Source organism: Falco rusticolus, chromosome 2, assembly GCF_015220075.1.
Source record: "Falco rusticolus isolate bFalRus1 chromosome 2, bFalRus1.pri, whole genome shotgun sequence".
Lineage (NCBI taxonomy): Eukaryota > Metazoa > Chordata > Aves > Falconiformes > Falconidae > Falco > Falco rusticolus.
Window position 1 is genome coordinate 18,135,423 of NC_051188.1, and position 288,358 is coordinate 18,423,780.

Consider the following 288,358-nt stretch of genomic DNA (forward strand, 5'->3'; position numbering starts at 1 on the left):
GATGACTGCTTTGGGTATGAGAGGCAAGCAACAGATAGTGGTTATTTTGACTTTGGCAAGACTATCAAGACCATCTTTGCTTGTATCCTTGTGACCACACTTGAGAGAGGTGGACAGGATGGGTGGACTCTAAAGTTGATGAAAAAATGACTGGTCCATCAGGCTCAAAGGGTTCTGGTTAGCAGCTGAAAGTGTAACTGGCAGCCAGTTAGGAGTGGTATTCCTCTGAGTTAGATACTGTGTTCTGGTACTATTTAACTTCTTCACCAAAGATGTGAATGAGGAGGAGGAATGCATCCTCACTACATTAGCAGGTGACATTAAATTGTGGGGAGAAGATGGTGTGCTGGAGGGTGGGCCAGCTATTCAGAGGCATCCCAACTGGCTAGAGCCCAACAGAAACTTCTTGAGGATCAAAAAGGCGAGTAATCCCAAAAAAGCAAGTAAAAAAAGGCAAGTAAAGCTCATCTAAAGCTCTATCTGGACATGTAAAGTACTATGCCGCTGTACAATTCGGGAACTGGCAGGCTGGAAGGCAGCCTTTCAGGAAAGGACCCTGGGGGTCATGGTGAACCACACGAACATGAGCCAGCAATGTGCTCTTGCAGCAACAAAAGCTAACTGCATATTGGGCTGCATTAATAAGAGTATAGCCAGTAGGCAGGGGAAAGTGGTTATTCCCTGTGAACTCAAGAGGCTGCATCTGGAATATTGTGTCCAGTTTCAGACTTCCAAATATAAAAAAAATCAGCATACTGGAACAAGTCCAGTGGAGGAGCACAAAGCTAACTGGGAGGCTGCAGCCTGTGACACAAGTAGAGGCTGACAGAAATGGGTTTGTTCAGTCTGAGGAAAAGGTTAAAGGGATATAATTGTTGCATGCAACTTTCTAGTGGGTGGTTACAGAAAGACCTTCTTGGAGGTCCCCCACAAAAGGGCAAGGAACAATAGATATAAATTGCATCAAAAAATTCTTATTCACTGTTATGAAAAAAATAATAATCATAGAATCATGGAATGGTTTGGGTTGGAAGAGACCTTTATGGATCATCTGATCCAAACCCCTTGCCATGGACAGGGACATCTTCAACTAGACCAGGTCGCTCAAAGCCCCATCCAGCCTGACCTTGAACACTGCCAGGGATGAAATTGTGGTTGATCCAACATTGTAACAGGTTGTCTAGGGAGGCTGCAGGTACACAAAAGTGACTGGAGAAGGCACTGAGCATTTAACCCTGAAGTTAGCCCTGCTTTGAGCAGGGGATTCAACCTGATGACCTCCCAAAGTCAGTCTAGATTATTTTATGCTTCTGTGATTCCAAGAGTTTTATAGCATATATGTCACACTTAAATCTTCAAAAGAGAGATTGGCAGAGATGCATAATTCTTCTGTGTACTGACTGCAAGATGTACATGTAAGCCATCATGATGAAGTTTGTTTCATTGTATCCATCAGCTCATCTTTTACCAGAGAGTAATAACCAGTTTATCAGAGATAGTAACTATCAGCAACAGTGACTGGTGTCCTTGGAATCTCATCATTTCCAGTGCTGGGTGAGGAGGGAAGGTAGAAAATCTTACAAAAAATATTACTTCAATTTTAATTTAACTAAGAAAGATAATTAAACACAACGAAAATTTCACAATCTAAAATAAAGTTGCATAACAGAAAAACTTAATAATACTTTGGTTGTTTGAGCTAAAAGCATATCATGCTTTGTTTAAACCCTGAAGCAAGTACAGTTATTAATGTCCCAGAGAAAACTCTGGTTTTATGAATGCAAACTGTTATGGAGGACAAAGTAGAGCTACTGTGATACAGTAAAATCAGAATACCTCTGTGAATACACCAGGGGAAATGAATATAAATTGTGGTGTGAAAATGCCTTCCATTCCAGCTAAGAAGCAGATGGTCTATAACTTAATTATATCACAGATAACTCTGTGATCTTTCTTAGCACTTAACTCCAAGGATGCTTTTATTGCAGGAGGATCACTAGAATCAGGCAAAATCCTTACTCTATTTGATTTGCATGAATACCCCTAACAGTGGAAGTTGGAGGAGTAGCCCATTCACATCCTTTTAAATATCAGTGGCTATTGATTTTGGTCAGCTATGAATATAGTACATCGGAAGAACAAACATAAAAGAGAATTATTGACTAGAAAAATATTTTACCATTGCTTTGTTTATGGCAAGCAAGTTTCACATGGAAGATCAGGTAAAAGACACATTTGTGCTTCAGTTCAACTCACTAGCTAATCCTCTTCTACATACATTGATGAGTCTAAATGCCTTCAGCTGCCAGTGAAAGTATTAATTTTACTAAATGTAAACACTTGTAGTGCAGACAGCTCTCCTTAAATGAGTTTGCCTAATTATCTTTATTCTCAATGAAGAAAAGCAGATGCTTATAGTACACAATTTATCTCATTCTAAAGTAGACATCTAAAATAGGTCAGATGAATCATGCCTTAAAAGAAGCACTTTCCATTGAATATAAAGGGAGTCTGGCATGACTAGCTCTGAATTGTACACTGTATATGTCTAAAGTTAGGTGAGAGGAATCCCATCCCACCTGTTTGTACACTTAATAAAAGAAGTATACCAATACAGTATAAAAATGAACAAACTGTCCCCAGGCTTTAAAACAAGTTGTTTTAATCTTGAGCAATTCAGCTGTTAATTTAGGGTTTGAGTCAACTCCCATTGAAGTCAATAGCTGTATGTTTTAAGAGGAATTTAATGAGGCTTGTCAATTATTTTTGTTTACTCTCTCATCAAGGATACTTAACTAAATTCAGTGAGAAATGGATAGTCAATGCCTAATGAGAAATTATATTCTATAAATACAGGTTATACTTTGAACAGGATTTTTTTGTAAATTAGTTTTTTTTTCCTTCCATCTTTTAAATTAAATATGTGAGCAGTATAGATAAATCCTTAGTGATAACTGTCTTTAATATTTCTAATTCAAGCAAGACCAGCAAGTACAGCTGTTATTTCCTTCCACAGGATGATTAGCTCTTTAATTAATATGTGTAATATATTAAACAAAGTCCAGCAGGATGTTATTGCTTTGTTTAAGTGATGACTCTGAAACTTGATTTGCACTGTCAGTTTTGCAGAGCTCAGCAGACCCCAGATAACGATAGGCATATAGTACTGGCTTCACCGCCAGGCCGGATGGGGCTTTGAGCAACCTGGTCTAGTGGGAGGTGTCCCTGCCCACGGCAGGGGGGTTGGGACTAGGTGATCTTGAAGGTCCCTTCCAACCCAAACCATTCTGTGACTACTTAAAACACGGAGTAAATGGAGTTGTAATTTAAAAGTCTGATAGAAACTTTAGGGGCCTAATATAGGTGATGAAAATGAATGGCTATGTAAATGAAACCACTGAAGATTTACTCTGTAGCCTGAGTGTGATCCGGTCCCGATCTCAATGTGGGGAATTGAGGAGACAGTGGGCACGTGCTCACATGACTATGACCATGACATATAACACAGGAGCCTCTGCTGGCACTAATGGGAGAGATGAAGCCAAATGATTTGTGTTCTCTTTTCTCTGTGCTGAATTCATGCTAAACATCTAACTGGCTTCACAATGCATTAATTTGAATATGCAACTGGTACGGAGATCTCCAAGGAGAGGAGAGAGGGAATTCTGCCACAGAAAGGATTTAGCATCTGAGTGAGATTTACAAATTGTAGAGTTAAACTTGAAACTTCTGTTCTCTAATTCAGTTTCTATTTCTACCTGTAAATCTGCTTCAGCGTAACACAGGTTTGAGATCCTGAAGCCAGAGCATTCCCAGGAGCTGTGTGAGCAGTGTGAGAGAGAAGGCTGGCTCTCCTTGGCTCTGCGCTGAGAGCTGTGCATTACAGGTTCCCCAGCCAAGCCCTGTCTGACAGCCCTGGTGCAAGGGTAAAAGTGGTCAGCTGGAAGGGTTTTTTTAAAATGTATTAAAAACCAAAGTAGAAACTCTGCGTATTAATAACAGGATTAAATTAAAAGCACTGGATCAGTATGGGAGTGGCTGAAGGCAATGGACTCCCTCCAGTGCACCTGGTAGTAAAAGAAGAGGATTTAACTAGATAGGGAAATATAAGCAGCACCTGATGCTAGAAATGAAATCAAATGCTTTTATTTTTGTTCTCCCTACCCCATTCTTGTGGCATGAGATTTTTGCTAAACAAGCAGTTCTCCTGTAGAATAGCTCTGCTGTGCCATTCCAAGCTTTCATCCACTCAGTGTCCTGGCTGCCTTTGATTGCAGCACAAATCCAGCCTCTTATGAATACTCGATCTGTATAAGCGTGTAAGGGAGACCTGTGTGTTCTGCAGAGCTCTTTAATGGGGAGTCCTGAAGATGATAGCATGTAATGCTAGTAGGGTAACTTCAGCACCTTTGGTGCTGTCATCCCAGGTATATCTGTGCTTGAATTGTTCCAATTGTGTCAAGCTGTAGTTAAGAAAATTTAGTGCAGTTTAACTGAAACTCTGGGTCCTGAAGGGATACAGAATTAAGAAGTCTTTCCTGTTCCAATTGAATTAACTACGTTAGTAGTTTTCCTGCAGATTATCACTCTGTTAATGAACCTTGCAGACTTTGTATTTCATGCTGAAGTTTGAGCGTTAAAAGTGACAGTGCTATGTAATCCATTACTTACTTTTTTTAAAAGCAATAATGAAAAACAGTTAAATTGTACTAATAGTCCACAGGAAGGTGTTAGAGGATGCATATGTATTTATTGATAGAACTGCAGCATTTTCTGGTACTTTTGGTACAGTGACATGCTGAAGAATTTGTATGTGATTTCATTTTCCTGTAATACCATCCATAGATTTTTTCTTATACAGCTTTTATTTCATCAGATGAAAGAATTTCACACAAGTTTTCTAACACTTTAAAGGTAGGAAGAATTTCACTTTCTTAATTACTAGCACAAAAATGCTAGTAAAAGCATTTTGATGTCACAAGAGCTGTCAAAATAACTTAGTGTTAGTTTCTTCTTTTATTTACCAGCTCACATGCACCATCAGAAAGTTCCTTTCTTACATGAAAAATACAGAATTAAGATTGCAAAGCCTTAGTAACGGCTGGGCTTTAAAGGCAAGAGTATTTATCTGAGATGTGTATGTTCAGTAAACAATCATGTTCATCTGCTGTGCTAAATTTGAAGGTGGAAATGTTGCCACATGATCAGCATGGCAACAGCCATTACCAAATCAGTAAAATTGCACAATAATGATTTTATGCCATATACAGCATAGATATTTTATGTAATATCACAGGCTAATTTGCCAGGACTTGCCTACCCTGCAGGTCCTTTGAACACCCGTCCTATTGCATTATAGAGATCCTTATATAGTGGTACTGGTATACCTGACAGCCTGTTTTTGAGATTGGTTGCTGCCCCGGGAAATGGAAAATGGCACTGGTAGGATTGACTACCTTAATCTGGCAGGATTGACTACCTAAGTGTTTTAGCACGTTAAAAAGCAACATGTTGCATTACCTGGATGACACACTATTACTCAGCAACAGCAGCAGCTTACAGCAGCAGTGTAAGTAGTTGTATGGATCCTAGCTGGACAAATAATTAATCTGAAGGAAGTTAGGAGCTGCCTATCACCCTTAACTTCTCTCACCTGTATGGGCAGCCTCTGGTGGTGGTAGCTACTTTTTGGATGGTCTTAGAAATCACGGTGGTGTTAGCAGTTGGACGTGCTGTCCTGGGGATGGGGGTGGGAAGCATAGTAATGAAAAAACAGTCTGTTTCTAAGGAGGAACTGCTACCCAGAACAGCAATTTTTTCCCCTTGCTTTTTAATTTCCTTGGCACTGTGATGCTCAGAAGATGCTCAAAATGGAGGCAGAAATAATTCTGTGCCTTTGCAATTAACCTTTTTCATGGATGAGTAGGTCACAGTAGCAAAAATAATTTTTCAATCAAGTACCTCCTCATTCAAGATGAGAAGCAAAACCAGTTCTTCCTCCATGCCCTGATGGTGACACTTGTACCTGTTTGCCACCAGCCCTGCTGACAAAGAACAGATGTGTATTCAGGACAACGAGAAGACTTTCATCAGCCAAGGCCAAGGTAGTTTGAATGCTGTGGTGGGCTGACTCTGGCCAGCAGCTGAGCCCCCCCACCCAGTCTCTTGCTCACTCCCCCCAAGAGGGATGGGGCAGAGACGTGGAACCGCAAAAGCTGAAAACTCACGGGTCAAGATAAAGACAGTTTAATAGCTAAAGAAAAGCTGCATTTGCAAGCAAAGCAAATAAGGGATTAATTCACCGCTTCCCATCAGCAGGCAAATGTCCAGCCACTTCCTGGGAATTAGGACCTCAGTGTGCATAGCAGTTCCTCGGAAAGGCAAATGCTTTAACCACAAACAACACCCTTTCCTCCTCCCTTCCCTAAGATTTTATTGCTGAGCACAATGTCGTATGGGATGGAATATCCCTTCAGACAGTCTGGGTCAGCTGTCCTGGTTCTGCCCCCTCCCAGCTTCTTGCACAGCCCCAGCCTACTTGCTGGTGGGATAGAGTAAGGAAAAAAACAACCAAAAAACCCCACCCAATCCTGGGAGCTGTGCAAACACTGCTGAGCAACATCCAAAACACTGCTGTGTTTTCAACACTGTTGTCATCACAAATGCAAACCACAGCAGGCTATTGGCTGCTATGGAGAAAGTTAACTTCATCCCAGCCAGACCCAATACAAGTGCTGATCATGTCCTCCTGCTGCTGCAGCAAAAGTCATCACAAGAGAAGAGGAATGCCTGTGCTGGAAGATGCACCTATAGAGGAGCCTGATGTGTCTGGGGATGGTGTATCACTATGTCAACCCGCAAATCAATTAAAAATCCATGTGTTAGATGTCTTATTGATGCTTCCCTGGGAGAAAAGCGTGCTGTTACAGTCCACGTTCTCTCCTTTTCTCAAGCAGAATAGATTATCATTGCACCTACGTTTATGTTTTGTCTGCATTCAAAATTCCAATCATCAAGCACTACAGTTTGATGGACCCAGGCTGGGCTCCACTGCTGGGTAAACACGTGGAGGAAGCCAGGAGGGAAGCACAAGGCCAAGGGTGTGTGGAGGAGCCCAGCCCCGGGCATGGCTTCGCAGGTGGGGCCAATGGAGAGGTGTTGGGGCCAGGACCAGGAGCGGCTCCACTGCAGGGGTGTAGTGAGGGGTGCGGCCCCAGGCACCGCTCCAGAGGTGAGGTAGGCACGAAGAGATGAGGTTCAGGGTGGGGTGTGAGAGCAGCATGTGCGCTGGCAAAATGCCCAGATCCTGGCTCTGTGCCCAGAAAATTATAAAAGAGGAAACTAGGAAAGGACCTACCAAATGACCTTGTTACCTGGGAAATGTAACTTCAGTTCCAGCGTGGACTGTGGTGATACCTTACTGGTGCGTGAGATGGTAGAAGCAATAGGAAGGGCCGAGGGTGGAATAAAATAGGCTCTGAGGAAGGCAACAGTGTGAAGAGATTGAGTAAAAGATTAGGAAAATTCCAACTAAGCTTAGAGTCTGAAGATAAAGCAAAATACTAAATTGGAACCTGCAGTATCCAGACCCAACAATCACCAGCATCGATGACTAGTAGGGAGGGTAGGAGAAACTGGTGAAAAGGACGGTGAGAGCTGCGGAGAGTCTCACCAGTCATTTGCAGAGAGAGGCAATGCCTAATCTGACAAAGCCTGCTAGTGTGTAGTTGACCTAGCAACATCTTTGGAATAATTTTGAACTGGGGGAATATTTCTGACTAGGTCATTAATTTGTGTCACGAAAGTGAAGTATTATTGACCTAGTTGTAGGAGGTTTCACCTCCGCTCTGGTAGATGATCAAACCACAATGACTCCTAGAGTCGGGAGGGGGAAGGATGCTGATTTGACTGCATTTGACCAGGAGGTTAGGAAGAGCATTGAAGACTGCTAGTACTGTGGCCTGAAGGGAAGCCCAAAGGAAGGAGTAACTCTTAGTCACTGGCTTACAGCCTTCTCCTATTCGATTTTTAATTCACATTACTTAATAACATATAATTCTCTATTATCACTGTCATAGAATTATATAATGCTCATTTAACAGAAAAATGGTAAACATCAAATTCATGTTCATGCCTGTATGCCACTACAGGAATAAAACAAACAGTAAAATACAGTACTTGTAGTTTTACATGGATCAGAAATTCTGAACTCAGACCTATCTAGAAATAGAGCTAGGCTTCTGAATGTGGAAGTTACCATCCTGCTGTTTTGTGTTCTTACTGTAGTTAGGAAACAGGACTTTGGATAGATTATTTGCACAACCAGGATATGCAGAAAGAGAGCAGATATTTTTCTTCCAGTGAAAACAGTCCAACAAAATAGACCTGAATACTGTCTAACTGCTGGGGTTAAGGGTAGATGCATTTAATATATATACTGAGGTATTTGCAAACTGGCTGAGTAACTTTGTTAAATGGGTATCCACTTAACCGTACACTTAATATCAATAATGTGTTAGTAACTTTATGAAATAAGATCTTATTCCAGTGCAAAGTGACTACAAACTGGAGGCATTGTTAATAACAATACTAGTATATTATGTTCATGTAGTGATAACATAAACTGTTGTTCAAAGCACAAGGCAATGGAGTCATTGAGGATTTTTCTTATCTTTTGTCTGTTCTTCAGTCCCCTGAATATTATGGTTATTTTCCACCCAAGTTATTTTCCAACCTAAGTTGTCTTTCTGATAACAAGATAAAGCCTGTATTTCCAGTGCAACTGCATATGATTTTACTGTAATGCTAGATTTCTGGATGATTTGAATCTCTTTATTCAGTGTCCTTTGAGTCAAATTGATGGTGAGGTTTGTTTTTTTTTTTTTGTAATGTTTATGTGCATCTGTAGGACGAGTTTGTTTCTCTGTCACCATCACGTGTAGAAGCCTGCCTTTGAAGAAGCCTTTGAAGGAGACTAATGACGTCAATTCATCTCATTAAATGCGATGTCAATGCAGGCATACATTTAAACATTTGTGAATCATGTCACTTCAACAGCTGTAGGGCTTCTATATAACAATCTACATGTCCTTGTATGTAGCTATGCTATCAATATTCTAAACAGCAATGAGGCAAAAACTACAGTGGTGTCTTAGACATTACAGTGCAACTTCATTGCTCCAATTGGATGCTCTTGGAAGACCAAAATGACAAATTACTAAACATGTGCATAAATACTTGTAAACTAATTTTAAACCAAACCAGCATATGTCACTGGTTTTGAAGGACCTGTTTTCTAAGAAAGCAAAAGTTGGTTTTGTTTCTTTTGAAACTCAGAAGAGAGGAACTCATATGTCACCAGTTCTCATCTCCTTATACATCCCAAAATCAGACCCTGAGTCAGAAGAAAGTCTCTAAAGTCATACGGACATATATGATACAAACAAATGCAGCTTCTACTCTGCACTGAAAAACTGTTAATGTTGAATTCTATATGAAAAAAAACTTTGATACTGATATCTTGATAACTGTTGATATGAGCCTTCTATTTCTTGGAGACTATCCACCTCGTACTTTCCTGACTTACTTTTAAAGGCTGCATTATGGTAGTAAAATGAAAGTCTCAGATGCTTTTGGGTTTTGTTCCTCTCTTGTCATAATCTGTTCTCCCCCCCCCCCCCTTTTTTTTTTTCTTAATATTATTTTATTGTTTCTGTATTTACATGCTGCAGAGGCAAAATGATGTGGTTAAGTGATCAGGGTAATAAACTGTGAGCTTATGTTCAGATAATGGTCTCCTACTGCTGAAGAAAATCATGAAGTAAATCCAAGCCATTTATTTTTAAGTAAATTTAAATCATTATTGGAGCAAAGTTTGCACCCTGTTAATGTTGATCCTAGACGAGAGAATGTGCAGTAAAATTAAGCTTCAAAGTTTCCAGGGAAGCTTCTCTCTTAGAAAGAGTAAAAAGTTAATCCAACACAGGAATGTCAACTGAGACCATTTGAGATATTTCAAAAGTAATACACTGTGAACGCTACTTGCACATTTAAGCTGCTGAAGACAACAGAAATGCTGATAAATTTACAATGGAGACTCTTAAAAATCTGCAGCTCATAGTAAACTTATCTGTTCACAAGAGTTTTAGTACTCTGAGCACAGCCTCTTCCTGGCAGCTGTAAGACCTGCAGAAAAGCCACTGTGAATCCCTGCTCCCCACACTCCCCTACAGTGCCGCGCCAACCTGCTGAAGTCAGGGAAATGCACTGAATTTAAGCATCCCATCACTACAGTGGCAAGCAGGGTTGAGGCCAGGTACTGCAAGGAAACATTTGCCTGAACATTTTAGATAAAGGCTTTGTAAGTAGAGAGATGATTTGATCTTTCATAACATGGTTACCCTGTAATTCCTTTTAACAATCAACTGTGTCTATCACAACATTTACAAAGCCTTTTCTGTCTTTCTGGAAAGAGCATGTTTTTCAACAGCTTATTTTTCACTACATTTTTTTTGAAATTTGAATTGATGCTCATGTCTTTCATGAATTACAGTGTATCTCCAAAGCGTCTATTTGGCAAAGCATATTTTCCCAGTCCATGCTGGCCAAGAACTGACACAGAATCTGTTCACCTTGTACAAGGATTTTGGAGGGGCCTAAGAAAATGCAATTACCCATTCCAACCTGCAGCAGCTGAGAACTGTGAACAGCTTTCAAAAAACCTATCTATGACACCAGTCCCTCCTGTTGCATTTGTTGCCCATCAAACCCCTCCCTGGAGCCGCAGTAATTGGATTCATTGCAGAAAGTCATCCACGAACAGGAAGTTTCTCGTTAATGTTACTGCAAGGAATGGGGTGGAGTGATTAGAAAGAAGATGCAAAATAGCTGCTATCAAGAGTGAGGATCAAAGAGAAGGAGATGAATGAGTGGTTTGGGTTGTTATTGCTTTTGAAAGGTGACTGAAGGGAAAACAAAGCCAAACACACACAAAAAATGTTGTAGTAAGTTAAAGCTATTGGTCTGGATTTCCAGTCCACCACGTTCACTCATGCTGCACTGTTAAAAACAATTCCACATTAAGATAAAGAAATCTTTTTATTCTCTTCTGTGAGAACATAAATACCAACTCAAATGCCTCTTCCTTATTCCTAAATTTAAACTGAAAGCTCTCACTGTGTACCCTGGCTTTTTTCCCTTTATTCTTTAGATTCTTTTCAAGAATGTGGTTTTTTAAGCAAGACTTGTCTTTTTTGTTATCCCTGTGTCTCATTCAATAGCGTAATATGGCATTATCCTGATATGTAATACGCCAATTTTTATGGCAAAACAAACAGTAAGCACAGATTTACAATGAAACACAGTAACAATAATGAATGGTAGGAAGAACAGAAGCTTTTTGTCACTCCAAATTTAAATTCTTTTTTTTTTTTTTTCTCTGAACCTGCCGATACTATCCCAAGCACAGAGGCAACCCTAGATGAAAGGACACATTCATGCCATGGTGTGTGTCTGTGAACACTCTGTGTGATGTGCCTCTTACAGTTTTATTCATCCCTAAAAGGAGCTACCTTCTTTACACGTCTGAAGTATTGCAATCAGAGTGAAGCCTAAGCCTCATGGACATCGACAGCAAAACTCCAGTGAGGACTGGATTTCAAGTTTTAACAGTATTCGAGCTGCTGTGTTTAAAAGGAAGCAAGTGTTCTGGGTCTTCTTCTAAGAGAAGCTAAGTTACTTGGATGTTCTCTGCTTTATTTACCCTTTCTGTGGTGAAGGTGCTATTTTTCCTGATGTCACAAGACTGTGGAGGGACAGGATAGTATGGAAAACCCAAACTGACCGATAGGTATTGATGTGAATGAATGAATGCATGCAGTTTTCTTCTGTGCTAGACGAGGAAAGCCAGAGCACAGCATATTCTCTTTGGACTTCATGGAATGACACAGCAGCATAAATTCTTCACAGACTGTTTACAGTCTGGGTGTAGAAAGCTGAGTACTGTTGCTATTAAAGCTCTACAGATAGCTGTCCAGCTGGACAACACACACATATACAACATAATGATATACAGCAATAGTACTGGGGCTTTTGTCACTTCTGCTTTCAGTTGCTCCTATTTGTGCCTCACAGATAATTTTTAGCAGACAGTGAATGCCTAAATAAGAATCTTATAACAGAAACAGTTTCTTCATAACACCCAGATTTTACAGGTTGTACAAATCAACTCAGAACCATCATTGGTACATATCAAGTTGGAATGCTTTTTCCCCAGGTACATTATTTCACCTTTATTTATGTTGAATTTCAACTGCCATTATACTACCTAGCCAGTTACCCTACAGTCTTAACAGAAAGTCTTTTGTCACACTAGATAACATACCGTCAGGAAGAGCAAGGCTGCTCTGCAAGGAAAGGTGAGCCAGGAGAGCAGGGTGACAGTGAGAGGCAGGCAGGGACAGTGTCCTCCTATTGACAAGGCACGATCCCACAGCGCCTGAGCAGGGTGAGCGGAGCAGGTCCTGTGGTGGTCATCTAGTTCAGCCACATGCCATTGATTGCCAGACACACAAGTCTGTGGTGATCCAAGGTCCAAGGTCAAGCTAGGGAGTCAACTCAGTGCATCAGAGTCCATGCCCAGATCAGCGAGGTGCATAGCCAGGCACAGGCAGACTCACAATATAGCTCCAAGACCAGTACTAAGGTGTTGCGACGGAGGGAAGACACAGTCACTCAATATGAGTGATCAGCAGACTTCGTTTATTGTACCTTACAGTCACCTTTTATGCCTTGTTATAATTAGCTCATACATATTACAAAAGTTAAGCTCATTATTGGTTAGTTGCCTAAATACCAAGCCCGCCCCTAGTTTCTCTTCTGTAGTTATCTGTTCCCACCTGCAACATTCTTTTCCCACCAAAATCTTCCTATTATTGTGTAACAAGAACAGCCAAAGACAGTGTATTTTGCTTTACTTCAGATAAGCTGAGAGCGATGTGCATTTTTGTCCAGCCAGCTGGACTATGTCTATGTGACCCTTTTCAGCTAGCCAGTTATCCCCACTAAGGCTTTGCCTCCTCATCCTAATTCCATTTTCAGATAATTTCTGAATATGTTGGAAGTCATGGGCCAGGGATTACTAGCAGTGCTTTCCCTTTACTCTTCAAAATATTTATTTGTGCAAGTATGCAAGAGGCATACATGTGAGCAAGATAGGAGACTGCCAAGCAACATCTGCATAGATGAGTGCTGACAGTTCCACAGTTATCCATGTCCCCCCCGGAAGCCATGAACCTGAGCTCTGTGGTAGGAAGTTTATGCTGCCAAACTCGACTGAGCGGCAGAGTCTGTTAGCTTAGACTGAGCGGCTGCAGCTGTCAGGCTCCTGAATTTGGCAGAAACCAATCTTCTGTAGAGCTGTCTAGAGCTCTTATGGGTTTTTTGTTTATTTGTTTGTTTTTATGAGCTGTTAAACCTGTATAATTTAAATCTGAAATAGAGATGCTAATTTCATTAAAGAACACTGAACATTTTGTGAACCAGATCCAAAAAATAGCCAGTGAAAGACTTGTTTAGGCTTTAACTTTGCCCGTGAATCAACCACATCTGCTGAAGTAACCTGTTTCCTGGTTGTGTTACTGTTGACACTAAAATGATTTAAAGGATTGCTAAATGAAGTGAAACTGGAACACTAATCTGCTGAGAGGCTCAGCAAAGCTTTTTAGGTCCATGTTTTCACATGCCTTTTATTGAGTCTTTACATTAGATGAACATTAAACTCTTTGGGGAGGAATGTGGGACAGTCATTCCAGCTTGTAGGAGCTTAAATGTCATGTCTACATGTCATACTGCCATTATAGTGAGTGGAGATCTAGTCAATACAGCTAATGGAGTCTAGAGGGGAATTCAGATGACTAAATGAGATGTCTCTTTCAAAATGAGCCAAATAGCTCTACAGTTTCCAGTGGGATTAAATATAAGCATCTAGTGCCCTAGGGTATAGAAGCATCTGCACAAGGCTGGCAGATATGACATGGGGCATATGGGACATCTGTGCCCTTCTGGAGAAGCAGCTGAAGCTTAGGCAGGATGCCTTACAGCATCTCAGATGGCAACAGAGCAACTGAACCAAGCCCCTTCGTTTAGATGCCGCTATGTATGTATCTACAATCTGGAGCTGAATTCCACCCCCGGGAATCTGATTGTCAAGAAATGTTAAATGGTTATGTTGGCTTGTCTAACAAAAGTATACAGAATCTCCCATAAAAACCCACTGTTTTCCTTAACAATGTTTCTGGTTTTGCTTTCTCCTGAGTTCTTACGATCAGCAGTAGTACAGAAATGTTACTGTTAGATTCAGAAATCCAGCTGTTCAGGCTCATGGCTGTACACCATCCATTGTGAACTGACCTTCAGTAGGAAACTGTAGACAAACCTGCACAACCTGAAAGAAAATCTCTTGCCGTTGCCTTGTATTTGCAAGTGGGCAGATCTGGGCATTTAGCGCAGCAGCTTTCCTGTCTCAATTTTTTAGAATGCTGCAATCACTCTGGTTTTCGGAGGTCACCTGTGGCTACTCATGCTGTCACGACAGCACTCTTTTCACCTGAGTCTTGACAACACCTTCTACTTGAAAAATGTAGTGCAACTGAAATAATAAAGCATGAAGATAAATATATTTTTGATGTGACTTTGCAGTTATATATGGGATTAATTTGGTTTGACAGCTTTACAGTTCATGCAGCTGTTACCCATATGGGCACACACTGCATTCCTATAGGGAATTGGCAGCAGGAATGGTTGAGTGGTATGGACATGGTCATGGTCATGGGTCTGGCCTCATCTGTCAGCATAAACTACCAAGGTTGTTTACCTTCAATTCCCTTTTGCCTTCCCACATTGCCTTTCTGTGACTGACCCCCAGCCCATGTCTCTTCTCTAAAATTGGTGTCATGACCCATTACTATCAAATATAGATCTAATGAGTATCAACATTTAAACCAAATGTGATTTCTACAACCAGAAGTATGCACATAGATAGGTCAGGCTGGGTGGATTACACTTCACAGCCATACAAAGAGGTGTTATTAAGTCATTGTAAACAGGAGAGAAATGTGCACCTCAGAATTGAGCAATACACCTAGTGAATAAACTACAGAATCAAAAATAACATACTATGACTCTTTCTCCAAATGCAAGAATAATCAAGCATATAAAACCAAGGATAATAAAGTATAAATGCCTGCCACATAAAAGTGCAGTGCCATTTTTTACATATCTGACAAACTAAATATATTGTACTATGCTAATAGGCTGTGAAAAACAATACATTAACTGCCTCCTGAAATGAATCTGAAGTACAAAGAGCCCAAGAACTGTGCTAAATACAAGTATTTTTTTCCATAAAGTTATTTTCTAATTAAAGGACAGCATTTCAGTACGTCATTTTTATACTAAGCCTCAGTAGCACTGCGGTGTATACCATTCTGTTTCAGAAATGGCATTCTTTCAAACGGTGTGATCATCTGAAAAGTTAACTAATCTTTCGTAATTGGATTTATCAACTCCATCTGAGTTAGGAAATCAGCTCAGTTTGCGAAGGAACTGTAAAATTTGTTCAAAATCAAACACATATTTATGGAGTTCCCTGAGCTGGAATAACAGCCTGTGCCTTGGGACTGTACACAGATCCTGACCATCACAAAAAGAGCAGGCTTGATTATTTAATGGTTCTTTCCGTTGTGTATCTATTACGATCACAGTTGATTACTCATTTTTATTTCTACAGGTCTGTTACGGCCCCTAGTGGCTTATATACACCTAAACATCCTCATGGTCCCGTCACCGAAAGCTCAGAAATGCAGAAAGTGCTACAGGGCAAACCGTAGGAAGCAGTGAAGTGATAGGGCCTGCAGAGCCTGGGTGTGTTTGACAGTTCTGTGAGGGAAAACAAGTTTCAGCAAACCCCATCACATATTCTTGCAAGATTTGTCATGCTTATAATTTTCAATCCAAACACTTCTGTTGACTTAAAGGAAAAACGTTTTGATTTTGTATTTGCTTTAACCTTCCTCCCGCATCTTCATAACAAAAAAATCTACATATCATAACATTTTGAAGAGACGGATGGTATTATTTAAAGACTGAAAGAATGACACAGTACGTCATTCATTTTTTTAAATTACTTTCCATTTTATAGGCGGTCACCTTGTCTGACAACCTGAGTGAAAGCTTCTTCCTTGACTGTGGAAGTGTTTTCTTTGGTTAGGGCTTTCAGTACAACTTTCCCAATGGTCAGGTGGGCCTTCCCTAGCAAAAAGTTAATTTTGAGGGTCCTGCAGACCAAATCATGAATATTATAATCACCACCAGCAGTCCATAGAACACAAAAAGTCCTTTGTTATTCCAGAAGAAATGTGTTTATGCCATCTTATTAAAAAGTTCTTCAGCTCTTTTCCTAAAGCATTCTGTTGTATCACACAATATCATCCAACACTTCCTGACCAACAGTATCAAGATTTTTTGGCATTTCTAGAGACTTGACAAGCTGGTTTTGCTTCTGTATTTGAAGAAACTTGTTTAATTTTCCCCCTTTGCTGTTTTTCACACACATAAAGTGTTTTTGAGGCATCATGGCACAAAGTTTAATTTTATCGTGTAAACTTAAATCTGTACTGAGTGTGGTTTTCACTTAAACATTTAGTAAGTTGGTTGCTGTCATTCTGATCAATATAATTAGCATGGCATTTAGCCAAAATTCTGGTAATCAAGAGAACAGCAAAGCATAAGTCCTCTTTCCCCGCCACCCCCCCCCCCCCGACCTTTTCCTGGTCTGTTTCACCCCAGATTTTAAGAGGATAACGGACTTATAACCTGCATCTTCTGAAAGAATTCCAATTTGCAAACTTCTTGAAGGACAATTTTAACAACTGAGGCCTATTTCCATAGTGGTGGCTGTTAAATTGTCCATGGCCAAAGAAAATGAGTGAAGGACTGGAGGGCCATATTTCTCTCCATGAAGTCATTGTTTGTCATCTGGCAGGCTCAGGCTTGAAAAAGCAGCAGCTACTTTCTAAAATTATTTTATACATGACAGTTGGCTTTTTCAAACTATAAAACTATTTACCAATGTGGAAGGAAAAGACTTAATTCTAAAATTAACATTCAAATCCAGATACCTGTAAGATATCGTTCAGAATTAACTCTAGGTTGCTTATATATGTCTGTATTACTGAGGTTGCAACCACTAGTTTACTCCAAGAGTTTTTAAGCTGCACCATGCATTCATGTTTAGAGTAATAGTACGACTACTTTTTTTCCCAGAGCAGAATACATTTTGGAGTGTCTACTGAAAACCACATTCCTGCAATTTATATATTTGGTAAAAGTGTTTTCATTTTATTACTTCCACAAGAAGAGCACATAATGTCATCTACAAAATCATATTTATTTCATTTTGGGGAAACAGCAGCTCATTACTAAGAGGAAAGTACAAGGTCTCAATTATACCCCACAATATTCTTGGTCATAACTCACAATATTTATTCATCACAACTTACCCATTTGCTCAGGCCAGGAATTACTGAAACAGTGTTTCTACTGAGTTTTTGAAAATCTAGTTGAAGTTTTGCCTTTTAAAATTTAATTTCTTGGGTGATAGCCTTTTTACTATAGGGCTACCCAACATAGGAAAACCCATGGGCTTTCTTAATTTTTTTTTTCTGTACTCCTTTAGACAGATAAAAATTCATAATTACTTATGGGAACATTCTTTCTATTAAAAATAACATTCATAAATCTGACTGCCATTTGCATATTGTTTTTAAAAAAGCCTGAAGTTACATCATAGTACTGCAAATATTACACTGAAGATCCATCCTTTCACTGTGGGTTTTTTCAAGCTTGCATGTCTCATTCACAGACACTCAAGCACAATCCTCAGATGCAAAATCTTACATATCTCCTGAAGCATAGCAAGTTAAGCCTTGGAAGATAAGGAGAGGAGTGTTGAGAGACTCTTGGCCTCAGACAGCCTCTCAAGTAAATTCTCCTAGCACATGGCTGTTTCATTGAGAAGGGGTTTAGTGGTATTTCATTGATATCTTGTACTTCTGGGGTCCCTTCCTCTGGTTTGCTGATTACTTTCTTAGGTGATGAAGATTATGTGGAAAAAAGGAAAGAAAACAGGTCAGTACAAAACAATCAAAGATTTAATGGAAACACCAAAGTTTAACTTAAGTACACACAGTGTTATTATTTTTTTCTTAAATAAAATCAGCTTCTAGTTATCTTAAATTCCTGTAGAGATTTGTAAAGGGAATATTTAAGTGGGGTATGTGGTATGTGAATGAGAGTCTGAGCAGCAGCATGAGGTACCAGAAGAAATGGCACAGCAGGAGCGCAGGGAACGATGCACATGTAGCAAATGAAGAGATTAAGACCAACCATGAAATGCAAGAAAGAATATAAGTAAGAATGGGGAATTGGCAGGATGGGGGTGTAGGGCCAGCTGTACTACGGCCATGCCATGAAGAAAGCTCCACAACACAGATACAGAGCAACAGCTGTGCGATACAACTCAAATGAGGCTTTTGTCAAGAAAGAATATAAAGGATTTCAAAGATTGTGCACCATTGTCACCATTCAGGACGAACCCAGAAAAAGTGATTAGAGCTTGACTGTCAGGGCACAGCAAGGGCTTACTGCTTCCTAAGAGTCAGGGGCTAAGGCTGCTAGCACAGTGCAAGGGAGCAGGGTGTGCTCGTGGGTGGCAACCAGGGTCAGTCAAGAGTCCCGCTCATCAGACGAGTCTGTGGTGATGAGGCAGGTCCAAGGTCAAGCTGGGAAATCAACTCCCTGATCAGGGTCAGGATGAGGATCGGGTCTGGTGGCCACAGCCATTGACAACTGATAACCAGGCAGGTCCACACTGACAAAGCAGGTCCTAGGTCAAGCCAGGAAGTCAGTCTGCAGCTCAGAGGCCCAACGGGTGGGGTCTGCGGCCAAGAACAGGCATGGCTGTGGCTGAGCTGGGGACCAACATGACATAAGACAACTCCGGCAGGGCCTGAAGCTGCAGGGTGGAGCTGGGCCAGGGTGTAGGGGGAGGACTCAAGTGCGGCTGGTCAGGGCCATTAAGGTCTACAAGTGCCCTCAGGGCCCTGACCTTGATACTTGGTGCCCCTTGTCCTCCTTGTCACCATAAATAACCCTGCCCAAACACATGCATGTTTGTGCATTTGAGTAGGAAAGACTGAATCTGCATGAGAGTGAAATTATGAAGAATGACTGTTACTGAAACAGGTTTTTTTAGAAATCAAATATTACCTTCTTCTTCTCTGTGGTCTTGTATAGAGAGCCTTGTTACATTTATTGTTATAGCATACTCCCTTCCTTCGCTTCTCCAAACTGCAAGTAAACAACCATGCTTGAATCATTTATTTGTTAACTTGTAAAAAATAATTTTTTCTTCCCTTTCTCTTTATTAAAGTGAAAACCAGAAGGATCTCTGGTTTTGCCACAGTTTTAGGGTAGTACTATTACAAGACAGCTGAAGTAGTCTTCCACATCATAAATAAACGGATTTTAATACAGTAGAATTTGTTCCTGTATAAAAGGGAAACTTTTACAAACCATTGACTGTTTCTCAGACAAGCCCCTCAGGGTGAGAGGACAGCAGAGAAAATAGAAAGGTGGCTCCTTTTTTTTTGCAGGCTCCCAGACTTCCAATACAGGGCCGCGAGGCTCTTCAGCATTTTACCTTCTACTGCGGGAAACAGGACAGGCTGCTTTTGACTTTCTGGTTTTCCGTTCCTGGTATATGGATCCCTTGGCTAATGAGCAAACAAATCATTAAAAAGCATCGGAAACATATAAGCATAATTAACAGTGTTTTTCATGACAGCAGCAGAAAAAGTTGTTTTAGAAATAGGACAGCAAGATATTGTTTTTAATGTAACTTTTTTCATTGTGGATTTATGTCTGTGGTTACTCATGGACCACTGCTGCTGTTCTGCTATGAGTGAGATGAACCTGTAGGCAAAACATAGGCCAGGTGAGCAAAGACAGCATGTTCAAACTCAAACCTTTCACCTGTACATTTACTTACAAAAAGGTTAAACTTACTCCATCAGGGCAACAGCAGGAATTCTACACAGGAGGGTTTCTGGTTTTTCTTTTTCTATTACAGGCAGACAGAACCACTTAAAGTGGCAGCTGAGCCCTGCACCAGTCTGATCATGTCAGGTTGGGACCTTCTTTTGTATGTCAAGTTAATGTGCTGTAATCATGGGAAAGATGTTCCATCCCCCCTCCCCAAGCACATCCTTCGGGGTGGAACTGCACCTCCTGCAAACAGTTTTTAATCAGGTACTTCTGGAAAAAAACATTTCTGTTTCAAGAATAAAACCTTCAGTATCCTTCCTTATTCATCTTAACAGCAAATAAACACCTAGAGAAAACCACTGAATTCAAAGCTGTACCTAGGAGGAGAGAACCCACTGGGACATATTTAATGGAGATATTTCCAGCCTGTCCTGAAATTAGGAACTTAATGTATTTTAAAGAGGAAACAAACATTTCTATGATCACGGGTTTGCCTGATCTTTGGGAGGAGGGAAAACATCTTCAGTGACACACTCAACGTATGTACGGCAAAAGTGGAGCTAATTAAGACACTCCCTTTTCCCTCAGCTTTCTGGAATTCCAAACCCTCATCAGAGACAGTAATTATTTTGGGAGTCTTTCACTGTTCCCCTCATCAGCGTGTTTACTTCCTTCTTCTGACATTGCATAAATATGTTTGTCATTTTCTCTTCCTGATGTGGCACAATAACTCTGCAGCCTGGTTTTGGGTTTTAATTCTGCATGCCCATGTGGTACTAAAACTGACTCAGCGGATCGTTTCTGACCGAGCGACTGCAGAGCGATGCAGACCTTCCCCCCAGAGAGAGGTTAAGAATTGGCCCATGCAAAGATAGTGTAATACACATTTGCAGGTGTATTAAATCTGATTACTTGTAGAGATACGTACCTCTTATAGAGACCACCCCAGGTAAACATGTTGGCCCCCCTGTGAGGCCCAGCCAAGCCATGGCGCAGCGCAGGGCTCTCAGCCAAGGCCACCGGCTGCAGCTGTATTACCAAGGCTCAAACACACATCCAACTGCGCTTAAATCCAGCACCTTACACGCAAGGCCCACCGTATGTCTGACAAGTCCCTTCTGATTTTTTAAAAATGTGGCAGTTTTCCCCTGTAATAAATTAGCAAATAAAGCATTAACAGAGCTTTCATAGAACTCTGCCTCCTCATCCCTTGCCCCACTGCGCTGCAGAGGACTGAATTTATGTCAGTACTAAGCACATATTCCTTTTCTATTATGGCATCATTTCTTTACGGTTTTTCATTTCAATTTTGTCATCTCTGTCACAGAACATATTTTACAAGCTGCGCCAAGAGCCCATTTTTTGGGTTATACTAGACGAAGTGTGATTTCTCTTCAACTCTCGCGCAACCTCTCCACCTTTCCACAGGTGAGGGAAGGCCCAGAGCGCGGGCTCTCTCGGAGCGGAGCCGCGCCGAGCCCGTCCGAGCCCAGCCGAACCCGTCCCAGCCCGTCCGAAACGAGCCGAGCCGAGCCGAGCCCGTCCGAAACGAGCCGAGCCGTCCGAGCCCAGCCGAGCCCTCCCCGGCGGCGCGCCCGGCTGACGCACTCCGCGCGCGCCCAGCCCCGCCCCCGGCGGCCGTGTGGGTCCCATGCGGGGCGGCGGGGGCAGCATGGGCCGGGCCGGCAGCGATGGCGGCGGCGGCGGGGCGGCGGCGATGGACCCCGTGCGCAGCTTCGAGCGCTGGAAGAAGAAGTACACTCGGCGGACGAGGAGGCTGCGGCTGCAGCGCAAGGAGAGGAAGCGGCCCGAGTGGCAGGTGGAGCGGGAGGTCATCGGCCGCCTGGTGCAGCGCTACCCCGAGGTACGCGTGGTGCTGCCGGGCCGGGGGGGAGCGGGGCGGGGGGACGCCAGGCGGGCGGGCATGGCGGGCGGGCAAGCGGCTCCTCTCCTCGTGCGGGGTGTGTGTGGGTAGGGCTGCGAGGGGGAAGCTGTGAGGGGGAGAGGTGTCCTGGTGCGCACCCCGCGTTGGCAGGGCTGTGCCTCTGGCTGTTGGCGGTGCCTGTAGGTAGCTGGTTTGTTGGGCGACGCTGGACGGTGGCAGGCAGAGGGGCTTTCACCCCCTTGAGGCAGGGATGCGCCTCCATTCCTTGCCTTTCGCCCCCCGGGCAGAGGAGGAGCGGGCGGTACCCGCAGTGCCCGCGGCTCTGGTGGCGTGGCCGGGCAGGCAGCGGCCCCCGAGGGGCGCGGGTGGGCGGGGGCGCGGTGAGGAGGCGGCTGTGGCCGATCGTCACCAGTGGCGCTTGGCCCTTCTGACCAGGCGGCCAGCGCGTCTCGGCTGCTGGAGGTGGGACACCAGGAGATGGGACACCTTTCTCTCCGTAGAAGCTGCCCTACAGGCAGACATCACCCTAGAAGAGCACGTTGTTTAACCTCAAGTCAGGACATAGGTATCTGAGTGTAGAGCCAGGGTTGGTGGCCTTGGTTTTGTCACCCAGATTGTCTTGCATCCCTCTGGGGGATGCTGGCTTTTGAGCCATGCTGCTTAGTAGGTGGTACCGAGATTGTGAATAATTCTGAATAACGGCTTAGGTGTGCTCTGCCTGTGCAGTTGCTCTGCATCCTGCCAACTTTTGCTGAAGTTGCAGCTACTCCTGGAGAGAAGCGTGGCAGTTGTACGTGGCTATGCTGCACTCAGCGTAGCTGGTAGTAGAGGCTTCTTGGTGGTTGTAATTTGATTGAGCAGAAAGTAATGACAGGTCTGGAAGAAACATGTCTGTCGCCATGAAGAGGTCATATTAGCTGCTTTGGTTAAGATTTAGCAAGGTAATATTCTGATGCTTCACACAATCGTGGACGACTTTACTGGTTTGCAAGCAAACGATGTGCTTCTGAAGATGGTCAAATTATTGTTTTGAATCACATGTTATTTCTCAGGGGGAAAAATGGACTTACTCATAAATGATAAAAATTAAAGATGGTAGCTACATAATTAATATATTTTGTTGTGGATAAATCTTGAGTTAGCTTGATTTGGCAATGTCTTTCTACTCATGGTAGAAATAGAGGATTTACATGCTGACTGAAAGCAGACTACTGGAATTGTTAGAAGCTTGCATTTTTCTGAGTGGGATAACACTGGTGGTATGTACCTTTCGTTGTGGAATGAAAAACTTACATTGCTACAGTACAGTTGGACTGCTTGTTATAACCTAGAATGAGATTGCTGCCTCTGCAGGCTCTCTGGAGGGGGCACATCTGAACAAGAGAGAGAAAATGAATTAAAGCAGCTTGGCAAAGGCAGCGTACAGAGTTTGTGAACTGTCTGCACAGAACCCAGGGTGGTGGGCTTATTGTTTGTATACCAAACTGCAGTGCATACACAATAGATTGCTTTGTATTTCCATGTATTTGAACACAGGGAGGTGTATAGTGAAACTAATTTTGCATGTTGTCAGGCCCTAATCGTTTCTACATTTCATTATAGCTTGCATTTACTGGATAATGCCATATGCAGATTAGGCTGCAGTGTTACCTTAGGGTACTATGGCAATATCTGGTTATTCTTTCTTCTCTATCTCTTGTTTTGGAGTCCCATCACTGGTCGCTTAGTAATCTGTGCAGTAGTGTCATAGATAAAGTGATTGAGTTCAGGGGGTAGCTTTTCTTCTAATGTAGTAGACACATGTGCAGAAGCTGAAGCAGTATGTTGCTCCTGTGTACTGAAATTATATGTGTGTGGCATGGATGTATTGAGAGGCAGGAGCAGGATTATGAGAATCATCAACTGGAGGAGATACTGACTTTTTGGAGTACATACAGCCTCTGTGAGACTGAATGGCCAAACATGACCCCTATTCACGTGTCCTTTGCCCTTAGTTGGATTCATTTGAGGAAGATGATGACAATGAAAAAAAATCTAATTGGTTAAAAGGAGGCAGCAAGAATGCTTGAAGAAAAGGTGTATCTTGGGCATTTGGTCTCAGAGATGAAATGGCAGAAATATTTTGAAAAATGATCTGTGGGAAGCCAACATTCCCCCCATTTGATGCTGCATTTGCCTCTTTGTTCTCCCCCCACACAGTGTATATGTTCTCCATATACAGTTCTGCTGTATTTATGCTGTATGCATGTAATAAATGCCAACATACATACATTCCTTTATATTATTACATTAGTTCTTAGAGGGAAAAATTGCTATCTGTCATACCATTCCACTTTACAGGAATGCATCCGTGATAGGTAGTGGGGTATGACTCTGTTGCTCACAGATGTTTATAAGCAGGAGAGGGGTCTAAAAGGAACACACAAACAGTGAGTTAATGAAACTACATTCTTTAAGGGAATAATGTAACTCTTGCTTTTCTGTAGTGTGGTCAGTATTCCTTTCTTACTTTAATAGGGTGGTATATCTGGGTTGTGGTGGGTAGATGTACAGATCTCAGACATTTTAGTTTGAATAGTCCCCATTCTGATTTTCTGCAGCAGTCTGTTCCTCTACTCCTAGCCTGAAATGTTTTGTGTAGTATTTAAATGCAGTCACTTTTCCCTGAAACACATCCTATACATTTGATGCTTGCATTTAATTTCCACTCATTCTACATAGATTTCTGCTTTTACCGGCCTTATAGTCACCTCTGTCAATTACTTCCATAGATACTTGTGTTTATTTGTTGTGTATATGGCTATGTGAATATGTATATATGCTTCTGTGCCACCTATGTGCATTTCTGGGATACAGGTGATAATTCTGTGTCTCTGTGGAGCTTGGGGCAGCATAGGTAAGTGTTGGGTGTTGGGAGGTTGTGTCTGTGTGTATTTATAGAGGTTGAAGAGAGGCTGGTAGTGGTCATGCATGTATCCATCAGAATGAAGACAGGGTAAACATATGTTTGTCTTTGGATAGTTTTGAGGGCTCCTGGTCTCAACTCTTCTGGGGTTTTGCTGTCCTCTAGCTCCAGGAGTCTCCTGTCTGTGAACATACAGGTGGATGCCCACCTAGCTTTCTGTCTTCAGTCCTTCGTATCTCCTTCTCTGGTCCCTGACAAGGTTTTCCACTTGGTCTCCTGCATTTCTTCCCTATTACTCTGGACCTGGTTATAGTGGGGGTGAGGACTATGAGGAAGTGCCATGTACTTGGATCTTCAGGAGTCTCCAGTGGGTTCTGCACGAGGCAGATACCTTCTTAAAGATGAGGGAATCTGAAAGCTCTTCAGTAAGCACCTCTCTCTGAGGAGCACTGGCTGGGGTCTCTGACGTGAAGGCTGTGGGTGGGTTGGGTCTTCATGTGCTTTTGTCATCTTACATGTGGCATGGAATAGGGGTAGCACGGCTTCTGGATGCAAGAGGATCCACCTTGCACCCCCTCTTAAGAGTACATTGTTTATAATTTCCAGTGTGAGAATGACTGCAATGGATAAAGAGGACAAAATTAAACAAGAATGAAGAGATAACCAAGATACTTTGTTACTGGATTTTTTTTGTCCTTTGTTGACATGATTGTGAATGTGTGGCATCATAAACGGAAAATGTGAAATTTAGTTTCCATTTTCCAAATTTAGTGTGTCCAAATCTTGGGATTATTTTCTGTGTTATGTGTTCATAGCTGATCTGTTGTCTGTTGATCCAGTGACTTTGTTGCCTACCTGTGAGGCTGTTGATGGACATAGTCTTCTTCACAGAGTTGTGCTCATGAAAAGCATTAACAGCTTACCTGATGTGCTGGGAAGCTGTATGTGTAAACTCTTTCGTCAAGTTAGATCAGAATAGCATTTGAAGTATTGGAAACAAGGTGGCTGCTCTCTCCTAGAGCAGATTAGAGAGAGCTCACAAGTACAGATTTCCACTGGTTGGTGGTGTTTTGCACTGGTGTGTGTAGGTATGGAATAGATCTACAAGACCACCTACCTCTAACACCAGTTCTTCTCACTCCTGCCATTTAGACTTCATTTAAAAATAACCCAGTATCTTTGGACTTTTAAGGGTGCTGCAACAGAGAATTCTTGTGCTCCTCTAAGTTTGTAGGGCAGAGAGATAATACAGGAAGCTTTGTGACATGGCCTTTCCTAACATTCCTGTGCCTCACTCTTTTAATACTGTTTTCACTTTTTCCTTCTTGGACATCTCTAAAACCGCTAGGCTTATGCACGTAATGATTTTTTAAATTGATTTAGAGGAGTTAAAGGTAGAAGAGTGGAACAATATTTGTCTCCTTTGAGATTGATACATCTGTTCCTGCTGGGTCATCTAGATTTTTAAAAAAGCTGACCAGTGAAATACTTCAAGCAGCCTTAATTATTTAGAAAGATTTCATATTGCTGCAATAGCCTGTTCCATGTGTCACAAACCTGTTAAAATCCATCCCTTTAGTTTCACATAATGAATTGTTTGAATTTTTGTTTTCCCTCTCATAGGCATACTGTTTTCCTGTGCAGACAGTCTCTTGGTTGAAATTAAAATGAACCTGTACATATCACTGACTTATCCTTTAACATGCAAAATAAGAACACTGGGAATTAGCCTAATATGCAGTATTGTTTGTGATAGATAATATCTTCGAAATTATCAATGGAATTCAGAAGTATTTGTCAGAAATTGCAATTTCTGAAAGTCAACCCCCCCCACTTGTTTATAGTGATTTCTGATAGGAATTTCCCCCCCCCTCCCAGAAATGTAGGAGCTTAAAGTACATGCTTCTCAGCACAAGTAGGTTTTATAAAAATAACTCGCCTTTAAGATTTTTAAGTAACACTTGGCAGAAGTTTAATTGCTCTGCTAGGACACAGTGAAAGTTTGAAATTACTTTGCAAGAGCTTTGTCTTGAACTATGTCAAAACCTGGTTTTAATAAGGATGTTATTTTTTTTATATACCTTTTATTTAGAGATGAAATTCATGCACTAAATTACTTTTCTTGCTTTTACCAGAGAGAACTAGACTGAAAAGAGTAGTGCTGTGACCTAGGTGCTTTAAACAGGTATAAATCCTCAGTTTTTTCTAATAGGCAGAGCCTGTATGAGGCGTGGTACTTGAAGTAGATAGAAGTCTGATCTGACAGGTCAGTAGCTCTTCATTTGAGGCTGTCTCTGGAATTGTTACTGTGGCTTGTCAGGAACATCTCAGGACCATTTTGCTTGGTCCCTGTGTTGGGAGATTTCTGTTCAGCAATCCGTTAGAAATAAACGATACCTATTAGAAATGTACAAATCGTGTAAGCTCAGAGTTTGACAGTTGGAAATTTCAGTTTATGGATGCTAGTCAGTATACATGCAAAGCTGTTGTAGTCTCTCTTCCTCTTCATTTGCTCAGGCTTTATAGATACGGTAGTCGCCCTCCCCGCCTCGGGAGCAAATGGACAGTGTGGGTGGCAGGTGCTGTTCTTCTCTTGTCTGATCAGATTCATGTCCATTAGTGAAATACGGACCCACACGTGGAAAATGGATCTCTCCATTTGCTGGCATTAGCTACTCCGTCTGTCCCAGAGCCGCCCCAGGCCCCGGTTTCCCCAGCCTCTGAGGGTCGTGGTCCCACTCCAGTTGCTGACACTCAGCGCTCGTGCTGCTGCCCACCAGCCTGGCTGGAGGGTTGGGTGGTGGGCGCTCACCCGGGCTCCGAATAGGGACTGTGCCCGCACAGAAAGTCAATAGTAAGAATGTAAGAGTAATTACTATTAGTAGTAATAATAATTATTCTTCTTGTTATGTAAGAACATTTAGTAAGACTGTAGGGCAGGCTGTGGTGATGAGGTGCAGGGCTCGGTCAGACGAGCGTACGGACCAGCCAGCTGTTACCCCGACCAGCCCCTTTTATCCCCTTTTCCCGCTATTTTCTCACACCGGTTCGTCCCCAGTCCACCATGATCCCTCCCTTTCCCTGCCATTGATCGTCCCCTAAATGTCCCATAACAAGTCTTGCACATTCCCACAGACCCCTTACAACACCTCATATATTGTACAACATCCCCAAATGTTTTTCCTCCACAGCTCCCTGTGAGTCCCCACGCCCCTGCAGGCGCTACCCCCTGCCAGCCTTGGGGGATGGGGGGTGGCCCCGCTAACGCCTCGGTGGGGTTCACCCAGGGACCATGAGTGGAGTGCTCCCCTCTGGTGCTCTCGAGGAGCAGCTGAGTCAGGGTGGTTTAACTTGGTGTGCAGTGATGATGTTATTGGGGCTCCTTCCCTGGCGTTGTTCTGCTGGTTCTTGTGGGGGTCTTTGAGTTCAGTCATGAGTCTTCAATCACATAACCTAATGCTAAGTTTATGCAAAAAAAATCTTGAAGCTCGCACTGTAGAGTCAAAATGGAAAAGTGGTGCAGGGGAGAAATGTGTTTGTTATCTGGAGATATTTCCTGAAGCGTTTGTTTACCAGGCCTTTACCATGCGGAACTGTTTACCTACTTTTGTGATACCTGACCTTATACAGCAGCTGGAATGCACTTCATACTCATTGATTCCAGGGATATGAAAATATAGATGGGAGAAGGACAGCTAAGATCTAATAAGGTTGTAGGCTGTAAGGAGGCTGCCAGCAATGTTTGCATGTGGGAGCCGTAAGGGTTAAGTTGTTGTGGGTGCAGGTGAGCTGCTCTCTTTTTCAGGAAGGTAAGGGCTGTGTACTTTGCAGCATAGTAATGTTTTTTTCATAGGCTGGAATGGTTAAAAAAGAAACGAGGTAAGAGCTCCGAGTTGCGTCTTATGGGGTATGACAATCATTACTCCATTTGCAGTACCCTCTAAAAACAAACTGCTCCCCTGTGGATATTACCAGGAAAATGAATGTATGCTTAGTGTGTGTGGATCATAAACTTGGTGCTCATTGCAGCCACACAGAAATATGAAATAATTGGCTAGTTATGTGTTTTGCTGTAGATACTTTATTATAATCTCTACTGGCAGTTAGTCTGACTGGGACACTTTTGGAGAAAAAGGCTACAGAATTTCTGTATTGCTTAGCATGAGGCTTAATTGCAAGTTACGTGTGAGGCTTGTGGCATGCTGCGTTGTAGAAAATTTAGACCTTGCTTGCATACTGCAGTATCTTTTTAAAATATGATTTGAGAAAAAAACCCCCACTTTTTTTTCCCTGAATAATACTACATCTAGTTTTGGACCCCTCGATAAGAAAAAGATGCCAATAAAATGGATCCAGTTCAGTGGAGGGCTGTTGAAATGGTGGGGGCTGGAGCACTTGTGCTGTGAGGAGAGACTGGGGGAGCTGGGCTTGTCAGTCTGTAGCAGAGATGGCTTTGCGGTTGAGATGGAGACTTCACAGGAGCCCTAAGAGTCCCTGGGGAAATTGTTAAGGAGATGGCACAGGGCATAAGAATGAGAGATGAGGTATAAGCTGGCAGGAGAGAGGCTTGGTCTGAATTGCTTTTTCCCTTTGACGAGGACAGTCAGGCGGAGTGAGGGACAGGTTGCCTGGAGAAGCTGTCCAGTCTTTATCCTTGAGCGTTTTCAAGGCTGGAGTGGCTGGAGCCCTGAGCAGCCTGACGTGACCTCAGAGCTCACTTGCTATGAGCAGGAGGTTAGACCAGGGGCCTCCTGAGCTCCCTTTCAGCCTGTTTGTTCTGTGATTTCATGATGATCTGAGCTTTAATGTGTATCTTACTACTTACTAAACAGTTTATGGTAGAAGGGTGGTTTGGCTTAGCTCAAACTAGTATAGGTTGCCTGACCAGCTAACTTGGCTCAGGTCATACTGAACTACTACATCTTTATGTTAACAGCAACTTAAAGAACACTGTTTAATTTCTGTTATGCTTGGATTGTAAGCACTGATTAAACTTACCTTGTTTCAGATAAATGCAAGTGAAATTCAGAGATTTTCAGATTTTCCGTTGTCAAAGAAAACCCTAAAAGGTGAGTATGAAAGTTTCCTTTGGAAAGTAACTTAAGTAAAAACTAATATATTATTTATCCACATCTGAACATTTCTTTGCTTTAAATTAAATTTTAGATAACTGTTGCCATGTACAGCATTTTCTAAATGGAGGAATATAGCTCTGGGAGAGACAAAAATAAAGATATTTTTTTCTCCCCCTACTTGTTCCTGTCCTACACTCTGTCTTCTCTTCCTATACTGCAAATACTAGGATTGCAGGAAGCTCAGTATCGTGTGGTAACAGAGATACAGAGGCAAACCATAGGTTTGGCTTTACAAGGTAAAGATGTACTTGGAGCTGCAAAGACTGGATCAGGCAAAACCTTGGCTTTTATTGTCCCGGTAAGTAATTTATATCCTTCCATTTGTACTCAAACTAAGTTATCTGTGAAGTATTGTATGTCGAAGAGCTTAGATTAATAGATCCTAGGAGAAAAGTTGTAATTCAGCTGATCTAAATGTTTCACGAAAGCCAAGATACTAATTTAATAAAGCTGCTTGAGGTTCTGAAAGAAGTATATTTTGGCCATAGGAATATTCTGACAGAAGTTCCATTTTGATGCTTACATTGGTAGACATGTGTGATTTAGGAAGCGCTTTGTTTTCCTCTCAGGAATCTGGTGCAACTCTAGCAGTCCAATTCTTTGAAAACTAAGTGTATGAAATATAATGGTGAAATTTCTTCAGTTCCTTGGATGTTTTTAGATGAGTGGTTTTCACCCCTCTGAAATTTTAGGATTTGGACCTTACATAGCAAACTTAAGCTTAGTGATTGTGGACTTCCATTTCCTTATTGTCTTTTGTCAACACCTTAGAAATCACTTCAGGTGCAAGTGGGAAAAAGGGCTGAAAAACCCCTGTTGTGGGCAATACAGGTTGGACTTTTACTTAGAACATCATACTCTCCATTTAATTTCTTCAAGTTGAAGCTGTAATTGAGACATTTGCTTAAAGCGCACATATAAGTGGATACAAACCTCGTGTTTGTATTAATGTTTTGATTATGGAGGTTTTTTTGATTTAAACATTCCTTGCATTTTTGTGAGTGTGCAGTTCTTTGAAGCCTGTTCTGTCAGTAACTGTGGGAACAGTAGTAGATTGTTTTGAATACCCTCTCTAGTTGAGAGAGGATTTATGCTTTATGCTGGTTTTTTTAGTAAAGAATAAAAAAAAGGTGGCTTCAAAAAGTAGTCTTGTGAACTTGAGAAACAAAAATGAGATGACCCAGTTAATCTAGGAGTAGAAGTACCTTGTTTTACAAACTTTGTTTTAAAACAGTTTTAGGGGAGAAAAGTGATGAGAGGAGCTGGAGAGATGGAGTGAAATAAAAATTAATTGTATAAGGATACTTGACAGCCTTCAGTATTTCAGAATACCTCAGGTATTCATACATAGGAAATTTTTGTGTTAGGATTAGCTGACTAAAACAGTGTTTTTGCAGTGTGAATTTATAAGAGGAGGAGTAATCCTGGTCTGACGTGTATGGCAGCTTTAGTTGAAATGCTCTGTGTGTGGTGTGTGTGGATAGTAGTGCTTCAACTCTGTAACCAGAATTAAACCTGCAATAATGGACTTTCTTCTAGTTGCTCATTCTGTTTCTGGTTCCCACAAAACCTTATGAACATGGAAGTTTCTCATGATTTTCTACACTGATTCTCATGCAAACTATTAAGGCTCAATTTCCAAAATTAAGCACAGTAGGATTAATTATGCAGAAAAATGTTTACAATTCACCACCCATTACTGTCTGTCATAGATTGTTACTAGGGAACTTTGCTACATCAAGTATCATTACCATCAATTAGAACTGATATATAATCAAACTATGTGAAATGTATACTGATGTTTCTTCAAGTCATTATTTTAATTAGTATGGCTTTATCTTTTTTATGATGCTTTTTGTTACAAATTTGTTGTTGTTACATATTTTCCTTCTGAGATTTTTATAATGAGAATATGGTAATTTTTTTCAGGCTTTGGAACTCCTGTATCGCCATCAGTGGACTTCAGCTGATGGACTGGGAGTTTTAATAATATCGCCTACCCGGGAACTGGCATACCAAACCTTCAAGGTTCTGCGTAAAGTGGGAAAAAATCATGAGTTCTCAGCTGGCCTTATAATTGGAGGAAAGGTGTGTTCTCTTTTGAAGTTTGCTGTATAGAAGCATAAATGAGTGCTATATTAAGTGCAAGTTTAGGAAGGAAACCCTGGAAATAACAAGTTGGGGAACAGAGTAGTTAATGGCAACCTATTAGTGACAGTAGGTTCCCATTACACTCGTTTTCCTGCCTGTGTGTTCTGTGTCTTTTGAAGCTTTTGCATATTTATGGTCTTCCCAGGTTACATGACTGGATGGACCTTTCTGCCAAGCCTTCCAGGACTATTCTCTTAATTTAGATTATTCTTAAATGCTTTTTGCTCAAGCCGCAAGTGTGAGCATGCTGAAGAAATTGTGATATCTCTGTAGAAGGAGGAAAGGCTGATCCTTGACTAAAAACTATCAATAGGTTAAGCTGACCTGACTGTCTCTGGTACTGGGCTTCTGGTGTGAACAGCTAGAGCTAAGCTGGTTTAACTCCTTTTCAGGATCTGAAAGAAGAGTCTGAAAGAATCCACCACATAAATATGCTAATTTGCACTCCAGGACGGCTTCTACAGCACATGGATGAAACTTCATATTTCTATGCATCTGATCTGCAAATGTTGAGTAAGTTTTTTTTGAAGTACTTGACAGTACTCAGAAATATTTTGTAACAGTTCATAACTGTGTGGAGTACTTTCCTGGGTAAAAAGTTTATCCTAATTACGGTAGGCAGGTGGAATGGCATTTAAGTTCACAGGTGTACAAATTAAAATAGAAAACAGCAAAACGCCTTTCTTGTGTGTACTGTCTTTGAAACAGTTGCTGAGCATGCCTTCCTTAGGATGCTAAGAACAAGTAGGTGAGTTAGTAAGGAACCCAAACCTGATTGTAGTATTCTGTATAATCCTTTAGATCTTGGCTATGGCTCTCCAATTTTCCCTGACATGATAATTAACCATAGAGAATATCCATTACAGTGTGTGTATTTTGGGCCAGGTCTAGAAAACACTTTGAATGTTAAGACAGATTGCTGCTCCTTTCATTGTTTTGTTAGCATTCTTAACATTGTTTCTTTTCATCCTTCCAACCTGAATAAAAATTTCAGTGTAATGAAAAGGTTTGCCTGCCACTAAGTAGTGCATAATCTTTAGCATAGCTTGAGGAACTCAGAAGCAATTAAGACGCTAATGAAGCTGATAAAATGTCAAATTATGCTTGCTACACTTAGTACAATTCATGGCAGTTAGACAGGGATTGTGTTAAACATAGGCCCTTTTCTTAAAGCTCTGTCTCTGTGCTATTCTGTTTATACCATGAGTTTTAATGGTAGATTCAGCTTAGGTACAGGAGAGTCTGTTTTGCTGTCATGAGTAGTACAGCACTGTTTTATATTCCTTGCTTTTGTTTCATTAGTAGGACAGGGAGTTTGTAATTTGCAGTCTGTGTGCAAATTGCCAAACTGTTCACTTGAAATGCTGATTTTTTATGCTTCATCATGTGAAACTGAGAGCTGTATTGCATAGATTATGGGAAATGCTAGGATTTCTGTTGCAGTTCTTTAAAAATACGTATTGTATGGAGTACATGAATATCTAAGGAGAATCCTGTCATAGACAGTAATTAAGTTAATCTCTGCAGTTTAAATAGGAATGACATTTTGTACTATATGGATTTAATGTATGATTTTTTTCCTTATAAATAAAGCTAAACCTGCTTTTTCTCAAATCTGTCTCTCAATTCAGTTCTTGATGAAGCCGATAGAATTCTAGACATGGGGTTTGCTGATACAATGAATGCAATCATAGAAAATCTACCTAAGAAACGCCAGACCTTGCTTTTTTCTGCCACACAAACAAAGTCAGTGAAGGATCTTGCACGGCTGAGTCTCAAAGATCCAGAATATGTTTGGGTTCATGAGAAAGCCAAATTCAGGTATGTTGGGATAATTTTTTTTTCCTGGGGTAGTTAAACAGACAGTGATCCCACTTAACTGCTTCTCTGACTGTCAGTTCCTTGAATCAGAAGTTATGTTGTGTATCCTCCTCCTTCCTGCAGTGTCTGATCCTGTTGTGTGCCTTCCTGAAAGCAAGGAATTTCCAGATAAGAGGGTACTAGTTTTGACTGAATCATTACAGGGAGGCTGAACTTGCACTTCTCTTGTGGCTCCTCAGGCAGCTTCTCAGACTGGAAGTTTTTCTCCTCAGGAGCAAGCCCCCAGAGTGGCTTATAGCCTGAATGGAGTAGTGTCCTGGCTCCAGCAGCACTCATTTCTGAATTGCTCCTTTTTTTGTTGTTTGGCTTCCTTGCCTCCTGCATATGCATGCTTAACTGTGCAGAACCACCAGATGTGTTGCACAAATACAGTTATTTTGTGTGCCCTTGATAAATCTGGCTTTCCAAGGAAATGCTACCCTATTGGGAAGGTGCAGAATGACAGTCTTGTTTGTGTGTTCACTGTTAGATGCCCAGAGGAAAGCATGTGGCATTAGGCCACATGCAGTTAAGTCTTGTGGCTTTCTGATGTGCTGAGTTTACTGTGTGCATTCAGGACTCCAGCCCTCTGCACATGAAATAAATTTGTCATGCCATAGGTTTGGATCAGAATAGGAGACCCTTGCTAGGAGTGAAGTATGTGGTCTGCCAAGCTCAAACAATTTAATGTGTCACTCATTGAAAAAATGTACATGTTGCTTTTAGGCACATTTTGTGGTTTTTTTTTGAAATTTAAATGAAGAATGTTATTTAATATTTTGCATTTCTGTGGGCTCAGTCATCTAAGTGTCAAATCGCTTATGAACATGTATGATTCTTCTTCTGCTCTTCTATGAAATATGCATATATTTCCATATGTAAGATGCAGCAGAAAGGTGAAGCATAGTGCTAAAAATAGCTTTCCCAAGAGCAAATGAGAAATCATCAGCAAAATGAAGAGCAGAACCAGGTTGAGTCTTGAGGTGGTTTTCACTATTTGATTTGATTATCTCTGCATTGTACTGCAAATATCTTTTTTAAAAATCAGTAATACTGTCAAATGCATCTTAATTAAGCATGGTGGCTAGAAAAAATTGTGTCGTTAATATCCTCTTAGCAGAAAAGGATGTACAAGCATAGTATGTAGCTTTCATTTTAAGGACTGACTGTACCTCGGTTTCACAGATCTTGCATTTTTTTGTGAAGTCTATTTTAAAGTACACTTAATTTTTTAAAATATTTGGGAGAGTGCAATTTGATAATAAACTGGATTAAAAAAAAGGGAAATATTAATTTGTTTTAGAATTTAACTACCTTAGTATGTAATAGGTTATTGCCTTATGAGAAGTTTCCTCTGAAAGACTCAGAAAGGAAAAGGTGTTGTGGCATAATTCAAATTGAATAGCAGAATAAAAATTGGAACAGTGTCTTGTGATTTCATCCTCCCAAGTGGCCACCTTTAACAAAGTAATTTTGAAAACCCTTGGTGTGTTTAGGGTGAAGCAGAGAGACTGTAAGAGGTGGGTATTTAGATGTATTTCAAGGGTAAATATGCCAAAGAATTCTTAAAAATTTTATTTTATTTCTTAAAGAAAAGAAAGGTGAGTTAAGATGACAGTTCAGAGCTTTACAAAGTCACCCTGCCTGTCAGTATAATCAACAGAAGTACATCAGTGCTCTTTTTTTGGTGTATGATTAGACTGTGCTTTGATGTTGCTTTAAGCACAAATGATGCTTTAATAGGACTAATAGACAAAATTGCACTTGAAGTTAAGGCAATTTGAATGTCTTGGATTCTATGGATTCTTCATTGGCTGCTTAAACATAGAAACGGTTTGGCTTGCCAGTAGTAAATAAATTTAGAAGTAACGTTGAAAGTCATCCATCCCTCTCCATTGGCTTTTAGTAGGGAAATTGATTTGTCTTTCAAGAGAGCTTTCTAGTGGGGTTGCTAAGACTTGTTCCTCAAAGTAGGAGAACTTTCCATCCTGACTCTTTTCTTTTTCTGGGCATTTGTCAGACTCTCTTTACTTTGAAAGGTCAGGCAGCTCTGTAGATATTGCGTGCTTGTATATTCTCTCTCTTCTCTTTTCTTTCTCATTTTAATGTTATGGGAACTGATGGTATCTAAATGTACTTTTTAGATCATTTATTTAATTTTTTTTCTTAGTACCCCGGCAACTTTGGATCAGAACTATGTTGTTTGTGAGCTTCAGCAAAAAGTAAACATGTTATACTCTTTCCTGAGAAGTCACTTGAAGAAGAAGAGTATTGTGTTTTTTGCAAGCTGTAAAGAGGTATGGCTGTTCCCCTCCTTCCCCTGTAGCATTTTAAAACTATTAAAATGAAGATATTGATGTAGATGTCAAGGCACCAGAGCACCAGAGGGGTGAGATTCTGGATTAATTTGCAATAGGAAATTGGCAGAGAAACCAAACATCACCTATTCCTGTAGGCATGTCATGCAGGGCCTCGCTGACAGAAAGCTCAGTGACCCAGGCTCGATGCAGGAAGGTCCTGGAAACCTCGGTGTACTCAGCCATTTTTGTGCTGTGCTGTTAAAGAAAGAAGGCTAAAAGTTTTGTCACTAAGGGCCAGTTATTTCAGTTTTGTCTCATGGCACGTTCCATAGTTGGGTTACAGAGTATTTTAATAGTTGTACCTACTTTCTTTACGAGCTTTTCAATCTGCCTATATAAGAAATTATAATTATGAAATAGTACAGGGAAAAAATTTTCTTATGGTTATATAGGCAGTAATCCTTCAAATATCTACTTGTATATATGTCCTGGGACTGTTCTGTTGAAGTTATTTGTATGTGTTTGTATGGCATCAGTATTCCTATAACATACAGTGTGTATCAAATATTTTACCATATACAATAGTTTAGTAAATATTCGTTGCAGTTCTTCCACTTGTGCAAGAGGTTACACTATTTTTTGTTGTTCTGCAGGTTGGCTGGTGAGTACAGCGAGGTGGTAGACTTAGTTGTACAGAAATTCTCTGAGCTGCAGCTTGTTCCTGCAGTATACGCAGTTTCTTTAGCTATTTCCTTAAACATTAGATAGCTGCCTGCTATAAAATAATGCTACATCATGGTATTGTATGTATGGGTAAACAGATAGCTTTTGTAAGAGAAGCTGTTGAAGCTTGAAATAGTAAACTAAGACCATGTAGACTGCTTTGAGTTGCAAGTTTATGCTTGCAAAATACACTGTATACTTCTAGTGTTGTCTAAAAGCAGTGCTTCTGATGGACTTCGGATATTTTGGTCCCTTGCATACACCTTACTAGTCATGTCCCAAGTCATTCTTGTTGTTACCTACTCCGGTTCCTTTTAGGAAACGTCATCAAAAGGCAGGTCAATATTTTTCCACAGTTTGTTTCTTCTTTAAGTACCTGGGTGTGTGACAAAGTCTCAAAATAGTGTCTCTTGTCTCTGATACGGAGAAAAGTGTACTTTATTTGATGTGCTAAGGCAGTAGCTGGATATGAACTTGACAAGTTAACTTTGCATGGTATTTTTTTTTCCCCTCTGATTTGTTGGGTAGGTCCAGTATCTATTCAGAGTGTTCTGTAAGCTTCAGCCTGGTCTTCCTGTACTGGCACTCCATGGCAAGCAGCAACAGATGAAGAGAATGGAAGTTTACACTTGTTTTGTTCGGAAAAAGGCAGCAGTACTTTTTGCTACAGATATTGCAGCTCGTGGCCTGGGTATGTTCCCACAGAAGCAATAGTTATTCACAAAGTGATGATCTAACCCTGTTGAAACTTTTATCAGCCTTTATGCTCTGAAGACTGACCTGATTTGTAAGAAATGAGGTTGTAGTTAGCTTAAGAGCTCATTAGCGTATCTCAGATGGGATATGCTGCTTAGACTTCTGCTGAAGGCCCACTTCATTTGTGCTTATTTTTTCTTTTTGTCCCAGAAAGACCTGTGTTGCCACTAGTTTTGTAATGGTATTTGTTATCAGCAGAAGCTGCCATTTATTATTTATTTATTAAAGTCTGTGGACAATGTATTTTTCCAGCCATGTACTGTGACATATCTGGTACGAGAGAAAATGGAAATAGTGATGTATTTGCTTACCACATGCCGTAAGGCAAGATTTCAGCAGTTTTGAGTATTTCTGATGAACCTGTATCCTGTGGGTTATTCCAAAGCAAATGAAAAATCACTAACCTAGCAGTATGTGGAAATGAAAACCTGAAAAAATTGTAATGTCTGAACTATAATTAGTAATATGCACTTATACGTATAATACATTATATGACTGTATTCTTAAGGAGGCAGAAAAATAGATGAGGCAAAAGGCAAGAGTATTTATAGAACCTGTTGTCATTACCTGCTGAATTATGATTTATTTCTTTATATTTTCAGTGGATACTTTGGATTATTTTATTTTTTAAGTACTTGGAGGCATTTAGGTATGACACAAGACTTTTCAGGAGTCTACTTGTTCTTTCAGATAGCAAACTCTGTTGTCCAAAATGTAAGGTTTTGTCAGTATGCTACAAAAGGAAGGAAGGTGCTCTAAAAACTGAAGGTAGAAATGAAAACTGTTTACCATACCTTCTACACTGTCAAAATCTCACCAGTGAGGTTCTAATGTGGGTGTGATTGTTTGGGTTTAGAGTGTGAGTATGTTTGTGGAATACAGCATAGCTACAGACTTGGTCAGGAAGGAACAGGAACTTAGTCCAATGCAAAGCATGCTGCTGCTGGCTGACATGCAGCAGTTAGAAAATGGTTATTAATAATATCATTCACATTCAGTGTCGACTTCTTTGTCAGGCATGGTTATCCCTCCCATCTTTGAGAAGGACTATGATATTTTTGTATGTGGACAGCTGACGTAGTGCTGTCTCACCACAGCTAGCTTCGAACCCTGATGGTGCAGGATATTGATGCTGTATGTGAAAAGTGGGTCATATGTTGTTATTTAATTATTAAATGTAGTGGTGTTTTATCATCTGTGTGACACAAAGCATGTCTGTTCTTGTCAAGTGTGAAATTATGTTCCATTCAGCGCACTGCCATAATTTAGGAAATGAAGGCACCATTAATTTTAGCTTTCTTTGATGAAGAGAATGATTGTTTATAATATGATAATAAGTGCAATAAACTTTATTTTTATTTCAGAGGTTGCGCTCAATGTATGCAAATTGGTCTAAGTGATGGTTCTTACAGGAATTAATGCTCCAAAATAATATGTTGCTCTTGGATAGGAGGATTTTGAATACATTGAGCTTAAATTTTGACATATTTTTTTCTTTACACAGATTTTCCAGCAGTGAACTGGGTCATTCAGTTTGATTGTCCAGAAGATGCAAACACATACATCCACAGAGTGGGAAGAACAGCCAGGTTTGTTTTAAATTTTCATTAATATTTTAATGTTGTAAACTAGGTCATTATAGGAATAAATTGGCTAAAGACTCACTTGAAAAAGCTCAAGATAGAAATTGAAAAAAATCAAGATATTAATTGGAAAGAAAGAAGGGCTGTTACCACACAAAGACCCTTTTGATTACTGAAGAGTAATGGTTTGACTTAATCATTTCTTAGTGAGCTTCAGAGATTCCTTACAGCAGATGGGGAAAAAATATCCCCAGTTGTTTAATCTGATCAGGGAAGATTAATAGTGAGGAAGCAAAAATCTTCTTCTGCACTTGGCAGGATTACCTTAAAGGCTGAGTTGTTCGTGGGTGGAAAAGCTTGTTTTGCTACTGCCATTTGTAGATGAATAAGGCTTTAGGTTGTGGATCCAATTTCTTTGTGTCATTGAAGACTCTTCAAAAGAATGGAAACATTTCTTCCTTATTTTATTTTGGGGAGGAAGGAATCAACTAATGTTAATTACAGGTTAAATTTTTAATTTTCAAAGTCTTTGTAAAATGACATTCTTAGGAATAGCTTTAGTTAAGGTATTTGTGGCTAAGCCTTTATGATGGGAGTTACCCAGATACACTGTTGAAAACCCAGTCCTTGATCTCTGAAGTAGATTTTTGAGAAAACAAGAGCTGTCATTGCATATAATTCTGTAGATCAAAACCTTTATGCAATTATGTGAAGGATGAAATGCAAGACCTGGCATTATATCTTGTACATAATTTAATTTGTTTGTAGTGGGATTTGTAATATAGGTGGTTGTCAAATGTAATGACAGAGCAGTTACTTAGAATAGGACTTCAGCACTCTACACTATAGGAATTTGAAATCTGCCTTCCTGGATCAGATGGCATTACATTTTGGTGACCGGAGTAGAAGTGTGTGCTCCCAGCCCTCTTTCGGAATGTGGAAGTTCTAGCCATGCTTTCATTGTAATTGGGAACATTTCTGCCCAGTTATGTTCTGTGTTCTGTGCTCTCCATTTTCCTATCTACCTGTTAGAACGGAATGGACTAATAAATTTTTAAGTGCTTTTTGGAAAAAAACCTGTCAATGAACAAAATCAGTGAATGTTATATATAATTAGGTAAAACATGTAGCTATTTGACTAAATTCAGATCTAGGTGTAATCTCATGCATACCAATTTAGAGAAAAACATGTAGTCAGAATTCTGGGGTTTCGTTTTTGGTGTGTTTCCCCCCTCCGTTTCCCCCCCCCTTTTTTTTTAATCCTTGTGTGTCTTCCACAGAAGGCTTGTAATTTTGTCTTTATGGCATAATGTCATAGTGAAAGGGAAAATAATATATTTGTTACTGTTTGATTGGCAGTTTCTAGGAGGCTTCTTGAGCTCTTCCTGAGCTGTGTCACCAACCTAAAGCACCTCCTAGGAGTTATAATTCTCAGGCCTTTGCCCGATTCTCATTCAGTGCTGAGAAGAGTGATTGTAAGTAGGCTTAGAGAGGGGAAGCAGCTACATGAGGACAAGTAGCGCCCCTTTTCCTTAATGCTTTTAATAAGACGTCACTCCGATGAGGACGTTAGCTTTGCAACCTTAAGGGTATATCTTCAGTGGCCTCTTAAATACAACCTTCTGTGATTGCTTGAGGGACAGATGTAGAAAATTGGGGTAGAGAGTCTGTTCCGTAGGCCATGGGCTGTGCTGGGTGCCTGCCCTTTGCCTCACTGGGCTGTTGTTTACATGTGTCATTACGTGAATTTTTCAGTAGCCAGACCTTACAGAAACTGGGACTACATTTGAGCAGGTTGTTTGAGCTGGCATGGTAGTGACTGATACTGAAAGCAAATTCCTTCTGTAGGAAATGTTTTATGGGTATGTTCTGTTTCTTAATCTGTTACAAAGATCAAGGAAGGCTTAGCTAGGCTGAGCTTTCATTTTGGAGAAACATATATGTGCTGTCTTCTCAGAATAAGGCAGTCCTGGAAATAAATTTGTTTAGTGACCTTAATGGCATGGAATAAATTTTTGAAAATAAAACAAGGGAGATGTCTAATAGTTTGAAGTGAATACTGTGCACTAAGTAAATATGCTAATGCAGTTTTAGATGTGGATAATTGAGAATGTACTTCTCAGTGAACTCTTAAGTGTTGAGTAGGAAACCACTTGTTTTCAATAGCTACAGTTATTGTGTTCTAGAAACTTGATAAAAATGAACTGTAGTTTAGTAGTCCTCATTAATGAGGTTAGAGATAATTACAAATTTTCATGGTTTATGAGTATATAATTGCATAGAATGGAAGCTAAATTAAATAGCTCAACTAATTAAGGGACTATGTTAAACTGTAATTAAAACTGGGATGCCAAATACTGTTTACTTCTGAAATCAAATTATTTTGTGATGCAAAAGTAAAGATGAAAGTTGAGAATTTATTTTGGGGATAAGGCTGAAAAACCTTTTACTAACAATCATGGATGTGTTCCCACATCTGTTTTACAGTTTTGCAAAGCCTTATCTAAGTTGGAAGATAACGATTGATTTTTAGGTAGATAAGACCACCGTGTTCCCTAAATAGCGTTTCACTTGCATTTTATCCTGCTGAAGAACATAAATTGCAACTCCTGCACTTCTGATTTATGGTAAAGTAAGATCAAGAAAATCTGGATGTTGCCCAGTAATGCTTTTACTTTATAGTAGAATTGGCATATCTTGAGTGTGTGAGGTAGTTTTTTGGTTTTTGTTTTTTTTTTTTGTCTTTTAAACTTGAAAGTTGTGCTGCGACTGGAGTAATTGGAAGCTATTTCTTCCAACTGCTTTTAAAGTATTTATTTAAAGTCTTAACTAGTTCAGTAACAGAATTTCTAAAATACTGACAGTAATGTGGCCAGGCCCATAAATATTTTTCGCTATATTTTTGTCACACAATCTCTGGGAAAAGTCTGTAATTTAAACTACTTAATCACAGTCTTTTCCTGGGGGCTTTAGTTTCAAAAATTCTAATTAAATAAGAGCTGCTTGTAGCAATTGTATGCAAAGCTAATTTCTTCAGGCTTTTAATTTATATTGATGCCTTCTATTCTGTAGCCTATGAAGCCTACAGTTGAAAATGTTCTTTGATTGATTTTGTGAAACAAGTTACAGTGCCACTAGGGGGCAGCAGAAGGTAATAGTTTCTGAAGCACGCTGGTACTGTTTCTTCCCTGTTTTTCCAAACATAATTTGTAAGTTGTATGGCATGAAAAAAACATATCTAGGAATGCTTTTATTTCAGTCTTGATTTCATTAATGAGTTGAAGACACTGAAAAGTCTATTAATCTTTCTATTCACATGTAAATATCTTGTATTTTGGATGTACCTGCATCCTGGCACATTTTTACAGTTAATTTCTTTCTTTCCTAACATTACATTTCTCCTTCTACTCTGTTTTTTTTTTTTTCTTTTTATTTTTTTTTCCTTTAGAGGAAACTTAGAAAAACTGTTAACTTGAGTGATTTTTCTGTTGGGACTCTCTTTTTTAAAGACACTGACAGTGGAATGTTAAGCAGAATAAATCTTCTTTTGCTCTGGAGTTTTTATCTGTGGTATGTCCAGAACCTTAAGTAGGATTTAGGTCTGACTCCAGGCTCAGACTTCTGACGGCATTCAATCCAGGGTAGTTGGTTACGTTTCTTAGGTGCTTAAACTGATATAGGAAAATCAGCATAATTTTGTTGTCATTAAATATAGTGTGCATACAGGCATTGCATGCTCTGTCTAGCTCTACATTGAGAGGCTGTGGAGTCTCATTTCTGGAGACGTTCAAAACTCGGATGGGTGCGACTGTGCAGCCAGCTCTAGGTGACCCTGCTTTAGCAGGGGGCTGGACTAGATGATCTCCAGAGGTCCCTTCCAACCCTGACCATTCTGTGATTCTGTGATAGGCTTTTTGCCTTCTAGTGAATTAAATTCTGAAAACAAATGGAACAATAAAAGTCCATCTTTGCAAACCAGTACACTTTGTTGCCTACTATCTTTGTACTGGCTGGTATGATGATTAGAGCCAAGTATGAATAAGGACTTCAAAGATCTATAGGTTTTTTGATACCTTGTGAATACTGAAGAATATACACACATCAAATTGTGGAAGGGTGAAAGGACCAGATCATATAATGATCTTATTCTGTCATGAAGTAAAATGCTTTGAAGTATGCTCATTGGGCTCTCCTTAAGTAATTGCACATTATATGTGTGAAAGTGAGACTAATAATCCTTTAGAGTAATCCTTACAAATGGCAGTAAAACATGTGAAAATGTGAATGATTTAATGGAACTTTTTAAGGTTTGTTTTTTTTTTTTTTTTTCCTTGGGAAATATATCCCAGGCATTCATATCCTGAATAAACAGTACAGTCAAGGTGGCAGCTCTTTGAGTATTGTTTTTATATTTAAGAACCATTGAAGCACTTTTGCTGATGTTTCTTTAAAAAAAATAATGCATTATTTAGACCATTTCATCGTATATTGCAGTCAAGTCATGATCCTAACTCAAGGTAAGTAAAATAGCTGCTAGTGGAGGTTACAAGAAATTGTTGACATGACATACTTGCAATCATATTATTAAATTCTCTAAAATTAACCACTGTATCCTATGTTCCTGACAGTGGCCTGCGGTGCTGCAGTCATACTGACTGGCACTGTGTTATCCATTAGAATTCTTTTCATAATGGCGTGGTATGAATGTTCCAATACACTGAAATATTAAGTGGCTAAGGTTATTACCTGCTGACATGAAGCTATACTCTAAGCTGTAATAAAAATAAATAAGCACATGTATTTTAATGCAGTAGAGGGGACACAGATGCTGTGGAAAATTATTTGCTTACAGCCTAGGCTGGAGGACCCAATGACCTCCCAAGACCTTTTGAGTTCAGTTTATTCTGAGATAGCGTGGTAAGGCTGGTGAGGCACTGCCTATTCTTGTCCATTATTTTTTATGACTAAGTCTGTCTGGCAAACAAGGACCACCTATCCAGTATGACTGACTGAAGGGGATTAATGTTTTGTGGTATGAGTGAAACCTGGTTGGATGACCTTGGCAATAGATATAAATGGGCTACTGTCCAGACAGGAAAAGGACATGAAGTGATCGGAGGAAAACCAAACCAAAGAAACACTAAAATAAACCCCAAAGCAATCTCTGACTCTATAGCAATGTTTAGTGATAATTTTCTTGAGGTACTGAACTAAGGTCTATGCAATGGAGAAATAGGAGTGAACAAAGCACCAGAAGTGAGCTAAAGCAAAACCAAAAAATTAAGCTAGTTCACTTTTTGTTGTTTAAATGCTCTGTGGGACGTTGGACCGTTCACAACCGTTGTTCTCCCTGGCTGAATTGAGGACCCAGCAGTCAACACACGATGTCTGAAGGGTTTGCCCAGCTGTGAATTAGCATGCATGCTTTCTGGTTTCTTGTAATTTTTGTTGGGCTGATTTCGTAGGACTTGCTGTAGATGGTACAGCGTGGTTTCAGTTAGCAGTGCACACAGATCTCTTGTTAAAGATGTGTTGTTTTAAAGAAAAGTATCTATTACAGAAAGAGACCATTGAACATGTAGATGGGATAGAAATTTAAAATTCATGCATTTGTTTTCTGTGCTTGTTTATCACTTAAAAAACCAGAATAACAAATTACTGCATTACAGAAGAAACTCAGCAGTGTACAAGATGTGATAAACAGTAGATAAAACTCTTCATGCTCCTGGGCTTGGAGAAATAATGTTTTCTTGATCTGAGGCTTAGATTTCACCAGTCCTCATCATGTCAGAAGACCCATAAGGTAGTATAATTGGAAACAAAGTTTGGCTGATTTGAGCCCAATCTGAAAGACCTAAAGCAGTTAGTTTGTTTAAGAATTATGTTTAAAATTGGAGCTTATATAATCAGATTTAATAGTTGATTTTTAAAACAAAACTATTAATTATTGAATTTCTGTGGAAGGCCTTAGGGGTAGATATGGATATTAGTTTCTCTTTGTTGAAGGATAGTGTGTGGGTGAACAGATTTATTTGTATGTGTATCAGATTGAAATGGGTCTTCTCAGAATAAACCTGTCCATTTTGATATGTTTGGAATATATTTTTATAGATTTCTTATGTTGTTACTTTACATAAAAAGAGTTGAACAGACAAACATCTGCATCGATGAAGTGCTTTTTCTTTCACTGCCATAGTTATTTTATGAAGGAATTGAAAAGAATTTTAAAATAAAATATGAACTGCATGATAGAAATAATAGAACTTGACTCGATCTAACTTTTTTCTAGTCTGTATTACATTAAGCATGATTGTTCGTTTTTTGCTAACCTGTAGAGTGGGAAACTGCTGTTTGTAACCTACCTTCCCAAAACTAGATGTGTATTTGCATACTCAGGTGGTGATTCTTTCTTTTTAGGTACTTAAAACTGATGAAGAACTGTACTGTGCTAGGTGTTTTTTTGGTTTTTTTTTTTTTTTTCCCTCTTCATCCTTAAATCTCAATTGCAATAGTGTTTACATTAACATATACCTCTATACTTTCACTGGCATATTCTTTCAGTCTTTACAAGGCTAAATCTTTGCTCTAGAAGCAGGGGTCTATGCTGCTTTTTGAGTTCTGATTATCAGTGTTTCCATGGGATGAAATTGTCTTGTTCTGGATTCTTGATGGAAACTAAAATTGTATGCAAAGGTTTAAAGAATATTATTGTCGCAAACTCAAGTGCTCCAGAATATTTATGTTCTGCAAAGGGTGAATGTTGTTCACTGTGAATGGTGCACAGTGAATAAATAACCGCTTTAACATGGTGAATAATTTGGCTTCACAGGGGAAGTAACTAGAAAACAGTTTGTATTAAGTTTGGCAATCATGTGTGATGAGCAAAGCGGAAGAACAGTACAAATCCTTAATTAGAAGGTGTATTATAATGCACAAACATAAAAGACCAGATGAATTTATGGACTTGGTTTTGATGCTGTTCCAAATGCTTAACTTACTGACCTTAATGTTTTAAGAAAAGCAGTCCTTTGCCTTACTTCTGATAAGTCTCAGATTTGATCTGGGTGAGAAAGGGACAGTTGAGAAGCTGGTTTGGCTTCCTTGATGCCTGATTTCCTTTCTCTGAAGGGATCTGCTGTGGAGAGTTTCTGCAGTTCAAATGTATCTGAAGATGGCTTGTTGGCTTGGAATGCAAACCTTTTTAGGAATGGGCTTTGATTTAAGCTCACAAGTTTTGCAGTGATACCTTACTTCCATCTGTGTCTTTTGACAGATGAGATGACAGCATATGTTGATACTATCCATCCTGGCCCATTTCGACTGAAATTAGATCCTTAGTCAAGTCAACTTGGTAATGTCTGATTTAAGTTACAGATTAAAAAAACCCCAAAACCCAAAACACATGGGTGTTTTTTGAGTATGATGGTAGATGTGTGACTTCTAAAGCGTAAAAATCATATACTTATGGTTCCTTACATGTTCGTGTGTGGTAAATATCTTCAAAAACATTATCACCTCCTTTATATTGAGTTTTCTGTAATGAGAAATATTCCAGTTCAGGGAACTGTGGTGCAAGTATTTTTATATCTGCAATCCTCCTCCCCCAAATCTTATGATTATGTCATCAGTTCCATTTTGTCCTGTGCCAGTTTTGAAAATAGATTATTTTTTTCTTGCCAAACAAAGCAGAAATACTGCCTTTAACTGTCTTGAAATTTGGCATCAACTTATATCTTCTGAAATACAAATGTTAGGGAAACATGTTGCAATACATCTGTTCAACCTGTATAATATTTCTTTTAAGGTCTGCATATCCATGCAGAGTATCCTTACAGATCTCTTTCCATTGCTTTCCCATAATTTTTTTTTCCTGTTGGATGTTTGCCCTACAGCAGAACACTGGTGCCCGATGACCATCAATCAGATGGTTCCCATTCCTATTTTATTCTGGTATCACTGTGACTCATATGTCTTTGACAGTTAAAATACGGTGCATTTGACTGAACTATATGTTACGATGGTCGTGGCAAGGATGTAAAATTACTCTAAATGTAGTTAGAACAAACTCAACTCTAGCTGCGTGGAAAGGTGGAATTTATTAATAACCATGATATGTTTTCACCTGTTGCCTTTGTGATAATTGTACTATTCTTTCCTTTAACAGTGTTGGCTAGGGATATACGCAGCCTTTGACTGGGTCTGATCAAGGATACATTAAGATACGTTAAGATTAGCAAAAACTGAGTGTCTGTTTGGCCTGCGTGAAAAGCATTTTTTCTCATCCTGTCCTCGCTGAATCGTCGCCATGTTATTAGTTTCTTCATGCTTGATACCAGCTGTGAGCTCAGGATGATACTCGGCCAAAGTTTAATATAGATTCTGTCATGATGAATAAACCATCCTCTTGATTTTAGTGTTTTAGTTTGTTTATTTTTGGTACAAAATGGAACTATTTGGCAACTCTTTGTTTTTCATTGCTAAGGAAATGGTGTTCCTGACATTTTAAACCATTTTTCTACTTCTAATTAGTCAGTATCACATTGTCCTAAATAATTTATCCCAGTTCCTTCTTGTCCAGCCCTTGATGCTTGCCCTTGATTGCAGACATCCTTTTTCTCATCTGCAGTCAGTGTGAATATATCATGCCTACCCTTTGCTTTATAATGCTAATGATGATTTGTCACAGCTTGCTTGTAAGTCAAGATTGAGTTGCAGAGAATTTACTTGCCTTTTGATAAGAATTGAAGCCAATAGATGCTAGAAAAAAAGGCAGATATGAACTAGAAGTACATGAATTTTATTTTTTTTCCTCCAAAGGCTTTCTGTAGGTAAGATGCAATTTTCCATAGAATTGGAATGAATTGTCTGGTATCCTAAGAGACTTTTAAAACCACAGCGTAAAGATGAGTCCGTGCTCTGGTTTCTTGATAGCTTGAGGAGATGACAGGATAAGTAATATCACCAATTACTACACAGTCCAAGAAAGTTTGATTATGTTGAGGTTGTTAATTTACTTGTCTTCAGCATAGCAGAGGTGCATACCTAGTGAATAATAAAGCATCAGAGTGAATTAGCCTTTTAGGCCAGCTGTTTGGTTTTGGTGATGATGGAAAACTTGAAGGCTGCAGTCAGCAAGAATGGGGAGAACTTCTAATGTCTTCTCACCTGCAGAAGAAGTCATCCTTCTGCTAAAGAGTTTCAGCAGCTGAGGTTGACTCTGCTGCCTTAGTGTATATAAAGGTTTAAAGGTTTTATCTGTCTACTGAAAATAATTAGGGAAGTGTTCTTTTGTTGGCTGTAGTGGAGAACTTTACTCCCCTAGGATACTAAGAGATGTTCTTTTCTCCTGTTTTAGGCATTGTAATGGAAACACATTTTGAGGAGAACATCTAAGTGTTCTTTTCTTTTTTGTTCATGCTAGTTTTTACTAGCTTGTGCTTTCATAAGTATGCAATATAGAAGCTTTTAGTATAAAAGAAAATTTTTGAGAACTTAATTTTCCACTTCAGCCTATCTTTTTGAGGTTATCTTTCGGACCATAATTTTATTATTAGAATATTACCAAGTTGTTCTTTTTTGAGAAATAAGATAATATTTTACCCAAGTAAAACTCCTTTCTTTATAGGCTTGCATTTTGCTTTCTTTAGCTAAACACCCACTCTGAACAGATACAAACCTTCCCAGATGGTACTTAAGATTGTTTGATTTTTGACTTTCTCGATTCTGTAATGATTTCATTTTTGTGTTTAGCTCTGAAGAACAGCATTAATATTAAACAGTCTGTTTTAATTAATTATATCACACAATATAAAAATGGGCAAAACCTATTCCTCCTTAACTTCAAGTACATTTAAAATACTGGCATTTAAGAGTGAATGTTTCCACAATAGCTAAAGAAAAAAAATTGCATCAGTAGTTACCAGATGTCTTTCTGTCCTTTTGAATTTCTGAAGACATCAGCTCTGAGAAATATTTGCAATGTTGCCTTTTTTTTTTTTTTCTTAGTTGTTGCCAAAAGGTGAGAAAGTGTAGGTGTTTGGAAACATCCGTCTTTGTCTATTTTCATGTGATTGTTTCATTACTTAGCTATTTTCTCTATATAAAGGCTTTGCAAGACTTAGTGTAAACCTTGTGTCCATAGATGCCGGATTTAATGCTTGTTTTCTTCTCGAGGATCTATGGAATGTGCCTTTAGAATTAAAATCTCCTGAATTTGTACTTTCTGAAAAGATAACTGACCTAACATATAACATGTTTAGCACTAGGAGCACCTTTCAGGGGTCAGATTGAAGGTTTATCTGGTCCTGCATCCTGGTTTGAGAGTGATCTTCTGGATGCTGAGCAAAATCTATAAAAGCAGAACTAATGTAGAATGATACTTCCTGTACTGTATCATTCCAGTTTGGGTTTGTGGCTTGCAGGGTGGCTATCGGCACTCTCTGACCCTTGATGGGTATTTCTTCCATGATTTGTATGGCACTGTCCTTACATAGCGTGTTGCACGCTGAATAAAATAAATAAAGCAACAATTCAAGAATGCCAAGTCAGGCACTCCAGCATAAATGCCAGAAACAACAGAACTACACAAATTGCTTCATGCCTTTGACTAAATTTAAGGAATCTACAGAAATCCTAGAATCATAGAATGATTTAGGTTGGAAGGGAACTTCAATATCATCTAGTCCCAACCCCCTGCCATGGGCAGGGACACCTCCCACCAGACCAGGCTGCTCACAGCCCCATCCAGCCTGGCCTTGAGCACTGCCAGGGATGGGGCAGCCACAGCTGCTCTGGGCAACCTGTGCCAGGGCCTCACTGCCCTCACAGGAAATAATTTATTCCTTGTATTTAATCTAAATCTACCCTGTCTCAGTTTAAAGCCATTCCCCCTTGTCCTATCACTGCATGTCCTTGTAAAAAGTCCCCCTCCAGCTTTCCTGTAGGCCCCTTTAGGCACTGGCAGGCTGCTCTAAGGTCACCCTGGAGCCTTCTTTGTTCCAGGCTGAACCACCCCAACTCTCTCAGCCTGTCTTCACAGGAGAGGTGCTCCAGCCCTCTGATCATCTTTGTGGCCTTCCTCTGGAGCCACTCCAAGAGGTCCATGTCCTTCTTGTGCTGGGGTCCCCAGAGCTGAACATGGTATTCCAGGTGGGGTCTCAGGAGAGCAGAGTAGAGGGGGAGAATCACATTCTGTTCATGCTTCTTTTGATGCAGCCCAGGATACAGTTGGCTTCCTGGACTGCAGGAGTACATTGCTGGGTCACATTGAGATTCTTGTCCACCAGTGCTCCCAAATCTTTTTCCTTAGGGCTGCGCTCAATGCATTCTCTGCCCAGACTGTATTTGTGCTTGGGATTGCCCTGACCCACATGCAGGACCTTTAACCTGGTCTTTTTGAACTTAATGAGGTTCACACAGGCCCATCTCTCAAGCCTGTCAGGGTCCCTCTGGATGGCATCCCTTCGCCCCAGTGTGTTGACCCCACCACAGAGCTTGGTGTCATCAGCAAACTTGCTGAGGGTGTACTCTATCCCAAGTGTCTGTGTCACCGACAAAGATGTTCAACAGTGCTGGTCCTGGTATGGACCCCCGAGGAATGCTACTCGTCACTGGTCTGCACCTGGACATTGAGCCATTGACCACTGCTCTTTGAGTGTGGCCATACAGCCAATTCCTTACCCACCAAGTGGTCCATCCATCAAATCATGATTCGTAGGTGTTTATATAGTGTGATCAAGACTTTTTTGCCTTACTGACAAATGAGGGAGTTCTTGCTAAGAGACTAAACAGACATTCTTCCCAGATATTGAATCATTCACATAGCTCTTCTCAGAATCCTTTCCTTTCATAGCATCTGTTTTGAGGAGAAGAGCAGAACAGTGTGTAATTCTGTACTCTAAATCGGTGAGAGACTGGTATTGGCAGTGATATGATGTCTGTTTTCCTGTCTGATACAAGCCTTGGGTAGAAAAGAGAATATTTTCATCCTTCTTTCCAACAGTGCTCTGAGAGCTTAGGTTCTTTTGATGAATAATTAGCTGCCTTGGAACTGTGATCATCAGTTTTTGCCATAAAATGCAAAGTCCTCTAAGGTTTAGTGGCTTTCCAGGATTTCATTGCTTGTTCAAGCAGTGGCGGTGTCTGACATGCACCCACTTTCTGGAGATATTATCTGGAATTTGGCTGGGTTAAAATACATAGAGCTTTCTTAGAAGGTGCACTTGGTCTATGTACGAAGTAATTCCCAACCCTAATTATTATATAAAGGGTGCGAATATTCATGAGGTGTTTGGTTAGCAGTGGGTTAGGTCCTCCCATGCTGCTGGTAAAGATGATAAATTGCCTTAAACCAAGCATATGGGTTGCTTTAGAACTTTGTTTTAGAAAGGTTATACAAGCTCATGTTTCTGCATTAAGAATGTTTTAGGTCTACTGATTAAATGGATTAAAATCAAGTTAGTATAGTTTTTGTACAGTATGTCTTCCTCACCCACAAGCTTAAAGCAGTATTTTTTAGGACAAAGTCCAAATGTCTTACCATTTCTTTTGGTACTTTTACCAAACTATATATAATCAGTAAATTTACAGTGCTGGTATGTGGCAAAGACTGTCCTCTTACATCAATTTGACTTCCATGTAAAATTTCAAAACCTAGAATGTAAGAGTTAAAATCTCATGATAAAAAACATTTATTGAACGTTTTAAAATTACCTGTAAAAGTCAGTCCCCAAACCCATCATGTATAGCATTGGGGAAAAAAAAAACAACCCCAAACCAAAAAACCTACATCTGAGAGTGTTTTGTTGTGCTCTTTCAGATTCACCAAATGAAAGCAGAGAGCTGTAATAAAAGCTGTCAGAATGTTTTAACTGCAGATTTTGTTGCTACTTGCATTGCTTACTATGCTGTGACAGATAGTGTTTGTAGTTTTCAAACAGTTCTGCAGTACTGTTTTTGGCAAGTGATGACTGTTTATACTTGGAGAAATGTGGGCTCCCTGTAGTCTATCTGAAATGATTTTTATCCGTTAATGGTATGATTCTTATTTGGTGTGCCTGAGAACATCAGTCTGCGCTCTCTGGCCTCCAACTTAAAAGCTCTTTTCTTAAGGCAAGGAGCGTTGACTGAATACTTCCTTAAACAGCACTTGTCTCCCCTTTTCTGTGCAGGAGGACTGAACTGGCATTTTCTTCTGTCATTGATGAGCTTTTATTGGAAAGATGTGTGACTTACTCTGGCATTGTTTGTAGTCTCTGACCCAAGGACAAACTAATAACATCTCTCAGCCTTCTGCTGACAGTTTATACCTTTTGTAGAATATCCTTTCGTTGATGGTTCTCTTGATGGAGATGAGTGAATGCAGTTAAAGACCCAACTGGAGAACGTGTGCTGGAGTAACAGAAGCTGAAGATTTGTGGAATTGCAGCAGACTGACTGAAATAAAGACAGAGGAAACAGTTAACGTTCCTTATAGAAAACAGAAAGGACAAACCAGATATGCTTAAGATAGAGAAACATTTTACTAGTGTAAGACAGATGAGAGTGGAGTAGAAACAAAGCCAAAGGCCTGTTAATGTAGTAAATAATTTGATATAAAACGGCACTTTAAAGATAACACAGTGAGTATTTTCTGTTTCAGATAAATGGAATACTGGTAGTCATAGCAGTTTATGTATAGGCTTATAATCTGCTGCTGACTAGGGGCCTTCCTGTGAGTAGCTCTTGTCAGTTTAGAGCTGCTCTACATAGTAACTTACTACTCTCTTATTTTGCTTTGTCCCATGCATTGCTCTGATCAGTTAGTTGTCATTTGGATTCTGTCCAATTTTGGCATATTTCTGAAATCTAGTTGGATTGCTGTTTTTTATATAATGGAAGACTCATTGCAATATTTTCCTATCAGTCTGTACTCTTAAGAACTATTTGTGAATGTAAATGAAGAAACAAGATATGTGTTAGGATAGATAAGAACTTAGATAATGTGCTAACTCCTTACTACTTCTTCAGTAGGACTTAAACCCATTGTTTTGTTTGTTTACTAGTGCTCTTGGGTGTTTCTTTCTCCATGAACATCGTCAAGTTACTACATTCACCAAAAGTAGGAACTTTTTCTTACACAACATAGAAAGTCAACAGAAGGTGCTTTAAGAATAAAATAGAAGAATTTTTATGTCTGTGCCAACCACCTATCTTGAGAAATTACTAACTCAGCTATATTTGATACAGCTGTTAAGTGTGCTGAAGAGTGAACACTAGGTATGTTCTTAGGGGATCAGTCTGAGGTAGTTTTTCTTCTGCACCTAAAAACTGCTTCTATAAATGGAAGAACTCCCTGATTTTATGCTTTTCTTTCAGATGTCTCTGTCACCTGTTAGAAGAATAGCCTTTATTGGATGTGCCAGTAGCTGTTGTTGTTGTTAGGGATCAAAGCACTTACCCTTTTCTAGCCTTTGCCTTCTTTCACTTGCAGGATATGCAAAGGAGAATCAGTTGTTACCAAGTGTTAAGACTTGCCTATTGGTAAAGGATGAATTCAAGCACCTAGACCTTCTAATATTGTAAGGTTTGATCAAGTGCCACTTGATTATCACTAATGTTTCTAATCCAGGGAAGAAAAGATCCGCTGATCTCAATCCATGTCTTAGCTCTTGACGTTTAGGGCTCTAGATACAGTTTTGAAATCAGCTCAGGTGGAAATATTAGCAAGTCACTTAACTGGTTTGCCTCTTCTTTTCCCTTTGTAAAGTGAGGATTTTTGTCTGCTCTTTGGGCTGCTTACAAGGAAGCAAATGTAAATTCTTGTCAATTATTGAAAACATCAACAAAATCTGTGTTTTTTGCGTGTTTGCTTGAGGTCTCTCTTTTGGTTTGTTTTGTTTTTTCCCCAAACAGATACAAAGAAGGTGGTGAAGCTTTGTTAGTATTGCTTCCCTCAGAAGAAAAAGGCATGGTGGAACAGCTGGCACAAAGGAAAGTACCAGTCAGTGAAATCAAGTAAGTGACTAATGGCCTGTCCGTTTTTCAGCCTTCTTTCGACAGAAATAATGTGTGATGAGCTATGACAGTCCTGATAAAGTGCTTGAATTGCCTAGAGCTGACAAACAAGGGAGATCATTTTGTTTCGATAGTGTTGTAGAAGGTAAAGACCTTGAGAGGTTACCTATTGCATCCCCTTTTCCAAAGGTAGGATCAGCTGAACAAATCATTCCTATCAGATACTTGTCCAACTTGCCAATTAATATCTTTACAATTTCCAAAACGATCTTGTCTATACTCAGCAGTTCCTATCATTAACGTTTTTTCTTCAAATACCTGATAAGCCTTCTAAGTAGTTTTAAGTGAGAGATTTCTGTTGTTCTGTGCCAAGAATGTATGGAAAATTATGTATGCTCTTACTCTTTGCAACTACTTTTTATGTAATTGAACATTATCATGCTATCTCTTTTATCTTCTTTTCTTCTGCAGATTAAACAACTACAGTTTCTTTAATCTGTCCTTGTAATTTTTTTTTATACCTGTCATTCTTGTTTCTCTTACCTGTCTTTTCTTTAGTTCTAGACTGTATTTCTCTAATTTTGTTGAATCAACTGAAGAACAGGAAATAAAAGATGTGACTAAATGGTCATTTTACATACTAGGAAGAGTGTAATGGTGAAAATCCATACAGATCTATGCTATCTGCACAAAAGAGAACTGACTTTCTGAGAAAGTTGCAGAAGCAGATAATGATACCATGTAAAAATAAAAAAAACCACTTATCTTTCCAATTTCTATTAAATGCAGAGTAATGGACATGTAGGAAAGACAAAAACACTAACTGAAAAAATAATAAAAAACCCCTGCCACTAAAAAGATTCGGTGGTAACTCCTTAATTAGCAGCTATAGGTAGGAAGGAGCTAATTGTGCTTTAAGCCTGTCAGCCAAATACTAGATCAGAAGAGGAAGTAGAATGTGAAGGAAATATGGAAGAAGAATTGAAAGCAAGCCAGAAAATGTGCTATGAGCCTGACTCCATTTTGAATACTTACTTAGTTCAGGTTACACCATGCCAAAAATCATAGAGTGGACCTAGAAGAAATCAGAGAAGGATAACAAGGTACAAAATTAAGTTTCTGTACCAGTGGGTATGAGCAAGGCTAGAACTGTTTTACTTTGAAAAGCTGTAGTTTCAAAGGGAGGACATGAATATGTGAGCAAAGAAGATAATTAACTGTATGCAGAAAGTGTTTGTGGAGCAACTGTTTTTGAGAAGAAATCAAAATAGGGTGAAACATTAAGTGGCTATTATTACCTCGTCGCTTAAACCTTCAGGTCTGCTCAAAATTAACTGGTTGTCATTTCTGTAGAGAATAGGAATACGCATGTAGCACTTTCCAGTCTTAAGGTTTAATTTTATTTTTTTAAAGTATTTTTGATGTATAGGACGTGCCATTTTGAAGGCACTTGTAAGCTGCACTTGTGAATGCTGTTTCTATATAAAAAACTGAGTACACAGCAGCCAGTGAAGTAAATACACTTTTTCTGGTCAAACATGTGTATTGATTCTGTGTAGCATGTGCATTAACTTCAAACATAAGACGACCTTTGCTAAACCAGTGAAAATAAGGACTAGAATGGAGTCAAACGCTACTAAAAGTCTAATTGTGCTTGAAGCTTTCTTTTGACATGGCTGTTAAAAAATAAAAAAAGAAAAAAAAAACAAAGAAAAAAACCCCTAACACACAGCAACAACAGAAGAACGAAATAAAACCACTCAACTGAGTATGGATAATGTCAGTAAAGAAACTGAGTTAGTCTAATACTTTCTTTTTAAGAATCGTAGTGCTTTAAAAGGATCTGTTGTATAACTACCACAGCCTAAGCAAATTGTCTCATTTTCGAAACTATCTTTTTCATAGCTATTCAGCTAATTTATCTTATTTTGATATTCACTAAATGTCTGATCTCATGCACATTATAAATATTTCACCTTTCTTTGACAGCTAAGCTTTTAACTTTTTGAGCAATGCATTTAATTATTTGAACAGCTTATGATAGAAAATAGTAAAAAGGCTCTTTAGCCTATATTTAGCCTTGTAAATACAAATTGGTATTTTTGTACCAGAATAACAATTAAATTTTAATAAGGCAAATATATAATATCCCCCCACCCCCCCAATGCATTTTCTATATATAAATCCAAGTTAGATATGTCTCTGGAGAGACATCCATGCCTGCATATTTTTGACATTCATGCTAATCTGATGTTGCATCAATTGAAAACTCTGCTTTTGCTTATTAATTTTTTTTTTAAAACTTCATCCTAAAAAATCATTCTTTTTCCAAGACACTAGGGCATATGTATAATTAATGCATTTAAGTAACATTCTTAACTGGAATCATTATAAGCACAGTCAGGGCTTTTGATTGATAATGCATTTTAACAGCCTGCCCCAAAATCCAGTTTTGCAATCTACAAAACCTGCCTTATTAGTATTTGTAACATAATGAAGGGGAATAGTTTTACTTAGAATTGTCTGTCTAGTGTGGTTAAGGCTTAAATGGTTTAGCCTTGTGCTTGTAAGAGGCTACAAGAAATTTTTTTTTAAGGACTTTAGTTAATTGCTTGTAGGTTGCAAACTAGTTTCATCCCACACGTTTTTAAGTACAAATTTTCCTACGTTGTTTACTTCTAGCCAGTTTCCCAATTAATGTAACCCTGGTGTGTTTTGTCAGTTGATAAATTGTTGAAGAAGTTGCATCAACCCATGGATCATGGCCCAGGTCTTCTGCTGAAGAATTCTGGTGGTGTTTGTGCATACTCACTCAATTACAGATTTTCAAGAACTGAGAGTTAGGAAGTAATGACCATTGCTCACTGCCAATAGAGTTTAGCTCTTTGAACTTCTGAAATTAATTCTGAAAGTTTTTTGTTTCTAAAACATCACTGTCAAAGTGTTTGTTTTGCTGATCTTGTTAACCTGTTGTTTTGCGTAGGGACCACAAGAACCCGTTTTCTGTTACAAAACAAAAAATTCCTTGTTTTGTATTTTCTGACTTGCAAACAGCTCTCAACATTTCTTTATTTCATTTAGCCAGAGCTTTTAAAATAATTCCACAACTTGAAAGGAGAGGGGGGAAGCACTTTTTTTGTTTCTTGAATACCTATTCAAAATGCTAGGGTTGGGCTGTTTTCTTAATTTCTAATTTTAAATCTAAACTCCTGGTAGATGCTGTTGGTATAGCATTCCTTTCTAATAAGCACAAGCTGCCAATTTACAGGTAGTGCTTTTAAAAATACTCTATTTTTTGTCGTTTAAACAGAGCAAGAGAAAATGCTAATTATGTAATAATAAAGACCATATTTTTGAGCATTCAAATATGGCAAAAAGATATTCTGAAGTATTAAGTATTATGTACACATTTATAAGGACTTTATGATTTCAAGTTTAAGATGCGCATTATAAACTGAAATTATTTTTGATAATACATTGAGACTACTTCATCGCATCCAATTTTGTTGGGTAACAAGATAAGAGCTGCTTCCTAAGGGGGTATCATAACAAATTTTGTGTCTAAAAATTTTTAACAAAGGAAGTGCAAAGATGTAGATACCCATAATGTAATACTATGACAAAAATGTGGTTCTTGAAGAAAACAACAATAACGACAAAACACCTTCTTTTTTTCTGACAGTGGAGAATACTTGGATATGTATTCCACATGACAGTAATAGTAATATTGAGGAATTGTTTGACTGTTAAAAATTTGCTGCCTCCCAGTTACCATGATTACTGTAGGACAATCCATTGATGTCACTAACCAGTGTGATTATGCACCTGTATGTGACCTGCTGGTGTGAGGCTGGCAACTCTGAGCAGCCCTCCACAGATCCCAGCTCTTTGTCCTCTCTCCAGTGATCCAGGTTGCCCAGTGTCATCATAGGGAGCCACGTTCCAGGCCAAAAGCACAGAGCAAAGCTTGCTGCTGGGTGGAATATGGAAACTGTTTTGGTACAGCATGGCGATACGGCCTTTTTGGTGTTTGTTGAGCTTTTTTTGTTTAAGTTTTGCTTTGGAGGGCGTGGGGAAGAGAGAGTATCTAGTTAAAGCAGTGCTTGTATGCTGGTGTTAAAAATGGGGGAAGTGAGAGGGAAGCAAGAGTGCATATTGACTAGGAGATAGAGTGCTGTCTGATCGGTTCGTAAGACCAAGCAAGCTGAGTTCATATTTACATCATGACACAATCAAGTGTGGCCGTTAATGCAACTGCTAGGCAAAACAACAGTTCCAAAAGTTTATACTACTCTTTAAAGGGAAGGCTTGTGCCCACAGAGTAAGAAAAGAAAAACAGCATAGTTAAAATGACAATGTCATAAAATCCCCTTCTAGTCTTTGCATAGTTGGTTCTTGCTCACTGGTTCTTAGCTGTTTAGTCAAACTTATAAATTATGATAATTCATTTAAGTGTTTAGATTTTAGGTTTGTCTCTCCGAATAGTCACGTGTATATAATTATTATTAAAAATGTATTTGTTCAGAAGGAAATAACATGGAAACTCATTAACAATAACCAGCTTTCTTATTTTTGGAATCCCGGCATGAGGCGGCATCTCGCCAGTGAGTGGCTGTCATGGTACAGTATTGGAGGGGAGAGAATCCAGTATAATGAACCTTTTTTTTTTTTTTTTTTCCCTTTAATATTCAGTGTTGCAAACTTAATCGTTAACAATTGCATAACCTCAAAGTGTGCTTAGGGCACCATATTCTTGGTTGACATTGCTTAAATTTGTACCACATTATCTTGCCATGCTTTTAACTGTAAAGTATCTTGTATTTTCTGTCTTTCAAACACTTTTCTTGCAAATTTCTAAATTACTAAAATTTATGTGCAATCAACAAAACCGTCTAAGATTATTTTCCATTATGCTTGGAGCCCCAATGACATATTGTCTCCTGTAAATAATGAATCTTATTCCTACAATAATCAAGTCATAGAAAATAAAGACTAAGAGTGGGCCCAGGTGAGAATTGGAACTCAGTATGCATTTTGAGTTTGACAGTGACAACAGTGAGTAGTTGACAGTCCCAGCTACCCTTTGAGTACAGCTCCAAGGACAATTTTGCTTTTATTTAAAGATTTCATGGAGACCATGTTTTCCTAGCCTGTGAGAATGTGCAATGGCCAGATGCTTTGCTGACACCGAATATGACACCTGCTATTTCTTTCCTGTTCTTAAAGCCTGCTATGCTGCTATGGAGGATAACCAAGCTGATTAGTCATGTTTTGCTTCTGACTAAACTATGTTGGCCATTGTGTGTTTTCTTATTTTCTTTACACACTTACAAGTTGTTTTTTGGTGTCAAGAAAAAAAGTTACATTATTAACTTCTTTTTTTGTCTCTTTTGAAGATGAGCACTATGTTTACCTGCCCTGTCTCATAGATTTTTATCTTTCTCTGATGAGTTATCAAGAATAGATACAACTATGTCTCATTGTGCTTTGACTTTTTCTGTAGTTGCTATGCAGCAAATTTCTTTTGACCTAGCTGATTTATCAAGGTACCTGTTGTCCTGCAATTCTGATGTGAGCTTGGACTGTGATGTGGCTGCTATTAGCTGTTTGATTGCAGCTACCACATTGAGTGAAGACAAGGGGGAAAAAGACACTGGCTAATTTAAGTGTCTTGAGGTCATCTCTTAGTAGCTTTCCCATAACTTAACAGCAATCTAACACTTCTGTGGGCTGTCTCACTACTGGTGTTCATGCTTTTTTATTATTTGTTTGCTTTTATTTTGTTATTCATGCTATCCCTTCTTTACTCTTTTTATCTCATTGTGTGCTTGCAATTCTTATTTTATCTCAGTGTGTTTGTATTGTTTTTATACTTGTCCTCAGTTCTACTTCAAGCTTTTTTTTTCAGGTCATTGTAAACATGTTGACTTCATCTATCCAGTTTTTTTACTCTTCCTCCTGTCTTTCCTCTGTAGTGAGGTAGCATGCTTTGTGTTTGTACTTTCTACAATTTTGTATTAAGCTAGCCATTGCTTTTATTTTGCTATTCTACCATTTTTCCTTTATTAGGATCATAAATATTATTATTGTTACCTTCTCAATCTTGCTTTATAGAATAAAATCTAGAAGAGCCTTCTGTTTATTTACTTTTTCTGTCTTTGGTGTCTTGTGTGCATTCCATCCTGCATTGCATTTCAAAGACTTGTTGGTCAGTTTGGCCCCCACATGAATTTTTCATTCCTCTTCTTTTATTTCTTATGTCTTTACACTTTCAGAGCAAATTGTGTGCTGGCTTGAAACTGGAACTCAGCTTTTTGATCTTTCACTAAAACTGTAGCTAAATAGCTCTTGTGTGCAAACTGGAGTTTTCTACTGGCTGTATCTGACAGCAATAAGAAATTGAAATGATGAGGGAATAAAGCTTGATGTCTGTAAATGAAAGTATTCTTTGGTAATACTCTCCAAACCCTTGCTTAATTGCTGCTTTCATATTTAGTAAGAATAATAGAAGATCATAATGGCTTATGTTACAAAAAATGACTGTAAAATGTTTCTTGCCTAGTATTTTAATCAGAGCTGTTTTTTACACAAACTTACTGCAATGTTAAAGAAGCATGACTGTGGTTCGTTTTTTTTTTTTTTTTTCTTGACTCTAGCAAAGGCTGTGTTTTGTTGTACAGTGTGGGATGACATGGCACACAGCAGCAAGAAACAGACTAAGAAATCTGCTAGTTGTGCATCTCTTTTGACCTCTGCTTGTGGTGTAACCTCTTACCATGTTTGGTAGGTTGTATGATACACTTAAGTGGTATTAGCAGATCAAACCCAGAAGTAGGTAAGAAAAGATCTGGGCAAATAAACCTGGAATAGTATGGGGCTCACTGGAATAAGTGTAAAAATCCAGAGTCTGGGATAGAACTTACTAGGATTCTTACTAGGTTTAATGGTATTTTCTCTAATACAGTCATGGTTCTTTATTCACCTGATCAATATCTTGAGGAGCTCTTAAATCTTTTTGATCTCAGTGTCCTGTGTTTTTGCTCATCTGGCTGTAAGAAAGAAGTACTTAAACGTCAGTATTCCCAGGGCAATGGATCTTATTTAAACTTTCAAAAATGCTGAGAATTTCCTTATGAAGACTGCTATCTCAGTGAGTACTAGGATACATTATGCTTCCGGGTTTTTTTTCAGCATTTTTATAAATTCAGGAAGTTTTTCACTGCCAATTTTTGGCTTTTCATTGGAAGAAGTTTCACCACCTTCACTGAAAACTCTTCTCTAGATAAAAAGTCGGAGCTCCCATTTGTCTTTTCTGTATTGTTTGAGGAGTGTAGAATTCATCCTTAATATGGTTCCATTCTAAGTTGTTTCACAGTGGTAATAACTTTATGCATATTAAAGCAAGGCAAAAGACATTAAGATACTCTTGAGAACTTTTTAGGTGCTTATTTTTGTATGTTCTAATAATTAAAACTAACTTCTTTTTTTTTTTAATTAGAATTAATCCTGAAAAACTTACAGACATCCAAAAGAGGATGCAAGCTTTCTTAGCTCAAGATCAGGAGTTAAAAGACAAAGCGCAAAGGGTAAGTCATCTGCTGCAGTATAGTCCTTTGAGGCATGCTAGTTGAATAGAACTGCTACTGGAATAACTGACCTGCTCGTGTATGCCCTAGCAGCAGTGTTTGGAACTGCTAAATTATTCTGAGTTTTAAGCTTTAAAACACAGCATCAGTAGAAACAATAGTTATGTATTAGCAGTTGGTGGTAAGTATGCCTGTTATAACCTGTGTGAGTTCATATAGGCTCAGCACTGGCTCTGATGAGCACATGACGCTGATAGCTGAAGAGCCACCTGTCTGGCTGTGGCTGTGCTGCCAAAGTTAAGACATAGGTGAGCGTGTATTTTCTTCAGAGTCTTGGGTATGAAAGTAATTTTTGCTTTAGTAGTTACTGCTTCTCAGCTGTTTGAGGGTTTTTACTGTTTTGTTTGAGTCTTTCCCAGCTGTTTGAGATCTGAACCTGGGGAGGAGGAGCTCCATACACCAGTACAGGCTGGGATCAAATGGCTGGAAAGCAACTTTGATTGCCCCAAGTCCTTTTCTGCAATTGGCATAGTGAACGTGACTGAACATGAGCCAATGACATGTCTTTGCAGCAAAGAAGGCCAATGTGTTCTGAGTGTCATCAGGTAGAGTGTTGCTGGCAGGTCAAGGGAGGTGGTCCTTCCCTTCCCCTCTGCTCAGCCCTGGTGAGACACTTCTGGAGCACAAAGCTTGATTCTGGGCTTCCAGTACAAGAAAGACATGGACATACAGGAGGCAAGACCAATGAAGAACCACAGAGATGATTGAGCACTTATAATATCTTGTCTATTAGGAGAGAAGTATGTGTTAGACTTGAGTTAGAGTCTTCTGAGTGGTGCCCTGTGACAGGAGAGGAGGCGATGGGCAAAAACTTATATACAAAAAACCTCCATTTAAACCCAAGAAAAAAATAATAAATTGTGAGCATGATTGAATACTGGAACAGGCTGCACAATCTCCATCGTTGGTTATTAAAAACTGGGTGTGTTCCTGAGCAGCATGCTCTAGCTGACCTTGCTTTGAGCAGGGGTTTAGACTGCACGATCTCTGGAGGTTCCTTTCAACTTCAACTATTCTGTGATTCTGTAAAGCATAAAGCTGTTAAATTAGTACAAATACATCTTTGTTTTTGTCATGTATCCTTGGTTCATGATGAAGAATAGGACTACGTACCCTTTTCAGTTCAGTAACCCTTTTGGCTGGAGGGGATAGGTAAGTTGGTAGTTCTTCCTGAGGGGACTTTTCCTGGGGAGCTGGTACAGAACATTTTGAAATAATGATAATGATGATAATAATAAGTTACTGAAAAGTAGCAGATCTCATTCCATGGCTTAAGAAGTTAAAAACAGGAAACCGTGAAGGCCTCGCGTATCCACTTTCTTTATCAATTTTTATTGTTGTATCTCCTGAATATATACAACAGTTTGTACTTTCTCAGTGGTAAAATCCAATGCATGGAATAAAGTGTTTTAACTTTCACGTGGATTTAAATGAGAGGCAAAATAGCTTAGAATAGCTCTTCCAGGTAAGATGGAAATGTGTGTATGGGACTATGAATGGGATTTCTTTGCTGTGCTGATCAGTGTTGGGAGACTCCATGAACTATATGTGAATTTCACCAAGATTTTTAGCAGGTTTGGGGAAGGTAGGAAAACTTAAAATAGCTGAGAAGGTTCCTGGACTAGAATGAGCTGGTTGTAAAAGACAGTTTGTATGCAAGATGGCCTGTGAAACATTTCTGGGCATTGCATTGCCTCTTAACACCACTAGATACGTTTTCTGACCTTTCCCTGGTTTTACAATATTTTTAGGCCATGAACTCTTTGAGATAGAGCTGACTACTTGTGTTATTGAAGTGCTGCGATGTGTTGGTTTTCTGAGGTTGGTTGGTTGGTTTGTTTTTGAACCGTGTGAATAATCATGAGCCTGTGAATTCTGTAGTTGTACCAAGTGTCTTTCAAACTATGCAAGATCAGGAGTTCAAATTGAGGTGAAAGTAAACAAGATGATTGGAAGAATAATAAGATGTTTAGATTATTTTTTGTTATACGTATAGGTCAGGTCTAAAGAGCACTTCCAAAGGCCAAATAGTCAGAAATCCAGAAATACCAAAGCCTGAGAAATACAAGATTGCAGAAGCTCTGGATTAGTGTAAATACCTTTCTATTTGTCTGAGCTGTTTTGGGGATTGGTGGTGCCTGGAGATATTCTGGTAAACTTGCATGGTAGGTTAAAATGAAAAGGAGATCATGAATGCTTAAAGAGACTAAGAGTTGTAGCCTTTCTGTTGAACTGGGATCTAAAATGAGGCAAGTTGCAATATTTAAAACTCTTTGAGATTCATCTCACCTAACTTCAGATGTCCTATGTGCACTAGTCTTCCCGAGCTTTTATTTATAGCTGAGAGAGAGGAACGAGCACTTGTAGGAGGCATCCTGATATAGACACCTTAAACTGCCGTTCATCCATCCCAAAGGGTTTTTATTTGCACTGCAAAGGTAGCCTGTGAGGTGATCTAGCTTGGATACCTGCAGCAGAGACACTTTACTGCGTCAGAGGAATGTCATTCTTAATTTCCTAACAGGGAGTCTTAAATCAAAGTGCCTGAGGAAGTCAGTGGGAGCTTTGTGAATAAAATGTCTTAAGGCAATGTTCGAGGAACTACTTTTTGAAACTATTCCTTGCGTTTAGGTATCCCAGGTTTTTGTAGAGCACAAAGTATTACTTGTAGTGCATGGAATGGCAGCGTAAGCTTCATCCTGACACTGCACAGGCCAGATGTACTGGTGCCATATTCATACTGGTGACATGATCATCTGCAACTGCCACAGGAAGTTGCAGTTACACCAGTTTGTACCAGAAGTGACAGAGCAGCTGGTTGCGGGAAGATGAGAGTAGGAGGAAGCTGGCATCATCTTACTTAAAATGAAAATACTAATAAACCTCTGTGTTTCTGGCTTTGATTTTTTTAAGATCTCTTAAAAGTCAGAGAAAGATCATTCTGAATTGGGCAAAAGAAAATAATGATAAAGTTTCAAAATAGCACAAGAATAAAATCAAACATAGTCTGGCTGTCGGTGTTACAGATGAAAAATGAAATTAATTTGGAAGATTTAATTGCCATTTAATTACCCTTACAGGCCATTTTTTTTGCAATTTTTCCTTTATGGGTAGCAGTGCAGTGTTGTCTTGCAGACAGTCTGTGTGTGTGTGTGTGTATATATATATGTATGTTGTGCTTTAAAATCTTGAGGTATGGGCAAGTGGTTTATCATAGAAGTTCTCCGTCTTAATAAGATTTAAGTATGGGTGTTCAGATATGCTATGCAAATGTGCCCCAGTAGTCTTACATATCGATGTGAATAAAATGACAAAAGCAATGCAGATGAAATCCTGACCTTGGATATTATCTGAAATGCTGGGTTTCTCAAAGGCACGAGTGTTGTGCTGTCTAGTCTGTCTGTTGCGAGCTGCCAAATTCTTGACATTTGTAAGAAATAAATTCCCTACCTGAATGGTTCAGATAGCAGTGAAACAGCACAGCTATGCACAGTTCAGCTGGGATGCAGTTTACTGTGTTGAAGGCATAAGGTTTAAGTGATTGTGTCCTCTAGGCTTGTTGATTTACTTCAAGATGCTTTTACTTTTTTTAACAAAAAGAAAATTCTTGATTATTAATTGCTTCAAGAAACGCCATGGTTCATTTGATAGGACATGGTTCCTCTGCTGTTGCTTGGCAAGAGAGGGTGAATCAGATTGGGGCTCCTTTGAAACCTCTGCAGTTCTTCTCAGGGACTGATGCTGCCTTTTGGCATTTCTTGTAATTTTAATATTTAATACGTGTTCATCCAGTTCTGAAAAACAGTTTAAGAAAGAATGTGGTTTTCTCGCTAATTTGAATGTTACTGTGTAGGGGGTGCTGGGACACTGAAGTGGTGCCTGTCCATTAAATTCTTTGTTGCACCCAGAGGGACGTGCAGTGTGTTACAGCCTGGGATTCTAGTCATGCCCTGCTACTCTGAATTCTGTCAAAACAGCATGTAAATTGAATTTGGTGTGTTTTAACTTTTAAAACCATTATCCAAGAAATACATCAGTAAATCAAAATTTAAATGTAGCAAATTAGTAGAGCATAGTACTTCTTGCCTTGCATATTTCTAGTACTTGTACAGTAATCTCAGGTGGTTTTGGGGGCCTTTAGCTACTATTGTAATTGAGCTGTAATATATTTCTGATGCCCAACCATAACATTTTTCCATTATAAGTTAATTCATATAGTATTTTTGTAATGTTCAGTTATTAAAAAAACCCCAACATTGCAAGTGATATCAAAACAGCAAAAGTAGCAGTAGACAACAGCAATTAATAAAAAAGTAGGAAAAAAGTTCAGACTGAATTTGCTCTCCCTCAGCTGTCCAGTGTGTGTGCACAGAATGAACAAGTCTTAGGAGAATTAAGTAAAATCCAAGAGAGATGACAGTATTTTAGCATGAGGTTGTAGTGGAGGTACTGAAACCAAATCAAAATCAAAGTAGTACTTTGCTGTTTCTGTACTTCATTTCTCTTCTTGTAAAGTATCTATGCTGTAAGCCAGTTTACCTCGTGTAAGCTCTTGGAGCAGGGAATATCTTTTGCTGGAAGTGTTCACAATGCCTGAAATAACAGAGAGTGAGATCAGCTGAAGAGTTTAATCATCAAAATATTACTATTGAAAGATCTTTGGAGCCTCTTACCTTAATTAGATGTCCATTTCTTTGAACACAGAGCAATACCATTCTGCATACAGTCCATGACAAACTTGAAAATTTTTTTTGAGTCTCAGTGGCCTGAACCCTGTTGACAGCTGATAGGTGTGAGTTAGAACATCTGGCATTTGTCTGGTGGTTCATTCTTAGTTATTGTAGAGCTTGATGCATGTGCAAAAGGTGTGTTCTGTCTGCCCCTTATCTATCACTTACTAATTTCTAGACCATATGTACAAAAGATATACTAGTAAAGTAAATGGATGACTGTAGATTATCCAGCAGGTTGTTGGCATGCAGTGACTCATACAGATCTTCATATCTGCAGCTCTCATTCACAGAAAAAAAAAGATATTTCTTGTGCTAACTTGCTTTTTTTGATCTGTCACAACAGACAAGAGGTTCTGTTATTTATTTTCATCACTGCTTGCTAGACAGCAATAGATTAATGAGATCTGTCAAATTTGAAGTCTTTTCCTAAAGGGGACTAGTTATCTTCGTTAAAGTATTAATAATTTAATGTGAGCAAGCAAGGGTTTTATTCCACATGTCATTCTTTGTAGCAGCTGAATAGATTGTGCTAGCACCTTCCCCTGCTGAAATTAATTGAAGACATAATCTGGACAGGAAACTTTACTGAAAAATTTAACATTTGGAAAAATGAGGAAGTGAAAATTTACCTCTGTAACGCAGCGTTGGGCAGCTTGGGAAATGTAACTCCCAGCTCAACATATCTTACAATTAATAGTTTTTATTTCAGTTTGCCAAGGGGCAAAGTCTGACTATGACATTGAAAAGAAATATGAGACAGTATATTAAGCACCTTTGGAAATTTTTTTTTCTTATAAGCATTTACAGAATCCCCATGAGATTGATGCTTCTAACTGTTGGGTCTTTTCCTCCCCTGTCTCAGGTTAACAAGAAGTAGATTTATTATTATTTTTTTTAATTCCAGATGAATTATTAATAAAATAATTTTCTCTGACAGGTGCCTGTATATAGTGGAACAAGGGTGTGATTATAGTATGCTTAAATATAACCCTGTGAGCCTGATTTGCTGTTGTTTCTTGTGTTTGCTGATTTAAGCCTTGTAGATAGGAGTTTTGGCATATGTTAGAAATTAGGTTACAAGCAACAGAAATCCGAGCATCTTTTCTGATACTTAGACTATTCCAGTACTTATGCTGCTGCTGATAGGCAAAAGTAAACTATGTAAGAGAAACATGAGGAAAATAAGACTATTTCCATTTGGGAAGAATGGATTGAAAATGCAACACAAGATAAAGCTATTCTGTTACTCAGTGCTTCCAGTTTTCTTGATGAAAGTCTAGGATTAATTGAAACTTCGACCTTGAACTGGTCTTAATAAATGCTGTATAGTGAATTTATGTTGGTCACCTGAGTTGCATTCATTGACTCATAGTTGTGTACGTGATAAGCTGGTGGCAGGTGCAAGGTAATATGAATTATTTTGGGCCACGGTGAAAGGCAACTACATTGAGTTGAATCACTTTCTGTTAGTAGCTAAGGTTAAGTCAAGACATCTCAGACTGATAGCAACAGTCTGTCCACCCGATTCAGGTATCAGAATAGCATAACAACACTGAGAAGAGCTGGGAGAAATAAAACATTAAATCTGTGATGTTTCCTTCTCACAAATTTGAACATGGCACTGTTGAGAAATTCAGCCAATTAATGTGCATTTAATGAAATATTTCAATACTTAAAGTTGCATCACTTCTGTAGTACTGATAAATTTTGGCTGGTGGGTATTGTGTAAAAGAATTTCAGTCTGAAATCGGTGTTAGACCACTTAATAGTGAAATTTTGTTTTGTATTTAGAGCAAAAGTATAATGTTAGTTTCATATGTTGGTAATTGCATGGTTTCTTTTTTAGTTAAACACTTTTATTTTTCTTTCAGTGTTTTGTATCCTACTTGCGCTCAGTTTACTTAATGAAGAATAAGGAAGTATTTGATGTTTTCAAATTGCCTCTAGCAGAATATGCCCTGTAAGTATGATCAACTTGGAAAGTGAAAATTATGATAGCTTTAAATAGCCATTTTGATGACGTTAACACACAAAATTGGACTATATTGTAATGTATTTAGACTTTCATATTTATGCTGTGCTTTTTGCATACTTTCCAGGACTTTCTAACTAGAATTTAAGTGTAAAACCAATACATGTCTACAGAGAGAAATAACTTTTACAGCAGAAGGTACATTTGCTATATATGGTGGAAGACAAAACTTGTGAAATAAAAGGATAGAGAACAATAGGTATGGTTTCTTTCCGTGTCGTCCCTGCCCGCCCCCCCCCCCCCCCCCCCCCCCCCCGATTCACCCTTCAGACTCATAGCTAAATGTCAGCCTCTTAAACTGTAATATTTAAAAATAAATTGGGGTATCTAAAGACGATATATTGCAGTCTCATTTTGAGTGTGATTGGGACATTGCTCCTTGGAGGTAAATTACTTTTCAGAAGGTTCAGTGTGGTTGGTACAGATCTGCACTGAACTGAATAGCATCTATTTTACTATGTCTTTTTTGTACATATGTGAACCATTCCACATTTTGTATGGGAGGGAAATTAATTTTGACAGGTTGACTTTATAGATGACAACCACCTGAGATTGTTTTAAGATGTGAAGTTTTCAAATAGTCTCATGGGACAATAGGGTAGTCAGAAGGGAGCAGAAAGGTGCTCAGAGGTGCATGGTAAATTAATTTTATGTCTCTGGGATTTCATACAGAGAATACTTAATTCTTCAAACTTGTCAGCACATGGCATAATGAACTGAAATGTGACAAATTGCTAGACTGTGGAACACCTGGTCTTCCTGTGCTGTGCTGCAATTAACACAATTGTTTTTTAAGGTACATCAGCCTATTATAAAAGATGCCTTCTTACTTTATGGACTGAGAAATTTTTAAAAAGGAGAACTAGCAGAAACTTGAAAAAAATTCACTACATGCATTGCCTGACCCTTCACCTGTGTGATTTGTCAACATCATTAAATCCTTATTATAGGCCTTACTATGATAATTTTAAGTGGCAGAAGATTAGGGCTAAGAGGGATGACCACACAAATGTAACCAGTGTTTAAGAAAGCAACTGAAAGATGGTGGTAATGCTGAATTTTCAGAATCCCAGTGCCTCTTTTTGGATTTCAGCATGGTGTATCATCTAGTATCTGATACTGATGTGGACAGAGTAGTCTACAGTTCTGTTCTTCTCAGGCCTCTGTGCCAGGATTTGGTCCTTCATCAAAATAAATTCTAATCACAGCATTGCAAAGTTACCAATAAGTCATTGCTGTATTAAAATGGAAGAAACCAGACAGTTGTTTGGAGAGAGTAGGAGGGTTTAGTCAAGACTCTGAAATATATGGAAGCGTAATCAAAGAGTCAGAAGATAATAAATCTGGGAGGTAATTTGGAGATTCTGCTCTAAATGAACAGTTTGTTGGCACTCTTCTTCCCTGCTCTCCAGACTGATAGTCTACATAAATACACCTCACAGTCCTCTGGCTTTCAATTCAGTGCACATCCACTGATACAGTGGATCAGTCAGCTAAATTTATCTGAAAGGACCTCAGAGTCTGTTATGTTTGAATTCTGCATTCAGAAGCAACCTTGGTTTAGGTTCTGTGCACAAAGCTCATAGCAAAACCTAGAATGAGAATCCTTTCTTCCCTTCAGTGTCTGCATGTATGCTCTGAAAAGTATTTCAGCCTTTCTGTGGAGATTTACTGCTAGCTTGATAGATGTTACTCCGCTAAAAATCCTGCAGAGAAAATAGGCTGCTTGATGCCCCTGTCAGGTTTGCATTTCAGTCTGTCAGGCTGTTTGCCCACTTTCTCTGTTGCTCTCTCTTCTGGTACATCTGTGCACTGAGATTCTCTTAAGCTCTGTTTGATTGCGTCTGCAGAAAAACAGTAGTCTTTCAGATTTTTCTATATTATATAAAATTATTCTTACATTATATAAAAGTCTTAGATCTAGAAAACTATATATAAAACAAAGTATGTGTGCGTTTATACACACATGTATTCTAGAGATTGGTCACCTTTCAGCTATGGTACATTACTATTCTCTCCAGTATCCTGTCATTACAAATTGCTATCAAGAATAATTTGCTGGGGGAGGACTTGCACAGGCCTTGTGTTAACATAGGCAGCATTTAAGTTTGGTGAGGGAGAACCTTGATGTTTGCATAAAAGAGAAATTTGTCTTTTCATTGCAAAGGACAGCTTTGAAAGCATAAGAGAATGTAAACAAACAACAGGGTGGAAAGGAATAACTAATTAGTCTGGCCTTCTGAATAGGAGACAAGGTGAAGAGGAGGCAGGGATTTAAAGTGCCTGGGAAGTAAGATATTTCATTTTGTTAGATCTGAAAAAAAATTATATATATATATATATATATATATATCAGTCTCCAGGAGCAGATCTTAACAGGTGAGTGTGCTGAATGGACAGGTTAGTCACAGCTTGAAGGGACTGCCAAGGAAGGCAATTTCCTTTGTGAAATTTGTCATGTCTTCCAGGAGGAATGCAGCATAGTTTTCTCTGTCTATTCATGTATTGGTACGTAGAAGAATAAATAAAGCAGGCTGAAGCCAAGTTCTGAGAAGTACCTGATAGATACAATATAGTATCTAGCTAATTTTGCAAGTATGGCTTACAGATCAGTGTTACAAAGCAACAGTCTGAAATGGGTGATACCAGGATACATGATTGATCTGTCTTCTCACTGACCAGAGAAAGCACTCAATGCACTCACCCGGGTCCCCCTGGCTATGGTTGTTGGCGTGACCCTTACTGCGTGGTCAGGGCAGAGGTTATCTTGTTCTTGCTGCCATGAGTAAGTACAGGGCTGCCCATCATGTCCCCCAGGCAGCGCCCATCACAGGGTTTGCACATCTCATCATTCATTTGCAAGTTCTTGGCTCTCCTTCTTGCTGCCCTTGCACTTCTACACCCTAGTTTCCTTCCAACTAAAAAACCTGCCCCAGTTGCTTTTTCTCAGTTGTTTCCTGTCGCAGACTCTCCAAACTATCAAGCTGCAACAAGGTCTTTTACCATCTCATACCAGCATACTCTTCATGCCAGTCCCTCTGCTGCCTTCTCCTCCTCTCTCAGCTTCTTCCTGGGCTGCTCTCCCTTCATTGGCTCTCAACCCCTTAACAGAACCAGCCACAGCTGCACCTTATCTACATCAGCCAACCCGCCGCCCCTGAAGCCAGCCCACAGCTGTATATTATCAATGATAATTAACCCAGCTTCATTCTTCTACGGTTTCCAGTCTTCTAACAGAAAGTATTTCTCATGCTGTTACCTGGTTAATCTCAGTCTCACACAGACCTCAATATACCCCCCAGCGACGTGTAGGGTTCAGGCATTTCTCATGCAACTCCCTCTCATCCACTTGGAGATCCAGCCATCCCTTTCCAAGTTTTCTGTAACTATTTCTGTGAGCTCCTGAGCTTTCTTATCCTGCTATACAGATCTCTGAATAAGCTGCAGTCTCCTCTCTCAAGGTCCAGGGTCATTATGCTTTTAGTCATCATCCTAGTTTCTTCTAGGATCTTGAACTACCTTTTCTCATTTTGCAGCCAAGCCTGCTATTGACCTTCACTCACCTTAGAAGTAAATGTACTTGCATATGCATGAGTAGCAGTTCCAATAGAGTGCCTCTTGGAGTTGATGTTCCAGCTAACTTGGAGAAACGGTCTTTAATGCACTCTGGAAATCTCTGTTGTTTGTGCTCTGCTGTGTTGCCCTTTGAGCAGGTGTCGGGGTGGCTCAGGTACCAAGAGCACCACCAGGGTCTGTAACTGCAACGTGGGGGCTTCTGTTATTTTTGTAAAGGTGGCTACACCTTGGTCTTCTAAGTGATTGGATTCCAAAACCATGACATTCTCTTTGTTGGGCTTCTCTTTGATCTAGACCCATAAACCCTTGATTAGCTTGTCCCTCCTTATTATTAGTAGAGTACCGTGCATTTGAGCTCTTTACCGTGGAAGGGATAAAACTGGCTAGTAAAGTAAACAACACAGCAAAAGCAAATTCTCTGTTCATTTTGGTTATTAATCAGACCATTTGGAAAGCCTGTTGATTCAGATTTGTGTCACTTCAGTTGATTTGCTCTCTGCTGTTTTCAAATGGTTGCTCATCCTGTCTTCTGCAAACATTTTAAATGTTAAATGTAGATGTAGCATATATTGCAAGGCAAGTAATACCACATTTCTTCTCTTGATATAGCTTCTGGGATTATTTAACCTTTTTCAGGCTATTTTAAATCTTTGTCTGTACCTGTTCTATAGTAAAAGAAATCACTGTGCTTTTTATATGTTCAAATCATTCTGGAGAAGTTCACTAATGGAATATGTCTAATCTATTTAGTAAATGTAGTAGCTTTAGTATTAGAGTGAAGCACTAACTTGTACAAAATTGTTGTACAGCAGTTCTGCAGAAGTGACCTTCACATTCTTTAGAATGGGCTTATATTTCAAAAAGGACTGGAAATCTTGTAGGTGCATATTAGGAACTTCTGTGACACTTAAAAATTAAAAGATTATACTGGTCTTAAATTTTCTGTTACTTGTTTTGTGCAAGGACAGATTTTGCACTGAGTGTCTAAGATTCTGTCTTTTTAAAGAGTTGAGAGATGCCCAGCTTTTTACCCAAACCAAATAGAGGCATAGTGAGGTTACTGTATTAATGTAAACATACTCAAGATATTTGTATAAGCATAATTAACAAACCTCAGAAAAGGCAGTGTTTTAAGTCTGTTACACCATTCATTTGAATGAATTTTAAAAAACATTTGCTAAGTTTGATTTTCCTTATTAAATAGCAAACAAAAGTGGTATTGTTTTTGAAGCCATACAATGTTCTTTCTTTGGAGTTTTACTCTTTTACCTTATTTCCTGAAAATCTTTGTCAACTTGCTTTGAATTGAAGGGGAGGTATCTGAGCATTGTAGGGGTTTTGTTCAGTTACTTCTATGAATTCCCTGACCGTTGTTAGGGAATGATGATATATGGCCATCTTAGTTTCTGTTGATGAATAGAACAGTCGGCTGTACTTCCATTTATAGCAGCAAAAGAATCCTTTGGTTTTAGTATTGCTTTTAGAAGCTGATTTAAAATGTCTTTCTGTAAGAGCTTTCTTCCAAGAAATCATTGTATTTCACACCAAAATATGAAACAGGATTGTTTCTTGGTTTGTCAGCTGAGGACTGCAGTGTGCTGTTAGCATGTTTTTACTGTTCTGCCTTAGAATTTATGAAATCTCACTAAATAGCTTACCTGCTTTTTTTGTCTGTCTTTATGAGAAAACCTTGCATACTTTTATTCCAGAAGAGTGTATGAAATGCCAGGACTAAAATCAAAGAATAGCTGTAACTCAGTTGGAATAGGATTGTGATCTGAGTAGCATCTAATGGAATCAATGAAAACAAGTCTTGTCCTTTCTAGTTGATGGAAAGAAAAGCTGGTTCGTGTATTCTGTTTTGTTTTGTGGTTGTTTTTTTTTTAGTATGACTGAACTTTAGATCTGGCAAATGGTTAAGAAATGAATTCTAAAGAAACTGTCAAATCTTACAATATGAAGAAATTTTAGCAGTAGTGGAATGTGTTTGTCCCAGATTTTTCGCTGGTTGGAATATACTCTGGAAAAGAGGCAGAATGCTGACATTTCTTTGAGAAGATAGGTAATCAAGAGTATTTGGGGTTGGTTTGTACGCAGCTTCCTTTAAGCTTATCTACTATTACTTTCTCGGCAAATTTGATCTTAACATCTTCCCTCCCCAAGTCTGCAGGTGGTATTCTTCTGGTTCATATGTCATTTGAATTCTGATAGCACTGGTCTTGGTAGGTTTGCTAAGCAGTGTTAGAAAAATTGGCCAACACTTAAATGGTAATTAATTTTACGCTGTTATTAAAATAAGATGACAGTGCAGAACAGCAGTCTGGCAGGTGGGATTTTGTATTTGCAACCCTGTGTACATTGTGTCTGTCTGCATGAGAAAGAGAAGTGAGCACAGATTGTGTAGTTGCCATACAGTACTACTGCTGCTTGCAGTACTTTGTCAACAGCTGTCAGCAATACTTTGTGTAGAATAATGTTGTGAAATCTCGAAAAGCAATAAAGTGTTTCTCTTGCAAAGGATTTTTTCTGCTACTTCGATCGCCTTGCTGAAGAGATTGCACATTCATTGACATCACAGCAATCTCTTTATATGTGTTTTACTGTGTCTGGTGCTAAGGCCCAATTCCAGGTTTGAATCTCCTCCAGCTGCTGCAGTGAAGCATGACATCTGCTTTGTTTGACTGTTTTTGTTCCAGTTAGTCAATAGGCCAAACTTTAACGCTTAGTTTCATTGCAAAGGTAATTACTGTTAGTTGTTGAACACTGAAACAAGTTTAAGATTGCTGGTTGCTCTAATTCCAGTTCCCAAATGCATTGTGTTATCCTCTCAATAGTGCACTGTCAGTAACTGTGCAAAATACACTGGACAAAACCTTCCTTTGATATAAAAATCTATTTGCTTTATTATTGCTGTTAATTGCTTGTCAGAAATACTTGAACAAATTAACTTTACGTTAAAATTAAGACTTTAGTAATTGAAAAACTTGTTCCTCATCCTAACAGTGTGGGCTGCTTTTTGGTGCATGTCCACTTTTCAGTGTTTTAACCTGTGGCCAGTACCAAAACTGCCCTGTTTAATCACAGGTGTGGTTGCCTTTGAGTTGTTTGTTTGTTATTTAAGCAGGGTGCCTTTCCTGCTGATTGCTCAGTTCCACTGGCTACCATTAACAGTTCAAGGCTTTCTGGGGCCTAGAGTCCACTTTTGCTGCTCTGCCATACTGTTTGGATGCTTGATGGATTGTTTCTAATGACATTTCCACCAGGAAGCATAGATTTTATTTTTCCTCTGTGACATAACTCACGTTTCTTTATTCAGAGCAGTGTTGTAAAGGTAAGACATAATGCTGTCTATATGAGCAGCATTGAGAGGAGAGGTGGTGTATAACTGTGCATAATCTGCATCGAAAGAGACTAGTCTTTTCTACGTGTGTGAGCATGTGTGTATATGTAGCCATTTTAGTTTGTTAAATACTCCTTTGTTAAGTATATGTACAGCCTCTGAGTATTACAAACACCATCAGTTCTGTATTGTGTATTTTTAAATATAGCTGTGGTCTCTGTGTGTTCCTTGCACAGTACCTGTGTCCCCCCACATTTTTTATTCACCTAATGAGAAGGCTCATGAACTCTGAAAGAGACTTAAGTGTTGCTTTTTTAAATTTGGATTTGGTCAGGTGTAATAATAGTGGGCAATTACAACGTTTACTGAAATCAAATGATCTGTTGGAGACAGAGTATCTGCATCCAGTATTGTTGCTATACATTTTTGCTTTTTGGCTAATTTTTGGCCCTTCATGTATAAAGTATTAATATAACTGAATTGTCATGAATAAATGGGTGAAATAATAGTGTTGTTCGCGCTGCTAGTTCCATATGCCATGAAGGTAAAGCCTTGCTGTAGAGGGATGTAGACAGGTGAGATTTCCTTTAAGGGAGAAACATCTTTTCCTTAGCTTTTTCTGCATTTAGTCACTCCATCACTGTGAGATGGTGAGGGTCATGTTCTGGGTGCACTTCTAGCAGTGAAGGGCTCTCTGAAAGAGGTGAGTGCTCTCTCGGTCCTTGACATGACACCTGTGTATCTGCAATACCAAATTACATTGGTGTTTCTTCCACCATATATTACTGTGTATCATAGATAATTTGCTCTTCTCGAGAGCTTTTTCAGGTTCTTTGTTTGCTTTCTTTCCTGGGAGAATTTGTAACTCTTCTTGAGAGTTCTCAGTTATTTCATCTTCCTTCCTCTCCCAGTGTTTGCTTGTATTTTTCAAGCTAGATTGTCCTGTTTTAGCCCAAATACTGTTTTGTAAATATGTTGGTCAAAATGTATCAATATGAATTACCATAATTAAAATTGAATCACTTGAGCCATCAATGAGGGCTTCTAATGTAGTCAAATTTTGTGTATCTACCTTTCAGATTAATTAATTTGTTTAATTCCATGCTTTAGATCACTGGGTCTTGCAATGGCACCTCGTGTGAGATTTCTTCAAAAAGTTCAGAAACAGCTATGTGCAAGTGAGGCAGCTGATGGGACAGATCACTTGAAGGAGACAGAGCAAAATAAAAATGCCCTCTCGATAAATGAGGAAGGAGTGGAGAAATGCAGAACTAATTTCAGTGGAAGGTTGTCTGTTAACAGAACAAAGGAAAAGGAGAGAAGGAAAGAAACTGAAGAATGTTCTGCTGCCAGTGAAGGTGCTGAAGAGAGTGAGTCTGAGGATGAATCAAAAGAAGTATCTAAGGAGGAAGAAAAAGAAGTTCCTGTACCAAGTAGGGTACTAAACCCAGCCTCTGTGCAGTCCTTTGAAGATGATGACGATGACGCTGAAGATATTGATTTGCTGACAGTGAAACAACGGAATGTTTTTGGTGTGGAAGCTAAAGATAATCCAGAACAGGTAAGTGCACTTTACAGTAAGGCTTGTGAATCTTAATGATTTTGTATTGGACATGCTCCAAGTAAGGAGGAGGAGAAAAGACAACATTCTGCTCCTAGCAGAATACTCGCTTGAAGTCAGATGTGTTGTCCATATGTATCAGAGGTCAGAATTGCTCCCAAAAGATAAGTGGTGTGACTTAGGCTTTTATCATTTTGTATTTGCATAAAAAATATCCTTGTAGTCACTTTAGTTTTTCAATAACATGATTTGGATACCTGGGAAATGTTGATGGTTTTAATTCTTATCACTTACTAATTTGCTTGTATCTCTTTAAATAGCTGCCACGTTCAGTCATAATTTTGATGCTGTGCCACAGTTCATAGCACAGTTCATGGGAACCAAACTGCAATATATGATGGGCCACTTCCCGATACAAATCATTAAATGATCTTTACAATAATGTAACCTTCAAACCGTGATTTTTACTGTCAACAGGATCTTTACTATTAGGAATTGAGCCAGTATCAAAGAGAGCCAGCATGCACTTCTTGTAAGCATGGTTCTAAAGGCTTATTAAAAGTATTTATGTAGATCTTTCATTTCCTTGGCGAGTAGCTTTATAATTCAAGTTTTCTATGTCCTTGGTGTTCTGAGAAATATTGCTTTCATTTAATCTTTAAATACAGTGTTACAGTAAGGATGGTTTTGGGTTTGTTTTCTTTTTCTTTTTTTTTTTGCGTTGTTATTTCTATAAAACAGATTTGGTAATGTGCATATTGTGAATTTTTTGTGTATCCTTTACTATCTAGCATTACATATCATGTATTTCTGTAGTAAAGGGATCCAAGTGAAATAGCCATCTGGTTCAGCAAGATGTTTTTCTGATCTTATATGCATGCAAGGGGAGCCTCCTGTTAAGCAAAATATTTATTTTTCCAACTGGTATTTTAAATCTTTTTTTTTCTGTGCTGTTATTTAACAGCACAGGGCACTTGTCATGAACTTGGGCTATTCAGCCCACTAACTGCATTTATAAGCAGCATCTTTCCTTGAGTATTTAGTGAAGCATATAAACTAGCTTTATCAGGTAACTTTGTCGAAGATGTGCAGTTGAAGAGTAACTGTCTGCACTCTTTCCTTTACTATGAGGAGGCTGCCACAAGTGCCATCTTGTCTGAGAACAGGGAGGAGGATGCTCCTGGAATTACCTTTCTGTTCCTGTTATTCTAAGCCTGAGCTGCCCTGCCCTGGCACAGCCACTGCCTGGCTGCGGCTTATACTTGTTAATAAATTTCAATTTCATGTAGAAAAGAAATTGCTCCTTTGAAAGCAAAGTGGAGCGAAAGATTTCTGCCTTAGTTAAAAGAATGGTGTTCTCACAGCTGTCATATTGCTCCCACAATTTTTCATTCTGAAATAGACAGGCAATTTCATGTTGCTTTTGTTTGTTGGAAAGTGAACTGGGAAGTTTTGTTCAGGAAATGGTAAAAGGAGAAACTTGATGTAAAAGAATGAACAAAAGAAATTTTATTGAAAGTACTAGTGATTTAGAAAATAATTTGGAACCTTGCTGGGTAACCTTTTAACATTTTTCCAGCATTAAACGTTTATAAGTTAGTGTATGCTCAGGCAAGTCAGACATTATTTTTTGTGTTTCAGTGTTAATAAAACTGCAGTGAGGGTTAGTGGTTTGTACTAGTGGTTTGTACTTGGCGTGCAAGTGTGGAAGGCCTTGCATCACCTGAAACCTCTTGTACGTGGGGGCATAATAATGGAATAGCTATTTTTCTAAGTAGCTGTGAACAAAAAATCAAAAGTTTCAAGATACGTATTATGATGTACTTAAAATATAATCTAAATAATCTCCTTCAGAAATGCCTATGAGCATACTCTGCCTAACTGCGGGAACTATTCTTGGTTGATGCATATGATAGTGTGGTGTTTATTATTCTATGCCGCTTCTATATGAAAATTCAACAATTTTCACAGTAAAATAAGGCAATAGTGGAATGTTTCAAATGTAATGATTTTTTTTTTTGTTTTAGTAGGAATAAGAGAATAAAGGTTCCTGTCACTAATCATATATTGTCTTTTAATGTTTCGGTATGCAAATTCACATAATAGAAATTACATAGAAAGGTGCAGGCATTGTGCATCCTTTTTTATGTGTATGCCTCAGCACCACATTTTGTGGGTGTTAAAACCAAATTGGTAACTTCCAACAGTTCCTATGTGTTTTCACGTGTGTTTATTTTCTGGATAAAGGTTTTGAAGTGGTTATTCAGTTTCTATCTGTTCTGCATCAGTTCATATCTAAAGAATTATAAAGAACTGATTCCTCTGGTATGTGAGAAGCACTGTGCAGTGTGAGTGCAGTTTTCCTGTTGCTGTGTGTTGCAGTGTCCTTCTAGGGAGGTCTTGGGAACCAGTTTAACTATAGCGTACTGAATTGTTGCTGCATTTCTAGGATGACACAGGCATTGATAGTATCAAATGCTGCAGAGTCTGGAAGTATGAACATAGAGTGTATACTTGACTAGATCAGTTAGGAGGTTTTTTAATATCTATTCTGTGTGTTAAATAAGATGTGTTTCCACAGGACTCCTTAGTATGTGATCATCTAATTGGGAAATTATGAGCGTACCCACAAAGGTTGAACTGAGTTTGCATTTATGCTTTTAATGTGTGTGATTGATTTTGCAATTTCACTGTTCTTAGATTATGCTTCTTGTTGACAGCAAAACAGTCCCACTGCAATTGTTGAGCTTCAGGATGTTTTTGTAAATGGAAACATTACATCCAGTTTCAATGTTTTAATAGCTGGTTTTGGAGACAGCATAGCTTCCTCATCCTTGTGTCTTCCCTAGCTCCAGTGGAAGAAAGCAGCAAGAGGAGGTGTTAGGCTGGCTCCGAGTATCCTGTGTGGTGGTGTAGTGCCCAGACTTTTGATTCCAGGTGGTGTGGGCTCATCCATCTTTGTAACAAGGGGAAGGAACTAGGCAAAAGGAGCAGGCGTTATTTAAACTGATGATGGAGTAGAAGGGGATTTGTGTGACTGACTTAGAATATTTTGGTTTTGTTGACTGTCCACGGTACCCAACCCAACGGTGAAAGGTAGGTCATGGTGTAAAGTGAGACATCCAATGTTAGTTCTTCTAATAGCATGACTTGTGGCTCGATTCCTCTCTTTTCTCTTTCCCTTTCTTAGTGAGGCCCTTGGCTGCGTGCATACTTTGTCTCCATCATTTTGTGACAACAGAGAGAAAGAAAAATCTATTCTCTGCCGTGCTGTGTAAAAGAAGCCTTGGATAAGATGAAAGCTATTGGCAGATATTACAATTTTGTTATGAGCTTCTGAGCTCATTTTTTAAGTTACTCACTAGTCGCCCTATTTATGGATTTTACTTAAATATGTTGGGATTTTTTGCTGGTGATATAACTCATGGGACTTATGCATAAGAACATTGTACTTCTAAATAAAAAGGTCAGCTATATGCATAGAGGCATTAGCACATATGCAATATTTAGCTGTTGTGTTAACATTATGGAAATCATTAGTTTAAAGTGCATTTAATGGTATTAGCAGTATTTATGTAAAGACTGTAAGTACTCCCTGGTTACAAACTTCGTTTTTAATGCTATTTTTATGAAACTTGTTTTTGCATTTTGAAATGCAAATGCTATACTTCTTAAGCTTCGAGCATTATTTTGAGAACTAAGATTAAGCCTATAGTAGTTTCTTCTTGGATTTGTTCATACTTTGACAGCATGTGATGTCTCACAAGATGACTTAGACTTATCTTCTGCTATTGAATTTTCTGGTGTTGGGTGCAGAATATTGAACTCCTGAGTTCTTAAGATTGCTGTGACTCCCTCCCTGCTTCCCCATCTCTTGTTTTATGGACCCCTAAGACTTCTCAAGTGGGGTATTTACTGGCTGCTTGGAACACTCTAGTAAGCAGAAGAATACAGAGGGCTGCCTTAAATCTAATTGCAGATTCCTTGGAGTTAGTCTGGACTCTTGAAGAGCCCACTGTTTGAATGCTGTAACTATGAATTTTATATGCTACAATTCTGTCTCAGCTAGCTGGCTTGCCTTGTAATCCAGTAACATTACGTATTGTGGAATTTTCTTACACTTCTCAGACACATAAACACTGTAAACTGACATATTATGACCTGGGTATGTATGTGTTTATAAAACCAGGAAAGAACAGACAAGGGTAAATCTCCCTAACTAGAGGTCATGGGTGAGTCTAAACCAAGAAACAGAGTGATAGCTAGTTGTACTGTGGACTTTGCACAGAAAAGGATCAAGAAAACGTCATTTAACATGCACCAAAGTGAGGACATAGTCCTCTAGAATTTTCTTCTGTGATGTTGAGAAGAAAGCCTGTTACACTCCACAGAAATCAAAATTAATTTTCAGAGATGTGACTCATCTTGATTGCTTCTTTTACATTGGCTTTTCCTTATCAATGGGATTTATCCTGTTCCATGTTATGAGATTTTCACCAATCTTGTGTTTATATACTGCTTTTTCTGTGTGAAGCATCATCTCATTCCTTTTACCAGCTCTTACTAGCTCTTATTCTTACGCTTTTGTATTAATTAATTTTAAATTTGTGACTTTGTCTCCTTGATGCTTTTCAGGGGTTGGCAAGATAGAAACTATCCAAAGGAGAGAAGAAGCAAGGGAGCAAGCTGGCTGACTCTTGTAGTGGCATTTTTTCCCTTAGGGATAGCCTTCTTTGCTCCTGCAGTAGCAGTGTGTTGTGTCCGAGAGAAGAAAGCTGCTTCGGGCATCCTGCTAGCTATAAAAAAGAACAATTCCTTGGAGACAGGTTGCAAAGCTAGCATTCTGGCAGAGAAAAATATAGAAGTTATTTATTTGTAAGTTAAATAAAAGTCAATACTGTGATACATTATGTACCATAAATTCTCCTTCCTAGAGAATGCAAGTGCCTTAGGTTCTCAGCCTAGTAACAGTGTGCTTGTGTCTTTCTAGTTGAATTACAGCAAGTAATGATTTATACGAAGTACAGAATATTTGCATACAAGTGAAGCAGGCTTATCTTTGGATATTAGCCCAAGTGATTAAAGGATCCAGTGTTATGAAAAAATACCTTTTATCAGCCTTGAGTGGGAATGAAACCTGCTGACGGTACCTCAAGCATCTTTATGCACAGCAGCCAACACAGAATGCATTCCACAAAGTAGATGGAAAATTTTAAAGAAATCACATTTTCTTTCCATGCAATTTCAGTAACTTAAATACAACCAAAACTTGTTTTTTTAAGAGTGTCTATGATGTGCAGTTATATATTCTATCTAATTTTTAAAAGCCTAGTAATTTAGGAGTGCTTCTGTAAGCTACACAAAGGACAGAGCAAGAACATTTTGTGTTCTTGGACTTCTCCTCCTCAGATTTGCAGGGATATTCATTCCCCTGGCTTTATTATTTTAAATTAGAACATTCATGACTTGCTAGATTAAACTGCGTAACAGAGGCTTTTCAGACAGTCCTTTGTAAAAAACCACAATCCACGTTAAACTCCAGATCCATAGATCACTTATTGTTTTAATCTTTTTTTCATTGCTCTTTCAGGTTACCTGCTTTAGCACCCTTCTGTCTGCTCCACGTCCATCTTCCAATTTCTCTAGTGATTTCTATTTCAGATAATTTTCTAGCAACTTACTAAGAACTTCCATAGTTTATGAAAAATTCACTTCAAATATTTAGATTTCTTGCATCTTTAAGGCAGCATTCCAGACATTTGTGCCAATCCCTGTGATGTGTAGGAAAATTTTAAAATATATAAGATTTGAAGTGTCTGAGTTACTGGTAAGCTATATATTTCACATAAATATCTGCTATATATCTCTTAAAGTATGCGTGCCGCACAAAATTGTCATTTTAAGTATTTTTAATCATGTTTAAAATCTGGGTAGAAAGTATAATTTATGAATTGTATTTGAATGTCTGTCCTTATTACAGATGTTAGCTTTCTATACCATAATCTATGGAGTACATAATTCTGATGTGCTGGGCTTTGCTTCTGTGGTAAATTTTACATTTCAAGGTACTTTTGAACCATTGTGAACTGTGGTATTTTTGAAGCCCACAGTCCATGTTGTGGACCTTTGTTGTTTTTGTAAATAAGCATCTGATGCAAAAAGATGCTAGATGTGTAAGGGACTTGCTTTGAATATTTTTGTTAAAGCTTTTTGAAAAGTACCTTATCCTTTGAGCCAGGAAAGGCTTCCCCAGATCTGATAGGAGTTGTTCACAGGTCAGTGGCTTTTGCAGCTGGCTGCAACATGCAGCTTGTCTTCTAGAACAAGGGATGTTCACAAGTTAGTAGCAACTCTAGCACACTTCTGAACTAAGCAATGCCACCTTTTTATTTTAGTTAGTGAAGCTGTGGGTTAAAAAAAAATCCTTAATTCCATATGCCATCTGAATCAGCCTCACAAGTTGTCTTCACTGTGCTGAAGTATCAGATCGTTTGCTGTCCTAATGAATGGAAGCTATTTTGCAAAGTGTTTCTGTGACTAACTTCACTGAAGGACTTTGAGCTCATGTTGAACAGTGTAAGTTTTGTACCTGTTCTTTAGTGAAGATCTTTCTGCAGGATTGATGGTTTGTCCAGTGCAGAGTGATGTGAGCAGGCTAGACTATTACGTGCTCAGGTTTCAGCATCTGGTGCAAATTCAGCTTGCAATGAGGTATGCTTTGTCTTGTGATTGAATAGACCCAAAATGACTGTGAGATGCATGATCTTGTATCTCAAGAAGTATTAGGGTACTGTATGATTTAAAATGATTCACTAAAATTTCATTTGTTAAATACTTCTAGTAGGTTACTCAGGCCTGCAGTAATAACCTCAGTTTTAATTATGCTTAATCACTGATGTATAGCCATGTTTAATATATCGCAGCAGTTTCATAGATGGGGGTGAGCCAGATACTCTGCATTAAAACTGCCTAGTTTTAATCAATATTCTCCAGAACCATAGGATTTTTAAAATCTAAATTGCCACGGTTTCCTTTAAAATCATTAGTGCCTGAATGGTTGCTGAGTGATGGCATTGGAAGTATTTGTAAGTGACACAGTTTTTGGATAAGTGATTTTCTGTAAGTTGAATGCTAAAATTGGGAAATGCTACTAGAAATCATATACAGCACTAATTTTTAAAGGCAATGCTGCTTCCTGAAATAGTAATAAAGCAGACTGGCTAACAAATAGATCTGGCTACTGTCAGCAAGATGTGTAGTTAAAATTATGAGAATTATTCTTTCCTGTATATGTGAGTATCTTCTCCAATACAGACATCTGCTACTGCAAGCACTGCTTATTAAACTGCCCATACTAATTTTAAACTATTTTGGGGCAGATTTCTGAATTTGTGTCTGAGCTGTGTAATTTTTGGCTGGAATAATTTGATAATTATCGAAAAAAATGATCGTGGTTTTGGTGGTGATTCATCAGCTGTTAGCCAAAATGAGTCCCTGGGTAATTCATGACAGTATCACTAACATGCACATTGTAATTTTATGACTATTTTAAAAAGGAGAAAGTCTGTGCAGTACACTTTTTCCAAACAGTGACCTCCTGACTGGCCAGGAGCTAGGCCAGTGATCACAGAAAATCCGTTTGGTCATGTGGAGCTGATGCTCCTTGTTTCCATAAGACTTTTGATTTGTCCCACCTCTGAAAAATTGTAGTGTTGGCAGGAGCAGCTGGGAGAGAGTGTCTTACCTTCTGAAGGATGGGCTCTCTGCTCTCTGTTTTGGGTGTAAGGAAACAGCTACTGCCTCTGGGGATAAAAAAATCTCTTAAGGGAGCTTTACTTTGAATGAGTGAAAGGAAATTAAAACAATTAAGGCCACAGCCACTGGCTTTATTTCAGTCAAAAATAAATGAAATGTAAATGAAATGTAAATCTCTTTGGGCCAGCCTGGTGGTGAAGTCTTAGCGATCTTTCCATCCTTCATTACCTATACCATGCTGTTCCTGTGGTAGCTTTCAGCTTATTTCAGTGCAGGGTTTTTCCTCTCCTTTGCCCAAGCTGCGCCTGTGTGTGTTCCTCCTGTGGGAAATCTTGATCTAGCTGATGCTCACTGGATCAAGATAGACTGCTTTGTCTGCTCCTTATGGCCCTGTATGCTCTGTATGGACCCCTGTGAAGTAATAGGGTTGTGCCTGAGAAGTGAGATGTCTGGCAAACATGCCCGAGGAAGATGTGGCTGTGTTAGTAAATCCCTCAGAAAAAGCACACAGACAGGAGGTAGTGTTGATGTCCTCGAGCAAGGGAAACCCACTGGAAAACAAAATGGCAAATGTAACTTTTTGATAAGCTAAATGGCAGTATAATTTCTCTCAGATCCGTCACCTGCATGGCCAAGATCACAAAGCATTATTTAAAACTGTGTTTAATAATATTTTCCTGTGTTAATGTTGACTATGCTTCTTGCAAAGAGACTGTGCAGGTAGGCACCTGGAAAAGAAAAGCCAGCATTGCTAGTATTGAGATTTTAAGATCAGCTTTTCCTGTTCATTTTAAACTGGATCTGCTGACAGTGCTATCCTTGTTTCCATAATCTCTGCATTGAGCAAAACTAGTGTTAGTTGATGTTTTATTTCCATTGATGCTTTCTGAATCAGAGTGCTAGATAGAGGCCTCAAAACACCAGCTCTGCAGTGGCAGTTTTCTATCAGGTTCTGAACAGAAGGACTGGGTCTTGCAGAGCATAAAATGACAGCATGTATTTCTGTGTCTGTAGGTCTCTTGCTGCCTTGGTGGAGAAATAATGCGTATACCTCATAATTTTTGGGAAACAGTATTTTTGGAGTCATCACTTCCCCCTGTAAATACAGTACTAGTCTTGAGTCTGACTGGTCTGTACTTTTGGGTGGTGGTCTTGCATTTGGCTTCCTTATATCTCATTAGTGCAGGGCAGGGGCTTCTGGTGAGGTGGCAGATCCCAGTGTCACTCCCAAACTTTTTTTTTAAAAAAAAAAAAACCAAAAAAACAAGCCACAAAGGGCAATAAAGAACAAGCTGATAATACCAAAATGCATATTAACAGCTGCATTAAGCCTTTCTGTCTGAGGCTTGTTTACATTAAGATACACTGAAAGCCAAAATGTACTTCAGCCATAGCTGTTCACAGACTTGGGCTGCAGCAGGCACATGTTCTGCAGGATGCTGTTATATTCCAGCCAAAGGAAGTCATGGGTTTGGGCTTGCAGAAATGGGTAATTCCTCAGTTTGCTCATGTATTTTGGGAATTGCATGCTGATCTAGTATTACATTCTCTCTGCTAAAGAATAAATCTCTGTGAACTGTTGTTACTTCCTGTGATGTCTAGCTGTTGTGAGATTGAGCATGGGAAGAGAGCAACTTTTAAGGACTTCTGTGAAAGTTTACACGTCCCAGCCCATGGATGAGTTCTGTATTTGCAAGACAGGTCTTCACTGTGTTTTCTAATGGCCTGTTTCTTGATGTTTTCACTTCAGGTTGAAATTTGACTCACTTGAATTGGAAATGGAAGTATATTTGCAGAATGAAGTTAAAATTTTGAATTGTTGTTTTCATGGTGTTTTCATTGCTATTTGTGGAGCAATTTTAGGGTCTCAGATAAAATGCTAGTTGTTTTATTTATCTTTTTTTGTTTAACAGCTGTGGGTTATTGTAATTTGTTGCTTTCTCTAGCTTTTGTGCTAATAGCTTCCCAACAGTGTTGTCTGAAAAGTATAAATAAGTTCTTATCTATTAATTTTTATGGTGGTCACAAAAAGCTGGAGCTTTATAAGAATAAGTATGCCATCTGAAATATATGTATGTGTGTGTGTGTGTGTATATGTTTATGTTTGTATGTTACATGTCAGAATGATGTGGTAATAAGAAAATAATGACCAGTAGTGGAAATCAGGAGGTGCTGTCAGTGAGAGACTGGTAGGTCTGTGGGTGTTGATGCAAAGTGTATTTTGAGCAGTAGATTGAATAGAAATATTCTTCTGATTTCCAGCTTTAGGACACAGATTTTGAATAGGAGTTTCTAGTGTGTGGCTCTTAGACCAATTTAGAAGCAGTGTTGGGAGAAGTAGGTGCATTGTAAAAGAAAGCTTTTTAAGTAGCTGTGACAGAAGCAATTAGGACTGATGCCAAGAGGGGATTGAAGGGAGAAGGGAAGGTAAGGTGAGAGACCAGAGCTGAAAGGCAATAGTTTTGTGTGGGAATGACAAATATATAACCCATCTTTCCAACCTGATCCTTGGGGATCCTCAGGGGTACTGTCTGCAGATTCCCGTCCTCTTAACATTGTGTTTCATGAAAAGTTGTACCACCTTTTTTGTGTTGATTTTTGAATATGTGTGTGTTGTTCAGTTACCACAGTTTTGAACACTGAGTGCTCAATTAGTGTGTGATGTCTTTTCCTACAGCTCTTTATTGCTACAGTAGTTGCATTTTATAGATGCAAAGGGAAGTGGTCATCTGGTCTGACTTCCCTGGATATTATAACCATGTTATTTTACACTGTCATTCCTGTATTGAATGCAGAAATGGAAATTTGCATAAGTGCATCTTTCAAAAGGCATCCTGTCTGGATCTAGAGACATGAAGATTAAAAATCTGCCACTACTAGTAACTTTTTCCAGTGATTTAACTCATTTGTTCAGGTTGTGTTGAAGAGGTAGATACAGGATTGAAGAACAAAGACAGCAGAGGACATGATAAGAGGACAGCAGCCAAGAGTAAAGATATTCCAATAAATATTCCTTTGGCCTGCAAGAGAGGCTTTATTTTAGCACATAGAAGAATGTGAGAAGAAAATGTGATACCGTTATGGAGGAGGTGAATGATAGGATATAAATTGAAAATGCCATGTGCAAATGCAAATTAAGGCAGCATTTAGCTTAGGGACACTTTGTTACTGAATGTTATCAAATGTTGCAAGTAATTTGGAAGTCATACCGTAGTTCCTTAGGTATGAAAAAGATGATGTGGGAGTTGAAGGTTGAATATTTTGACTGACCGAGCTTGAGTGAAATTTCTGCTCCTTGCTGGTTCAAGTATTATAATTAGCTTAACAAGGCAAGCCTTAAAAGAAAGAGAACTGTTTTATGTACCGTGTCTGCAGGTAGTTTTTTCTCTTTGGTTTCAAGATCAGCATTTACTCTAAGCCAAGGAGATGTTACATTTTCATCAGTCAGTTTTGTTCTTGTGGCTCTACTTTCACAATCCTTTTTTAATGTGGGAAACTTAAAGCATAAATTACTTTGACTTCTCTCCATTTTCAAGAAGTATTTTATTTGGTTTTAGTGCAGCTGAATTTTTCAGTGAGTCATTGAAGCTAATCAATCTTGATATTTCTCTGTTACTGCTAATCTTTTATGCTTGGAAAAATAACATCTTTATATTTTATTTTATCTTTGGTCACTTTTTAAGCACTTATGAGCAATAATAGTCTTCTGAAACATTTCATGATGTAATGTAGAGCAGCTGCTAATGATTAAAACTAAGACAGCTATAATGGAATATTTACTGCGTAAAATGAGAAGATACTAATAAGTAAATAGTGGTATGAGAAATGTTAAATTCTTCTAGTGGAAAAACACTGGAAAATCGAAATGTAAGTTTAGGTTAAGTCTTTCTATCAAGTGTGAGCATCTCATTGAAACACAAGTGTTGGCATGCTGTTTTCAGTTTTTGCCTTTAGTTACTGGAATAATAGTTAAAAGGAATTTCAAATGATGCTGCTGTTAATGTACTCACATTAATGTAATGTAAGTGCTGTGGTCTCTGAAATGGGTGGAGCTGTCTTGGCATCCACCCTGTGCTAGTGTTGGGGTAGGTGGTAGCTGATGTGGTTGAAAACTGATTTCGCTTATTGTCCTTTTTCTGTGGGTCTTCAGCCTGAAGAATTTATTGCCTGTGTGGCTGTACAGGCATCTCTGATTTCCTTCGCATGGTAACATATTCTCGTGTTGGAACTTCTTGACCCTATCTACAGAGCCAGGCAATTCCTCAGATATTTTCTTGAAAAAAAGATGTAAAGTAAATCATAGCAGATCATTATTTTACATTAAGATTTTGTGCCTGTCTGAATCTTAGGAGGGAATCTAGAAAAGGGCATGCTCTCTGCTGTTGCAAGATGTTGGCTACCAAGCTGATACAGCAACTATGATATATCGGTTAGGTAAGAAAAATCTTACTATCCCCATAGGGTGAATGAGAAGGGAGTTCAGGAGGAGGCTTTCCTGAGTGCTGGCATTTTGCTGGAGTGAGGCAGGTGACAGACTGGAAATATTTTTTTTTTTTCCAGTTGCTCATCTTTGCCTGGATGGGGTGGTGGCTGTGTCCCCATGGGAGGCTGGGAGCAGGACAGGCTGTGGGGAGCTGTGCTATTACAGCTGCAGGTTGCTGCTGCTGTGAGAGGCACCCACGGGCAGGGCTGAGGGTTTGTCAAGCAAGTCACAGCTGCTTCCTGAGGGCCCAAGGTGGAAGTGCTGAAACTGGCACTTGGCTTCTGCTGCGAAACAACTTGAGCTGCCCTGGCAGTAGATGTCTGTGCTTCCTTGTGTCTCACCTGTTTACTGCTTTAGTTTCTTTCAGGAACAGTGTGCTGCACCGTTCCCCCTCTCCTGGAGGAGTGACTTTGCTGCATGGTTCCTGGTGGGTTGTATGATAACTCTGAAGATACTCACTGAGTTAGATAAAGGGGGAATTAATGGCAAGGAGTTTAGCATTTAAACTGGAGGAACAGGTAGCTGTACTGTTGCTTCTAGCTCTCCAGTCTGAATGTGAGGAGGAAGCTAGGTCAAATCCACAAAAATGAGCAAAAGCAATTTTTATGCATGTGTAACTGTGTATAAGTAAAGCTTTTACAGCTAAAGAATTATTAGCTCTTCTCAGTTAGTCATCTGAGAAATGCAGTGTGTCTAAAAGACATATTCCCAACTAAATTAGTTCTCATTTTCGGAGCAGGAAGGCTCAAATCTACATTAAAGTATTTTTATAAAAAACAGATTAAATATAAATTCAGACAGAAGTTCTGTAGAGTTACATATTCAGCAAGTTAATGTTTATATTAAATATTCAAACTTTTAAGTCTGGATTATTGATCAAAGCGTTCTTTTCCTTCTACGTATTTCAGATAGTCTTCAGTGATCCTTGTGTAGGGTTTCAGAGGACTTGGGTTGTGTTGGGATGTAGCTTAGAGCTCAGTACCTGGATAGAAAGACCATAGGTAGCTGTGTGTGAAAAAGTGTCTCAGGTTGGCTTTCAAGCGATGGAGTGTGTGCGTGTGCAGAGAAAGGGGAGGAGAGTAACGTTTCAGTTTGGAATGGTAAGGGGGGAAAAAAAGATTTTAAGTTAGGCTAATAACGTTGCCACAGAATCAGTGAGTATTTAATTTCCAAATGCCTCATCTACTAAATTTGTTTCAAGTGTTAATCTGAAGTTTCATACTCTTAATTCTCTTTGGCGCTTTTGATGAATTCCTTTAGAATTTCATCCTCCTTGAAATGTGGTGGGCGTTTTGTGATTCACAGAAAAAATGCCATGTGTTGCTGGAAGCCGTGAATATATTTGCAAAAGAGGTGCAAAGCTCTCAAGGCTCAAAAGTATCTTTACAAATGTCAGTGACTATGGTTTACCTTGGCAATGTTTGATGAGGTGGCTCAGCATAACATCAAACCAGTTCTTTAGATATGGGTAACGTGAGGTTTTCCACAAGTATAGCTGTGTATTTAAGCATAATGACGTTAATGTAGTGACAGATGTTCTTCAGTCATCAGAGATTATATAGCAGTTAAGGAAATCTGAGGTGCTGGGAGAAACCCAGGTTATTTTCAATGGTGAATTCATAAGTGGTTTGTTTTCCTGTATTTGGTTTGTTTACTCTGAGCAAATGCTATGAGCTCATTTTCTATGCTATGTAAAAACAATCGTCTTTTGTTACACATAGGTTGCTTAAAATTCACTGGGCAGCAGTTCTGTGTACATTAATGCCTGGTGTTTGTGGACTGGGTGTCTGTAGTCTGTTGCTTGCATTTGCAAAATGATGGAAAACTATTGAAGGTCAAAAGTTTGTCTCATGATAACCTGTAATGTGAGTATGAATAGTGCATTTGGGCTTTTAAAACTTACCCATTCCTTTTTTATTTATTCTTTATTTATATCTTAACATGGAAGAGGTCTAGCTTTTATCTTTGGAGCGCTCTGAACATGGGATTTCCTATCCTGCCTAGATCAATGAATTATAACTTCCAGTTACTACTGACAGTTTCACTGTCTTGAGACAGACTTTTGCCATTCCCCTACCTTCAGTGGAGGGGCTGAAATTTACCAGTGAGAGCAGTTTAGGGCTATCTGTCACCTGCCTTTTCAAACTGTCCTTCCTGAGATCCTGCTGGAGTGTATAGCTACTGCGCTGCCGTGTTCGCAGCCTAAAAGGACTTGTACAAAATAGAAATTCAGTGCTTGTGCTGTGAGACCTGGAGCATCTGAATGTCAAACTCTATCTGATGAAATTGCATTCTTCTCCTACTTTAATAGGATTGCAAGGATAATGTAGTTTAAATTTATAGTTGTCATAAGGATAAGGTCAGCAAGTAGATCAAAGATGAATTGGAATTGACCCTGTTTTCTTTTCACTTGAGTTAATTTACTGACTTACTAGGCTACCAGCTGCTTAGGATTCAGTGCATGACTAAGTTGTGTGGTAGGTTTTGGTTGTCTTAAACTTTTTTTAAGGAATGTATAGCTTACATACATAAAATATTTAATCCTTATATTTCATATATACAAAATGTGTAGGTACATAATGTATAAAGGTAAAATGTATTATATAATTCTTCATTTATATGTATTTTCATATATGTGAACCTCGTGTGTGTATCTATTTATCTGAAAAAGATGCTGACCAAATATTTCAGCCTCCAGTGTCTTTCCTAACAAACCTTATTGCTGAGTCCCTGAACTCAGCATATTTTATATGGGGTTACTTTTGCTAATGTAGTGGCAAAAGTGTGTGATAATTAACACTGTAATTTTTGTGGTATATCTTACAGTCTCAGCTAGGAGTACTAGCTCTTAACAGGAATTTTCACATGTTTTCTTTTGTGATTGTCTGGAAGATGCCCCGTTTTGGAAGTCAAAGGCTGCACAGAAGCAGAGTATATCCCCCTCTCAGGCAATTTTGGTTTTTCATATGGTGGTTATTGAATAAACTTACTTTTGTAACAGAAGCTGTGCCTCACTTCATGTTTTTTCCTCTCTTACTTTCTCTCTGTTGTTTTTCTTTCGTTAGTGGTGATTCTGTCACAAATGCAGGAGTTAGCTGACTCGAGAGAGAGAATTTATTGCCAATCAGTTTTCTTTGTGCAGAAAGATAAATCTGCCAACTTTCTCAGGCTTGTATGTAGTCCAAAATACTGGTCATCAGATTTTCAGGAAAGAGAATGAGTTGATATTGTCTTGAGCTCATTTTTGTATGTAATCAAGGCTGGATTCAAAGTTTTCCTGTTCATCCCAGGAAATGGTGCTAGGAGTTCCTGAAACGCTTCAGGACTAGTTGTAACATACTCAGTCCTGTTTACCTTCAGGTGTAGGTTGAGTTGCTGGAGGATAGGGTTTATGTTATGGCTGTGTATGGTAATGAGTAGCTAGACTTGAGGAAAATCAAGTAATTCCTCCTGGGTTATTCAACCTACAAGATTTCCGTCAGTGTATGTGGTTATGGTTAGTGGCTTGAACTTTGGATGGTCCCTGTGCACCAGAAGCGACAGAAGTCACCTAACTGTTGCTTAGCATTAGCTCCAATTACTTGTAAGGGAGGGAAAAGATTTGGGGTCTTTGGGTTTGTTTTGTTCTAGGCAAATTTCAGAGAAGGTCTTGCTCAACCAAAAGGCATATACACTAATAATGTAAGTAAAAATATATGAGGAATCGTAGACTCTTAGGAAAGAAAGCAGAAACACACTGATACGTGAACAGAAATGGGAGTTTACTAGTGGCAATTACAATTTTTTAGTTCTTCTGGGGCAGGAGTTAATTTAAAATGTATGAATTGTTAATATTTCACTTTTTTATTGTATTATTTTTGCATTGGATATGCTAATGGCAGTTAAGACAGTGAAAACTATTTCTGTTTTATCAGAAGGCTGCTGCAGTTTGTCAAACATTATTTTGTGAACATCTGTCGCTTTTAACATTGGGTTGGCAACCCCCCAGTTTTTTGATGGGGGTTTTTTGATGATCCTAACATCTGAACAGGCTGTGCTTGTATTGGAAAGCTTTGGTGGCTCGCTGCATATACAACAGGCAACGCTTCTAAATACTGGGTCTAGACTAATTAGGTTATTCTAATATATGAGTTGTTGATGGAAGCACTTCAAACTTGAGTTGAAAGACTCTTAAAACAACGACCAAAAACCTACCCAAGAACTCTCTCTTGGGATTCAAATTGAGAAGTATCACTAATCCCAGCTGTGTAGCCAGAGTAACGTGCCAGCTGTCCCAGACCTGGGTTTGACAGCTTACTGCTGTGGGCAGAGTGATGAGTGGTAGACAGAAGGGAGATGTTTTTTCATGCTGTTGGGGGTGGGGGAGGGAAGCACTTTTTTTTTTTTTTCTTTTTAATGGTGGGTTTCCACAGAATGAGGAAAAAACTGAGGCATCATCATCATCGTTACTTATGCAGGCATTGCCAAACTGAGTGCAATGGCATTGAATAAATGTGTTTTTTTGGTAGATGAACTATTCAGTTCTTGAAGCTGTCAAATAGGATGTTTTTCAGTGTTTTAAAGGTATTGAGATACATGGGTTAAGGTGGATGCAATTTTCTGGGTAGATTCAGAACCTGAGAAAATGTAACTACCAACTTCAGAAGGAGAGGAAGTTTCCGTTAGGAAGTGTTACAGACCTTTCTGCATGGCCTGGGACAGGTCACTGAATCTTTGGCTGTTTTGTAAAACATTTAACTGTGTGTGCTTAAGCTTAAGTTGTTATTCCTGTAAGTGCATTTACAGATTTATGGGTGCACATGTCTAAATTGTCTTGACTCACCTGTGAGAGGATAAATCATAGCTATTTTTGGAGTGCTCAGATGATTACGTTGATGGAAACCATGTAAGTTCTGGCATAAATCCCCCATGTTTTACCAGGTAGGATATCTGCTGGCTGCATCCTATTCTGTGACCAGTGGTGGCAACCACCACGCCTTTCAGAGCTGAGTGACTTCAATGGACATGGTAAAAACTAATATTTCTAGTTGTTGCGAAAATTTCAGCATACTTGTATACCTTATTGTGTTAAAAAAAGAACCCACCAAAATACAGCATCTGATGATATTCTTAAATTGGAGACTTCTTCCCTCTACTCCTCTGTGATACGAAGTAAGTATCTCAAAATTTGACTTCAAGAAAAAGGGTTTGATAAAAAAAATCCCTCTTTCATTCTACAAGAGTTCCAGAGCATTCATTTCTATCTATATTAGTTAGAAATAAGCCTGAAAAGAAAGAGATTGAAAAAAAGACTTTTCAGGTTTTTGTTTTTTTTTCCCATTGGGAGATATTGTTATATCCCAATACCCTGTTGTTCTATAAAGTGTAATGCATTTTTGATCAAACAAAATTCTTGATATCCATTACTACCTGTGCATGAGCTTCAAAATCTAATTACATATTATATGAAAAAATTTCCTGCCTTCCAGTTCAATTGTGACTTTTAAATTTCATGTCTTTTTCTTGCGTTATGAAACAGAAGTGCATCTCTGCACTTATTACATACATTCTTAAATTTTTAATATATTTTTTCTTTTTACAGGCAAAGATTCTTAATGTGTTTATTTTCTTTACATATAAAAATTATTTTAAATGTTCTTCACCCTTTCTCTTCTGTGATTTTTCTTTAATTATTTCTCAATAGAGGAAAAAAAAAGTCATCAAGAAATCAAAATAACGTTGTTACAAAGTAGTAGCTTTAAAGGATGGCTTCCTGGGAAGTCTGTAGCATGGTGAGAGGATTATGTTACTTTCAACAGTGTAGTAATTTATTCTGGTAGTATTACGCAGCTTTCATTTTGATAAGGTCACTGAGGGTTGTACAGCATAATCCATAAAGCTGTTTGCCTTAGCAGTGTCCTAGTGCTGAAACTGAATGGTTAGAGGTGTACAAGCAAAGAAGAATGGGGAAAAAACCTCATGCTTGAATTTCAGAATCAGAGTATTGTTAGAAATTAAGTACTAGAAGTCTGGAAGGAAATACATAAAATGGGTAATAGTACAGAAGGCTGGTAGCATCCTGGCCTGTGTCAGAAACAGTGTGGCCAGCAGGGCCAGGGCAGTGACCGCCCCCTGTACCGGGCACTGGTGAGGCCGCACCTCGAACCCTGGGTTCAGTGTCGGGCCCCTCGCTGCAGGAGGGACGTCGAGGGGCTGGAGCGTGTCCAAGGAAGGGCAACGGGGCTGGGGAAGGGGCTGGGGCACAAGTCTGATGAGGAGCAGCTGAGGGAGCTGGGGGTGTTCAGCCTGGAGAGATGTCGCTCTCTACAACTACCTGAAAGGGGGGTGTAGGCAGGTGGGTTCGGTCTCTACTCCCACATAACAAGGGACAGGACAGGAGGAAATGGTCTTAAGTTGCACCAGGGGAGGTTTAGATTGGATATTAGGAAAAATTTCTCCACTGAAAGGGTGGTCAAGCATTGGAACAGGCTGCCCAGGGAGGTGGCTGAGTCACCATCCCTGGAGGCATTTAAAAGTCATGTAGATGTGGTGCTTAGGGAGGTGGTTTAGTGGTGGATTTGGCAGTGCTTGGTTAGTGGCTGGACTCAATGATCTTAAAATTCTTTTCCAATCTAAATGATTCTATAATTTTACACTCTGAAATCTCAAGTAATGCTATTTCTGTGCGAGAGGACTATCCTCTAGCATCACAAATCAGTGGATATTCTTACAAGGTATAGAGAGGTATAGAAGATCTGTGAACATTCTGTGTGTGACCTTAGCTTGGTTGCATGACTGTAGTTAGTACAGCCTGGCAAGATCACTTGATTTTTATACTGCTTCCTCTTTAAAAAGAAAATATTGCATATACCCAGACAGTATAATAGGAATGTTTTTGTTGAGTGTTCTACCCCCTCTATCTTGTCTGCTAAGGTAACTACTTAACACCCTACAGGAATACAGATGATATGTGAGCCAGTACCCCTAATAATGCAGAAAACCTCAAGCTAACAAAGGATGCTGATTCCAAATTCAGATGTTTTCCAGAAAAAAAATGCTTCCTTTTTAAAAGGAGAAAGGTGCTCAAAATGAAGTAGGGAATAAATGCTGAACATTTGGGGTTGGAGAACAGCTATAGCTCTAGCTAGCTAACTACAGAGCTGCATAGGAAAGATGCTTCTGTTCTCCATCAAAGAGAAAAAATAAACAAAACTTCCCCATTCTCCCTTGCTTGTGGCTGACTGGCATCAAAAAAATTCACAATTATTTCTAGGGCATTTACTGCAAATTAACTTTGTTGGGTGACCAGTCACTGATGCAGTGGAACTTTTAATATTTATACTTTTGTTCTAATAAAACCTGGTCTTGCTTCACGGCTTTTAAATTCAAATAAACCACTTTCAAATTCTATTATTTATTCCCCTAAATTAAGACATGAAGGTGAAAATTGTATCTTAAGGTTGTTTTAGGAAATCTAAACAACCAGTCAACAATGAATTGTTAACTAAAATAAACTTAGAGCAGTTTCTTAAAAGAAGGCTCATGTGTGCCTTTTTTCCCCAAGGACAAATTCAGACTATAGTCCTTCCAGTATCAGATGGAAATACATGTAGGTTTATTCACTAAAACAGTCCAGATTTTAAGGTCATCTCTACTTGGAGCCAAATTTTTCAAGGTGTTTAACACCTAAAACTCACAAGAGAAGTTCTTGAGTGTAATTTGTTTGATTCCAGTATACGAATTTCACAGAATCATAGAATAGTTGGGGTTGGAAGGGCAGCTCTGGAAATCTAGTCCAACCCCTGCTAAAGCAGGGTCACCTAGAGCTGGTTGCAGAGAGTCATGTCCAGATGAGTTTTGAGTGTCTGCAAGGAGGAGACTGCACAGCCTCTCTGGGCAGTCTGTGCCAGGGTTCTGTCACCCTCCAGGTAAAGCAGCTCTTCCTCATATTCAGGTGGAACTGCCTGTGTTGCAGTTTGTGCCTGTTGCCCCTTGTCCTGTGTCCTGGTAGCACTGAGAAGAGCCTGGCCCCGTCCTCTTGACACCCACTTAGAAGTTATTTGTAGACATGGGTAAGATCCCCTCTCGGTTTTTTCTTCCCCAGGCTAACCAGGCCCAGTTCTCTCAGACTTTCCCCATAAGGGAGATGCTCCAGTCCCCTCATCAGCTTTGCGGCCCTCCGCTGGGCCCTCTCCAGTAGTTCCCTGTCTCTCTTGAACTGGGGAGCCCAGCACTGGGCACAGCACTCCAGATGTGGCCTCACCAGGGCAGAGCAGAGGGGAGGATCACCTCCCTCCACCTGCTGGCCACGCTTCTCCTGATGCACCCCAGGATCCCACTGGCCACCTTGGCCACAAGGGCACACTGCTGGCTCATGGGCATCTTGCTGTCCAGTTCTGCTGAAGATGGTTAATATAGCCCCTTGAAATGCTGCTTTAAAACAAACATTTTGAGTTTTCCTCACTGCTTCTGAAAGCAAACTTTGTAATTCAGTAGATAATAGATGCAGACTCACAGTTGTCCTTAAGAGCTGTAGTGTATGGTAGAGGTGACTTGGTACGCTACTGCTTGTAACTTTTCCTGGCAAAGTTATTACTGAAATAATCTCTGACATTAAACCCTGAATAACTTCCCAGCTGTGAGAAAAGTTACCTGATACACACAGAGTGAGGAGCTGGAGTTTAAAATATAAATGGATTATTTACTTTGACAGTAGCTATATGTACGCAAATCTTTGGAATCTTTTCCTTCCCTACATAAAAGCAAAACCTGGTCACTTCATAGGAATAGCTTATTTATGGGGAGTTTTGTAAAGATGGTGCACTCTGTTAAGCATTAATCAGCTCTGTGACACAGGTGGCAGTACTGCAACTTATTTGGCAAATGAAAATAATATCTTGACCTTGGCAACTGGAATATTAATAAAATGGGAAACTAATCTGATAGTTTATATATATATACACACACACAAATGCTGAGGCTGACACACTGCTGCATGCGTGTTTACTTTTGCTAGCATTTCCAGTACTCAAGCAAGGTATGCTCAGGTGTAGGTACTTTGAAATTTGAAAGCTCCTCTCTAAACAGTGTCAAAACCCCCAAAAAGACAGCTCAGGTCTCTAGACATTCTCAGAAAGTGTTTATTCTTGTTGCATGCACTTGCATCTTAACCTTTTTTAGCTCTTCAGACCTGTGCCCCATGCTTTTAAAGTAGTGGTGGTACTTAAAACAGGGAAGTTTAAAAATAATGTACAAAATACACTTGTGTAACCTAGTATGTGATGACTCTTACCTCAGAAATGCTTCTCAATAGCTGTGGCAGCAGCCAGCTTGCAGAAGCTATTGTGTTGCCTTCACTTGAGTGTGAAGATGCACTTCAAATAACCCAAAAGTTTGAAAGCACTTTGCTTGCGCAGGTTTTATTAAATAATTGAATTTGTAATTTTGTAGTTTGCTAAGACTTCATGAGTATACTTGTCTTGGCGATTTGTCCCAAGGGAGTCTTTTATTATTTCTTGAATGACAGTCTTAAGTGCTGCACTCAACCACCCTGATGAGTGGGGCTGAGCATGTGATTGGGGAAAGGAGCTGTTACTGACAACATGTTCCCTTTTAGATTTGGTTAGGGCAGTAAATAAAAGGTACATAATTTGCATAAGCCTATTAAGTGGTATTCTCAAGGGGAACTGTAATAATTTCCAATGCTGTTTTCAGTGCTGACAGCTGATCCATTTGCAAATTAGATATTGAAAAGGGTTCCAGTGAAAGGATAAGGTGGGGTGACTTGTGGCTGTTTACACAACAGTGACAGAAAAAATGCAGAAAGTGTAGGTCCTCCCGTGAAAAGTGAGTGCCTGGTCTCATAAATTGTCCAGAGTGAATGGAAAAGCAAGCTATGTCGGTATTTGAAGAGTAAGGTGATTTCAGAGACTTAAATACAGGTGTAAAGAGATTAGCGAGCACAGTGTAAATTACATGTGGATATCTATTTTAACCTGAGAGTATAGAGACGTTTGTTTTTCTGTGTAAAAGAAGCCAAAATAAATCACAATGAAGTTGGGCATACCTTATTTGCACTGGTTTGTTTAAATCTGTTTCACAACAAACATTTATTTGAACCACTCAGATTTGTGTGGAGAAAAAAAGGGTTTTGTCCTTTATGGTGTTTCTTGGAGTGGCAGATTGAGAAAGTTCAATACATCATCCTTCTTAAATAAGAAAGCTTCTATTTAAATTTAAAAAGGGACTTGTAGAGTAACTTGACTTGATGAAAGACTATGAAAAGGCAAAAGTAAACTTTCCTTTACATCTTTTTACCATTTCCAGTTTCTCATTTAGATGTCTTCTATAGGAGACCTACCATTGTGTTACTTTACCATTCGAGAGGGTGACACAATGGTAAGGTTGGCTAAAGTTTGCATGTGACTTGTGTCTCCCCAGAATAAAATGATTTGTTGATAAGCACAGTTAGGAATTAATTGTATCAGAAATGTCCCTCTTTATTCAGAGATGGAAAGTTAGTCCAGCCTGAATTGTTGGGATGCCATTCTGTGCTCAAAATAGAGCTTTAACATTTGTCTAGGACATACGAGAAGCAAATGTTTCCTTTTTGTTACCTTTTAACACAAATGTACCGAAGTGTTTGGTACAAGTAGTTTTTAATAATGTTGACTGGTGTAGAAAAATGAACTGTAGAGGCAAAAAGGGAAAAGATTTGCACTGTTTTAAACACCTTCATTATTTTAAAGCAATATTTGTTGTAGCTTAAAAATCAGATTTTAATTTGCAGAGTAGCCAAAATGTTTTTCAAAGTCAACATTGGATTGTGTTCCTAGAGTTTGAAATTACGATTTTATTAATACTGTGTAATTAAAATGACAAGTGGAAAATTAGGACTTGGCATTTGGGAATAGTTTTATTGATGTATTCCATGATATATTTTGTGTGCTTATCCAGCCTGCAAGTGTACTTAACTACTTAGACTTTTGGCCATTTATTGAAACTTAAATTAATGAAAGCCTTTTCAAAAGGTGTTATGGAATAGTTGGTAGCAGACACTGACTGTGATAATGAGTGAAACTATAATTATCTCTGGTCTCTTCACACACTGTGGAATATTTGCATAGGTGTCACAGAAATGTTTTAACAAATATAATTTATATTTGTTGAATGTTTTCTGATTTGAAAATATGGTGCCTTCATGCTCAGGATTAACATGTCAAATTATTGTTGCAGCAGTTTTCAGTACTGTGCCACTAAAATAGGCAGCTTTGATTAACTGTTGCAGCGCAGTCAACAGGATTATAGTTTGTCAAGCTGAGACTGCCTTGGTTTCAGCACGGAAATGCTTGCAGCAGGAGGAGCTTCAGCCTCTGCCCATTTGCCTGTGTAGCTAAGATTTGCCTGCTGTTCTGTGTCATAAATGGCAGGATCTCTAGGATAAAGGCTGTAACTCTTTCAAGCACTTGCTTGATCTCTACTGGAATTCTCAGAGCTGCACAGTATCAAGAAAAAATATTTTAAGAATAAGTATTTTGAGAACAATCGATTTGGAGAACAATCAGTCACTGGAACAACCTTCCTAGGGACATGATGGAGCCCCCACTGCTGGAATTTTTCAAATGTGGCTAGACAGAGTGCTACATAATCTCATCTAGGCTCCCTTTCCCATGAAAGGTTTGGACCAGATGATCTTTTGAGGTCCTTCTGTGGTTCTGTTTTAATGTGGTTAAGTCACAGGCTGGTAATATACCTGGTGAAAGCTATGTAAACTGAGGAGTATCAGGAGCATCCCAAAGTATAGTCAGAGCCCAAGGCATCAGCTGTTCAGTGCAATGACCTTAACCTGCAGCAGAGCCAGCACTGCTGGATGCCTGACACCATCAGCAATTGGCTCCTAAACATGCCTTTTTTGCTACAGCTCTACAGGGTGAAGTAATACACTTTGATAAGCCAAAAGCCTCATGGTTATACTCTGAAAAAATTCCAGAGCTGATGGTTGAAGAACTTTATCCGTTAACATAGTGACACAGACATGCCAGGCAGCACAAGCCAACATTAAATTGTCCTAAGCTGAGCCACCACTGTCCCCAGTCATTAAGGATCTGATAAGACATGAGCAAGCCTGACACCCCAGCTTGCTCTAGAGTTGCTCAGTCCTTCATTTCCTTTGTTGCAGTGAGGTAGGCAGAAAGCAAATATTACTGCTGATTTCCGAAGAGTTCTTGGATGGGTTCTAGGGTTACTGTGTTGCTCCTCTTCTTGACTTGGTGTCCAGTTTCAAGTGGAAGTTGAAACTGGTGCGGAGAACTGTGCGTAGTGGTTTAGGTGCAAGTGCAAATGCTGGAACTGAGCTTGTAGATTTAAAAGTTGGACCAGAGTTTTGCTTCTTCAGGCTGGCATTCCTCCTAATATGGCTTGATACTGTGCTACCTTTGGGAGATTTGGTGGGGGCAGGAGGCAAGTTTGTTTACAAAAAAACCAACAAAACAACCTCTGGCAGAACACTTCAGAATTACTGGTCTACTCCTAAAACAGTAGAAGATGTATTATTTTAGTGCTTTTCATTAGGAAAGCACTAACAGAACTGATTTCTGCTCTTTCAAAGGTGTTAAGGAACGATAGGAATAGTTAAATTTTAAAATTGTTCTGAAGCTGGTTAAGTAAAAGGATCTTTAAGGTAACATCATCTTTAAAAGAGAGTCTTCATCCCTGTATGTACTTTATTTTTCTTGAATATGTTGCTTTGAATTATATGGGTGCAAATAAGTTTAAAAAAAGAAGGGATCTTATTCCAATTTCCTGAGATTTTATGTAATTCAGTACCAAGCCAGGATAATGTGCTTATTATGAGCAGCATGTGCACTTGCTAGTATCACACATGGCTCTGTGGCAGGGTGATTGGGAAAACCTGAAGTATTCATGATCAAGTCTGTGAAGTTAATTTTGGTGACTCACATACATAGAGGAATGGTTTATCATTAAAATATGTGACTGAAGGCATTTTTCATTCTACCTGTGGTGAATCTTCCCTTTGTTGGTCTTAAAGAGCATAACATACTCTGCCTCACTTTCCTTTATTCCATATAACAAAGAACAAAGTACCTGGCTAGCCAGGTGTTGATTCCCAGGTCAATGATGTGCTGATTCAGCAGAACTGGCAGGCTTCAGCTTGCCTTTGACTTACCAGGCTCTGTGTTGAGTCAGCAAACCAAGTCGAGAGCCTTATACTGTGCTTAACTTGGTAGGCAAATTTTCCTTTATAAGTGCTGCTCAACTTGTTCTGAGGGTTTTTTCAAGTGGTACTTTAGTGTTTTAGAGGGATACTTAGAGCTACTACATAGGATTGCACAGGTTTCATCGTATTTTCAAAGCACCTAGTGCAATCTGTTTCTTTCTAATAGTGCCTTTATTTTCATAGAATTTAAATGATGGAACTAGAGGGGGTCCTTAGAGAAATCCCCTGACCCCCAAGTTCATTGCAGGACAAGAACTGCCATGATAAAATGCTAATCTGTTTTTTAAACCTTTTCCTCTCCTCAGTAATTAACCTTGAGAAATGGGATGACACGGTTTATTTAAATTGCCTTTGGTTGTTTGTTTATTTAAGAAGTAGCTGAATAACCTGTTGTATAAATTAAAGTAAATACTTGTTTGCATTCCCTGTGCCAGTGCCATTGTAAGAAAGTTGCTGCCTGAGTAGTATAATAGGTTTTTATCTGGGGCCTTTTCCACTCATAAATATTGATAATTTAGGTGATACTAAATGAAATTGTTGGAAGTTTAACTATACAAAACTAAACTGGAAACGAGTTATGTTTTCTTAATTTGATGAAAATGTGATGACTTAATAAAAATTGTTTTGACTAGGAGTTACTGATATTTCAGAGGATTTTAAGTTTGAAGTAAAGCTGTTTAGTTTTCCTTCTTTGGCCTGGAGCTTTTAATGTGTTTAAAACAGGTTCTTAATCTTTTTCTTGCTGTTCGTTTTTGTCAAGAGGAAAGGATTTGTACTGGTACAGACACGTGCATTATAAAAATGAAGGAATCTTTCTGTCGGTCAAGACCTGATGCATTAGCGCAAGTGTTTTACTCAATTTGCAGATTGGCTACATACTTTGTGTTTTGCATTTTTAGAAACAACAGCAGAAAACCTGCCATTCTTATTCTGAATCCTTACACCGATCACTTGGTGATCATCCCCTCAGCTTAAAAAGGGGAGTGAACGTTGGCTTCAGTATTGAAATGTCAAGGTTGATCAAAGTCTTGCATGTGGAATGAGGCTTACCTGGCTGATTTCCACCTCATATTGCTCTGCACCTAAATTTGCATGCCTTCTGCAGGGGTGCACTGTGCACTTTGTAAGTCACCCCATCACTGTGTGCAAGCCAAGTGCCTTGGGATGGTGGGGGGCGGTGGAGAGACTGTGGTGTCACCCCACAGCTCTGTGAGAGCTGGTGGCAAGGCAGCTCTGGCCTCTTGTGTGACCCTTGTGCAAGAGCCATCAGCTGCTGTGTATTTTTTTGGGCTCATTCACTAGGAAAGAAGACGGCTGAAAGGTCTGAGCTCATGCCTTCTGTTTCAAATGGTGCCAGTCATTTCACTGATAGGGACACATATTTCAGTCTCTGCAAGGTTATAAAGTTCTGTCATGCATTTCCTAAATTTTAACAGAAGTATGTTTAATGTATACGATAGTGAGTCATTGATTGTACAGGGAGATTCTAGAGGCCAGTACTTACCTGGCTCTTTCCCATTACAGGATGCTTATGTGTAATCAGATTAATCTTCAAAATATTTAATATGAATTATTTTTTCTGACTATGTGATATGTTTTATATAGACAAGATATATATGGAAGAGTAGGACCCTGACAAAGGTCCACTGCACCCATAGAAAACACACCAGGAGTTTTAATAACGTGAAATGCTCATCACTCTTTGCATGAGGAAAAATGACACCTTTTAAGCATCCAGTCCCTAGAAAATTCTGGAGCATTCATGCTCATTCTTTGCCTATTCCAGGAGTGCTTTATTTTCTTGGGAATTATGTACCATGTCAGGAACCTGCTTGATTGAGAACTAATAAGAGCATGTCCTAATGTAGTTCATTTAATTCTAGATATATCATTATAAACCTTTCCGGCAGGGTACCCCAGTAACACATATGTGTCTTGTTAATGTGTGGATAAATTCCATCTCTAGAATATTGCCTTTGTGTTTCCAAAATCCTCTGATCCTATTTTATTTAGCATCCACTGTTAGTGAGTTCAGCAGGCCTAACACTTGTACATAGGGTGAGTTTTGTGATGAGCCAAGTGATTATGGACTAGTTTCATGGGAACTAATGTTGGAGTTGGAATAAGAATTTTTGTCAGCATGTTGTAAGGCTTTTTTTGGTGTGCACACGAATTTAGATAGCAAATACCGCGTGATGCTCTCACTGGTCTCTAGCCCTTAAATGTTGTTTCTACTAAAATATAGATCAGTATGTTAACACTTTCTCCTGTATGTGACAGCACTTAGGCAGACTGTGTTCTGTAAAAGACTGTATACCAAGCTGGCACTGTGAGGAGAGAAATGGGGATGCATGAACTGGCAAGACACTTCAAATCTGTGAGATCTCTTGGCTTCTGTTCTTTCTTTTTGATAGATTGGAGGTATGGAATTATCTGTGGCTGTGGCTGCTTAGTCAAGTAGCATAATGCAGTAAGAGTGAATTTGCAGAGCAAACCCCGTGTCTACACTACAAACATGGAGTTATAAGTTGATCTTGTCTATTCTTGCAGACCAACTGTCCATAAGCTGTCAGAACATGTGAGGTGCATTTCTGGGGTGCATCTGCAAATCTTTTTTTCACCATGAAGGAACCCATTTCATGTGCTCTAAGACTGCTGTAGTGTCCCCACCAGAACATGGCAGGTATGAGTAATGAGAAGAATAACTTCAAAAGCATCCTTTCATGCAAACGGAAACATCACTGAAGACACACCTGGTAATGCTGATGCTATATTTTGTAGCTTAGTTTAAATGATGCTTTTTAGTACATACTTTTTTGTTGAGTAGCTTTCCTCTCTACCTATTACTGATTATCGCTGATGTTTATTCAGCACAAAATGCATGTGATCTACCATATCAATTTACTTTCATTTCTAGCAGAGTATAAATTAGATGAATGTGTGTATGTATACTCACGAATGGGCGTGCACATACTTCTGTCAGTAAGTGTTAGTGTCTGCTTACTCTGACCCAACATAGTTCTGGTAGTGATTAAGGAAGGCATTCAGGATGGAGAGGTGTCCCAGTATTGTTTTAATGAGGAACAGCATAGACTTGGTCATGTCTTACTTTCACTGAAACTAGCTGTAAGCGTTACCCTCTCCAGCTCGGTGTTATAACTCCATTCCCTAGGACTGGGTTGTCTTCTTTCCCTGCAAATGGAGAGCGCGCTGTGCTTGGACACACTTTTAGAGGACCTTTTCATGACTCACTACACTCATTAGTCCGTGCCTTATGAAATTAGTTCAAACAGTGGGACATACTGACTTCTAAACATACTGTTCTGTCTTACAAGGTCAGTGTTTTTTTCATTGCATGTTTATGCAGTTCATAATGCAGTTCTCATTTTTGATATTGAGATGTTACTGTAATGTGAGTTCTAATTTAAAGGAGACAAGAAGTTATAACTGTTTGCTCTAATTTGCTTATGAAAGCTGCAAATGTAAAATTTGAATACCCAAAGCTCCTATTAGATATTCAGTTGAAATTTTCTGCTTCCACTGGGGACGTACAAAATGGTGAGCTCTTAAAAAAAATACTAAGACAGGGATCATGAACGCAAAATGATTTCACAGCATACCCAGCCTCAGTCAGTGCATCCAGAAGTGAGACTTACAGTGTACACTTACACTGCTGCAGATTGTTAGCGGTTATCTCATGGAATTTAAACCTCCACACCAATATGAAACACTGTGACTTCTCCAGATGTGTGTGTAGCTTTCCAAGTGCGGAGCTGACACTGCCTGGTGGTATCAGCCAAATGGGGATTATCTGCAAGGTTGGCCAGTAATGGGATTATGGGAGCTAAGCAGCTGGTTTTCAGTATTTTACTTGAGGGTTTGCTGGGATCAAGTAAAGCTATCAAGTTGGGTCAAGTGTTTGACTTTTACTCAGGGCTGTTTGTCATCCCTGGTGTTAGGGACAAAACAGGGAAAATTTCTGCAGTTACTGCCTCCAGACTTCACAGCAATTGCAGTATTAAGAATTTTGAGAGCTCTTTGGTCTTCTCTAACACTAAAATCTGCCACAGCTTTTACAGGGAGGGTAATGCAGATGATGTCACTTCTCTATTCCTTCTTGAAGTACAGATATGTCACTGAAGGGAAGGGGGAAATTAAATCTGGTTCTGGACAGTGACACAAAATTTTTGATGCCATTAGCTATCCGATGCAGTTTATAAAATAGCACAGTTTGAATTTAATAGTTCTACAGATGAAATCTACTGTACAAAAAAAGTGTATTTCTAGAATACAGCTAGAAGGCAAGAAGATTCTAGTATCAGATCTATGTCAAAACAATATTGGGTTTGTCAAGTCTTTGTATTCTTATCTCTGTTCCTGAACGCAACTATTATTTCTGCTTTGCAAGGTCACATTAAATCTTGTATGCCACCAGGATATTCCTCACTATTCAGTCCTAATTTTTTTCTTTCATCTCAATTTTTCTTTTAACTCCTTCCTTGTATTTTATTTGGTTAAAATTCATGGATTCACAGCATTTTCTTTATGAACTGTTGAAATGAGTTTATAATTTTGGATATTTTATTTTTTTTTTAAGGAACACAAAGTCTGGGAATGGACTCTTGGGTTTAGGATTCAGGTTCCTACGATTGCATGTAGAAACACCACCATCTCTTCCTGCCCCCCCCCCCCCCCCCCCCCCCCCTTTTTTTTTTCTCCGATTTATCTTTTTCTCTCAGATCCATCTTAGGACAGGCTTAGGTTTCTTTCCTGAATTATTGTTTGGGAAGCTGTAATTTTACTTCTCTGATGATTAAAAAATGTCTTCTGGTTTACACGTTAATTTTTTGTTAAGATTTAATTTTACCTTCCTTGTTCTGTGCAGGCTTTATTTTTAAAACTAAATAATTTCAATATTGTATTCATTCTCAATATTTTAGGGGCATATCATTTGATTCTATGTTGTTTGAAGGGGAGTTTTTTTATATACTATATAAGTATATAAAATATATGTAAGGAGGGTTTATTATATTGCACAACCTCATCCCTGTGACCTGTTTTAACATGTAGGATTTGCATGTGGTTGCTCTGAACAGAGGCTACTCCATACCTCTGATTATCTGCGTTGCTTTGTTCTGTATCTCTTGCAAGGGATTTAGATCTATGAGGCAAGACGATCAGAGCAGATGTAGCTATCAGAATGCAGAGTGTATCATGAATATATAATGTTTAGTTTTCTGTTTTGCTCTTGATTTATTTGCCTTTTTGATTGCACTTAAGTGATTAGCTCATGTTTGAAAGCTATGTATGCACAGTGATTTTGAGACCTTTAAGGGGGTGGTACAGCTAATGTAGAACTCTGAAGCGTGTGGATAGTGCTGTGCAGTCATTTTTCTGCGTTATTTTGTGTTTTCTGTAATTCAGTACAACATTTTATTACCAGGTTGCTCGGTATCACTGTGATCCTTCTCAGTAATTTGTTGTCTCTGGATTTTTCTAACCTAGTTATTCACTCTTCCTTCAGAATTTCTTGGGAGTGTGTGGAGCAGTGAAAATCCTAGCTGAAACCCTTGGAAGATCCTGTTAACAGCCTTCCGACATTGTGAAAAATGTCCTTCACTCTTTTCTATAAATCTACTCTTTATCAAAAATAAGGGTGTTTGCCCTTTCATCCTGCAGTATTTAATCCTTTATGCTCTTTCCTGGCCTTTCCAAGCTGTGGCTGCCTCCCTGTTCTTTTTCCTCAGAAAATATCATTAATGTAGTCTTTGTGCATAAGTAATTAATTAAAGTCTGAAAATAGCAATGCCCAGACTGTTATTTCTGTTGCTAGAGTGATAAATGTGGGCAGTGGGCAGCTGAGCAGCGAGCAAGCGGGATGCAGGCGCTGACGCCTCTTGGTGAAGCAGCTGCAGGAGAGGTGCTCGGCTGTGCCCTGTGGAGCCTGTTGGCAGGAGCTCACTGAGCTGGGCTGGAGGCAGGTAATCCAGAGCTGGAGGCAGATAATCCCAAGAGCTGCTGGTGGCCTGGAGATGGCTGGTGACAAGTCAGGCAGATTCAGCTCCTTTAGGTACATTTACAGTTCCTTTGCTCTTGTCACCTTTTACACTTTTCCACTTTTCTGTTCTTTCTTACCTACTACAAACAAGCTGATAGGCCTTCGTATTATGTCAGCAGTTCCTTCCTCCCTCCAGCTATTCATATGTCCTTACCTTTCCATGCACCGTTTGTGGCTTTTTCTTTTCTCTCTTCCATGATGCTTGGGAAGTTCCAGATCACATAGTGGCAGCTGCTGTTGTTGTTCTGGGAGGTTCATTCATGGGCTGTCAGTTGGTTGTGCAGCCTACAGGCCTTTTTGGCTGTGCTTAAGGGACGGGTAACCTCCTCTGCAGTCCTGCTCTTAAATTTATGGTAACACCTTCATGCGAACTTCAGTATAGCTAGATGGCTCACAGCTGAGTTACACCAGTGTCTTGTTTTTGACTTAAGTAGCAATTTTCCATGTGGCACTGTATCAAAAGCTTTATTGAAAAACAGATTTTTCTGCATTTCTGGTCTTAAAAGCATGTCTTTGATAATTGAAGAATATTGGTCAACCCCTGCTGAATCTTGCCCTGTTTTATATTTTTGTGTTCTGTTACTGTTTCCACCACATCTTGTTCCAGATGAATCACCTGATGATAGTTGCTCTATTTTCCTTAGGCTCCCTTTTGTTACTGCACTGTATCATTCTGAAAGCACGTTCAGATAATCTGTAATCCTTTATTCTTCCTGCATAACAGCTCCAGTAGTATTGTTCTTACTCTGTCTTTATGTATAGTCCTAGGAATCAGTTTGACTTCAGTCCTGTTAGCTGACCTGTTCGATTTCTTTTCTCACGTGGATCCCTATTTCTGCTGCTTGTAAGTTTCCCAGTAAGTTGTCTTGTAATGGTTATTTATTCAGGAAACTCTATAATCCTACAGGTTTGGCTTTGCTTAGATAAATACATTCTTAAGAACTTCATGCTTGTTAGCAAAACGTCTTTCCTTATGAAGCTGATCAGTCCTCCGGCTGGTCTAGCTGCTTACTTTCTCAGCCAGCCCTTTCAGGGCTTTAATTTTTCAGAGTGTCCAAGACAGTAGGTGTTGGAGCTTGTGACACTGATAGTCCACATCTGGGAAGCATAGATCCAGAGGGACCGTTTCCTTGGAGAGAACGGTATGCTATTTTCAGGGACCTCAGGCCAGATTTCACTCTGTGGGTTGTATTTGCAGTTCCCCAAACATTGTTTTTCTAAAATGCAAACTGGTAGGTTTTAACTCTGTTGTTACTTGGGTTACTTTCTGTAGTGCCTGGGGGAAAGGAATGTGATTTCTTAAATGTCCGTTTCATATCAGCCTTTATTGACCATTAATGGCCAAGGATGGTGATAAACCCCCCAAAATCTGAGAAAAGAACATTCAATAGGAAAGTTAGAATCTGTTAGTTCTCATGATAAATAGATCTTTATTTCACATAGCCATCAAACAGCATAATATACTTCAACCCAAACTGTAGGAAGTGTGGGCTGTTTTTGTTTATTATGTATTTATTGAAAACTTTGTTTGATGTTATACCCCTGACTTCTGTCCTTAAATTTTATTTTGCCCTCCTGGAAATACTTCCTTTTAGTAGATTAAGAATGGCAAGGTATATTTTGTTAAAAATTATACTAATTAACACCCCTTTTTTTACCTGAGTGTTCCTTTTGTTCTTTTTTTTTAAATTACTTCTGAATGACTATGATCGTTATATTGAAATGGTCCAAAATTGGAAACTTTTCTCAGGCTATCCAAATACAACCACGTAAGTGATGATTGTAGTTGCTATAAACAAGCAAGCATTTTTGTCATTGCCTGTACACATTGAGACAAATATTCAAATCTGCTTTTAACAGATCATAGAATGGTTTGGGTTGGAAGGCACCTTAAAGATCATCTTCCACTAGAAGAGGGACACCTCCCACCAGACCAGGCTGCTCCCAGCCCCATCCAGCCTGGCCTTGAGCACTGCCAGGGATGGGGCAGCCACAGCTGCTCTGGGCAGCCTGTTTCAGAGAGATCATGAATCTTTGTGTTACTAATTAATGTAGAAATTTTTAACTTTCTGTTTATCTCCACTGATGTGTCACTTTATGCTCAGTGTATTCATGTTCCAACTGATAGGCCTTTAACTTTTTGTGTATCTGTGAAGAACTTGTTTGTTTACCTTTAGCCTAGCATTTCTTTTATAACCTTCTTGTATATGAAGCTGGAAGGTCTTTCAGTAAGAATTGCTTTACAATTTAGCTTTGCACTCCTGTGTTGCTTTTTAAAAGCAATGGATTTTTTTGGTGTGTTTTTTTTCTTCTTCCCAGTTTTGTTGCCTATGGAAGTTGATTTGGTCTCTAATGAGCTAATGCTGTGATTCAAAACATAGCTCTACTGCTCTGTGGTGATGCATGTTAACTTTGTTCCCTTTCTGATTGGACCTTATTGTTAAATGTTTTTTGTTTTCCTTTTGGTTTTTCATCTCTCACTTCATATCTTTTCCCAGTTTCACTGGGATAAACTCTTCTTTTTAAAAAAAGTCATGCATTAGAAGAAACTATAGCACTATAAATAGTGTACGTACAAGTAGTAACCAAGCAAATGCATGAAATATTTTGGGGTAGACTGCTCTTTAGAGAATGAAAATGAATTTTAGAAGATGCCAATGCCTGTTTGAATGAATTAATACTCTTCCCCCATGTGCCCCCCCCCCCCCCCCCCCCCGCTTTATTATCAGAGCTTGCTATTTGTCTTCTGTGCTTTTTATTTACTGTGTTATGTAACCTCCATTTGCTGAAATTTGCATTTCTGCCTTCATGAATACATTATTTTTCAGAAGCATTCTGGGTTGATGTAAAGCTTCATTGAAATATCTATTTATTTAGGAAATACATCTCTGGAGGCTCCAAAAGAAACAATATCCTACAGTGTTTAAGCTTTAGTATTTCTGAAGTATTTATTGCTTTAAGAAGAATTGATAAAGGAGGATAGTAGGATATTACATTCACAATCAGGATAAAAATTGCTTTATGGGTATAAATTGAAAGAAATCTAAGGTATTAGAGTAAAATAGCCCCCCTATCACTACCTTCATTAAATGGCGCACAGGCAAAGACAGTAATGGATTTTTAAGCATAAAGCTTGCCTCAGTTAGAGGTTAACAGTTTGCATTTTGGAAGAGACCAGTATAAAGCTTAACACATGCAAATTCCTTTTTAACTGCTTATTAAAACAACTGATCAAATGCTTTCTATCAGATTTATTGCTTGCTTTCATGTTGTCTTAGCCATGTATTTCACTAATGTAGAGTGATACGGTAATGGCTCAGCAATAAGGCAGCATCTGATCTGGGCATAAAGGTTCTGCATTGGGTGTTATGTTTTCTTATGTAGTACAGCATCCAGGTCACAACTAACGAGGACTTGTGAACTGTAAAGGAGAAGGTTGGGACACAAAGGAGATGTGCTGCTTCACAGTGATTCTCACTCACTGGCACAGTAAATGAGAATTTCCTTTGCAGACTGCAGCCACTGACAAATAACGCTGGAGAAACTGTAGGCGAGGAGCACTTACTGTAATTACAACATTGACAACGGGGAAGCAGCAGGATAAAAGTAAACACCTCGTATTTCACTCTGCTTTCCGTTACTTGTAGCAATGGAGATTTCTATATGTCTTATGAGCAATGGGAGTCTTCTGTCTGTGGACACTTTGGGCTGAGTCCAGTAGAATCTAGTGAGGCATTTCAGCTCCAAAATGCATCTAAGTTGCTGGTTTCTGAGTTTGGAACTGTGGACCAACACTAATCCTTGAGGTTTATGGAACGAGGCGAGCTGAACATTTAAGTAGCAGTGGAGGAAGTGGAGAGGCAAGACAATAAAAAGGAGTGTCTATCCTGAATTAATGTAGATTAGCAGTTCCTTTTCCGTAGTGTAATGTAAAGATCTTGCATTTGAAGGCAAGAAGGGAACACTAAAAATCTATTTCCTTTACTAACAAAATAAAAACCCCACCACATCATCTGTGGATGTTAATAATGTACATTTTAAGTAATCTGTGCACAGTCTTGACTAAATGCAGTTTATATTTTGTTCAGCATAGACTAGAAAATCTGCAAGTAAAGACTGGGATTTCGTTGCACGAGGCAACATACTGCATATATGCGGTGGCAGAGTTGCCAGTTTGAGGCAAGAAAACAGGTGGACACAAAAGACAGATGGGGAAGCACAAGGTAATGGAGACAATTATGAGTGTTGTAATAAGCTGTAGTTGCAGTGTACCATCTGCCCAGCTACGGAGGAAAATCTGGTAATACTGTTTTTTTCATTGTAGTGCACTATTTTCTCATTCTGCCTTAAGTATGTAGCAATGCATGTGCGTATATAATTATATGCCTGAGTAGTGTCAGCTGGTAAAGTTTTTTTTTATGGTGGCAGGGAGTTGTTCCTCAGCTCTCAGCAGCGTTGAACATCCAGATTTGTGGACGCCTGGGAACCGCTTACTGGTATTACAGCGGGTAAGGGGATATCAGTGAATGGTTGATCTTTAATAATAATCCAATAATATTTGTTCCAGGCTTGCAATGAAGTATTTTCTTCTATTGCTGCATTACTGTTTCAACTAGATATGACTGAGGTTTTTAAGATTTTTCACTCCTGACTGCTCAGCTAAGAATAGTTATCTTTCATACAGGGCAGAAGTACTAGGGGAATAAATGAGAGCTCTATGTCTTACATGTGGCGTTTCCAGGTTTTGACTGAATTGGAGTATTCATACGAATTTTTTTAAATCGATCCAGTGTTTGGCTTCTGTTGCCCAAATCATCCTTTAAGCTCTGATAAACTAATTCAGCTCAATTTTCACCTAAGTAGTATGTGGTTACACCCCCCACACCCACCCCAACTCCCCCTCCATTCTGCTGAGTGTCCAGGAAAGTTAAATGGTAGGACTGTTAGATTGCTGTTGCCTCAAAAACCTCTTTCCATGAGTTTTGGGAACCTGCTGACCACTTTGGTACTAGGTTTAGGGTCAAGGAGAGTGTGGTGAATAATGTAGCTGGATGTATAGCTGGATGCTGAAAATACATTTTAAAAAGACAAATGGGTGGAGAAACTACAGTTAACTAACTGTTAACATGTGATTTGGGAAGTCTGGTGAAGTTTTTTTTTTGCATCGGGAAAATGTGAAGAGGGATTGTAGGTGTTTCAATAAAAAAAAATTGACACAGCTGTTACCTTGTGATTTCCTTGGCTTTTTTGCCATTGTAATAGTAGGATGCATGTCTGAGAGGCTTAGCAGAGCTTAATGAAAAGAAAGTTTTACCGCATCTGGAACACTTTCAGAACTTCTGGCAGTGTCCTGTCCTGGATAATCTGGTGGTGGCAGGGCAGGGTCCACATCAGGTACAGAATTCATAACATTAGATGTATAGATGTATCTGATCTCTGCCAGCATATCTGTGTCATCTGCTGCTTTTATGCAGAAAGTCAGATAAGGTAGATAATACTGGTATTGGTTTCTTGCAGCTTGGTCTGAATTATTGTGTTCTAAGCATTCCTAAGTCAGAATGTTGGTATGAATGTTTTATGCAGGGAACTCGAACCTGAAATAAAATTTCTTAACATGAATTGAATGGAAGTACATTGATGAGGTATGTCTGCTTATGAGGGCAAGCTTAATATAGTGTGGGGAGAGTCTGAGAGGTGGTTCTGGAAAGAGCAAAAGTAGCAAGGAATCAAGATACATGTGTGGAAAGACTGATACTGGTAAGTTGTGCCATTTGAAATACAACTGGTGATGTGGTCCAGTACCATACCACCTTTTTGTGGTGGTGACACAGTAGCAGGGGGCATGTAAAGAGCACAAAGGTTTCTACGGAAGAGAACGTTCAGCACAGAGCTGGTGCATTTTGGGGACGTCCAAGTGAAAATTGCTAGAGCACATCTTGAAGGGTGGGTAGGGGTGACCATAAGAATAATCACAAATTTCTCGTGAGTAGGCCAGTCATCCATGATTACTCCTGTAGTAGAGGGGTAGTGCTTCCCCAGGAGTTGATTGAAACCCCCTAATGTTCACCCTCCTGCTCAAAATCACCCCACTTTGTGTGCAGAGGTAGCCAAGAGAGAATAGTTTTCCTTGGCGCACTTGTGTGCTTCTCTGCTTTTCCCGTTTGCTTTGTACCCACTTTGTTTGAGAGTCTGTCATGTTCTGCACTTTAGGTAAGAAAGGCACCAAGTCTGTAAAGCACAGTCCTGTTCTCTGCAGGATGCCTGCTACTTGCTCTGGAGAATATTTGGAAGGAAGAAATCTATATAATAGTTTACCTTGTACACAGTTGATATTTGTACTGCATTACACATTGTGCCTGTATCTTCTAAGTAAAAATGGCTCCTTTACGGCTGAAAAATAACGTATCAAACAGCGACTGCTGGCTTAGAGTGGATGGGATAATGTACTAATGAAGCAGTTCGCAGCACAGTTGTTAAAACACTGCTACAGAAAATCTTTACCCTAAACAGTTGGTGAGTCATTGTCCCTTTAGATGTGAAAGTGACATAACTGCACTTTTTACAGGATCTGATCTGAAATCTCATGGTAATGCTTTGGAGTAAAATGACTTTATAATATCCAGATGGCAGAACTCATAACTGTCATGTAGGTACCTGCTGGTCAGTAAACTTCTCATCACTATGGTTTTGTCATGGGTTATGTCAGTAGGAATCACTTATGGCCAGAGGTGCAGTGTGTCGTGAAGCTAGAATGTAGTAATGATGAAAATTGTTTTGTGTTGGCATTTTAAAATTGTAGGTAGGTATTTGGGGATTTTTCCACCCAGTTGACCTTTGGAAGAAAAATATCATTCCTAGATTAATTTCTTTTAATTTCTTATCTTTCTAGTATTGTAGTTATTTTCCAGATAAGATTTTCAGAAGGTTCAAAAGGAGTCTCATGTCCAATTCCCTTTGAAATTAAGTTTGCTTCTCAAACCACCCAAGCAATTGAGAAGCATGTTAACTGTCGAGAGTTTTGATGTCCTTATGCTGATTCTGAAAATCTTTTACCACAAAACAAACTCCTGGTGGCTTCTTTGAAAAATTCAAGTGTTATAATTTTGCATGTGAAGGATTTAATAGCCTCAAATCTTAAAAAAATAAATCGATACTGTCTCAACCACAGTCCTTGAAAATTAGCAATCCATGAAACTATGAACAAGTAAAACCTGATTGAGCAAAAGTTCATGGAAAAGGAATTTATTTCTGCTGTGGGAAGTGTGCTCGCATTTTCAGCTTGAATATTCAAAGTCAAGATTTTTTAAATGGGAATACCTGCTGCCAATTTCAGCAATTTTTTTCCACTAAAGGTGGAGAAATATTTCTCTCCTTTTTGTTTGGTTGGGGTGTGGGTTTTTTGTTTGTTTTGGCTGGTTGTTGTTGTTTTTTGGTTTTTTTTTTTTTAATTTGGTTACTGGGTGAATTTATTTTTTTAAGTAAAAGTACGATTTTTTTTTTTCCTGTACATTTTATTTTAAGCAATGAGTGGGACTTCCCAGAACAAATTTTATTAAAGCAGTGTAAATAAGTGAGCAAATGGATTCTAAAGTTAATAATCTCTTTTACATAAGCTTGTATTAAAGGTAGGTATGAAATATATTAAGAAGAAATATTTACTGGTGTATGGGCTCTGTGTAATATGTAGTTTTGAATACTGAACGTTCCACATTTTCCCTAGCTAAAATATCGATCTCTTAGCACTGATGGCCTGTAGCTGCCTCATTATTTTTCCCGTAGCTCTACTAAATACTGAAACCTTCTGATGTTCTAAACAGCAAAGTAGATAAATAAGGTAATAAATTATGGCAGTTATCTTCTGGGAACTGCTAAATGGATAGAAAATGTATTATGGTTATGTCCTTGAAAGCAGCTTGCTTGTGCAACGTAGTGTGAACTTTTTATCATGCTTCTTGTCATATCCTGATTATTGAACACTGAATACCCTGAACTGCTTTTTCCATTTAAAAACAAATCAGTCAAATGTCCTTACTTTCTTTGTAAAGTTTCATGTTAGACAAAGCATAAGAGAGAGTTGCTTGCTAGACTGAAATGAAAGATTACCTTTTATCCATAATGATCTCTCAAACTCTGCTTGTCTATGTTAGCCTAAACTTGAGTATGCTTTTTTATGTTTTTCCTCAGAGCAGTTGAAAACGATAGATAAAAAGAATCTTACCCACATTTCTGTAAATGGCTACAGGAATAAAATCTGTTGAATGTATGATAAAAAGTTATGGCACTGTGAAAAGCTGTATTGTTCAAGCATGGAAGCACTGTAAAAAGTGCTTGTAAAAGCATTTCAGATTTTTTTTTTTTTCCCTACTGGAGTAGGCATAAGTCATAGTATTGTCTCCCTTATGAAACAACTCAAAATAATATCTATGCAGCAATACAGTGGGATAACCTCCGTTTCTATAGATGCAGTAGGAAAACGTACTTCCTTGAGTTTTCTTCCTGTTACATATGATCTTTGACTTGGAAAAAAATATATGTATGAAATGCTGTAAGCGTTATCTGAAAGTAATATACATTGTTGTGCAGAAGGTCACATTGGCTGTTCTTACAAACTGGTCTGTTTGCGGCAGCAGTATCTGACTGCATTATCACAGTTACAGAAAATACTTTAGAGACGAAGGAATTAAATTACTCCTTGCTTTCAAGTGGTTCCATTTTGGATTACTGTTTTGAATGGAAAAAGTTCACTAGCAATGTGGAGAGTGCAGGTGTCTTCGTGCCCAGCAGTGTTTCTTATGTGTGAGGTCTTCTCAGGAAAGAATCTGAATGCTGAAAAATTTTAGGAGAATGTTTTTGTTTAATCTAGAATAAGATATTTCAATGTGAATGCATATGTTTAAAATCCATTTTCCTCATTGGCAGTTGATCTGCCATTGTTCTTGTTTTCTTGCTTTTCCCAGTTTTTTCTCTGCTGTTAAATCTCTCTCCAGCTGCTTTTACATTCTGGAGTTGTGCACTTTCTGGATAAGTGGTATTTGGGATTCTTCCAGCTGTGATCAATGAGTGGCTCCTGGCAGAATGTGAAAACACTTGCAATCGAAATGGGAAAGATTTCTCACCATCCTAGAAATCTTGACTTTCAGACTGATTATTCTTAACTGAACAACTGTCATCTGTTGTACATGACCCATGCATTCGCTGAAACTGCTTCAGGAACTGTTTTTGTAAGAGATTAGTATTTCCCTTATCTCTTATGCTACCTACCTAGATTATTTTTTTTTTTTTTAATGGAGACATCTAGTGAGATGTCCATAGGACCAACATGTTAACCCATAGACTACCTGTAAGATAGATCTGTCAGCAAAACTATTTTTTAAGTAGTAATAATAGATTCCTAGGCCTAAACCTGCTTTTTTTGTCATCTGTTTCAGATTACTTTTTCAAACTCCTGATTCTTCATTGCACCAATTTTCTTGAATTAAAATGTGCAAAGTTGCTGCAGCTGAGCTAAATGAGCTTTTCCATCTCAGTGGATTGAGAATGAGCAGGGGGCAGACCTGGGCAGGGGTTATGCTTGCATTCTGTTGGCCCAGATGCACTAACACAAGCTGTCCCCGCGGTATTACAGGCTTTGGTATGCCTGACGGCTCCACTTTGCGTCTTCACTTAAGGCAATATAGCAGTTTGTGTGTGTGCCCAGGAGCTTAGCTAAGGCTCTAATGGGATAATTCTTCGGTGGTAGTGCAGGGAAGTCCAGCCAAGAGATGTCTGTCAGCAGAGAACTTCTTAATTTAGGGAGATTTCTCAGGAGACCACATTCTGTGAATTACAAGGATGGGAATTAAGCCTGAGAACAGACAATTTACAGTTTTTTTGGCAGTACTCATAAACATGCTTCAGGAAGGGAATGTATTATATAGGTTGTATTGCTTAAATTGGTATGGTCTGGCAATTGACCTATGTACCCAAGGTATCCTGCAACAGACTTCCCAACAGTTCACTGCACTGCCACTGGGAAGACTGGAGACATTTCTTTGGATGGCAGAAGTATCTTCCATTACCAAATGTTGAACCTTTTCTTGCAAATGGTCTGGCACTTACAGCTCAAATGGTAATGTCACTCCTGTCTCCTTGCTTGTGCCTTCAAGGGACTTGGCCTGGGCATGAGGATGGGGAAGAGATTATTACCTAATTACACCTAATTGCCCTATTTTTAAAGCAAAAGAAAGAAAATGACATTAAACTGAGCAAGCTTCTTGAAATCTGCCATTGTGTGAAGTGATGAAGGTATTTCTACCTTTGCTACTGCTTCAGAAGCAACAGAGAAAAAATCTTAGCATACTTCTTCAGCATATCTGCCTACTACATTTTGGTCACTGTATCCTGGCAGCTGGAAGTATTTTTAAATGAGTGTTTTGGCTTTTTATCGGTCTGTCATTTTCATCAGTCTAAGAATTGTAAAACTGAAAACTTCTGACAAACCACCACAGAATCCTAGAGGAGTAAGGAGGACTGAGAAAATAGTAATAACCGTTCTAAGTGAAACATCACCTTGATGAGCACTCTATTCTAGCAACATGCATTTATAAGGCAGTCAAGACTGGCCTTGAACTGAATTGCAGGCATAACCCCGAGGAGGGCTGTTTGGGACCAGCTGTCTGTGGCCAGAGTGTGTCCTTCACTTGTAAATTTGGTCTGAGCCCTCCCATTTTGTTTTTAACAGATTTTTAACTCTGTCTCATGATTAAGCGCTGGGAGTTAGGCAGTGTTTAGTCTATCTGAATACATATTGCTGAAACAATTACAAACTTTTAATTGCTTCTGCTGGAGAAAGAGATGTGTATGATTTTAATTAATCTTTTAAAAAGCAGGTTGAAAATATTAATTATGTAAACTGCTATACAAATTTGACCTTTTGTTAATACTTGACTCCTGCAAAGAAAGGAGGTGTGGAGGCTTTCAGCTCAAAGGCAAGATGTTTCACAACTTACAGGAAGGTAGACAATTTTGGAGCCCTAAGACAAGTGATTGCCTAGTGCTCTGAGATTTAGTACCTGTTTCTATAGGTAGCTATGCTTACAGTTATCAAACTTTTTTGTACAACTTGAAGTGGGCATACTTTTAGGCAGGGATTTTGCCCAGGGCATTTCTGTAGTGGAACAAAAGCAAAACCTTAGCAGTCTGATTCAGTCCTGTTGGCTGTGCCGATTCAAACAGATGTTGGACCTCCCAGTACTTTTCTCATCATGATTTACTGGATTTGGAGAGCAGTGTTGCTCTGTGTGCTTTGCATACTTGTGATGGCAGTGGCACCAGGCACATGTGCATGTTTTTCCTATACAGGAATCCAGAGAGTACATGTACTTTTCCGGATGTGTATTGATGTGTGAGATTCTCATTGTGTACCTTAAAATCATAGAATCATAGAATGGTTTGGGTTGGAAGGGACCTTAATGATCATGACCATGGGCAGGGACACCTCCCACTAGACCAGGTTGCTCCAAGCCCCATCCAGCCTGGCCTTGAGCACTGCCAGGGATGGGGCAGCCACAGCTTCTCTGGGCAACCCATTCCAGTGCCTCACCGCCCTCATGGTAGGGAATTTCTTCCTAATATCTAATCTAAATCTACCCTCTTTCAGTTTAAAGCCATTCCCCCATGTCGTATTGCTACAAGCCCTACTAAAAAGTCTGTCCCCGTCTGTCTTCTAAGTCCCCTTTTAAGTATTGAAAGGCTGTTGCAAGGTCTCCCCGGAGCCTTCTCTTCTGCAGGCCAAGTGACCCCAACTCTGAGCCTGTCTTCACAGGAGAGGTGCTCCAGCCCTTGGATCATCTTCATGACCCTTCTCTGGACTCACTCTGACAGGTCCAAGTCCTTCTTGTGCTGGGGACCCCCAAGCTGGATGAGTACTCCAGGTGGAGTCTCACTAGAGCAGAGTAGAGGGGCACAATCCCCTCCCTTGACCTGCTGGTCATGCTTCTTTTGATGCAGCCCAAGATACAGTTGGATTTCTGGGCTGCAAGTGTACATTGCCTGGTCATGTTGAGCTTGTTGTCAACCAGCACCCCCAAATCTTCAGGGCTGCTCTCAATTCTGATTTAAGAGTAAATTTTGCTGCTTTTCTTGCTTAGATTCTCAAGTCTATTTAAGCTGCATTTCCGTCTTGCAGCATGGCTGAGATGCTGGCTGGCTGTTACTGAAGGGCTGCGTATCCCTGCATCGCTGGCTCTGCTCCCTTCCACAAGCTTGCAGGAGTGCTTGTCTGACTCTGGGAGCAAAGACAGCAGAATACGATTTGCAGCTGTCTTTAATGGTAGCTTTCTGCCAATTTTAAATCCTTGAAGCAGCTTTTCTCAGGATTAGGAAAGGACCTGTGCTAGTAAAGGGCAGCGATGAGAGGGGCTGAAAGAGAAGCAGCACGCAGGAACTGCAATACCACTTCTGGCAGTGTTTGTAGTCTGTACTGAATGCATGGAGAAAGGAGTCAAAATATTCAACCTTTTTTTAGAGAAGGAAAATAATAGGTATAAAATATATAATTTTATGTTTGTTGTTATTATTGTGGCTTCTCCATCAGCCTTTAGTTGTTAGGAAATTATATCTTTCCAGATTATCCATGACTGATATTTGGTAGGAAGAAACTGGCTGCGTTCTTCTTGGGTCTCTTGCTGGATGTGAACAACTCATTCATTTTATCCCCCATTTTTTTCCCCTCCTTCAGTATTTACCTCGTGTTTGCTGTGCTGCTGCCTTCGCTGCAGTTCATCTTCCATGCCAAGCTGTTCATTTGCTCTGTGACATTGTGGGGGGCCCTGATATGGTTCTGAGGTGGGCTGTGCACTCCCCATTTGGGAGCTAAATTCAAATAAGCCTCATCTTGAAGCTAAACCCTCACAGACTGCCAGCTGTTATTACCTCTTCTCTCTTCAGTGGCCTCAGTAGTTCCATGCCCAGATTAATGCTTTTACTTTTGTCAGCTCTTGTGCATTGAGAGAAATGCATTTAGAGGCCTCTAAAGGAGGAGTATGTGCCATCTATGTCAATCTACAGATGAAATAAAACTCTTTAAAAAGTAATGATGGTTATTGCAGTAATTTACTGTTGAAAAACTTATACTGCCTAAATGAATAAAAACCAGTTCTGGGTATTTAAAAAAATACATGCAGTCTTTACTATTTGTGATCATAACCTGTGAAGGATATCATCCTGGTGTGGTAATTAAATGGGCATAATTTTTGGCTTTAGTATGTGCAAAACGGAGAAGAGAGAGAGCTGAGGTAAATATATATATCTTTGCAAAGGAACTTTGGCAGATAAGGGTGATGTAGTGAACAAGATGTTTTAAGAAGCTTCAGCTGTGCTATGTACCTGGGGCCACGTGTGGTAGCTTTTGAGGGAGAAAGGGAACGTCCCTCTGCTTGCAGATGGTAAAATATATTCACCCTTAAAGAAAAACATTATGAATATGTGGTTGTCTTATCTCACCTTTTGACCTAAGATTCCCCTGCAGAATATTTTGAAGCTATAATTTTAATGATGTTATGGCATTTGTGTAAGCCTTGGGTGCCTCAATGATTATGCAGAAAAGTTTTTTGTGGTTTTTTTTGTGTATGGGTGTGTTTGGTTTGTTTTTGTTTTTTTTAGGGTAACTGTGTTTTAACTACTAGAACATACAGTCACATTAAAAAAAAGGATCTTTATTCCTCAACTAAAAAGGCCCCAAATTTTCAGTTCATTAAATGTCAGCTCAAGCATTGCCTTCTTGCTGTATCATTCAATAATTACATTTCTCAGAATATCTCAATTTAACTGTCTCGTACTAAGATATTAAGTGCAATCTGGGAGAGAAGGGGCAATTCTGGTTCTTCTGGAGACTGAAAAATTACAAGTTCCAGAATGTAGTATGTTCTCAGCGCACCTGAGAGGCTTAAGGGTTCTTTTCATCCAAAAGAAGGCAGACTTCCCTTCCTCTTCCCTTCCTACCTGTCTCCCCTCAACCCCGTTTTTGAGTGTGGGCCTTGGTTCATGTCAACTATTAGTGGAGGATGGATAGGCAGGATCTTTCACCTGCTAGAAAGTGAGAAAAGAACTCGACTTTGTCATTGTTGGAGATCTGTAATAGAACAAGAGGTACAACTCGGGTGCAGGTTTTCTAGCTCCTAGACTCCACATTAATGTGTTAGAGGTTTGGGTTGGTTTTGTTGGTTGATTGTCTTGTTGTGTTTGTTTCAATCCATTTTTTTTTCCCAGTTGACAGACAAATGATGGCTACATTTGAAGTAATTTGGTTCAATATCAAAGACATGTCCATGCTCTTACTTATAATTAGCCATGTTTTGCTGGAAATAAAATCTTCGTGATGGCCTTTTGCTCACAAAAATGGAAGCTCTGGAATGAGAAGGATGAGATAGCAGTCAACAAAATCACGTTTATTGCTTGTTAATTGACATTGTATGAGGAACACTCATTCATATACTAAGAAGTAATCCTCAGCTTAGGATGACTGCAAGCAGTTCATGTCCTTCTTCTGGCTGTAGAAGTGCTGGAGAATTCGGTGGTTGCTGTGTTTTTCTGTTGGATTTTCCCAGAGGAAGGTTGTGTTGTAATGATGCATTACCTTGGAATGACAGGGAGGGGTGAAATGAAAACATGTTATGTCTTGATCCGGCACTGCAGTTGCTAGTGTTATTAGTCATTATTGTATACTTGTATATTTTGAGTCTGAGGCAGTCTTTGGGTTATTAGGATATCTTGGCTTGTACATGTTCCTTTGAAATCTATTTTTCTGCTAATCTGAACCCCAAGAATAAACAAAAGCTATGTTAATATGTTTGGCTTTGAATTACAGCCTTCTGGAATGTCTTTATCTTCATTTAGTCAGGCATACTCAATTATAACTTAATTTACATTTTTGCCTAGAAATATGTGAAGTAGTTTACTATTCTGTGTTACACCTTTCTTTTAAATAAACTGCATGAGAAGGTCATGGTCTTCTGTCACTAAAGGCCTAATGCTTTAGAAAGGGATGTCGTTGCTGCTTGTGCTCACAGGTAGTGGATATTTTTCAGTGTAATGCAATAGCTGTACTGAAAAGTTCTGTGGTCCAGTGCATTAAGTAGAGACATCTTTCAGAGTGAGATACTGTCTGATTACTGTAACTCACAAGTATCTTAAACAAAGTGGTTTTGTTGATATTAGATCTTACAATGATACACTAGGTTTTTTTCCCCTTACTACTTAAATAATAATCTTAAAGATTTGAAAATGAGGTGCAGTGATTTTTGCAGGTCAGCTACAAAACCTGATGGTTGTCATATGCAGATACTGGAGTTGTGTGTAAATTACAGAATTTATAGTGCTCAAATCAAATGTTTGTTTTGTGGGCTGGGAAGCTTCCCTAGTGCATTCTTTAAAATCTTCCTGTTCTGTGGAGGAGTCAGAGATATATATAGAAGACAAGAAAGAAAGAAAGAAAAAAAAAAAAAAAAAAAAAAAACAAACCACCAAAACCGTAAGCAAGCAGAGGGAGAGGAAAAGATAGGGAGGAAAAAACCATGACAAACTGATTGTGCAGTGCTGCTCATTCATGGTTCCTTCTGGTATCATGGGTTTTTATATCAGGATAAAATATAAACCTTCTTTCTTTTCGATATATAAAATGAAAGCAGTGAAAATTTTTGTCAGGGATGGAAGGATATAAATGTAATTTTAAAAAATTTTCAGGATTGGATTTAGATTTGTAGATGATAAATGCTGCTGTGAGGATATGGGAATTGTATTTCAGGAGCAGGCGTTGGTACCCAGACATTTCTAAATTACCTGTAAAGAAACAAAAGGAAACAGTTAAAGCAGCAGTAAACCTTTTAACATGAATGGGGGGTAGAGAAATGTGTGAAATAAAAAAAATCTTCTCTCATCTAGATTCATAGCTGGAAGTGCAGCTCTACTGATGTAAGGAACCCCTGCAAAGAGAGTTTGTGTTGAAAATGCTGGTGTCTTTGCTATTGTTTAGGTGGTTATGGTTTTTAAGTTGTAATTCACAGAATAAGTACAGTAATTTAATCTAAATTTTGCTATATAATCTTTTTTTTATCTTTGCTTTTTTTACTGACTTGCTAGGAAGAGAATGTTCAGCCTCTGTCTCTGTTTACCCTTTGCCAAAACTCCAAATTTTAAGTCTTGATAGCAGCTTCTGGAAAGAACAGTCAGGTATCACATGGAGTATACATTCATTCATAGAAAAAAGCATAATAATTCAGTAGAAAATTATTTTAGTTGTTTACAGTGTTTTAGAAATATTCTAGAGAAATACTGCTATGTGGTTTCAAAAATGGGGGTTAGATTTATCACTTGAACCATTTAATAAAGATTTCTGTCTTTAAGCTTGTTTTTTGTCTATGGCTGGGGAGAAATACTGGGCATTGAGCCATTTACCGGTGACTCTTTCTCCTTTTTTCTGCTATCGTAGTCTATATACAGATAAAAATGATCTTCTAAATCAATGCCTTTCTCTAAATAAAAGGAATTTTAGCAAATACCTGTCTAAACATAGAACCAAGCTCATCATGTAAATATATTGCAGAAGAATCCAGTTGTTTTCACAAGTTGTAAGTTGGTAGTTTTTTTAATCCTCACTCTTGCATTTTGTGTTAAATTCTGAGATTTTAATTTTTAGTTCTTTTCAATTTTTGTGGCTTAATTGGTTTTCTAGAAGATAAATGTTTACTGAGACATCCTCTCTAACCAAACACTTGCACCCAAACACAAAACTCTAATGAAATTCAGATTCAGATGTGATCTTCTGTCCTAATGGTAATCAAAACCAAAGGCAAACATCATCTAAGTGCGTGGTTGCCATAGTACAGTTCTGTCTTTGCTATGGTTTCTTCTATTTGTTGCTGTTTCTTTGAATTGAAGGGCAATTTAAACGGGAATGATAGCGTGGTGAGCTGCTGGTCTTGTGGTCTTGGTCCATAATGTGGTTAACAATATTGAACAGTGGTTATTAGAAGCTTTTCTTATTTCCTCTAGTTTTTGTTTTTCCTCTCCTGTTGCTGTGATTTGTGAAAGGATTCTTATCTATGCTATTCTGCATGCTGAGTGCTGTTTTTCTTTTGAATACCAACCTGGATTTATCCTTATCTTCACAACTGCTACTGTAAAAGCCATGTTCAGTTCCCTCTGTAGGTTGTTCTACCCTAGAAAATGCTCTCTCTCAAAGTCAACGTTCTTTCAGTATGTTTAAAAAGTAAATAATGCATAGATGTAGCAAGTGATTCAGCTGTCCAGAATTTCCCTGGCTAAACTGTAATAGTGTAAGGAGTTGTGAGCCACCAGTTTTGACTTTGTTCTTTCTCAGTATTTTCATTGAAACCTTGCATGACACTAGTTAAAAAAAAGCAAAATAACACAAACACCCACACACTGAAGAAAAAACGCCACAAAACAAGAACCCCATCAATCTACCCTTTTAATTTAAGCCATCACTTCAAAAATTCAAGATCATGTTGATCTTGATACTTAACTGATGTGTTTTAAAAGTTCATAGAGAAGCAAATAGAACAACATGTAGGGAATGCTGGTTTTGTCTTTTGAGTACCAACCTATTTCCATATCTTCATAATTGTTATGGTAAAAGCTGTTCTCAGTGATGTATATAGGTACTGTGCAAGTTGGTTGGATAGCGTTGGTGAATTTAAGCTTCCTAGTTTTTAACACTTAATCAAAAAAGAAAAAGAATACTTAAACAAAACAAAATCAGCTTCACTTGTATTACATTAAAAATACATTAAATACCCCAACACACAACACGCCCAACAAAAGAAGCTTGTTTTCCTAGGAGAGGTTGTGGGAGTTGTGTTGTGGAAATGGAGGGATGGTTTGAAGAGCTTTGCACTGCTGTTTCTCAGTTGCTTTGGCTTGTGCTGGTGTTCCTGATCGCACAAAGGGGCCTTGGGTTGTGAGCAGACAGCAGAAATCAGGAAGGACTGAAATAGCTGTCATTACAGAGAGGTGGGCTGGAAATGAAAAGAGACCACCTAGCTACCACAGATCATGAGGGAAAGCAGCATCCATACATCTCCTTGTGGTTATGCCGCTTCCTAGGATTTCTTCTTCTCCTCCAGTCTTTCATACTCAATGGTAAGACAGATGGCTGGTTGAGTCTAATTGTATTACCAAGAGGAAGCTGTTGGTGTTTAGAATTTTGTAGGTGCTTGAAGTAATATGCACTGGACTTTTAAACTAAGTATCGTTATTTTGCTTCTCTTGATGTTTTCCTTCTTAGGTTTTATAGTTCAGTACAGGATGCAAAGTTTGTATCTCACTGCTGCTTCTGTGGGTAGGTGTTTGTCAGGAGGAGTGAAAGTTTCTCTCTCCTCTAACCTTATCTCTGTTGTAGGTAATCAAAGCCTCATAGGCTGAATTTGGGAGGTTTATGGAGTTGGGAGCTAATGCTGTATGGTTAAGCTGCTTTAGACTTGTGGTTGGAGGGTACTCAATCTTCTGAAAGTTTCTTAGTGCCTGCCAGATGCAAACCATGTTTGTGGGCTCTCCACAGCGTGGGGATAAAGATGGCCTTTTTCTTTGTCTTTGAAGTTTGGTAGTTTCAATCTGGCCTGTGTCTTATTTTGTGGGGAATGACTTCTGAGTCTACGCTCAGTAGCTTGCCAGGGGGTTTGACATACATGGTGATAATACAAAAATAATTTCACCATACATGGTGAAAATACAAAAAATAATACTTGCTCCTGTTGTGGGCACTTTCTTGAAGAAATACAAAATCAGTGTGTGAAGTTGAGTACTGCATCGGTTCTTTTTTCTCAGAGGTGGTTACTGTTCAGTTCTGGGTAAGTAATGTAATGATGTTGGGAGAGACTGAAAAATATTTCCAGGTACAGCACCATTCTTCCTAAGAATTGTAAAGGATAAGCAGGGGGGAGGAAAAAAGCCCACTAAAGCCCTAGAAAAGCAGTAATGCCTGTAATAGCTACCAGGACTGGAAAATGGTTTATAACATGTTTTTCTACTAATGTTTTACTCAGCCACAATAAGGTACTCCTGCCTTCAGGCGCCTTCTCTAGTCAATATTCTGTGCTTGCTTTCACAGGTTTGTTGAGTTGAAATTAACAAGGAAATTATAGCTAGAAACAAAGAAACTTTACATTTGATGATTTGTAACAGTCCAAAGGTCAAAGCAAGTGTGTTTGGGTAACAGATGCTAAGTGCTTTGATCCTGAGTTACAGAGGATTACATACTCAGTCTAAACTATTGCCTTCAAAAATTGTATTAATAATAAAAAATATTCCATGTTAGAATAGCAAAATTTACTGACATTTGTTTCCGATGCCCTGTCTTTTATGAAAAAAAAATATTGAAAAATAGTAAATCTTATGTCTTAAACTTGTCTTAATTTAGAAAGTATCTTAAGATACTTTAATTAAGATACTTAATTTAGTATCTTAATTTAGAAAGGCTTTGTCATAGATCCAGCAAAGAATATCAGACCTTTTAAGCCAGAAAACAAAACCCTCTCCTTTTTGAGAAAAACAGAAAAAAACTTGCAGATTAGCTGTATCGTTTCTGATCCTGTATCAAAATGTTTGAATTTTCTGTGCTTTTAAGAGCTAGTCTTTATTCTAACTCATTAAACAACCCAGCAAGCCATCTGGCATGTGCAAAAGGAATAAGAAATTTAGGCTTTTGATTAGTAACAACAGAACGTCCCCCAACCCTGCAGCTGAGCCCAAGTCTTATGAAATGTTTATAAACTAATGTGACTTAACTTCTAATGCTTGACTGGTATATACCATTTTAAAGAGGTTGATTATCACTCTGATCTTGTTTGATCAGTTTAACTATTGCCATATCTTTGTCGGCCGATTTTATAGGGCACAGAGCAAAATGTATGTGCTGGTGGGTAGCAGGCAGCCCCTCCTCACTGTCATGGAAGCATATGAGCACCAGCTGATGCTTTAACTTGTGTTACCAACTTGAGTTCAACTGCAGAATCCCTTCGGTATCTAACAGCAACATGGAAACCTGAGCCCAGATCATGCATGCCCACTTCGGTTCAGTCAATGGCTTATTTGATGGTATAATTCAGCTGTAGAAATGGATCTACTGAGGTAGGTGTTAGTTGAACAGGTTTTGATACACAACGTTTTCTGAGCGAGCCAGTTGGTGTGGGGAGCTGCTACGCCCCCTCAGCTCACTGTAAAGTGCCCAGGCTGGTGGCTTGCTCTGGCACCAGGGCAAGGACAGGTGTGTCAGCAGAAACCCTCCGTCCTCTCTTGTCTGCTGGTGTGACAGTGCTTCTGCCTGCAAAGCCTGTGACCCCAGATTTCAGCTGTTAGCTGAGCAGTTAAGAGAGGAGTCGGTGCTCCTGCCACAGCTGCATTTGCAGCAGTTGAGGTTAACAGATGGAGATGATCTTCTGGCAGCCTCCAGCAGCTGGTGGTGTCTGCTGATATGGTGAACTCATTGTGAAGAACAGATGAAGCTACAAGAATGTGGGTTAAATGCCGACCTGCTGCTTGTAAATTGTTAGGTATCTTCTAGTACAAAAGGTGAAAATGGGGAATGAGAAAGCATAATGGCTTGAAAGTGCAGGGAACTGAGAGGATGGCACTGAAGATTAGGAAAGCCTGAGGTCTGCTATGCATTGGTATTATGCTTCTTACAATGGATGAATCAGACTCCTGCTTGGTGAGGACTTGATGCTTCAATGTAGCCATTCAGATGTGGGGTGGAAGCAAAGACAGGTGGTGGCATTAGGTATTTGGGTGAGGGGGTCACAGGGATAGCGTGGATGGGGGAGGATGCCAGGAGCTGTGGTGGATGTAAACGACCCATCCTGCACCAAGACTGCAGCCAGTTGGAGGAACACTCAGCTCAGATATGTTCAAGATAGAGTGGCAGCTGCTGGGACAGGGAATATGGGGAGAGGCTTTGAGACTTGGGGGGCAGATGTTCTGAAAGATGATACTGGAGTCATATGGAGGGAGAGGCTTAGGTGGCAGAAGAGAGACTTTAGGACTACATAAGGACTCCAGAACAGTGTGAGAGGAGGTCCCTGGGAGAGGACCAAAGTTGCATTTATGGGACCCCAGAAATACATACACCCCATGGCTGACCTGCCTGACTCTTCTCCTGGACCATGTAGCCTCTCCCTTGGGACAGGGAGGTGTCAGAAACCACTGTACTAGCTAATCCAACTTCCTTCCTGGGCTACTTCTGCTGAAAAGTGAAGTCATGTAGTTTGTAAAATTGTGCCTACATCTGTGATGAAAATGTTTTGCTATCTGAGCCTGTTTGGTCTTGAACTGTTGACGGTCGGTCAGGAGACGGTGTCTGAAACTGAGGGAGCCTTGACAGCCATCCTCATTGAAGCATTTTCAATTTAGAAAGCAATGAGTGTCCTAATAAAAAAAACAGTTTAATTATCTATGGGGTGTTTAGAGTTTTATGCTAATACTCTCTCCTGTATGTTTTTTAAAATTCTGATCTCTTACCTTTTCTTAATGCTGCATATTGTAAATCTGCCAAATTCACACACTGATTTTATCCTGTGCTTTTTAGGTATATAGTGGGGGAATTTAGCTTACCATTTGTTTCTTCCTCCTCTTGTTCCTGCTCTTTGTTTGGAAATTTTGTCCTATCCCATCTTTTTCCGTGATACTTTGCAGCATCAAAATATTTCTCAAAATCACACAGAGGAGGGCGGGGGGAAAAAGGTACAACTGGAAGTATTGACTGTGTATGCATGCAAAGACAGCCCATTGGATATTTGTGCTCTTTCTTAAAACACAAAACCTTTTTTAAACCAAGAAATGTAAACAGCTGAGGTTCACATTTAAATATAATTTTACAAAATATTGTACCAATTCGAAACTTTCAGTCACCTTTTTTTTTAATTAGCATATTATACTAGTACCAATAATACTGGCAGAAATAAAAGATTATTTAAGAAGAAAACAAACAAACAAAAAAATCCCAACCAAAAAACCCAAAAGCAACTGGTGGAAGAAAATGCTGTGGTAGTGAGAAGTAGCATCGTACCACCTCGAAGTACTTCTCTTTAAATTGTTCATCTAGACAATTCCTGTTCTTTTCCAAGTAGTCCATATTTAAAGGTAAGGATTTTATGCTTACGCAGGCTCTCAATTTATGCTCGTAAGATAAGCGGCAGGAGTTAAGGAATAGTGCAGCTTTCTGAACTGTTGAAGGTGTGCCTTGGTAGTAGTAACTGCACAGTGCAACAAAAATCGTATGACAAGACTGAGGATGTAAGTGCTGCTACAGTCACTTTTTCTATAATAGATATGGTCATTACTTCATAAAACTGTGCTGTAGCTGTCATAAACCATTTTTCCTGTTAGGAAGACTGTAATTTTTCTCTTTTATAGTTCATATTTCTGTGCATTAGTGTGCTGACCATAATGACAGTGACTTTCTGAGTTAATTTCTTTTGCTTCCTTTTATAGTGGATTTGGTAGAGAACATGAAACTGATTAAAAATGACCAAAATAAAAAAGTGAGAAAAGAAATTTAAGGTTTTATTTTTCTCTCCAGTTGCTTTGACCACTTCCTGGTATTTATCAGAAGTTTAGACAGTTCAGTGATTGTTTTTCAGGCACTTTTTCCTGAGTAGTGGAGGTTTGCAGTCTTTACCGAATGATAAATGAGTTGTGGGTCTTCTCCTATGGAGTCTTCAGATCGTCCTACAGAATATCTGGTGCTATAAAATACCTTCTGCAATGACAGTTTCTGCTTGAAATGTCCTCTGTGTGGGTTGTGTCTTGTTAGATGCCTGAAACACATAGGGCCTTTGTTCCTGAAAGGAGGGCTCTCAGAAGAAGAGCTGGAGGTTGGGATCCTCCATGCTCTTTGGTTCCATGATGTTGCCACCAGATGGGTGGCTCTGTGAAACTTACATCTGTGTATCACATCTGTGGATGTGACAATTTATTGTCCATTGCATTTTACAGAAGTGATTGAAATGGTCCTCCCAGAGTTGCAAACTACCTCCAATTTGTGAAAAGACTCTGGATAAATGTTCCAATTGCTGTCAAAAATAGAAGTGACCTCTTCACCTCTTGTTCTAACAGCAAGATTGCAGCACAAAAAAATAAATGTAACTTCAGTATCAGTGTGGTTTTTGTACAGGGATACTGTTTTGCTGGTATTTGCTTTTTCTGGTCGCTGTTGCTTTCTCAGTGATAGCCAGGAAAGAACAACCTCAACCTGTTGAAAGTGTTGTTAATGTCTAGGTTTCAGAATCTCTACTGACTCATTTGTTGGTTTCCCTTGTGTCTTTACCACTTTGTTTCACTGCAACATTCTTCCTGTGATGCTAATAACTTTTGTGATTCTGAATGTTACTTAATGCTAAGTTTGCTTAACATCTCCTAGCACTGATGTTCCGCACCCTGCTGGTACTGCAAGGGACAAGAGCTATGAAATAGGAAGGTTCTTGCATGGCCACTTGTGGCCTTCATTGACACAAAAATAACTCAAGCTGGTGTGCTGCAGTGCCTGGGGACGGTGTGATGACAAGTGAGATGAAAATGGTATCTGATCAGTTGTAGCTAATGGCTTTGGTCAGTTGTACTGGATTTCTTGTCTGATGAGGCTTGCTAAGAGTGTAAACTGGTGAATCTAGTGCCCTTACCCCAGAAAGGTTAGTGAGATTTGAATGAGTCGGGTGTCCTGCTGCCGACAGGATTTAAGTTATGCATAATTTTTATCAGAGTAAATGAGTTCCTTGTGATAAGGCCAGCTTAAAACACTTTTATGAAAAGGTCTGTTAGCTCATTTTTACTGAAAATTACTCTTACTCATGTGTTTTAGGAATTACATTTTAATACATCTAATTGCTTTCAAGAAAGTTTAAAGCATATACTCTGTGACTGGAAAAAATAATAAGAAATCTCATTTTATTTTATACAGAATACATCAAAATCAAAGATGAAGAAAAAAACAACTAAAACCCAAGAAGCCAAAAAAATCTTGAAGAAGAAATTTAGAGTCAATACAAAAGTAGTTTTTACTGAAGATGGAGAGGTAAGATCAATTCAAAATAACTGTATTTTGGCGGGAACTGAATTTGTAGTTTATATAAAGACAAAAATACTTCTACTTTATATCCATATAAAAAGGTAATGCTTCTCAAAAGTGTGTGGTTTTTGTTATGGGTTTAAGTTTTGCAGAACTGCTCAGCTTCCATTTAGAATTCAGTTCCATTGGGAAAAAGAGGAATGCTGGGCACTCGCCTCTGTTCACCTTTGTATGTGTAAGATACAAAGGAGCTGTTAGTGGATGTACAGAACCGCACCTCTTTTCTGCCTGTTATCTTCAATTTCAGGTTGAATCAACAGCCTATTTTTTCCTTGCAGAAATGTAAAACAATTTTCCTGTAGCTATTTGCCAAAGCTGCCCCAAGTCTTGAGTTAATGTATGGGAGTTAAGTTCTTGGTTTTCTTCCCAGCATTCACTATTTCTAGATTAAAAGTTTTGTTAGGAAAGCTAAGGAAGTACCAATTTTTTGCTTACTGGTGGTGATGTAACAGTGCATTGAAATTTTCCAGTAATTTAATTGGATCTTTTAATAGCACCTGGAAAAATGGATTGCTTTTGTATCAAAGGGAACTATTGTGGGTGCCAGTAACTCTAGGGTTTCATTGTGGCAATAACCTTACTAGCAAGTCTCCACACTGCATAAACCTTTGTGAAATTTGATTTCAAAGCTTCAGATGCAGTGTATGTTCTTCCATTTCCAGCATTAAGAAAAAAGCAGGTGGTTGTTTTTGGTTTTGGTTTTTTTTTTTTTTTTTTTTACTTTAGATTCAGTTCAGCAAGACATATACTGAAAGAGAGGTCACCTTTACAAGTATATAATTTACTTTTGTGACCAAATAAAGCATTTTATATTGCAGATGAAGGGACTATAGGTGTATAATTACTGACATGAGACAAAATTTAAAAGGTTTTAGAGGTTATATCTTCTTTATAAATGATCTTTAAATATTTTATATTTAAATATATTTAAATATTTTAAAGATATTTTAAAGCAGTTGTCTCATCTTAAAATACATGCACAAATGTTTTATGAATCTACACAATGAAGCAAAAAGGAGTGAGAATGGAGAGAAAAAAAAGAAGCACAAAGATTGTAGTTAGAAAAGCAGCACAATAGAGAAGGGGTACCTTATTTAAGGAAACATAACATTTGCATTGATGTATGTTGTTCCTACCTTTTTTCTGAGCTGTGTAAAAGTGTGCTTCACAGTTTACTGTTCTGCTCCATGTGCTTCTCTTTGATAAAGTAAAACTCCTTTAAGAAATGTATCTTTCTAGGAAATACAAGTACGCAAACTCCATTTTACGAAAGGAAGTGGGAACAGTAGGTTGGGTTTATCAGTATTAAGGTGAAAAACACCCTGTGTGCATTAGGGAGTCCTAAACATGTTTGGTTTTGCATTATCTCAAAGACATGCTGTCATTTCTTTTTTTAAATTACTACTCTACCAATCCATAAGCAAGAACGATTTTGCAAAGGCTGTCCCCAGGTGATGACATACCACAAGTTTAAGCTATTAAGATAGGTGGGGATTTTTTTTGGTGAGTATGTAGTCTTTGTCTTTCCTTTAGAGTTTCAGATATTTAAGGGAAGCTGGATGTGTTCAGCATGTCATCCACAAGTCAGACTCGAATCATCAAACATTTCCAATCCTGGTTTTATACAATAACAAATAAAACCCTCCACTGCTGTTCTCCTTGCTTCTCCCAAAACATGAACCTGCAGTTACGTTTTTTCCGTGCACTGTGTGATGAAAGCTTATCTCGGTTTTCTCTCAATTAATATGGTGGAATATTGAATGTTTACAAGAAAACGTACTGTTTAGATTTACTAGTGTTTTGTTCTCTTGTGTTGCATATATTCAGGAGAGTCATTTCTTGAAAGCAAATATGATTTTTCTCCCAAAATGATCAGCAGGATTATAAATTATTTGTTCTATTAGGCAAAGGGAGAAAAACAGGGGAAGATGCTCAAGTGAATCCATTAAACAGTAATATGGTGTAATGCAGATGCTATTTTCAAATATTCATTTTTGACTGAATGTGATGTTAAATAAACTTATCAGGGTTTGTATTGTGCAAAAGTTTTGTTTGTTTGTCACCTTTGCAAATGGCCTCTTCTGTTTAGTCTAGAAAAACGATGTATTGGAGTATTTAACACCTCAAAACTTTGATGTGGAATAAGTGATCCTAACCATTACTTTTCTTGTTGACTGTATAATTCAGTTAGTGCAGCAGTGGCCACCTGTGCAAAAATCCAGTTTGGCGAAAGCAGATGAGGAAGATGATTCCAGTGGCATCAACTTAGATAAAGTGAAAGAGATTCTGCGGGAAGAAGACAAATTTGACAAAGAAGAATACAGGAAGAAAGTAAAGGAAAAACATAGGGTAAGTTAATTTCAACCTCAGTTACTGAAGTGCAGAAATGGATACTGTGATACAAATTTCTCGGTGAGGAGAAGTACTTAAGTATAGTACAAGTTCATTTAAATTTGTTGATTTTTTTCAAGACTATATTGCACACAGGGGGACTGTTCAGATGTAAATAGCTGGATAACACAAGCATTATGCAATACCAGTTGTTGGTGACAGTGATTTATTTACAACTTTAAACTCTGCTGGGCACTGTTTGTTTTTTTCTTTTTAAGCAGTGTTCAGTGGAAGGGTTTGTTTCACAAAAAGAAAGTGCTTGACATATTTGCTCTAACAAATAATGAAGATGGTTAGGGGGAAGGGGAAGAGAAAGAATGTCTCTAAAATATCTTCAGACTACCACTTGCCTAACATTCAATGTTACATTTCAGGTAGGCAAAATTCATGTAATGAATTGTTGAGATAGTGTCATATAATTACATGGCTGTAATTTGAAAACGTCAGTATCTGCGGTCTGGCGTCTCTCTGGCATTTAAAAACTTTTAAGTTGCAGACTGTAAGTTTGCAAACTGCTTCTGTGTTACTTGTCATGGACCAAAGTAGAGTTTTCTGACCTTGTCATGTACCAGTCATATGGAATACAGCTGGCTGTCTTTGAGTTCAGGGATTGTTCTGTTAATTGTTGTGAGAAGGGTTTGGATTTCTCCAGAAAATGGATAAATGTTAAATCCCAGGACTTTGTGTTATTAAAGGCCTGCTTTATACTCAAAGCTTCTAATTTCCAAAGCATTAAAAAGTGTTGTTTTTTTGACCTGCTCTGCAAATGCTGACTTTATCCAGTTTGACTTTATCCACTGATGGCTAACGATTAGTGCTATGTATTCCAGCATCTGTTAAGGTTTGTATTTAAACAAAATAATTTGGTGGGAATTTCTGAAAGCTTCAAGTTATGTTTAGGCATTGAAGTATTCCAGCTAAAGTCAGTGTACTTCACATGCCTAATTTGAAAGTCTGCTCCTGTAGTCCTGTTACGGTCATTTGACATCTACAAAAAAATCTCACCTCTTCTTTAGTGAAGTGTTGCATTTGAAAGCAGCTGCAAACAAATTGTTTCCTGCGCTATAGGTGAAATCATAGTCAATTTTACAGAAAGCAATGCTATCAAATTTCAAGGATGCAGCTTAATAGGGAAGGAGAGACCGACTTTCCAATCCATCTGCTATTCACTAGCAGATTCATATACTTTGACTAACGCTTTTATATGTTTGACATCAGACTTCAGTGATTAAATACTTCATCAGCTGGTCTGTTAAGACAGCTTTATCATTACAATGCCAAGGAGAACAAATGACACTGATCTGGTATTTACCTGCATTAAAAAAAATTTAAACTGTGGAGATACTATGAAAAGAGAATGTGTCTTTTCAAAAGTGAGGCAGGCAAAATGAACAGGACTGACCACATCATCAATATCATGGGCATTTTTTGCAATTACGAAAAATGACAAGTTTCTTATAACCTAATTACTTCATGAGTGTTTTTCACGTTACACCTAATTATTATCCTTTATGAAATGAAATTTAAAAAAGAATGGTAGTATGTCAAAAAGAAGGAAATACATTTTTTAAAAAAAGTCTTCTGATTCAGGTACTGTGATATATGGGTCTAGTTTTTAGGGCTACCTTAGTGCATTCAGTTATTGCATGCACATTCAGATTCTGTATTTGTGGTTTAATAATTTGAGGTGAAAAATATTTCATATGGTAAATTCTCTGTACACAATGAAGTATTCAGTTTCCTGATCGTCATTTAAGTATTGAAATGGTCTTAGCAACAGTTTAGTACCCTAATATCCAAATCTAAAGGAGATGTAACTTAAAAGGGAAGAAGGGACAGGAAGGTGATAGGTGGGAGTTCAGGATTTACTTTGGTAGAACCTTGTTTGCCTCCCTGTTGTCTCGCTAACCTTGTGGTTAATGGTGATCCTCCATCCTCACTTCAGAAGGCATTCGAGTTTGAGATACCAGTTCATTTTACCTATTAATTAATACAAGCTACATAAGATAAGGCTGCCACGCGGATTGAATGGATTTCTGTTACTCTACCTTATTACTAAGTCACCTTTTATGTCTGTGATTCTTGACAGTCAGATGTTGCTGCTTAGGAAAAAGCTTTAATAGTAATAGTTAGGCAAGTATGTCAAGTCCTGCTCTTTTGTCACATCCAAGCAGAGACAAGAACCACCTCCTTTCTCTTGGGTCATGTGAAGCTCGTCTAGTGATCAGAAGATCTACTTATCCAGTGACCCATGAAGAAGCTACATTGTTAGTATTGTGTGGCAATATGATTCAGGCTTTTTTTTAGCAGAAAATGTGTAATTAGTTAAATTCACACTACATGGAGAAGTTCTATGGCATAATTTAGGTAAGTGTTATAGATAAATATTATTTTAGCCATTTCAGCCATTGGTTTCTCACTAATATTTTTTGGGGAATTTATCGCATTGTCAGTGGTGCAAGTCATCGGTCCTTTGTTCATGAAAGAATGCTAGGGAAAAATTTGAACTGCTTCACAGTAAAAAGGAATCATGTGGTTACTTTCACAGTGGTTATTTAATAATTCTCCCACTTCATAAATTTTCCCTTCCCAAAAGATAATGTAATTGCTTAGTAGCAGATACTTAGTTGAGATTTAATATTTGGCTGGCATCTCAGTGATGTGAAGGAAGAACAACTACTCAAGTGTATGTATCGTGACTGTACTGCAGAAGCCTCATCAGGTCCCTGATCCTTACCTGAATTTGTTATTAAAAGTTTGATTGTGTATGTGAGCCTGATGGACTAATGGTGTAAGTTATTTCCTAGCCTCTCTTGGAGGGAGAGGATGAAACCTGAAAGAGATTCAAGTGTGTTAACAACAAAGGATATGAAAGCAACAAAAAGTCTAGGAGACTTTCTTTTATTATTTTTGTGACTTCAGATTTTGTGTAAGTACAGCTGTCTTAGTGCTACTTCATGTCAGTTAGAGAGGAGCTTTTGAAAGGCACATACTTTCATCCCACCTTACACGTCTCTTCACTGGCATTCAGCAGTCCCTTCTATACGAAGTCTGAAATCCATCACTTGTGAATGTCATTGCTTTTTTTTAAAATCCTCCATACTTCACTAGCAGCCAAAATACATCATGCCGTAGCATGAACTCTGTCATCTGACCTTACCTTTCTGCAGTAATGCTAATGATTTCATTCCCATCTTTAATTTCCTTCCCACAAGCGGGCTACTGTAGATCTTTGTCCATTTGACACCTTTTCTAACAGCAGATGTGACATCTGTTTTTTCATTTTCCATCTTGATTACTGAACTCTCCTGCAGCTCTCTCCATGCTAGCTTTTTGAAAAGGCCATGGCTAATTTTTTCCTATCTGCTTTTGCTTCAGATTTGTTCAAGATCTTTGCTTAACTTTTTCATCGATTTAACTTTCATCTGTTCCTTGACTTCCAGCAAGTTTCAAATGTCTGTATCTTGATTCATATTTCCTCCTCTTAATTCTTTTTTTTACTGCTGCAGCTGATGCTTGGTGTAGTTTCTTGGTTTGTATGTTTGCCAGTTTTATTTTTTCTTTAAATCAATTTTTGAAACATGCTAAATTTATTGAAGTTACTATATAGGTAGATTAGAAGACCACTGGAGACAGATGTGTTTTCGTTCTGTATAAACCAAATGTAGCAGCCAGCTACTTGGTTATGAACATCAGCAATCAAAAAGTCCTCTGAAGCTGAATGTATGCTAACACCCGGAGCCTCTATATTGGCTTTAAAGTGGTGACTTAGAATAACAAAATAATTTACAGGGTGCTATGGAAGCATGTGTTGTTTCATCCGGTTTTCTGTATCTTGCACGTGGGTTCAGATTTCAATTTAGATTTTTAGTGGATGTAGAAAAAGCAGTGTTTTCATAAAGTTGTCATTTTATAGGTCATCTTCATTGAGAATCCCTCTTTTATGGTTTCTTCAATATAATATTGAACATTAAAGATCTTGGGGGGAAAAAACCAACTTCTTAAAATCAAAATTTGCACAAAATAGCTTTTTTTTTTAGGTGAATATGGACTGTAAACTTAATCTGAACTTTCCGTGCAAAACCATTTCTGATGGAAAGCAAAAGTATTCAGAAGGTATCCACAGGCTATTACTTTTAAATCCATTTGTGACTGTCATTTATGTGAGCACAGTTTTCAGTATGATCAGAAAAATGTTTTGCTGCATTCACAAAATGCTTGGATTAGATGAGATGTGTGTTGCAGTGCCTTAAGGCTTGTCGAAACTTGCAAAGCATCTACACCCTAATTAGGTTTCCTTCATGAGCCTCATATTTTGTTATCCTCTCCTTCTTCTGCAAATGGTGAAAAACTGAAAATCCGATAGATAAAAATAAACCTGAGGTATAATTGTGATGTAATTAATGCTTATTGAAGTTTTGGAAGCAAAGTAAATTTTAGCAGTTAAGCACAAGGGAAAGGGCAGTAACACTGATCAAGATGATGTGAAAAGAATTCTGCATTAATGATACTTAATGACAGCTCAGCGAGAGCTATAGATTTGAGCTCTTTTGAAATGTGTAAAATGTTATAAACAACAGTAAAGGGAGAAGTGAATAAAGTATTCAGAACATGTTTTCACACTCCATTTTTCAAGTTTTCAACTGAAAATGCACTGTTGTTAGGAGGAAAATAGTGCAGAGAGGGATTCATCTTGCTTCTTAATAACCTCTCTTTCTGTGCACTAACCCAAGCTCAGAAAAATGCCCATAGGTGCTGAAGGAAAAATGAATAGGAGCCTTATTTCTTACCTCGCTTTCCAACAAGTAAGTTATACTGTGAACTTTGGATGATCAGTGTGAGAAGATGGTTAGAATTCTTTTATTTTCCAAAAAATTCTATTTTATTTTATTTGGAAAGTATTAGTAGCAAACAAGCTGAGGCTGTCTTCAGGGGCCTGATACTGCAAGATGCAGTTCTGTACCTCCCTGGAAGACGTGAAACAACTGTGGTCATAGAGGTATGACAGCAGTTAGACTTCAGGTCACAGGGGAGGAATCTTTCAGAAGATGTTGCACTGTAAGCATTGTATCATGTCTTGTGTTTTAAATGTAATATATGTTTTGGTTTTTTGAGACTCCTTGCGGAATCTTCTAGTGATGCTGCTGTTGCTGGGAGGAAACTGGAGATATTTTGTGGCCCTTGTGCTGCTGAAATGGTGCTGATTTGTACCACTTGAAGGTCAGAGTTATGTGGTGTCTTGGTTTTGCTCATGCTGTTCTTAAGTCATTAGAAAATACAGAACTATTTTAGAAACTATATTGAAACGAGTACCTCTGGTTTGTCTCCTGTTCCTAAACATGTTTGTTAATGGGACAGTGGGTAGTTTTAATGAGAAGGATACACCCTGATACTTTACCCTTTGTATATTTGCTCTCCCAAATATTATTACTTTAATTAACTCTTTCCAAGGCTAAAAGAAGAAATTCTTCATACCAGACGTTATGGAAAGACTTTTATAAAATAAATAGCTTGCAATTTCAGGAAGAGTATTCTTACCCCAGTGTAATAACTTTCTGATTAAAATTCATTCTTGAAAATGGAAGACTGCAGAGTGGTAAAAGAAGCCAAATCCCATGGATTTCAGCTCAGGAGGTTTCTTCTGCAGGTCTGTTAAGATGGAGGCTGCTGCTATTCCAGGTTACAGCCCCAGCCCTAGCAAGGCTGTGCATGTATTGCACAGATGTGCACACGCAATACACACATGGGTAGCCACAGAGACAAGAGCGGCAGAAAAGATAAACGCAGGCAGCACTCACATAAACATGAACAGCACAGGCAGCACAAGCTTATTCCTTCTTCTTGGCTGATCAGGGTTGACATTTGCTAGCAGAACTGTGAACACCCTCACTCCCTTGATTCACAAGCACGCTCACATTGCTGATACTTCAGGCTCATGCTATTATTTAAGGTATCTCCAGTGTCCATACCCACACCACAGGGCCCTTACACAGTCACTGGCCTTGACCTTGGGTTTTTCCAGGTGCTGGTCTTTCCACACAGTCTCTCAGTGCCTTTCAAATATTCTGTAATAAGTTTGTTCTTTCCCATAAGACTGATAAACATATTGTTTCTCTTGTTCTTACCAGCTATGAAGGTCTGTGTGAACCTTCTCAAGGTTGTGCTTGTGTGATTCCTTTAATGTTCATCTATCAGTGACTCAGGGCTTCAGGTCTCTTGCTACTGTCTGCCTTACTGCTCATTAGGGTTAGTGTATTTGGTGTTCTGTCTACCACTTCTCCTTGTTTTATCTTTGTCTCAGTGTTAAGGTATCCTTACAAACCACATTATTACGTTCAAGGTATCCCTAGAGAGACCATCCAGGTAGATTTAAACACGGAGTTCATAGGAGTATTTTCTAGTATTTTTTGCATTAGTATTTATGCAATTAGATATTGGGGAGAGTAAGAGAGAGACTGTAACTAATTAACATACAGTTCTTTAGAATCTGGAAAGGATGCTTCCTCTAAGAAAGAAAACCAGAGTTGTAATACAAGGGATGATATAACAGCCTCAGTACTGAGTGTAGAGCTGCTGTTTAAATGGCATGAATACTTCAGAGGGCATTTAGTAAAGAAGAAGTACTATACAGCTATACAGGATATCTAGCATGCTTGGAAAGAGTACTTGGAGAACTGCGGTCACCTTATGATGACTTGAAATCTGTATGAATTGAATTGATCCAATGAAAGATATAAGCTTTCATTGTTCATAAGCCTTATATCAAGTGCGTATATCTTATACGCACTTGATATACGCACTTGATATAAGGACTTTGGAAAAAAAGAGATGTAAGTTTACTTATTGAGGAAGAATTCCTTTGCAGCCTGCAGTTGGCCAAGAGTTAGAAAGAAACTGTGAGTTTATTTTTAAAAGCAGCAATGCTGGTAACTTTTAACTAGTAGGAGAAGCGTGACCAAATCAGTTAAGGTGGTGGCTGATATTTAAAGTGGATTATTTTTCCTTTATATGTGTCATGCCACACTGCATTCCTTTGCGTTGACTTCCTGCTGTAATGCCTTTGTCTCTCCCTTACCTCTGGTCCCTGCCACACTCCTCACCCCGTGCCTTGGCTGAGCAGCCCCGTGGTGGGCACAGCCATGCCCAAACGGGACAGCTCTCGGGGGGATGCCCTGTGTCTTACCCCTGCCATTGGCAGCCCTGCTCCAGCTGCAGCTCTAGGCTCTGCCTAGCTCCCAGTCCTGCAGTTGCAAATGGTTTCTGTTGATGAGACAGAGTATGATTTAAACATGTTTTGTTTATGGCTGTCTAAAGTAATATTAGAAGTACTTGTAGCATATTGTAATACATCGTTGAATGCTGTGTACAACAGTTCCAAGATACAGGAAAGACCCCCCAGGGATTTACTTTATTTTGTCAAATTTTTACTAATGATTTAAAAAAATAAAATCCAATTAATGAAAAATAGATGCTGTACAGTACAAACCATTCAGTATGCTGGAAGATAAACGCACTCATGAAAAATAGTATTAGTAGTTTGAAATCAGTGAATACATTAATTCTGAAGAGAGATTGCATCGTATTTCAAAGGAAATAATCTGAAGGGAAAAAAAATCTCAGTGTGGTATTATTCTCTTCATTAAGTAAAGCACTTGAATAGTCCTTCACTTTGAGGTGAAATTTGTCTGATTTTGATGTAATTGTACAGTTGGTTTAATGTGGTGCTGGGTGAGGATGATAAAATTCTCTCCTGTAAAGAGCGTGCTAGTGTAGGAGCTTGATATAAAGAGAAGGTTGCTGCTGAGAGGAGCGTTTAGCTGAATGGCCAAGAAGAAAAGTATTAGAGATGGAGAGATGTGTAAAGTCAGTCAAGAGACTATTTGTTAAAATGCCTGTCTGAGCCCTTTCATAGCTGTAGTGTGCAGCCAATGCCACTGTTGAGTTCCAAGTGCAGAGCTATTAAGAGAAGGGGAAGGGACACTGACAGGTGGGTTGACGGGCATCCCTTTTCAGTCTTAGCAGCAGCACATCTGGCCTCACTGTGCTGCTGGCAGAGGCAAGGGCTTGCTCGTTGTTCACTTTTCTTTCACTTCAGCAGCTGGATGGGCTTGAAGCTTGAAGTGCCCTTCAGTGCCCTTGGAGTGTTTTCTAAGAGTTTTCCAGCAAAACTGGAGTTCTTGGCCTTGTCTTGTTGATGTAAAAAATAAGAAAATGAAGTAACTGTGAGTAGGTTGTTTTTGTAGACCCTTGTCAGATGAATGCCAGGAAAATGCAGCTGTGTGTGGAGGCTGAAGCAGTGCAGGCTTAGCTTCAGCTAAGATGGAGCTTCCATGCCAGGCTGCTTGTCCTGCCAGAGGATGTAATGGCACAACTGCCCAGAGTGCTAACCTTTGCTTGTCACGGGTCTTTGAGGCATCCTGGCAGGTTCTGACTGGAGCTGCACCCTTCGCTTACTGAGGCAGGTGCAGATAGCTGCGGGGGTTTTCTGCCTTCACTCAGATCTGGTGTATGAGAGCTGGCTGTTTCCGTAAGAGTGGCTGCACAGACAGCTCAGGAGTCTGTGACCTGTCCAGATTATGAATTTCCATTCTTAAATGGTATCATTCCTTCAAAACTAAAAGCGGCCAGAATCAAAATCAGATCAAGTACATCTTCATCTGCCTTTTTCCTCTACTTTTCTCTAGAAAAATACTAATGTGTTTTGCGGCGTAACTCCCATTGACTTGGTCGTTAAGGTTTTAGGTCACAGCTGTGTTAGTTTTAAACACCATTAACTAACTTATTTCCTGATGTAATTCTCTTGTGTTTTCAGTTGAATTAGGGTTACCTTTACCTCTCTTTCTGTGTGTGTTTGTGTATGTGCATACAGGGTGGAATAGAAGGGTCTGTGAATTCATTTGAAAGAACCCCTTTGATTTCTGTAGGTTCAGAGTCTGGCTTAGATGCCATTTGCACACAAAAAAAGATGGTTACTGTACTGCCTCTCTATTTTAATTACTGTGATTTAATATCTCATTCTTACTGGGAGGCTATTTGTCAGAAACAAACTGCGTATACATGTCCTATCTTGTGTCCCTTTCCTCCTCAGTTGATAACATCCCAAATTGCTTTTGTGACAATATATGTATGTTAAACATACATATGTTTAAACCAGATGGCCTACTTACCAACTTTAAAAAAAAATAAAAAATTCTATCCTTAAAATGTGTTCAGATGTTAAATGAGAATTTTCAGTTTTGTCCACTGGTTTTCTGCATTGGTTTCCTTCTAACAATGTCCTTCCAAGGGTCAGTTTCTGCTAGCTCGTTTTCCTCTTTTAAATGAGAATGCCTTTTTTTCCAGCTGCCTCTTAAGACTTTTTCCAGTGCTTGTTTAATGTTTAAGGTTGTCACTGTGCTGTTTTTTACGTGCCTTTGATGCCACACTTTTCCTGTGTTGTCTTAAATAGGTCATACAAGACCTATGTGTTTCAGTTTCCCTACTTATAAAGTAAACATTAGCTCTAATATCAGCTCTACATATGAGGTTTACATCATTATGTTTATGCAGTTTGGTGCTTGAAGAGATTATTCAGTAGATTTTTAAAACCAAATGTTAAAGAGATTTAAAAAAACCTAAATAATAAAACAAACATAAAATAATCAGAAAGCTTTTGCTTTTTACCCTGAAGGTATTAAGATTTGTTTATTTAATAGTAAACAATTTTGTACTTAATTTCCTGTTGTAGTTTAACTGCAGCTGGCAACCAAGTACCACGCAGCTACTCGCTCGCTCTGACACCCCACCCCTCACCCCCCAAGTGGGGTGGGGAGGAGGGATGGGAAAAAGGTAAAACTTGTGGTTGAGATAAGAACAATTTAATAATTTTAATAAAATATTACAATAATAATTGTAATGAAAAGGGAAGAAAAAGAGAATAAAACCCAAGGGAAAAAAACACAATACAATGGCTCACCACCTACTGCTCAATGCCCAGTCAGTCCCCAAGCAGTGATCCGTGGCTCCTGGCCAGCTTCCCCCGGTTTATATACGGAGCTTGACATTCTGTGTATGGAATATTTCTTTGGCTAGTTTGGGTCAACTGCCCTGGCTGTGCTGCCTCCCAGCTTCTTGTGCACCTGCTCACTGGCAGAGCACGGGGAACTTGAAAAATTCTTGATTCAGAGTGAGTGCTGCTTAGCAGCAGCTAAAGCATCAGTGTGTTACCAACATTATTCTCATACTAATTCCAAAACACAGCACTATGCCAGCTACTAAGAAGAAAATTAACTTTATCCCATCTGAAACCAGTTGTTGTCTTTTTAAATAATACTCAAAGAAACACCAATAAGTTGATTCAATTTTATCTTTTCAGTAGGGAATGTTGGTTTGTTTCGGTGGTTGGAGCATTGCTTGCATGTAGATGACTTGCTAATCTCTGTAACAAGACAAATATTAAACTACATAGCAATATAAAATGTATGTAAAATAAATAGTTCTCACTTTTCTTCCTTCCACCTGTGCAGAGCACAACTGCTATGGAAGAGGTCACAGTTTCATTCTGTGTTGGCTCGTGTGTGCTGGCTGTGTAGCTAGATAGTATGCTTTATGGGCTGGTGCCTTATTTATTAGAGCTGGATTTTCAGATACCAAGTTGCTTGCAAGCAGAGCAGTTAATAATAATAATGAAAAAATATTTTTCATGTAAGCAGGACAGACTTGGCCTGAAATCTGAGAGAAGACAAATGTGGGATGCTGCAGTCACTTTACAGAGCATATATGTACTTCAAAATTTGGGAGGAAATCAGCTCTTGAATATGGCGATGCCAGTATGTGAGAAATGCTATGAACTTTTGAACAGCTGTGTGTATTTTCTGCAACACGTCTGGCTATCCTTAGCTATGTCCTGTCCCTCTAAAATGACAGGAGATAATAAAATACCACAAAATTATATCAGGTACTGGTTCCAGCTAAGATGTGTCTGCAAATGACAGTTTTCCAGGCAACAGGGTGATTTGTTCCAAACCTTGGCCACCTCTAAGATCTATTGTGTGGTAGACCATCACCTCAGGTGTTAAATAGAGTAGGTTGGTACCTCCAAATTATGGCATCAGTATGTAAAGGATCATTTATTAAAAATACGGTGTTAAAATCTTTGATCAAAATCTGCAGGAGTTCTTGAGCATTTAAATAAAAAGACTTCAGATGACTCAGATAAACGTGACATTTTTACAGGAAATAGGTTTGCCATAGGCTTTTAAAATTCTCTCAGGGCTAAATGTGCCATAGGATGCATTAGTTGTATTGAGTGAAACTATTTCTTGCCTTTTGGTAAACAAATAGGTCAGTGAAATTTCAGGCTGGTAAAAGAGCAGTATATCACCAAATAAAGGAATTTATTTAATGTAAATCTGAGCAGTTACAACCCATGTACAAATCCTTAAAGAGAAGGAAAGGAGACTTTTATTATACAAAAATGTTTACAAATTAAAAAGCTAAAAAAAAAATACTATAAGAAACAAAGCTGTTAATTATACATGGCAATAAACACTGTATTTTTTCCATATCACATTTAACCCTCTGGACAAAGTAAAATGTAATCAACTGTAGAAAGAAGTGAGTCAAAGAGGGGATTTCCTGGGGTGGGGGCAGGGAAGAACCTTCAGCTTTCAAAATTGCTGGGTTTTCTCTTTTTATAACTAAAACTTGGCTTTTAAACTGTTTATGTACTCATCTTTCACATATGCCTAACCTCAGCAATGACAGAGAGCTGCCATGCTGCTATTAATATTTTTTTTTTGCCAACTTGAGAACGTAGAATGTAAATGTTAGAATATTTTCTTTTTAGTAAGCGTATTGGAGCCTTGAGGAGAAATGAAAGGGTTACGAGTTTTTGGTCTAAAGCTCAACAGTGAAAGAAAGAGGAAACGGAGTGTGAAAAGCCAGTGGCAGACTTCGTAGCTTCAGAGTTAAGAACAGTGAGTGGCTTTTCCACATATTAGAAGCTGCTTTATCCGTGGCTTTGGCACTGTGTTGGGCAGAGCTGGTTCTGTTGTTGGTTCTAGTGCAGGAAAGGTAGAAGATTTCAGTAACCATAAATTTTTCTGTTTGGTTAAAAGCCAAATGATTTAGCCATATTACATGATGATGACTGAAAACTTTCATCCCTGTGATTATTGAGGTTATTAGACATCCTTGTTAACTAGATGTGTAACTGGGGAGGGGAAAAAAGGGTAATTTACAGGAAATTTAAAAAAGCTGATCAAGAAGGTCTCTGAGCTGTGCAATACCATTAATGAAGAACTAAATGAAAGGAATATAATGCTAACCAGTGTGGCTTTGTGGAAAGTAGATGTGTAATGAACTATGTGTGTTATATTTTTATTAGAGCAGAATCTGGTTTGTAAATACATTTGTGGAATACACTGAAATTTCTGCAAGGCTTTTTACTGAAGTATTTTGATTAATAAATAAACATGGCACAAATTAAATGAACCAAAGCCTCAGTCACTGGAACATCCCAAACCAGCTTCTGATTAAGCGCGTTTCTAGCTAACCCATGGGATTTTTTTTATGGGAAGTGTGTTATTTCAAGATACTTTTTTTTTAGTGACATGGAAAAAGCTTTCTTGCCAAGTTGGGCTCAAACAAAGAAAACAGTGTTTTAAGATAGGCAGAAATACAAATTTCTAGGAAGAAGAAATTTAAAATAGAATTTTAGGACTGATAGCTCTTCCCTTACAGATACAGACCTTGACAAAGATTTGGGTGACGTGGTTGTTGATCAAGTCAATGTGAACTATTGCTGTGGGATTTTTCTGACAGGATCAAAAGGGCTGATAGAATTATAAATGTACAAACAGAAGTGACAGGTAGGACTGGGGAGGTGGCGAGATCTCAGTTATGTCTGCTCCTGAAGTATTTAGGAAAGTAGACCTATATGCTGAGAGACACCTAGAGTTAATTTTCTTCACCTTGCAAAAGAAAGTTAAGAGGAAGCATAATAAGCGCGTATCTACATAAGGAGCTAAACTTTGATAATGAAGATTCCTTCAAGCTGGTTGGGAGACTATTTGAACATGGTCTAAAAGTCAAAGATAAGTAGGCTCAGACTATTAACAGCAGCTAGTTTTGAAAGCTTGTGGTGCACTGTCCTGCAGTGAAATGTTGTAAAATCTAGATAGAATATTATTCTGAACCAGGATATAACCACTGCAGTAGAGTGATTCAGTGATTGTGTTGTGCTAGTCAGGCACATTGATCCCATCACCCCTCCTGTTTCCTAAGTCCATGAACCTGTGGTTCTTGACCTATCCAAACTTTTCCTTAAATGATGTCTAAATAATCTGCATTTAGCCACTGTTCAAAACCTGCATACACAGTGTTGCTGACCTGTGATAATAAATGAATGTTCTGGCTACTGCCTTGAAGGTGAGGTTGCTTGGTTGTGGTCTAAAGGGGCTAGAAGCACTTTCTCAGGAGTTTAAGCTACAATAAATTATTGCATTGATTTTTGGTTAGAGTTCTTTCTCATCATCAGCATTGATAGCCTGGAAAGGACATCTTGCAGCTGTGAAGATGCTGCTGTATGGAGAGCTGTTCGGTATAAATGCAGAGGAAAGTATGGATGCTTGACTTCGCTATTGTAGATAGGAGTATTTAATCAGATTGTGATGTTTCAGAGCTTTATCTGACAGCCTTATGGTGCTGTGTTATGAAGTTACACTATAACAGAGTGTCAGCCAGTAACATATATGATTAAGTATTCATACCTCGAAACATGATCTTATGTTTTCCTGCCCTAGTAAATTGAAATAGATGAAAAAATTTCCTCTCTAAATTATGTGCCATTTTTACAAGTAATGATTTATAGCTTGATAGAACAGTGATTAACCTGGCATTCTTACTGTGTTACTTTAGATATTCCAAGAAAATCTAGACTTTTCTGTTACTTTTTCCCATGTATGAAAACTAATGTTGGACAGCTTAGTAAGTACAGGTAGTTACAGACTTATCCTTAGATGAACAGAATCTATTCACATGAAATAAATCAATATTGAATTGTTTGATTCAAATTTGCCTCGATTGATTACTTCTTACAGCTATCTCAAAGTACATTGTCCATGTGTGTCCGTGTGCCCATATTTCTTGCTAGCAGTAGCAATATAAGAATGAATGACATCACAGTTAAAATACTCATCTGAGTCTTTGGAGATCTGTGTTTCTGGCTGTGCTGTAGCATTTCTTTGTAACCTAAGGCAAGGTAGTTAATTTCTGTGTTTTGTGCAGCCATATAAAAGTGTATATATTTTTTATGTGGGGCTATTACCTTGGCATGGTAGAAAATACATTTGTCCTCTAGGTAGCAGGAAATAAGGTCCTGGCTGGGGAAAAGCATTTAAGCATTTGCTTAGCACACTGTGTGTACTTACACATGTACTTGAAGCTGTGTATAATTGTTTTCCAGAACTGAAGCCTAAGTTAGAGCCTGATGGCTGTTCCTGCATTAGCAAGTGAAATAGCCCAGTAAGAGGAAGATTACAGAATAAGGTAGTTGGTGCAGAGAACCAGATTGCATGCAGGGTGACAGTGGTGCGGTTTACACTGTATCAGCTCTTACCTGATGCTTTTAACTGAATCACTTTGAGGGAGGTCATTCCTCTACTCAGTATTCACTGCATCCTACACACCACCGCTGTCCCCCCATACAGGAGGTCATTGACAAACTGCAGCTGAGGTCACTGAAATGGTGGTCCTGTGTGGAAAGGCTGGGGGAGCTGGCTGTGTTCAGCCTGGAGCAGAGACAGCTTTGGGGGGACCTGACAGTAACCCCCAATGCTTACCGAGAGGTCACGGAGAAGACAGAGGTGGAGCACATCTCTTCACAGCAGTGCAGTTCAAGAGGGCAAGAGATGGTGTCCATAAGTTAAAACTTATTCAGTGTGACTGTAGTTAAGACACCGTCTTTTCATATAGCATAGAATTTTTCTATCTAAAATTTTTGTGGACTACTCAGTTTAAAAGCTGCTTTATCCTGCTTTGTAGTATCTGGCATATTACTCTGTAGCTCTGTTCTTTTTCACTTTTTCAGTGGCAAAGTTTGAAAATGGTCACAGTTTTAGCAGAAAAACAAGATAACCCCAGTGGTGACCCCAAAGAGTGAAGAATGCACAACTAAACCATTTTAAAACAGTGGGTGAAAGTGGAAAGCTTAAGTAAAATCATTAGAAAAGCGTAAGTAAAAATGATCAGAAATGAGTACAAATTTGACTTGGAAGAGAAGGAATCATAACATGGATGACCCCATTATGACTCTGAGGTCGTGATGCTTAGGTCTAGTGTTTTAGAGAGCACACTGTGTCCGTACCAGACAGTACTTGGTCCTGGTGGCTTCTTTTGCTCCATGTGCTGCCCTTGCAGCCTTAAATGAAATTATTATTTTTTACTGCTTTTTTAACTTTAACAAACCTTAACTAATAAGGCAGCTGTGTTGTATTTGCCTACAGCAGTGGCGTTTTTGTTGTGTTTCTTATCATGCACTGGAGGCCCTGACATGTATCTCTGAGTGTGTTGAGGTGTTTGAACCAGACAGCTTTGCACACAGCATTGGAGAACTGTATAAAGCAGTGAGACATAAACCTCATGTGGTTTTGTCCCTGTCTTTTGGTAGGGGCAGGGGCGATGAAATCTATTCGTTAAGTTTTGATTTGGGGAGGAGAGGTTGACTTAGAGATTAACACTTCTGTACTTAGGGCAGTTGGGAGAGAAAATGGCACATACCAGACAAATGGGTCACAAGAAACTGCATTTAGACACCAATTTTGAAAATCCTGGTGGCTCTGTTCTCCTTTTCCCAAGTCTGCACTCAAACACACTGTTTTTTCTAAACAACTTTGTGTGATACCTACCAATATGCTTTGGTACCATCGTTGTGGTGATATGGCACCAGGACTGCTGCAGCTATAGCTTTCTTGTTACTCCCACAAGTGAGCTGGAATGTGACTGGTCTTCAGCCTTCTCTGTGCTGAAGTGTTGCCCCTGGACTGGTGTTAATGTCCCCTTTTATGTAGACCTGGTTCTAAATGTGCTGATACTAGGAACAGCCTGCATTGCTCAAATAAACAGAGAGAGTTGTACTCCAGAAACATCTTTGTGCTAGCAAAATGTTTCAACGTTAATGTCATCAGCATCATTAAGACAAAAGAAAAAGAGGGAGTGGTGTGCTTTTCTAAGGGATATGTGCCCTCACCTGAATTTCTCTCCTTATCCCATGAAACAGATAATTTAAAGGCTGTTCAATTGCAGGGACCTGACATAGTCTATATTAGAGATGATCCTTCGGTTGGTTTAAAAATAAACCAATCCCAATAAGAACAACAACAAAAAAAGCAGCAATAAATGTCAATATCTTGGCCACTTTTGTATGCTCAGAAATCTGGCAGGCAGCTTTGAATGAATTTTATCAATGCCTTTGCTCGTTTTCCCATAGCAGAATCCCTTTGGTAGAGAGAACTTAATGCTGTAGTTTCTGAACTGATGCAATTACTAAGCAAATGCTATGCTAGAGCATTTGGTAATAACGGGGATGTGAAGGCTGGAGAGAGCTTGGTTTAGCTTTCACTCCCCGGTTGTCACTCCCCAGTTGTTTTACCAATTCTGAAGTTAGGAAGTTTGTTAAATGGATTGGTTTTCGTATTAAGCCGTTGAGAAATAAGAAAAGTTGGATCTCTCGATGCCATTTTAGCAACCTTGTTTTAGAGACAAATACTAACTTGCCAAAATACTTAGCAACATCATTCCTTTAAGAGTAACAAGCCTTGGTGAAGATTAAATGTGAGTTTGAATCATTCTTGTAGTTTTATTTACTTTAACAGCAAGAAGGATGAGTAATACCTCAATCAGATCTTTTTATTTATCCTTTTTCATCAGTAACATGTAGGGTGAATACGAGCAGTATACCATATGTGCATCAAAAATATCTAGGTGGCTCAACTTTAATCTTAAAATATTAAAAGAAAAAAACAAACAACCAGGAGTTTGCTTTAAAACTGTGCATCTTGTTTGTTTTAGGAGAAAAGGCTAAAAGAAAAAGCAGCAAGGAGAGAAGCCAGGAATAAGAATGCACAGGTAAGTATTTTTGTTATTTTGATCCATCTACTGATTGTGGGTTTGAAACCCTGTTTTTTAACTATTTAAATCCTTTCTTTAATAAGCAATGTTGTGATTAATGACTCTTTAAAGGCATTTTCTGTTTGTTTGCTTTTTCTTACTCCCTTGCTCTGATGTGGTTATAATGAGTTGCTGTTTAAGGATACTGAGAATGTATGACTGCATGTGTATGTATGTATGTATAAATACATAAAAGGTATGGAAGCCTTTTGGAATTGCAACCTCTTTATTCTGTATATCAATTGAGTTGCAATTTCAGCTGCAATGCTGATGCCATTTTTTTTTTCCTCTGAATACTCGGTCATGTTTATAACTTGCAGGCAGTAAGATTATTTTTTTTTTTTTTTTAGTCAAATCTCATTTAAACCTGTTTCTGCTGAACCTTATATTTAAACAGCGAGTGTTTACATTGAAGTTTATTCATTCACCTAGTTAGACCCAGAAATGAAACCTTTGCTATCCTTTTTTTTATATGCATACTCCTAATTTCTTAGAGGCTGTCCTAGTTTTTCATATTGCTTGGTTTGTGATAAACTGAGATTTCATTCAGCTGCAATGATTTTCCAGAATATGGACGGAGTAATGCGTGTCATTTCTCACACTGCATCTCCTTATGCTACACATGAATAGTTATAGTTCTTGGCAGTTAGCAAATATCTTACTCCCTTAAGAAAATCGATAATGTTCTTTGTTCAATTTTTGCAAGCTGGCTGTGTGCTGGGAGGCTTAAGTATAGGAAGATGCTTCATTCTGTAGTTCTGAAGTGGAAAGTAATTACAGTTTAAGATGAAAAGCCTAGTTATACTAAGTATTAAGTATGATTCTGTCTTCAGAGATGGCAAGCTATGAAAGCTGTTGGCATCGTGACTCCCCAATCAAGCAATAGAAGTTTTCTGCATGTAATTGAATATATAGAGTTGCCTACTTTTTAATGTATCGAGCAAGCATTTTTAGGAAAATTATGGAATGAATGATTAACAAACATCTTAATATAGGGAGATACAGGGAGAAAACATTGATCAGGCTGTATCACATTCATAAATGCTGCTTGTTAGTTCTGGCTCTTTTTAAGGAATTAAAAAAACCACCCAATGTCTTGTTATTCAGCAGCTGGAGAAATAAACCCATTCCTTTCAAAAGGATCTGCTTGCTGATGTACTTCTATCCTATTCTTTGCCAAGCAAATGTATATCTTTTCCTGTTGGAAAATGAATGAAGTTGATCTCTATTGAGGAATGATATACCCATGTGTGGGGTGTGGCCCCCATGGGTACAGTACAAGTTAAGCGCAGAGCCTCATCCCCAAAACCACGTAAGATAAAACTGCAATCTGATGTACCTCCGCCTCTCTTCTGTGCAGTGCTTGCACTTAGAAAGCTGACTTACTGGCCCTGGTCTAGTGTGAAATTGGCATATGCTTTCTGAGAGTACCAACTGTGCAAACTGCTATTACTTTGACTTAATTTTATTCCTGAAGTGCTTAGCTCACTCTCTGCAAGAAGGTGCAAGCCTCAGGAGCTGACATGTCTCCTTGATGAAAACTGTTGGGCTTTTTGTCTTGTTCAGAGGCTATTTTTGCCAGTACCACATGCAGCTGAGTCCTGTCATTTTCAGTGGGGCTCATTTCAGGGAAGATGCTTCCATTGGGAAAGTCTGCCAGCTTGGAGCTGGGCCGTTCACGCCTGGAAGTGGTAGGGAGCTGTAGACGGCAGATAAAGGTGGCAGTTTCCGTCTGCTAGGTGTCTGAGGAATTAATTAAGAACACTCCCTGCTTCACAGAATGTTAGAGATGAAGCCACAGTAGCTGAAGTTCTCCATAGTGTGTGTGGGGTATGACTCAAGCAGCTCCTAGGAGACACCTGGGAAAAAGGAGGAAACAGTAAACACAGAAACTATTGAAACGGAAACTAGTTTAGAAAATACATGCTGCCTAAATCAGGAGTTCAAAAACATTTGCATTTTCACTGTTGGCTTCAGAATGTGGCTTGTGACTCACTTACTCAGCCATAAACAACTCCTTCGGCAATTAATAGCGCTTTCTTAAGAGAGAAGGCAATAAGGAGAACCAAAAAAGCAGGAAAGGTATTTTTAGCTGTATTAATGCAGTCTAACAGCTGGAGAAAAGGGCTCGATCAACAATTATGAGCTGCCAGTCACTTCAAAGCAGCTGTGGTCATAATTTGGTGTTCCACATCTACCCATTTGATTCCCCTTTTTTGTTTTACTAACTGGATCTCTCTCACATTGTTAACTCCTTGGGTTACAGAGTATTACTTATTATCTTTCACTAGTATGTACCCCACTGGGTCTGACATGACCAAAATGGCGATTTACTTTCCCATTCTAAATATTAAATAATAATTCATCAATTATGACATTTACATCTCTGCTTCAGTATAATTTCCATTGTCCTGTTGTTGTTTGTGCCCTGTTACTGACTGGATGGGCCTGGCATGTTATTCTTAACGTATGCTGTTTACTTCCAAAATGAAAAGGGAATTTATTTGGAACTAAAACTTTGATTTACATTTTATTTATTTTTGCCCTTTAAACCATACACTTGTGGGTTTTAATCTTAGCCTTAATTTAATCTTAGATTCTTGGATTGTGATATTCTTTAGTTTTAGGATTTTTCTGTCCTGTACACGTTCATCCCTTTCCTGTGCCAGGAATCTTGACTTCTTGATGTTTTTCATTTACTCTACCTAATTTTTTTTTACTTGTAGCCTATTGTTTTGTGGAGGAGGGGGAGTATCTCTGTTTTAACTTGATTTTTTTTCCCCCCTTCTTTCATTTCAAAGTCTTAATGCTTTGCATGAGCCCAGTTTTTTGTCTGTGTGCCAACAAAAAGGAAAGATCACAGGAGAGATGGGCCTCCTGCTTTTTCTCCTGCCACAGGAGCAATTGCAGGGAAGGTTTCGCTCAGCCTTCACTGCGCTGGTGTGGGGCAGGCTCGCTGCAACTGGAATTGAACAACCAAATTGTGGCAGGCTCTGCTGAATGTGCTTGAGCAGGGGATTGGATGAGTAGGTAGCTGCAGTGTTATTGACTCCATCTTGGATAAAGTCCCATGCAGTAAATAACTGGGTAAGAAGTGAAGGCTCTTAACGGATGCTTTGGAGAAAGTATTTCTTGGAATTTATGACCATTAATTAAATTTGAGTGCAAAAGGCTGTGAAAACAGATAAAAGTCTTTTTTTCTCTTCCTATTGAAGAAAATCTGGAAACTTAGGAAGGATTTTTTTTATCATCAGATAATTAATTGTCTCCCAGTTTAGGAGAAGTTGATGAGATACAAATGCAGTGTTGTAAGGTGAAGAAATTTTGTCCTCACTTACCTCATCTTACTCTGCTGTGCCTGGAAACGTTTTGATAACAGCAGTGGTAATGCACCTGGGCTGATAAAATGGCAGACCTTAAGTTCTCAAACAGATGATACTGTTCACTTGAAGATGTTGTAGAAAAAATTAGACAACTGCATTGTCTTTTGACCAGGAAATAAAGTGCAGAAGCAGCAGCAACATGGAAAGCTGCTCAGGGGCAGTAGCTGGGTGTTACTTCGTGAAGCCAGCCACTGCTCTCAAGCAGGACATCCCTGTGCCGTGCAGTGCTCTGCTCCTGACTTTGCTCTTTTACTTCTAGTAATCTATCACTTACTGATTTCTTAGTATACATCAAGAACTTCTATTTTAGGTTTCAACCAGTATTTAAAGGTCCTTGCTCTGCAAGCAACTGTTAGCTGCAATGAAGCTAAACAGGACTGTATTTCTCCTTTAGTGAGTTTAGTGTTTTGCTAACCTGATGCCTTCGAGCAGTTTTGATGTGTTAAGATTATGAAGCGAGGAAAGTTTTTTGTAGAAAAGGCATTTTCCTGGAGAAGCTGGACAGGTCTGTGTGTCAGGGTAGGGGAGCAGAGCAGGAGTCGGGAGAAGGTGCTGTTTCCTTCGTCAGCACTGATGTGCTTTGTGATCCTCAGCTATCAGCTCTCAACATCATGCAAGAAATGGTAACTAGCCCCTAAAAGAAGGCATCAGTATCTGCTAGAAGTAGTTCAGACAACATCTGTAAGCAGTGCCAGGAGGTAAAACTTGCTCAGCCATGACAGTTGGATGCATCAATCCAGCCATGGGCAATCCTATAGCAGTGACACCATGCTGGTGTCCAAGGCAGAACAGAAAAAACAGGTCTGACTAGCAGACCAGAGACTGCTTACCCAAGATCCCTAAGAAAAATGTAGCCTGGTGAAAACCTAGGGAAATCCAACTTGAACACGTAGTCCTTAGTGAGAGGGGGTTTCTGTTTTAGAAAGGAATGACGAGGGCAAATTGATGGAATAAAGTTGAGGATAGAGATTGTTATCAGGCTGTAAAACTGATCTCTTCTGAGAGAGAGCCAAGCACTCAGTTGTCAGAAGTGCTTTTTCATAGGAGTGAATTCTTGCTAAGTAATTGTAGAGCATTAAAAGATCAACAGCAACGGCAGGATAATATGCATGCTTTGGCTTTTCTCATGTCCTCTTTTTCTCCCCTGCTCTTTCTCTCCAACATATTTTGCTATTCCAGAGGAATTAGTACTTGTGTATAAGATTTTACATATTTTACAAAATACATACTTGATACACTTTATAAACATAATTTAAGATTTTCATGGAATCACAATGAAGTAAGGAATCTTTCTACACTGTTATGAAGGGATTTCTGTGAGCATGTATCTACAAAATACACCAGGGTGAGCAGGAAGCACATACTTAAAGATATGGCAGATTCAGGCATTGATACCTGATATCCTGTCACTGCAGGTATAATCCTCAGTATAGCATTCTGTTTTTGCACCTTGTTGCATGCTCTGTTGAGTTTTAACCAGAAAAATACTTAAAACGAAAACGATCATTTTCTTTTAATCTCCAGTACCCGCCAGGGCATTGGAGATACACTTGTTGAATGTAGCTCAAGAAATCTTTGCACCATGTGGCAAAATTTAAACAAGAAAGGGACAGGCTCTTATCTCTTGGGTAGCTGTTGCTAATAATCCGCTGGGAGAAATAGAATCTTTAAAATATTGTGAAAATTCTGCATCCACTGTGTATCATTTCTGTGATTACCGGAACTGACTTCTGTTACCTGACAGCTCTGTTTCTGCCTTGAATTTCCTTTTCCTTGAGATCTAGGCCACAGCCTGGTGATTAGGCTGGAGGGTCTAGATTTGGTGTAGGTGTGAACAGTAATTTCAGTGTGGAAAGACGTTTACAGGAGTGGAGGAGGAATTTGGTCTGTGCTCCTGTGAATACAGGTTTCCAAATCCCTTTGATCAGTTTGTCACTAAGTGTTTTTGGGAAAGTCTCAGGGGATACCATGCATACCGATGGTTAATGGTGAAGGTGCTTTGGTTCTGGATCTCATCTCATGACCCTCCCATGGATGGTTTTGAAGAGCCATTGCTTTAGCTTCCTGCAGTTTCTGGAGCTGGAGCACAGTTTCAGGGCTAGATCCTTCTGGTGGTCTGGCGGATGTAGAGATTGTAGAGTTTATTTTGTTCATAGAAGACCTAAGGAGAGGGTTATGTTGTCCTGATGCAGTCTCAGGGTAGGCTACAACTTGTCACTGCTATTTGATAGTTGTAAAGGAATTGAAGTTTTCATTGTCAGTAATTATTCTTGAATCTGCAAACCACAAACAACAAAAAAAAAAAAATGAAGCAATGATACTTCTGTTCAGCTACAAAATCTTCCGGTATCTTTTGTGTGTGGAGCTTATAACTGAAATTATCATGTGAATTAGATCCCTTTTATTAAGTCAAACTTCTTACTTAAAACAATGTAATTAACCTTAGTTTAGAAGTAACTCTGGTCTGTTAGCTCTTGTGTTCTGTACGTATACCAAAAAAGTGTAAGTAGCTTTATTTATTTATTACAAGTTTGTGTTTGTATTGTTTTGAATTTCCTTGAGAAGTTCTCTGGGTAACCAAAGCAATTTGGAATATCAACATTTTAACCTACTAATTAGCAATTTCAAACAGATTTGTAAAGGCAGAATCACTATTTCAAGTTCAGGTTGTTAAATGGATGGCGTGGTTTAACCCCAGCCAGTAACCAAGCCCCGCACAGCTGCTTGCTTACTCCCCAGCACAGCAGAATGGGGGAGAGAATCAGAAGAAAACTCATTGAGATAAAGGTTGAGATAAAGACAGTTTAACAGGTAAAGCAAAAGCCACACATGCAAGCAAAGTAAGACAGTTAATTCACTCACCACTTCCCATCAGCAGGCCGGTGCTCAGCCATCCCCAGGAAAGCAGGGCTCCGTCACACATTAATGGTTACTTGGGAAGACCCATGCCATCACTACAAACATCCCCTCCTTCCTTCTCATTCCCCCAGCTTTATACGCTGAGCATGACATCATATGGTATGGAACATCCCTGTGGTCGGTTGGGGTCAGCTGTCCCAGCTGTGTCACCTCCCAGCTCCCTGTGCCCCCCGAGCCCACTGGTGGGGTGCGGTGAGAGGCAGAGAAAGGCCTTGGCTCTGTGCAAGCGCTGCTCAGCAGTAACAAAGACATCCCTGTATTATCAAGACTATTCTCATACTAAATCCAAAACACATATTATACCAGCTGCTGTGAAGAAGATTAACTCTATCCCAGCCAAAACTAGGACAATGGAAAATAAATTGCTGAATCTGAAATACTTGTATTCTAAAATATTTTTAAAATCAATGGTCTAAAATACATAAGTTAATATTTGAAAATGGCCTGTATGGAAATGCTACCTGTATTTTGCTGTTTAAGAATAACATGTTGATGCTTCCAGTTAATATAAAACTTAAATTGCTTAAAGTACAGCTCTGATAAGTCCTTCCGTTCTTGTAATTAAGAATACGTTTGATTAAACGAATATTTCTGTCATAACCCTGAACATGTAACGTGGAAGGATTCTGATGGATTGATTTGCCCATTATGCACGCTTCTGTGAACCTTTTCATTGCAGCCACCAGCTCACTGAGGATTTGAAACACATTTATCAGATTGACAATTTAAACTAATTGGCCATAGCCATAGCAATTGAATTTTGTGCGTATAATATTCACAACTGTTATTTTTAATCATATGTAGTATGTAATGGCAGTCTGCTTCTCTACATGAAATCACTGAGGTGATTTCTTCATAGTCCTGACAGAAGCATAGATTAGGGGGGCTGTGGACCTTGCACATGCCCTCTTATCCTCTGAATGTCTGCTGGGATGAAGTGGATGCACAGTAGGTCAACACAAATGCATCTTCGTTACGGTGTCTGGCATACCTATACCCTATGATTTGTTTTGTCATTGCTTTCAAATTTATGATAGAGAGGAAGCTTCTTTTTTCTTTAAACTTTTGTTGTTTTTCTTATTTTGGGGGGGGTCAGTTCCAAGGGAGCTGCAAGAAACCAGACAAGAACTCTTATGTTTGCACTTTGCAATGCACAAATATTCGAGGGCAAAGAGATTCCCACCTAAGCTGCAGATTTCCATTTCAGCATTGATTGACTATTTTCATGTGAAGGGTATAGCACCATGTTCTGTAAACTTAGATGGGGAAGAAGAGAGCACTGGGACTTTGCTTTGTAATTGCTGTCCGTCAATAAGTAAAATTTTGTTTTGGAAACAATTTAAAGATAACTAGCCACTTTAATGTGGTTTGGAATTTATATGTAAACTAGTAGCATCTTTTTCTTCTTGTCTTCCAAGATTTCTTGTTCAGTTTCGTCACTGATTTGATGCCCTCCTCAGTAGAACGCAAATGATCGCTTAGGCCCTGCCTGACTCTGGCCAAGGAATAAATGGTGATGGACAGTGCTGGAGCAGCACATCCACCAAAAGAAAAAGAGAAGGGGGTAAAAAAAAAAAAAAAGCTGTTCTACAGTACTATAAACTACCCTTTAGGCATTTTCATCTTGGTAAACAGACCACTATATGAGTTAGTTATAATGATACTTCACTTGTTAATCTGCTCTATGCTACTAGTTAGTAGTGTCTAGTAACCAATATTTGAAATTTCTCTTCCTCTAAACCACAAAATTTAAAGCTGTTACACCAAGTTCATTTGCTGTGTTCCATGTATGTTTTGAGCAGCAGATCAAGTTGTTTATTAGTGTGGCATACTTGTTCTCCTTTCCTTGTCACAGCCCTTTGGTGCCTTAACCAACACAGTACAGTAGAATTACCTGGCACTGAACTTTTGGAGATCTTAACTCTCTTTCCTATCTCTACCCTTAATCCTGAAGATGTGAGAAACCCCAGAGAATCCAGAAGTAATGATCTGAGGCTTGCAGCAGCTTTCACACAAAGTTTTTATTTAAGAAGTGAAAATTCTTTCTGGATCGGTAGGTCTTTCTCTGTTCTGTTGTGAAAAGCATGTGTATTCATGTGCCTGAATTCTGTCTGTATAAATATTATGCAGGTGGTTGCATTTCACAAGTAAGCTGTATCCTTACTTCCTTATGTGTTTGAAACTTTCTTAGATTGTAGACTTCAGATGCAGGGACTCTCATATCTCAGGTATGAGCTTCTTAAGAATGAGTTAATTGGCTGATGAGAAGGGGTAGTCTTTCAGACGTGTTGTGATGATGCTGACATCCTGATGCAGTAAGGAATCATAGTTTTAAATCAAGCAGCTTTGTTTTCTCAGCATCCCCCCTGTTTATATTCTTGGAATGTGTTGCTTGCAGTATTGTACATAGTCTGCTATAACTAATTTCAGCAGTCGTAATTGCTACTAGTGATGAAAATTAATTTGTGCAATCAGAAAAGCATTATCTGCATTCTGACTGATAATGCTGCATCCCCAATGTTTAAAAATTCTTCTGACAGCTGGTTTTTTTTTTCAGAATATGCTGGGGTCATGCAGTCACCAAGATTCCAGCTGCTTTATGCTGAATCTTACATGAGCGTTAAAAGAAAAGGAAAAAGCTCTTAATGGCTCTCTCAGTATATATTTTTTTCCAGACAGTTTTTAAAGATTTAGTGTTTTGTCAGAGTCCTGCTTTGCCAGGTGTACTAGATCAGCAGTGTAGTATCCCATGTTTTACCACTGTGCAGTGTTTGTAACAGGTTTTCTGTTCTTTAACACTGTCAGCTGCATTGATAAACCAAACAGTTTGTTATTAGGAAATGCCAAACTAGTAACTAACACGTATGGTTATTTAAAAGACTGCATGGGTAGTCTGGTAGGCCTCATAGTTCCCCCAGATGGAGCACTACCTTCTGTCTGGAGGAGTCTGTTAGGACCTGTGTCTTCCTGTGTTGGCTCCAGGCCTCCCTCAAGTTTTCTTTTCCTTAAGGCAATGCACAATATTGGTTTTCTATTTTCCCTCCATTTAATGTTTCCTTTCCTTCTTGGTTCCCCTCTCCCCTCTGGTCTTCTGTGACATTTTTTGAGGATTTCTGGGTTTCTTATTTCTTGCTGTTTCCTCATCCCCTTTTCTGTCTCTTCTGAAGGAGCTAAAGTCAAGCTTCTACTGCATCTATTTGGTTACTTTCTGCCTTGTAGAAAGTAAGAGCAGAAGCAATGGGGAGCAGCAGGAAGAAAGGCAATAGCATCATCTGGGAGCAAAGCCTTAGGAAATCTGCTTAGTGTTGTTAGAGAGAAGTTCTGTGTGTGTTTATTTTGTTTTGTTCTTTCTGTACTGTCTCATATTTTCCTGACATTCCTTCAGATAAATACATACTGGTTATATTTTGCTGGGCAGGGCAATTCCAGTACTGCTGGATAAATGTTGATTTTTTTATTTTTTTTTTTCTTTTTAATCTTCTTTGGAGTCCCACCATTCCTTCATTGCAGAAAAACCTGGAAGAGGTTCAGTCTCTATTACTCCTTGCACACATTTATCTTCCAACAAGAAACCTTTTACTAAAAGAGCAGCAGTAAGGGTTCAAAGCTAATTACTTGTAAGCTAAGTAACGCCGGAATTAAAGTTGGCAGTGCTTGTCCCTTGCTGTATAAATATATGCAGATCAGGAGAGATGACTGTTTCTCCCTGTCTCCTCGCTTGCACTTCCAGCTGAGCCAGATCCTCAACTTGGAGTTTGCTTAGTGTGTAGTAAGGGGGTGGAGGAGACTGTACATTTTCCAGCTATTCAGTGTTTTGATTTCCTTAGGGTGTAAGTGCCATCTGTTAGAGAAATGGATTAAAAATCCTTTGACAAACAACACGTACACCTGAACTGTGAGCTGGGACTGTTGCTAACAACCTTATAATATTTCTAGCATTTACTGATTTTTTGATTATTTTTTTCCCAAAAAACTTTTGTGTCTTTTGACTGTATTTCCCAGACTACTCAGGTTTCATTCTTTGCTAACATGTATTTTGCAAAACAGAGTAGGATCCAGGAAATCAGAGTTCTTTTCTGGACTAGAAATTATAAGTAAATTGTCTTTTAAGCTATGCTAGAAACTACCATGGACTCACATGATGCCTGGTTTCTTTGTTGTTTTTTTAATTTTTTTTTTGTTGTTTTGCTTTGTTTGTTTTTTAGTTTTTGCTGGGAGGTGTAAATCCAGGGAGACTCTGTGTAGTTGTGGAACTACATGCTGATCTGGTCCCCCTCAGCTTAGAAAGGATGTAGTAGAAAGCAGTCTAGAAGACATGAGGAAAAAAATCAAAAACCTCTTACGTTAATAGAGAAAGAAGACAAGTGAAGGGAGATACTTCAGTCAGTTAGGAAATATCTTGGTAAGAAAGTACAGCTCTTTATTCTTCATGGGGAAAAGTCCCCTAAGTACAATTCCTTCTGAAATTGTCATGCTGTGCAGCATAAACTTACACTGTGGATTTCGCCCAATGAAAGAATTGAGCTCAGTTTCCTCCCTACCCCACCACCTCCTCCTGTGCAGATGCAATTAAAAACTGGCAGAATGTGTGTGTGAAGGGGGACACAGAGAACATGGAGCAGTAGCGTGTTGTTCCTAAAGCTTATGCTTAAATGTAAGAGCTGCTAGTTGAAACCCGTGAAGGGTTGGTTTACAAATGCTTTGTTTGTGAAACGTTAGAGGTTGGGCGGCTTAACTTGGTTCTTTATCATTAGGCAGTGCAGTTAACTGTATTGTAACAGCTGAGAACTGTGACTTGTATATGAGTTAATGTGCAGTTAGAATGACTGTGCACATGCGGAACTCTACACACAGGTCTTGCAAAAGTATTTTGTGGCATTCCTACCCGTTTTCTTCATGGTGCCTGAAGAAGAAAAGCTATCCAAGTAGTGCATAAAGACCATCCTTTACTCATCCACTAAAAAACTTACTGATCCTAGATCATTGATCATTTGTTATACTTTGGATATTTTTCTCTTTTTTTGTTGTTGTGAAGTGCTTGATTTATGTCTTTCTGCTATGAAAAGCAATTCCTTATAAAATGATCCAGAAAACTATCAGGAGAAAGTGTGCATTTTCAAATAGAAAATCTTTGCTCTATTCCTTCTTTATTTAGCTTAACTGTTTAGATCCCCCAGACTGTGCTCAAATCATCTTCATCTGGGTCAGTTGGCTTAATAACAGTAGTTTGTTACACAGTACCCAATTTTAAATAATCTTCTTCATAGTGTGTGGTGCACCCAGAGATCTAGGAATAGGTTTGCTTTGTGGTAACTCCAGATGCCTAGTTGTTATTGGTGATTTCCATTTCATAGGTAACAGCTTGCCTTGTTCTTTGCGTGGTATTTGCCTGTAGTCTCATTTCATAGAATCATAGAATGGTTTGGGTTGGAAGAGACCTTAAAGATCACCTAGTCCCACCCCCCTGCCATGGGCAGGGACACCTCCCACTAGACCAGGTTGCTCACAGCCCCATCCAGCCTGGCCTTGAGCACTGCCAGGGATGGGGCAGCCACAGCTGCTCTGGGCAACCTGTGCCAGTGCCTCACCACCCTCACGGTAAAGAATTTCTGCCTTGTATCTCATCTAAATCTACCCTTTTTTTCAGTTTAAAGCCATTGCCCCTTGTCCTATCGCTACAGGCTATACTAAAAAGTCTGTCCCCGTCTGTCTTATATAAGCCCCCTTTTAAGTATTGAAAGGCTCCTCTAAGGTCCTCCGGGAGCTTTCTCCAGGCTGAACAACCCCAACTCTCTCAGCCTGTCTTCACATGAGAGGTGCTCCATCCCCCTGATCATGGTCCTCTGGACTCACTCTGACAGGCCCATGTCCTTCTTGTGCTGGAGGCCCCAGAGCTGGATGCAGCACTCCAGGAGGGGTCTCAGGAAAGTGGAGCAGAGGGGCAGAATCACCTCCCGTGACCTGCTGGTTACGCTTCTTTTGATGCAGCCCAGGCTCTCTGGGCTGCAAGCTCACAATGTTGGACTATGTTGAGGTTTTTGTTCACTAACACCCCCAACTCCTCCCCCTCAGGGCTGCTCTTAATCCATTCTCTGCCCAGCCTGTGTTGATGCTGGGGGTTGCCCCAACCCAGGTGCAGGACCTTGCACTTGGCCTTGTTGAACTTTATGAAGTTTGCACAGGCCCACCTCTCAAGCCTGTCAAGGTCCCTCTGGATGGCATCCCTTCCCTCCAGCATGTCAGCTGCACCATACAGCCTGGTGTCATCAGCAAACTTGCTGAGGGTGCACTTGATCCCAGCGTCCATGTCGCCGACAAAGATGTTAAACAGCACTGGTCACAATACAGATCTGTGAGGAACCGCACCCATCACCAGTCTCCACTTGAACATTGAGCCATTGACCACAGCTCTTTGAGTGTGACCATCCAGCCAGTTCTTTGTCCACAAATTGGTCCATCCATCAAATCCATGTCTCCAGTTTAGAGACAAGGTTGTCGTGCAGGACAGTGTCAAAAGTTTTTCACAAGTCCAGGTAGATCACATCAGTTGCTCTTTCCTCATCCGTCAACACTGTAACCCCATCATAGAAGGATGCCAAATTTGTCAGGCTCAGTTTTTGCCCTCAGTGAATCCATGTTGACCATCACCAGTCACCTCCCTATTTTCCATGTGCCTTAGCATAGTTTCCAGGAGGATCTGATCCGGATCTGTGCACCAGGTGAGACTGACTGGCCAGTAGTTCCCCAGGTTTTCTTTTTCTCTGTTTTTAAAAATGGGGGTTATAGTTCGCCTTTTCTGTTCAGTGGGAACTTCACCAGACTGCCAAGACTTCTCAAATGTGATGGATAGTGGCTTAGCCGCCTCATCCATCAGTTTCCTCAGGACCCGTGGATGCATTTCATCAGATGCCATGGACTTGTGCACCTTCAGGTTCCCTGGATGGTCTTGAACCTGATCTCTTATAGTGAGCAATTTTTCATTCTCCCAGCCCTGCCTTTGCCTTCTGCAAAGACAACTTCCTCTCTTGTGTTTATGCAGTTTCTTCCTTTTTTGGCACTTGATTTTCCCCTTGTCCATTTTAGTGAGGAAGGGAGAAATTCTTGTCTTCCCATGTGAGATTTTCTAAATTACTGCTACAGAATTGAACTGCATCTACAATAATCTCAGCGATTTCTGTTCTCACATTGTTTCACATTTAGAGGAACAACTGGGAAGGGGACCTTGTAGTTACAGGGGTTTGTATTTGTTGAGGGCTTCTCTTGTGCAGAACTTTCCAACCATTGCCTGTGTGATGATAGATATCAAATATAGTCAACTGACCGTTTAGACTAATGAGAAGTCGCCAAGTACCCTTCTGTTTGTGACACGGGAGAAGAAACGGTCCTGTATTGTCAAAAATGGGTTACTGCACTTTGACAGTTCATTGCCACTAATCTTCCTCTTGCTTTGTGGAGAATACTTGTAAGTAGGTGGCATTGCCTTGTAAGCCATTGTGTAAAACAGTTACTACTGATAGAAAGGTAGGTTAACGCGTTTGTCAGAGAGGAGAAAAATCTTGATGAAAAGCTGAAAGAGCATTTCTAATACTATTTGCCACTTCCTTTTTCCGTGTGTAGTTGTATGGATAGCAACGTAGCAGTTCTGTGAAGTACTCCATTAATGTATGATCTTTAGGTTACTGTTGATGTGGTACAGTATTTCAGTATGTTATATAAAAATTTATATTTTCAAATGGTTGTTCATAAGGATGAATTGATTTTAAAAATCAGTCAGCTGCATGTAATAGGATTAGACTTGGTTTATGCAAGTGTGTTGCTCTCCTCTCTTCGTTCTTGTTGGATGATCTGCCAAGCTTTGAAATTTTCAGCAAGAGAAGTGGGTGGACAATGGAAAGTGAATGATGTATTACAATCACAGTCAGCTTATGTTTACATGATTTACCTAAGTGACTATTTGAGCTGAAAGCTGATGAAGATCATCAGGTTGCATTTTAAATGGCAATCTCAGTCCATTTTGTTTGATAATTCATGTGTTGTTAAAAATGTCAAAAGGTATTAGCATTTTTTATTTTCCATCACCTAATATTCTAGTAGGTCACATATCTACAGAAATAGTACTAAGGGTAATTATCAGTGTTCAAGGTATTTACTAACTTAGGCGGTGCATAGGGTTTATGAAAGTCACCCTTCCTAAGCACTTGTGCATCAAAAATCCGTGAATAATAGAAAGGTAACCCACTTCTTTGGTTAATGTTGATTATTCTGATTTAATTTTTAAAATAGTTTATGTGTTCTTGTCATATCTAGTTTAGAAGAAATCTCAAGTTCACTGGTGTTATTTTTCTGGTAAGTGGTTAAGACTTGCCACCATTTCTGTGATGCTACTGGCAAGTTTAGCTGGAAAGAAGTCTAGTTTACCTTGATGAGAAGTTCAAATGCAGTAATTATCCCTGAGCTGATTTGGCCAGTGAGGTGTTAGGCAGGGGTCACGGTCTAAGCACACAGTGACTGAGTGCTGGGAAGCAGGTTTTTCTCAAAGCAGAGGCTGTAGGTGAATCCATCTTTCCTAGGGTGCAATTTGTCAGACTTTGGTCAGAAGATATTTTATACTGCTAGAGCTTAGTTTTTAGCGTCCTGTGCAACAGCAGCAAAAACTGAACAGGTAGATTGATTACATGAATAACACAGATCTGTAGATACTGGTTAGTCTTAGCTGTACCTTATTCTGAGAGCTATTGCCTGCTTCTGTACAGCACCAGAAAACTTGTGCTCAGGGCTTGGAATAGCTATTCTTGTGCTCTGTTACAGCTACAGTGAAAATAGTGTGCACAAAGGCAAAACTATTCCAAGAATTAATTTTTGCTCAGTGCTTTTAAAGAAGAGGTACTAGTGTTAAGTGCCTAGTGCTACTGAAGTGGCTGATTTAGCTTTACTTTCAATTATTCTTTTCTGACTGAAGGGGATGTCCTTTTAGGTGTAAACACATAAGTTTGGGGTTCTTCCCACATGAATTCTGTCCCGTTTGGGGTTTGAACATTTTATTAAATCACTTTGTTTTGGAGTTTGTTAGGCTGTCAATCATGTATTCATATCTATTTTGGAAAAATATACAATACTAGGTTGCCAGCTCAAATCTGTTCTTATTCTTTATGGTAAAATATAAGCATGTTACCAATCCATTTGCAGTATCTGAAAATGTTTCCCAGCGTGCTATCTTAAAAGGTTATTTTGTGTATTTTTGCTGTAAGGAACAGTTTTATTTACATATCAGGTTTTCAGTAACATCAAATGCTTCTGTTGTTACTTCTGACCATATTACTGAACAGTTGCCAAATATAAACTTTATGCAAAGGCTCTAGCCATATCTTGGACCCACAAAAAATGTTAGGATGTTGCTGGTCACAATTATGCAGATATTTCACTTCAGTACCTGTTTGCAACATTCCTTCCTGAGCCGTGCTGCTTTGTATGGTGGCAAAATTACTGTGATATTATCAGTATACCCAGAAGTAAAGAGCAGCATAAAGAAGGATGCTATGGCATTAAAGAGGAGAAACAAGTATTGGAAACTGGCTTCACTGAATTGGGAAACTGAAAAAGAGTCTTGTTGAACATTTCAGCACTCGTGTATCCTCCCTTGACTTCTATCAGGGCTTCATTAAAACCTCTATCTTGTGGGTATGACGTTGAAGGGCTCTATAAGAGCACCTTGCTGCCATGATAACTAGCATCATAAAAACAAAACCTAAAGTTTACTTATGTATAAGTAAAATAATATGTTATAGGTGTATTGCAAGGCGTCAACATAAAAGGGGAAAAAAGTCAATTTTTCTTCTGCTGTCTCCCTCCCTGCAAGCCATTACCAGTTTTGTAGACCTTGGAGAGACTCTAAATGTTATGCCTGTTTCAGCACAACTATCCACAAAGGAATTAGGAAAGCACAACAGCAAAAGTATCAGCAAGTCTAACCAAAATTCAGAGGCTTCACATAGTGGAGGAACTTAAGACTTTACAGTTTGAGACTAGTTTTCTTTACTGTGAGCCTCTGCTTCTGGAAACCCTCACCTGCTGCTCACTGAAGCTGGAAAGATGTAATGGGGAAGTACCCTTCTGAATGTTCTCTCTTGCATGATTTGTCTCTAAATTTCTGGTGTGGTTGCTATCACAGGGCCGTTGGCTTGGCTTAGGATGACTCTTTCCATGCAGTCATTTTGTGCAGAAGTAAATCCTTACACTGCCTTTCTTTTCTCACTCCTCTATCACTGATACCCAGAAATCCTCTTTGTAGGTTGACTGTGTCAATTGGTTTGAGCTGAACAACCCCCCACCCAGTTAGGCTGCATTTGCTGTCGCTGTGCGGGATTCGCATAAATATTTGCATAGAGTTTATGCTTTGTTTATTATATCTTTTACTACTTTTCTCCTCTCCTTTTTCTCCATGGATGTTACTTTTATCTGCTAGGCTTCTGAAATTATCTTTTGTCCTGTTTCACTTTCTTCTGCAGATTCTTGAATTTTTTGGTGGCTGTTCCTGTCTTGTTCACTGGTCCCGTCAGGTTCACTTGGTCACTGTTTTGCATCTTAATGGACATTGTTAGTTAATTCCTGAGAAGTATCCAGGGCATACTTTTAAGTGTTGGTCACATGTGATGCACACATCAGACTGGATCTGTTTATTTTCATGTGTGCTTCTCCCTTTGCTCTGTCAGATTTATTAGATGTCTTCATATTTACTAGTGAAGCGTTTTCTTGTTGCTGGTGCTGATTTTCCTTTCATCAGAGCTCTGTGTATTAATTCTCACAGTTTGGGGAACAAGTGTTGCAGATCCCAGCAGAGTCAGAGGGCTGTGGTGTGACTGGAGTCACGGAGCCCTGGCCAGACAGTGTGTGGAGGGTGGCAGGCAGAAGAGGATGAGTAGCACTCTATGGTTAGGAGCTTCTTGACAGCACATGCTCACAAACATCACGCCAGACACAAACATCGTAACAAGCAAGGAGCTTCTCAGTGTCTAACAAGGGAGTATATATGAAGTGGAAAGGGGCACAGGTATTGCTTCAGTTCTTGGAGGTGTAGGGGCAAAGAGAGGACAAAAGCCCGCCTGGAGCTGATGTAGTTGACATAGAGGAGGATGTAAAAGTTAAAAGGCTGTAGGTGTGCTAGTAGCAAAAGGAAGCTCAAGGAAAATATGACTGATAGAGAGACTGGCCTAGTGATGGACAATATGGAGACTCAGCTCCTCTTTTTATGGTGTGTTGGAGCAAAAGTATTCTCCCAGACCTCTGGGTGTACAAGTATGATTTGGGAGGAAGAATGAGAGAGCCAGTGATGGGAGTAAAACAGACTGGAGAGTGCTTGGAGAAGTGTAACATTCATGAGAGGTCATGGATGACTGGGAAGAGGCTAGTGTTACACTCCTCCCTAACAAATACAGGAAGAGGATTTGGGGTTCTGTTGGCTGAATATATTCATCTAGTCCCTTGAAGATCATGAAGCTTGTCCATTTCCAAACATGTGAAGGACCAGAAGGTAATCAAGAACAGTCAGTATGAATTTACAACAGGCAAACCATGCCTGACAACTTGTTTGCCTTCTGTAATGAAGTGACTGTAAAGTGCTCCATGTGGAGAGTAGTCCATGCAATTTACTTTGACTTTAGTAAGACTTTTGGCCCTGTTTCCTGTAGATTTCTCATTTGGAAGCTGTGGAGGTATGGAATGAAAGACCAGTCTGTCTGTGAAGCCCATAAAGTCCAGCAGGAGAAGTGCTTGTGCTGGCTGAGGATTGACTGGCAGTCCTGCTGAAAAGGTGCCAGGTGTTATGGTGAATGCTAAGCTGAATATGAGCCAAGTGTGAATAAGGCAAAATGGGTTACATTGGAAGATGCATGGTTAGCAGAATGAATAAAGTTACTGTCTTGCTTTTCTGCCTCTGGAGCTGTATCCAGAATACTCTGTCCAGTTCTGGGTTCTCCAGGGTGGATGTGGAAAAAGTGGTTAGGGTCCAGTGAAGTCTTCCAAGATGGTCTGGAGTGTAGAGCACATGACCTATAAGGAAAGGGTAAAGGAGCCAGACCCGTTCGGTGTGCTGAAGAGGAGGCTAAGGGACGATCTTATAGCGTGTTTGAAGGGCAGTTACAGAGATGGTGGAGCCAAGCTTTTTTTGCTAGTGGCAAATGATATAAATATGCCAAAAAACTGACTCGAAAGTTTCAGGGTGGATGCTGCAGAAAAACTTGTTTACAGGGAGTGTCATGCTGATGTGAAGTAGATTACTCAGAGAGACTGAATCTCCCTACATGGAGATTTTTCAGACTTAGATGGACAAAGAAAGCCTCAGCAGACCTGATCTAGTGTTTGTGATAGACTACTTTGTGTGGGAAATTGGCCTAGGGATTTCCAAATAGCTCTTTCCACCTACCTTTCCATCTCTTCCCTAAACAGCATACTCAGTTTTGGTTCCTTCCTTCAATCTTTATGCTTCTAGAGTTAGAGCTTGGAGTTTTCAGTCAGTGGGAGGTGAGCAGATAGCAGGCAGTAGCTAAATCTGGCACTGAAAAAATGACTGTGCCACCTGCTTGTTCCTCCAGAACTTGTCTTGGCACTACACTGCTACATGTGATACTGTCTTTTTTTAAATAGTTGCATTTTTCCCAGTGTAATTATACAAAACTTACATAAAGGTCTGTGGTGGGTTGATGTGGGCTGGATGCCCGGTGCCCACCAAAGTCACTCCATCGCTGCCCTGCCCAGCTGGGCTGGGGAAGGGAGAATAAAACAGAGGGCCCCTGGGTTGGGATAAGGGGGGAGAGATGGCTCAGCAGTTGGTGTCAGCGGCAAAACAGGCTCCGCTTGGGGGAAAATGAATTCAGTTCGTTGCCAGTCAGGTCAGACTAGGGTAATGAGAAATAAACGCAAACCTTAAAAACGCCTTCCCCGCACCCCTCCCTCCCTCCCGGGCTCGGCTTCGCTCCCCATTTTCCCTCCCCCCCCCGCCGGCCCTGCCCGCAGCCCGGCCCCGGCCCGGGCTCCTCCCCGCGGGGCCACGGGCCCTGCCCGGAGCCGGCCCCGGCGCGGCCCCCGCGGGTCCCGGCCCCCTGCGGGCACCCCCTGCCCGGGCTGCGGGGGGGAGCTGCTCCCCCGCGGGCTCCGTGGGCTGGGGGCACAGCCTGCCCCGCCGGGGCTGCCCCGCGGGCTGGGGGAGCCGCTGCTGCGGCGCCCGGAGCCCCCCGGCCCCCCTGCACCGCCCGGGGCTGCGGGGCTGCTGCGCTCGCACGGTCCCGCTCCCCTCTCGCCGCGGCGGCTCTTGCGCTGCAGCTTCTCCCCCTTCTTCAGCACACGAGCCGGGGGGCTCCCGCCGTCGCTGGGGGCTCGGCCTCGGCCAGCGGTGGGTCTGTCCTGGAGCCGGCTGGCACCGGCCCCATCGGGCATGGGGGAGCTTCCAGCAGCTTCTCACCAAAGCCGCCCCGTGCCCACCCCGCTACCAACACCTTGCCAGGCAAACGCAATACAGGGTCCCAGTTGATAGATACAAAGCAAAGAAACAGCTAAAATTAGAAGAGGTAAAAAGAAAGGTTGGGAAGCCATCTGAATGATCTTGTAAGCAACAAATTTATGCCGAGTTCTGCCAGTTAGGTCTGCTCCATTTATTAGGTCAGACTGTAGTTCAGACAGAGTTCATAGAGAAAAGGATGATGTCATGCTGAAAAACTTGCATTTAACATTTTATTGAGTATCAAAGTTGGTATGTCTTTAAAATTGATTGATATAGCCAGGATGTTTGGATTTGGCCCTTGGCAGAAGGGCCGGGTCCACTGTTTGAGCCTGAAGAGAGGAAGAGGGATTATTTATGAACTTTGAAGATAATTTATTTAGAAAGTTATCGGCAACATGCAGCTGTACGATGCGCTGAATAATTGGTGAAAGGCCTTTTGACTTCATAGTGCTGCATCACAAAAGGGAATTTTCTATTACGTGTATTTGTGGGGGAATTCCATACAGTTCCCTCTGTTGCTGGTGATGCAGAAAATACAGATCCCTGTATTTAATTTCTCTTCTATGAAGTTGCTGGATGGACACAGGTCAGAAACAAGCTCGATGTTGTACGTTGCATGCTGTCTTCTCTGTGCAAACATGTTTGTTGGCAGAAAGACTGGATAGCCCTTGCTCTTCTAAGAGTGCTCTGCTTGGATTGCCATGGGATGGAAACACTTTATGGGTAGATGGTGAGGGAGTCCATGCGAGTTCATGCTCTGGTTTAGTCTGTAAGGTTTTTTTTAATGTCTCCATTGCTGTAGTTGGTAACACCAGTGATACTGAAAAAAGTCAGGAAACACCTAAATGTAGACAAAGACTGAGAGATATGTGTGGGTAATAGTCACTTCTGATCCAACTAAAACACCAATTCTGTTCATTAGCTCTGCTTAAAAAACAGTTTGCTTACTTATAATTCATTATTACAAATCCTTGAGAATAATTTTCCAGGTGCTAAAGAAAATCTGCTGTATTGGTTTTTTTCTGACAGGCATTTGAAAGAATTCCCTGTATAATTCATTAAGCACTGCATTTAAAGCATAGTCTTTGGTTGAAATTATTTTCAGATTCTTACAGATTCGTATTTTTACAGATTGCTAATTGCATTTGACTGTCAGACAGTCAGTGAATTAAACTCCCTGAAGGCTTCTTGGTAGGAACATGAAAGAGTATTAAAAAGATTAATATAGCCTGCTTATGTAAAAGGGGTTGTGTTTGTTTGGTTTTTTTTTTTCTGTTTGGTTGGTTGGTTGATTTGTTTTGTTTTCGCTATGTCAATGAGAGCATTCACAGTAGCATCAAAATATTTCAAACTTTTGGAAGGATATCGCTTTCTATGACTGCCTAGAAGATAAGTAACAAAATGTCGCGGCACCTGTTAAAAGATGGTTACAAGAATATTAGTGTATATAAATTATTGTGTAATCCAAGGCTCTGTTCTGTCTCAATAAGCAGGTACCGACTTGGTGCAAGGATCAGTTTGTAACAGTCTGAGACCTATATTCTTCTAGAGTCTTTCTCTGTGTTAAAATCTGTGAATATAAGGATGGATTTCTGAGTTAAAGGATGTGGTTTCTGCTTCCTGTTTTTAACGGTGGTGGTTAGCAGTAGGATTAATTGTGTCTAATTCTAATATTCTAATAATAGAATAATTGTGTTCAGATCTGGTTTCTGATAGCCAGAGCAAGGGTAGTGGCTGTCTCAGTAGCCCGATGTTCACTTATGAATAATGCCCAGTGAAGTCTTTTCCAGATCGTGAGCGATATGCCAGTTTTGAAGCAGGTCTGTAAATGCCTTTCTGGGGAAATGAGGTAGGGTAAAGTGACTTTGCAAGGAGGCAGGGAGAGCTCCTGGCTGGGATAGAACAGCAGCAGTGTTTGTCTGAACAGGATTGTCTGTGGGCATGTTGGAGCACTACTAATTAACAGGTAGAATCTAGGACAGTGATGCGCCTGGTTCTTGTTGCTGTTCTCTGGTATTAGCTTCTGCTTAGTAACTTCCAGAGAAAGGCAAAGTACAGTGTAAACTTTCTAGACAGCTTGGGTTTTAGTTCCTTCTCTAATACGGTACAGTGACCTCCTGCAGGTCATGCTGTTTTTTACTATCCCCTTTTTTTTAAGCCTGAAGTTACAAATTTTAGTAATAATAAATGACCAGTTCTCATAAACATTGTATTTTCACTGTGTGTGAGTAATACTTCTGTAGTCTTTTGCTTTCACCTATTCTGTGTGCCTTCTGGCTACAGCCTGAGCAGCAGGGTCCGGGGAGGAAGAGGGTGCTGTGTCCTGAATCGGTAGTGGCAGCAAGATTTTTCCTGGTTGATTAAGTCTGGAAGTATTCCAAAGAAGGAGAGTATTTTTTAATTATGTATGGTGTTGAACGAAGATGACTTAGCCACGGTGAAAGTTTTATGTTGTAAATAGAACTGACCTGCAGTTTTATAATTTTTTTAATGTTTATCAGCTAGGCCTCAAAACAAACTGCAGATCTTTTCAGCGTGGAAAGTGTTTTATTTTGTATCCAGAATATGCACAGGAGAATAATTTCAAACACACAGCAAGAAATAGCAATTTTCAAGTTTGGCTTTGGGTTTTTTGTTTGATCTGCTGTCTTTGTGGTGATTTTGAGTAGGACTTGTACCTTGTCTCTCTCCATACTGATCTCTAAAATTACCTTTGGTAGAAAGGTGCCTAGCATCTTTGAAGTTGTCTTTATATATAACCATCCTTAGAAAGGCACTTTTAGCTCATGTGCTTTTCAGACTTTTGAATCACAAGCTCTATACTAGACTAAAGTAGTGTTATAAACAATATTAAGGAAAATTAACTACTTGCCCTAATTTGTGTTTCATTATCAAACAAAATCATACAGCATCTTTTCAGAACTTTTACTTTCTTCTTGGCTCTTAATTATTGGCAGCTTGAAACATCAAATAGATCTATAGCTGCTTGAGTTACTCATCTGTAACCCTCACCATTCAATGGAAATGTTTTCTGTTGGTTTTTACATGCCACTGCTTTTAGACAGCTGCATAATGCTGAAGAAGTAAGCTCAGAAGTCTCTTTGCCCATCACCCTTTACAGCTACAATGTTTCTGTTTTTATAATATATGCGTTTTAAGGACTGTATTTGTAAGCAAAGATATTGAGTTGCCTGTTGGAAAATTATGACAAAGGCTGGTGATAAAGTATTATCTATGTCTATATTGCAATACCAACAATTTGGTATCTAACTTACTGAAGGAGCAGGAGATGTCCTCTGTAATTCTAGTCATATTCAACAAACTGGCCTTAGAACAGCTTTCCCACTGTAAGGAGCTGCTAAATGAAGTGAGTCTGCTTTAGTCTAATTGAAGGTATTTCTAGAACACTCATTGCTGGGAATGTAAGCCTCATTTAAAATAGGAGTATGTAAGTCTTCATGGACTGAATTTTTAAACTATCACTTAGCTCTGAATTCTGAAATACAATTCCTATGCATCATACTTAGATAGGTTAATAAATTGTTATCTGGTATTTTACCCTGTCTAGATTTTGCAGACCTTGTGACTGTAGTTCTGAGTGCCTTGTAATCTTTTAATGTGTTTTTCCTCACAGCAGCCTGTGATCAAGATTTACTTCTGTTCACATGTACAAACAAAGAGCAGAGGGAGATGCTGAGTGGAATCCTTAGACTTTCTTTCTGACTTTGGGCCAGAGCAGGGTATTGAGTCAGTTTTCCCAAATGTCAGACTAGTTGCTTGCTTGACAGGCCTTCCTCTCTCTTATCTGAAATGCTTTTAAAAAGAGGGAAAATGTAAAGATAGAATTAAAAAAAATTACAATGCGTACATGATGTGATGATGATACAAGTATTTCTTTCAACTGATAAGTTAACTGTAGGCTAGGCCAAGTAGCCAGTACTCTCTGGATCCGCTGCTGCTAACATCATCTTCCTTCTGAGAGGCATTTCCAAAGGTGTCTCCCAGGCAATGCTGTTATGCAGTGGTTATCAGAATTTCAACAGCTTTGTCAATTACTTGGCAACAAACCATACTGACTTTCAAATGTGCCTAGATTACCATTGAAAATGAAGATAGGGATCATGTTGGCTTCTTGAAAACAACAAATGTTTTTGTAAATGTATTAAATCGTTTCCAGGTATAATATTGTATAGCCTTCTTAACTTTTCATGAATTGATTACCAATATGTTTATGGTACTGTTCCCCGAGTTTCGGCAGTAAAGTTTGCACATCACGGTGTCAGTCCAACAAAACAGTAAACCCCACAGTACTCAACCTCCATAACAGAGTCTCATTTGGAGAGGTAAATTGCGAAGATGTAGAAAATGCTGCTGCAAGGCTTGAAGCAAATAGTCTGGGGGCTCTGGATATGGAGGGGCAGCTTCCATAATATGGCTGAAGAGGAGGATAGACGACGGTGGGCCATAATTTCTCCTTGACTGCTTTGCCTGAAATGTTCTGGACCCTTCCTTTGGAAGGTGGTTCTTTGAAGTTCTTCAGAGAAGTCATAGCATTTGAAATTGTGGTACTTCCTTGTTGTTTGTGAAGCATCCTCATGAGACAGCTTTTCTAGGAATGCTTTTTAAAAGGCAGTGGGACAGATTACTTGAGAATATTCTTCATAATGGTCAGGCAATAACCAGTAGTTTGAGGAACAACTGATTAATTTTTTTCTTCTTTTTCACCATTGCATATGATTTTGTAAGTTCGTTCATCTCTTGGTTACCTCCCTTCTTGTATCTTTGAAAGTTACTTAAAATGAAAAATTCTGTCATCTGCCATTAGAGCTAAGGCCCTGCCTTTATGGAAGCAAGGTATTTAAATGCATTTTTAGAAAGAAAACCTGAATGTAGTTTTCCATTTTTTGTATATCTGATGATAGAATTTATTTTTACAGAAATCAAGAGTAAGTATTAGTTTGGACAGTAGCAGGCTACTGGGTTTTCTTATTCTTATTGTTATTATACATTCTTGTACAAAAAATATTTGAGGGTAGCTTGATCCTAATAATACAGCTGTCACGGAACAAAAATGTTGATTTATAAAGGTGGAAATGGTCTTTAAAAGTAATTAAAGTAATTCATGCTAAGGACATCTGTTTCTGTGGTCAAGTGGTTAGAGAGGCTGTCAAAAACTATCAGTAAATTGCATGTAAAGGATTCATGATGAGATACATTGGTGTGGCTTCTATGATCAGGTCATTAAGTTACACTAAAATTAAGAGCAAGTTGTTTGTCTTTCACATGAATATATTTTAATACAATAATGATACATTTTAATTTTTATTTTTTTTTTACTTGTTTCTGCTTTTTCTGGAAGCTGCAGTTAGCACATATTGCTGAGGATAGTTTTAAAGTCTGTTAGATACCTCATGGGTGCATTTTACTCTCTGGCTCAGTTTTTAACCAGTCACCAGACTTTTTTTATTTATTTGGGTTTTTTTCTGAATCATTAGGGTTTCGAGTTTCTTTTTGTTTTGCTCTGTAATTAAGAGGTACAGCATCCTCTGAAAATGTCACTCTGCAGATTCTCAGCTTTCACAGGAACTAGGAAAAACCTTCTTCCTGAGGCATTTTATAGCTGAGATTTTTGGTGATCATACTGGATCTGAGGTTTCTCTTGCAAACTTTTGGGAAATGTTGTAGTATGTCAGGAAAGTTGTTACGGAGTGGTTGCCTGCCTTCCTCTGTTACTTGAATTTTTTGTGCTATCTTAGATTTTGTTTTCAAGCAGTTGAATTGTTGGTTCTAAATAGTAAGTGGTAAACATGTCCAAACGTTGCGGTGTTTTATTTTTCTCTGCTATTTCCAGAAGTTGTTACTGTCTTAGGGGAAATTCCTACTGTCTGAACTTACCTAAGGGCGGTTGTTTTGGGAAAAGGTTCAGTGAACCAGATGACACTGAAGATGGCAAATGAAAAGGAAACTTACACATGACAATATATAAAATATTGTCATATTGTCTGTGTTGAAATACCTTGCAAATATGTGTTGATATAGTGGCACTTCTGGCACATACTGCTTGTGAGTATTCTTGCTCTGGATGTGATACTCGCTTTTTCGGTGGCATCACAGTTTAGATAAAAATTATAACCAGTTGTCTCAAATTTTCTGTACTGTCTAATCTCAATTACTTGAAACCATACTCAGAGCAGGAGTTTTGGTCTCTCTCTTTCCTCGTTACATATATTATTAGTTAAGAAAAAACCTGAAATGGTTAATCCCTGGATTATTTTTGCATGTTGGTAGGCGATTTCTTGTTGATGTTGAAAACCTGAGCACTCTGAAAAGATATGTTTCTTCAATTGTTGTGACTTCACCTTTTTGAATTCGGCTCCAGTTGAAAAGAATGTGGAATCATTAGGTTTACAGAGTAGCACTTTGTGGAAATAAAGAGAAAACATAATTGTAAAGCAAGCAGCTTTGGTGCAAATGGGTTTAGTTGGAGGTGTTGCTGTAGCCTCCAGTCATCCAAATGTTGTCCTGAATAGTTTTTGAATAAATTACACTTCTTTTTGTGTATGTCCTTATGGCAGCTACATTAATCATAACTACGCTAAAAGAGTTGCATGCCAGCAACAATTCTGAATTTGTTTTTCTTAAATGGGAAGATCATAAAAAAAATACTCTATGGCCTATTTCTTAGAATATTGCAACATCATAAATGAAATAATACATCAACTGATTCTTGTAGCTACCTCTTCAGTGAGACACAGTGGACTTTCTAGCAGAGAAGATTGTACCTAACACCATCTGAGCAGTGAATTGATTAGGTCACATGGTGCTGACTGAGAATTAAGATTTTTTAAGATGAAGTAGAATGCCTTTCTATTTTTTTAAAAAAATACTATTTTTTTCGAGTCTTAAATCACAGGCTGTTTAATAGGGATGACCTAGAGTGCAGCCACAAAAGCTTGAACGACAAAAGGGGACGGGTCTCATGTACATTGTACTTTCAAAGAAAAAATGGTTGGAAGCACAGCCTATCTCAGATATTCCAGATAAGTTTAGTAATTTCAATTTGTAGTTTTCTCATCTCTCAGTAAGGAGACTGAAATGAAGAAAGTGACCTTGTGATTTTTTTTGTAATTTCAACACATTTGCAAGTAGCCCATCATTTGTCAGATTGTACATTGATTTCCAGGACTATAGCCAATTGTTTTCTTTAAACAAGTCAGTGTAAATACTGTTTGCATTAAAGGAGCACCTTTATTTTATGGAACTGGCCGATGTGGTTATAAAAAAAGTGCTAAACTTAAACAGCTTGGGACAAAGCCATAAGAAATTTGTTTGATCTTAAAGATGCCTGCTAGTATTTTTTAGTAACTGAGTAACTGCATACTATACTAATTAACATTTATAATTAAGATTTATTTTAAAAGCTTATACTTATTCAGGTAATTAGCTAAGAATAATTGAGCCTAGTCTTTTTTTTTTTTTTTTTTTTCTTTTGAGCATCATCTAAGCTAGGATTAAAGGTAGGGCACTGTGGATAACAATTTTCAAAAATTTTACAGGTAAAATAACACTTCTTGAATAGGCACAGAGCAAATGGAGTTAAATTCTAGACTTTGCTGTGAGCTGTGACCCCAGTCTGTGAGACATGCTAAAATAGAAGTGCTTTGCCTTGACTAGATTAAAAAAGTTGTTTAGATTGGAAATTTGATCAGCTATATGTAATACCTGATTTTTAGTATGCCAGTTTTAACATTTAAAGACATATTTGAGATCCTGAAATGCTGCAAGAAGCTACTGTTGTAACGAGCTATAAGAGCATGTGGTTGTATGCAGTTAGGATTAGCTTCATCTAGGAGAACATGGGCACATGGCCGTCCTGTTTTGGAATACATGACTGCATTTTAAGCTTTCGCTTAGAGCAGATTAAAGCAAATACACCTGTTTCCCCGGAGACAGTCCTAGCTGGAAATTTGTGGGAGAGGAGGACAGAGAATGTCTGAAGAGAGATGTGTGAGAGGAGTACTGAGAATGTCTGACCATTACTGATGAGGGATAAGAGAGAGTAGGATAGAAAATGTCTGAAGAGAGATATATGAGAGGAAGATGGAGAATGTCTGACCTGGCAGAAGATGAGAGAACAGCAGCTCGGTGTTGCGAAGGAGAGTAAGAAAGATAAACATGCTTATCTAGTAGCAAAAAGGTGTCTGCATGCTTGTAGTGATACATAGCTATGTAACTGCATGAATGGTTTCTACCCTGAGCCTGGTGGTACGTACAGCTGGAATTTGTATCCGGGCTCAGAGATATAAATATGAGCTTCTCTGTACAGTAAGGTGTCTCTGGTTGAACCACAACTGGAGTCCGTGCCCTCATACGCCACAGAAATTGGCTGCTTTCTGCTCATAACTTACTTTGTGCATGTTGCTTACTGATGGAGATTTGTCAGTTCATTTAATTAAGAGTGAGTTGGTAGATATTGAGCGAATCTTCTGATGTAAAATTGCTGCATCTCTATAGGAGTGCTAGACTGTAGTAGTGTGAAGAAAGCTCACCTACTGACTGAAAGTAACTGAAGTGGTTGCATATTCTTCTGCATTGGACCACAGGGGATCCCATCTTAAAGTGGCTCTGGGCAGCTTCAAATAGTCTAAAGTGTTCTGTGAAAAGATAATTTGTTTGTTGAAAATTACATTTACTTCTGGTTGGAAGTACTCCTGCAGAAATAAGCACATCTGATGTAAATTAGAGTGCATAATAAACTGAAATTTGTTTCTTGTGTGTGAATTCATTGACATAGTCTTTCAGCCCTTCCAGTGTAGCCTACTGGATTTTCTTTTGTCTACTTGCATTAAATATTATAAATTCCTGACTATAGGAAAACATCTAATTGGTGTAGCTATGCAAGTGTTCTCTAAATACCTGATGTATGGCAGAGTAAATCGCTGCTTTTATTAACAGACAAAAGGTATTAGTTGAAAAGAGTAATAGAACAGGTAATTAAAAGCAATAAAAAATACCTTGAAAACATCATATACCAACATGCATTACTTCTGTTACATGGACAAGCAAATTAGTAATGATAGTTTTGGAGAGGCTAGCAAAAAACTACAAAAGCATGAAAAGGCTCAGTATATGTGCAGCTCACTTTTTGTTAGCCAGTTATTTTTCTTTGACACCTAGAAAATTCTTCTTGTCAGGGTGCAGAGAAGGGTATGTCAGGCTTCCGTATGGCATCTGTGAGTGACTAGTATGCTGTTCATAGGCCATGATTTTGGAAACGGTGTGGACCTCCCTTGACCCTCTCTCTCCAGTGCTTGATGATATTCTTAGCAGTCCCAGCCTCTGCGTGTGTACCTGCATTGAGCAATTCCTGTTTAATGCGTTGTTTGTAAAAGTGAGAAAAAATAATGAGTGTCAAGTTTCTCTCAAAAATGTGTATGACCTGCTGAAAAATGCATGTGTAAGATTATTCTTTATGAATTGTAAATACTATTTTTTAAAAAATCAAAAAGGTACAGGGAATTGATCATTCACACAGGATAACACAGTTGCTGCAGTCAAATCACCATTCAGTTAAAAAAAAAGAGGCAACATCCTCTCATTGTGGGAAAGGTTCCAACTTTAATTGCTCTCAATTACATTTTGTACAACTGTGCTATGATGACTTATTTTTTCCTTTAAAATGCTAGTTTTATCTGTCTGTAGAATTACTGTTTAGGCCACTAATTTAACTCTTTGACACCTTTTGAAGAAATCAAGAATATAAGACTGATCAGCTGAAACATCTTCAGACTTACTACAGCATATGCAATACATTGGTTCTTGCCATTCTACCTATATTGGAAAGAAAATAAAGTTCATAAATAAGGTACCTGCAAGTGGAGCACTTGGAAAATTTCCATTTCGGTTTTGTCTTTGTTCTGCCTCAGCTTAATGAACCACATTTGTTCAAATTCAGAGATGTCAGTGGAGCAGCAGCAAGAACATTTTGGTGCAGTAGTTGTATGTCTTGCAGTCAGTGGCTCTATTTAGCATGCAGGAAGTTTATTGTGGTTCACTTCTCATTCTTTCCAAACAGTATAGAATATAAATTGGTGCATCTTCATTTCCAAATAAGTGTTCCTTAACAAAATGGTAGTGACTGCAGCACCCATTATACAAGCCATATCAAAAGCACTGAATAGATTGAAAAGGTGAGGAGGAATAGGAAGATAAGAAGAAATTTGACAAACTGCTTGTCCATAATTCTCTCCAGGAAAATTCTAGATTGAAATTCTAAGTAATTCACATTTGCAAAATGAAATTAACTCATCTTGAAAGTGCAGTACACTGCATGTCTGTGATAAAATGAATTTATCATTTTAGCAATGAAGCACAAACAACAAAGCTAGAACCAACCAAAATAGCTTTCCAATATTTGAATTTCTTCATGTGTTATTTGATGGTAGTTTTCAATTTATGAGCACAGATCTTTAAAACATATTAACCTCCTATTATTTGTGCTGTTTATGTATATGTAGCATTTCATCAGCATATGCACACAATCTGTTGGCTATAGGAATGATGTAGTCAAGAAATATTATTAAAAGACTGATCTTTCAGGTTTTCTGCACAAAATCTTGACTTCTTGAAAACTTGTTACAAGCACTGTATATTTTGTTTCCCTGTGATTGCCATCTGTGCAAGATGCTTGTTTGCACAACTCTATACACAAAAAGTGTTGGAAATTCTTTGTGCCAGGACAGGGCCATGCACAACCTCTGGCTGTTTACTGATCTGTAAAGCAAGAGGAAATACGCATGTAAAATCAGAATTTTATGGTAGTATAGATTACTTCAGAGATTTTGAAAAGGCAGGTTTTAAGTACAGTCTGTGCTGAATTAGTACTGAAACTTTAACTGGTGGAGCATTCTAGCTGTCCAGATTTCAGGAAACGGAGCGAAGTTGCTCAGATAAATCAGAAATTGTTAGTTTCTTCTCTTGGATATTAAGTAGGTTTCTCTCCAGCAGGAGAATAGCTTTCTGGCTTTATTATAAGACTATTTTTCTAAGACAAGAGTTACTCTCAGCTTCTGCTTAATACTGATTAGCCAGTAAATCTATGTTTGTGCATTTGGTTGGTATCAAAGAGGAAGCAATGTAGAGTTTGTAAATGTAATGTGTTGATTCCAAGGAATTTGGGTTTGGACTGTTCCAAAAAGTTATTTGTCCAGATCAAATAGTGAATGCTACAGTACTAGGCTAATAAGAATGTTTCTTGGCAAATGTAGAAAGAGTAACATTTGAAGAAAAGCACTGTAATGGTAAAAAAACCCTGAGACCAACCACAAAACCACCCCTCTTTCGTATCGTAGTATCAGTATCTTGTTCTCATAGGTTTCCTGAAGCTCAAAATACTGATTCCTTTAAGCTGGGCTTCCCTTGTTTGAGAAGTACTGTTTGGTTTTGGTAATTTGGTGTGCTAGTTAGTCTAGTTCCATTTCTTGCTTGAGAGCCATTCAAAGCTGTTTATTTTGCAAGCGTAATATTTAGAGGGACAATACCTGATAAATTTGCTGCTGTTTTTTGTTGGATGAGTGGTTCTTTGTGCTCACAAGGCTGAGATCCTGGATTTAACAGGCATTGCCAGCTTCTCCTGTCTAGCAAAGATACAGGCACTTCTAACATGACTGTGTGCAGGCTGGCACAGTGTCTAATGCTCGTTCAGAGCTGCATGGTATTTGTGCGTGGGGTATTCTGTTCATTAAGTGATGGGACTCCAGAGCTGCAAGGTGAATTGCTTGTCAGGGAAGATGCAGTGGGGAAGACCTGCGGCCACAGGTGGGATTAGCCTGCTGAAAGGGTTTCTCCCACTTGCAACTGAAGGGGACCCACCTTTCTCTTGGGCAGTTTCTGCCTTCACAGTAGAGGTGGCTGAGATGAACCTGAACCAGCTATGGATTATACCAAAACCCATGGCACAATCCAGAATCAAGGTTGTGTGGCTTTCATACGCAGGACAGCAAATTGATAGCTTTACAGGGCTGCTGCTGTGCACTTCTGCTGTCTGTTCTGGGAGAAGCAGATTCTGAGAGAAAGGAGACACTTAGGGCAGTTAGGACGTCAGCCTTCTGAGCTTCACTAGATGCATCTTTGTGTTTCTTGTTTGTTATAGTTGGGGGTTATGAAGATTCCTTAAATGTGATGTATCACATGGAAAAATACAGAGACACACCTCATCTGCTTAGTGGCGAGAGATCCTCAGAACCAAAGGACAGGAACTGTGGGAATCCAAGAGCTAGTCTGAAGCATCAGAGATGTCCCAAGAATATTTTGGGGTTTATTTTTTGATAATTTACTTCCTGACAAAAAAAGTAATCCATACCTGGTATCATTCAGTGACCTAATTTATCAGCCTGTTCTATACTTGGGATGCTGAAACGGATTGCCAGCGAGGTAGCTGAAGCCCTCAAAGAGAACTGTTCAGCAGTGGTGCCTCTTCATCACGACTCTGAAGAGAAGTTACAGAACAGTGACTTGAATTATGAAGTCCCTTTAAGAAAAGGCATTTACAAACAACTTTTTTATCTCTTTTAGTTTCGCATAATGTATAAAACATGATTCTGTGCCCATTTAATGAAAATAGACAATACAAAAAGCAAGTTTAATTAAAACTCGTAACTGGAGATGTCAGAATGCTGATCACAGGTCTGAGTGTACTTCTTTCTAAATTTAGTTACGTATTCTGAATTTCATGACGGATATTATGTACTCAGTGCTTTGGGAAGTCATGCATAATGTAACAAGGATTTTCACTTAACAGTACCTCTAGCAAATATTCTCTGTGCTAATATTGTATGCCAAGTAGAATGTGATATAACAAATTATTTATTTATTTTCAATAGGTCATTAAATTTTATTCTGAAAATTTTGTGAAACTGCAAGAACTTAAAAAGGAAGCGTAGCCCATTTAACTTACACGCGTGAGGAGATAGGTTTGTGGATGCAATCAAATCACAACTGGATTTTATAATCAGGTGCCTCTACTGAGGCAGAAATAATTTTAGTGACTCTGTAAAGCTGAAATCCTAAATTTCTCAGCTGCAAAGAGTAGTAGTCCTGAAGAAAGCAAAAATTTTATTTTAAAGATAAAATGTTCACCTTGAAAAGAAACGTGACTTACGTAAAGAGGACCAAGCACTTAAGGCCTACCATTTCTCAGATGGAGAAATACTGCTACCTCTCTGAAATTATAATAATTTTTAACATTGTTTCAAAGTCACAGTTCTTTTGCTTCTTTGTCTTTAATGTAACAGATGAAAAAGATTTCTAAGTCAAAAAAAAAAAAAAAAGGAAAAAAGATTGGTTTTCATATAGCATTTTAAGTATTAGGTCAAGAGTTGAAGAATTATGTAAACCTAAATCATTGTATGACAGGTAGTGCAGAAAGTAGCAATTGATCATAATTTTTATATATGGGGTATGTTATGGTTGCTGCCTTTGGATTTTTGTCAAGATTGAAATGGTAAACACAGGTGACTGCTAATTGATCCTTTATGTGCCTTTGTAGGTTCTCAGACCCAAATAAATCTTGAGGATGTGTCTCTAGGAGGTGCTAATGGGAAATCCTGTGTGTCGGTTTAGGAAAGATTTTTAAAGATTTATTTCTGCCAGTGGTAAAACACTTACATCAATCTGAGATGACTTGGGATTTTTTTTTTATTTCTTAAGAAGTAATGATTTGCCTCGGAACCAAAAAATATGGGTTGAAGTGTCATCCTGCAATCTGATGCGTTGTGTAGATTATTGCTGGAATCCCATAGGGACCTTGGAGATGCAGTAAATGGTATGTGTGCCTCAGCAGCTTGCTGGAGGTGCATAGCTTAGCACACCAAGGCATGTGCCTGTGAGTTTGGTGTTCCAGCATTGGGGTGGTTCCAAGACCAGCAGAACATCACGGTATTCTGGATCCCAGGTCTGCTCGCTGTTTGAACAGTATGTCGTCGTATACATACAGTCGAGTGTATGGCACAGAAACCAAACCTGCTGTGGAGGTTTTGTTAAAGATGTAACTGTACGATTTGAATTTTTTCAATATGAAAACAATGTGGACCTTCCTGCATTTTGATTTTTACCTGTTTTATGCTGTGTGAAGGCTTTCAGTGCTCCACAAAGACTGGAGGGGGTGGACGGTGCTGCCTGGAGCAGGTGAGACCAGCTGAAGCGGGTGGCTGACATGGACCTCTGTGAGGTCACTGCTTGGTGGCAGTTCTCCTCTCCCACATCCTGCTCATACACTTTGCTTTTCCAGTTGCTATGTTTCACCTCATATATGAGAACATGAGCATTTCTTGTTGGACTGATCAGTCAGTCTGCCTGCTGGCTGGGTGCCAGACCATCTGGCAGATTTGTTTGTGTTTTTTTTTTTTAACTCGCGATCTATTCAGAAAGTAGACTTATGGAGTCTTTTTGTCCTTGAGCAGGACAAGCATTAGCTCTGCTTCTCAGTTTTCAGCAGACTGGACGAGCATTCTTCAAACCTATCCAGGCTGGTGAGCTGTATGATAGTTGGTAAGATCTAAAGGAGAGAAAGTGAGGAAATAGATCAAATACTTAGTGAGTAAATGAGCAATCTGTTTTCAGGCTGGCCTAACAAGTAACAGGTTTGTAACAAGGAAGTTCAGTGTAGACTCTAGAAATACATTCCAACAGTGAGATTAGCTAGTAAGTTTGTGATGAGACTGTAGGAGCCTCGTTACTGAGGGCTTCAAAACCAAAGGCAGGAATGATGAAATTATACCTTCTTCACTGGGGAGCGGGATGGAGTCAGTGGCCACCAGCCCTGTTTTTCTGGAAGTCTTTGTTTTCTGTTGAAACAGTTGCCCTGTAGCATGTATCGAAGAGGCTTCTGTGTCAGGATAGATGTCCCAACTAGGAAGGTGAGAGGCAGTTTCTGGACTTTTGGAACACGGCCATTCACTGGGCTCTTCCTCTGTCAGAGGGCACGTAACAGTATTTGTCTGTGGGTACTGAAGTTATCAGGGTAGTGAGATTAAGCAGTCATCCAGTTGCTGACAACCTCAAGAAGTTATTGCTGCAGCAGTTCAGCTAGTCTTTGAACTCCTTACAGCAAATCTGAAATGCAGAATAAATTAATTTTACTAATTTAAACAATTTAAAACAAGCAAAGGTTCTGGAGGATGATAATATAATGCAGTTAGAGCCTAAACTTTACAGAATAACTCATGAATATTATACAGCGTCAGGCTTATGTTTTATTTGATGGATTTATTTTTATTGGTAGTGAAGATAGTGCTTTTCATCAGCGTGGCCTATAAAGAAAGCGTGGCATGGAGCTGTACTAAATTCTGTTGCTGGTGGAGGTCTATTAGGGTAATAAAAGCTTACGCCTTTGAAAGTGTTGTGGGAGTGAATTAATGAGTACTGGCAATATGTCTACACTCAAGCTAGTAGATCCTGTTTTCAGTTTGCTATTTCTGTTTCCGGTATTTACTAATGTATGGCAAGTCATAATTGCAAGCAGATTGTGTAATGCCAAAAAGTCAGTAGAGCAAATGAGCTGTTTGCACTGGAGTTCATAATGAGCAGTAAAGTTAGGCTAAAATTACTTTTCCTGACAGCTTTTTAAGCGTGCTACAATCTATTTTTAAATCAATAAGATTAACATTTATCCTTCTTATTCTCCCTTTCCTTGACATTTTGTATGTATGTTGCAAGTAATTGGGGAATGTGGGGGGGGCGACCATCTTCTAATTATTGGTAACATGATGGATAAAACTCAACAGCTCAGTAAAAAGACCAAAACAGTATTTAAATACCTACTTTAATTTGTTAGATACATTCTTTTCTTTTTGAGAACTTAAAAATGGTGGGTAAAATGAAGGTATTAAGGAGAGATGTATGAAAAAAAACCCCTAGAATAGTCTAAAAATAAACAGTTCAAGAAATAAAGTTGCTGATAAAGTTTCAGATAGTGATATGATTCGGAGAACAGTCATTAACTGGGAAAGTTAACTGTGTTTTCCTAAGAAGTTGTATCCTTTCCTGGTTCTGAAAGAGTATTTTCTTATTTAGATATATTTGCTAAGTTCAATTCAATGCACAGTTAAAAGCTGAAAAACTTACTAGGATTTGAGGAACTGCTTACTTTTGTTTATTCTTGCAATCCTTTTTCAGTCTGTGAATATAAATTAGGTTTGAGGCTCTTAGCCTTACCAAAATCTCCTAAGATAGGAAGCTCAGAAGTAGTAAATTTTGTTAGCAGCAGAGAATGTATACCTTCATAAATGTTAAATTTGCAATATAGCACCTGCTTGGATGAACTTAACTTTTCTTCCATGTATCTGCTGTATTTAAGATGCTTCTACTTAAACTATTAATTAATAACTTTCAAATAATATATGATATGCATTTTAGAAAAATAAGTAAAATCTGGTTGAAATCTGTTTCAATTTTAGATGGAGTAAGAGTCAACTTGACACTAACCATGATTAAAAAATGAATAGTAATCACTTGGCAGATAAGTGGTGGCTCTTTTATAATTTGCTAAAATCATTATGGAACTCATCATCAAAGGAAAAAATGGGACTTAAAGTAGCATAAAAAAGCACCAAATTTTGTGTAAAGTCCAGTGTAAAACAACTGTGCCTTAGAATACTGAAATAAAAGCAAAAGTAGCAGTGTTTACTTGTGTAAAACACTGTGAATTAAGAGTATGTTGATTCTAATCAGGTTTATAATTAATGATTCAATTCACTGATGTAAATTGATCCACTCTGACTTTGCTATCTCTGATTCCTCGAGAAACAAATGTAAAATAGCATTGTTTTGGTACAGTATGAAAAGTTCGATTTGTACCTGCCTGTGCAATGTTAATAACATTATGTCTAGCCATACCTAAGCTTGATCATTCAGACAGTTTTACCAAAATGTAATTTTCAGGGAGTCTGATAGAGCCATGTTTCACAAAAGCTATTCCCACAAGAGCTAAATGCCAAGGTAATCAATCATATAGTGTACTGTATGCTGTTGTTATGGATATAATACATTATTTATGCAGTATAAAGATTTTTCAGGTGTTGTTGAAATGAATAGGCAAGCAAATGAACAACTGCAAGGTATAATATGCCCTTAGCTGAAAATTGCTGTTTCCTAGATTAAAATTTGTAAAGATGCCTTCAATGCTTACGGCATATTTGAGATTGATTTGCTGCAAGTATGAACTTTCAAGGGGTAGCAGGAAGTCAGTTAGAAAGCTATAATACACTAATTACACTTACAGATGAGTGCCTGTTCTTCTACTCTTAATATTTGCATACCACTTGTATTTTGGTTACTAAAGCCAGAAGTTGTTACTCAGTCACTGGAAATAGGGTAGAACATTTTGGCAGCAGTACAAAACCCAAAGACTGAGGTAGAACAGTGTGGGTTCCTCAGTGAGCCATTGCATGTGATCACCACTGATACATTTAATGAATATAATTAGGCACCAGCTTAGGCTTTTGATGGAAAGTTGTCTAAACCTGCAATTTTCCCCTCATTGCATTGTTTGAAACATTTTGGTTTTGTGCTGAGAATGAGATGATAGTTGTCTTCACCAGATTCATTTAATAAACTGCAATGTTTGTGCAAGAAGCCCTACAAGACTGATAGAAAAAAGTACAGCGGTGGGGAAAAAATGGCTTCCATAAATGACTACATGTTGAAATGACCTTCTTTCCTTCTGCCTGTCAGATCTGGCAGTACTTTCTAGTTGGTTTGCAGGAAAATCTGCAGTCATACCTGCAGAGTAATTTTCAAACTGTGATCCTGTTACACTACCTGGCCGAGGAGCTCGGTAGCTCAGGGCCTTTGAGGGGCAAAGGCAGAGCGCTGCTATACTTGCTGTCCTTGACAGATTTTTATTAGTTACCTACATACCTTTTGAGCCCATGTAAACTCTTAACATCTTCTGTATTCTTTGGCAAAACATTATTGGCTTTGCCACTTGCCATGTGAAGAGGTGCCCTTGGGTGTTCAGCCACATGTTCCCTAGTTCTGCTTGCTGTTGATTTAATTGCTCTATATCTGCTGCTAGCTGTTTGCTGGTTTTCTACCTCCTTCTCAGTCAGCTTCAGTGCTGTTCTCATGCCTTCTTACTCTTCCTCTTTCCTACTCTCTCCTGTTTTTTAAAAAACTTCAGTCAGCTTTTCTCACCGTCATGGTTCCATTTGTCAGCACTCTGTCATCTCCATCGGATCTCTCAACAGTCTTCCTCTTTGTCCCTTTCACCTTTGCCTTATGGTTCTTCCCTGTTCATCTTTGATTCCCATTCCCACGCTGGCCTTTCTTACCTGTCAAGCTGCCACATTTCTTCATGCCCTTCTTTTCATCGGCAATGTAGCAGGCATGTTTCAGTTCTACTCAATAGACATCATCCATCCTATTCTTTAGCAACTGCTCTGTGATTTCCCTCTTAACACAGCTCCTCTTCTCTGAGAGCCCTGACAATCAGCCTCTTCTCACCTGTTGCTTGTTCACTTGGTTTTTCCACATCTGCTCCAATTTTTAGGGGCTTTGCAGATGTGACCACCCTCTGTTTTGATGTCTGTCTTCTCTAGTAGTTCATAGTTTGTAATTTCAGGAATCTCGTAGTCTTCAGTCTCTTTAACAGCATTTTGAACAGCTCTGCCTTTTGCTTTTTTCCTCCTCTTAGTGGAGAAATCCTGTCTATGAATACAAATTGTACTAATGAGTCTTATCTCAGGCTCTCTACGCCAGCTCTACCTTTCTGTCCGAATTAGAATCTTAGCTGATGTTTCGTGGCTTGGCCGATTCTCAAGAAAGCAGTTACTATGGATATCACTGCTATCTCTCACTTTAGCCTATGCCTTAGTATTGCTGTGGTCACTTTGTGGTGCTTATCTAAATCTTTCTTAATGCTTCTTTTGTTCTTTCATTTTCCACAGATGACAAATTACATGCGCTTTCTTTCCTGAAGAGAACCCTTCTGTAGCTTCTCCCTGTACTGACATTCCTCAGCACTATTGCACACGTGATGCTACATTTTATCTCAGTTCCCTGAGTAACACTGACTCTCAGCAAGTCGTCTTTTTTTTTTTCTTTGAAGTTGCTTTACATTATTTTAGACCTGAAAAAATATTTTTCTTTCAATTAGTTGGTCTAGAAGATCTTGCCTCATATAAATCTTTATTGTTTCTCCTACTTGACATTTTAAGATATGTCTTTCCTCTTCATTCATATATATAAAATTTCTGTCAAGGGATATTATGATTTTCTGTCTGCTAGTGGATGGCTGCTAGTCTGCCTCAGAAGCTTTTTTAGTATCTTTATCCAGGATCCCCTTTGCAGCCATGCCTGTGGAAATAGGAGAGGGCAGGTCTCCTGTTGTGTCATGCCCATTGCTCTTAATCTTCCCCAGGCAGTTTGCTTCCTTGTCCTTCTTCATCTGTTCCTTTTTGTCTTCTACTTAACCCTTAGGCTCTTTGGTCAGGAGTTGTCTTTTTGCAGAATTCTGTAGAAAGGGATTCATGGCTTGGGAAGGTGGATTTGACAACAACAAAAAAATAGTAAATGACCCTGCAAGTATGCAGCATCAGTCAGGTGCTTTCTGATTTACTCGTTACTTGTTTGCATATTTGAACAAATGTGAATCTATTGCTGCTGCTAAATAGGTTCTGAATGAAGGCAGACAAGGTCTTGTTCACACAGCAAGCAGTTGAGTCGGTGCCATGAGCAGCAATGCTACTTCTGAGTTTCTTTTCCTCAATTCTGTATTTAGGAGCACCAGTAGCAGTTCAAATAACTTTCACTGTGAGGAATTAATTTGATTCATATTTTTCTCCTTGTAAATGTGCTATTTTACATATGTATTTTGTAGAATCATTTTGACTACGTGAGTTAAGCAGTACAGTGAAAACATGAAGGTCTTGTAGGACAAGTGCTTAATGTCAGTGTTGCATACTGAATACCAATCAGTTCTTTCAAGAAAAAGAGCAGAACTAACCAGCTTAGAGAAATCATGTGACTTCTGAGGTTTCCCTTCTGATTATTTCACGTCAGTGTTGCTGTTGATCTGTTCATTCTTGAAAAATACATGGCACTAAGCAAAGGGTGCTTTCTGCTCCCAGTTTCTGCTGTGAGGAGTGGTGATGGTGGGACACCTCTGCTGCATCACAGCAGAGGATGCAGTTCCTTCAGGCTTGTTCAGAAAGCAATACGGAGAAAATTCTCTTGTGTAGGCACTGTCTCTGTGGACGTATGCTGAGGTTCCCTAGAGAAGACTGATGTGTTGAAATGTTTGAACACAGAGACTACTTTGGAGAATTGCTTTCTGTGTTTGAGCTGACAGCCATGACTGCTGTGAACCTAAAAGTGGAGAGAAAGAGAGAGTGTGAAGAGACAGTCCAAGGATTACGTGAGGAGAATATAAGTTTAAAAACAGTGTTCTGCGTTATAATTTTCTGGGTTTGTTGTTTGGGGTTTTTTGGGGGGTTTTTTTGGTTTTTTGGGTTTTTTTTGAGAGGGCCTTAGCCTTGTGGACATGTGTGTTGGCATGTTTAATTCTCCCAGACTTTTGTACTCATTTCTTTTTATAAGGCACAGCAAATAAGACCCTTTTTTTTTCCTGTACTACTTGCTTACTTGCAAGCAAAATGATACCTGACAACCTAGCATTAGAAAGATTTCAAAATAAAAATTGTTTAGACTTTTCTGGTTTGAAGCCTTTGCATTATTAAATGCTTTACATCAATTTTGTTTCAGACAGGGATTTAGTGTGCATGGTAGTAGCACCTCTGTATAGCTGCTGCCATGACAGGTGCAGGAAACTTTATACTTTGCCAGAGATGAAGCTACTACTGTGTTAACTCAAATGCCAGAGACTTTGTTTATGGTACTAAAAATCCTGGATTTGATCTGTTACAGCAAATAAATCAACTGTGTGCTCATGCCCATATATTATTACACTGGAACTATTAGCTTGCACTCCTGTGAAATCAAGCAATCTCTAGAATCAAGAGTATATGCAGAAGGTTAAGTCCTTCTGCTTATCAAAATTTCATATATTTTAGTGGGTGCTACCCATCTAGAAGCTTAGTTTCTTTTAAGTTGTATTTTCATGTCTGTAACATGAATTATATTCAAGTTAACAGAATAGTTGTTTTATTCTGACCTTTTCCACTAGAATTTTATTAGCTTACCCTTTTGTTAAAATACCATCAATAATTGTGGCTAGTAACAACCTGAAGAGTCTTGCTTTACAAGAAGTATTCTACATGGGTCTTCTAAGAGCAAATAAAAAACTGAAGAGGATAAGGTCTAGTTGTGAGACATACCCATTGTAATTCAAGTGCAGATAAGAACAAATACATTAAAAAAAAAAAAAGTCTTTGAGTAGATTTAGAAGTCCTCAGCCTTTCATTGTGATGTAGATGAGTTTGTAATTGTAAATTTACCAGATTATATTGTCTTTCTATATATACATTCATTATGTTGCTGTTAATTCTGGTATGAACTATGAGTACTTTGTAGAGATCAAGTCTATGGATAAAACGTATACTACTATTAAAATGACAGAAGCTTTACTAATATAAAAAAACCCAGAAGTACATGTGTGGAAATTTCTACGTTTTTGTGTTTTCAATGGTTCTGAACTGTTCGTGTGGCAGGAGCCATTTCCAGCACAAATTGCTTTACTGTAGTTATACAGCAAAGATTTCAATGTCAGTATATATGCACCAGTGTATGCTAGTTTGGAACGCAGACTTGCCCGTTCACTGACCACAAAATGTGGGGCATTTAGGAATGCCAAGAAAGAAAATCAAGTATTTTCACGTACGTTATTTGAGACCACTGGTAAAAGCAAGTTTCTGCTGTCTAAACTAGGCTAATTGTATTATTCAAGATACCAGGTTGCTTAAAAAGGAACAAAGAACGGGTGGATGAAATTGAGTCTTGGTGTGACTGCCAGTGATTGGGAAGGGTGAATGGTTTGGAGATGAAGCTTAGAGTTATCTGTCCCTTCTACTGAAAACCAAGAATAATATTCTGTAAAGTGGTGTGAAAACCAGGAGCTATGGCTAACTCCTCCCAGAGCCTGAAGATCAGTTAGATCATCTTGGTGCAAAGGCTACGTCTGTCTGTCCAGCTGGCCACCTTGGTTTCTTCAGTCTTTGGTTTCCAGTCTTTCTGGCCAGACCCATGGAACTTGGCCAACCTTTCTGAAACAGCTGACCCTGTTCAAATCCACATCACCTCCTTTTTGTGGTGTGCCTTGAATGCACCTGTGTACTTCAGACCCAAGAGGACAGAAAGTCCTACAACAACCTGATCTCTGTTCTTGCCACCCTTCTGTATACCCAATCCTACTTAGATCCATAAGAAGAAGCGAGCCTAGGAGGAGTGGCAAAACTAATTGTGGAATGGACCCGTCACCAATTGTAATTAATGTTCAGTGTTGATGCAGGTAACAGAGCGTAGATGATGAGAGGAAGAAAGCTCGCATGACTTGGTCACAGCTCATGAAGGCTAACCTTACATACCACTGCACACATCTTAGAAACGTGGACAAAAGGTGGCTTTTCCCCTCTTAGCTTGCAAGATCCTTCCCTTGGTGGAAGTGATGCTTTCTCTCTGGATTTGAAGGCTATTGGTAAGTGTTAGGTGGTATGGAGCATAGCTGCCCAGTTTCAGCATGGTTTAGGCAGCTCTTTGTAGGTTTGATCAGCACTTGGTTTGCTCCACTGGCTCCCAGTGAGTTTTCAGTATCTTGATCTTCAAAGCAACTGTTGGATCAAACACCCCAGCTACATCAAAGGCTGTATTTCTATTTGTGAACTGCCAAAATAGCTGTATTCCTTTGGGGCAATGTAGATGATGAAATATCAGAGCAACCATGTATCAGCTGGGGACACAGTATTGTGGGTTGGGGTACAAGCTATTTAAAAAAAAACCCCACAAACACAAACTGCGAGGCAATCAGGTGAATCCAGGGTAAGACGTTTTAAAGGGAATGCTACAAAACCTCTCTGGTGAATATGTTCCTTCATAAACATGATGCAGCATGAGCTCCCATTTTTACCTGAAAAATAACTGTCAAAAAGAAGAAAATTAATAAAATTCAGAATGCTGTCAGATCATGAAAGGCATTATATTTTGAAGTATCTTTTTATACAAACTGTAATGTGCTGAATTTTTAACAGTGGTGTATGTGTGTAGGGTAACCTCCTAGCAGTATTTAATGCTTCCAGTTTCTTAGCACTAAAATCACAAACAGCACTTACTGGGAGAGGCCATATTATTAGCAAAAGCTAAAGGGTGGCATCATTCGAAAGGAACTGAATGTTGTTCAAGCATGGCTGTTGATGGATTCAAATCAAGTCTGATCAACTTCTAAACAAACCTTAAAGGTGTTGGTTTTAGCTGGTCAGAAATAATTGCCCCACTGTCCTTTATAAAGTACTATGAACAGAACTGATGGTGCCTAAACAATTATTTCTCCCCCCTCCACCTGGATGCTAGGAGCTGATAAATTGCTTAAAGGGTTGAACTTAAAAATTGCAACTCCAGACAATTTAATTGTATAAAAAAACCTTAGTAAATTAGATATAAATACCATAACAAATACGTATTCTATAAATTAAATCTTGGAAAACACAACACTTTCTGTACCTGTGCAGGTTTTCATGGTATGTTTTTTTCAGTTCTCCCTTTTTATCTGATGGTAATAGATTATTTTCACCTAAGTGCTTAATGCCTGGTAGAAAGGAAACATCATTCTGCTAGTTTGAACATTTGAGTTCCTTGAGTCTCTGTTTTCTTAAAAAGGTACATCAGTTTCTTCATTTTAAGTTTCTCTTAAGCCTGCCTGACACATTTACCTGAGCTCCGCCAGCCATCCAGCCTTTACAAAGAGAGTACATTGTCGTTATGCCTTGTTACAAAGACAACTAGAAGTTGAATTGAAGGTATTCTGTTGAGAAGCAGGGCAAAAGCTCTAGAGGAACCTGTCCTGTTTGCCTCATCTGGTGCGTGTTTCCAAAATGACTACAGTAAGGTAGAGTGTGATCATTGTCGACTTGGTACAGCGTGGAAGGTTGAAGGCAATGAGGTTTCCAAAACCTTCAGCACAGAAATTTTGCTGAATTTTTCTAAAATGTTGAGTTTGCATAAGAAGAATTTTTTCATGCTGCAGAGGGAGACTATGCAAATGCCGAAATATTTTCATCTCAGTGCCATGTTCAAACTGAAAGTCTTTGTGCAAAGTTTCTGTGGAACTAGACTGCAAAATACAGGGGGCAACCTGGTATAAAACAAGAGGTGGCTTGTCACCCCAGAGCTGAATTAAAATAGCAAGGTGATTTCCACTGATTTCTGTTCTCCTGACCGGCCTGATTTGATGTCTGAATGGGTTTCCTTCCACAGTTGAACTTTGTAATAAATACACATTCCAAAGCACATTGTCACTGACTTTAGGCATAAAGTACAGGTGGTCAAAATGTGTTCTTCAGTTAATCTCTTCTGTGATAGCAGTTGCCTTAGGAAGGATTGAATCCTGAGTCTGTACATTGCATCCTCTTTGTTTCTGGAGAACTTTTCCAGGAACTATGACTTCACTTTTTTTCTCCAGCTCTTGTGGTGAGTAATGTAAAGTTAAGTCACAAGATTTCATCTTCCTGACTCGCTGATAGACATTTGAAGCAAGAGGGGGGAAAAATAATGAGATTCTGTTGTTCAGCTGTGGATGATAAATGTTCATGTTCAAGTTCTTAACAGTTTCAGGGTCATACAAATATTTTAATGACTATGTAACTGGTGATACAAGAAATATGTCCTCATGATTCCTGAGGAATTAGAGAGGCGTTGCTACCAATTATTTCTTTTGTTATAGTAAGCATTACCTTGAACACAACTCTGCAGATTTTCTGCTGGAAAAAATGATTATGAATGTGTAATGAAAACAAAGGTTTGATCTCTGTGTAATTGTCTTGTATGTGCATATATAAATGACAAAACTTAGGAAACAATGAAGTCTCAACATTTTACTGACGTAACTGAGAATATGAATGAACAGCCCAAGTCTGAAAAGATAACTGCCATTAAATGTTAGTATTAAGAACTCTGTTGCATAGTGCCACACATACATATTAAAAAATACTTTGTTCCATAAACAGCTTTGAATAAGAATTCTCTCTTTTAAATATATGATGGATATGCACTGGTTCTCCCTCCCATTGCACCTATTCTTTCAATACAAGTAAAGAGCAAATATTTAATGTTTAAAGAAATTTAAATGTACTATAATTTAATGAAGAATGCTTCTCATATGTGGAAATTCATTAACAAAAAGGTGACCTTTTTCTGTTTTCTGTTGAATCAGTAATGCTAATATTGTACTAAAAGATGAGCTAGAATATATTTTTTGTAAGCAAAAAATTCTTTAAAAACCCCACAAAAACGAAATAACCATTACTGTGAAATAGCATTGGAAGTTCCTGGTAACCAACATGCTTTTCAGTTAGTGGTTATGTTACCTTGGGCACTTTACAGTGCTGCTGCGTCTGATGATGCTTCCAGTGATTGCATACACCCAGCTATAGAATTACCTTTACTGGTATTTCAAATCAGTTAAGAACAAAATGTGTGTTTAATATGTTTTTCTTCTGCCTTCTGATTGCAGATCTGGCTCTTAGCCTGTTCTTTTGCTTGCTTTCAGTGTGCTGCAGAAGTGTCTCTGGACAAGCAATAAGAGACTCTTGCAGTGCTGACTAATGTTACCCTTCGCCAGCTCATTTCCTTTCACTCACTCTATATGCAGATACAAAAGGGAGCTTTGGTGCAGTTTTTGTTTTAATTAGGTTTTTTTTATGGTGAGGTTTGTGCACATAAAGACAGTGTTCTTTTAAAACATGGTGATGGATGGAAATGGTGAAAAATCAGAACAAAATTGAGCTTTAAATATTTAATGATAAGAAATTATTTGTAGAATGAATGATCATTTAAATTAGTACTGTTTTGGAAACTCAGCTGTGTGCATGCTGATTAGATATATAAACAAAAGGTAGTGATATCTTTAATTGAAGTTTCTTTGCATTTGTTTTTGCTTTTCAGCATAAATAGGTATGGACCTGGGTTCATGTTGCTTAGAAATGCCTGTAAGCTTTTTGTTTGCATTTTTGTGTACATATACAATTGCATAGGCATCCCCTAGTCCAACTTCATGCCTGTTAGCAAAAATTTACAAAAGTGGTGCCATCAGTTCGGGACTGCATGGAGCAGAACCCGTATCTGCAAAAGCAGTCAGCTTTATTATATTATCCAAGACTTCTATGTAGCAGCATCTTCTATCCCATGTTTGTTAAGGATTTAGTGAGGCATTCCCACACCCTGGGGAGACTCCCTAATGTCATCCCAAGACATGCTGCAGGGACAGAGGGAAGCTGAGCCCCAGAGAGGAGGGATGAGGAGGGTCTGGGAGGAAGTCTGAAGAACGTGCATCACTTGTGGTAGATGGCTGAGACTCCCTTAGAGCAGTTAATTCAGCTTAAGCAGCATTTCACTTTTGAACTGCAAGGACACCCAGATGAGTTTTAAATCAGAGTATTTCATGAAATACAACTTACAGCAGTGATTAATGTGTCCACAAGCTCGTATCTCTTTGCCAGTGTGTTTCTGTGAGACAGTAAAGCTTTATGTTACTTAAACACTTACTCTCAGATGACTGTTCATTAGTTGCTGCCCAAATCTCTCAGATTTGAGATGATGATATTGGGAAGGTGGACTTTCAATGTAAATTCTTCAACCTTTAACAAACAGCCTTGGAGGAGGGCATTAATAATGAAAGAAATGATTCTGTTTTGCTGGCTACAATAGCGGTGGCCTTTGACTGCAGTTGAGGGTGGTGGTTTTTGTTGTGGCCTCCCTATTAAGAGGTTTGTGGCGAGTCACATGGACTTGTTTGTTTATCTTGTAACTCTCCATTTGTCACTTGACAGGCTGAAGAGGAGACAGTTGCCTTTCTTGCTCACAGTGGAAGTGAAGAAGAGTTTGATCCAAGTACTCTTCCTGATCCAGATAAATACAGAGATTCTGATGAAGAGCAGGATTCAGAAAGCGAGGACAGCTATAGGTATGTACACATCTTCCACGTTCATTTGGAAATGTTAATGGTTTCTAGAAAATGCTTTGTTTAGATGTTAGGAACTCATTTTACACTCATCCTCTTGCTGCCAAGACTTGGTGTACATTTGTTTGTTAGGTAGGTGCTGAACAGAAATCTTTGCTAAAGGCTATTATTTTCTCTTCTGAAGCTGTATGAGAAAGATTTTTGAGTCATTGTTGAAGGCATCTCAGTGAGACTGTTTCACGTGCAAAAACATTGACCCTGGAGTTTTCACGTGTTTCTGTGGTGGGTTGATGCAGGCTGGATGCCATGTACCCGCCAAAGTTGCCCTGTCATTCCCCCTCCTAAGCTGGACAGGAGAGAAAATAAAACAGAGGGCCCCTGGGTTGGGATAAGGGCAGGGAGAGATGGCTCACTGATTAATGTCATAGGCAAAACAGGCTCAACTTGGGGGAAAATTAATTAATTACCAATCAAATCAGAATAGGATAATGAGAAATAAAACCAAATCTTAAAACACCTTCTCCCCACCCCTCCACCCCTCCTGGGCTTGGCTTTGCTCCCCATTTTCCGTCCTGCCCCTCAGGGGAGGGTCCTCACCCCCCCTGCCCAGCCCCGGTGCGGGGTCTCCCCCACGGGGCCACAGGCCCTGCCAGGAGCCGGCTGGCAGTGGCTCCATTGGACATGGGGGAAGCTTCTAGCAGCTTCTCATGGAAGCCACCCCTGTAGCTCCCTTGCTACCAAAAATTTGCCGCACATACCAAATACAGTTTCAGAAATGCATTTCTCTACTGTCACATTACAGGTTCTGTCTGAAAGGAGAAATGTTGAAGTCATCTGAGGGTTTGAATGAGCCCTCCATACCTGTGCTATGTTATATTTGTGCATGGTGAAGCTTGTTAAGTTTTATGATTCAGTGTTACTCAGGCTCTTCAACACTACAAACGGAGTGGAATCTGAGTTAGAAGTAAATATATAATAAAATTAACAGTGTTAAACTTTTCTTAATTTAAAACAGTGTTTTTAATTATATAAACCAGAAGATTTTGTTTCCTGTAGATTAACAGAAAAGCACGGGGTGGGGATGAGGATCTGTAATTGATGGCAACATACTGCAATTCTTCAGCACATAGTGCAGGATGACAGAGGGATATCATACGACGTCCTGTGTGGTTTTTGTCATTTGCTTCACTGCAACAAGAATTCCATTGGTGTGTTTCTGATAAACAGCCTGTCATGTAACAGATTCAGAAACATGACCTTGACACTTAAATGGGAGTATAGATCTTTATTTTTCTTTCTTCTGGATGTCTAGGTTCATAAATCTCTTGCATTTCATATCAGAAACAGCTAAATCCTGGTGGTTAGATTATCCCTAGCTCCATGTCACTGCACATTGTAGGGGCAGTATGTAGGACTGGGTGTTGGGACATGGATTTAAGGACTGGATAGCCCTAAGTTAGCAGATTGGTAACCATGTTCCATGTAGCCTATTCACCAGTGTGTTGGTCAATAGAACTGACAAGGATAGGGGAAATGCATTGCTTTTTCTGAGCAGCAGTAAATTGTCCCTTCTTTGTGCAAGGGGGAGAAAGAAGGTAACTAAGTCAATTATAGTTTCTTCTGGTTTTTCACTTCCCCAAGCTGACTGAGTATCTCCACTCCATGTAAAATGAATTAAAAAGCTGTGTAAAATGTAAATACAGCTTCCTAAAACCAAGCAGAAAATGAGACCCATCATTCATAAACAAGATTCATCCAGTTCCTTTTGTACATATGACTACTTGACTCTACCCATCAGCTTTTGATGAGGGAAGCAGTAGAATTTGTTAAAGAAGTTCTCTTTTAATGAAGTTTAAGACTTGGTATTTGTTGGGGAGGGCTATGTAAGAGGATTTGTAGGTTGTTTTTCACATGTTGGTAATGTTGAAATATTTCTGTCCATATTTGATAAATGCATCCTCTAGTGGTATTCGTGTATTGCTTGTAGTGGAACCAGGTTAATACAATGAAACTATTCTCAGTTTCTCCCGGGTAACATCAATAACATGGTTAATATTGTCTTTCTAATATATGAGATTCTAATGAGTAAAACCTGGACCTAAGACAGTGATTTGAGCTGGAGGATCATGTAAAATCCCATCTTGTTGGAAAGGGCCATCTCTGTTTGGTCTAATGCTATGAGACAAGGACCAGAAGAAAAGTGTGTTTAGCAATTCTGCATTTGCATAGGACATTAATGGAGGTGCCAAGAGAAGTATTTCAGGATACTCACGCTTCTCCATCTGGGACCATAGCAGTGCATGTTCTGTCATTTTGCCTTTGAGGGCAACTTCTGAGTTGACTTCTGTAGTAACGTGTTGCTGCAGGTAACAAAGTAGAGAGTGAATCTTGATGGTTATGGGTAGTTTGTTTCTTGGAAGGGGGAAACCCAAGAGTTTATTGAGAAAGTCTGAAGTAAAGCTTTGGTATGCGGTTGGACATTGAGTAACACTTGCCTTGTTCATTGGTGTGTATGTTGCTACTGAAGGACAGATTCCTGGAATCCGTTAAGCTGGTGGACAGCTGAACTGGTGGGAGAATGTTACCAGCAACTGAGTGTAAGAAAACCTAGTGTCACAGTACTACCTATTAAATATTTGATTACCTTAGGCATTTTCTCATTATTGCTAAATCGTTGCATACTTCCTGTAGCAAAAAGGTAGTATTTTAGTGTCACATTTCTTAAACAAGATTTTGCTTTATTTCAACTTGTAGCCTTAGCTAGGCTTAGTTATCTTGACAATACAATGTTTTGTAGCATAAGTACTTAATAATGATACTTTCAGTATCATTAAGTAACCATTTATCTAGGGGATGTCACTTCTGTCTTTTTTTATGTATTCATTCATCACTTTTTGTATTGATCCTTTTTCCAAAGATGTCAGCTAGACTCCAGATTAGCTAAGCTTTAAGAATAAAAGTTGACAGAGATGGACAGATCCTTTTGGCAGTGGTAATCAGTGCAGAATTTTTTGGAATCGATGGCTGATCTGACCCCCTGGAGTCAGAGTGTCTGCTCTCAAGGAGAGCTAAGATTCGAAGAAGGTCTAGGGTCTTGGTCATTTCCCCTTCCTGCAAAGTAGGTTGGAAAAGAAAGAACATTCAAAAAGGGAAACAGGACCATAGTAATAATTTCTGACGAAGTATTTTCCTCGGCAAAACTCAAAAACACTTAAAAAAAGAAGTCAGTATGATTTTTGTAGGCAGGAATGTTGAGTCACATAGTAACTTGCCCTAAGGTCGTGGCAGTGACACGTGCCTGGGAATAAAATTCAGTCACCCAGAGGGTCCATTGGGTGGTCTGTCTTTGCCTTTGAAACTACAACTAATCACATGTGGTAACTGATTTTTAAAAATATTTTTCGTGTTTTCAGTATGCCAGGTTTAGACATGTAAATTTGATAACCACATAGACACAGTTTAATCCTTTTTGGTTTTCCAGTTTATTGGACTTGTTCTTACTTGAGTTACTTTTTCAGGGAGTGTCGTCTTGGAACTTTGTTTTCTACAGTATTTCAGTTATCCTAAGGAGATTAGTCTTGAATTTAATCTGTACTGAAGAGAGTAACTTTGGGCACAAAAAAATACACTATATATGTACCTGATTCAACTGGAGCTGAGATACGAATTGTTTTTTCTGCCATGTATTAAGGCTTGCAGGTTTTGATTTACCAAGTGTACTTTCAGTGTGCTGTTTGGATAATGTTTGGAGGTGCGTTTAGAACAAAGTGCAACATTAGAACCTTTTCCATCGTACTCTATCTACATTGTATCTGTGTAATTCAAATACAGCTTAAAATCGAGGAAGTTTTACCAATTATTTTTTTTTAAAAAGTGATTTTTGCCTTGAGCCTGGCTAAGGATCATGTATTTGGAAGGTTGGATTTCATTTGGTCTTTGGGACTTAGCCATGTGTGGAAGCTAATTTGTTTAAAAACTCTATTTCGGATTTTGACTAGGAGACGCTAAGGCTCATGAAATAAAGGACATTTTATATTATAATTTCTTTAAGTTAATATAGAGATTTCAGATGTTCTGTATACTTGAAAATATAATGGATGGCCATTTAATATCTCAGCATTATTCAGTTCTTTAAAAGGTGGTCTGGCAAAGGAACAATTCCAATGTAAATTTTGTTACTGTTTTCACATGTAATTTTGGCACAGTCTTGCCATGCAAACCCGGATGACTTACACAGTTACATTTTTTGGCATTCATTTTATGACTACAAAGTTGCAATTTGGTTTTGCTTCCTTAAGTAAAAGGTTTGTGCAAATCTGTCCTGTCCATTTAGTGCTCTAGGGGTTATAATCTGTCTGGGTCACTTTTTTGGTCTCGGTTTGGGGGATTAAGCTTTCCCTGGCTAGGAGCAAGACATTCTTGGGGTAACAAATGTCTCAAGAACTGCCATAGCTTGAAGCTTCGTAACCAGCTTCTGTCAGCTTCAGGACACAGTACTGGTCTCAGTTGTTTGCCCTGACTTTTGGTTCACTTTTTAATAATAGAAAAGGTCCTTATCTTCCTCCAAGGAGGTTTAAAAATGTTTTTGTAAAATTTTCCATCTTTACACAAATTAACTGAATACTTTCCTGCATTTCTGTCTTGTTTGTGTTTGCTGGAGGACTGGGGTAAGGAATAGTAGATGTTTTCAGCCTTTCTTAAGAAGGCAAGAGGACTGAAATTTGGAAAGTGAGTCAAATTGCTTCAAGTTCTTCTCCAGCATTTAAGCTGAACAGGAGTTAACAAGGACCCAAAGAGCAGTTTCAAACAGCCTAGCTAGTCCTGACATTCAGAGCTTTCTAGAAGAGGCTACATAAGTTTAGGCACTGCTCTGAAGTACTACAGATAAACCTGCAACATCAAAGACCACAATTTTGAGTTTATAATCGGCAGTGATTTCCAGAAGCAGATAGCAGAGACACCGGTATTGTATTATATTATAGCCAGGCACAGGCTGGGAGTGGATTTGTCAGTCATTGCTAAGAATAGTAATTTAATTGATGTGAGTGGTGAGAGCAGCTAGGACAGGTAGCAGAAGGAAGAGGAGAGTGAAAAACTCTGGGATGCTCACAAGGGCAAGAGCAGTGGGCAACAGCATGCCTATACATAGATTTGGAAGATGACAGCGTTCAGGACAGAATGACATTTCTAGGAGTGCCTGAAGGGAGTGTGTCAGAATTAAGAGCCATTGATGGCTCCAGTGTGCAGCGCAGCATGTGGCAGTTAATCCCATGCTGGCTTGGGCCAGCCTAGGGAACATCAGTCATGTCTTTACAGGCTAAATGGATTTGGCCAGGGTGCAGGCTTAAGTACTGGACATGGTGGTTTGTATTGTCCACAACTGCTGTGACTTTGGATGGTGCCAACGAGAGCTCTTCTGGGCAATGTCCCAGTGTATTTGGTGCAGTAGGAGAGGCCAAGGACAGTTTCTAGTGGGGAGTGTTGATGAAGCCGCATTTCTTTTAGGTGTGTGTGAATGAAAAGTGTAGTGGTCTGTTCTCTGGCTCTGAAGTTAGCTTTGAGGCTCAATATAGGTATGTCTGGAGACTTGTGAGGTGCTCTGAGCACCCTGTAGGAGGTTTTTGTGAAGCAGAGGCACAACTGAAAAAGAAAGATGCAGTGAAGGATATTAATTTAGGGCTGGAAAAAGAGGAAATCAAGAAAAGCAAGAGAAATTGAATGACCAGTAAGCCTATGGGTAATGGAACATGGTAGCAGAAGAGGCTCATGGTGAGCATATGGCCATGGAGAAGTGGTTTTGACCTTGCATGAGGAAGGAAAGAGGTGCAGGGGATGTATGCATGAAAAGGAGGAGGGAGGATGATGGGGACCTGGTGGATCAAGAAGAGTAAATATGAGAACAATCTTGCTGGCAGTGGGAAGGAGGGGTTTCTGTTAAATCAATGCTGATGCCTTCTGCAACTCTCGTAGAGCTGTGCCTAACTGTGTGATGACTTGTTCTTGGGGCTGGGAAGTACTGACCTAATGATTTCAACAAAAACAAGTAGTAACACACAGTGAAATTAGGCTTTGAGATCAGAAAATAGAACTCTGTTCTGTTTTATATTTCCAAAATTCAGAGTTTTTGCTCAAAGTGTTGGATTAAAATAGAAATATGTTGGGCTACAGTAGCTGCTACTTGCTTTAAGGGGGAAAAAGTGCTTCTAAAAGGGATAATTCAAAGCAAGTATCTGAGACCTAGGGTATCTTCTTTCAACAGTCTTTAAAAATAGACCATCTGTCCATGTTTAAGAAGTAAAAAACATTGCTAATCTTTTCTCCCTATCTGTGCCCCCACCCTCCCCATTTTAAATTTTGGGAGCTCTACAATTCATGAGTTAAATTTGCCTATGAATAAAATTCCCTTCCAGCCATACCTCTACAAGCAGGGTAATTAATGACTGCAAGCATGTAATACGAGATTAATTTTTGTATATCTAGCAACATTCATCATATTTGGTTTAAGGCTATCAATGTAAATTGTTAATGAGGTGAAAAATTTAAGTGTATCAAATAGGGTAGAAGAAAAGCAGCTAGATTTCTTAAATATTCCTTTTGCAGTCAAACTGAGTTTCTGATCTTTTTCTAATCCCTCAGCGTCCTTAAATAAAAATGTTGAGGAGGAACAAAGTTACGATTGACCTCATTGTTACCTTCTTTAAAGCTTTAATAGGTGCGACTGATCACATTAACTCTTAGATCAGCATGGAAAAGGTCTTGGACATGAGGGGAAAGGAGAAATGTCTTAATTTTGGTACTGTTTTTTTGTGATTTTATGGCCAGTCACCAGCTGACAGGGGGCAAATTGCAGTTTCTTATACCTTCTTCTTATACCAGGGTGCTGATGCTGACCTACTAAGTTTTATGTGATCCTTGATGTTGTTGACATCACATTGTCTTTTGAGGTGATTAATGTGCAAATCATGGTGCTCCCTCTAATGTGTTTTATTCAGGTTATATGAGTGACTTTGTGAAGGCCAGAACTTAATATTGTAAAAGGTCTCAGTTTAAGGGCTTGATCATGGTGTTTAGCTTCAAAATTGGACGTTGAGATATGGGATTGGTGTTGATAGAGATGTGATGATATTCCTATGCTATGGAAGTCTTTATAAGAGTTAAACTCTAGCTCACTATATGAAATGTACCTGATGGTAGAATTTTCTAGTGAAATTTGGTAACCTATGCTCTGCAGGTCAGACTAGATCCCCTGTGGTTTCCATAAACTTGTCAGCTACAGAAATTACCTTTTCAAAAAAACCCCAACATGTAGTAAGCCATCAGCAAGTGTTTGCATGAATGGAGGAGGCATGGGTTGAGTGTTAACTGAAAACTCAATTCATAAATTAACTGTCAACAATTGGAGAATGATAGTGGTCATAGAAAAGAAAAGGAGAACAATGGATCTGAAGAATGTCAGTGTCAGATGAAGCTGAGGAGGCATGACTATATATGCAACAGTTAGGTAGGTGGTTAGCAGCATCTCCAAAGGCAGCAGCACATTTCAGAGGAGGTTAAGCCTTTGACAGAGGGACGTACAGCAAATTAAAATGGTTTTATTGAAGCCACGGTGACCTCTAGCTAGAGCAGTTCCAACCCAGAGCAGTGATATGAGAACCAACTCCTGAATGATCTGAGTTTTCAGACTGGTATATAAAGATAAGATGAAATTGCTTAGGGCAGATACACTGAACGGAAACTCTGGTGGTTCAGGGCTGAGTCAGATGCTGCTGCTTTATGGTCAGCAATGTCTGTGATGGGAACAGGGAAGAAAAGTTCTGTTACAGCTTCAGACATCTGATTTGAGTCCACTGCCACTTGTCTGCTAGAGCCTTTAGAAAGTAAAGGTGACTTCAGAGCGGAACAGAGATGTTGATGGTTGGCTGGAGTACTTTTTTCTGTCATATCTTCTCTATTCTTCCCATGCAATAATAAGAAGTATTAAGCATGCCGTCTTGCTGTAGCAGAATGAAACTGGGTTAATTATCATTGATAATATACAGCTGTGGGCTGGCTTCAGGGGCGGTGGGTTGGCCGATGTAGATAAGGTGCAGCTGTGGCTGGTTCTGTTAAGGGGTTGAGAGCCAATGAAGGGAGAGCAGCCCAGGAAGAAGCAAGAGATGAGAGAGTGGGCCCTGGATGAGGTGAAATGAGGAGAAGGCAGCAGAGGGACTGGCATGAAGAGTATGTTGGTATGAGATGGTAAAAGACCTTGCTGCAGCTTGATAGTTTGGAGAGTGCTGCGACATCTTGCTGGCCTGGTTTTCATTTAAATATTTTTTTTTCTTCTTCTTCCATGTTATGGTACTTCAGCTTTAATAAATGATAAAAAGATGGACTTGTCTTTTGCTTTTAGTACTATTACACTGGTATTTCATTACAAGTAGATTATTCATCCCTTTTCCTGCAATTGTTTTTTATAAATCTAGTTTTAGAGCTGATTTACATCAGTGGAATGGCCAGTAAGGGAATCATAGAATCATTTAGATTGGAAAAGACCGCTAAGATCATCAGGTCCAATTGTTAACCCAGCACTGCCAAGTCCACCACTAAACCACCTCCCTAAGCACCACATCTACGACTTTTAAATGCCTCCAGGGATGGTGACTCAACCACCTCCCTGGGCAGCCTGTTGCAATGCTTGGCAACCTTTTGGTGGAGATTTTTCCTAATATCCAATCTAAACCTCCCCTAGTGCAACTTCAGGCCATTTCCTCTTGTCCTGTCCCTTGTTACTTGGGAGAAGAGGTCAACTCCCAGCTGCCTACACCCCCCTTTCAGGCAGCTATAGAGAGCAATAAGGTCTCCCCTCAGCCTCCTCCTCTCCAGGCTGAACACCCCCAGCTCCCTCAGCTGCTCCTCACAGGACTTGTGCCCCAGCCCCTTCCCCAGCCCCGCTGCCCTTCCCTGGACACGCTCCAGCCCCTCGACGTCCCTCCTGCAGCGAGGGGCCCAACACTGAACCCAGGGTTCGAGGTGCGGCCTCACCAGTGCCCGGTACAGGGGGCGGTCACTGCCCTGGCCCTGCTGGCCACACTGTTTCTGACACCAGCCAGGACGCTGCTGGCCCCTTGGCCACCTGGGCACACTGGGGGCTCATGCCCAGCCGGCTGTCAGCCAGCACCCCCAGGCCCTTTCCCACCGGGCAGTTCCCAGCCCCCTGCCCCAGCCTGTAGCGCTGCCTGGGGCTGGTGTGACCCACGGGCAGGGCCCGGCACTGAGCCTGGTTGAACCTCACACCACTGGCCTCGGCCCATCGGCCCAGCCTGTTCAAATCCAGGAAATAACACAACACAATATATTTTCATTACCATTTCTACATGCTGTAGCATTCTGACAGCAAGTAAGAAAGAAGCTGCACTGGGCTTTATGGAAGGCACTGCAGTAATTAATCTTCATTAGGATTGCTGCCATGGCCTTGTGAATTAAAATTTATTACATGGAAAAAGGTTTGTGGCACAGCATGTTTGATTAGCAAAATGCCAATATTTATGGTATAAATTGTTCCTAACTTTTCTGAACTGTATTTTATTAACAGATTCATTCATTATTCCTGTACGTTTCTTTGGGAAAGAGCTTGTGTGTGCTATATTGCAGCCTGGAAACTTGACTCATGGCCTGCAATTCAGTGGCAAGGGCAGTTTGTTTCCAGAGCAGTGATGGTAAACCTAGGCTCCAAAGCAAGCTCTGATAAATGTTAACTGAAGCAGAGCCTGTCTAGAGATGTCATGGTAGTACCACGCTTTTTGAACAACAGCAGGTTGGCTGTGTGGCTGCACATTTCAAATGACTGACTCTCAAGCACTTAACAAGCTGTATTTAGGTTTTAAGACATACTGTGAAGCCCAGAAACAAGTTAAATAATAGCAATTAAAAGTTTTCTGTCTTCTCAGTATTGCCTCAAAACATACTTGTGAAATTATTTTTGAGTAGTTAGAGTTTTGTGTTGTGTAGCTCTCAGGGTCATAGTTAGATCCCCTGTTTCCCAGATGCCATTCATATATGCTGGCATTTATTTAAGGGACAGGATTCATAAACCATGCTTTAGTGTTTGAGTAATAAACAGTACGTATCAAACAGTAGTATCTTCCTTCGCTGTTACAGCTGTGCAAACAGTGACCACAGAAATTACTGAGCCTGTTGATAAGTTGGCTGTTGGTACCTTCTCGCCTGTGTAAACACAGCCCAGTCCCAGTAAATCCTTCCATCAGGCAGCTTCAGACTGCACAGGTCACTCAGGCAGCTGAAAAGCTAGATTGCACCAGATGGTAAAAGGAAGGAATTATAGTCCAGCTGCATATGCTGCTTTCTAGGTGTTATAAATAGAAGACAAAAAAACCACGCTGGCTTTGGTTTGCATCTGAATTGTGGAGTTGCTTTCTAACTGTGTTGTTCTGTCAGAAACCACTTCACCTTAGAACAACTTTATTTTGTTTTGGCTATTTGTGGATGCAGCTGGTAGTGTATCAGTTTGGGAGGAATAAGGGGCTATTTATGCCCATGGAAAGTGACCAATGATAAGATGGGCTCTGCAGGGTGGACTGACAGGCCTTTGGTCAAAAGAGACCGATTCATTTGATGGTTAAGTGCAGAAGTCATCCCCATATAGCTGCTTTCACAGTCAGTCCTTTTACATGCATACCTGAGAATTATACATATTATATCTCCTCCAAAGAGCCTTCTGTCCAAACAGCTAAGGAGAAGCACCCAGATGGAGTACAGGATGCCCCTTGGCAATCACGATGCCAGATATTTCTCCTGGTTATTTTTCAGCTTCCTTTTAAAATTGACTCTTTCATCCTTCCTAAAAGCTATGTGTCTGACTGCTCTTGCAGAGCAGTACAGCCCTTCTCTACGCCACCCAAGCCGTTGCTGGTAAAAATCCATCCTGCAGGGCCAGGGTTGGGTGTGGGACTAGCTGATCTTTAAAGGTCCCTACCAACCCAAACCATTCTATGGACAGGCACTGTCTGTCTTCTCTCTGCATCTCAAAATTACAAACATCTTAGATGCTCCACATGACTGTCTGCTTTCCTTCCTAATTGCCTTTGTCAAATACTGTTTTACTTCTACTTTTTGTGCATCACGAGAACACAAACCTTTAGTTCTCTTCATTGCTCGATGGCTTTGCTCCTGCTTCCTGCGTTATATGTTCCTCCTTATTCACTCTCCAGCTTACAGCCCAGTAGGGGTGAAATTAGTGTGAAAATATACCTGCTAACATGTAGATACATCTTTAGTACTTAATCAAGCACCATGATCCCTCAGTAATAATAAGAAACAGCTTGACTCAGCATAATCTTCCCACAAAGCTTATGATGAAAGTTAATCATAATTGTGTTGATGTGCTTTTTGTTTGTGGAAAAAATTAGAAATCTCACAGTCTCTTCTAAATGCATTTTGTATTTAAATGCTATACCTTACAGACATGTAGGCCTATGGGCCCCTGAAACGCCAAAAATTAATATAATATTTGGTATTTAAGGTCTGCTATTTCCTAACTTGTGAGATTTCTGCATTGTTTTATTTGCAAAGATCTTTTGAACTAATGTTCTAGATGAAGCATTAGTCAATTATGAATGCAAACAGGGCTTCAGAATCCCTTTGAATGCTGGAAATAATTGGCCCTTTTGCAAACAAGCTAAAATGTTTTTACTTAAGGAGGTTTAGTTTTACTTTTAAAAGTGAACCCCTATACTCTGTCCTGATCAGAGTGAACACCATGGAACTCCAGCCCAGACCCACACTGGCCACTTGGAACAGTGAGAAGTCTTAGTCCTTTAGCATATTTTCATATACCATCAGTATAGCTTCAGCATTTATGGACTATCTTAAGCACTACAGAGATAACTAGATCTTTCCCCAGGAAAGGAATAGAATAAGCATTGGTAAGAAATGAAAATGCCACCCCCATGCAAATGACAGCTGAAAGCAGTCAAAGTTGCTGTATCCTTTGAAACATCCCATTTTAGGAAAAGTATTTGCTGCACAGTCATCAGCTCTTCATAGAATCATAGAATGGTTTGGGTTGGAAGGGACCTTTAAAGATCTAGTCCAACTCTCCTGCCATGGGCAGGGACATCTCTCGTTAGATCTGGTTGCTTTACAGTGTTTCTTTAGGATAGGTGGAGAAGGACAATATAAAGGCAGGGTGTTAGATTTGTTTCAGTTGTGGGAATGCAAGGTGTTTCTCATAGGATTTCCCTCCTCTCTCTGTGCTGTAGTAAGCAGGCGGGAGTTGGCATTGTTGTTCTGTGAAAGGTGGGATGGATGAGAGAGGGAAGCAGGTCGCACGTTTGCAGTCCAGGGCAAGGCCATCAGATCTTACGCTATTTCTTCGTCTCGATGGAGAGGCAGCCAGAAAGCACCATGTGTAAGCCAGGAAGAGGAGGAAGCATTGCGCTGCCGATCCCTCTCAGCCAGCATTCAGGAACTTCTTTGTAAACTGCTACATTTGGGGGTTAATGTTTGGGTTAGGCTGGTTTCCAATGAGTGGTGAAAGCAGTGTTTCACAGGCTGGTAAATAGTCCTATTAATGGAAAAGCAAGGTGGGCAGCTGGTGGTGGTTTGAAGTGGGCATTGCATCCCTGTGCTGTCTTCAAAGGACAGTAGTGCCCCGTTTGAGCTGTTTGTTATAACTGCTGTTCCTAACTGTTAAGTCTCTAAACAGTATTTCTGAATGAAACATTTCGCAAACATTATGTTTACATTCAAGCAATTATAACAATTCAAGCATTTTTTTTTTGTTGTTGTTGATACGTCTATTTTTTTAAAGTTAATCAAATTTTCTGGGTAGAAATTTGCCAGATTTTAACTGAAAATCTGAATTTAGCAACCTGTTTTAGAAAAAACATTTTCCGTTTTTGTCATATTCCTTAAAATACAAATGTGAAAAACTGAGAATGCCATTTTGTTTCAGTTAACTTCTTTGGAGGGAGTGGTTTGGGGTGAGAGGGGTTGCATTTTACTCATTTTGGTATGAATTCTACCCTACAGCTTAGGACAACCAGCTCCCTATAACCTGGTACATGGATATTATATCAGATTTTGTTAATTAGATTATTTTAATCTTAGATAAGGTGATTTATAGCAAATTTTCTGTTAATGGACAAAAAACACATGAAGATATGTGAAAACCTTGGGCTTTCCTCCTGTTGCTGTCATGTGGCCATGTGACAGAAGTCGAAGTATTGAAACAGATACGCAGCTGTTTCATCCAGATTGAAGGCTGCAAAACGCTATTCATCCAAATCAGCAGAAGAAATAGGAATTCACCAGGGAAAATAACCGGCTTGGGTTTTTCCTCTTTCTCTCATGGCAAAGAGGTGGTTAATATCTCCCAAGGAAAGCTTCTGAAAGAAGGGGAAAGAGTGGCTTGAATTACATAGACTGAGATCAAAACTGTATTAAATGTAGGATTCGCCAATGAAATGACAGTTCTGGTGTTTTTATTTTTGTCCAATATTTATTTTAGACAGGATCTTGAATGCATGTAAAGGTCCACCGACACATCACTAAATCAGTTTTGTCAAGTTGTCAGTCAGTCTATAAGGCAGCAAATAATTAGATAAGACTGATAGCAATATCTTGATATACTGTAATCAATTAAGACAGCAGAACATCCACCATCACCTCGGCCTAAAAGCAGTTCTAATTTAGACATTCAGAGTTCATCGGCTTCTATTGCTTTGCCCTTCTGAATTGTAATTTTGTTTGCACTTATCTTGACATAAATTTGCCTTGTTTAAAATGAATTGTTTGATTACATGATTATATTGATTACCACAGTTGTTAAAAAGACTAATTGATTTGTTTCTGCAGTGAAGTTGAGGAGAGGAGTGGAAAAAAGAAAAGAAGCTATAACAATAGTACTGCAGCAGAAGAAATGCCGCGGAAAAGAAAGAAGACGAAATTCAGCCAAGAGGAGGAGGAGGAGGAGGACCCCTGTTTGCCATTAGATACTGGGCTTTCTCTGGCAGAGGATGAGGAGCTTGTACTACGTCTGCTCAGCAGTCACAGCTAATTATTTTTCTGCACGTTTTCTTTTCTGGGACATCTCCACAATTTTGTCAGGAGTCTACACAAAATTAATTTGGCATCTGGGCAGCTGGGTACCAGTGGACGTAGAAAAATGAGTTCCATGTGCAATGGGATTGCCTTAGATTGCCTCATAGATTATAGACAATATTTAGGTTGATTTATAAGGCTTTCTAAATGAACTTTCCAACCTAAATCCCCAGATGTCATTTTGCAGTTACTCGTTCATAAATTAAAATCTCCCAAGTTTTGAAGCAATTATCTTTTTTTATTTTAATCTTGCTTTAGATAAAAACAGAATGCTCCTGTCTTGACTCTGTCAGGTTTGTTATTTTAAAGGTGTGTGTACTAAAATTATGAAAGAAGAAATACTGTTGGCAGTTCAAATCATATTACTTAAAAATAAACTGCATTTCTTCTTCTGTGTATCATGCACATATTTTAAAAATATTTTAATAAAAATTACTGAAGCCTTGGTGTAAACTTTTGGTGTCTCTTTCAGCTTTGTTAGAAAAGCATTTATTTATCCTCCAGTTATCATTCCTATTCTGTCACTGGTGTTGGGCAATTCAGAAAACCCCTTTAAGAAGCTAAAACTGAATCTTGCATTTGAATCCCATGTGAATTAGAACACAGTGATGGCACAGAAAGGTAGAGCAATACGCTGCCTGTTAAAATTGGTCACAAGGTAGGTTTTGTTGCAGACTTAGAGCTGGAAGTGAGCGCCTTTTTTTTTGTTATGATGAGGAATTCTGTTATTATGAAGATTTTTGTTACAATGAGGAAAAATAATTTATTGTTGAGCATATTTACAAGTTTCATCCCATCAAACCGTGGTTATTTGTTGCAGGTTTTGTGCATGCTCACTGATAACCACTGTGCCTTGATGAACAGCAATAAGACATAGGCTATGTGAGTCGTTTCTTGGGGAAGGGAAGAAGCGGGTATTCTCTCCGAAGCAAAATGAAATATTAATACAATACCAAATTCTTTGTTGTATAAGTAGATTTTCTTCTCTTGCTTGCACCCAAATGCCAGCTATAAGCCAAACTCACCATTGTCTTGCTTGCATTCTTGACTACCCCCTCAAGAGTATTGGCACGTTGTTCAGGAAGAAGCATGGTAAACTCTTGCAGGCAATATGGAAAATTAGGAAAACTGCTGAGCATTTTAGACATCTCCAAAACAACCTAGGCAGTGGGAAGGCTGCTGTGCGAGAAAACAAAGGGGAGCAGGAAAATCCAGTGTTTTGTTTGCTGGCACAAGTTTTTTGACAGCAAACAGGCATGTAAGTGATGACTGTCTCAGCAGACCTGTAAAATTTACGTGACAAAATAGAGAGTAAACCACTGAGTAGGTACAAATGCCTGAGGGCTTTCCCCTGTTGCTTCCCTTCAGCAAATCATAAAGTACACATTGTCTCAAAAAGTTTGGTCTTCCCATCACCTATATGAAGGACATATTAAAGTAAATACTCCCTTTTTTTCAGTATCACTTTCCCCATTCTTTTTTGTTACAGGAATCCATCAGCACCAATTCAGTAAGCCTTTCTTCCTCTCCCTGTACCCCATGCTATCTTTTAGCTCAGTTACCCAAAACTGAAAATACACTGCAAATTCTTGTCTCCAAATGTTGCTTCTGCTGTTCTGCCAGCAGACAGGGTATCATAGAAACAGTGTTATAGGCAGAGCACATCCACCATGCGCTCCTTCCTGACAATGTGGAATGAGAAGAAATGACTGGGTTTCACAAACAGCTAAACATGAAAGATGGGACCTGCCTGGCAGCTGAAGCACAGGGTTGTTTAGTCTGTGGTGCCATGGTGGGCAAAATACTGCGATCTGGAAATAGTATCGCTGATGAATCTGTTAACGAAGAAGGATCTGCTGTGATGCTGTTGTGACTGTGCTTGGGCTCCGTCGTGTGAATGGCTGTAGTGAATGTGATGAGCGGTGTCGGCACGTGTGCCCCTGCGCTGGGATAACAGAGGTCCTGCTCCTGCAGTCATGGAGGAAGGTGGTAAACTTCAGTGCAAGGAGCACCAACAGCAGAAAGCTATTGAGAGATGAGTGGGATGTAGGTGATACTACATATGCTGTTGTATGCATCTTATTCAGAGGTATTCATAGTGTACTTTGGTGATCCTTTGTCTTGTACGTCACCTGATGTAGAAGGTTGGACACAGTTTGTTGAGGCAAGTAAGTAAAAAAACAAAAGATTTCCTGTTTCTTACTGGAATATTGTCTTTGTGTGCTGGGATGTGAGGGAAGTATTCCTACCCAGTGAGTAAGACTAAAAAAATATGTATATTGGAAGAGTGTGCTGCATTTCTATTCTTGTGATGTTTTCATTGAAGTAATGAAGTATGAAGTAATTTTTCAAGTGCTCTTTTGTATTTTGGGATAATGGAGTTTCTAATGTACTTGTGTTGTCTGTCACAGAGCCATTGTTTCTCGAATCCTTACAGAGTTTGCCCATCTACTTCAGACGTGGCTGTCCTTGAGGGGATGGTGTGTATCTAGAGCGTGACTCCCACAAGAATGGAGCCTTGTGAAAAAGGAGAGGGAAGGGACTTAAGGCAGATGCTCCATGTGATGAGTGTATCTAAGAACTGTGAACTACTGTGTGTGCTAGAAAGAACAAGGGGGGAAAAAAAAAAAAAGCCAGCATTCAGCATTTTTGTAGATCGGGTTTAAGGGGCTCCTCACCAGCCCTGTTTTTAGCTGTGCTTCTGGAGTAAGAAAAAAAGTGCAAAGCACACAAAATGTGTATTAATCTTAGAAATGTGAGGATTGACTTAACTGAAGGGTGTTTTCCAGGGAGCTCGTTTGCATTTCACACTCGTGGAGCTCTCAACCTGCTGCCAGAAGACCTGGCGTGTGTGTGTGCAGGGCTGATGGGCAGGTGGAGTGGGGCCAGCTGGGGGTGCCACCCATCATCATCCTTTATTCTGGTCCCAGATACAGCATGTGCTGCTGCAGCATCAGAAGAAATCCCAAGCTTTTGCAAGTTTTTACCTCGCATGCATTATAATCCTGGCTTGACGCAGGAGAAACGGAAGTGTGGAAATCCTTTGGCTTGCCTGTAATCAAAGACTTCATTGATGACTTTACATAGTTGAATCCACAAATCCTAAATCACTTCTGATGTAGCAAGAGCAGCTTCCCATTGGCATCTGAACTGCCTTCTGTGCAGGACCCTAACCTTCATGTGTTGTGGTGCCTGGTGCTGTGAGCGCCCTGGGGTGGATTTTGGGCTTCTCGCCCCCATAGGCTGCGGCCCTCCACAAGCAGGAGAGCAAGAGTCCTCTCTGGGGACTCCATTAGTAGCAGTAGCAAGATCTGAGTATGGTGGTGAGTATTTTCAAAGGCCATTGGTGAGGAGAAATCCTGAAATTGCCGAGCAGGAAATCTTGTTTGAAATAATGAATTTTCATATTACTTTGAATTTGTACTTTATATTAACAGTGATTGATTTCCTCTTGCTGCTAGAACGGTTCCAGTGTGTTGATTTATAGCTGGGTATAGTGCTAAAACTAAATCTAGTACATTTAGCTAATTCTGAAGCTATACATCAGGCACTTATATAATGGTATACTTTAGTGGGCTTATATTTAGAGTCAAATTTTCTCTTTGTTGCATACGAAATAATAGAGACATATGTTTACTGGATAGTTTATTACCACCATTTGTTTGAAGCCTCTTTTGGGTGGAAACTGGGAGTCAGGTAAAAGTCATGAGAGCATTGTAGGGTTTGGGTTTTTTAGATTAAGTAGACTGACACAAAATGTGCTAGCTACCAAAGGTGTCCAGCTTGCATATTTTCATGAGGCTTATAAAATGTGTCATTGCAAAGATACTGTTCTGTCTCAGCATCATAGAAATTTCTGTTAAGTGTTCACTTTGCCTTACTGATGCAGCATATTAAATCATGTGAATAATATAAGAAATCTAGGCTCTAACAGAAATGGTTGCAAATTAATATTTAACATTTAAAATTGTTATTTTTTAAGATATTATATGAATAGAAATGAAAAATAATTTTTATTCCTCCTGTAACTGACTGAGTCCAGCCAGAGCATGCAGTCGTGCGTCCTGCTGTCTGGCCAAACTCGTAGAGAGAGAGAAATGCCTGAAGCAAACCATTAAAAACCAGAGAGCTGTGGTACAGAACATACAATTCAGACTATAAAAAATAGTACAAGATCTGAAGATACTTAAGTGACCCTGTGGGTTTCTATAATCCTGGATGCGTGTGATTAAACTGATAGAAAACAAAAGAAGAAAATGTCTCTTAGTAAAGGTTGCAAACGGGTATTTTTCCTTATCGTACTGCTCTCTAGTTTGACCTGATTAATGCTTATTTATTGTGAGAGACTGACTGTGCCTTGTAGCAGGGTTGGTAAGCTGCGGGAGGCTGCTGCTGCAGAAATGGCCACTGTGGTTTAGGATGCTGCTGCTGCTGCTTTTATGCTGGAGGTCGCTGCCCTACGCCGTAGCTGTCCTCTGACTAATAACCTGAGGTTTAAATGAAGCTGGTTGGTTCTTTCCTGATACAGATGAATCCTTACACCATCCATTTCGCTAACTGGGCAGAGGGCTGGTAACAGGCAGCTGAAGGACAGTAACACTTTCTTGTGCAGCAGCTGCTTTTGCTGTTAATCTGATGGGGACCTCGAGCAGGGCGTAGCCAATTCTTGCACCCAGCGTGCTTCAAGCTAGACAATTCAGAACACATCTTAACTGCAAGTGAAATACAATTTCCAATCAATAGTTTTAGTAAGAAAAGACTATTACCTTCACTTTTGGACCATATTTCATTAGATTTCTTTGTTTTATTGCTCTCTTCTCTAGTGTTTGCAGCTCCTCTGAATTTAGTCTCATCCTTTCAGATTAATGTTTTATTCTCAGAAGGTTCTGCAAGTTTTTATCTTTAAAAGGTAGAACTAGATGCCAGAAAATTGCATTGCTGTCGTCTTTGTAAATCATAAAAATTGCTATCAAGGCTTTAGTCTGTACCATGACAACACTTCTATAATGAAGTACTCCCCAAACTTCAAAGGCAAATGAGTCAATCAAAAACATCAACGCATTAGAAAGCTAATGCAGGAGAAGATTCTTTTCAGACCTGTTAGGAGGTATTGCTGTGATTAAATGCATAGAGAGAAGTTGATCTGTTCCAAGAATGCCTTGTGCTTTTCCTATTTTTGTCCATGTCTGGTCAGGAGCCATTTTTCACAAAGAAAAACATTCATCAGATTCAGTCATGTAAAAATGATTGCTTAAATTACACTGGGCTATCAGCTAGTGGATTTACCTAGGAGTGGAATCTCTTGGGTAGATGCTATCTGTAAGTTTTGCATATCATCTGAGATGTGTTTTGACTATAAAATACGGATAAGTTTAATTAAACTAAATTAGTTTTGTCATGCAGTCTTTTAAATCCTTTTTGAGTTGAGAAGTAGCCATACTGAGATTTCAGGTGCATCAAGAGGAAACTAATGAGCATTGTTCTCCTGATCACATGCGTGATCCTGGAGGAAGGTAGTATTGCTGGTTGTGGCCTCTCCAGGGCTACTGAAGTCCTCTCTGTCACGCACAGCATGTCCCTCTGATGCTAAACCGAAGCTGTTACAAAAGAGCCACGTGTAAGTACAGGCTGTAAATTGAACTTGCAGTTACCAGTGTTGATGTGCTTGAGCTTATCACAGTTACGGTGAAATGGAATCTCGGTCAATTTTTTGCAAGTCCATCATACAGACATTGTGCTGCACTCCATATGGAAGTGAAACAGTTCCTCTGATCTCTATGTTTAATGGCCGTACTGGTGTGATCCTTCCCACCAACTGCATTTGATTACACTGAAGTGCAGCTTGTTTTTATTCCATGAGCTCAGTGAAAGCTAATGAAGATAGCTTAGGAACTGAATTTAAGTTTGCTGGTCACAACAAATCTCTTAACAAATTGCATTTCAGTAGGTTACAGGTTTTTTATGTCACTGTCCTGAGCACAGTTTTTATTTATTTGGGGATGTTCCCAGGCCTTTGTGGAAAACACTGGAATTTGTTTTGTGTAAGAGGACCTTCTGTTACCCTTCCCAATAATTTAGGTCTTTACCTTTTAACAAACACTCAGTGTCTGTACAACACTAACCTGATTGGTTTTGGCTGAAATGGTCATTAGTGAGTGCAGGGAAATGCTGTGACTTCAGTAAATGATTTGGTGTCATCCCATACGAAATCGCACGCTCAAATGACTGCATTCATGTTGCAGATGGATCCTGTTCCTGGAAGGGAAACCAGATGTGCTGCTTGCAATTCCCAGGTCATGATAAATGGCACAATTCCTACATGGATGCTGCTAAACCTGCCCTCAGTGGTCCTGACCCGCAGGGATGGTTATGTGATGGGGACCTGGGACACAGTTAACAAACAATGGTACACAACCAGTGAGGTTACGGTGAGCACCAAATATCCCATTTTGCTCTTACACTGTCTGAAACACACAGAGCAGCGCACAAGCCCTGTTCTTTCCCCAAGCAACCAAGAATGATATTTTTCTTTATCTGACAAATTTTAGTCTTCCTCTGTAAATCTCTCCATCCTACATCAGGAAAATAAGAACGTCCGGTAGCCCTGCGGCAGCTATCAAGTTTGTCTTTGGCACCATCTTGCCAAAACCTTCCCTCCCCTGTCACAGGGCAGAAACAGTCCCTAGCAGAAGCACAGGGCTCTGGCTGACTTGCCTTGGCAAACCTGTGTGCTGCAACGTAAGGCAGTAACAAGGTGACATGAGGATGTCAGCTGTCAGGGGCTGGACCAGGAGCTTTCTTTCAAGCCTAAATCCTCACTGACAACTTTTTTTTTCTCTTTTTTTTAACTCCATAAATTTGTTTTCTTAATCTTACACCTAGCAGAAAGCCAGTGGAGTGGATTGCAAGGGATCGGCGTGCAGGGGAAGCTGAGTGTGCAGGGGAAAGCCTCCACTGCTGCCTTCCCTCAGGCTGTGCTCTTGTCCAGCATCTGCTCTGTGGCTGTGGCTGCTGGGGTAGATGGTCTGTGACCCACGCAGCTGTTCAGTCATCTTTATAAAGATGAGTTCTCCAGCATAAGGAAACAAGTGCGCTGGGTAGGATGAAGAGCTTGCATTTCTTAAATATATCTAAGAATGCGCTAATCTAGTTCCTTGTCTAGTGACTAATTAAGCCCATTTACTCTTTCTGCCTCTTCTTGTAGATGCTGATACACTTTCTGCAAAATGATTTGCTTCTTCAGCGCTTAATTTCAGCATAAACAATACCAAGCTGTTAGTGATGCAGAATTGCCTGGCTAAAAGAGCAGCTCTCCTCCAGAAACGTGCCAAATAAAAGCAAGGGAGGGTAAAATTCTGCATTAAGCTCTCTTATTCTCCCCCACCGACTTTATCCTGTTAAGCATCTGAAGTTCTTGGTTCTATCCTCTAGTTCATGTGGTGGAAGCGAAGGACGGAAATGCAGGACTTGGCCACCTTCAGACTGCTGCAAACCCCCTCTGCCCAGGGCTGAGCAGCTGCCACAATCCCCCCCAGGGTGGGACCTGGATAGCAGCATCGCTCCGCTAAGGGACGATGTCTAAGCCCCTAACATTGGGGTCTGCCGCGGTGTGGGGTCTGCATGGAGACACATGGCACAGAAATATAGCAAGTGCTGGGAGACCCTTGGCAGGACAAGGAGTAAAAACCACCATGGACAGCAAAGACAAAAGGGGTGAGACACTGGGGTGGGAGGTGGCCAGTGTCTCCTGCCTACTGTAGTCTGGCTGGGCCCCTCAGAGGTGGCTTGGGGAGGTTTGGCCTTGGGGAAATGTTCTCTCCTGGCCATCAGCGGCTGTCTGCTCTGGATGTTCCTGTCCTGCAGGTGCAGCCATGGGGAACAGGCATATGCAATTGTCCCCCAGGGCTGCCACGGTGGCCAGTGTTGTCAATGCAGTCACTTCATTTTTTCCTGAAATTTGGTCAGCTCCTCTCTGGTTATTTGACAAGTGTGATTAGCCAACTATGCCATTTTGCAAGACTGTATGCTTAATATAAGCTCTTTCATTGCATTAGCTACTCATAATTATTTTGAATGTTAAAAATATGACTCTCTCTGCGATAACGTAAGGTCTTAGACATTTAACAACAATTCACACTCACATTTCTGGTGGGTAATATTCAATATCTCACCTAAATGTTCTCCTCTGTATTGTAAATATTCGTAATTTTTCCCATCCACTCCTGACTGCCTGCACAGACACTGAAATTTTCTTTCTGTCACTCAAGTCATAAAGCATTAAGTGGGGCAGTTTTTCTCAACTAAGTGAAAATATGAGCTTGTCTATTTAGCTCTGCAGAGATGTTAGCATCCATTCTGCGTTCAGTTAATGTATGTGACTGCAGCAGCCACAGATTCTGCAGGAACAAGTAACACCACAAAATCATGTGCTGAATGTTTTATTAGGGAAATACAAAGCTCAGTGTCTGATCCCCTATGATAAATCATCTAAAATACCCTCCCTCCTCTGCTTTCAGCCCCTACCTCCCCCTTTCCTAGTCTGCTGTGTCTTACTGTGCATTGCCACCTATTTGACAGGCAGTACCTGCTGTGGAGCAGCCCAGCAAAACATCTGCGGTCCCCCCACAGTGAGGGGCCAGCAGCGGTCTGAGGGCTGGCAGGGAGCTGGTGTTGGCCTGTCTGCCACCGTGGTGGCGGCTGTGCCCTGCCTGTCGCAGCGGTCTCTGTAACGCCTGTTGTGTTCCTGCGAGTTGTCTCATCTCCTGCTACAGCATCCCAGCACCAACACCTCCACTGGCTAGCTGGGCAGCCAGGGCTAGCTGGGCAGCCAGGCCCAGCAGGCAGACTGTTCACCCACTGCAGCACCTATTTACAGCCGCCCTGACCTCTCTTGGCTGTCTGGTTTTGATCCCAGAGCAACTGCCGTGCCCACTCCAAGCACAGCCCTCAAAGCCGGGCTGAGAGGTCTCCCTGAGGATGACCGGAGCCATGCAGGGCAAAGGATGGTGCTGCAAAGCTCCGGCAGTGCTCCCATATATGTGTGTCTGGGTGAGGTTGATCTTTCCTGAAATGTGAGGTTGCTGACTCCTAGGTCAGAGTCAGGGTACTCTCACCAGAGGCAGAGCTTCCCCCACATTAGTCCTTGTGTACTTCAAGGTCAGAGTCTGTGTCCAGGAAGCTCTCATGGACCATCTGCACAGTGTTAATTGGCTATCTGTGGACAGTGTCTTCGGTTATCTGTGCATTTATTTTATAACTACTTTGCAGATTTGTCATGGTTCACATGTGCTTGAAGTGAGGAACATGTCACCTCTGCACTGCCAGCTCTCACTGCTGCCCATTACATGTGACCTCTGAAAAGTGTGTAACGTTCAGCGAAGCAGAGGGTAACGAGTGAAGGAGCAGGTATGCTCCCTAACACTCAGCATCCCCTCCAGTGGGACCGCTGTCCTCGGGTGGTCTCTGATCCACTGTGATAACTGTTCAGAAAACATCCTGATTTTATTTCGCAGGTCTGGAGTGCATCCCTAGTGCAACAGGTGCCGTCTGGACAAGTGATGCCCCACATGGATGCTGAGCCTTCTGGTCAAGCGTTGAGAAAATGATACAAGTTCTTAAAAGGCTGATGTTATGCACAGTGTAAGAAAGATTACAGTGAATGGAAATGAACAACGACCGACTTGGAGAAAGAGGAGAAATTTTTCACTTTACTGAAAATGCTGCATCAAGTTGCCACATCATTAAGAAAGCCACGATCATGATCAGATTAGTGGATGATTACCCTATAAAGAGCAACTTTAGTGTTATGTATGAACAGTAATGAAAATCTGTCTAGCATGGCTCATTTCAATTAAAAATAGGTGTTTCAGCTGCCGTTTGCTGGTCTGGGATTCAGCTGCAGCTAATGAAAGTGCACGGTCTCTGCTGAGGGTTTTAAGGATCCTGTTTTGCAGCATGTTACACTTGTTTTCTGAGTAGGTTGATGATTTTGATGACCCCAGGTGAATGCTGAGCCAGCAGCAGAGCTAGGAAGAGAACGTGGGTCTTTGATGCAATGGTCTTTCCCCGCAGGTGCCTCTGGCTCTTGTTCCAAAAGGAGACACCAAGTCTGTTGTGTGCCTTAGGAGAGCCTGCTGTTAATCTTCTCTCGTGCACATCAGTGCCTGAAGAACGCCTGGCATCAACCCACTACCCTCATTTGAAAATGGCAGAATGAACGAGGACCTCTCTGTGTATTTATTATAGTGCTTTAAGTACCGCTTGAAGCATCTAAAAGTCACTGGGTCAACTCTTTGAAATGTTTGGCACTTTCTGTGCCTCAAGGTCAGCAATAAACGCCCTGCTGATTTGTTAAGAGCAGAGGTAGCCTCAGGGCTGATGCTTCTGAAAAAAGCTCCATTTTCGACCCCAGCTCCAGGGAAATGATCCCCCAGCTTTTGACCTGTCACCTGTGCTCATGCAGAGCAGCACTTACTGGTTGGAACTGCGTTCAAGGACCTATATTTAGCCAAAACTTGTGAAAAGAGCCAGTGAGACTGTCTCGGGGACAGCTTTGGAGAACTGCTGTTGCTTTCCAGGCAGTGGTTCAGTTGTATCGGCAATGGTGGGGAGGCCCAGATGGAGGGGAGAGCAGGATTTCAGCTACTGATGTCACCTTAAGTGTGGCTATTGGGTTTCTTAAAAAGCCCAAGTAGGTAATCCCTGCATGGGAGGCGGGAGGGAGAGGTTGGTAACAAGGCTTTGGGAGAGCCTTTTTCTTGCTCAGTTTTCTTGCAAAGACACAGTCAGGAGAGTGAACCCAGCCAAGAAAAAGGGGCTGACCATGACCCTGCAGAGCTTAACTGTGTGTGGGGCTGGAAGGGGGAGGGCTGGATGCCCAGGTCTTGGAGGGAGGAAGGGTGAAACAGATGCACGTTTCACTGGTGGCCTGGTGAGGGAGGAGTCCTGACCATGTTCTGCTGCTGTGGTGAGCTGGGACGAGGGACGAGGTCCGCTCCAGTCTAGTGCTATAATGCACATTGTCCTTCAAAATCCCAGTTTCTCCTAGCTTTACTGGTCTGTCAATGGACTCTTGCTCATTTCTACCTTCCCCTGAGGCCTTTCCCATCCTGAAAGGAGGAAGCTGCCAGGGCTTTTCAGCAACACCAGTGCTGAAGCACAATTACACCACCACCCTTGCATGTGGACAGGGAGTTGGGGTTGTCTCCTTGCTCCTTGGCTTTCTCCAGGCAGCTGACGTTTTTGGAGAACATGACTGCAGATGCACCAGCACATAAGCATGGCAGGATCAGGAGCATTTAAAGCTGTTACAGTCATGGTGGCGGTTTTTCCCCTTCCAGTACAGGGTGCCCATCTACGGGCAGTAACCTCAGAGCTAAGAGCCATGGGAAACCACCGGTGGAGTTCTGCAAGAGTGTGTCAGGGCTGCTCTGCTCTCGTTGCTGGAGGTGTGCGGCACTGCTGCATTGTGGAGACCTGCCCTGTCTCACCAGCGATGGTGGGGCTCGCTCTGTCTGTCTGCCTGCCTATCTATCATCTGTCTTCAAAAAGATGATGCGGGATGTGGAAGCCGGGCTGATGGTGATGTGGCTAGCTGGGACACTTGGGGAAATGTGTTATTTGCTTGTACAACAAATCCTCTGTCTTTTTGGCTTTCAAAAGCATCAGCTGATGAGGGATGGGGTTTGTGGGGCTGCTTTCAGCATAGCTGAGCCCAGTCCGGAGGGGACATGTGGCCATTTCAGTGAGACAAAGCGTGCACAAGTGACACACTGGGCAAGATTGTGCTACAGCCTTTTACTGCCCTCTGGGAGGCTACCTGTGCTGTCCCAGAAAATGCCGTGGTTGATCTATAAGAAAAAGCATTTTTGTTGACTTTAGACCACTTGAAATTTTTTCTCTATGGCTTATCAAGAAAAATATACTACCCAAACCAAATTCTGCTTTAAGACTTCTCTGTTTAATCTGGTGTCCTGAGCAGCCGCATCAGCCAGGTGGCGGTGGGCTGTGCGAGGGCTATCGGGCAGAAAATGGTGCTCTGTGTCAGCTGTTGCGCTGGGAGGTAAGCGTGCTCAGGTCAGGCTGTGTGCTGAGATGCTTTTGAGTTTCTTATAGCTTTGCAAGAATTAGGCAATAATCAGCCGCTGACAAAAATAAATCTGTAAATTAGCAAGGACAACACTAATTGCTTTCTCGTCACTTGATTGGTGGCCTTGCTAAAGGGTTTTCTGAATTTGGTGGAGAAATGATTTTTAAAGGAGGGAAAAGTACTTGGCTGTTTTCTGGCACGCTTTGACTGTAACTGTACATGTGGAAATGAAACTGCAAAGGTGACTGGTTAATTTTACCAGCCTGTACTTTTTGTTTAGGAACAGTTTCTGTATCTGTTATTCTTTCAGGATTTTGCACTTGATACATATGCAATTCAACTGCAGAAGTAATTACACAGAACCACCAAGGGGTTATAATTCATTGTAATGTTAAAAATGAGAAGCTATTCAAAGGTGCCCTATATTCAGGAGAGAAAACAGAAAGTTCCTTTGTCTATAAAGCAGATTTGATCATGGTCTGAAAATATTCAAGGCAGGACCTTGCTCTGGAGCTATTGTAGGCAATGGCAATATGCATTAGCATTGAACGTAGCCTCTGAGCTCACTCCAAGTTCATTTTGCTTTCTCTCCTGAAGCAAACAAGAGGTTTGTCATTGAAGTTGGTGGCTGGCAAGACGAGGATGCAGAAACTCTTGGAATAAGACGAGGGATTGATTTTTGCATCTGCAAAACCTGAGCTCAGATGTGAAAAACCCATCCTGATCCCTGCTCTGGCACTGGTCTTAATTATTGTTTATTAAACCTAAGAGAGGCTCTGCCAAAAAGAAGACATGGATGCAGGCAGGCTGTTTCTGAGCCCGTCCTCCACCTAGGAGAAATGTGCAGAGCAGGTGGCACCAGTGGCCGTGTCCCCAGAGGAGTATTTCCAGCCTCTGAGGAGCAGCCTGGGAGGAAGGTCCATTTAGAAAGACAAAGGGACAAACCCTGCTTGCCTGAACCAAGAGACTTCTGTGTTGTCCCTTCCCTGTCCAGAAATGTAGCTGGTGGCTACCAGCATTGCCCCAATGGAGCTGTGTCAGTTTAGAGCAGCTGCGGGCTTGTCTGCTCAGTACGTGAATGCAAAACATGAGCAAAAACCTGGAGTCTTCAGTGCAGGAGATGCAGGGACTGGAAACCAAAACAGATGGGTATTGCCTGGGAGCGGGGGCAGGTGGGGAAGGGGATGCCCTGTAGTGGATGATGGGCTTTGAGTACTGTGAATCCCTCTGGTTCGTGGTGATCTGTGGTGTTATTGCCCTGCCTGCGAGCTTGCTGCTGCTTCTCAGTGTATATTCAAACACTTCATACTAATGATCATTTATTGCGAGCAGTAATGCAAATGTGTTCTCACCAGTGATATGAGAAATCTGCCTTTGTCTCAGCTTTTCTTCTGGTTTGACAAGTGCTTTATAGCAGGCGATAACAGACCCTGACACAGCTGAGACGCTCTTGTAGCATTTTGTACCTCTGTCAGTTTAGCTGAGCTGATTCACAATCCATTTTAGGGCTGATGAGAGATTTTCCCAGGATTTTCCTTTCGTGTGTAGCAGTATTTCTGTGAGATGTTTTCATGGGGCAGCAACCTCTTATTTGATTCCCAGTCGTGTGTCCTGGGCAGTGTTGTTCTGAAAGCAAGGCTCTCCTATGCTGGAGCTCACATCTGCTTTCCAGGGGCACAGGCATCCCCCGGCATCACGCAGCAAAACTTGGGTTGTTCCTTATTATGGAAAAGACTCAAACTGAGTCTCATTTTGAGGCATAAGAGCAGAAAACCTGCTTCAAGGAGTTTCAGCTGCTGCTCAGATGGCCATGAAATGCATGGGGCTTCTAAAGAAGTGAACATTAATAGCTACTCTCATCAGAAATACGATATAGTGGAGGGATTGAGGGCAAATGCAAATTTTTGTTATTTTGGGTGGGTTTTTTTCTAGTATTGCATACAGATTTCCTTGGCACCAAGGTAACACTAGGAGATAACTCCTCAGAAGTGTAAGGATGGCTTTGCCATGTAATGCATAACTTGAAGCTCAGGACTGGGATTAGCTACGTTAGTGGTATTGCTGCTGTTATACAAGCGTCATTTCTCTGCAATGAGAAGAACCAGAAAGAAGCTTGCAGCTGTTGAAAAATGTTGATTGAACATATACACCTGGCTTTGTTTGGGTTTGGGTCTTCTTCAGAGTTGATAATATTTATTTTATGGTCCCATTAAAATTGCCATATTGTTCATTTGCCAGGAAAATAAATTGGTGGATATTTCATATTATCCAGTTGTATTGATCTTCTAGAAGCTGATGGGATGACGACTTTTATCATTGGACAGCAGATTAACACTTTAATTGATATATTCTGAAAGCTAATAGAGGCCAGCTGGATTCCTTGTGGGAATAATATTTATTTTTGATGTTGACAAAGTGCTCCACAGCACAAGTCATATGGTGTGATTTAACAGTGATTAAAACTTGGCTGCAGACATAGACAACTTGAGGAAACCGCCAAGCAGCCGAGACTGGAAAGAGTGAAGACCTAGACGTGTATAATTACTTTGTGCTCTGTCACATACACACGTCTCTGTCTGTCAGTGAAATATCTAGAGAACGACTGCAACACTTCAATTTTTCACTGTCAATCACCCTCTAACCAGCACAGACGTGTGCGTGTGTGTGCCATGTGCAACCTTGTTTAGAAACGCTCTGGAGAAGAGGTTATCGAGATCGCACAGATAAGTACAGGTGAGTCAGGAAACCTCACATCTTCCACCTGTGGTATCTTATGGTGCAGCTTCTCTGATGTAATCATGCTTCTTGCCTTATATATAACAACCATTTTTTCCCATAACTCATGTTTCCCATTTCCCATGCGCATGCTTCCCACTGTTCACAGGGGAGAGGAAGAGGGAATGACATGGGGACCCTGTCTCCATGAAAACCCTCTGGTGAGCGCACAGGGACAGTTAGTTCAGGTATAGCCATCTCATCAGAGGGATCCCACCACTAATTTTTTGCTGTCTGATCTTTTATAGATCTGTCTCCCAATTTGCCATAAAGAATTATCTTTCCAAACTTCCTCCAGTGCTTTGAATGACTCTGGCAAAGATTTCCCTGTGTTTTCAGTTTATACATTTGATTTTTTGTTGTATTTCTCTAGGAGGGAAATGTTCATGATGACAAGGTTAAAGGATTTCATTGAAAATTGCAGGTGAGCTTTACCCACAGCACATCTGTTCTGCAAAGAGTGAAGTGGAGCAGCCCTGCCTTCTCCTTGTGTGCTTCTGCAGGGTCTGCTCTCAGCCTCTCATCCACAGACTGAACCATTTTCTTTTTATTACTACTGAAGGCTGTGACTGTTTTTCAGTTTTCTTTCATTTGTGGCAGGTACAAGCTCTATCTGTTTTTCTGTAATTGATTCCTGTTCTCATTTCTCTCTCCAGCCTTCAAATGAGCTCTGCACTCTGCAGAGCCCTGTCAGCGTCTGCAGCGGCTGGAGCTCTGCCTTTGCAGCAGCTTTCTCGCACCCGCCTGTGGCATCCCATCCGCTGCCGGTGCTTCCGCTCCTCCCGTGGGACCCACTCGTGCCGTGAACCGCACCGGTGCTTGGTGGGATTTCTGAATTTGTTTTTAGAACACTGTGCCCTGCTTCTTGTTGCTTCGTGTTTGAGAGTGGGCAAACAGTGGGTGTGTGCTCAGGGCAGGCTGAAGAGTTTCCAGGTGTCTCTGACACGGGATGGGTTTCTTAGTTTCCAATCTGCTTACCTGCAGCAGGTAACTCCCATTCCTGAGCATGGTCTTCTGCATCTCTTACTGCTCTAGTAAGGTCACTCACAGGAGCTAAGAAGCTGAGCAGGCACCAAAGAAAGTGCTCGCTAGCTCCTGCAATCTTCGTTACCTTCCTATGAGCTGAACTTATCTTTGTTTCTGTGTTGCTTTGCTGTAGCCCTCTTAGTTTTGTCAAATCCCAGCTGTGCCTCCAGGAGCTCATGTCAGAGGGGGAGTGAAAGAGCAGAGTTGTCCCACAGGGAACATCTCTGGCCACTGGCGTCGGTCCCCCGCTCTGGCAGGTGGCTGCAGCATCCTCTCCAGACAATTAGCATTCTGCTAATACTTGACCTCTTCTCGCTCTCAGATGTAATCTTATCTCCCTTGATGCTTGGAGCAGCTGCAAGAGAAGAGAGAATCCCCTCAACATTTACAGAAAGGTTTCTGTTTCTGCCCAAATGCAAAAAATCATCAAGAAAAGATTTTGTTTCTGTTAGTCTGGGTGAGGAATTTGTTTATGAAACTGAACTCATGTTTTCCCTTGGCAATGCTCTCTTTTGGTAAATCTTTATGAAGCTGATATTATCATCCCTTTCCCAGTAGCTTCCTATTTTATCGTGAGCACAGTCTTGTGGCAATTGACCTTTAATGTTGACTAGGTCTTGGTATGGGTAACCTGCAGGCCTTCTCCTTTGTCAGCCTGGAGGTGATGGGGCTTCTCAGCCTCAGGGATGATGGCTCTCAGCACCTTTTTCCAAAGGCCTTTGAGACCTGGGGCTCCTCTCAGCACCAGTAGTTCCTGAGCTGGAGTACATTACCTGTGGCTCCCCCAAGGGGCTCCATCCTGCCTGGCTGATGGGACTCAGGGGAAGCCTCTGCTGGAGGTGAGCAGGGTCCCCCCGGCAGCCCTGGCAAGGCAGAGTGGGTGCCATGGGGGTCTGTCGCTGGCGGGGGCAGCCGTGGATGAATCATGCCCCTGTCTCCCTTGCTGGAAATGGCAGGGAATGGCTTGAGGGATTTCTGGCACTCCAGAGACTCTTGGCATCAAATGGTGCCATGCCTTGAAGGCTGAAAGCCTGCTCGCTGGAATGTAAAGCTTAATGGATCAGATGCCTATGGCTAGAAATGAGCTATACACAGAGTCTGGGGTAAAGAAAATGTGTTTGTGGAAGTCTGCTTGCAATGAACGATGGGGCAGGCAGGCGATGCTTGAATAAAACCTTTGCTTTTGGTGAGAGGTAGGAGCTGAAAACCTTCCTGCATCTGGGCCAATGTCCTTAGGAGCATGAATGGAAACGTTTCTCATATCTGATAAAGGCCTGGGGTGCGCTGTCTTAATCAAAGTGATAGGATATCACCCTCAGTAACTCCAGTTATTACCTGTGCTCGTGACATGGGAATTATGGACAGAATCACAGGCTTTCCAATTTGGTCTCTAGGAGCTGGTGGGAGGTGAAGGCTTTGGGGGAGCAGTTGCAGGTACACGCTTCATTGGGAAATGATTTTTTTTTTCCCTTTGGAATGGCATAGTAAGCCCATACCTATCTTCTGTTAAGAGAGAGAGGGAAGTGGTTTTACTCATTCCTTTCTCTCCTCTTTGAAGCTTTCCAGGAGAAATGGCACTGGGGCAGTATAACAGGTAAAACTGCCCACACACTTAGCGGTGTCTTGGTCCTGGGGAAAGAAAACAAAGCAAACCCAAACTTGTGCCAGACGAGCACTGTCCGGATAGGATGGAAAGCTGAGGTCCCAAGGTCCTGTGGCATCTGATGAGGGGCTGTGTGACTGGTTCCTGCCAGGCTCCCCACCTACCCCGGTGAGCTGCCTTCTCCTGGGTTTGCAAGGTTATGGCTGGGGTTTCTGCAGTGCGTGTGCCCATGCTGTGTGCAGGGCACGCTCAGGGAGGTGCTGCACCTGCAGCACATCGGACCCACCGCATGCCCCACAGCTCTGTGTGCGTGTTGCAGATGCACCAGCTCTGCTGCACAAATCTGGAAACTCAGCTCAGCTTGCCTTGGAGACAGCTGGAAAGCATCTGCCTGCTGTAGAGCGTTAACTCACCGATTTAGTAGGTGACATTGTGACATCTTCCCCCTCCAGACCACAGAAAGTCTCAGCGCCATCCTGGGGACACAGCAGCCAGCTGCACTGGTTCTCTGGTGGAAACTGAAAATATTTCGACCACGGAGAAATTAGCTTTTTTGTAGTTTCTTTCACATCACTTTGGGATGACTTAAGGCTCTGGAGAAGGAACACAAGATGTCTAAAAATTGAAAGAACTGGTGCTCCTGAGAGGGATTTGCCAAGTGTTTGGAAGTAGTTACGTGGTTCTGTAATGCTATGTGCTGTATAAAACAGTCTTGAAACTGTCATAGTTGTTTTGTTTTCTTCATCTTAGTGATTATTTTCACATATATGTCACAGAGTTTGAAAGTAACATTTTGTTGTGTTTACTGCTGTGGAAGGACCCAGGGTCAGTGACCGTGACGTCAGTGGTGTTTACCAGTTGTTAGTGCTCCTTAAGCAACAGGTACTGTGGCTACTTTGGCATATTCTCAATGAACAGCAGTGGATTAATTAGAACATTTTAAACCCTGTAATATCTTGGATGTGGTCTTGTTCAGAGGAAGAGAAAACCTGGCAATGAACAGTTAAGGCAATTCAATTCCAATTTGTATTTAAAAATACTTTGCACATTCTTAATGCTGTGTTTGAATAAGAGCAATAAATATGTATTCCTGTGAAAATCCATTTTCTTGCCCAGGGTATAAATGTCCAATATGAAATCTCAGAGTGAGGAATATGGTCTCCCTTGGACAGAGTGTTTCAGTCTAAGTGTTGTATAACTCATACTCTGCTCCTGGTGTGGTGGCATAGAAACTGTTCTTTGTATATAGCTTTATATAACTGCTGTATATAACCTGGTATACCTTAACTGCAGCAATTTAAAAAGCAATGACAATTTATTCCCAAGTGTGGTCCCTGATCAAAGTTGGAGTCTCCATTTTAGGTGTTAAATATTTATTCAAAGTGCAGATCATACATTTCTGGTTCTGTGCAGGGAATTTATGATAAAGCACCGTTCCATGTTGAACACCAAAATGTCTTCTACTCCTGCCTTTTTCTTTTCTTTTTTTTTTTTTTTTTAAGTAGGTGATCATAAAATAGAATTAGACTAGTCCTTTTACTTGCAAAACTTTAATGAGCTCTTCCACTTTTATTGCTTAAGTGTGCAGGTGCAGCAGCTGTGGGATGCTGGGTGTGTGCCTCCTCCCTACGCTGGGTCTCTTGGTGCCTTGCTTGGGGGTATGTGCTGTCACTTGACAGTTTGTTCATTGCTCCTGGCCATGCCAGTGCTGTCTGTCTGCTTTGTCCAATGATGGCACCTTGGTGTCCCAGCCGAGGACAGGTGCTCCTTTGTGTGCCAGACAGGAACTTGACAAGAAACAACTGGTACACAGGACTGTGATCTTAGTGGGCAAAGTGAGCAGATACCTTCCCTACCCAGTGTAAAGACAAGGAGGGATGAAGGGTGAGAGACAGGCACCCCCAAATGGGAAACTTAACCCAATCTGAGATACCCGTCCAAAGTAAGAGGGATGAATCTGGAGGTGTTTCGCTATTTGCTACAGGTAGAGCCTGGACAAGCAGGTGACTAAATTTAGATAGCTGATGTTAGCTGAGCTGAGTCAGTCTAAGGGAGTGCCAAGGATGCACAGGGCGTCTGTGTGAAGGTGGAAAGAATAAGCCAGGGCTTTTAGCATTAGGTCATTCGTAGCACAACATTCACCTGGAGTAAGATTGCCATTTACTGATCGACCCATGGTACTTTCCACAGTGCTGACCCAATGTTCTGGCTGAGGTGAAGTTTTGCCTGCTGGAAAGACTGGGAACAGTGTCTACTGATGTAGGTAAAGTGTCTAGCGAAATTATTGGTTTTGGCAGATGGACTCCATTTCCATAGTCCTTCATAATTTTCTTCTTCTGAGAGCCTTCTTATTTATGATTTCAACCCAATAATGCTAAAATGTATTGTTTGCTTCATATACTATTCAGTAACTTTTTCCTGAAAAGCTGTTTGATTTACATTCTTGTTTTTACAGCCGTGATGTTGAGTCAGGGAAAGAGAACTACCTGACTCTGTGGTCAATAAGTGACCAGTTAGCTAGGTCATGACAAATCAAAGAAACTGATAACTCTTGTTGCATATGCTTGTGAACAAATCACAGAATAATTTCGGTTAGAAAAGGCCTCTGAAAGTCATCCAGTCCCACCCCCTTCTTGAAGTGGTTCCAGTTAGGGTAGGTTGCTTAGTCCAGTTGAGTTTCAAACATCTCCAAGGACGGAGATTGCACAGCCTCACTGGGCAAACTGTTCCAGGAATGACAGGAGGCAAAAACATATATACACAGAGGTGGGAAACAACCCATAATGCGACTGGACCAGCAATGCGGTGGGCACTGACCTCAGCTCTCCAGTTTAGCTACTTAATGACGCTCACCAGAAATATTTTGCATATCTTGTTCCTAGTGACACAAAACACTCCATTTAATCCAGAAGCATTTCTATATGCTATTGAATTAACAGGAAGACATGGCAATTTCTAAGACTTGTTTAAAAGTGAACTTCAACTATTTAACTACTGCATAGTCTCTTGTTAAATAGAGGTCTCCTGTTCGCAAAACTAAGGGTGAGGGTCATGCCTTATATCTGATGAAATTAATGCCAGCTCTGACTCTGAGGATTGAACCCTGAATGAGTCTATAGGAGCAATTAATCATCACAGGAGTGAAGCATCACCTTCTTTCTTACACACCACAAGTTAGGACAGGAACTCATTGACCTTCTCTAGGAGAACTGGGGCAAACAGAGATTCTGATCACTGTCATGTTGGAAACTGAGAGAAAATCCCCTGAAATGACATTGGAGCAGAGCAGCAATAAACAACCTGAGAATGAAGCCCATAATCTCTTTGTCCCTCTGCTATACATGTTTTCTCTGTAGCCTAATTTAAGAACAAACCTTAATTTGTTTGAGAAATCCAAAAGCAGCCTCTGTAGTTCATTTATTTGGGGACACATATGCTGATGAGCCGGAGGAGGATGTTATCTCTGTCCTTTTACAAGGAGACAGATGTTATCTAACACCGTGATGTATGCAAGAGCCAAACAGTGGCACATAGGTTAGGAATGAGATGGCTCTTTTGATTCCTGCAAAGCACAGTGGAGGGCAGCTCTCTGAGGATGACTGAGACGTGGGGAGCAATGGGAACTGAAGGTTACACGTACTTTCATCTGCACATTCCCACTTCATCCGCTTGCAATATTAACCATTGCTCTGCACCTTCAGAGCAGAGCTGCCAGGACCTAACACCCATCCTGGTTATCTGCAATGCTCTTATTTCTGTGCTCAGAACCACCACCACTCATCCCCTCAGCCCTCTCTTTAGTAAATCTCCATTGTGCATTTGCAGCTGTGGTTTAATTTTAATTAATTCAAATCTCTACACTTAGGACACTGAGTTTAATGGATACTGAGATGGCACTGAGTCATATACATGCTCTCGCTGGACTTGGTCTTGGTTGTCCTTCGATAGGATGGCCTCAGTTCACTTACCCATTTCATCCTGTAGCTGACTTTATGCACAAGGACTTAACTGACGACTTTCCCCACTTTTTGGACATTGTGGTGCCCAAGTTTTTATAGAATTACTGCAACAGTGGAAATGTGAGCTGCTCTGGTAAGCCAGGCTGCCTGGATAATGGCACAAAGGGGGTGGGTGAGGCACAGTTTACCTGAAAGTTTCTCTTACAGAAGCAGGGAAGAAGTGTCCACAGATATTCCGCTTGTGTCTTGTCAGCCTCTGCTTGCCCTGTCAGGGTCTTTTTGTTTTGTGTTGGTGCTCTGCCCTCATGTCTTTGGGGCATTAAAAGAGAAGAATTGTGCAAAGTGATAAGTATATTGCTCTAAAAAAACACATTAGGCGATGCGATGAGTGCTGCTGGGATTTAATATAGCTCTTTACTGTGGGGGTGGTTAAACAGAAATGATCAGGTGTTTAGGAAAAATAGCGTCAAAGGCTATTTCAGAAGAAATACTGTCAGAGCAGTATTACCCCCAGGTGGTAAGAGCCTCATGTTGAGAAGAGCCTGGCTCCAGTAAGCCAAGGGAAAATCGGCAAGTACCTGAGCATTGCGTCTGGTTTTGCTTTAGACCTCTACACCCCACGTTACCACCACCCCTTGTGGGCCCATGTTGGGTTTGGATGCCCTCCTCTGTGGTTAGTGGCATCTGAGAGTGGACTTCTCTGGTGGTACTTGTGGATTTGTGCCCCTAAGCCTAGGCGAAATCTCTCAGAGCTGCCCTCGTGTGACAAATGGGTATTATTCGCTGGGCATGTGTGTGTCTGTAAATAATGCAGACAAGATTTGACCTTTACTGTCTGTCTGTTCTTTTAAGTCTCTACAGACATATGAATGTATTTCCTATCACATGCAATAGGTGGTTTCTGAGGCTGCACAAATACCATGGACTCGTGCCACACGCTTGGGGCCTGGGTGATCTCAGCTCACCATTACCTTAGTCCTTTGCATGAGTTTCAGTGGCAGCCTTCTCTGGATGCTGCACGTGGGAGGGCTGCTGATGTCCATGTGGCTCCTCATCCTGGCCTGCTTTCTGCTCTGAGCAAAGCCTGAGGGCTAGTGCTAGGGTGAAATGGGGGAAGGCTGCAATGCCGGTGTTGCACCTCTTGTTGGGTTAATTAAATATCTGGGTAAAAATGTCTGAAGTGCCTCAGACAGCTATCGAGCAAATAGATGTCTGCTACAGGTATCTCAAAAATTACCTTTGTAAATGGGACTCAGCTAAAGGGACGTGTTTGAAAATGTTATTCCTTATGTTTAACGAACAAGAAATCAATGCAACAGGACCAATCATACTGTTGGAAGGAAGCATGACCCAAATAAGGAGTTGAAAGGATCATCTTCTATCTCACCATCACACTGGGCAATGCTGTTCCCTTTCTGGTCTGTCCTTTGTTCCCTGTCCAGGCTGTGCCTAAGCTGCGGATGCTTAAAGACTGAGGTTAGGCTTTATTTATTTGTTTGATGAGGACCTCATGCAGTGGGGCATGCGCTTTGGCTGAGGTTTTCAGGTGCTACAGTAGTAAGGATGGATCCCTCTTCATCCTTCAGTTACCAACACACACTCTAATTCTATATAAGCACTAAAAGAGATGGTAGTGATTACTCTTATTCTCCAGCTCACAGGGGAAGGAAACCTGTCGCCTGGTCATCTAGCTGGATTTACAGTATCCCAAAGACTGTGCACATGGAAGAGATGACAGTTGTTCGATAAAAGGCCCAGCAATTAAACCCCCGACACTGCACCCTCTGCTTCAGATAAAATGACATTAGCCTGCCAGGAAGCATAAAACAGAAAACTATATAATTACACCGTTAATTGTAGCTAATGACCAGAGAAATAGATAACCCTTGGTAGTACAGAATCAGTCACTGGCTTCCTCGATTATTTGGTTCCTGATGAAAAAAGGAAAAGTAGGAAAAATGTTGTCCTTTAACCTGTGGTCCAGTATTTGCTCTTAGTCCATTGGATAGCATATTGCATCATATCAAAAGGGCATTAGATTGTGGCTGGACATGCCATACTCCCAGTTTCAACAGAAAACAGTACTGCAAAGCCCCCTTTGCTCTTGCCTTGTTAGCAATCAGGAGAAGAGAAATTCTCACAAAATGCCTTTTCTCCCCCTTCTCAATTATTGTAAAACACCTCAACTCTAAGCCAAATCACAGCTCACATAGTCTAAATGGAGCACATGGGATCCAGAAAAGGAATTATCCCAGAAGATATCATCCTTATGATCAAAAATCCAGCAGAGGAGGGCAGGAAATTTTCCATGTATTAAAAAGAGCTTGAAAAGCAGAGCTGCAGAAACGTTTAAAGTCTTTTGTACTGCAATGTCTCCTTATCTATTAGATGCAGCTTGAATGTAGCTTGTCTGCTTTAGCTCTGCAGTGAATCTTTTTTGTCATTCTAAAATCTGTAAATAATGAAGGCTATCTATTAGGACAGTACCAAAGGTCTTTTTTAACCCACTTCATAAAGAAGTCCTGCAGGCTACCATTTGGAAAGAGCCTGGGCCGCTGTATCTCATTTGAGCCCTAATGTGATAAAATGAGGAGCGATGAGATGTGAATCTTAAGTTCAATCCCGATGTTGGCACAAATCAGACAATGAAAGTATCTGCCTGATTAGGCAGTTAAACAAGAAGAGATGAATCAAAATATCCTTTCCATTTCAATAACTCCTGTGAGATTAGGGACCTTCTGAAGACCCTGTCAAACTCCCTTTCACTTTAATACACCTCCCTTTAATTGAAATGCTGAGAAAAAGGATGAAGGCAATTGTAACCTGAGGAGTCTTGGGTGTGTTCCAGTGTTGCAGAGAGACTTTAAAAGGGTTGAGGGACTAGGAGTGACAGGCTAGTCCCCTGAGCAATTGTTTTTTATGTATACATATATATATAAATATATATATATATAAAAATATATATATATATATATATACACACCCCCCATCTTTCTGCTTTCCAAGTCCCACTGGGTTTCTGCTGTCTGGTGCGATGTGTTTTGTGGGTTGACAGATCCTCTGAGCAATTCAGAAGCGCTGCTCAGCCATAACAGCAAAGTCAAGTGCGGGGTCAGAGGTGCTGAGCAGGGTGTGAAAGGTGAACTCGTCTCCAGTTGCTCCTGCTCCACCCATTTAGTGCAATCAGAGGTGCTACTGCGAATGCCTTTATCAGAGCCCTCCGCCGGCACGCAGCGGGTACCAGCGTGCCTTCCTCTGCCTCTCTGCAGACTGTGGTCTTGGTTCCTGCTGTGGCTGCAGGACCGTGGACTCTGCTCAGAAGTCCCCCGTGCCTCTGGTGCTGCGGGGAAGCTGCCTGGTACCTCCAGTGCACGCACAAAGGGAGACCATCCCCAGCTCTCTGTTAGTGACAGTGCTAAACGCAGTGAGCACACACTCAGCACCACTCCGACTGGCAATACAAATCTGGCAGCTCCCTCGGGAAGGGTGACGTGCTGGTAGCAGGCAAAGTAAATGCAGAAAGTGCTTTGCAAAGGAGACATTTGCTTAAAAATGTCTCTTCCTTTATTCCTCTATGTTATGCTGAGTTATTTGTCCTGTTTTGGATATGGAATAAACTGCTCTTGTTCTCCTGCCTTACATTGCATCCTGAACATCTTGTTCTAACTGCTTTGGGCTTCCTATAGTTTCTGGCAGGCTGAACAAATAAAGCCGGTAAAAAAAAGCCATAAAATCCCAAACAGATTTTTCAACCAGTTCCATTATGTTGTTTGTGCTTGGCTGGGATATATTACTGTGCTGGATTATATTATTGTGTGAGTGTATTGTGCTCCTTGGACAGAGTTGAGTCAGTGCCGCTCCACAGCCGAGCTTTGTGTGGGATCGGTGGAGGCTGGTGTGCCTGCGCACCGTCAATTCTTTTGTCGTTTGAGTCCTGCTTTACTTGATTTTCTGGCACTGCAGACAGTGTATTCCAGGAAGTTCTATAGAAAATCTGCAGCTCTCAAGTGAGGCCTGCAGGACACCCAGCTGTAGACACTCAACTGCAGCTGAGGTGAACAGACTGGGTCAGGTAGGATGAAGAGAAACCAGAGATCACCTCTGAATGCAAGTGAATGAACAGAGCATGAAACCTCTCGGAGATAGAGGCCCTCAGTGGATGGGCAGAAAAATAAACTTAAAGAGGTTGGGAGATTCAAAGCCAATGTAAGAGTGCTTTCTGTCCCAGTTAGATCCTAAATAAACACTCCAATGTTGGAATGATGTTACATGAACTAAATTTTAAATCTGTCTAATGAGTTTTGTATTCAGTGAAGTCCTTTCTTTAAACCACAAGGCTCTAATAGGACATTATCTGCTGGTTTGGAATTCCCCCTTCAGACCTTTAGGAATCCCCATGAGGTACAAAAATATATTCATTCAATTTTCATACTGAATATTGATCATTATTTTGTTTCTATAAATGCAAACATTCATGGTTTCAGTATATATTATAGCAACTACTGTGCCTTTTCAGTGAGAGCAATTCTGCTTGTACTGCCTTAGAAATAACCAGTTGGCATGTTTTTAAGGTGTTTAATTATTGCAGAGTATTCAGAGATAGGAGAGAAGAAGGTGCTAAAGTAATCTACAGAAAAAAAATAATTAAGGATTTGTTACCACATATTTACTAGATCCCATGAAATAAACTGAATGAATAAAATTGAATTAATACCTCCACAAACTCAGCTTAAAATCCAGGTTACTGTGTGATTTTTAATCAAACCAGTATTTTCACTACTTATTTTGTTCCAGATGCTGTTACGCTCACTCAGCACAGTGTCTACGTAAAGTTATCTGGAATTCTATCAGAGTTAGGATACATGAGGTCAAGTTCATTGCCTGTTACTTATTTATAAAGAAACAAAAATGCGTGGGTCCCCTCATAGTGCAAATAAATAAAAAAGTAAACAATATCAACGTACCCCCTGTCCTAGAAAGCATATATTCTAATCTTGACATGTGAAGAGGGGTGAGAGCATTACACACCATGGAAAGAAGACAGAAGAAGGTAAGTCTTATAATGAGAAGTAGGTATAGCTCTGAGGTTCTGTTACATATATACATTTTTATAGGCTTCAGTTCCTGGGGTGACGAAGGCAGCAGTGGGTTTTGAGAAGGCATCTGGTTGAGGAGAGATTATTAAGGCCTTTCCTCTTTTGATTCTTCCAGTGTCACTTCTTGTACGTTCATCTGTTTGTAGAAGACACTTTGGCTGAACAATCAGCCTTCTGATTATCAATGTTGGCCAGAAGGTCCTATGCTGTGCATTTCCTATTTGTCTGGTGGGTCAACGCACTAGATCCATCCGTGGCTTCATCCTGCCTTGGGGCACCTCCTGGGCAGGTGAGACCTGTCTGCCTCTGCCCAGCCAGCATGGACACAATTAATCCTGCGTGAGCTGGATAACAAAGGTAACATTTCATTTTCCCAAAAGTCTGATGGGAGACAGAAGGTGCTGAAAACCATGTTGGCACCTACTGGCCTGCCTTGGGCTATGTGACTAGCAAAGCCATTGGTGGCTATGCTGATTAACATGGGGAAAAAATAATTAAGACGGGGCGGGGGGGTGAGGTGGGGTGGAGGGAAGGAGGGGAGAGAGGGGGTGAGCATACACAGTGTGTAAAACTGTGTAGAAGCTGAAGCCCAAGGGGAAGAACAACAAAGTGTAGGATCTGAGCTGTCATCCACAGACCCACATATTGACTGGTCAGAGAGATGCCCTGTGCCCCAGGTCCTTGGTGCTGTACTGGTCTACGTAAGGCTGACAGGGCATGCAGTGTGTGATCTGTGAAACAGGAATGGCTGTCCAAAAAAGCACTTGTGCACCAGTGTGTGGAGTGTTTTGTGGGTTTAGTTGCTCTGCCTTGGCAGTAGACTCCAGAGCCCCAGGTAAGAGGTCTGTCTCTCTGCAAGGTGTAGGGGAAGACTGAAGCACGGATGGAGGGTAGCAGCAGGAGGCAGCATGCTGAACAGGTGGTAGCTATGACAAAGGTCACTTCAGATGGGGATGTGTTTTAAATTGTTCCTTCTCTGAGACTCAAATATTTTCTCAAAGCTAAGGAAACGACCTTCATCAGTCTGGTTTACAGTTGGAAGCTTTTCCTGAAGACTAGTACTGCCAAAAAGGGAGCAGGGATCAAGCCTTTATTTTACAGTACAGCAGTTAGGATGAGAGGGATGCTCTTCTGTCATACAGAAGACCAAGGCCAAACTTCTCCTTGCCTGAAGAAATTCAGTCCACTTCTCTTCATCAAATAAGGATTTTTGCCCTATGCATGAAAAAAAAAAAAAAAGGGATTAGAGAGCACACAACCGAATGCCTATGACACTTGTGTTCCCACTTGAAAGATTTGGTTTCCAGTCTCAGCTATATGAACAATTTATACATTAATGCAATGACTGCTTGACGTAAAACACCCTGAATATGCCCCTTTCAGCAAGCCTGGCAGCTGGGCCCTTGTAGATAAGGCTCTTCCACTGGGAGATAGAGAATAGATTTGCATTAGGTTTAATTAAATTTTACTTTCTATTGTTTGGAATAGCTTCACAGATTGAGAAAGGATAGTGATGTTTTCTATTTAAAAAATCCTTACACAATTTAAAATTATGGGCAAAGTTTCATGCTTCTGTATTATGGCACTTACCTAGTGTATCATTAAAACACATGCATTCATGCACGGCAGCAAAGACGGTATTTGGGGGACAGCCCACAGGAACATAGCAGTGAATGTTATAGCAGCTGTTGAACAGGCAGCTGGCATGGATTTTTATTGTTTTATTTTTCAAATGTAACACATTTTTTTCATTAAATTTCTAATACAAGTAGATTCACTGGTTCTGTGTTCTCTTTAACAGAAGGTACAATTTTGATCCATTTTGTTTTACAACCACCCATATAGATGGCTGAATTCCTTCTTCCTAGTTTTGAGTGTAACAGTTACACCATTTTTATTTTTATTTTTGTTTAATTACCATGAGAAAATGACAAAATGTCTTTTAAGACCTTTGAAAACACCTCTGGTTATTTTTTAAAGAACAAATATTTCTGCTTTTAAGAAGATTTTTACAATGCATCAAACACAATTAAAGTGTTTGAGTTTCAAGAGAAGCTATTTCATGACCTCTTTAAAAGTAAGTTGAGAACTCAGTTTACCAGTCTTTCTTTTATTTTGACAGCCTTGTTTATGTTGATTAGCACTGTACTCTACTCCATACATGCTGCCAGCAAAATTAATTTGAAGAGGATCATGTATGTGGCTCAGTCCAGAAGATGACACTCTTTCACCCCGCTGAGGATTGGGAACATGTTCTCTCACCGAGCAGCATCACGACCAGAGAAGGAGCAGTGAAGAAGTGACCAAGCATGGTACCAGCCCAAACACTCTGGAGATGATATCTCACCCCTCCCTTTTTAAAGTTTTGGTGTAGAAATAGTCCTCTGTCTAAGGGAAGCCTTTTCTCTCTCTTCTGTCTACCAGTTCAGCAACTCTGTGGATGTCTGTGACTCAACAGGTTGCAAACCAGTGTCCTGCACTGACGGTCACTCCTTTGTATGGCCACCACTCCCCAGCCTCATCCACTGGGCATCTCTGCAGGCAGTGGTACCTCTTGGCTCTGATGCTATGCTGGGGCTAATTCTGAAGCTTACCTTTTGCTGAAGCTTCTTGCACCTGTCCTGGTCTGAAAAATCCCCAGGAGATTCCCAAGGCTCAGCTCTCCTCATGGCTCAGTGCGTAGCTTTGCTTCCTAGACATTTCCCCTTCTATTTTAAGATGGAAGAAGTCCAGATGAGCTCTCATTTTCCCTCCCACCAGTAGGCTTATGCCAGCTTTAGTTTGAAGCAAATGAGGCAGTTTTGTTCCTAAATACCCGTAAACACACTTCTGCGCGTTTGACTGTCTTTGACAGCCTTCTCTGCTCTGCCACTTGAAACTCTGTGGCAGGGGGACACACTTGTTCAACAAATTACTGTCTTTTCTGATTATAACATCTGGGGCTATTATTTGCAGGCTATTACGTGAGCCAAAACAGTTGTGTATGAGGCACTTGCCAGGGCTTGATTTCACCTTATGGAAATGATGGACTGTGAACCTAAATAAACACAAATATTTCACCCCATGGTTTTGATCCTGAATCCACTTACTAATGATTGGTGGCTTAACTTCCTTGTCATTTTGCAAAGTCCCACTTTTGCATGTTATTCACTGTCTACTATTAACTTATTTCCTTTCAGAGTAAACGACACTTGCTCTCTCCTTTCTTCTGCTCCTTTGGCTGTAGGAAGGTATTTCCAGAGAAATGGGGGTCGAAGCTGAATCCTTTCTTTTTCCATCTGGCAATGCTACTGGTGCTGCTGGTGGTGATCCTTGGCTAGGAGTGGGGATACAGGTTTGGCATTCCTAATTCCTGGACTGCATATGCACTTTTCCCACTGCACAGTGATTAGATGCTGGGCTAAACCCATTTTTTCACCTGTTTTCCTTTCATCGTGGAGACTCTTCCACCTTCCCAGTCCCATAGTGGCTGTCAGTGTTGTCTCTTGAATGTTGAAACAAAAATTTGGTCCAACTGATGTAATTGGGTCTCTAAGACATTTACTGAACCTGACCCTCACTGCTTTTAAGCTCTTGCTTGTCCACAGCAGACGTGCTTTCCCCCACCTCTTTGCCTTCCTCTGAGGTTGATGGTGTTGCACAGTAAGGTTGGCTTTGACACACTGTGCTTCTGTTGAAGTTTAGAAAAGCTGCAAAGGTCCCAGCTCCTGGGTTTTGAGGCTACAGCAAATGCCTAAAGGGACATCTTTTACTGGCACAGACACTGAGGAGAAGTATTTTGTGCTTATCTGTACTTCTGTTATACATAAGGAGAGAGTACTGCAGTCCTTCACTATATTGCCAGCAGTACAAGTTTCTGTGCTAAGCTCCGTGATTTTCCCATAAACTAACCCTCACATATTTTCATCCTCATCATTTTCTTAAAGGGATTGTGAAGTTGCCTTCAGACAGACTCTTACAATGTTGCAGGTTGGGATCCTTCTGCTTTATTGTGTTGCTTCATAACATATGGGAAGAAATGGTGCTTATCAAACAGGAGGTGAGATGAAGCAGAGGCTTTGCCATCCTGTCATATGTTGCAGAACCTACTGAACACCCCTTAACACTGTTTTAGTGCAGGGAAAACTTCCCAGATGTTTTGAGTGGTTTGATTTTAGTTTGAGCAGCAAGATGAATTCGGAGCTGTGATGAAGCCCACCGGGTGCCAGGCATCCCATGTCCTGGGGATGTCCCTGCCAGGGGCCAGGCAGCCACTCCCACCGCCTGAACCCTGTGGTTCCTGTGGACACCATTGCCAATGTATATTTCATGTGAAGGGGGGGGGGGGGCGGGGCGGGGAGGAAGAAAGAACATTGTGAACTTGAAGATCAAAGCCGTTATTTAACGGTTTCGTACATTTTGCCTCAAGGGCCTGTGATCTGGGTCCTTGTAGCAGTAATGTGCTTGAGATGCATCGAGGTAGTCTGATGTTCATGTGAAATTAATTTGACAAGTCTAGAGAGACATGGGTGAGGAAAGTTAATGAAACAAAATCTCCTTCAATAAAATTAAGAAGCTTATTAACTCAGCAGCTTTGGGGAAATACTTCCAATCTAGATGGATACCTGACAAAAGCCCCATCAAATTTTCATAGATGCAATTGATTTCTTCCATTTAGAAACACTTAGTTAGAAGCTTCCAACTAGGTTGCAACCTGTATTGTTGAAGTGTTATTAACCCTCCAAACCACTGCTACTGACATGAAAGATATGATTAGGAATGAATGAACAGCCTGATCTGAAATGAAAGCCGCTGACCTAAGGCACATCTTTTTGCCAGATGCCAACATGAACACTTTCCTTTCTAATGTAGGTGATGGATATGGTGGCACATTGAAGTGCTTTGCCCTGTTAGCAGGACCAGCCTGGGATGAGCCTGCCTGTGGGCTGGGGCTGCTGAGACTTTTTGGGGCTCCACTAGCCACTGGCTGGTGGGAAGCCTCTGCCAGGGTTGGAGTGGGCTTCCCTGCACAGAGGTGCATTCTGCAGCACAGCTGTACCCTTCCTGCCTCTCCAGCGCCATCCTTCCCAAGCCTCTCATCTTTTTAGAAGCCTTGGTTACTTCCTATGATCCCTCTTTTCAAAATACAAATGTGAATCCTCTGATTTTTATTCCAGTCCTGTGGGCAGAGGTTTTCCTCACTGTTGGTCTGCCCTTCAGCTGGTAAACACATGGCATATTACATATTCAGAGTACTCACGATAATTGTTATTTAATGAATTTCTGTTCTTTTCCTTGCATATAAGCTGTGCAGAATCAAAGGCCTCATCCCAAAGACTAGCTAACAGGTGTGTCTTCTGGAAGCTGGTGGAAGTGATGGTCTTCTCCACTAAGGTAGAGAAAGTGTGTGTTTAGGGAACTGAAAATGCAGTATTATCAGATGTGGTAAATGCTTATTATTAACTGGCTGTGTGAGTATGGGGGAAGAGGGGAGTGGGCGAGAGTCCAGGTAAGTGGTGGATTGAACCTCATTGGGATGTATTCTGCTGTTTCACATCTAGGAAGCACTAACCATGTCTGAAATGCTGCTTATTGACCTGTGTAGGTCTTGTTGACCTACACAGAAAGCACTAGGATCACATGAAGCCTCTGGTGCAGCCAGAGTTTGACCACACCAATGTACCCAAGCTGAGTTTTGGAAACCTGGATTGCTTGCCTGCCCCTGCAAGATCCATCCTGGTGCCAATAGGATGGCTTTGCTGAACTAGGAGACAACTCCATGCTTGAAACGTGGTGTCATTAGTTGCTCAGAAATTGATGGAAGTTCTGCAGTTTACGCCAGTGCTGGAATTTGGTCCTCTGAATATCAAAACTTACACTGAAACTTTGGAGATGTTGCTGAATATACTTTCTAATAGCTCTTCCAGGGTAACAGATCAAGTGTTTTAATGAATTTTGTTTCCATACACCTTGCGGTAGCGTTCTCTATTCTGGATTAATGGCCTATGAAATCCTGAGTTTAAATACAGAGGTCATTTGTAATTTACAGGAGGGCAGAAAAGTGTCAACTCTCCCTTAATGATTCTGCTGGTTTTTTTCATTCCTTCGACCTCAAACAGCCAAAAGGATTTTTCTTTGAAAAACCTTTTGCTTCCAACGATGAGACTCTGGGTGTTGAGCTTCAGCTGTGATTGAATTTATATTACAGCCAAGTTATAAACCCTTGAAAATAGGATTTATAATGGAAATTCCAAGTGCAATCTTAACTGTAACAGCCAGCTTGATACCACAATAGTACTATTAACATTCTTCAAATCTGATGAGTCATACCGATCTAATTCTTTACATAACCCTTTTCCTTTCTGTGGCACAGGCCTTGTCTTGTAATTTCTAGTCATGTGCTGGTGGCTATGCTCCTTTAATTTTGGGGGAGACAGGGCACAGCTGATATCAGTGCTACGGAAATAAACTCTTCCCAGCAATATAGCAGGGCCATGCCTTGTATACTTATTTATTCAGTTAAAGGTCAAGTTTGGGGCAACTTTCACTAGTGTGAATTATCAACTTGATATCGTATTTGTTATTTGTATAATGTCTGTGTAACCTTCTCGTTCTTATATAATCATGCAACATTTAAAAACACAACAATAAATAATAATAAGTTTCAGGAAGCTATGAGAGTGAAGACCAGAGAATTGTAACTCTTTCTGTTTTCTACCTGTTTTTTGTAAAGGAGAGATGAACAATAATTGGCATGACATCCTGCCCCAGTGATGAATACCGCATGCACTGTCCTCAGCATGCGGTGTTGCTATAAATGCATAAGGTGATCCTAAAAAGGGAAGGCAAGTATCAGGGATGAGAACAGTGAAGTCACTTTGCTTGTCTTGGTCCCTGCAGCAGAAGATCTGGATGACCTTGTCTGGCCAGAAAGCAAAAAATCAGATTTGTGAGAATTATGAAGGTTTTGGAAGTTGTGTAAATTTCACAATTGAACAAATCTTCAATTTTGTCTAAAAAGGGAGAAAAGCAGCATCTGAAACAGCTACTAGTTTGGGAGGAGAAGGTCCAAACTGACTAGAGTGGAGCAGGTCAGTCAAAGAAGAGCTTGAGTCTCCAAATTCCCCAGTGGCAGGACCTTGCCCCTCCCTTGCCTCTGCTGCCTTGTGTCAGGGAAAAGAATACAATATTTGACTGCATATATGAAGTAGAACTAATTGCTCAAGTGAGATTAAGAGACTGTCTGGGGCTGTTGGCTCTGGTCTCCTTGCCCCATCCATCAGCAGAGGGTAAAGAGAAAGAGGAGGTGCCAATGGTGGACCAAGCTCTCAGCAGCAGAGCAAAAAGTACCAGGGATCTAGGCTTCCCTCTGCAAAGAAACATTGATTTGTGGGGACCTGCTGCTGCAAACATAAATGGATGAGGGTCTAGAGGAAATACGGCAGTGTGGGCCTACACTTCTGTGGGCTATAGCATAGTCAGGTCTCCCCATTACATTTTACTGCATTTATCCTTCTCTCAGGTAGCAAAGTCTTCTAGCCTACGCCTCCTTATCCTGCCATTAAGCGATTCGTGTGGGTGAAGCCTTCTGCTATTTACACCTGCTGGTGAGCACAGCCAAGCTTTTCATTCTGTCCATGGGCTTGCCAGGACCTGCGCTTGCGTGTGCCTTGCAAATTGAAATACAAGTCACACTTTGGGCATGCTGAAAGCTGACAGCAAGCTGCCTCCATATCGATTAAATGTATAGGCAGCGTCTCTCCTCAGCAGGGTTTGACTGCTGCTCTTCAGGCCCTTAATTTCCACAGACTATTTCTGACAGGTCAGTAAAAGTAACGAAGTAAAGCAAGCCTCTAGTGAGCAGGCTTCTGTTTTCTTTAATGGGATCCTGTGCTGTAAAATTTTAGGGGTCTGAAAATTGGAGAAGCTTGCAAGCCACTAGATTGCTTCTGTAAATAGCCAGAGAATTAAAGGCTCATATTCTCTCCGCCTCTTCAAAACTGAGGCATAGCTGGTGTTTCAGCTCCATTTGGAGCTGAATTTATTTTGACATAATCAATTGGGAGATCGTAGTTTTTTTCTTTAATAGGTCATATTATCATAATTTAATGTTCTCCCACAGTTTAAATACATTTCCAGATTTATCCCTGTGATCTTTTCAGCAACTTTTCTAAATCTAAGTGTCAAACCTTCTGGGAAGAAGAGGGTCAGTAGTACTAAAACTTGATTGATGCAGTAAGATTACCACTTGAATTTCTATTATATTCAGGTTTTATGTGGTCCTCAGCACACACTATTAGCTGTTCTTTTGTTTGGTTAAGCTGGGACTCTGTGACTGTATATACTCTTGCTTTTGAAATGACGAGCATGAGAAAAACTTTACCTTTTACTTAAAAAAAATAACCTTTCAGACTGTTGGAATGGCTTGTGATGTTAAGTTATGACTTGGCAGAGAAACAGTCACCACTGAGAAAAAGTACTTTTACATATTTTTGGAAAATCTTTGAAAAGTATATGATTAATAAAGATTTGAAGGTCATATTTTAAGTTTCTTGGGTACTTTAGGAAAGGCTTAACCCCTCCCAGACAAGTCTTGCCCATTTCCTAGGGTGAAAAAATTTCTGCAGCTGTCTGACCCACCTATCTGCTTGCCTCATCCCACATCTATGATAGATTTTGAACCTTTTGGTTGCTCTTAGACAAACTTAGGAGACAGAGAGGCAGCTCATGGGCCTCTGAGAAGCTCTGTGGAGATGGGGGAGTTGTAAGCCAGGGCATCCCAGGTGAGGGTAGGCCAGGGGCAGCTGTCACCACCCCACGGAGTGGCGGGTGGCACATGGGCTCCGTGCAGGAGGAGAAATGTGGCGGTTGTATGTGGGGAAAGGACCTTGTGGACCAAAGCAAAGCACACTGGGACTGGGATTGGTCTAACACAGGTGATTAGGGGGACCCAGAAGTCTCTGTCATAGGTCATGTCAGATCAGTCTCTGGCAGGAACCACTGACTCCTGCTTGTTCACGTCTGTTGAAGTCTACTGACTGCACTCGACCAATGAGGGATAAAACAAACCTGCCTTTAGGAGCCCTTGCCTGGCTGGATGTAGTTTTTGAATGGACAGGATGTTTTGGCTGTGTCAAGATTATGCAATGCATTTTTATTACAAGGAAAACAAGTACAAATTTTAATTATCAGTTTCTGAGGATTAGAAGAAAATGCATGAACACTAAAATTGCCTAAGTTAAGCCTTCAACAAGAAAGCAACCAGTAGAATTCAGTGAACAGAAGGACCACCTTTACCCACTCCCCATGGGTGCTTTGTGAGATTCATTGCCCATCATATCCATAAGAGATTCCAGGATGAAGAGGCAGATGTCATATCCTACAAGGAGCTGGGAGAAGTCTCATAATTGCTAGCTGTATTCTCGTGGGGGACCTCAACTTACTGGATGTCCACTGGAAACACAACACAGCAGAAACTGTTGAGGAGGTTCCTGGAGCATGCGGAAGATAACTTCCTGGCACAGATGGTCAGTGAGCCAGCCAGAGAAGATGCCCCACTGTATCTGCTGTTTACAAACAGGGAAGGACTGGTGGGTGATGTGCTGCTCAGAGGACATCTTGAGCATATCGATCATGGGATGAGAGTTTTCTGTTATCACAGAAGTAAGGAAGGGAGGTCAGCAGAATACATACCTTAGACTTTCAGAGGGCCAGCTTTGGCCTGCTTAGGAGACTGGTCAACAGAGTCCCCTGGGAGGCAATCCTGAAGGGCAAAGCAGTCCAGGAGGGCTGGATGTTCTTCCAGAAGGAAACCTTAAAGAGACAGGAGCAGGCTTATCCCCATGTGCTGAAAGATGAACTGGCAGGGAAGAAAACTGGCTGGGCTGAACAGAGAGCTTTGTCTGGAACTCAGGGAAAAAGGGAGAGTTTATGGCCTTGGGAAGGAGGGGCAGGCAGCTCAGGAGGACTGCCTGGATGTCATGAGGTTATGCAGGGAGAAGATTAGAAAGGCAAAAGCCCAGCTAGAACTCAGCTGGCCACTGCTGTAAAAGACAACATGAAACATTTGTATAAATACATCAGTAACAAAAGGAGGGCTAAGGAAAACCTCCATCCTTTATTGGATGCGGGCAGGAACGTTGCCACAAAGGCTGAGGAAAAGGCTGAGGTATTTGATGCTTTCTTTGCCTCAGTCTTTTAACAGCAAGACCAGTTTCCCCCTGGGTACTCAGTCCCCTGAGCAGGAAGACAGGGAAGAGGAGAAGCAGAATGGAGTCCCCACAGTCCAGGAGGAAACCCGGACTTAACCAGGTCAGTGACCTGCTGCTCCACTTAGACATGCACAAGTCTATGAGCCACATGGGATCCACCCAAGGGCACTGAGGGAGATGGTGGAAGAGCTCACCAGGCTGCTCTCCATCATTTATCAACAGTCATGGCTAACCAGGGAGATACAGGAAGACTGGAGGTTAGCTAATGTGATGTCCATCTGCAAGAAAGGCAGGAAGGAGAATCTGGGAAACTATAGACCTGTCAGGCTGACAATGAAGCTGGTGAAGGTTCTAGAGAACAAGTCTGATGAGGAGCAGCTGAGGGAACTGGGGGTGTTTAGCCTGGAGAAAAGGAGGTTGAGGGGACACCTTATCACTCTCTACAGCTACCTGAAAGGGGGGTGTAGGCAGGTGGGGGTCAGTCTCTTCTCCCAAATAATCAGCAATAGGACAAGAGGAAATGGCCTCAAGTTGTACCAGGAGAGGTTTAAATTGCATATTAGGAAAAATTTCTTCATTGAAAAGGTGGTGAAGTGTTGGAACAGGCTGTCCAAGGAGGTGATGGAATTACCATCCCTGGAGGTGTTTAAAAAATGTGTAGATGCTGTGGTTAGGGATATGGTTTATTGGTGGACCTAGCAGTGCTGGGTTAATGGTTGGACCTGATGATCTTAGCGGTGTTTTCCAACCTAATTTATTCTATGATTCTATGACTTATTTTGGCTTACTGCTCTGGTGCAGCCATAGAAGATGTCATATATTTGGGAAGAAAAGGTACTTTTCTGTATTTGCGATGAAGTCCGTATGACTGGACATGGTGCTTAGGTCCAGAGGAGGCATGTTTCACCGTGGGTGTTTGTTGTTTGACAGATGTCCTAGTGATTTGGAGGTAGTATTAGATTTTTGGATAACCACACTGCATGAATGGATGTTTTGTCCTTTTTCAGCAGAAGCCATCTTTCTGAGCCAAGCTTCATGCTGGCAAGATGCCCTCTTGGTGTCAGTCCCCTGGAGCCCACCACAGTGCTGGGGGTCACTGTGCAGGGGTGTGGAGGAGGAGTGATGGGGATTTCTCCATCTTTTCCTGCAGCTGTCACAGTGATGGCAACAGTTACTGCTGCTTATGCTCTCTCGTATATTCTCCTTCAAGATTCTTGATTATAGGTACTTAAATATAACTGCTGTGGATTTTATAGCACTCTGGGACAAGATAAAGGAGAATGAAAACCAGTGAGGCAAATGGCCCTTTCTCTGCTGTTCAGGGAAGACTTTAAGGTATTTTTTTTCAGGATAATTTATGAAAACCCTGATCAGATTATGCAGTTGTTCCCTGCTATCTCAATATCATCCTCATGAGAGCACTACCAATAGGGCTTGCCAGTATATTTCTGAAGATCTCTTAATAATATTAGTCTTTCTGCACCTGGGGAAATGTTTTATGAAGTAAATTTATATTTGTCCTAATGAAAATTCTATTATTATTTTTAGGCTTTTTCTCCAATTTATCAAAATCATAACATACTCTTACACTTCCAGCCTTCTATCACCACTTCTTTGTGGTTTCCACCTTTAACGAACCCAACTGGAAGTCACCTGACTGAACTGCCATTTGCTTACTATATTGAAAATTTTACCACCTAAGATTTACAATGGATTTTTATATAACTGAGAAAAGAAAAAGAGAAAAGAAATCACAGATCCCATCAGCAGAGTCCTGGCAGTTTGCCTGGAAGAGGGAAGGTGCTGAGGGGTCCAGCTGCAGCTGCTGTAGCTGTATGAGGACGCTGTGTCTCATTCAACACCGGCCGAGACGAAAGGGAAACTTCCACTCACCTTAACATGGGCTGAATCGGGTGCCTTTGGCAGGTAACCTTTTTTCCATATGGGAAACACAAGAGAGAGAGAGACAGAGAGGAAATCTCAGCTTTACTGTGATCTTAAAGCTCTTAATTAAGATGCTTGTGGTGTGTTCCCTGGGAAATATTTATAATTTATAAAAAGAAAATTTGATTAATTTTTTCCTGATTATCAGTCTCATCAAATAATTTGCTGTGCAGTTGTCACTGAATACTACCAGGTCATTTAGAAACTCAACTTATTGTTTTATTGATTTTAATGGGAAACACTATTAATAATTTTTTAAAAAAATGTTTCATCTCTGATAGAAGTCTTTTAGTGGGAGTTTAAGAAAATTATTCACAAATTAAACGATGATTTTATTCCAGTGGGAAGGTGAGAGTTTGCATTATTGATTATTATTTCCATGATGCCATAGTATTGCGCAGCACTTTATGCACAAAAGTGAAACTGTCAAGTTGCAAAGAACAAATGATCTGAAGAGGCAACATACATGTGGAGATGAGCAGAAAACTGCTGTGGTGGGCCTCAGGTCTTGTACATATCCCCTTCTTCCTTTTCTTCTTTCTTCTTCCTCTTTCTCTCTCTGTCCCTCCCTGGTTTCAAGCCTACAGCATTTTTGAATGGATGATTTAGATTAATAAATGATCTAGAAGAAAGGGCTTTGGAAAAGACTTGAAGGAACAGAGGGATGCAGATGTAAAAGTGAAGCTGAACCTCAGGATATAGAGGTAGTGGTAGAGGCTAAGATTAGAGGGACCTGGGAAGGAGTGAAGGCAACATGAATCACACAGGCAGAAACAGCATGAGGGCTAGGTGGGCAGGTAACTGAAAGTCCTGCTCATCACCACTATTTTTGTTGGGTTTGATGCATAATGAGGCTCTGCTGCACGGACTCTTCATGTCAATGACACAGAGCAAAGGATAAGAGGAGAGGCAGAGGGACTAGCAAGCAAGAGGCATGCTACACCTCATAGATAAGAATAATTCCAAATCCTTTCCCAGATTTGTGCCCTTGGGCTTGTACTCAGTATCTGTCAAGTGGCACATTCCCGTGAAGGAAAGATAGAAGACAGGCAAATCCCGACTAGCATACCTCCAATTTGCTTCTTGTGGAGGAGAGCAGAGCGATGGTCCCAGCTCTTCTTCATCTAGGGGAGCTCTGGCAGGGCAAAGGGCAAGGGTGGTAGTAACCAGACGGTGACAGCAAATACTATTTCAACATAAGAGAAAGGATTTTCCTGTTTTTACTCTGGTTCCAACTAGGATAACTTCATAGATTTTTTGTATCAAGCCATCTTCCTGGACTTGTTTTGTAACCTTCAGGACAAGTACAATATTGCACACAGATGTTAAAACTTTTCCTCTCTAAAGGAACAGGCTGAGTTTATGATGAAGTAACATTAAAGGACGAAAGCCAGGGTCATGGTGGATGTTTTATCTTGTTCTCTGAATGTTCACTTACTGCACTGGCCTCCTACATCACCTGGAAATACAGCAGCAGCATATGGTGAGGCCTGATTAATCTCTGGTGGATGAAGTCTGCTCTGTCTCTCATCCAGTTTGCAGTGTATAAACTAAGGATTTGGGGAATGAGGGAGAAACTGGTTTGTCTTATTGTACATCCTGCTGTATGATAGAAAAGGCAAGTTTCTTGCCTTTTTGTTTGGAAGGTGCCAAGGTGTGTGACGGCCCCTGAATCCCATGGGAGTTCATCTGCAGCCTCAGGTCTGCCTGACCAATGCTCCGTCTCCTGCACAGAGATTCACTTTTTTTCACTGAGGGCCACACGAGGGACTCTCTATCCTGGAAGATTCTCTGGGGATCAACACAACCCTAAGCAGATGTTCAGGCACTCAGGGCAGCTGGCTGGGCATGTGTGTATTATTTATTTATTGACTTGTCTATGGTGATGTGCCTGTGAAGAAAGGCATCTGGGCAGCTCAGAAATATGGCATGGCCTGAGGAGGCAGGAAAGCGTTCTCACAGCTTACCCAATAAGGAATAAAAAAGGGTAATCTATCAAAGGCATTCCCTGGCAGTTTGTTTTATTTGGTTTTTTTGGGAGTATTTTTTAGGTTGTTTTTGTTGTTGGTTGTTCTTGTGGAGGCTGTTTTTCTCCCCCAAATTTGAGTCTGGTCCCACCTGTTCTGCTTGGTTATTTGTGGCATTACCTCCCCAGTAAAATAAGAAATAATGCCCATGTCAGAGCTTGCCAGGAATGCAAGAAAATATTATTCAAACCTCTCTGCAGTTTGTATAAGTCAGCCCTACATTGTTCATGATAAGATGTGGCATGAAAAGTCGTATTGGAGCAATGCAGAGGACACTGAAAGAAATCAGTACTGGGCCCACATCTGGCTAGTATCTCTGTGCAAAGTGGAACATCAAGGAAAGGAAGAGTTTGCAGCAGGGACATGGTCTTTCCAAAACAGCTGAGGTACCACACTTGATATCCTGTAGTGTTAACTTGTAGTGTTAAGCCAGCTCTGTTTTCAGAGTTTTCTGACTAACAAACCTGCTGTGAAGGTAGACAAACTTCTGATAAACGAATCCTTCATCCTGCATGCTGCAGATGCACTCTTCGATTGGTGGGGGTTTTCCCCCTCCCATGTTTACATATAAGATAAATCTGCTGTAGTTAGTGGAGGTTCCTGTGGAGAGAAGCTTGTGGATACAAAGGAATAAACTTTATCAGGCACATTCTACAATTTTTCTTTTAGCACAGAAGTTGAAGAAAGCTTGATGGCTTTTTTCCCACTGCTAAGTCTGTAATTTGAATTTCTGAGCAACATGCAAGTCAGTAGACTGTGTGTTGCTATAGGCCTCTGCAGGGCAACCTGGGATGCACAGACCTGCAAGAGGCAACAGTGCACGGGCACCGAGAGCCTGGAGGCAGCAGAAGCTTGTGTGCATCAACCTGCCACCATTCTTCTGGAAGATGCGATTATGCAGGAACAAATTACCTTCCAAGAAAACAATCAACCCCAGGAATTTTTAAGCTGATTTTGTTTGAAAACTTGGCTACACACATGCATACGCTCACTGAAAACAAAAGGATTTCTACATTATTTCTGTCCCTACAGGCCAGGGTTTTGGAGGGAAAATAGTGCCTAAAAATAAGCACACACCACGTTACTCCTAGATCTTGTTTTTTGAGGAGATTAAACTGTTTCTGATGTGCATCCAGTAATAAGCTCTGGAAGCAGCCAAGAGACTCCAGGTAGCCAGCTGATCCTCTGGGCTGAGCAAGTCATGACAAATAAGAAGTGACTTTGCCTAGAGAGAAACTGCTGTTCTGAAAAAGGAGTTACTGACATTACGGGGTTGACCTAATCTCCATATGCCTGTCTCCAGACTCTGTACTGGCCGTTGTCCTCTTTGTCACCATTGACTGGTGATGACCCCTATTAACCTTCTTGAAACAAAAGTGCCAGTACACTGGAGGACACCATCAGGGTGGAAAAGCTCTGGTTATGACACTGATGAAGGACAGCGGTGTCTGCACAAGTGAAAGTCTGGGTTGGCTGTGCTTCCCATGAGGAAATGAAGGAACGGTCATAGCAGCCCATCAGCATCCTTGGGGCAAGGATTAGTTAAGAACACTTCTTACAGGCTGCTACAGTGGCTTGAAAACTCATCATCTTATGGGAAAAGCAAACAGAATTACCTTGCTCATGTTCAGCTGAACTAAAAGTAAGAACAATGAGAAGGAAAACCAGGAAAGATAAGGCTGCAGTGGCTGGCATGGGGGCTAAGGTAAGTGACCTTTGCTTTGATGTTATGAGATATGACGGGGACCAGGGGAAAAAAAAGATATTCCTACTTGTAACCCACACCCTAGGTACAGGGCTGGTGTATCAAAACACATAATGCTACTTGAGCTGTTTTGGATGTCCAGGCCCAAGGAGGCTGCTGCTTAACATGTGTTTGTCAGGAGCGTGCCCCGAGCACAAAGGCAGCATATGGAGCACAGTCCAGTTGCACCAAAAGCCCCTCATATCCCAGAGGGGAAAACTGGCATCACAGCAGAGGCTGAGTGTCTCTTCTGTAGGGTCTCACTGGAGCACCTTGCAGACCACCGAGGCAGGCCAACTCTGACACAGTCCTTGCTGGGTGAGAATCCTATGTACCCCTCCCATGGATGAGGAGAAAGAGTGTGTGTGTGATTGATCAGCAATGTTAAATGCTGACAAAAGAGCCATAGGAACTAAAGGGAAAGCTAACTCTCCTGCTTTTAATACATTATTTAGGAACCCTGAGATGTGCTGTCTCAGCCTGTGATGACTACTGAGTGTTGCTGATATTTTCCATGGAACAGAATTAAATGAAGTTGAATTTGCAGTGATAGTACAGCTTATTCCTTCACTGGCATGTCAACACTACATGACTGTTTATTAAAGGGCTCAGAGGATATTTCTGGTACACCGGTGCAGCGCTGCCATGACAGCACTGCTGTTGGCATGTCATGGTTAACAGGAGAGGCACAGAAAGCAACGCTGTCTGCCTTGTGTGCCGTGTGCCCCCAGAACAGCTGTGGGGCTTGGAGCATTGGCCTTGCAGGGCTTCTTTGCAGGAAAAGCACATTCTTCCCTAAGAGACCAATTCACCTGGTGGGATTGAAATACTAGTTTAAGGAAGTTTATATTCAATGGAGGGCTGTCTCATATAATAGTCCGTCGTTAGGCTTGTGCCACAATTGTAGAGACTTTCAGTCCAATGTGCAGGTGAAAATACAACTGAGGAGATGTAAGAATTAATACTCACAATGACATTTTTCAGGAGTAAACAGACTGAAAATTTCCTGTGGAACTGGTCAACTCCAAAGACATCACCTAAGTTGTTGCCTAGGGGTATATACAGCTCTGTTTTGTCAGTCAAGGGCAGAAGGATCGTATTTGCCTTTCTAGTTAATAGTGTTCTTGTTCTTGTCTTCTGATGTAGAGTGTATATTGAAGTTTCTGTCTGTCCTGGACCAAACAGTGTTGCTGTGTTGCACATCATTAGTGCCAGATCAGCTTTCTGTCACAGTGAAACCCTGCCTATAGCCCTGCGGCCCTCTTGAGGCTATGGGATCCTGGCAGTAATGCTAATGAAGCCACTGTCTGTGTCCTGGAGGGAATGTGGCGGGTTCCTTGCCTGCTTCCTTATGAGGCTGCTTCTCATTCAGTACAGCAGGGGAAAGATCATGTAGATGGAGCCAAGCGTTTTTTTATTAGGTAACTGATTATTTTAGAGATGTGCCCCTGGACTTTGTTCAGTGCAGACCTATAGCAGAACTGGTTTATTCATGTTAGGAAAATGGAGGTTAATGAGCAGGTGAACAAGTCTTCCTTTGTGTCTCAGTCCTCCCACACCTCTGATCATGCTTTTGCAAAAGCGTTGGTGTGTTTTCTTTGTTATTTCACATCTGTGCTTTGCTCTGTAGTGCTCTGCTTATGAGCTGCCTTTGGATGTGGATGTGGTCACAAGCCTCCTGTATTCTGTCTAGAGTGATGACCTGGCTTCCTCATCCGAGAATCTGCATTGCTTCCCTAACATGAATTTATAACAGTTGGGTTAATCCCCTTGGATTTGATAAGCACATCGATCAGCCATTTTGTGCAAGCTGACACCATCTATTGTTTCCGGATGCATTCCTGTGGAAAGTTACCTTTCTTAGAGCAAAGGGGAAAAGAAAGTGTTAGGAGAAAGAGGAATATCTTTGATTTTCCCCGGTCCTGTCTGATCTGCTGGGCATGGGCCAGGTCAGGCAAAAGCTCTGTTCAGATTGACACCTATCTCTGACTGTGGCTAGCAAAGGCAAGAGCATAAGAAGAGGGCAAATATGTAGTAACACTTAGCCTAATTCCACAGCTTTGGCAATCTGTAGCTGAAAGACTGTGTGAACCAATGATGGCCTGTTTTATATTAAAAAGCCTTAATGCATTTTTCTTCTGCACTTATTCAGTCACTTTTGAACCTTTCTATATTTCTAGTTTCCACAATTTTCTGGTGGCAACGAATGGTTAAATTGGACTGCAAGAACAGTTTTCTCCATTATAAAAAGTAGGGTGACTTCTCTTATCCTGTTGTCTTTCCTCTAACCTGTAGATGTTTAGTGGCGTTTTTACTGTGATCTATGTAATTTCCAGTTAAAATCTCTTCTTATTCCCACTTTTACCTCTTCAGTGTGCTGCTTTTAGGCTCAGAAATCTGCTCTGTTGTCATTTTTTTTGCTTTTTCTCCCCCAGTTTTCTTACTCTCTGATTCCTCAGGCTGTGGAGGTAGGATCACTGTGAATGCCACGTTCAAGCATAGCAAGAGGGAGAATAAAGACAGCAGTTAAAGAGAGCATTTTCCCCTCCATTTAGTCTGTGTGCTTTCATGAAGCACAACCTGAAAGATCTTCCTCTTCCACCCTCACTCCCTGCCTCACATCCATGCATGGCAGAACCTTCTTTTTTTTTTGCTTTGCTTGCACATGTGGCTTTTGCTTTACCTGTTAAACTGTCTTTATCTCAACCCATGAGTTTCTCACTTTTACCCTTCTAATTCTTTCCCCCATCCCACTAGTGGGCAGTGGGCAAGTGGCTGTGTGGGGCTTAGTTGCTGGCTGGGATTAAACTAAGCAGAGCTCTGCTGTTAGGGTGTGAGAAGGGGAGTGTTTTATGTGGAGAAGATGGAAATGTGGCAAAAGGGAAAATAATGCTCCTCTGATGTTCTGACTAATAACATCAAATGTAATTGTCAGGGTCTGTCTTCCGTGTGTATAAGCATTGTATTTCTGGTGGGCTGCTGTCTCCCCAGCTCTGCAGATACTGGGCTCATAAACTCCCTCAGCCCGCCCATCTCCCTCCAACTCAACCCTCCTGTGAATTACCTGTGAGTCCTCCTTTTCTAACACATTTTCAGTCAGATCCCTGAAATGAGTCATCCCACTGCTCCACAGCCTTTCCTCTCCTACCTGAAACAAATCACAGTGCTCAGGGCCACCTGCATCTACTCTTTCTGGAGTCTGGAGAAGGGAGAGGCTGAAGAATCACTTTGGAAAAGACCTGGCAGAGTCCCTTGGAAACTGTTTCTTGTCCATCACTGACAGGACCTGGTAAACTGCAGAGCTGATGTCTGACAGCTGCAGTGAGCATGCACAAAAGCAACGTGATTTGCCCCATTGCAGAAACTGCCTGTTCCCCTGGCACTTCCCGCTCGGTGCCTCTTCCTGCACCATGTCCATCCCGTAGCTGAGCTGGGCAGTGAGATTCGATGCCCTTCCCTCCCATGGGGTGCAGCGCTGCATGGGGCAGTGCATCTCTTGCAAGCTGCTGGTTGTCCTCATCCCTCACTGATTCCTGTCACAGAGAAGGAAACCACCAAAAACCTCAAAGATATAAAATAAAAGATATTTGCCACCTTTAAATATAAACTGATCAACTTGCTTATTAAGATGAAAAGCAGGTAACGTCGGGTCATTACATGTACATAAAACAGCAGAGTGTTTGGATCACTTCGTATTTATGTTGGTGTAGTGGAGGAGCAGACCCTGCCCTCTCATGACAAGGCGGGTGAGGAGATGTCGGCAGTGGCTGCCACCCAGCTGTGAGACCTGCGGGTCCTTCTTAGCTCTAAATAGTCTGTGCACATGTGGCGGCATCTGTGTGGCCAGCTCACTGAAACTGCCTACCTCTACATGAACGTCAGAGCCTCTCTGCTTTTCAGGTGACTAATGGTTCCCTAACGTGTATGACTGAAAGCAACCTCATGCAGGAGCCTGCAGATACAAGAAAATAAGAAGTGCGGGAGGCCAGGCTACCGGTGCTGGCAGCAACAGACGGTGCTGACGTATGGTCCTGCTGCCCACCTCATGCATTTAGTGAATTATCGTGTGAATGACGGTGGCTGTCCTTGAAGTCAGCAGATTTTACAGGGCGCTTTAGTGCTTGCAAGCTCACAGGCTTCCTCCCTCATCACAGTTTACGGTGGTGAGCAAGAAGGGTTGTGGGCAGGGGTTGTGTTACCAGTGTCAACACAGTGCATCCCCCTGGGGATCACGTGGCCGCATCTGGGGAGCACTCCAGGTGGGTAACAGGGGGAATCATGTGTGTTCAGGTACTAGCCTAAAGTGAGAGGCTGTATGACATTTGGGCTTTTCTCCTCCCTGCGTATTTACAACCGACCACTGCTGTGTAAAGGCATGTTTCGACTGGGAAGTGAAGAAGTCTCCCAGCTCTGACTGAGCTGAGTGCACAAAAAAAGTGACATATGGGTGCTACAGCAATGCCCAAGAGATGACAGCCTGGCTCATTGCTTTGCAGAGGAGGACCCAAGCAAGAGCCTGCAGTGCTTTGTGTGGGTGTTCAGGTATGGTAGAGGGATTCCTGCACTAAGATCATTACCAGTGCGAAGCAATCTTTCTGTCTCTTTGTTTCTCTGCCAGTAAATGCAGAATTACTTTTGTTTTATTAAACCAAAACTTGGGAATTTAGAGGGTTTTTTTCTACAGGTATGTGGAAGAGCTGTTCTTTGTACATGATTACTGGGAAATGTGCTGTGCATACCTGACAGGCAATCTGATATGGTGCAAATGCACATCTTTATTGTGAAGGCAGGCAACAAATCAGCTTTTTTTGATCAGTTATGAGATCAACTCCTACTTGATGCTTGTGATGTTGAGGTGTTGTGATAACTTGAGCTGATTCCTGTAAGTCAGTTTTCAAGCTCTTTTCCCTACTTGATGATCAAGGATAGCAGAGTGCATAATTCATGGCCTTTCATATTCATGTTTATATTTTCGGTTTACGGTAGGCGAACACATTTGCCATTTTAATGAAATATATGCCCACCCACTACTTGGTTACTGGAGTGAGGATTAACCTGATAAATATATGTACTTATCACAATTCAACTTCAGGAAGAAGGTTTCTGAGACAGTCTCCCTGCTGGCAGTTCAGCAAGGTTTTTGGTTTCAGCATATTTGGACCATTGGATATCTCTTCGTCTGGTACAATTCTCCTTCCCCTACTGCTGATGCAGTTGTGTCTATAGGTGAAAAAGCATGAGTACATTTTGAAACAACACTGCATGAAGCAGCTTTTAAAAGCTTGCATGAGAGCTTTCCTCTGCTCTGGGATGACTTGTAGGTCTTTTTAAGAATTTCATTTGTTTCTTCTTCTTTTTTCCTTTGAATAATAATCTTTGTGCCATAATCTTTGTGATAGCTGGTTTGGCTCTGATAGTCTTCAGTACTTCACTACTCTGATAGTACTTCAGTGATGACATGATAAAGCTGAACATGAGCCAGCAATGTGCACTCACAGCCCAGAAAACCAACTGTATCCTGGGCTGCATCAAAAAAAGTGTGACCAGCAGGTCAAGGGAGGGAATTCTGCCCCTCTACTCTGCTCTCGTGAGATCCCACCTGGAGTGCTGCATCCAGCTCTGGGGCCTCCAGCATAACAGGGACATGGACCTGTTGGAGCAGCTCCAAAGAAGGGCCACAAAGATGATCAGAGGGCTGGAGCAGCTCTCCTGTGAAGACAGGCTGAGACAGCTGGGGTTGTTCAGCCTGGAGGACAGAAGGCTCCAAGGAGACCTTAATCTGTTATTTCAACACTTGAAGGGGGCTTATAAGACAGATGAGGACAGACTTTTTAGTAGGGCCCGTTGTAATAGGACAAGGAGTAATGGTTTTAAACTAAAGGAGGGTAGATTCAGACTAGATGAAGACGTTTTTACAATGAGGGTAGCAAACCACTGGAACAGGTTGCCCGGAGAGGTGGTAGATGCCCTGTCCTGGGAAACATTCAACTTCAGGATGGATGGGGCTCTGAGCAGCCTGATCTAGTTGAAGATGTCCCTGCCCATGGCAGGGGGTTGGACTAGATGACCTTTAAAAGTCCCTTCCAACCCAAACAATTCTATGATTTGCTCATGATGTACAAATTCACTGCAAATGAATGGGGTTTGTAGTCAAAATGTACATAGGGATAATGTACACTTTGGGGTGCTTTGAGAGATTGCCTTTTCCCATAGTTCACTTTTATTTTCTTTGTCTTGTCTGCTCTTTATTCACACATTTACAGTAACACCAATTCTGATCTTGCTGTTGTACTTTGCCCCCTAAATTACCTGTATCACCTTCTGTGCCTCTGGTGGAGTGACCAGGGCTCTGTCCACTTGGTGCCTACACCTTGTCTCATGCTCCTACCACAGCACCGATGAGGTTACCCTGGTAATTAGGTAGTTGCACGAACTAGCCCTTTTGTGCAATACAGTGGTAGGTTACTGGAGTGGAAAGACCCTTCTCCCAGAGGGATGTCATGAGAAGGGAACAAAAATGCTCTTGAAGCATGTTTTGAGGTTCTCTGCCTGTTTTGGCCTGCTGCTCCCACGTTCAGGTGCTGCTGGGGCGTGGGGCTGCCTTTCTCCATTGCAGGGTGGAGAAAGACTGCTCTTACCTTTTTTCCATCTTCATGCAGCCCAATAGTAATTTTGCAGTGTCTCCTGTGATCTAAGAGATATCCTTCTGACATGTACATCCCTCTTCATGACCCTTTTCTCAGGTACTGGGAGACTGTGCACTGCTAGGATTATAATTTTAATTTTTTATTTGTTTTACACCAATATTTTAGGCCCCTGGTGACATCATTATGGCTTAGCTGGAACAGAATGGTAAAAACTATGCAGGTGTTAGAATAGCACAGAATAGGAGGGAATGGAATAGAATAGAATAGTTGGAAGGGATCTATGATGATCATCTAGTCCAATTAGTTATCAAGGATTCAGAAACTCACTCTTTCCTCCTTGTAGCCCACACAAGTACATAAGAGAAAAAAGGAGATAGAAAAAGTAGTATATTTTGTCCCTTTCTATGCCAGTTTTAAGGGGAGAAGGTACCAATCTTGTAAATTTACCCATGGACACAATTCCTCTTCCTTGCAAATAACGGGGGTTGGGACGTAAAGTTAATACTGTTTCTGCACCAGCTCCTAAAATAGATCATGGTCTTTCTAATGACTGTGTTTACAGTGCTCCTCACTCTGACGTTTAGAATCCTGCTAGCATTGCATACTCTTATGCCTGTTTCAGCATCACCAGTGGCATTTTTGTCCCTGTCAGCAGCTGCAGAAGAAAAGCCCTTGTTCCCTGGGATGTGTCCCACGTAACTGTCCATCTGCTGGACAGTCCCAGCCCTGCTCAGGATTACTTCTCCTCTTTCATTTGCAGCTGAAACTCTCCACCAGCTTTGCAGTGTATTATCCTAGAAAAAAGATCCTGAAGTGGCTTCTACTGTTGCCGTAAGAACTGGGCGTTCGTTACAAGAAAAAAACTGCTTGCTCTGCTTGCACACCCCACCTGGTGCTGAATAAGCAGGGTAGAAAATTACTGACTTCTGGTGCTTCTTGTACTAAAGAAAATAGAAAAACCACTGACAATTGCTAGTACTTCCCTTGTGCTAGGCAATTGTCAGGAACACTTACGTGGGCATTAATAGGCTCATACACTGAGCTGTGGGAAAGACCTATCAAGGGGTGATCAGTCCTTGCATGGTTGCTCATCTGGTAAGTGGAGTTTTCTGTCTGTGCTGGCTGTCATGCCCACTTGTTTTGCCTCCGTGTTGGCCTTTATATATCCAGATTTCAAGAGAAAACACTCCTGATCTGCCAGTCCAAATCAACTTCACCTAGAATAAGCTTTGCAGATACAGCAGAGTCCATGAGACCATATAATATAGCAACTAAAATATTACTCTGCAAGGTAGTTTTAACTTTGCATCATCATTTGCAACCTGTGCAATTATCATTGCAGGCTGTTTTTAACTGATCTGCCCAGTTACTGAAACACAGCAGAAGGTGCTTTCTGTGATTAAGATGTGTCTGGTCAGTGGGGAGGTGAGGGTGCATGGCATTGTCAGCATATGAGCGTGGCTGGGGGAATCTCCAAGCTCACATCGGCCAGCAGCTCTGTAAAAGTGGAATTTGGGGGTTTATTTAACGCTTAAGTGTTTCTGAATGGTCATCCCTGGTCCTTGGACAACCGGAAGGGGCTGTAGCCACTATAGGCTTGAGCTCAGCTGGTACCACTGAAGACATCCATGGTTCAAAAACCCCTTCGATGGGCACATATGAAGAATCTGAAGCCTGTGGCTGGCACTTTTGGAACCCTTGTTCTTGGCTTTTTACATCTGATTTTGGTTAGTCATACATACATTTGATATAGATTGCAACTTCTGTATGAAGCATAATCGTCTGCAGTCTTGGAAGTGTCCTGCGTATTGTACTGTGTTCGAAACAAGCTCATCAGAGATTTGGCAAATATTATCTTATGTCATTCACTACTGTGTTGGATAATGTGAAGCTTAGCTGAATTACTTGGAAAAAATGACAGTAATAATCAACTATCATCACACAGAGCTTTCCTGTGTTCAAATAAATCAGCTGCCAATTTCTGCCAGACTCTGCAAGGAGTGTCACAAATTATCAGCAGCTCCTTGCAGTTCTGTCTCGGGCATTTTGAACAAACACAAGAATTTCTAAACACGTTCTGTTTTCTGAATTCATATAGGGCCAGATGACTATGTGTCTTCCTGGTTTTGGTGTGGGAGGGGGTGGTGTTTTTTTCTATTTTTGCATAGAAATCCCCTTATGAATCCTTCCTGTCTATTGCTTGCTTTGGAATTAAAATTTTCTCAATTGCACTCAATAAATCAATTTTAGCCATGCTTATTATCCACAGGGAACTGCTTTTCCATCCCAAAATTCATAAACATTGCAGGGAGCTTGTTGTTCTTGTGCAAGCTGGCCTGATGACACCTATTTTCTTAGAAGCTTCACTTGTATCATAATTTCCTCCTTCTCACATGACTTTTGCTGGCTTTCTTATTTGCAGACACTAACAACTGTTATGATATCATGCATCACTGTTCTCAAGTCTCCCTCCTCTTTAGCATTACATGAGAAAGAATCTGTTACAAGACACTTTTTTGGCCTTTTTACAGGTGTTTTGTAATTATAAGATTATGTACTGAAGAGGTACATGAGCATGACGTATTGGTGGTAGAGAAGCCAGATTTCTCCCAAGTACATTCACAAGAGATGTGATACCTGTTGCAACAATTATTACTATGGTGTCATGCACATGGTAACCAAACTTCTGGCTTCCAGGGTCAAAGAAAAATAATTCTTCTTTGGCCTGAGCACGATATGCTCTGTTGTGTTCAGATTTGTTCCCCTCTGGAGTGCTTTCCTGCAGCAATCCTCCTCCAGCCGCTCCTTGTAAAGCAGGTCACTGAAGTGCTGTTTTGATGGTAAAGTAGATTTGCTGTGAGGGTGACTGCCTCTTCTGTGTTTGACACTGCTGTTCTGGTAATGTCCTTTTTCAGTTCTTTTGAGGAGTTGGTATTTTTAACAATTGTTACTTTCACTTGAATTGGATCTAGCCCGATTCCTTCAAGTGACCAAAATTGCTTTGCTACATACTGAACGGTGATCTGTTGCAGCCTGCCTCTAGCTCACGCTGTAGTTTGGGAGGAGCATTTCTAGCCTTTATTGTGCTTCTTTCTGGTACTGCCAGCTGCTAGAACATCACCAGGTGACCTTAGCTCTTGTCAAGCTTGTCAGGGTTTCAGGACTTCTTGTAGTGTGGTCTTGTTGAATAACTCATGTGTGGAGGATACACCAAAGGGCATTCACCATTAGCTCTGTCTTCCTAACAGATACCTGGAAGTGGTTAACATGATGAGCTTTCTGCCCAGCCTGTCAGTTCTGATCTTCCAGGGGTATTTCTGCATAGTTGCATATAGGTCATGGCTGTCATACTCTGCTTTTTCTGGGGTGGCCAGAGGGATGGCCTTTAGTTGAATGTACTGTATGTGCTGCACTTTCAGGTCCTTCAGGACTTCCTCCTCTACCGCTGGGCATGCTGCCGTGTTTCATGGCACACACCGACCTGCTGTGAATGTCCTGTGTTCCTGCACTGCTTGCTTCTCATTCAGTGCTGCAGGTGGCTATGGCCCAGCTGTCTTTTTTGTGGGTTTTGTGATGTGTTGTGTTGTGATGGATGCAAATGAGCCCCCCTCTCCTGCATTTCAGATGTGTCACAGCTTCTTTCTACAAGATTTTTTTTTTAGTATTATATTTTCTCATTATTTTTGCTTATATTCTTCTGAGTTTGATGTCTTTAATATCTATCCTTCAACAAGTGAAAGAGCATCTTTTATTAACAGCAATAGCTGAGTTAATGACTCATCATGTACCCCTGGTCCTGCAAAAGATGTTTCTTTACACCAAGGCAGATTTTGAGGAAAGACATAGATTGTCTGAGTTTTCCTTACCTCTCGGTGAGCTTGCCACTAGAAACCTTGCACTGTAAATGTCCTTGTGTTCTTGCCCATTAAAAGGTAAATAGTCTGGTCTTCAGACCCATTAGTTTCCTCAACTCTTATGAAAACCAGTTCAGCAGGAATAAACTTGATGTTGACCTGCAGAGGAGTTGGACTAGTGATCCAAATTAGCAGGGGGTTTGGACTAGATGGTCTCCAGAGCTCAGCCACCCGGCCATTCTGTCAGGTTTCTTAATTTTAACTTAAATGTAACTTACTCTGTGGGTATGTAGGATCCACCTAATTTTTATATTTTGTTCAGGCTTCAAAACTGGAAGAAAAGTGACAGTGTAACACTCAGGATTTATTGGCCTCATTCAACTCTCCCTAAAATAATGTTCCCTAAATTGTTAGCTTTTACCTTATCCCCAGGTATACTGTGTTGCCACCTATTGGGAAGCTGTTTATCAAAACATAACAGGTGTAGTGTTGTAAAGATCCGCAGCATTTCCCCTGCATCTGCAATTTCTCTAACTCCTACGGATTGCCCTGTGTATTACGGGTGTCCTGCTCACTTTGGTCACTGTAGGCAGCTCGTGCTGCATGGGGGTAGCAGCCTCACAGCACCAGGGCAGGGACAGGGCAGCTGGCAGGGCACACCGCTCCTGCAGCTAGTGCAAGAGCTGATGCTCATGCTGGGTCCCCCACCCAGACCTCCCAGGACCTTCCTGCCTCCCAGGGCTGCGAACAGCAATCATGCAGCCTAGCAAAGGTGTCAGGGTGCTGCAGGCAAGCTTCTGCCATGGAGGAAAACCTGTCCAGGAGGGGTTTCCAGCACAGAAAACTCAGGCGGCAGTTTCCTGATTGCTGCATAGTCAAAGGTATGTGTGTTACCCCAAATAATCTGAAGTGATACTCTGCACACGTAGCAGGACATATGATGAGAATATCTCTGATGAGAAGGCGTAATTAATGTAACATGTGAATTTATTTCAGATGAATTATCATTAGACCATGATGTCTCTTTGAAGCCACATGATCATTTGTAATTATCTGTAAGGGCTCTTTCTGAAATCTGTGCAGGCTTTTCCTGCTTGCTCCTGAGCCCTGGATGTGGAGATAAAGAAAAGCCTTTGTTCATTGTCTGGGTGCCAGGCTGCAGAATGATTATGCCTTAAAATGTAGTGAGAAAGCAACTAGCACTGAATCTGGCTCTGGGAGCTCACCTGCAAGTCAATTCTGTGCACACCTGTCTGCAACGAGGGGCTGCCCAAAGCCTCCCACAGCTTAAATCCTGATCTGGGAAGAAGAGACCTCTCAGATGAGTATGGAGGAAGTAACCAGCTTGGTGGAGTGTGAACTGGCTGCAAAGGTGCTTTGCTGCATGTAGGCACGTTCCAGGGCAGAACATGGGTGGATAAGTGACTGTATATAATCAGCACTTATGTATGTAATAAAGGATCTCATTTGCGGTCTGTACCTTCATATGCCACAATCATTGCTCTAAGCCATAATGTTTTGAGACATGAAACCTGGGCTTTGCTAACCCTAAAGGTCAGACTAGTAGGCTAGTCACATGAAAAGAGTTCCTGGAGGATGTATTTCTTCAATATCAATATAAGGAATATGTGTTCTGGTGCATATGTCGGGAAATTTCAAGGCCCACCCATGAAAAGTAAGTGATAGTAACCAGCTGTAGCCTGCAACCACCTGCCTGACCTGTGCCTTGGGTGGGTAGCACTGGACCTTTGTGGCTGTCGATGTTTGGAGCAGTGCAAAAGAATTAAGTATTGCCATCTAAGAACTATTTCTCACATTTCTGGGGAATGTTGGTCTTCAGAAAAGTTATGTCTTTTCTCTAGAGCAGAAAATTTATGTTCACCACATAAGCACCCTTGCTAGAGGAAAGGGTGAATATACTCATGAACGTACTAGTTTACATATGTGAAAACTTGTGAACTGAAAATTAATGCTGAGGGTTCTTTTGTTCTTTCTTTTTGCAGCTCTCCGCATCGCTGACCCACTGGCTAAGATGTTAATTCAAAGGTTCCCAAACTGCTTTGTGAAATCCTTGATGATGCTCTGCAGAGAGCAGACAGCTTGTTTGGTAACAACTTCCTCCTCTTTGGCTCAGGCAAGTAGCTGTAATTTAAAGAGGACATCTGAAATTTTATTCCTGCTGTGCCTTTCCCTGTAAGCAGTTTGTTTAGCTGCTATAGGGAAGCTGTACAGCCAGGAAGACTTTTCTCTACAAGCCAATCATTTAGGCAGTAACATGTGCACCAAGAAAAAAAAACCTGAAAAACTGAATCACTCATATTATTTGTGATCTTGTATTTGTGTGTGTCTGCTGCTGGATGGTAGCAGCCCATAGGCACATTCTTATCTTGTGACACGTGAAGGTAAATGCCAGACCACTTTCTCTTTAGTGGCAGCAACCAACCTCTGATACCTCCCTGATTTGCTGAGGAGTGAGAGTGGACACAAAAGCATGTTGTCTAGATCAGATGGTGTGTGCTAACTTTATTCTTTTAGTCATACTTTTCCATGTGTCTATGTGGGCAAAGTCTGAGAGGTGTCTGGTACATTATGTCTGTTCACAGCTCAGCTTGAAGTGACCTTGTGCCAGCGTTCCCACTTTTACCTCCTAACACCAGCAGATAGCTGCCAGCCAGCTCTTCCTTCAGGCTCCTGAGCTTCTACTCCCTTCCCCCCTCAACAAATAAACACAATTTAAGCCAGCAGTGGTAAGGATGGGACTGTCTGCAATGTTTCTGGTGCTAGGGCAGTGCAGCTGTGAGTGTTGACAGAGGTAGCCAGAAAATTGCAAGTTCATTTATTTGGGTTTCTTTTGGTTTGGTTTTGCTCCCTCCCTCCCAGGTAGCCTTCCCAAAGGCTTTCCAGGGAGGTCTTCCCTCAGTTCATGAGGGTCTCTGAGCACCTTTCCTTCCTTCTTTCACCTCAATTGGTTTCATCTTCTTGCTTCAGTCTCTTCACCTCCAGGTTTTACCCCCTGTGGCACCTTCTTCCCATTGCCCTGGGCCGCGCTGGCAGGCAGGGCATCTTCTCTCCCCCCTCCCCAGGGAAGCTGCATCCTGCTGCCTGGCTATGCTGAGCCTGCCACCACAAGAGCAACTTTAACTGCTCCTTGTTTCACCAGATCTTGCATATTTAATCACTTCTGCTAGTGTAGAATTAAAGGAGGGTCCCTGGTGGCCAGTCCCTGTGTACTGTGTGAGTGTATGTGAGCCGAGACAACTGTCAGCCAGCCTTTTGCCTCAGCCCCTCAGTGACCCAGTAACTGCTGATAGTGTTTAATGCTCATGGGCTGCTTGATTGGCATGGGACTGGGTGGGTTTCCTTCTGCAATAATTAACAGGGTCACACTTTTTTCTGCTTTCATTCCTTGAGTACTCAAAAAATTAGAAACATGCCCTAAAAGGTGAAGTATGAACTGTTTTTGTGCAGGGGAAACAGAGCTGCTGTTGTCAGCATGGACACTCTGTGAGGTTCCCAGATGTTCTGAAAGTATGTCTGTCTTCAGGTTTCATAGAACTAAGCAAAAGTTTCCTTTCATGCCTCCCCAAAAGGCTGCCAAGACTAATGCTTTCTATTTTAATTTAGAAGTCTTGATTTACTTCTTGGTTTTTCATAACAGTTAGGAATCCAAATATGTGTTCTGTTGTTGATACTCCGATGTGTTTTTGAGTTAAAGGCTTTTCAATTTTTCAAACAAAGCCTGAAGATGTTAAAGGAAATTTGGAGAAATAAACGCATCTATCAACTGCTCCATGAAAGACCACTTCCCAGCTGTTGACCATGGAGCTGCAAATAACTTCAAGCAGAGAAAACTGTACTGCAATCCCTTAAGCCTCACATGCAAACAATGTAGAGCAAGGCTTTCATCTGAATTACTAAAAATGTATAGCTATTAACAACCCTGCCTGCATTTGGCCCTGCGCCCAAAGAACATATATGATGTTTATCATATTATCTGAAGTCTCATGATGCTACTGCCCAAGGCCAGGGTCTTAATTATAAATAATTAATTTTTTAAAGGTTTTGAATTGTCTTGGAATTTGGTAAATAGTCTAGCTGCAGAGCTTTATTAAGAATGTTCTGGGGTTTTTTGTTCTTGTCCTGTACTTGTCCTACATTCTGATGTCTGAATCAATTAAAGAGGTTCCCAAAGGAAGAAAAAGAACAGCAGCTGCAATTCCATAAGCAAGAATATATCCATTGCAGATAACATTTCCAGTTCTGTATATAGAGTTTTTAGGCTCTGTTTTATTTGTAAGACCTTAGGAAGAAACTCAGTCATCATTTGGAGCTCATTGAAGATCTCTGGCTAATGCAACATGTGGCTTAAATACTACATCTTACGTTGACAGAACCAGGCCAGCATTTCAGATACAAGGAGCAGCTACCTGCCCTAGTTTGAACTCTTAAGTACACCATAAGCGTGAGACTGATTCTTAAGTGGCTTTAACAGCCCAGATTGAAAGGAGTTTTGTTTGATCTGGGTTGGTAGTTTGGAAGTACCTGTGCTACCTACCGAGGTTACTCCAGCTGCAGGGTACATACAGCTTTGTGCTTAGCTAATAGAAGATTAATGGGTGGTGCCAAGCATTCCTCTTTGTATCAAAGGAAGATGGAGGGCTTTGCCATGGTGCATGACTGCAGATAAGATGAAGGACAAAGCAGAAATAATAAAAGTTGAGAAAAGGGCAGCAAAATGAATAAGGAATGTAATACTTCAGAGGCTTTCCAACTAGAGAGACTTTTAAAAGATAATGAGAACTTCCAAAGAGAAAGGTTATGTATTGGACAAACGTAAAATATTCATACCATCTTCAGAAAGAACTGGGTGACCTTGAGGACTGCAGTAATCGAATGGGACTGAAATTTAACAGTACAAAATGAAAGGTCAGGTACTTGCAAACTAATAACAAAACCTTTATTACAAATTGGGACCCTATCAGCTGTAAATGACAGAGGAGGAAAAGCTTCTGGAGGCACTGGTATATAAAAGAGCAGCTGTAAGTATCCAAAATTATGTGTCTGTGAAAAGACTGTTCAACTAGGCTAGCTGTCTGCAGTAGTGGTAGGAAAATATCGATGCCATTGCGTGTGGAATGCTAGAAAAATACCGATCCCAGCACTAGCATCCCAGGCTGCATTAGGCAAAGTATTGCCAGCAGGTCAAGGGAGGTTGTCTTTTCCCCCTGCTCAGCCTTGATGAGGCACACCTGGAGTGCTGTGTCCAGCTCTGGGCTCCCCAGTACAAAAGAGACCTAGACATATTGGAGTGAGTCCAACAAAGGGCCACGAAGACGATGAAGGGCTTGGAGTGTTTGACATATGAGAAGAGGCTGAGAGAGCTGGGACTGTTCAGCCTGAAGATGAGAAGGCTCAGGGGGATCTCATCGATGCACGTAATCCCTGATGGGGGGAGTAAAGAAGATGGACCCAGGCTTTTCTCAAGTGTCTAGTGATGGGACAAGAGGCAATGGGCGCAAACTGATACACAGGAAATTCCATTGGTGACTAAGCACTGAAACAGGTTGCCCAGAGAGGTTGTGGAGTCTCCATCCTTGGAGATATTCAAAACCCACCCAGGCATGGCTCTGAGCAGCCTGCTGTAGGTGACGCTGCTTTGAGCAGGGGGTTGGACTAGATGATCTCTAGAAGGGCTTTCCCATCTCAGTTGGCCTGTGCTTGTGTGGCTCACAGGAGATAGATTCAGGCAGTAAAGAGAGCAGGGAGCGGTCACTGGGATGAGAAGGGACCTGGAATGTCAGCCCTGCTTGGAGGGCTGAAACTTCTGTCTAAAAAACATATGCAGTGTGGGAAGTGGGGATGTAAGTACCACAGAGAGAGAGGAACTATTTATTGCAAAAGGCCATGGTCACACAATAACAGCCGAGTTGATGCTTGCCATAAATAACTGGAAAGTTGAAGTCAAAAAGGGTTATTTAGACATCACAGTAATCACATTTGCTAACAACCTTCCAGACAGCAAGGACGGGGGGGGGGGGGGGGGGGGGGGGGCGGGGAAATAAAGCTAGCAAAATCTAACTTCTTTTAGACAGCTTCTGGAAATGGTTAGAAACAAAATGCTATGATACAATGTCTTCATGAAGTGTGGGGATCCTACTCCAGTTTCTGTCTCCTCATGGAACAAGTGAATGCTAAAAAGTAAAGTTCTTGATCTCTGCAACTCACATTTTTTTAAGATACTACTAAAAAAGGATTGTCAGGACTTGGAGAGAATAAGAAATCCAAACGCTTAAGACACCATCTGTAGTTAAAAAGGCTGTAATTTAGAGCCATGAAAGAGACTTCAGCAAAATCAGTCATGGAAATAGTAACGTCACTGTCAAGATGGGACTTAACAGGGTTAGAGGCCTGGGGACATTGCTTTGAAAATACCAAACAATATGATTAATTTTGCTTTAAACTGATTCTTTCTTATCTTTCTTTTAAGTGCCATTTAACACATCAGAACAGATTAATGGTTTAGGTTCTTTCTTCAAATGCCTTGTTGAAAGTATCTAACCAGTTCCAGAAAGGTGTATTGGAAAGTGCTCTTTCACTGCTTAGGATGAAAATTCCAGCTAAAATTCTTCTTGTCCTGTCACTTTTGTTAAAGATGGAAATTGGCTATAGTATTTTTGGGCTCTGTTGAATGTCTGCTTTGATAACGATGTTATGAAGACAAGCTACAGGTTTTGTTCCTCTATACTGTTGCCTGGCTCTAGAAAGGATTTTCTAGCACCACTTCTTTCAATTTCCTCCAGACAAGTCACTTCTGCCCCAAAGCTTTAAGCCAAATGGACTAAACTGCATCTGGATAACTTCTCCTTTGAGGGTAGTCTGTACATCCACACTTCCACAATGTGCAGATCATTCAAGCTATGTGGGCGATTGCACATGACAGAAATCTCATGAAAATGATAACAATTACATTTCACACAATTGTTAATGGCAATTAATTTCTTCACAATGGATAATTACTATAATTTATATTGAAACATCTGTGGGCAAATAGAAGGCAAAGCAAACCAGTGTAGAGAAGTTTTGTAGAGCTGTAAAATAAGTAAGTAGATAAATAGCTCCAGTCCCAAATGCTTGCGTAAGCAATGCACAGAGAGTCTGCAGCATCGAGAACTTCTCCTTCATGGATTCTGGGTAGTGCATGTGTTGTTATAGCCCTTGCTGCCTGGTTCTCAGCGACAAATTTGATGACTAGGATTGCTCTGTTTGATTCAAGCGCATGGTTTTGGCTCCTGTACTGTTGTGGCTTGTGCACTTTTCTTTTTATGTCAAGAAAATATCTTAATGTGTCCGTGCTATCTATTGTACAGCCTTTTGGGTACCTGATGGTGAAACACCCTCTCTCACCTGAGACCAGCTTGGCATTGCTGCAGCACCTGGGAAGCAGAGAGCTGCCGAAGGGCTGCAGAGATTGGCTTGCTGTGCTCCTTCTGAGAGCTGCTCTTCTCACTCTCCCACAGGCACAGCTACATCCCAGGCATTTTTCAGCCTGGCTGTTAATGCCAGGTCCCCCATCTGAGTATGCTTGCGCCACACCAGGCCTTTCTTCCTGCCCTTTTGATGCATTCAGAGTCATCTCTCGGCTAAAACCAGGAATAGCAACAGTGGCTTTCACCTCTTCTCAAATAGTCTGTGAAGGGCCTTGCACATCTGCAATGTCTGCAGCTGTTTTCTACAGCACATGTGCAAAGGCTGTTTGCAGGCAGCACAGTGAATTTAGTGGGATGTCTAACATCAAGCCTCATCTTCCAGTTCATTCACCCTGTTGGACCGCTCAGGTGTGGTGGTGCTCCTGCCCAGATAACACTCGATTCCCACTGCAGCTAAGCTTCAGTCTTCCCCATTTCCTTGATGGTTCAAACTTCTGCCAGCAAGTTGAGCTAAGTTCTCCATCACATTGCAAAAAGGTGGGATGTGTGCAGTATTAAAAAGTTTTTGTCAGCTTATAGGCAAATGCTGAGGAGTAGCTGTGGATGTGCAGTGAGTCACATCAGCTGGGAAGCTGATGTCTCCTAGTTGTATTTGCAGGCCCACATACTGTCCAGACATCGGTGCTTTATCACAGCTTTGTTCTCTACTGTCAGAAGCATTACACTGCAAATCTTCCAGCTTACCTAGCATGCATGACTGTAAATCTTCACCTCTGTGGCTGCAAATTCAGTCACTATCTCCAAAATTGCTCAGTAGCTCATGCTGGGAGATGATGCACAAAACATCAGCAGGTCTGAGTGCGAATCGAACCTAGGGCTGAAGAGACAGGGACTCAGAAAAATTTGGCAATGCGGATTTTGCTGCAGGTAGATAACGTGGGCTTGATATCCAGCAGCTGAATACATTTGCCATCGATTTTAGCTAATGAACCATCTAGAACATCTGTTTGGACATTCAGGCTGAAGAAATGCCCTCCCAAGGGATAGTACCACTGAGAAATGGATCAGAGATTCTGCTAGTTCAAACAGCCCAGGAAAGCTGTGGTGGCCTCCCTTGCACTCACTAGCTTGTTTCCTCATGGAAACACAACAACCTCCTCATCCTCCCAGGAATTGCTGTCTGTCTCTCTTCTGATAATGCAGACATTGCCTGAGACTTGTGCTTAAATGGATTGAAAACCAAATAAAACAATTATCTTTGCTTGAAAATTATGGTTATAAAGCAATATATAAACATATTGCTAAATATAATATATAAAAAGGAGAATTAAAATTGGATATGACTTGCTAGACCTTTTCAGTGCTCAAAAGTTTGCATGAAATCACTTTCATGTGTAAAATACTCTCTTCTGATGACAAGGGGAATGCAGAACAAGTGCAGATGGACAATCATTCAGCTGGGGGTGTTCAAACCATGGCTTGTTGCCTTTACCTGGACTCTGCGATGGAAAGCTCTGATTTAAAAAGAAAAGTGGCAATAGTTTTGTCATGTGCAGCAGTGTTCACACTGAAATTATCTGCAGTTTTTTTAAACTACTCAAAGGGATGCTGAATACTTGCAAATTCCCTAACGAATCTGCAAGTTGATCTGGCCCTGTGTCCACGCTGAAGGGGTGGAAGAGTCTCAGCCTCTCCGCTTGGTGCCAGGTCACCGTATCAGGTATCTCAACAATGAAACAACTACGCTTCTTTTGCCTTTGTCTCTGAGGAATATTGGAATACTGCAGACCTAGTAGAAGGGATTTAGAACAGAGTGGTTTAAATCAGAGATTCCCATTTCTGAGGAGAAGAGTACGGGGTTAAGGTGCAGGCCATGTTAATTCCTCCTACAGGAATGGTTTTGCTCCATGTCCTGCCTGAGTCCTTTCAACAGGCAGCACTGCAAGAAGCTGAAGCCACCTGAGCCAGCTGTTCTGTGAGCTGAAGACTGGGCTTCTTTTCCAGGGGAAACTCTTTGGTGTATTGACTGATCCAAACATGATGCTAGCAGCACTGCAAGTATGTAAAAGAGAGTATCTCCATATTTCCAGTGGAGAGATGGTAGAATTAATTGCAAGGACTTCTCCTGACTGTGTCTGGAATCATGTGCAGCTCTGTCTTCAGACTGGAAAATGTCTGCAGAAGAATTACTGTGGGTAACAGGAGAAGGAAGAGCCTGTCATACCCGAAAACATTTAGCTTAGCTGAATGGAAGCTGAAGGGGATACAACTGCTGTCTGTGAAAATGCTGGTGGGAAGAATGGGGATGTACTGGAAATAGGGAAAGTGGTACAGGAACTGAAGGTATGTAAATGGGCCAGGAGCAAAACCAGGCTAAAAATGGAAAGGTGTCTCCCCATCATTACAGTGGTGAAGCCTTGGAAGCATCTTCTAGCCAAGATACAGTGATTACTTCCAAAATGGAGCTTGATGTGGCTATGAAATGGCTTTATAAGGTGTAGTGGCAGACCTCTGTCACTAGGAAGTCTATTCCTCCTGTATTATCTGTTTGTTGAAATTGCTTTTAAGTGCCAGTATTTTCCTCTCCAAAGAAAGGCAGCCACCAGAAAGAAAAAATGGCACGCACACAGAGCATACATCAGGAAAGTGGCAAGGGGTCCATTAGCCCTTTTGTAACAGTGCTCAGCAGCTCACTGAAGTCTCTGCTGAGCTGGCCACTTAATTGTAATATGTGCATCTATTACAGGCAAAATTAAAATTGCACAGGGAAACAAAAACAAGTTAGGAAGCAACCAACAAAAAATCAATGCATTAAAATCTAGTCCTTGATGCCTCCACCATCTCCAGGGTTGTGGGTTGTGATTCCTCTTGGGAAGTGCAATAGCAAAGCAGCATCCTGTGAATCATGTCATACTGTGAAATATTGCTTTAAATTTCACAGAATAGAGATCTGCTGCAAAAGTCTTGTTTGTTCAAGGTTTGGTCTTTGTTTCTTCCATTGTCTAGAGGAACTCAGATATGGGAATATTTATATTTTATGCCTGTTCACAGACAGGTCTTTTTTCACTCAGGTCCCTGCAAGCAGATGTTCCTTATCTGTTACCATTTAGAGGACTGCTATTACCCTCCAGCTGTCCCTGTTTCCCTATGATTAGGGATCCAGTAGCAGTTACCTAAATAAAGAGAATTTTCTTTCACATGTTGTTGCATTTTTTTAAAGAATTTAATTGTCACTCAGACCTCAAGGATTTTCCACAGGGTACATTTGGCTAGACTTGTGGGTGATGGTCAGCTAATGTAGGTGACCTTTCTTGATCCCACCACCTTTAACATAATTTTATTCCCCATTATTCCTTATTTTCTCAAGCTACAAAGGAGGCCTGTCTTTCTGAGATGATTTTCAGAATTCCTGCTCTGGTTATTAAACTAGTAAGGCATCTTCAGTGTTGTTTTAACTGTTGTAGCTTATTTATGCTGATGGTACCATGGGTGAAAAGGAACTTTCTGTTCCTTTTGAGTTAATGTTGGAACAATGAAGGAAGACTGTTCATGCTTATTTTCTTCTTTTTGTTTGTTTGTTTCTGAGCATCTTGGACTTGAAGGTGCCAACAACCTTCAGAAATTCTGCTCTTTTGCACTGGTAAATGCACTTGAAAAATTATTTATATGTAAATATAAAATTCCATATGAAAACTCCAAAACTCAAAGCTCAAAGAGCCCTGCACAGTACTTTTTCAGTTTGCTTTTCAAGGCTTTTTCTGTAGCACTTCTTCTCCCCAGTGGATCCATATTCTTCGAGTAAGACAAGAACATTACCTTATGCCTGAGGCCTGACTGAAGTCAATGAAAGGTTGTAAATTGACTGCAGTGGGTACTGGATCTAGGTGCCTCTCTCAGTTCTCAGGCAGGTTAAGCAAGCTTAGTTAACTAGAAAGTATTTTTCTCAGTGGTGCATTTCAGTCTGATTAATATTTTATTATATGCCTTTTGGGTTAAAAGGGCACTGGAAAATGGTCTGGAGGTAGGAGAACAGGTGAAGGCAGCTGATTTGTCTAGGGTGAATGTATACATGGTCTGTCCTCTTTCAGTATCCTGTTAAAATGAATTTGGCGTGCTTTGTTAGTAAGAAGTCAATGAAATAGTTTGTGCATCACAGGAGGTTAAGTGCATGTAATTCCAGCAAACCAAACCAGGGCCAGCAGTGTTAACATACAATAACTGGGCCCATTCTGTAAAAATGATAATTCCTCATTGTGGCTGTTCTATTTCTGATCCCTTCTTTGAGGCTTTTTCTTTATATACCCTGCTGTGATTGTCAAAATTAGGCATAATAAATTATGATGTTCTATACTTACATGGGTAATCATCTTTAATTTTTCAGTGGACATTGGTCTGTATCAAACATACTTCTGTGACAAGGCATACTTCATTTCTCAATTTTTTGTCCTGTCATAATCAACCATGTGAATGGTGTCCTTTAACCAAAGCAAGGGACCTCTCTGGCAGCCACAGTGTCTGTTTGCCCCTTCTTCTATTGCTGGGGTAAGCTGGGTGCAGAAAGACCCTCTCACATGCACGAGGCTGGTGGTCTGGAGTGTCCTGCAGACAGGACACAAGCAAGCCAAGACAGCAGGCTGTTGAGCAAACTGCCCTTGTAGAGGATTAAGAGTCAGTAGGGTGAAATCAAAGCGCACTTTCTTTGTGAAGCACCTTCCAACTGTTCAATCTCACTGACCAAACTCAAGTTCTGTACGCTTCCACAGCCCCATTTAGTTACTCTTTGGAGCAAGAAAGTAGATTGAGTTTGTAGCAGCGCTAGCAGTGTTTAGTCTCTCAACACAGAGCCAGTTTCATCTTGTGAGCGGGAATGTTCAGATAGCCCCAATAAAAGGAAGACCAGATCTAAACTGCTTCTTGGCTGCACCTCTTGACTGTTTTTCCTGTTGCTAGGCAAAGAATCTGGCATCTGGATGCCTCTCAAATAGTCAGGGAGAGAAGAGGTTGCTTTCTTTATGGGACAGTTCATGCAATAATGTTTGGATGACACTCAGCTATCCTTAGTGCTCCCTGTGGCTCATCTCAGTCCTTCTTTGTACCAGGCTCTTTCACTGTGACAGTGGCCAATCTCAGAGGTTATCATAGCAATGGCCATACTGCCTCAGGACAGAGTCCATCTTGCCCAGGACACTGTCTCCACCAAAACCCAACAGTGCATGCTTGGATAAAGACAGTAAGAGTGATCATCACCCTGGAGTAATATCTATGATCCCAGAACTCAATGGTTCAGGGACTTTCTGGATAAGGGGTCCCATCCATACTACTGTACTTAAAGGCCACAAATGGCTGATCTTCCGGAATTTGTCTAAGCTCTCCTCAAACCTGATTTAACCCCTCTGCCTCCACCATGTCCTGTGGCAGTGAGTTCCCCAGTGCCATCATGAATATTGCAGAAAAAGGGTTTGATTTTGCTTGTTAAGCTAGTGAGGTGAGGCGGGTTATGACTTGTAGCTTATTCTTCTGCATGATGAGGAGGTCATGGCTACAGCGTGCTGGTGTGATGCAGAGTTGCTGGATAGCTAAGCCCTCCGACCACGACAGCACAGTGCTGAGGTCCTACTAGCACCGTGCCCAGCTGTGCTGGAGGAGCCAGCCTGAAGCAGTCTCTTTTCATGCCTCTCCAGTACCCACAGTCTCTCATTGTAGCAACTCGCCCAGCATAAGCACCGCTGTCCACCAAGCTGGGTGCAGACGTACCCCTTCTTTCTTCCTTGAGAAAGGAATAGAGCAGCAAGCCAGGCTTCCCTGTGGGAAAAGAGCAATCAGGATGACACTCAGCCTGGATGAGGTGACAGTAAAATGGCTTGTGGGCAAAAATAGAAAAGAAATTATGTAAGCGAGGGAGCAACTGTGAGTGGGTTTCTCTTTTGAAGCCAAATTCACTAAATGGGAGGCAAGTCCTTGGCTACATCTTGATGTAGAACAGAACTGGCCCCATCCATTTTTCTACCTGTCCTTAGCTAGAAAATCATGACCTTTTTTTTAGATGCAAACATTGCTGCAGTGATCCAGGCTGTTCGCTGTGAGACTCAACCTCTGCAATGTGCTCTGCCTGGGGAAGGATGCAGCTGCTTCCCCGCTTTAGCCGTGCTTTCCGCAAGGGACTTGGTAACATTTATGCTCTTGAGTCTTCCTGGCTTTTGGTCTGGTTCTGAATGCAGTTCAAGGTATTGATTTTAAATGTAAAATACTTTGCATCCTAGTAGTAATATTGCTTCTTGCTGTCTGATACTGTAGCAGCTATGGTAAATGCCTTTAGGAATAGATGGAAAAGGGCTGGTATGTCTGGTGAGAAGCTCTCAACCAAAATTTTCAGTCTTTTTTTGTCTTACCCTGAATGGCTTCTATTATGTTTACTTTTGAATCTCATGTTTTTCTGTGACTTTTTGGGGAGACCCTGGGTCTTTGTCGGTGTTAGGAAATGAAACGTGCCTGAGGCTGCTCTCAACAGACGGTGGTCCGTGTCTGTGACATTAAATTCTCATTCCTCCAGCACAGAGTGGCCAGTTGCCAGCTGTACTTCTTAGCCTTGCTATCTCCTGTGCTTTGCTGGAGAATGGTTGGGAGGCTCCCAGAAGGCCTGTGGCAGGAACCACAGTCACAATTTAAGAGTCCAAATGATTCAGTTCCAGTGATCAGGAACGTTTCCTGGCACTGCTTAATTTATTAATAGAAATTTAATAGGGATGACTGATTGCCAATGATTAGGGTAAGATTTGAAGAAGAACTAACTATTGATTTTGAGATCTTGGTAAGGTTTTACTGAAAAAGTTGGTATTTCTAATTATTGACTCGGAAACATTTTGGGAGATCTTTTGCACAAATAAACAGCTTTGGGTATAGACAGTGTGACTCACCAGAGCAAGAACAGTGGTTCTTGGGTATTTGCTCTGGGTGATGACAGAAGAGGTATGAGAGGATTATTTCAGGATGCTGATGTGTCTGTGTTACCCCACAGGTCACTTGGCCACAGTACATGCGGTCCGGTGAGGAATGCTGGAGCACCATGAGCAATGGCTAGTTCAGAAGGGCTTGGGAGTCCCTGAAGCAAGAAGGGGCCAGCTGGCTCTGTGAAGTGGTCCAGGTGACCTGGAGCAACTATTTCTGAAAAGGCAGTGAGGTAGAACAAATCTGTGTCTCTGTGGCATATGGCTAGTCCTATTTCTGAAAGATTCAAGTCAGTTAATCTAACACCTAGGCTGACTGATCAGGACTGGATTGAACTCTCTAGGATCAAAAGTTCAGGAACAACATGACATACATAAAAATTAGAGGTCAGGATAGATGTTGTTTCAGTTTATTTCAGGCATCCATCAGGAGTTATTGTTGTTGTTGTTGTTAATCTTTCATAAAGTTTACCTGGGATACGTCCCCGGTTAGGGAATATTTCCAGCTCCATTCAGATTTAGAAAGGCAAGGCTGAGGGAACTCTGGCTGCTGAGGGAATGGGGGAAGATGATATAAAAGTGGTTGTTTGGATGTGCAGGTGTTCGGCAAAAGAGAGCTTTAAAGATTAAATTCTACTGGGAAATAAATAAGCAGCCAGCACAACTCAGTGCCTTGTGCTCCTGACAGTGATCTCTGCCTCCAACAACAGATTCCCAGTAGCTGCACATGCAGCAAGTTGTTATATAGTAATAATTTCAAAGTTTCTTTAAAAAGGAAACTTTTCTGATGCCTTAAGGGCAAGGTCTGACTAGCCTTGTGGGTTTCATTAGTAGCTATTTTGCGTCTTCTGTAACATAAAGTTAATCCTGGAAATTTAGGTTAAAGCCTGACTTTTATTAAGTCAGACATTACAAAAAATATCGATAACTGAATGCCTTTCTCTTCCCTAGCCTTGGGGCAGACTGGGGTATGTTCTGTGTTTTAGGAAAGCCAGGATGTCTCTCAAGTTTTCATTAATTTGAGGTTTGCTTCATAAAAAATTATAACAGTATCTTGGGATCTTGAACACTGTCATACAGATCTTTCCTGAACATCATTGCACCATGCATTTCAAGTGCACATCTGGGTTACATTTCTAAAAACCACTACAGATTATTAAATTGGGAAAAACAAAGTTATCCTCAGCATGATCTTACATTTTCTGGCTATAGGTCAGAAGAAAAACATTATTAGGAAGAGCAGAAAAGCATCATTCATCTTCCATATATTGCAGCAGCTCAAGATTGTAGCAGGGTAAAAAACACTTGAAAATCTCTGGACACAGCTTTAGGAGTTCCAGAGCATATTGGCAATTGAGATAATAACAATGATATCTTGTGATTGATGGCAGATTAGGGAAAATCTTGACTGAGAATTGATAGGCCCCTATTAGTTTCTGTTCTTCATCGTGCTGCATCTGCACCAGCCTCTGGGATTCGATTTGGCAGCTGGTCTGTAAGCCAGAAGAGTCAGATGCAACCTTAGATTTTTAGCTTTCTGGAGCTGACATCAGGTTGAGTGTGATCTGATTTTATTTTATTTCATTTTATTTTTTGCTAGTAGAGGTTATAGATTTGTTGATTGTAGTGTCCTGACAATGTCTGGGAAATTATATTCTCATCCCTTTTCTTTTTCCTCTCTTTGGTCAGAGAGGGTTGGCTCACCTGGTAAGAAATTCTAAAGAGGATCATCTAAGGCCTGAGTAAACAGAAATTCCTTATATTCAGGTGTGTTCAAGTTCTAAACCTGGGAATGTTCCTCATCCACATACGTATTTATTGTAGGCTGTATGGATCACGCATGGCTTGATGTTACAGATTTACAAATCATGTGTTGTATGTATGCTTGTAACATGATTTTTTTTTTTCTCCAGAAGATGCCCAAGCGTTTTTCAAAGATACTGAGACAGCAGTGACACAGAGCCAATTCTTGAATTAGGAACTGGGGTTGTACAGAGAGCTCCAAAGGGAAAACTTTATTAAGTAGATTTCACATACTCCTTTCAGAGTCCAAGCAGTGGAATTACCACAGAGTTATACAGCATCTTTAAGAAAGAGAAGAGTTTGGTTAGAACTTCAGTTTTAGCTCTTTTTATGGAAAGAGGTACAGCTCATCTCACAAGGTGAAAACTGCTGTTACTTTTAAAAGAAGCTGTGTTTTAATTGCAGGTGTCAACTTGAATACACCCAGTGCTACTTAGCTTATGACATACGGCAAGAATACAGCCTGTGGGAGTAGATCAGCAGGATTTGCATTGGCTTCAAAGCTTCTCTGCATTAGAGTTAAAATCTTTGTAGGACACTTTGGGTGGTTGCCTGTCAAAATTCATGTTTAACATTTCTTCTTCCAGCAGCACAAATAGAAGTCAAGGGGTGAGGGGGTTGTAATAGATCGCTTTGTGTTAGGTTCTTGTCTGCTTGGTCTTTTATAAGCTTTTTTTGTTCAGAACATTTTATAAAGGAACGAGAAATTAGATAAACGTCACACGCATTTCAGATCTGCATGTGGAAATTTGTATTCAAACTGTAGAAGCGTTAGGTTAGAGACTGCTGTTTACAGCAGTGCTTGATTAGAGGGAAAGACATTTTTTCAGAAATTATCCAACAAAATGGAGCTCTGTGGTACTGTCTTCCCTTGAAGTGGGTACCCAGCCCTAATCCTTTCAGACCAAACTGACAGCAATTTACAAAACACAGCTTTGTTAGCATGGTGCTTGCAAAGTTTTCTTCCTTTCATCTGTTCAGTAAGCTTCAGATTTTCATTTTTTCTGTAATTGGCATTTGATTCTGGGGTTTTAGCTTACATCAGATGCAGCCTTTCAAGCACTGTGTCTTTAGTCCCCTGTTGATGACTTGTAGTGAAGGCCAACAGCATCCTGGTTTGTATCAGAAACAGTGTGGCCAGCAGGACCAGGAAAATAAGGCTGCACCTCAAATACTGGGTTCCGTTTGGGGCCCCTCACTTTGAGAGGGGTGTAGAGGTGCTGGAGCGTGTCCAGGGAAGGGCAACGGAGCTGGTGAAGGGTCTGGAGCACAAGTCCTGTGAGGAGTGGCTGAGGGAACTGGGGTTGCTTAACCTGGAGAAAAGGAGGCTGAGGGGAGACCTTATCACTCTCTACAGCTGCCTGAAAGGGGGGTGTAGGCAGGTGGGAGTTGGTCTCTTCTCCCAAGTAACAAGTGATAGAACTAGAGGAAATGGCCTCAAGTTGCACCAGGAGAGGTTTAGATTGGATATGAGGAAAAATTACTCCACCAAAAGGCTTATCAAGCATTGGAACAGGCTGCCCAGGGAAGTGGTTGAGTCACCATCCCTGGAGGCATTTAAAAGACATGGAGACTTGCTGCTTAGGGACAGGGTTTAGCAGTGGACCTGGCAGTGCTGGGTCAATGGTTGGACTCAACAATCTTAAAGGTCGTTTCCATCCTAAACGATTCTATGATTCTGTGATCACTGGCAAATATGACAGGAGCCAGTTCCTTTTGTCAGCTAGATGAGATAAATGAAGCAGTGTTAATTAGCTATGGTCCATACACTGCAGCACTTTCCTCATATGCACAGAGGTGGCAGAATACAGCCCTGCCTTGAGGGCAGTTTTTGAAGCCTGGTGTAGAGAGATAACCACACAGTTACATTCAAGCTAGTGACATTTGTGCCCCTAAGCTTTCAAACCCTTCTTATTGCTCTGAAAAAAATCTAGAAACATCTGACCCTGAAGTGAATAACAGCAGAAATGTTCGGCACTTCTGAAGCAGTTAACATCTGCTCATATATTAGTTAATTAACAGAGCAATATTAATCTTTGGAGAAGCCTTGTCTTTCATCAGATATAAAAATTAAAAGGAGATAGCACTGCTGACACAAGGATTGCCCAGGCTGCACACTGATCTTGTCATTTTAAATTAAAAATTTGTCCAGAAAGGAAAAACTGCATTTTGAAGCCTCCCATTGACTTCGTTCTAGCTTGACTAAGGGCCCAAGTGTGACTTGTCCACATTAGTCACACCCTTTCTGGTTTTATGTAAGATTTAGTGTCTCTTGACCCCTTCTAAATGACATCATGGAAGAAGAATTACAACCTGTTCCACATCACGTGAATACATGTATTTGTTGGCTTCGCATGTATATGTATTTGACAAGTTGTCCCCCCAGATTGTTTCGAATTAGTTAGAAATGATGGGGCTTCACCAGCTATTAGTCATTGCAAGGTGAATGTCATGAACTGCATTAGCAGTAGTATCTATACAACATTTCCAGTACTAAGCATTTTTCTCTCACCACACTCCTGTCAGAAAGGGACAGTGTATTGCCATCTTCTTACTGACATAGAGCTGAGATACATGAGGTGAATTTCAGCTCAAAATTCAAACACATACATTTAGATGTTGGCACGTCTGCAAGGTAACTTGGCTCCTGTTACAGTTGATGGAGATCTAGTCCATAGGGCCTGGAGAAGGGTTGTCTTCACCTTAGTGGCTCCTCATGAAATCACAGAATGGTTGAGGTTGAATGGACCTCTAAGGGGCATCTGGTCCACCCCCCTGCTCAAACAGGGCCACCTAGAGCCAGTTACCCAGGACCATGTCAGGTGGCTTTTGAATATCTTCAAGGATGCAGACTCTACAACCTCCCTGGGCAAGCTGTGCTGGTGCTTGGTCACCCTCACAGTAAAAATGTGTTTCCTTAGTTGTGAATAAGGACCTGCATGAATCTGGGTCTGACTCAGAGAAAGTGTGACAAGTCACACACGACACTTCAAGCCAGCACCTTCAGCAAGTAGAGCACATTGTTGTTCTGGGCAAGCTCTGGAAGTTTGCTTTAAGAATTAGTTTGATCAAGAACCAGTGAATCAAGGACCTTTGCAGGACCCTGTTGGGCAGGGCAGATAAAACCACAGAATGCTTTTGGGCAAAGCCAGGAACTGAACTCACTTCTCCAAAAGGCCACTTTTCTTACTGCTTTAGTCAGTGCACGGTTCCTCCCCTTTATTCAACTAGACATGAAATGCAAAAAGTATAACAAAAATATCACTATACGTGTTCATTCTGTAATCTAAAGGTTATGTCACTTGGTGGGAGACAGAGAATAAAACATTCATGAGGCACAGAGACCTGACTCGTGCAGTTGGTATCAAATTGTTCAGTAAAACACACGCACATAGAGCAGACTGCAAATATCACTGTATTGACATAACATGCCCACTGGGCCCAGCAATTGAAATGGCAACCAAACTGTGGAGAGTACACTGGCCTGGAATTTAGAGACAGAAACGAAAAGAGTCAACCATGAGCAGCTAGTACTCAATAAAGACAAGTATTAGAGAGGCTATTTAGGTAAGAGAAAAGGGAAAAGTGTCTCCTTTCCTGAGAGAGAGATGTCTTTATTACATTAGTTCTGGCAGGGCACTTTATGATCATTAAGGAGTCTCTTTTCATATAAGAGAAGAAAAATAGAAATAAGCAATAGATCTCTGAATCTTCCTGCCAAAATAACCAGAGGTGTTACAGAGATTAAGGTAGTTTTAAACAAAAAAGAATCCCACCATACCAGCGTTCTGAAATCAGACTGGACCTAGAAACAGATGAGAAAAATACACCAATGTGTATCTTCCTTGATTGTTTTCATTTTTGTGTCTAGGCAGAAGCAGGATTTGATGTGCTAGAATACAGAGGGAAAATGTACAGTCAAGTTGTTACTGTCTCGGCTGGACTGAAGCGATGCTGAAAACCCAGATGGCAATCCTTTTCTCCATTTTGTATCCTCTTGTTAAGACAGTGCAGAAAAGCACCTGGGTATTTAACTAAATAATAAAAAAGAAGGTTTAACATTTTTCCTGCTGTTGTATAATACACTCGCTGTGCTTGAACTTAGATTGTGTTGCTACCTTAAACCACCTAAGAAGCTGGATTTCTGTGCTAGGTTCCCATTATAAGCAAATCACTTTCTGTGAGCCTGCTTCTGTGCAGTGTGTTGAAGGCTTCACGGACAGATTTTTTTTCTTTTTTTGCTGTTTTAGGGCAAAGTGAGTGAGTAAGCTCAGCAGAACAATGCTCAGTTATTTTTACACTTACTCTGTGATATTTCTGTGGAGCAGCAATTTATAGGTGTAGCGAGCTGAGGCTCTTGCACTAGTGTTTTGGCTGTTTGTTTGCTGATGATAATGTTTAGCTAATTTTTTTTTTCTCTGCAGTACTGGACCCTATAACTGCAACGATACAGAAGGTGATTCGTATACAGCCTATGGTTCTTCTTCTGGGTTATGGTGCTTTACAGTGAAAATACAGTAGTGAAAATGCTATGTGAGAGAGCTTCTACTGATATGGAGCCATCTCTGGTTTTTCTATACAGCTGGGCTGCTGAAGTTAATGCTAAGGTAAGTGACTACAGATGCTTTAGGCCATCACAATGTCCCTTTGGTTTGATTTACTGGGAAGCCAAGTGAACTTTTGGCCCATAACAGTAATATCTGTCTAGCAAGAGGCAGATGCACGATGTCGTACTGCATGTGCTGGTCGTTGCATGGCACACCTATTCCAGCTCTCTCCTTTTGTGCTGTGGAACAAGGCAATTCTCCCCCAGCTCATCCTGGAGTTGCATTCTCACGTGTATCAACCTGTGATTACCTCAGCAGGTCAAACCTCCATTCAAATGTGCAATTCTTTTCCATCAAGGGCAACAATAGTAGCAATGCGACCAAACACCACCCTTAAAGCCTTGTATTTGTTGTTTAGGACCAGTGTACTTCCAGAAGAGAGTATCTTCAGGACAACAAAGCATGCTGAATGCATATCTAATCCCTCCCTGATGCCTCTTGTTCCTTACAGTGAGGGAATTCCATTTTGCTCACTGCTGGATGTCTGTCTGACTCCCCAAGACAGCTGCTAGCTTTTGAACTTCTATCTTTTGATGTCCAGTTTCTGTCTGGGCCAGAACGAAGGATGATCTACGGGGAAGGACAGAAAAGTCTAGTCTAGCCAAGTCTCACAGCCATTCAAAGTGACTTTGCTATTTTAAAGCAAAGATATTAAACTATATTTATACAGTATATTAACAGAATATATTAATGTATTAACTGAACGTATTAACTACAAGATAAAATGTTACTCCTGTGACACCAAAGAGCAGGGCCACAGAATCTCTTCCAGTGTGCTCCCTCCCTTCTTTCTCCCCAGCCAGGCTCTCAGCCCCTGAGCGTGAGCTGCCCCTGCCACTGCCTCCACTTCTCCTACCCCAGCAGGGCTGGGGAGATGTTGCTGGAAGGGGTAATTTGCCTGCCCTCTCGGTGGAGCAGCAGGGAGGTGTCACATACAGCAGAGGAAACGGGGAGCCTTTGGTGCTGACACAACTTGGGCTGAGAAGACCTTTAACTGACTCTTGTGAAGTGCAACAGAGAACATCTCTGAGTGACGGACACTTACAGAGCACATCATGATGCCCAAATGCTTCCAGTTTTGCCTGAAAAAAGGGTTTCTAACAGATGTTCCATAATGCTACATTGGTTCTTGATTAAGTTTGTTTGCCATTAGGTTT

General features: G+C 40.4%; 1 protein-coding gene and 1 long non-coding RNA gene across 2 annotated transcripts; one reads left to right on the forward strand and one right to left on the reverse strand.

The window, feature by feature from the left end:
• Positions 1-17,466: 17,466 nt before the first annotated feature.
• Positions 17,467-21,603, reverse strand: LOC119143232. Its single transcript, XR_005102633.1, has 4 exons — positions 21,032-21,603; positions 19,760-19,832; positions 19,327-19,407; positions 17,467-18,144 (listed from the first exon to the last, which is right to left on the reverse strand). It is a non-coding gene; the product is annotated as an uncharacterized LOC119143232 (long non-coding RNA).
• Positions 21,604-21,718: 115 nt separating this feature from the next.
• Positions 21,719-213,913, forward strand: DDX10 (DEAD-box helicase 10). The gene is made up of 18 exons (XM_037377027.1): positions 21,719-21,967; positions 29,902-29,962; positions 30,196-30,326; positions 31,958-32,116; positions 32,572-32,692; positions 33,811-34,000; positions 36,210-36,336; positions 37,591-37,753; positions 39,323-39,407; positions 54,294-54,395; positions 61,894-61,981; positions 68,646-68,734; positions 76,833-77,283; positions 132,743-132,856; positions 135,098-135,259; positions 152,351-152,407; positions 199,234-199,367; positions 213,222-213,913. The coding sequence occupies exons 1-18, from the start codon at positions 21,755-21,757 to the stop codon at positions 213,421-213,423; spliced, it is 2,649 nt and encodes an 882-aa protein (XP_037232924.1). The 5' UTR covers positions 21,719-21,754; the 3' UTR covers positions 213,424-213,913.
• The last annotated feature ends 74,445 nt before the right edge of the window (positions 213,914-288,358 follow it).

Coding starts and splice junctions, on each gene's coding strand:
- DDX10 (XM_037377027.1), top strand. CDS start 21,755: ATGCGGGGCGGCGGGGGCAGCATGGGCCGGGCCGGCAGCGATGGCGGC. Junction 30,327..31,957: donor CCTTGGCTTTTATTGTCCCG/GTAAGTAATTTA, acceptor AATTTTTTTCAG/GCTTTGGAACTCCTGTATCG. Junction 77,284..132,742: donor CTAAAGATAATCCAGAACAG/GTAAGTGCACTT, acceptor TATTTTATACAG/AATACATCAAAATCAAAGAT.